Source organism: Somniosus microcephalus, chromosome 13 (genome assembly GCF_052327205.1).
Source record: "Somniosus microcephalus isolate GS21.2 chromosome 13, FLI_Smic_1.0, whole genome shotgun sequence".
Taxonomy (NCBI): Eukaryota; Metazoa; Chordata; class Chondrichthyes; order Squaliformes; family Somniosidae; genus Somniosus; species Somniosus microcephalus.
The window spans coordinates 27003483-27291840 of record NC_140999.1 but is presented as its reverse complement, the minus strand read 5'-3'; the positions used below and the strand labels follow the sequence as shown (position 1 = coordinate 27291840).

Below are 288358 nucleotides of genomic sequence, written 5' to 3'. Positions count from 1 at the left end.
ACAAACTGTGGTCCGTTGTCCGAACAGATCTGTTCTGGCAATCCGTTCCTTGTGAATATTGTTCTTAACACCGCAATTGTCTTTTCTGAAGTAGTGGTATTCATCTTGATGACTTCTGGCCATTTGGAATGTGCGTCCACCGCGATTAGGAACATGGAGTCCATGAATGGACCAGCAACGTCAATGTGTACGCGTTGCCATGGGGCTGAAGGCCATTCCCATGGGTGTAGCGGTGCTATCGGAGGTGCATTTTGCACTTTTTGACACCCAGCGCAGCTTTTCGTTAACTCCTCAATCTGTTGGTCAATACCCGGCCACCATACGTAAGCCCTAGCAAGACTTTTCATTTTAACTCCCCCCAGATGACCTTCATGTAGTTCTTTTAAAACTCTTTCCCTTAACTTGGGAGGAATAATCACTCTTGTCCCGTACATCAAAGTACCATGGCAGACGAACAGCTGGTCTCGCCTTGCCGAGAATGCCGGTAACAGAGGATCACCCCGTGTTGGCCATCCTTTCACTGTCACCTCATAGACTCTGGACAGTGTCGGGTTGTTCCTGGTTTCTCTTTCAATACTTGCGTTGGTGACAGGTAAACACTCGATAATGGTCGAATGAAATAACTCAACAGGGTCAACTTCCGTCGTGTCTTCATCTTCAGGTAGTGGCAGGCGCAACAGGCCATCAGCATTGCCATGCTGTTTCGTACCTTTGAATTCTATCTGATATTGATGTGCCCCTAAGAAAAGAGACCATCTCTGGAGACGCTGTGCTGTCATCACCGAAACACCCTTCTTAGGGTTAAAAATGGACACCAACGGTTGATGGTCCATCAGAAGTGTGAATTTTTGGCCCTGTAGGTAATGATTAAACTTCTTCACTCCCCATACAAGGCTAAGGGCCTCCCTATCGATCTGCGCATAGTTGCGCTCAGCGGAGGTCAATGATCTGGATGCAAACGCGACTGGCCTTTCCGTGCCATTTGGCAATTTATGTGAGAGTACTGCCCCAATACCATATGGAGAAGCATCACAAGCCAACCGAATAGGCAGTGTCGGGTTGAAGTGAGCCAACACTTCCTCTGAGGTGATCAATTCTTTGCTTTTGCGAAATGCCTTCTTACAGTTTTCGCCCCAGTCCCATGGTACCCCTTTCTGTAAAAGAGCGTTCAACGGATGCAGCACCGTGGATAGATTTGGCAGAAATTTATGGTAGTAGTTAATTAATCCTAGAAACGACCTCAACTGAGAGACATTCTCTGGAGCGGGAGCCTTTACAACTGCCGCTATCTTGTCAGGAGACTTATGAAGCCCCTCCCGGTCAATGACATGACCACAGTACGAGATCCGCTTCTGGAAGGACTCACATTTCTGCCGATTTACTCTAAGTCCATACTCTTTCAGTCTGTTGAGCACCAGTTCCAAGTTAGCGAGATGCTGTTCATCACCATCACCTGTGATCAGAATGTCGTCCAGGTAACATTGTGTGCCTGGAATTCCCTGTAATACCTGCTCCATGGCCCTCTGCCAAATTGCTGGAGCCGATGCCACACCAAAAACCAGCCTATTGTACCGGTACAACCCTCGATGCGTGTTGATCGTGAGGTATTGGCGTGACTCTTCTTCAACCCCCATCTGCAAGTACGCCTGCGCCAGGTCTATCTTGGTGAAGTGTTTCCCACCAGACAGTGAAGCAAAAATATCCTCAATCCGTGGAAGCGGATACTGCACCGTGTGAAGCACCGGATTAACGGTGATCTTGAAATCTCCACAGATGCGAACCTTCCCTGGATCTCCTGGCTTATTGTTCGCAGGACGTTTCATAACGGGAACAATGGGCGTAGCCCATTCACTCCAATCTACTTTAGACAGTACCCTGAACGTTCTAGTGCTTCCAGCTCCGCTTCAACCGCAGGTCGTATTGCATAGGGTACCGGTCTGGCTTTAAAAAATTTTGGTTGTGCATGTTCATCAATCTTGATGTTTGCCGTAATTCCTCTCAGTGTTCCCAGTCCTGGCTGGAACACCTCTTTAGCCTCATCCAATATTCTGGACAATCGTTTAGGTTTGACAGCTGTTTCCCCGGAATCTACCGTTAGTGCTTTCAAGGAGTGCCAGTCCATATTCATTTTCCTAATCCACTCCCGTCCTAGTAGTGGTGGACCTCCTTCAGGTAGCACATATAAGTCCATTACTTGGCTTCCTTCGCCCTTGTGGACCACTTCTACCTCTATTTTTCCGATGGGGTACACTCTTTGCCCCGTGTACGTTTTCAATATAATCTCCATATCCTGTAAGGGAATATGTTGGAATAACCTTCTGTAATCTTTCTTATTCATGACCGTCAATGCCGATCCAGTGTCCAATTCCATTTTTACTTGGACTCCTGCTATCTTAAGAGTGACCCAAATTGTCTGGAGGTCTGTATCCTTACCAACGTTGTGTATTCTTAAGCTATCCAGTTCATTACTGCTAGCGTCTGAATCTGACTTCTGTTCAGTCAAACTGTTCTTTGTCACCTTGTGTACCTTTGCATATTTTCCTTGCGGTGACTTTTTATTGCTGGTCTTCTTTCCTGACCGGCATACTTTAGCTATGTGGCCAAGCCTGCCACACGTTCTGCATTCTTGGTTTTTAAACCAACACTGGTTCTGATCGTGCGTTGTCTTTCCACAACGATAACATTTGACAGAACTCAAACCCAATTTGTTTGTACTGAGTTCCGGTGGCCGTAGCTGCATTACTGCCGTGCCTCTCGCTGCGGCCTCGTGTGCTGCTGCCATAGTGACCGTCTTCTCGAGAGACAGCTCATTCTCCTCGAGCAGTCGCCTTTGTGTATCCTGTTTAAATAAACCACACACAAATCTATCTCGAAGTGCCTCTGTCAGTCCCGTTCCAAACTGACAATATTTTGCTAGCTTACGTAATTCCATCAAATATTCAGCATTGCTTTCATTTTGCAGCTGTCCTCTATCGTAAAATTTAAATCGTTCCGCTAGCATCAGCGGCGTGGGGCTAAGATGATTTTTTAGGACAGTAACAATCTCTTCGAACGTCTTATCCGCCGGTTCATCTGGTGATAACAGGTGTTTCAATTGCCCGTATGTCTTCGCACCCATTAAGTTTAGTAATGTTAGTGCTTTATCTGTCTCAGGAATTTTATTTGCCTTACAATAGTTTTGTATGCGTTCTACATACATAGCCCAGTCTTCTATATCACTGTCGAAGGCATTAATGTTCCCATGTTTAGGCATCGTAGCAATTTATCGTATTTTTAATGTTATCTAAGATGGCGGCTTCCCGCTCTTGCCGTCGTCCTCCGCCCACAAAATGGCGGTTTTCCCGCGCTTGGCGGTCTTCACCCGTCCCCCGACGCTGTCTCCGCTTCACCGCGGCTCTCGCGCCTTCAGTTTCCCCAGACGCTGCGCCTTTAGCCCGAATGCGGCCCTTATCTCCGGTCGCGATCGATGTCCCGCGCTGCGCCTCTCGCTCGAAAGCGGCCCGGCCCTTATCTCTAGTCGCGATCGACCTCACCGCCCTTATTCCTCCGTCTTCCCAGCCCCGTCTGTACAGCCAACGCGGTTGACTTTCTGTCGCGTCGCTGCCCGGCTTACCCACCACGAGGTAGTAGAAGAAGCTGACAGTCGCTGATGGAGGCTTCGAGGTCAGGATGTCTTCTGCACTCCGGTTGCTCGATGCCTGCCGCTCGACGTGTCTTCCCGTAGGTGATGAGGGTGGAAACCTCTCTTCGACATCCTGTCTGTGGACGAAGTCGCCGTGGAAATTACTGCAGCAGGGTAAGAATCGGACTCGTCGCCACTGTTAAGTCTGTGTGTTATAGTGAGAATTACTACACAGACCACAAGAGTAAATTCAACAGGTCTTTACTGGTTGGAGGTCAGACTATACTGAATACAATATTATTACACTGTGCTTATATACCGGTGTGGTCACCACCGGTATTACGTATACAGCAGCCAAAGAAAGTAGTACCTTTCTTAAGGTGGACCAGGCTTAAGTTCTCTTAAGGTGGAACAGGTTACATACACCACATGGCCAACATTCTTTCCACAGCAAACGCCACCAAAGAAATCCTTGCATCTCATTTCCTGTTTGTGGAACCTTGTTCGAAATTGGCTTCTGGATTTCCCTACATAACAGCAGCTGCACTTCAAAAACCAATCCAATGGTTTCGAAATGCTTTGAGATTTCCTGAAGACGTGAAAAGTGCTATGTAAAGGCAAGTTCTTTCATTTAATGCAGGGAATAAGGGATTATAAAAAAAGGTCTTGCAATAAGTACAACATTTTCAGAGACACGTCCCACAACAGGCCCTTATATGCACCAGGCGGCGCATGAGAAAATTGCAATGACACTGCCCCGTGAATTTACATCCATTGAAATCAACAAACAGAAAATTACAGGCAGTACAAGCGTGATTTTCTGAAAAGCCAAATGAGGCCCCATTGGTGGGGTGGGGTTTCAGAGAGTTTTGCCCAAATTATAAAGCTACAGGTTTAGTTAAAGGTAAGGACAGAGTCAAAGAGCTGACAAAAATTGACTAGGGAAACAGTGGAAATTCCCTAAAGGGACTTGACAATTAATGACTAAGAAATGGCAGATGTTCTTAATGATGTCTTTGTGTCAGTATTTACACATGAATCTGGAGACTGCCTTCCCCATATGGGGTAGAAATTTAAAGGACAAGAGGAAGAAAAACTGACAGATATAGAATGAAGTGATAGAATAAGGACACTAAAAGAGAGCAAGGCACCCTTCTCTGGAGGACTTCAAAGAAGAGTATTAAAGAAATTGACTAATAAAATTGGAAACATCTTGAAATGGAGAATAATGAAGCAGCAGGTGAAATACAGAATGATAGTAAAAATGGTCAACAATGCTTTACAGGTAGTAGGCGCTGCTTGACAAATCAACTAGAGTTCTTTGTGGATACAACTGAGTTAACTGAACTTAGTAGATTTAATATAACGAGACTTTAGCCAAGTTTTTGATAAAGTACCACATGGGGAAATTGCTTTTCAAAGTAGAAAGGCATGAAATAAGCGGAAAACATTTAAAGTGGATAACTATCTGTTTGAGTCAGAGGATGCAAAGGGTGGCTGTTAAAAGACCTCACCGACATGGAAAGAGGTGATTAGTCGGGTATTAGAGGGGGCTGGTTCTGGGGCCATGTTTAAAATTTGTTCTCGGATATGGGTGATACTGGCAAGGATACATTTATTGCCCATCTCTAGTTGCTGAGAAGATGGTAGCGGGCTTTCTTCTTGAACTGCTGCAATTCTCGTATTGATGGCGATCCCACAATCGTGTTAGGTAAGGAATTCCAGGATTTTGACCCAGTAACAATACGATATATCTCTAAGTCAATTATGTAACTTGGAGGGGAACTTGGAGGTGATGGTATTCCCATGATTTTGCTGCTCTTGTTTTTCTTTGTGATACAGGTCACAGGGTTGGGAGGTGCTGCTGAAATAAGCTTGGTGGGTTGCTGCAGTGCTGCTTGTAAATAGTACATATTGCAGCCACTGTGTGCTGGTGTGGAGCGATTGGGCATTGGGTGCAGTGATAAGGCCACTGATCAAGCAGACTGCTCTGTCCTGGATGGTGTTGAACTTCTTGAGTGTTGTTGTAGCTGCATCCATGCAGATGAATGTTGAGGATTCCATCACACTCCTGACTTGACCCTTGTAAATGGCAGAGAGGCTTTGAATGGTCAGGAGCAGAGGCACTCTTCACAGAGTACCTAGTCTCTGTCCTGCTCTTGTAGCCACATTGTTGATATGGTTGGTCCAGTTAAGCTTCTGGTCAAGGGTGATTCCCATAATGTTGATGGTGGGAGATTCATCGACGGTAGTGCAGTTGAAAATCAGGGGGAAGCGATTGCACTTTTCCTTGTTGGAGATGATCACTACCTGGCACTTATGTGCTGTAAATATTACTTCCCACTGTCAGCAGGGATGTTGTCCAGGTCCTGCTGTAGGTTGGCTACTTCGCTATCAGGGTTGTGAATGGGCACAAACACTGTAAAATCATCAGCAAACTACCACACACTTGACCTTAAGATGGAGGGAAGCTCATAGATGAAGCACCTTACGATGGTTGGGCCAAGGACGCTGCTTTGAGGGACTCCTACGACGATGTGTTGGGGTTGCACTGTTTGGCATCAACAATCATGACCATCTTCTTTTGTGTCAGGTATGAGTCCAATCATTGGACGGTTTTCCATTGACCGCTATTGACTTCAGTTTTGCTAATGCTCCTTGGTGCCATATTTGGTCAAATGCTGGCTTGTTATTGAGGGCAGTTACTCTCATTTCACCTTTTGATGTTAAGTGGAGGAAGGGACAATAACAAAGTTCTTCATGTTTGCCTTTGATAGAAAATTTGGTTGGGTTGTAAATAATAGGGAACAAGCAGACCAGTTGTAGAAGGTTCTGGACAGGTTGGGGGATTGGACCAAAAAGTGGGAGATGTTGTTTAATGTAGAGCAGTACAAGAATATGAAGCTGGAAAAAAAAATATGGGAGTACAAAATAGATCCAGTCTATCGGAAGCAATGCGGAAAGGGATCTGGGAATTTTAGTGGAAAAGACAGTGCAGCGGTGATAAAAATGACAAATAGGATTCTAGGATGTACAGTTTGAGGGGAAGAGCACAAGTCCCATGTTATGATTAGCTTGTGCAAAGTGCTGGTCTTCTCATGCCTTGATCATTGTGTACAGCTCTGCTACCATACCACAAAATGGACATCCTAGCCTTGGAGCGAGTGCAAAGAAGGGCAGCTACATTGCTAAATAGAATTTGATTGTCTGAGCAGTGAGGAAAAAGTAAGGGTATAAGGGATGATTACATTCCAAAAAATTGTGTTAGAGATGATCTTATTGACATATAACCTGGGTACCAGATGTTCAATATTAACACAAACTCAAGCACAAGGGGACATGGATTCAAGCTTAAACAAGCAGTAGTTTGTACAGAGTTAAGTTAACTTCTTCATGTTGAGGGCAGTAAGCATGTGGAGTAGCCTACTCAGGGAGGCAGTGGAAGCAGAGCATGTTATAAATTTTAACATAGTTATGGATAAACGTTTGACAGGCAAGGCTGTTGAAGGTTAAGTGGGATAAACTGTCTCAGACCTCAGGGACTGATCTGATAGATGGAGGTAGTAGATTCCAATCCTGTACAGTCCTATATTCCTACAGAAATTGGGGCATATGACGGGGGGGGGGGGAGATAATTTAATTATGTTTTGTGATGTGTAATGGGTACCTATGGTCTCCTGAAGCTTGCTTGCTTAACTTATGAATCCAAGGAGGAATTTCCCAGGGTTTATCCTGAAATTGTCCACAGGTTTTTTTTCCCCCCATGTGTTAACAGTGCTATTGGTTGGGGAGGGTGATGCATGAGGTTTTACCATTATGTGGTCTTTACTCACATTGCTTTTTATATGTTTGTATGATTTGTATAGATTCAATAGGTTTTTTATTCATTCATGGGATGTGGGTGTCGCTGGCAAGGCCAGCATTTATTGCCCATCCCTAATTGCGGTTGAGAAGATGGTGGTGAGCTGCCTTCTTGAACCGCTGCATTCTGTGTGGTGAAGGCACTCACAGAGTGCTATTAGGGAGACAGTTCCAGTGTTTTGACCCAGCGACGATAAAGGAACAGCAGTATATTTCCAAGTCAGGATGGTGTGTGACTTGGAGGGGAGCTTGGAGGTGGCAGTGTTCCCTTGCGCCTGCTGCCCTTGTCCCTCTAGGTGTTAGATTGGGTTTGGGAGGTACTGTCGAAGAAGCCTTGGTGAGTTGCTGCAATGCATCTTGTAGATGGTACACACTGCAGCCATGGCACGCCAGTGGTGGAGGGAGTGAATGTTTAAAGTGGTGGATGTGGTGCCAATCAAGTGGGCTGCTTTGTCCTGGATGGTGTTGAGCTTCTTGAGTGTTGTTGGAGCTGCACTCATCCAGGCAAGTGGAGAGTATTCCATCACACTTTTGACTTGTGCCTTGTGGAAAGGCTTTGGGGAGTCAGGAGGTGAGTCACTCACTGCAGAATACCCAGTCTCTGACCTGCTCTTGTTGCCACAGCATTTAGGTGGCTGATCCAGTTAAGTTTATGGTCAATGGTGACCCCCAGGATGTTGATGGTGGGGGATTCGGCAATGGTAATCCTGTTGAATGTCAAGGGGAGGTGGCTAGACTCTCTCTTGTTGGAGATAGTCATTGCCTGGCACTTGTGTGGCACAAATGTTACTTGTCACTTATCAGCACAAGCCTGAAGGTTGTCCAGGTCTTGCTGCATGCGGCACAGACTACTTCATTATCTGAGGAGTTGCAAATGGAACTGAACACTGTGCAGTCATCAGCAAACATCCCTACTTCTGACCTTATGATGAAGGGAAGGTCATTGATGAAGCAGCTGAAGATTATTGGGCCTAGGACACTGCCCTGAGGAACTCCCGCAGCAATGTCACGAGGCTGAGATGATTGGCCTCCAACAACCCTGTTGGAGCTGCACTCATCCAGGCAAGTGGAGAGTATTCCATCACACTCCTGACTTGTGTCTTGTAGATGGTAGAAAGGCTTTGGGGAGTCAGGAGGTGAGTCACTCGCTGAAGAACACCCAGCCTCTGACCTGCTGTTGCAGCCACAGTATCTATGTGGCATAAATAAATATACACTTGGAATCACTTACCTCTGCTACCTGCTGTGTGTGACTGCTTGGCTAATGTCGTTGCAGTTCTAGAGCACAGAATCAAGTCTTAACAAGCCAATCTCAGCACAGAGTTAAGTGGCTCCAAGTGTTTGAAAATTACAACAAAAAAAGCTAATTATGCAGAAGCTGAAGTTTAATGTAACACTGAGTACCAGCCACTCTCCCTGTGGAGGATGGGGCATAGAAGTTTGGCTATGCAGTGTAAATGGAAAGAAATCTTTATCCTTTAATATTCTAGTGGATAACTATTTTGAAAAACACATTTTTTAAATATGTACATTTCAAAGCAACTACATTTCATTGTTAAAGTGGTTTAACCTCAAGAGTCTGGTTGAGAGTGGGTATAAAGTAGGAGCAGTCAATTCACCAACTCAAGGAACCCATTTCCAAATAATAAAATACTGACAAATCTTGAATTTAGGTTGCACTTTTATGTGTGTCTGTTTCTTTTTTAAATGAAGAGTGACTTCTGTACCAGGTTAGCATACAAAATGGGTCTGATAGAAAATGAAGTCCCCTGCAGTGCACACCTAATGGTGAAAGCTGTCAGCTAGAAGTTACTGTGGTACAAACACTTAACACGGTCATATCAAACTTTGTTACTCTTTTTTAAAGAGCCACTAACCCATTTAGAATAAATAGATTCATGACGCCACTAAAATAGCAGGGAAAGGAACTTTATATGAGCATGTTAAATGTTCATACAATAGCATCACTCGGTAATTCCTAGGTTATCAGTTCATTCATAGTTGTCTCAGTATAATTTGGTGTATCTCAGTGTTAATCCCTGTGACGTGTGTTGTAAACTGTTACATTGTATGCCTGGTATGGAAAATGAACCGATATTTGAGAGCAGGACAATGAATTTTGGTGATACAGAAGGTGATATTAATCTGTCCAATACCTCAGCTAGCTGCAGCAATTGTATAAATTGTACTCATTTCCTGTATAATACACATCTCAGTCTCTTCTTTGCAATATGTATTGAAGATCATTTGAGAAATGCACAGCCCTGTGTTTACAATTTACAGAATCAAACTGCAGCCCCTGGTTGATTGTTTTCTGCCTCATTCTGAATCCTTCTCCTTCTGGAATCTTTTTCAGAATGGCCTCTGGAATCAATTTATTTGTGTAAAACACATTGGACATTTGGCTCATTATCTCTCTGCATCTAGGGACTTTGTTGCAGCTGGAACGGGGTGGGATGGAAAGGGAAGTGGAGACCTGAGAGTCCAGTCTGACTATTTCTCTATAAACTGTGCTTGGAGAGAGAGATGGTTCTTCTCTCCTCTGAGGTTGAACAGTATGTGACTCACCAAGTCTGCCATTGGAGAACTTATGGGACTCAAACGTTCACTTCTTCAATTATGAATTGAACAGCCTTATTGTGAGAAGACACCTGCATGTCTCTCTTTCTAGACTGACTGGTAGATTCCCTGCATATCTCACGTCACCAAGGTCATGATATATTTTGTGTTAAAATCATAAAAAATAGGATATTAATATAAACAATCTGTAAAGTTACACTTGCCACCTAATGCTTTTAGAAAACATAATTTGCGTAAAACTGGAATTACAGTTCTTCACGTATTCACCCCTTTATACAAGCGGTGGTTTTTGAGCTGCAGCCACTTGTTGCCTTTTGCAGGCTACAGACTTTCCCCCTCAGAGGGCAACCATGTTACAGCCAAAAGTGTTACAGGATTAGTATTGTGGCAAGAGAAAGAGGGGGAAAAAGCCGACAGAATTGGGCGTCACCCACAAATGGTAGACTCAAGACATGAAAAGAGAGCAAGGTGCCTGGTCCTGACAGGCGTCGAAACAGACAGCAGGAATTTCCACCAGGGCTCTCCGGTTTCCCGCTGTAACTTCAGGAGATCTGTACAAACCCCAGAGAAACGGTGAAAACAGCTGCTTGTGCGGCTTCTCCGGGGTTTCTACCAAAGTTACAGTGGTAGAGTGGGAGAACTCCTGCAAAAATTCTACCCCAAGGTATTAAAGCTGTTGTAATTGTTTCTGAATTATTCAGCCAAATACATTTGATACTGGCCGACTCTTTATCCTTTTCCTATACTTATCCCTATCTTTAATCATACCTGTAGTTTTATCTATCTATATATATGTAAAAGGATAGTGGTGTCTGTCTGTCTGTCTGTCTGTCTGTCTGTCCGCTATACACTCAAAAGTTATAGAGCGTACCTTGTTATGTCAAAACAAAGCTGATGATCAGGGGAGTGTCATAGGCATATTTACTTTTTGGTCAGACAAAAATTGTTCGGACAGTATACAAAAAACCTTCAAAAATCCGCTCATTAGCAGTTGACCAATCCTACCGCTCATTAGCGTTGAGTGACGTGATGGTTGACCAATCCTACAGTTCAGTGACCTGATGGTTGACCAATCGGTGCATCACGGGCGTGACCTAATCCTGCAGCCTCCCAAAACGTAGCTGCCATTTTTTCCCATGCTTTTCCTCAACAGCGAGCGGGGCAGCTGCGTCGGCCCGCCGGAGCGGGAGGTGAGTCGGGGTCACTCGGGCCGGGCCTCACAACTGCTCGGCCTGAGACACAGAGCGGGGGAGCGGAAGCGCACGGCCGTGAACCGCGCCGCCTGAGACACAGAGTGGGGGAACGGCAGCGGCCGGCCGTCAACCGCGCAGCCCTCTAAACTGCCCTGGCAACGCCGCCCCCCCACCCCCCCAGCTAGTACATAATGTAAGAGCTACCCCCCCCCCGCATATCTCTCACATTATTTCCCTTATTGCTCGCATCAGTTCATACCTCCTCTAATGCACTTTTAACTAATGGAATGCATTTGTTCTGGTGTCCCTTAAGTAAGGATTTCATTGGCAAACTTCAGTATTTCATCATCCAGGGCAGCGATGGCTATGCAGGCATGTAGCTGTTACGAGTACGGGTCTGCCAGAGATAACCTCTTCAGGGTCAATGGTGTCAATTGCTCCCTCAAGTGGTTTGTGTGCCTATTTTTGATGGAATTTGCCTGCCACTGCCGTATATCTTCTTGGAACGGTAGAGGGGACCCAGGAGTCTGAACAACGAAACCCCCTTGTGATTTGGACCGGATCTCCATGTCTTATACATGTGTACATTTCCATCTATCCAAAGGTGGAACAAATTAACACTAGGTGTGGTGACATCTGGTTCAAGTCATAATGGGCCGGAGTTTCCAACATGGGTGCAAATCAGGAGGAAACTCCGGGCCAATGTGCTTTGTTTCACAGTAAATAAAACACACGGGACAATGAGACTGATGAGAGTTTGCCTGGTGCAACTCCCGTACAAAACTGCTCTTACAAAAATAACAAGCACACAAGCGTTAGGACACACAGGTGGGTCGTCTGACTCAACTTAAAAGCACAATCTCCCTGTCCTATTACCCAGGACAGTAGTCTTCCTCCCGTGCAGCCTTCTGCAGCATGACTCTTCTGAATGTTTAAAAGCCTCTCTCCGATCTACAGAGATCAAAAGCGTTCTTCAACAGCGAGATGTGTTTTTCTGAATGACCAGACACATTAGCAAATTGGTCATCATTTGGTCTCTGGAAGAAACAACCGCCTCGCATTTTAATTACCACTCTTCTGCCTAAGGATCCTCAATCTATAAGGAGATGCCTTGCGATGTTAACCCTTATTAGACAAGGTTTTTTCTCAAAATACATTTTAAAGATCTCATGCCCAAATCCTTTCTGTGGGAAAATAGCCAAAGAATCCTAAACCATGAAAGTAGCACTAATTCACGTAGTAGTGATAAGGTTGTCGTGATAATATTACTCTTGGGTCATTGTCAAGCAGTTTTCAGAACGCGGTGGCCCTCAGAGGGACCTCTTCACATGACTTGGGCTTGACAATATGTGGTGCATAACTTTAGCCAGCTTCAAAACGTTCTCAGGGACGTTTTATAAACTTAATCAGGGTCTTTTTTTAAGAAAGCTGGTGCTCCTGTCTACGCTCTCAAAACATGAAATATTTACTAGCCAGGTGCTCAGCTCTGTGCAGAGGTGTGAATATGTATGCAAAGAGCAATCTCCTGGTGCCTACCCCACACATAACTCTGGGATACTGGCTATAAATCACATTCTGCTGTTATCACTCTCAGATCAGTAGAACATTATACTATAGCACAAGATAGATTCTAAGCCTTCACCTTGATATTGTACCGGTTGAAATCTTTTAATGGTTGCTTATTCACTGCTAAAAAAAAACAACTATCATTCTATGATTATTGTACCTGTAAATTTTAATCTCACTTAAATCATTTAGCTACGGACCCTGTTAAACTGCTCACTTATACCTTTAGTTGTGCTATATAGATGTCGTTGACTGGGGCTAACACCTTAAACCAATAAAAGAGTTTGGGGGAAAAATTCAGTATCGCCCCATTTCGGATGCCATTATCGGCCGTGCGCAAAGTTTAGCGCCTGGTACTAATTATAGCCTCCAATGGCAAACTTGGCTTTTATCGCCCCGGGAGGTGATTGGAGCGCTAAATCAGGTGCTTCACACCTGTCTTAAGGCGCAAAGGCCGAGCAGCGAGGTGCCAACTCAGAGCGCTGGTGAAGCAAGGAAGGGCAAATCAAAATGAACCTGCAAAATGCTGCTCAGTACCCAAAACTCCTTCACACAGCATTGAACCTCTCCAGAAGTCTCTCTCTCTCGCTCTCTCAGAATGCGTGGTGCAAAAATGTCACCAACAAAAAAAGGCAGGAAGCGGTCACCTTTAAATAGTGCACCCCCAGTCCCTTTCTGACTGCAAAACGCTCCACTCAACCTGTCGTTGCTAGCAGCAGGCGCTAAGGCAGGGGGCGCCATTCAATATCCAGTCCCGGGCGCTACCGGGGCGTTGCGCACTCGACTGACGTCACGATCTGCCGGCGCAGGACATCGTAGCGGTAGTGTTTAGCGCCGCCGCAAAATGTCTAGTTAATTTTGCGAGCGGCGCAAATATCGCCGCGCCCGGGCGCTAGTTGCTTTGCACCCCATTAGCGCCCTCTTAAGGCGCTAACGGGAGACACAAACAACTGAATTTTTCCCCCCTAGAGTTTGTTTTTCATTCATTGCTGTGCTCCTCTCTTCTGACTAATAAATGTTAAGTTGTACATTTTATACTGTTGGTGGGAGTTGTACAATGTTAGTATGGGATTCTGTGATGACAGTTGATTATGAGCACATGTTGACTGACATGTTGCTGTATCTAATCCTATCTTTAGCTACCCAGAAGAAGAACTTGGATTTATATAGCGCCTTTCATGTCTTCAGGATATCCCGAAGTAGTTCACGGCCAATGAATTATTTTGAAACGTAGTCACGATTGTAATGTAGGTAAATACATCAGTCATTCTGCACACATCAAGGCCTCACAAGCAAAGAAATTAGATAAACAACCAGGAAATCTGTTATTTAGTGGCATTGGTTGAGCGATAAATGTTGGCCAGGCCATCCCTACCCCTCTTCAAATAGTGCCATGAACTAAATTGTACATCCACTTGAGGAGGCATAAGAGGACTCAGTTTAATGACATTGCAGCACTCTACTGAAATGTCAGCCTGACTTTTATTGCTCAAGTCTCTGGAGTGGGGTTTGAACCCACAACTTTCTGACTTAGAGGGAAGAGTACTATTGCTGAGCCAGAGCTGACACCAGCACACGGGAGAATCGGCTCCAACAATTAAACATGTCTTGTAATTGTTATATGTCTTACATATATAAATGCCCTGTTAATATTTAATCTAATAATTTATACAATGGTTATGAATTATCATAATAGAAATCTTTTATTTTCATAAAAATATTGGAGACTCATACTGCACATAGAGGAGGTGCAATGATGTGACCACCAGTACAACGATATTTGTTGGCACTACGTAATTTTTTCCCGACTTCAATAAGAACTGAGGTAGCAACAGGCAATCCACATTACCCGCAATGATCCTGTTGTAGAAAATGTGTTTTCTGCGATAGAAACTTTTCGCTATGGGCAATAAGGCAATGAGGTGTTCTGAGCAGGCTATTCTTGGGACCAAACAAATGCCCCAATATGGTAACATTGTCTCTCATTTGAATGTGGCCCAAAGAGGCCACATCTTGTAGCCTTCTCTCATGTAAGTGTGCCTGTAATACTCCTCTGCTGATCAAAGTGATTGATGGTGTAGTCAGATTGTGGAACAGCATCATGAGAACACGGGTTGAGATATTCTGTTGAAACATTCTAACGCTAATGTGTCCCACCCTGGACAGGTGAGATAAAATAGAATCTTTAATATATCAAATGGAGGATTTTTTTAACTGTAAATATTTATTAAAGAAGTAGCTGTGTCTATTATTAATGAAAATCAGGGTTTTACATAAAGCATATTTCCCAGTTGATTCTTAAGTTTGGCCTAACTGAAAGTATTGGGTGCACATGCTAAGAATGGGTAATGTTGAGTTACAAGAGTCATTCTTGTGACAACAATGGGGTTGAAATTACTTCAGCGACATTTGTAAGAAATTTATATTGCATTCTCTGGAAATCATGTGTGCACTGTTTTAACACATTTGTTAATCCATTTACAGTCTGATCATTTGAAGGGCCACAGAATCACAATGTAGATGGGGAAAGGGGCCAGCAGAAGGTGAACAGTTATAATAAAACTCACGCTCCTGTCCAGTAAATGCAGTTCTGCTACCTTTTTAATTTGACTCTGATTTTCTTTATGCCATGACTGTTTCAGTTTATTCTGTTTTCCTACCTTTTGTTTTTTCATGTCATAGCTTTTTTCCATTTCCAGCAGTATTTTTCTTTTTAGCTGCAGTTATATTTCCATTTCAATATTTATACAAAGTGGTTTCAGGAGCCCATTGATACAAAAGTGGCTTTATAACTTGGGATTAGCTGCTGTGCTGACCCCCCGCCCCTCTGAAAGCCAGCAATATGAGATCCTCTACGGAAAGCCATTTCCCAAAGATTGGGTTTCATACCAGGTGGAATGTAGCTCCAGTGTAATGGGGAAACGGGATTAAAAAAGTGCTCATGCATGGATTTCTTGAGCACTGTATAAATTGAGTATTGAGTGCTTTTAATACCAAGAGAAAGTCACTGCTGCCGCCCTCCTCTACTAATATTAAGAAACAATCATCAAGGAAGTGAGTTTCTGTGCACACATGTAAACACACATGCACAGCGTTCTCTCCTGGTGGGTAGAATGCAAGTCACAGTGAACAGTATAACTTCTGTTTTTGGCTATCTTCACTGCACACCAGCTCAAGATTGTGTACTGTAACTGCAGTGTAAATTTCTACATAGCTAAAAACATAATCCCAGATACAGTTCTAAGAAGTCACAAATATAAGTAAGATATTGTGGAAAGCAGAAACCAGCAACAGTCTTAATCGAATATTAAAGCACTTTGATACTGTGAAGGTTGACATTGTTGGAGTTCTGTGGATTTGATGTATGAAGGTTCTCCAGTAAAACCAAAAACAGACTATACTGAAGGAGAAATTGACGGGCCAAATTTCAAGGCCTGGGAATGATATAGGAAGTCCATCATTCAGCAATGAACTTGGGTGTTTTATTTGCAAATAAAACTTGGAAACCAATGCTTTGCACACAGTGTTGAACGACTGATCGTGATCCCAAGTTCTGGGGCCATTGTGATAGCCTACAGAATAAGTGTGTTTCATACTTCACTGGGGAGGGCCTGAACTGTATCACATATTTCACTGGGGAGGGCCTGAACTGTATCACATATTTCACTGGGGAGGGCCTGAACTGTATCACATATTTCACTGGGGAGGGCCTGAACTGGATCACATATTTCACTGGGGAGGGCCTGAACTGTATCACATATTTCACTGGGGAGGGCCTGAACTGTATCACATATTTCACTGGGGAGGGCCTGAACTGTATCACAAATCTTATCAAATGGTCAACATAATTGGCCAGATTTTGCTCTGAGTGGCGAATGAATGGTGTCAGCCGTTCGTTTGTCTTCCACTTGCCCATAGACTTTCTATGGCCTTTTGCACAGCAAGTTCCTGTCAGCCAAACCATCCAAAAAGTGCAGTGCCCTCTAAAGGTCATCCGGGACCTGTGTGAACAGGGCAAGCAACTGTGTGTCTCCTTAACCAAACCGATTGAAGAATCCTTACTGAGCAGCGCAGAGGAAGTGTCAGTTGGAATATTGAAGTCAATGTCAAATCAGGTACAGAAAGCAAAATAAAGAGAGGCAAAGAAAGGTTGGATTAAGAGAGAGATAAAAGAGACAGAAAGAGTTTTTAAAAAATTACAATTTAAAAAATTCTCCAGCAATAAGTAAAATCTGGAGGAATGAGACTCCACACTTGTAAAAGTTAATTTTCAGTGCCAGAAAGGTTGTTTGGTAGTAATTAAGACTTGCCACATCGTTAAAAGGGTACTTAGACTGCAATGGACAAGCCCTAACTTTTTTTTTAGCGAGTTTAGTCCGTATCTATGAGGTAAGTACAGCAACTTCAATTTATTTGAACGGTGAGTCAGACAGCGAGATGCCTTTTTCGCAGTTTTTGGAGGAGCAGGACACCTTGGACAGCAACTTCTGGATTTCCGCGTTTAATTGCGCACGTGCGGTCGCCGGAGGTTGCTGTCCGATTTGCACATGAATAACGGGGAGCGCTGTTAGCCTCGCCGTTATTCTTCATGCAAAATCCAGCCGAATAACGACTGGGAACAACCATGAGGAAATTAGTAACAAGTGTCCTTCCTCCTCTACCTGGTGTAGGAGATCCTCATAATGAGTTAACTTCCAGTTAGAATAAATAGTATCCCACTGGTCTCAGTTCCACAGCCTCAGTGTATCGCTTGGATCATTGTGATTTCATTTAAAATCTTTTTTTTCCCTATATTTGTTTTTCTCTTTTAGCTTGCAAGCGTAAAGAGCAAGAGCAAAACCGAGACCGAGCAACCGCGCCAAAAAAACAGCGGCTTGTCTTCACCGATCTCCAGCGCCGCACCCTGATTGCCATATTCAAGGAAAACAAACGGCCATCCAAAGAAATGCAGATCACCATTTCCCAGCAGCTGGGGCTGGAGCTCAACACAGTCAGCAACTTCTTCATGAACGCCCGCAGACGCAGCATGGACAGATGGCTAGACGAGCCATCTACCACCCCCGGGCCACCAGCGACAGCTGCAAGCACTTTTACCAAAGCATGACCTAGAGGGAATAGTAGGCAAGCAGTCGTGCCTGCTACTGCACTCTGGAATTAAGACAAAAACCAAAACCAAAAAAAAAAGGCTTTAAACCAAATAAAGACACGATTTTTAAAATAAATAAATTTCAAAGAAAATCAAATCGGAGACACGTGTACACCTTGCTCCACGGCAGGGTTATAAAGGAGCTGGTCGGGAGATAAGTTGCACTGTGTCGCTGGCTGTTGATGCGGGTCTGGAAGCACATAAAAGTACATATTCGGGTAATTTTCATGACAAACTCTCGCACTATAAAGGTCATTGTAGAATAGCCTGTATGAGGAAAATGACCTAGTCATAGACTAAATATATTAAAAAAAAGTGTTTGTTGATATTTAAGTCTGGATGGAATTTATTTCCTAAATGTCTCTGTTACCAAAGAAGATAAAAGACACAAACTTGTACACGGTTTGGATTTGGAACCCAAAACAACTCTTCCCCACCACCACCCCTCCCCCCCCCAAACAAAAATAAAGATCGAAAATGATTTGTCACTCAATGGCTAGTTGCAGAAACGAAGAGAGAGGAAAACTTGTGCCAATAGCAACAGCTGCCTTAATGATAATCACATAGGATGGTACTACATGACTTGTTGTTGCAATACCTACAAGATGACTTGTGCCATATACAATACCAAAAAACAGAGAATTTTTCCACGAAAAAACAAAAATCCTTTTTTTAAATGTCTCGTGCTACCTTATGAGGCATGACATCACTGGAAACTGAATTTTAAAAAAATGCGGGTATAGTACCATCTAATGATAAGGTTCTTTTTCAATGAGCTAATTGCTGTGAAAGTTAGGCACCTTGTTGATGAAGACGAAATTACACACTAGTATATTAAACAAACATCTTACCAGATTCACAAAAGAAAAGAACCAAAAAATAATCAAGCTTTTGGTATGTAAGAGTAATAACATTATGATGAATAGTACATTGTTAAAAATGAATATTAAGGTACTATTGAAGAGGCACAGATGGAATGTCTGATCGTTTTTTCGCTAAAACTCCTCTAATGTTGTTTCTGTCTTGTTGTGATGTGGTAAAGCTTGATTCTTTAACCAAATCTAGTAGTATTAAGTAGGAAGCAAAAAGGCTTCCAGTTGTGAACTTTGTAGAGACATTTATAGTGAGAACCAAAGAGGCTACCTCACTGAATTTCAATTGTGATTTTAAAATCACGTCTGATACCAAAGATTTCCTTGCACGATCTGCGTTTTGTAACTTCTCCCGCACTCAACCTCTCAGCCCTGTAAATTGCAAACATACCCTGATACAATTTCCTCAAACCTTTTACAGTGATGCAGGAGACTACTAGCAGAGAGTGACCACAAGACGAGTGCCTTGCTTGAACCAAAGCGATGACTATTTGTAGACCTCTGTGCTTTGAAACTTGTGTAAGCCTCAGTTTTAGAAACAGAGTTTTCTGCTCAGCCTTTCACTATCGTACCTACATTGTGAAGTAATCAGGGGCATAACTAATTTTACTGAGACAATTGGGAAGAGGGGGCAGCATTGCCCTTAAATTTAATCTGACAGGTGGGGTTATCCAAGTTATGTTGCCAAAATCTACCCCAGACAATTGCCTTTGGTTGCCTAAATGATAGTTACAGCCCCTGGTGATACATGATATTAGTGCACATGTTTTGCTTTTTTTAAACAGAAGCTTGTGAGTCTGGGAAGGTGTGTACGAGTATCCAGAAATGTAATTGATATTTGCATAGTTGCAAAAGGCATAGTGTAAACCTTCTGTTTTATGTATGTATGTATTTATTTATTTAATTTATGAATCTTACTCATCTACATTTTAAAACATTATGCTTTAAAATAGACATTCATGGCAGAGGCATAACCAAGTATGTAATGAGTTTGGGGACGACATCAAGGGCAGTTCTGGGATTTGGAGCATGGAGAGAGCTGGAGGAACATAACCTATGTCCAAAAAAATTGGGAAAAGGGGACACATCCTCTCATTTTCCCCATACCTTGGTTGTGGCTATGGTTCATGGTGTTTAAAAAGAAAGGTATTCAGAACCTAAAACTCTTCTGGGAATAGGAGCATTTAGATTAAATAGCCATGGATTCACATGAAGCTAAGGGTTACATAATAATATTCTGGAAAATCCCACTGAATCCAAGGGAGCTGAGGGACATTTGTAGAGGATCTCAGTGAAGTGAACGTTTCTCCTGGATGAAAGCAAACTGAAAAAATTGCATTTTCTTTCTCTGTCCATTGAACCATTCCTTGTTACTATCAACTTCTGTATATTCTGGCAAAGCTGAATACTGTTGCTTAGGTTATATATTTCACTGTGTGAGACTCAAATGTCATGTAGTTACATTCTGTATCATGCTCTGTCCTACCATAACAGCACCTAGGTCAATTTGAGATTAAACATACTTTCTATATTGCATGTATGAAAATAAAAACAATAAATAAATGAACTTGGTCTCAGCAAGGATTATGTACCGATGAACCATTGCTGAAGAAAAGCTCATCATATTGTAGATTCCTGTCAAACAATTCAATGCAGAGGGTCAGGACATCCTAACTGCACAGAGAACCACCCTGCCCATCATAACTTGAACTACAAAAGCCTGGAACAGTACAAGAAAATCTCCAGCATATTATTTTACATAGTGTATAAGTACTTTATACATTATACAGTGTTTCTATGTGTAACACAACCGAACCCAAGGCAGATTTTAATAATGCACTCATGGCTTAAATCAATTCTGGGTTATTAAGCTTTTCTCATTTGTGGAATAAACTCCACTTTCCATTGAGTGTCCTCTCTCTATTTTATATTTAGTAAATAACATAACAGATCACTTTCTATAAAGTAATAGTAATACTTCAGTGACAATCCCCGTTAAATAAATTGACTGAAAAGCAAGTACAATCATTTTTAGTCAACAAGTGGGATTGACTGTACTAGCAAAGCGAACCTTCTCGTTTACCCATATATAAACTCATTGTCACCCATCTTCATTTCAACTCTGACACAGAACGTGTGCACTAAAATTCTGGTGGTACGTGATTGGCTTTACAAATACCAAAGTGTTTTAAGAATATACCAAAGCTCCCATTACTGCGGGTGGGCCTGTGACACAGACCGTGCAAGCTTTTGACAATTTCTCAGAAATACCTCAACTATTAATGTATAGTTTATGTGATAAAATACTAGCTAGTTTTGGAAATTGTGACTTGAAGCTTTATACTGTTAAATTATAATTTTGCAGAAGGTGGCATGTATACTTTGATGCGTTCATGGAAGACATATGAATGTTATGGCAATGAATTAGAAAGCTGATGCTGGTTGATAAAGGACCCCGGAGTTTACACTTTTCATACTTTTACAGTCCTTTGAGGTAATTTTATGTTCAGATGTGTTTCTTTCAGAGTCATGTCTTAATACAGTATTTATAAGTGTTATGTGTTCAGCTGTAACTAAAAAACACAGATAAACTGAACTTATGATTTATGCATGAATATGTACTCTTTATAGAGCTAATGTATGGTTAGTATTGGAAAATGATTGATTTTAATACCAGATTTCATTTTGAATAGGAGTTATGCATGGAAACTGTTATTTGTTGCATATTGTGGAAGAATTTTGTATATATTGTGTTGTGATGACACTCTGACCTGAATTGAGAAGCTGAGGTGCTGAGTTTGTGCATTAACTGCAGCTGGTGTTAGCTGTGCCTATGGTTAAACATAAAGGGATAGCCCAAACCAGCTTTTGGGGGTTATTCCATATAGCTGCCCAGGGCCAGCTGTAGAGTGCAGATAGGAGGATAGCAAGTGAGAAAATATGTCCATGATTCTGTGTTAAAATTTTAAAAAAAAAGAAAAAAAGAAGCTTGAACAAATAGTGATCTTGACAATACAGTCTAGACAAAACATTTAAAAAAATCCCTTTTAGTCAAATTTTTCAAAGTCGTTGCTTTTTTATCTCATGGAGATATCCATTGAATCAAAGTAAGTGTCTTTTATGTTAGTAAAGAGACAATCAGCATAGACATTGTAAGACTTTTTCAGACTAGCATTTTCTCCAAGTCAAGCAAGCATATTATAAAAAGTTCACAAATATAATTAATAACTGGAGCTGGCATTCTAATTTTGTTAAGCTAACAAAAAATGATTTTACATTTTATATGTTACCGTGTCCAGGAGACAGACTTTCCAATGTTTAATTTTCAGCAAAAATCTCAATTATTCCATAGAACAGCAGGTTAAGACAGCAATGGGAAAAGGGGAAATGTATAATTGCAATATTTCCTTAAATAGAGTCAAGTGGTCTTGTATGTTTCAAGTAATATGACTAATTAAAGCTTATTGCCCCTATGAAATAGAAAAAAAGGAAATAAAGTAAGCACTAACCGCAAAGAAAAACAAAATAACAACAGCAAGGAGAATAATACTGGAAATGTGAGGCACTTAGTTGAACTGAATATTATTCAAGCCCCTGCTTCTATTTAATGAAATGAGCCAGTTAGAGTTTGATAGTGGCATTTGGATTTTATCCAGATTGTATTAATATAAACTGAAAACAGTTGTATTGATCAAGTACTTGGTTGATGCAACTGTCTCAAATTCTAATTCCACGCTAGCTTCATACATTAAACAGGTGTAATAACTCACTGCTAGTCGCATCTATGTATATTAGTTTGCCTTCTGGTATTGGACTGTTTTATTTGAGCTCAGTGATTCTGCTTCTAGTTAACATAATGGGTTTTGTGTGGAACGATTGTTGGACAAAGGTAAATGTAAATCAAAAAACCTAATGCTAATGAGCAGATTACTCTACAGTGAAGATGGCGAATTAATCATGTCTACTGTCTACAATTTTCTGCCCATAACATAATGTGAGGCAATTTTCTGGCTCCTAAGACACTTTCATGTGTGTAGTTATAAATAAGTGTCACAGGGGATTCGACTCACCTCTCCATTGTTCTTTTGTCCCCAGTATCATAGATGCAGTGTTGTAATTTCATAAGGATCCTGGTTTAGTGAACATAGGTGCTTGTATGTTGGGTCACATGAAACTCCCAGATGGTGGTCTAGTATATATTTGTAAGAATGCAAATGAACCCACTGTGACATTTGTAACTTGACATGCCTGAGCAACTGGGAGCCGAACCTTTCCTCTGCATTCCAGTTATGAAAAATGGCCGCAGGTTGCTAAAGTCTGGCATTAAACGTTAGCTATCAGTCACTACAGGAAAGTGGAATTGCTTTCTAAATGTTTCAGAAAGCTGTGCATATGTGGGCGGAAAAAAAGCGATGTCAAATAATGTCCCACATGAAACAATCCATCATTAAGCTACCCATCATCATTATTATTAGTGATTATGCTAACGATCTTCAAGTCAGCACATTTTAAGCTGAAAAGCAGATTCTATTCCAACTAAGATAGATCTTAGGGCCTGTGATTAGAACCAGATTTTTTTGGCAGCTGAATATATGATGTTGGTTTTGAGAATTTATTCAATGTGTGAAATTGTGTTATCCCAGCTTTGTAGGCACATTTGTCAGAATGACCATATTTAACTTGACGGTTCTAAACCTGTTTTAAATAACCAAAAGACAGATACTAGTCTAGTTTCTATGCACAGGTCGGATTAAAATTATTATTAATGATTGTGACTGGCTGAGAGTAAGAGTCCACCAATCCCACATAACAATCACTTTAAGACTTGGAATTGGTTGACAATAAAGCACCCGAATCCTTAATCCTGGTACCTGGTTTTCCTATTTGCTGAAACTCCAAATCACTTTTCAGCCGAGTGTCCATTGATCCTCAATGAATGACATGCTCAATGAGGAAATGAAGCTAAATCATAACCTAGCCATTTCACCAATAGTGGTACTGCAGTGATATCACAGTATCTACTGCCCCTGAACTGAGTGATATGTCTCACTGCTTATTGCACTTTGTCCAAATTACTTGCAAATTAATGTTTGATTTTTGACTTAATGGTTTAAGTTGACTTTTTGATCATTTCACACATAGCAACTAATTCCTATAATGTCCAGATATATAAGGGGTGATTTTAACCCTGCATGCCCATCGGAAGGCGGGCAGTTAAAATCAGCCGGGAGATTTAACCCACTAATATCCCACACCGATCCCGCTGCCTTCTATTTTAACCTGCTCTTTGCCTGAAGTTGGCTGGGTCCTTCTTCAAATATGCAGATCGGGCTCTGATGATGTGATCAGGCCCCCAACTGTAATTTTAACTGTGGCCTGAGCGGGGAAGCCATTGTGGCCTTCCTGTAGGTGAAGATAGCAGGAAGAGGATCCAGCTCCAGAAGAGCCTCAAATAGGTGGAAAGTTTTGGCCTCCCCTGCCCTGGGCTGACTGTTTACAGAGCATTTTTAAAGTAAAATACCACTGTACCATTCCCTGTTATCCATCTTGACTCGATGCACATTACACCTTTCTGTAACTGTAAATAAATATGCTGTTCCAGCGTAACCAGTAAGATTATGGACTACATGCAGTATGATTTCTCTGAGATTTTGTCATTGGAACCCCATATAAAATTGAATACAGTTAAATTATAATATGAGGAGTACCTGTGATGGAAAATATATTCTTAAATATTATAAGAAGGAGATGACAACAACTTGGAAGTTATCCAACAGATATTTAACTACTTTATCAAATATAATGTCCTTGGTGGACAATCAGTATGGAATACTGATCATCTATGATCAGAATAAAATGTGCAGTGTTGTCAAATAATGCACATCAACTTTAGTTTAGGGACCTAGTGATGGAATAATATACATTATCATTCCAGGGACATTTGATGGCTAGTGTGTGATGCCTGAAAGTATCCACTGTTGACTTGCAGAATCTTTACATGAAAACCTATTGTTTTTTCTAAGTTATAAACTACAGTGCTTTTTTATATTTTAACGTGTTGTCCTGTGCCATTTTGCAATGATCATTAATAAATATCAAGCTGTTCATTAATGCACCCCAACAAAATAAATTGGACATACCATTATAAAATGCTGTCATTATAAAGATATTAAGTATAGCCTAACCATAAAATAATCATCCTGAATTTAATCACGGTTAAGTTTGTTATTGCTGCTACAGACCCTCACTAACCAGGTTCCAGGATTTAGAATTCACCCATTCGATCCTATATGACCCTATCGAAACTCTGTACAGTTTGTCCCACAGAATATGATTTTTGAGTAGAACACTCTGGACAAATATTTTATATCAGGAGATTGTCCACTTAAAATAAAATATATAATGCACAATTGTCAGCCAATTGCAGCTCAAAAATTATTATAATATTCAAGAATTTAAAAGTGTTTGAGGCATTTTTCAAAATTCTGGAGCTTCAGTCAATAGCGATGTCTTCAGGTGTAAATTTATCTATGATTCTGTATGGTCTTCAATTGTTATACTTCAGTGTGTTATTACCTGCTACATCTGTGAATGTAAATGACCTGACCCATTACCACAAACTCTACATACAGTTTAATCTGAGGACATACAAGTTTCATAAGATTTACACTTTGCCCTATTTGATATTATAGGACCTTATTTATATTTGTCGTAACTGTCTAGGAGTCCAGTGGATTTTTGAATATAAGGGTATTTTAGTATTGTTATTATTTGAGTAACACAGTACCAATAAACAGCAACTGTTTATTGTGAATGAAACCAAAGATTAAAATGTCCACACTGTGGTAATACACATTTTCTATGTATAAAAATCTGTAGAGTTTTATGTCGCAACTAAGATACAGATGATATTGTGAGGCTGCCACTGTTGTATAATGCTTTCATGTTGTAATAGCTTGTCCTGGAGAATAATGATCTTCTTCTACAGGGTAAATTAAAGAAATGACGTGGCATCCAGAGTGTTGAATTGGTGTGGTATTATTTGGTTGAATCTTCTGTCTCCTTTTTTCATTTTTGTTTTGGGAGAGAAATGTAATGAAGTCAGGATTTTCTGGGTACGAACTGCAAAATGTTAAACAATTCTTTTGTGTAGAAATATAAATGCCATCTTAGCGCATGGTTCTTGAAATTTGGCTGCATCTCTTTATTTATAGCTTAGCTTTGCCACCAGACCTATTTCATAATGTCCTATCTACTGTGAAATGCAATTATTAAATGTAGACACTCTCTCTGTTTCAGTGTTGTTAAGCTATTAAAATGGGTAAGTGTTTGGCACTTTATACGGTTACCTAACTCATGATATAGTCTGGTGTTTAGGTACTATAATCTTGTCATAAACTCTCCATCAGGCACAATTGTGTCTTTCTATCTGCATCTTGTCAAAAATCACATATTTGTTCATGCTTTATTGTCATTACTGTGCTGTAAATTTTGACATTTATGTTTAATAAATTATTTTCTATTCATTCACTAATACCGGAGTCCTACATCTGGCATTATTAATTTGGTTTGTGCCGAGTTCATTGGGAAAGTTTTTTCTCTGTTTAATATTTTGTAGTGAATATATGGTAACTCCTGGAAGTGAGAATGCATTCCTATAATTATCAATTCATAATGAATGCCACATCATTTGTCTCCTATATTTTCTGAAAACTATACTCCAGTAAACTGCATGTTCTTGTTCGAAATATGCTAGTTACTTTCCTCTAATTTAGCACCTCCCATGTCATACCTTCTTTGTGCTACTACAGCACACAAAGATTTCAAACAGCATTGTTTTACCGGTTTACAGAAAGAAAGAAATAACTTGTATTTAGATAGCACCTTTCATGACCTCAGGACATCTCAAAGTGCTTCACAACCAATGAATTGCATCTGTAGAGAAACATGGCAGCCAGTTTGAACACAACAAGGTCCCACAAACAATGAGATACATGGTTGAGGAATATTGGCCAGGACACCGGGAGAACTCCTCTGATCTTTTTCAAATAGTGCCATGGGATCTTTTACATCCACTTGAGATGGCAGAAGGGACCTCGGTTTAACGTTTCATCCGAAAGATGGTAGCTCCGACAATGCAGCACTCCCTCAGTACTCACTTTAGTGCTTCTACAAGGTGCTTCCCTCAGTGGCTACAATATGGGAGGTGGGAGGCTGCTGCGGCTCATTCAAGGACTCGAGAGATGCTCATGGTTGATGGCCTCCAGAAGCTCAGGCTTGAAAGGAACCATCTGTAGACTGGAACAACTCGGTATCTGCCAGAGCAGTCTTTCCAAGCTGGTTTTCTGGCACCAGGGTGGGCACTGGTTTAGGTGGTCATGAGGGTATAGACGTGTTGACCTCGTGAGAGTTGGCATCATGTTCCATTCTCATTGCATGATTGCCCCCGCTACTTCTACTGATCTGCAGAAAAGCAGACTCTGGGAGGCCTGTGATCTGATTGCTCTCCCAGCTTGTCTGAGGCAGAGATGGTTGAGCCCAGAGCCTGCATGGCCCCAGTATGAGCATCCCTGAAAGATGGTGTTACAGACTCCTGTAGGGAGGGGCGTAACTGCAGTAGCCATTGAGGTGCCACATGCTCCATGGTTGATGGCAGGGTGTTGATAGTATGGCTGAGAACCCCATACAAGTTGGCCGTGGACTCCACCGCACTCTGTGACAGTCCAATGCATTCAGAAATTCCTGCTGCACAGAAATTATCTTTCTTTTAAATGCTGGGTTCCTGAAGTCTGCATCCTGTCCTCTTCAACAGAGCTAGGATGTGTGCTGGCCCTTCAGTTAGTACTTTCCTAAGCCATCCTTGCCACCTTCTCCTGTTCACTGTGCTCGGAGAATCCTCCCAGTGCAGTCCCCTAGAACTCACTAGCTAAGTTATGCGGGATGCCAATATCTATGTTGATGCTTGACAGGGTTAAGAGTGAGTGACGGTGCATTGTCCAAAGGGACATCCTCAACAGTTGTCCGATTGATGTAGGAAAAAGGGAGACGGACTAGTGTTACAATATGGTTGCAAGGGTAAGCACCCTTGATCAGTGACAGTACAATGCACCATCAGATTGTCATGTTGAGTGTGTGACTGAAAGATTTAAGTAGAAAGAGAGAAGGAATGGATAATAGCAACATGCCCTGCTGTGCCAGGCCTCCAGCCTCGCCATCTCCCATGCTAACTACTGTGTGTCTTCCAATGATCTTGCATGATGGCCTCTTCCATGGGTGTTATGTTTGCAGTGTAGCAGACCACCTCTTGTACTGGTTTAAAAACAGAAAATGCTGGGGATACTCAGCAGGTCAGGCAGCATCTGTGAAGAGAGAAACAGAGTTAACGTTTCAGGTCGATGACCTTTCGTCAGAACTGGAAAAAAGCAGGAAATGGAACAGATTTTTAAGCAAGTGTAGGGGCTGGGAAAAGGGGAAGGGGATGAAAGAACAAAGGGAAGGTCTGTGATAGGATGGAAGGCGAGAGAGGTTAAGAGACATTAAGAGATATTCAAGGCAAAAGGAGATGGTAATGGGACAGGTTAAGAAACAAAGGATGGCTCTAGATGAAGTGTAAATTGCGCTGGTAGAATGAAAGACAGCTGCCATGTGGGAGAGAAGAAAAAAAGACACAGACAAAAAGTGTGGTTAAAAAATATATATATGCTAGGGGCCGAGGTTATGATCTGAAATTGTTGAACTCTGTGTTGAGTCCAGAAGGCTGTAAAGTGCCTAATTGAAAAATACTGGTTGTCTGCCTCCTGTTGTTTTTCACAGCTACCCCTGCAAGAAAAGTAGAAATGAGCTCATGTGTGCCCTGGGTAAAGGTTTTCAACATGTATGAGACAGTTTACCATTGTATACATGATGACAGGAAGAAACAGCAAGTGTGACCAAGGTGGAGAAGCAATTGTGAGGGAAGTAGCAACTTTTGAAGGTGTGAGTGCAAGCAGTGCATTGAAGCCTTCTCTGCTGACTATGGAGAGCCATGACAAGCGATGAAGGGAAGGATTGATAGTGCTGAGGCAAAAATAGGGTCCGTGATGGGCTGTGTAGAAAGTATGAGATGTGAAGGAGAGCCTTACCTTGACACTCCTGGTGAGATCATTAGATTTCTTTTGGCAATGCAGCCAGATCCTGGTAAAAATGCTGATGGTGTTCATCTGTTGTGCCACAATGCCTGTTCACCAATTTGCCACAGTGCCCATCTACCATCTGTGGGGAAGAGGACATTGTTTCTGTTGATCACTTCCTCCACCAGCATCTCCACAGCTGCATCTGAAAACCTCAGGGCCCTACTGGAACTCATGTTGCCCACCAACATCTTCCTGCAGCTCCACAGGGTTGCTGCCCTCTTTTGCCCACAAAAAAGCCCTCCCTTTTGCAAGAACCTGTAGCAGGAGCTGATTTTCTACCGCCTAACAGGTGAGCTGCCTACGGGGTATCATAGAATCATAGAATAATACAGCACAGAAGGAGGCCATTTAACCCATCAAGTCTGCGCTGGCTTTTTCGTAGAGCAATCCAGTTAGTCCCACTTCCCTGCTCTTGCCCCGTATCCCTTGCACTGTCAGCTTACCTTCACCATGCAAATGAAAGGCATCCAGAAATTGGGGCGAATCCCTGACCAACTTTGCTGAGCAACCACTGCCTTGCCCACCTCCTGCCAGTTTCCTGCTGGGAGATTAAAATATCTGCCAGTTTCTTCACTCATATTATATTCCAAACCCAAACTGGGCATTGCACATGTAGGTAATTAATCTCTTGACTATCCATTATTCTGCACGTAGGTGAAAGAATATATTCTTTTTATAATAAAAATACTCACAGTGCCAACATCCTCCATCATTAAAGAGCTGTCCATATATACATTTGATGACTGAAGCTAAAGTCATGGCCCACTAGTCTTAGTATAAAAGCTGTCGTCTCCCAACATGGGAAAAGGGGAGAGAGGGAAACCGATGGTCACAAGTTCAAATCTCAGCTTTGACTTGCTCTAGCTTCCTTGCTTGTCCTCATTGGGCATATTTCACCAGTTCTTAACCTGGCTGCTAAAGCAGCAATGCCCATTATCCACAGAGGGCAGCATGAGCTGGCAGAACCAGTCTTTCCTTGGGAGATGTGCACCTACTGTCTGCTGATCAAGAAGCAACATTGGTGGTGGCCACGGAAGTACCCGACCCTCCAAACCAAAGAAGAAACTATGGTGAGTAGTAACAGTGCGGGGGGGGGGCGCAGGGTGGTGGTGGTTGGGAGTGAGAGGAATCGGGGGGGGGGGGTGGAGAAGATATACGTAAGTAAGTAAAGATTAATGTAAGATATTTGTTTCCACAACTGACATCATTACTACTGGACAAGTTAGGTGATGTAGCAGTTGGATTGCAGAAAATAGCACCATTCAGGTTCATTCATTTATAGGTATGACGTCAGCTTGGCACACTATGAAGACACTCTTTCCATCTACTTCATGGATGTCCATGTTCATCTAACTGATGCAGCAATGCAGAATCTGAAGGTATGGAGACCAAAACCCTGTCAGCTGTTGTGTGCACTGTGGAATGAGAAAAATGAAGCGATTATACACAACTTGAAATCAATACAGCAAAATTCCTCATAATATTGGTCTAAACACTGGGTTGTACGAAATCTCTTCTCATTTTCTCTGATATATTTGTAAAATTCCTGATCCCAGCATATTCAAGTGTGGAATTATGATGAAGTGAAACATTTTGTAATGTTCCAAGATAAATTAGGCATCAACTCTTATGAAAGATAAGTTCAGAAATAACTTTATAATAGGAAAATCATGCGTGCTAATTTGTGAATAATGAATTAGGTTTAAAGTGTACACACTTCGGGCTAATTATTTCTTATAAGGAGTCTTGAGATTCTAGACTAGAACCCATTGGCACCAATATTAGAGGAAGCTATATCTGGAACACTTTACTACAACTTTCTTTTAGCAATGAAATATAGTGAATCTCAATTATGGTTGAAGATCTTGTCAATTTAAATTATTTCGTAAATCATGAAATAAATAATAATTTATTGAAATTGCAATGTACAACTTCTGCTCATTCACAATTCTGAAAAACACTGTTCCACTAATGATAACGCAGGTTGAGTTTTAGTCATGAACCTTGTCTTATCTGCTCCCAACATGGCATCTTTCATTGGAATGGTTCAGATAAAATGAAGAGCGCATCATTATTTTTGGCATTACAACTTAAGGAGTACTTTTGTGAGGTGAGGCCCCCAGTTTGGAGTCTCACTAGATGAGTACAGGTCAGAGATAGGGCTATAACACTATAGGGCTGACTCTGCAACCTATATGAGGCTCCCTGCTGTAATACAGCCTCACAAAATTGCCCCTTTTAAGGTATAGATTTAGAGTTTTGAACTTTAAAGAGAAAGTTAAGTTTTAATAAGAAATGAATATGTGTCCATTTTATTGGACTATTCATTTATTTAAAATAGCAGTCATACCTCATTATAACAGAGAATGAAAGAAATGGAATTTGAAATCACCAGTGACACTATGGAATTCTGTCACATGTGAAAATAGAAATTACAGTGAGAGATGTTATTGCACAAATGCTTAACACACTCAGATCAAATTCCTCTCATTGCTATTTCAGTGTTTAGCCATGCGGTTGAAATAGTAGAAAGGAAATTGCTATAAGCATTTGTATGATAACAGTCCCTTCATACATTTTCAGTATTTTTACTAAATGTGTATCTTAATAATGAGCAAACAAAACAGAATAAATCTTGTTTTATAAACTCATTCAAGGACTCGAAAATATATGGTTCTAATATGGCCGAAATCTGTTCTATATAATATCAGAAAAATGAGGCCAGGTTGGTAATCTTCCAGAAGATCATAGAATCCATATTTTTCCAATTCCACTTAATCTAGTATCAAAAGCCTTTTTACAGATATATAAATATATATATATTTTGTGAGCAGTGGGTCCCAGAGCAGAGCCTTGCTAAATGAGACTGCATGTCGGAGATTGGTGCTGGAGCCGACTCTGTGACCCATCTACTGTAGTAAGGTCCCACAGTGAGAGTCCCGCCTTGTAAAGTGACCCTGATGGAGCCTGGCGATGACTGTTGGCAATATTAACAGACTCTTAATGTGTCACGTGACATTTCTTTATCCACTATTTTAATGCAGGCATTATCCCATTTAAATGAGGTAATGTCTCTGCTAAATAGCAGGCCGGGGAATGCTGTACAAATGTGTTAAATGTTTGTCCATTAATATGGCCAACAATATGGGACATAGTCTACAGTTTCTGAGTACTTCAAAGGAGACTTAAAACTGAAACAACTTCAAATTTAATGCAGCATAACTTTCATACATACTTTTCTCCTCTTTAGCTTGTTTCCCCTCTATATGCCACGCGCTATTCTTCAACTGAGAGGACAGGCACCCCTCCGGTAACTGACTGCATGTAAAATGGCCCAGGTTAACTCTTGTGTTGCTTCTTAAGATGTATATTTTATAATAAAATATTAATAAGCAAAGCAAATCCTGCGGCTGTAAATCTTACATTTTATATCCTTTAATCCAAGTCTTTCTTCGTCACTATCAGTTCCTGAACTGGGGTTGGGAAGGAGTTTAAAATATTCTTCAATAACAATATTCTGGACATTATATCCTACATCTTTTTTGTTGCAATGCTTTTTCTTTAATTGAAGTTTCAAGAGCTTATATTCACATGTATACTTGGAAGCTGACCAGGTTTTGTTAGCTTGTTGTGCATGCGATTGTAGACTCTTTATGGCAACAATGAATGCCTCCTACATTTAAGCTGCTGTTATGTTGCACTTACTGGGGTGCTAGGGCTGCCAGTTCCTCATGGTTTTTATTGGGTCCTCATGGTGGCCGGACTTAGCAAATCAAACAAGTTTACTCTGATCCATGATAACAACAGAAAATGCTGGAAAAACTCAGCAGGCCAGGCAACATCCGTGGAGAGAAAATAGAGTCGACGTTTCGGGTCTAACCCTTTTTCAAAACTCTGATCCATGAGATGGGAACAGGTAGCCCTGGCACCTCACTAACCACTATATTAATGTCGTTTTAGAGAACGTTCTTTAACATTCTTGAGTCTATTGGGGTATCATTTTCATTCTTTAGCAGCTCTGTCTCTTTGACAGATCTTAGGATCACTCTTCTTTTTGGCAGAGTGGGAAGTTTAATCCATATGACCTGCTGAACAATACCATTGCTGGTGGTGCATCAGCTGGATTGTATGGAATTGCTCTCAGGAACATAGAATTCTTGCTTAATGTTTGTTCCTTCTATCACAGCAGTGCAAGGAGCTATCTTCAGTGTTTTCATAGTTCTCTTGACTACATTGTTGGCTTGAGGCCAGAGTGGAGTTATGCTGAAAACTAAGATAGTTTAAAAAAAAGGTAAATTTTGTATCATTATAAGGGTGAGCTTTTAGCTTTTAGGGTCCAGTGAGATCGCTTATGCTTTGGTTTGATGGATTTAGCTAAGATGAGCATCACCGCTTGAATGTTTGGGAACCCGAAGCATTCGTTCATTATGAAAAGAGGTGCCTGATCTTCGTGAGGTTGCAGAAATCGATACTGACTTCAGTCCATAGACTAAGTGGCAATTCTGTCATAATGGTGCTTTGGAATTATCAGTTCCTGTGGCTTTGCTGGGTAGACAGTCCTTAATACAGTTTTCTGCATGGCTGTCAATATCAGGGAGTCATTCCTTTTGCTTAATGAAGTTCTTGGTTTTACATTCTTCTTGGGATAGGGCAATGAGGCATTTCCAGAACTTCCCTGGAATTACCAATCTGTTGGCTTGCAGATGTAGATTGGTTACAGTTAGCTTTTGGTCCACATGTGCAAATGGCTGTATGCATGCTCTATCTACTGGAAGAGTTTGTTTCACTTGCTTTACTTTGCTTCCACCATCATCCTCTGATTGATTTGAGCATTAGGTAGAGATAGAGATCAGACTGTGCATCTTTTTGGATTTCACTTAGTGCCATGGCTTTTAAAATTGCATGCAAAGGATGAAATGAACACAAAAGCCTCACTGAGATCAGCTCTTGTGACATTTTCCCTTATTGCCAGCCAAGTGGAGTGCTTTAAGAAATAATCTGCAGTATAATTATTTCTGGGCCACTTGGTAGTCATAAATTTACATGTTCATCAGCTTTCATTTAATCAATAAAAAAAGTAAAATTAAGCATTCCAGATATTGGGACTGATTTTCCAATACAGTATGCTCAGGAAATGTTTATTCCCCAGGACTTGACAGGATACATCAAAGAATCATAAGGGAAATGGGGGAGGAAATAGCAGAGACCCTAGAAATTATATTTCAGGGGTTTTATTGAGAGTGGATATGTGCTGGGGGATTGGAGAGTGGCCAATTTTTTTTTTTTTTTTTTACAATGCAGATAGAGGCCATTTCGGCCCATCGAGCCTGCACCGACACATATCCCACCCGATCCCCGTAACCCCTACACCAACACATATCCCACCCTATCCCCGTAACCCGATGTATTTAATCCCCCTAACACTAAGGGTCAATTTATCATAGCCAATCAACCTAACCCACACATCTTTGGACTGTGGGAGGAAACCAGAGCAAACCCACGCAAACACGGGGAGAATGTGCAAACTCCACACAGACAGTCACCCGAGGCCGGATTTGAACCCAGGTCCCTGGCGCTGTGAGGCAACAGTGCTAACCACTATGCCACCATGCTGTAATAATCATTTTCAAAATGAGAGCTAACCCAGTTAATTACAGGCTCACTTCACATCTGTGATGGGGAAAATTTTGCAATCATTAATTAAAAATCCTTCTTCTTAGGCAGTCCCTCGGAACCGAGGATGACTTGCTTCCACATTAAAAATGAGTTCGCAGGTGACTGATGAGTCCAATGCGGGACCTACAGTCTCTGTCACAGGTGGGGCAGATGGTGGTTGAAGGGGCAGGTGGGTGGGGTGCTTGGGTTGACGTGCGCACCTTGCGCTGTTTGCGCTCAGCTTGCTTCCGGCGAAGAGACTCGAGGTGTTCGGCGCCTTCCCGGATGCTTCTCCTCCACTTTGTGCGGTCTTGGGCCAGGGATTCCCAGGTGTCGGAGGGGATGTTACACTTTTCAAGGAGGCTTTGAGGGTGTCCTTGAAGCGTTTCCTCTGCCCACCTGGGGCTCTCTTGCCGTGCCGGAGCTCCGAGTAGAGCGCTTGTTTTGGCAGTCTCGTATTGGGCATGCGGACAATGTGACCCGTCCATCGGAGCTGATTGAGCGTGGTCAAAGCTTCGATGCTGGGGATGTTGGCCTGAGCAAGAACACTGATGTCGGTGCGCCTATCCTGCCAATGGATTTGCAGGATCTTGCGGAGGCAGCATTGGTGGTACCTCTCCAGTGCTTTGAGGTGCCTGTTGTACATGGTCCATGTCTCTGAGGCATACAGCAGGGCAGGTATCACTGCTGCTCTGTAGACCATGAGCTTAGTGCCGGGTTTGAGGTCCTGGTCTTCAAACACTCTCTTCCTCAGGCGATTGAAGGCTGCACTGGCACACTGAAGGTGGTGTTGGACTTCGTCGTTGACGTATATCTAAATATCGTATATAAAAATATCTAAATGAAGAAAAAAAACATTAAAAGCAGCTAATATGGATTTCAGAAAGGAAGATCTTGTTTGACAAACCTGAGGAGGTGACAGATATGGTGGCTGAGGGAAATACAGTGGATGCTGTGTACATGGACTTTCAGAATTCCATTGACAAGGTGCCACACAGGAGGCTATTGGAGAAGATTAAGGGGTATGGAATTAGGGGATGGGTAGCAAATTGGATTAAAAACTGTTGAGAAGGGAGGAAACAGACAATAGGACAGTTCCTCAGAGTAGTTGGAAGTGGATAGTGGTTTTCCACAGGGTTCTATTCTTGGACCCTTTCTGATCGCTGTGTACATCAATGATTTGGATATTGGGCTAGAGAGTGGTGTCCAAATTTGCAGACAATACTAAAATAGGAAGCATGGTAAATAATTCTAAGGACCGAAGGAAGAAGATATTGGCCCATAATTTGCGGCCCCTACGGGCGTGTACGAGATGCAAAGGTACATACAGAATCCCCAAAAGTATGAATGGGGATTCCTTCTTCCTTTCATTTGTTGGGCCGGCCCACGTGATCCCAGGGGCGCTTGCGAAGCGCGTGCGCCCCTGGGATACGTTGGCCTCTACCCGCGGGTACCCAGAGAGGCCCAGGACTGTGAATCTCCGTACCTCCCGGATCACCAGATACGCCGGCATTTTATTTGCGGATCGGCGGCATTCCACCGCTGGAAGCCCCTGACCAGAAATTCAGGGCCATTGAGAAGATGGTGGAATGGCCAAAGAAATGGCAGATGGAATTCAATGTCAGTAAATATGAAGTCAAATATTTTGGTAAAAAATAAATAAAAGTAATTATTTTACTTTGAATGGGGAAAAGCTGGATAATGTGAATCAGCAGAGGGACCTAAGACATTAAAAGCAGCACCTCAAATAGGTAAGGCTATTAAAAGTTAACAGAATTTAGTAAGAGCACAGATGAAGTATGGTGTGCAGTTTTGGGCACTGCAACATAGGAAGGATATGCCCACCTGCCCGCTTTCTGCCCGAAGGGGTTAAATTCACCCATATTGCTGTTTACCAGAGTAGATTGTAATAACCTATACTCGTTTTGTTTTCCTTTTGTATTTCTCTGTGTTTACCTGCAGGTCACATTTTTTTGTATGCCTGTTTCTTTGTAATACACTTCCAGCAGATACACTGCAACATTCCATCATCCCCTCCTCTGCTGTTGTAATCTCTCTTCGGGTGTGTAATGTAAAATATTAATAAAGAACAAATCCAGAGGCTGAGTCTCACTTTCCCATCGCCACTCACTTTGGCTGAGCTGCAGGGGAAATTTTAAACATGATTAACACAGCGCTAACAATTCTCCTCCCCGTCGCCCTGTATCTTTTTCTGTTTCAACTATTTATTCAGTTTCCTCTTAGAAATGCAATGGCCTGTGCCTCAGTTATTGGCTGCGGCAAAGCATTCCATGCTCTAACAATTTTCTGGATCAAGAAATTTCTCCTGAGCTCTTTCCCCAATCTGTTAGTGGCAATTTTAAATTGGCCAGCTCCCCGTCAATCATAGAAAATAGTTTGACCCAGTTCACCTTATAAAAGTCCTTCAGAATCTTAAAAACTTCCATTAAATCCCCTCAGTCTCTGCTCCCGTGGAAATAATCTCAAGTGTTTCCCCATAACTATAGTTCTCCTCCCCGGTATCAGCCTGGTGAAACCTATGTTGTACACTCTCTATAGCTTTATTGAGCTTTCTATAAGTATCATTTATGTAGGCGAGATATTTTGCTTCTTTACCAGCCTCAGTTGCGGACACACAGGTGACGTCCAAATAGATTGTGGTATTGTAGAAACGAGTCCTTGTAGGCTCTGCAGTTTTACAGCAGTTTTTTTTTTGTGTGCCAGCAACAGTTCCGAAATAACCCTATCAAAGAGCACACATGGGGAACCAAGTTTCCAGTAAATCCGAAGAATGAGTGCCATCCTCTGGGGAACTGCAACCTCTTTCTGGGCAGTTCCTGTGTTGCCAATTTTCTGATCTAAACTGTGTTAGAACAGATGCTGACAGATGTGGATGGCAGACTCCTCTCTCGGACGGTTGTTTTCCATTCTAAATCACATGTGTTTGGGCAGCTTCAAGTCAGCTCAGCAATCACATTCAGATGTGGCAAAAGAATAGTGTGTGTGTGGGGAAATGGAAACTTCACATTAGTGCAGCAGGGGGTACTTTACTGAGACTGAAATTGCACCATACTGGCAAGGGTTCTTACAATTGTATCTGACCCGACTTTGATATGGTGACTAGTTGAGATATATAGAAAAGCAGTTCCGTTTTGAAGCACGAGTATTCATCTCTTTAATGAGCTGCTAGTAAAATCTTCATGGAATGCAATTCAGTAACACTTTCACAAGAGATCACGATCTCCCAGGTTTCCCCCCCCCCCCACCAGGACCTCAATCTCATTGGGATATCTCCCAACTTTCTATAGTGCTGCTCACAGCAAAATGCCGCTTCCATAGGCAGCTCCACATTACCTATAACAAAAGCAAAATACTGCGGATGCTGGAAATCTGAACTAAAAACAGAAAATGCTGGAAATACGCAGCAGGTCAGGCAGCATCTCTGGAGAAAGAAACAGATTTAACGTTTCAGGTCGATGACCTTCTGTCAGAACTGGAAAAAGTTAGAGGTGTAAATAACAAAAGGGATGATGGTGCAAGGTGAAAGGAGATGGTAATGGGACAAGTAAAGACATAGGGCTGGATTTTCATTGAGGAGGCGGGTAGGAGGCGGGACTACAACTTTTGGGGTTGTAGTCCCGCCTCCATTGAGTTGTAGCCAACCCACACGATTTTGACTTGATTGACCATGTTGAGCCCGCCCAGTGGGCTCAGCAGGCCAATTAAAGGCCGCTCGGCAACAGGTGATGTCACAGATTGATATTTCATCTGTCAAGACCTTTTGACAGATGAAATATCAACGTTTCACAGCTGTTTGAAGCTGTCAAACACTGACAATCTGTACTCCAGGTTAATTCCTTCCTCTCAGGATGATTTAGAGATCTCCCCGGAACAGAAAGCTGAATGCTGCAATTTTTGACAGATCGAGTCCATTCTGCTTTCTGTGCTGGTGAGATGAGGGACTCCCGAGACCTGAAGGAAGGAAGGCTGTAAAGGTAAGTAAAACTTCTTTAAACACTTTACACACACCAAACACACTTACCTCTGCACTCATGCAGCCATCGCTCACCTGAACACCGGACATCTCGAACCCTCCAAGCCCTTCAGCCCGACGGCCCGCCTCGCTAACTTGGCATGGTTTGGAGCCGCCGGGAGTCCCACACTTCAAGAATGAAAATAGGGATTAGGCTAAAAACTGCCTGTTAACTACCTGTTAACAGGCGGTTAATTGGCACTAATCCCCTTCCCGCCTCGGGGAGGTGGCTTCCAGCACAGGTCGGGTATCCGCCTCCTTTGAAACTGGCACGGAGGCGGGTTGGGGGCGGGATGGGTTCGTTCCCCCCCCGATTTGGGGATTTTAACCCCCCACACGCCTCCAACCCCGCCTCTATGGCCCAATGAAAATCCTGCCCATAGAGTTTGTCATTTAATCTCTCCTGCCTTCCACCCTATCACAGACCTTCCCTTTTGTTCTTTCCTGCCCCCCCTCACCTTTCCCTGCCCCTGCACTTGCTTAAAATCTGTTACATCTCTGACTTTTTCCTGTTCTAACGAAAGGTAATCGACCTCTCCCCATAGATGCTGCCGGCCCTACTGAGCAATATTCCCATTGTCCTGCACAGGCCGTTTTCCGGCTTTACAATAGGAAAAACTGCACATGTGCGGAAATTTGAATGGGACGCGCAACCCGTTAAAGGGGCCGCTCACCCAAAAACTATTAAAGGGAACATTGCTGCTGAGTATTTCCAGCATTTTCTGCTTTTATCCCACATTTCCAAGGATTAGAAGCACGGTTTCCAAAGCAGCATACGACATACAAGGTAATGAAATTCTTTCCTCCTAGACAAGCAATGATGCTATTAATCAATTTTACCATTGTTGGGTATGAAGATTGGACTTCTGACCAGTGTGGTGGGATTCAATTGGTTTTTGTCAAATACCAAATAGATTGTCTGTGATATAAAAATGCAATCTTGTATTGCATTAACACCTCCAAACCGTGAAGTAACATTTGTGCAACTTATTTATGATTATCAGAGATGGGCAGCATTGTGGGGAAGCAGGCAGCTTCACCTCAACACTAAAGTCCGCCTCCAGATAGATTCGTGTATTATCTCAATTTCTCGCACACAAAGACAGATTCATCCTGAAAGCAGCTTAACAGGCTGTTATTTTAATTTCACAATATCTAGGCCTAGCTAAAATTTCACACCAAAAAAATATTGAGAGATTTTACAGTTTGAAGTCAAATGCAGATCAGCTTCCATCGTACTTACACGTTTTGGGGGTAATTTTATCTTTTGGCAGGTAGGTTGTGAAGAGAGAATAAAAAGGTAGAAGACGGAAAAAATGTTCATGTCATATTTGTACTCCACAGTAGTATTGGCTTTATTTTTTATAGCAATTAATACAGAGGGCATATTTTCACTATTTACATGGATATGGAGTTAAGAACATAAGAAATAGGAGCAGGAATAGGCCATTCGGCCCCTCAAACCTAACCCGCCATTCAATAAGATCATGGCTGATCTGATCTTGGCCTCAACTCCAATTTTCTGCCTGTTCCCCATAACCCTTGACTCTCCTGTAGTTCAAAAATCTGTCTATCTCAGCCTTGATTATATTCAATGACTCAGCCTTCACAGCTCTCTGGGGTAGGCTGAGTTATGTAAGACAGTTTTACATGTATGTATTCCTGTGTGCACTTGCAACACTGCTTCCAGGCAAATAATGAGATACATATTTACTCCCACTAGAACACTAGGGGGGCAATTTTGTGACTGGGGGCACGTTGGAGGCAGGACTGCTGCTTGTCGGGTCGATGTCCCGCCTCCATCGATTTGCGGCCAACCCACGCTATTTTCCCTTGATTGACCTGGTTAAGCCCACCCAGCTGGCTTAGCAGGCCAATTAAGGGAAAGCCGGTTGCAGAGCACGTCAACTTATGACATTTCATCTGTCAAAAACAGATGAATTGTCATCATTTGGCAGCTCTGTGAAGCTGTCAAACAGTGACATTCTCTGCAGTTTGATGAGGTGGCTGGGTACTACTTTACACTGGCTGACCCTGGATCCCTGTCTTCAGAGGCCATTTACTGCAGTGGTTGCTCTCCACTGTAATGAGGGAGGAAGGATGGACTAGACGGAGAAAGGCTGCTCCCACTAGTTGATGGTACAAGGACTAGGGGACACATACTTAAGGTTTTGGGCAAGAGATACAGGGGGGATGTGAGGAAAAATTTTTTTATGCAGCGAGTGGTGATGACCTGGAACTCGCTGCCGGCAGAAGTGGTGGAAGCGGAGACATTCAATGTTTTCAAGGGGAGACTGGGTAGGCACTTGAGGGAAATAAACTTGCAGGGCCACGGGGATAGAGCGAGGGAATGGAACTGACCGGATTGCTCTTCAGAGAGCCGGCAGGGACTCAATGGGCTGAATGGCCTCCTTCTGTGCCGTTATGACTCTATGGCCTCGATTTTCATTGAGCTGTGGATGCGGGCTTGGAGGCGTGCGGGGGGTTAAAATCGCAAAAGCTGGCGGGCGGGACCCCCCCGGGAACCTCCCCCCGCCTGGTTCCTGACTCCAAGCAATTTTAACTCAGTCGTGTCTGATGGTCCCGACTCCGTCCCGCATCCAACAGGCGGGACTGGTCATTAAGGCCCTTAACAACCACTAAATGGCCTCTATAATCCTATTTTGAAAGGCCCTTGCGAATTAAACCCTATTTCCCACGTGAAACATGCCTGGTGGGAAATACGAATGTGAAACCTGGCGGGAGCACTATTGGACTGCTGACTATCAACTGCAGGTCAACCATTAAAGAGGAGATTTGATCAGCCATGATTTGCAGGTGGCAGGACTTAGTGGTCTCAGGTCTGGGGCAACTTTTAGAAGGCTTAACCACACCTGTGGAAGGTTGGAGCCTCTCACCCATCTCCAGTGTGACCTCCTGGGAAACCCCTCTTGCCACCTTCACTCAGCGCTTCCTCAATGGAGGCATATACCAGAAGCATGGGAGTCATTTATTTCCTTCCCATCTGGGCATTAGAGGAGCTTGAGCACCAGCCGCAGCAGCAGCAGAACCAGGAACAACAGCAGCACCAGCAACAGCAGCAGCAGCAGCAGGAGCCCCAGGCTGCTGCTCACCCACCTGAAGCTGCACAGGCCAGAAGGGGCCAGCGCCTGGAAGCCCGTCGGCGCAGGAGATACCCCCCAAACAGGGTCTACAGATGCAGGGTCAGCTACCTCAAAATGTCTGAGCAGCAGTGCCAAAGGCGGCTCCGACTTTCGCGAGAGGTAGTGACTGACATCTGCGCAATGCTACAGCAAGACCTGCTGCCCAGAGGACCAGGTGGACAAGCATTACCAGTGGCCATCAAAGTCACCACCGCAATCAACTTTTTTGCCTCAGGCTCATTCCAGGGATCAGCAGCAGACATCAGCGGCATCTCCCAGGCAGCCGCACACACTTGCATCACGCAGGTAACCGATGCCCTCTTTGCCATCGCGCACGATCACATCCATTTCACCAAGGATCAAGCAAGTTTCACGGCGCATGCGGTTGGATTAGTTAATCTGGCAGGCTTTCCAAGGGTGCAGGGCGTCGTTGACTGCACACATGTGGCCCTTAGGGCACCCCATCGCAATCCAGGTATTTTTGTCAACCGCAAGGGCTTCCACTCCCTTAACATTCAGCTGATGTGTGACCACAAGAAGGAAATTTTGCATGTTTGTGCCATGTACCCTGGCAGTTGCCATGACTCCTTCATACTGCGCCAGTCTAGTGTGCCTCTGCTATTCAGTCCGCCAGACCAACTTAACAGATGGCTACTTGGAGACAAGGGCTATCCCCTGAGGACGTGGCTAATGACGCCGTTGAGGAGGCCAGCCAACGAAGCTGAGGAGCGCTAAAACTCCAGCCACATTTCCACCAGATCCATAATCGAGCAAACCATTGGTTTGCTGAAGATGCGCTTCAGATGCCTGGATAGATCAGGTGGAGCCCTACAGTACTCAGCAGCCAGGGTCTCCAGAATCATCGTGGTTTGCTGTGCACTTCACAACATGGCACAGCGTCATGGCTTGCAGATTCCTGAGGAGCAAGTGGCTCCTCACATATCCTCCTCAGATGAGGAGGAGGAGGAGGAGGAGGATTGCGAAAACGAACATCCTGCAAAGGCCCATCAACCAGCGGCAGCATTATGCGAGAACATTGCTGCCCGGGATGCAAGGAATGCACTCATCCTGGCCAGATTTGCTTAGCCTAGTCAATCAAACACTTTTGCCTCGCTGCTTCTTACCAGAGCTTTGACAATGGCCAAGAACCAGAGGATTCCTAGCACTCTGACCACCATACTGACAGTTGCAAGTATTCCTAAGGCCTCAATGTGGAAGTCCCAATAGCGAAATGACAGACGCCACAACTGCAACATTTGCCATCAGAATTTTTATGTTCAATAACGACGTGATGGCATTTTTACAGTAAACACAAAATTGCACTCAAGTGACTACCCTTGTGACTATTTGTGCAGAATTTTCCTCTTACGTGTGCTCATATGTGGTGCCTCTCCTGTGGCTTCAGATGATGTGGAGGCCCCTTGCTCACTTTCCTGCTGCTCCTGTCTCAACACCTTGGGCGGGCATCCTCTGGGGTTGCGAGCCTGTGGGGGCTCGTCAACAGTCTGCTGCTCCTGTGGCTGTGCAGGGGCTGAGACGTCTATCTCACTTGGGTGTGGACTCTGGTGGGGCTCTGACCGAGGGCTCTGCAGTGGCATGGAAGTATGAGCGCTTGGAGAGGAGCCCCCCACTTCCTTGAGGTCTGCCACCAACCTCCCTCTCATGGGTCAGGTCCCCCTCAGCGCCTGCAAGTGGCTGGAGAGCACCTTGCTGCACATCTGGGGGGTCATGGGGACCCGTATCTGCAATGGCAGTCCTACTCAGAAGGACTTCCATGAAGGTCTGGTAACTCTGTTCAATAGATGCCCATCGCACCTCAAGAGATGTCATTCTATTCTGAACAATGACCATGTTTTCCATACCCTGGCGACTAAGCTCCTCCATGGCTGTAGCCATCCTCTCCTCTACCATAGCCATCCTCTCCTCTACGGTAGCCAACCTTACCACGGAGGTAGCAATCCTTTCCACGGAGGTAGCCATCGTTTCCGTGGTGATGCGTTCATGCGCCAATGACTCTACAAAGGCTCTGCTCATGTTCGCTATGGACTCCTCCATTTGCTCCACACTCGCAGTGACCCTAGAGACAAAACCTGCCAGAGACTCCTGCATCTGTGCCTGGAGTTCCATCACCTCTGATCTTATGGATGGACCCAGAGGCAGAGGATCGACATGCTGCTGAGCCGAGCTGGGAGCGTCCTGCACCCTCCGGCTAGGACTCTCCACTGCTATCCCTGTCTCCACAATCTGCTGATGCTCACTTGTGAGCTGTGATACACCAGGTGACAACACTACTCTATGTCCCGAAAGTCCCACCGAGCTGTGAGTGTCTGCGCTGGTGCTGGGTGCGCTGAATTCTGCTGACGCTGCACCCTCAGAGGTTGCAACTTCCTCTGAGGAGTCTGGCTGCTCAGCCTCTTTTTCCTGGCTAGGGGGGACGGATGCTTGTGATGGTCCTGTGGGGGAGTAAAGGAAAGAGTCAGAGATGTGGTGCAAAGGCTACATGCACATAGCTTTTTGCAGATGCTCATAAGTCCATCTGTTACAGCTTCACAATCATTATCAGCGACTCATGCAATGTCAAAGAGATGGGAAACTTTTCTGTCACCAGCTTGCTGTGTTACACCTGTCTGTCCGTCCCCCATGCGCGAATCATCCTCTATTCCCATAATTTCCAGTACCGCCTCCTCCCAGGGGGTCAGGTGGGCTATTGAGGCTGTCCCTCCTCCTGTCCTGGCTCGCTCTCTTTTGTTGTGGGCTCTCTTTTCCTGCAATGAGGGAGACAAGGGGAGGTTGAGTGAGAATGAAGGAGTGAGTGTAGAGATTGCATAGCATAGATACTTAGAAGGAGTCAAAGATGGAGTGAGGTTGCAAGACCAAGGGCCCTCCCTGTGTGTTGTCACTTGTGTTCAAAGCATCAGAGTGATAGGGAGTGTGAGGGCTGCATGGTCAAATAGTTATGTGAATGTGAGCATAGAGAGGGAATGGGTAAGGGTGCATGGATGTCAGTGTCAAGTGGGATGTGGAGGAAGAGATTGCTAAAGCTGATTGCTGGTGAGGAAAGGCAATGGGGATCAGATTGAGGGTGATGGGAAATTCATACTCACTTTTCCAGTGCGCTGAAGGTCATGAAATCTTTTCCTGCACTGTATCCAGGTTCTGCGGGTGACTCCCAAGGAGTTGACCTCCTCAGCCACCTGCATCCACACTGCCTTGGTCTGAGTGGGAGGCCTCTTCCTCCCTGATGAAGGGAACAGGACCTCCCTGTTGGCCCTAGCCCCATCCACTAATGCCTGCAGTGCCACCTCGTCAAAGCAAGGAGCTGATCTGGCCCTCCCACTTGTCATATTTGCTGCAGCTCCCTCACACTGCACAGTCAAGAAGCTTGGCAGTCTGCAGAAGAAGCAAGGCTTGCTGTGGACCTTAAATGCAGCAACAATGATGACATCATCGGAGGGGAATTTCAGTCATGAAAAAAAGGCTTCCCACACGTTGGAAATCAATTGGCTAATTCAGTTAAAATTGCAGCAATCTCCCACATCCATTTAGATTCGTGGGGGAAACATGAAATTCGGATAACACGACACGAGTTAAACTCCTCCCCCACCCTCCATGACTCTATGATAACTGACATCGAATCACTTCAGCCACTCTCAATATTATCATTTTATTTTGGACTCTGGCTTGATTTTACAAAACAGTTATGAGAAAGATAAACACAAAAACATTTTCGAGAATTCACCAAAGGAATCTAAACAGAAATGGAGTTTATAAGACAAAATACAAGTGAATTATCGGTACAATTTATTTTCAGAGGTATTAGAAACATACGCTGATATTATAAAATGCTGGACTCACAGAAACAATTCTCTCCAAAATCATAGTATGTTTGCCTGGTAACCTGAAGCATTATCAAAAATTCTAAACAATTTCTTGATTAGGAATGATCTCCACATTGATTCAAAGGTATAATTATAGGGATGCAAACTGGCATTAAACTGCAAACTTAATAAAAACTTTCCATTTCAAAATAAATCTCTTGAAGTATAAAATAAAATTCAGTTCTATATATGTTCTCTGTTATTACCACAGCTACCGTGTTTGACTCTGTTAACCTGCTTTGGGGCAGTGTAGACAAACAGCAAGTATACTGCAGCTACTGTTACCTGCTTTGGAGCAGTATAGGCCGGAAGCACCAAGTATACTGCAAGTGCCTGTTTGACTCTGGTACCTAATCTATTACAGTGCAAGCCCTGCAGTTTTCCATTGCCAACTGCAGAACAGTTTGGGCAAAGTTGATCTCTGCTATGTGCTTAAATGATTGTGCTTCGTGCTACTTAAGGTGCTGGTTACATTTTTTAAGTTAATGAAGAACAGACTGTCCCGGCAGTTAACATTAACATCTACTGTACTATCATTGCTACTATTACAACAACTTGCATGTATATAGCTTATATATACTAAAATGTCCCAAGGCGCTTCACAGGAGTGTAATCGAGACAGAAATTGACACCGAGCGAAAGAAGGAGACATTAGGACAGGTAACTAAATGCTTGGTCAAAGAGCAAGCGTCTTAAAGGAGGAGAGGTGGAAAGGAAAAGAGGTTTGGAGTGGGAATTCCAGAGCTTAGGACCTAGATGGTTGAAGACATGGCCGCCAATAGTGAGGCAAAGCAAGTGGGGAATGCACAAGAGGCCAGAGTTGGAGGAACATAGAGTTCTCGGAGGGTGGTCAGGCTGGAGGAGGTTACAGAGATGTGGGGGGGGGGGGGGGGGGGGGAGCGAGACCGCATGAAAACTACAGGGCTGATTCTGCGCCTCAGTGGGATGTGCACGATGGGATATTGCAGGCAGACAGCCTGTGATTTTCTGAATTTTAAGGGCAAGAAATCACAGGCCATGCGTGGATTTCCAGCCATGCGCTCCCCCCGAGCACTGCTCGCCACTAGGAACAAAGGAGAGTGGAATTAGCTCACATCAGTACAAAGCCTGTCGTGTGACTGATCCCTAAGAGATTGGTCTGTAATAAATAGCAAAATAACAACGTGCATGATACTGAAATTAGTGTCGTTTTTAAGTGGAATTGGTAAACCTTTTAACAACATTCTACGATGGATTTCTCAGCACTGCCTCTGCAGCTGTGGAATGTGAGTCTGTTCTTATTACAATGGGAAGATGGCACAAAGCTTTATTAAAGTTAACAAGGAGCAGTCAGCGGTGATTGCATCGCTGAAACCACGACACATCACGTCAGATTGCTGATAAATACTCTTCTGAGGCCTCTTGAAATGATGTCTCGCTCAAAATTGTTTCTCCAACAGCCTTCGCCAATCAATTATTTGGGTTGGGCAGCAAGTTTGTTAAATATGGTGGAATTGTCTGCTGCACCACAGTAAAATATAAGCCCACAGGCCTCGAAATTACACTGTGTGATAATAGTGTATGAACACTTAATGTAAACCTCTTTGCCTGCTATTTTATACAGATTCTTTAACAGTAATCACATGCAATTTATCTAACATTTTAAAAACAAGGAGATCAGCCACATTTAATCCATTGCTCAGTAATTCAGTTTAAATAATGGGAAGTTTCTGAGACACACTGCAATAGAGCTGATAATCCCAGTTCATGCTGATGGCAGGAACCTCACATGATGACTCCACATATTGGAAAATTATGGTTGCCATTTTCTGTCTGGAAAGGGCAGCCGGCCTGCGATTTCCTGGAATGCGTGGCTAGCAGACTGGGCCTTGCACCAGCAGCATGAACTCAACATTAAAAAGTGGCCTATCTCTATTTAGAGCACTTATAAAAACATGCATGACAGTCCAGTTTATATGAACTTCACATATCATGTGAACCTTTATTTTGACAGCAAATTTTAGCTCAATGTAATGTCCTCTGTAACAAAATGTGCTGCACTTAAACAGTACATTCATTGTGTGAAGCGCTTTGAGAGATTTCAATGAGCTATATAAACGCAAGTACTTCTTTCTACAAACATTGCAAAAGAGTAATCTAGGCCGGGGTGCTCGACCTGAGGTCCTTGGCCACAAGTGTCTTCAAGCCCTGGCAAGCCATCCCTCAAAGCCCAATCAACTCAGTCCCATTTGTTCTAATATTTCTTATTTGCTAGCTTGTCCTGTTTGAATTCCCTGGGCCTGGAGGTTGTAAAGTGCTATATTTAGCATTGTTGCCTCTTTGGAAAGATAAATCTTAAATGGGAACACCAAGATCTTCCAGTATCAGCAATTTGAGATAGTAACAAATGAATGGGAACATTGACTTAAACTTTATAAGTGGCCCAAGGCTCTCTGGTAAGCTATGGTCCATTGGTCAATGAGGACAAAAGCTTGGATACCCCTGATGTGGCAAAAAAAAACAGGAACATACAACCTAAAGTACCTCGATCAAAGAAAGGAACTTGATTGGCAGCAGCAGAAAATGGTTTTAAAATCTCAGTCATTTATTTAACAGAACGAATTACTCAAGTGGAGTAAACATCTTCAAAGTATAATGTCCAATTACACTTTATTTTCTTACACATAAATATGGGAGTAGACTCATTGAAACTTATAAAATTCTAACAGGACTAGACAGACTAGATGCAGGAAGGATGATCCCGATGGTCGGGGAGTCCAGAACCAGGGGTCACAGTCTAAGGATAAGGGTAAGCCATTTAGGACAGGGATGAGGAGGAATTTCTTCACCCAGAGAGTGGTGAACCTGTGGAATTCTCTACCACAGAAGGCAGTTGAGGCCAATTCATTAAATATATTCAAGAAGGAGTTAGATATATTTCTTAAGGCTAAAGGGGTCAAGGGATATGGGGAGAAAGCAGGGACAGGGTACTGAATTTGGCTGATCAGCCATGATCTCATTAAATGGCGGAGCAGGCTCGAGGGTCCGAATGTCCTACTCCTGCTCCTATCTTCTATGTTTCTATGTTAGACATTATGATAGGGACTATTATACCGATTACTGCCTGCGATAAAATAGAGCACAGAGAAATTTGGTAAACGTGCGCTAAGTGTTTGTATAAGAACAGCGCAGTTCATAATTTCTACCCATGGAACTGTTGCACATTCCTCATAGTCTTGTCACAGTGATAATCTACTTTCAGACAAAATACGCTGGCCGTGCTTCATCCAAACATATCTCCAATCTACATCTGAACGGGATGTGATAACATTTGTAAAAGGCCGTATATTCATTGAATGTCTACAGTAAAATCATGCTTATTTCAAACACACTGAATAAGAGTATAAAAATATCAAAAATACAATATGTACAAGTACAACCTCTGTGTAATGGAGTCCAATGGCATTATTTAAAAATAATATGGAGTATTCTGATTTTAGTCCTCTCACACAAGACACCACATAAAGGTCAGCAACAAAGCGTCCACCAGCCCTTACTCCAGTCTGCAGATGGTAGATCTTGCAGGCTCAGTACAGTAGGTCTGACCATGCCAGGAATGGAGGGGAAAAGAGATCAGAATAAATTTGATTTCAGTGTCAGGTTTCAAGTCTAACCAGATAGGAATTTTGTGAATTCTGAAACAAATGGCCATTTGCCACTATTCGGATTTGAGGATGGGGGTGTTTAAGTTGGTCAATTAATTGAGACCAGCAGTGGCCGGATCATGCAGAGGCATTTTGGTTCTGGGAATAAAGGGAGGGTCCCTTCCTGACACCTAACTTGCTTTACTCAAATGGGAGCGAGATAATTTTCCTTCTCTGGCCCTCAAGAGTTAGCACCATTGATTAAGGCTGACTGTATGCTGGAGGTTATAAGATTTTCTTTGGAACACATGAGGCCAGACCAGGCTGCAGATCAATGAAGCTCTGGGAACATTTCAAAATTATCTAGTGTATAGCTTGCTTTTGTTCTCCTGTGTTAACCTTGGGTTCAATAATAAAAAAAAGTTGATTTGGATTCAACATTCATGTGAATCCATTATTGAAGCTTCCAAAAGAACAGTGCTTGAGGCATATAAATCACCCAAGAGTATATGCTAGAGCTTACACTCATCATTTACTATGTAACTCCTTCAGGACAGAATATCCTTTGGAACTCCAATCACATCATTTTAACCATATAATAATTTGCAAAATAACTACCTTGCTGGCTACTAATAGGGATGAGTGTTGAATTGAACTCAAATCTCAAAGTGACTTTAATTGGTCCAATTTGTGTTATTCCAACTCCTAATAAAAAGGTAGCATGCATGTGCAAACTGCAATGCTGAACACCAATTTTTGTTGAAACCATAGCAACAAAGATAGACACCATCTGAATAAAATACAAACTATTAGCAATCAAGTGGTGGGAGGGACAGTGGGAGGGTATGAATCGCCGACTCCTGGCAGTCTAATGCACAGTTGCACCTGATTACTCAAGGAATAGCAGGAAGTGCCTGATCCGTGGTACCCTAGGAGGAAAGTATGCATCTAAACCTTGTTGACTTAGTTAGTGTAGGTGCTGTATTCAACCTCTAGTGTTTTAGTGTAGTGTTGTCCAATATATTAGCCATTAGCCACATGTGGCTAATTGGGAATCCAGATATAGCTAATTGAATTTCTGATTAGCAAGTAAAAAATGAGTAATAGACAATTATCAATTTCAATATTCACTCAGATGGCCTACGCATGTGTACTTTTTGTGTACTTGTTGGTAAAAAGGTAAGATGAAAAGCAGAGTGTGCGAGTGTTTATTGATCGTTGTGTGTGCTTTACATCCTTGGTTACTGATTATTGGTTATCTGCTAAAATGGAGCGTAATGCAGATGAAAATGCTGAACTTCAGCACCATGGAAACACCAGCAACATCGTATGGAGAGAGGAGCTGTCATCGTGATCAGATCGACCAATCATAATAACTGCTCCAGGCCAGCAGAAGGTAGCAAGCCCAACCAATACCAAGCGGCTCCAACAGGGCACACCATGGCAAAGGTCAAGCAGCGGAGAGCAGGGGCAGATCTGGCGCCTCTTGTTGTGTGAATCAACATTCTCAGTAATCTCTCCGATGACGTCAAAGTACCGCTCGCAACGGCTGGACAAAACTCTAGAAGCTGCACTAAGATGTGAGGTGTCTGATCAATTCACGTTAGAATTCCAAACTTTGGAGAAAGAGAAAGTCTGCAGAGTTTCGCACTAAATGGTGGTAGATGCTTGTGAAGTAAATAAACATGTGAAGTGCCTGTATTGAATGTGAGGCATTTTCTACTAAAATTAGTGCATGTGGCTAAAACGGTGTCGCCATGGCCACACCTGTGGCTAGTCAGCGATTTCTATTGGACAACAATCTTCTAGCGAGGATTCGGTCTGCATCTGACATTTGACAGTCTAGCAGAGTTATGCGTGTCACGTTACTGGGGTTTATTGGGTGATATGTGTTTTGATGCTCTAGTGAGGGTTAATCACTGGGCGATTTTAACCTAAACCGGGAAACTGACGGGATCAGCTGCAGTGCTGGTTTTGCACCCCACCCGATTTTATTCTCCATTGAAATCAGTGAAGTGTAATATTGGGCGGGGTGTAAAACCGGCGTTCCACTGGCCCTCTTAATCTCTGATGGTCTCATTTGGGTTATGCATCCAACCTGTAACTGGGGAGGGGGGGTGGGTATGCCCGATCGCTGCTGGTGCAATAGCAGATATTCCTGGTGGTCTAGTGGGGTTACAGCCTCACGTTCGTTATGTGTGGAGACCTGAATGGGCTTTGGTTTTCAGAAACCAAACAAAGAAATCCAATCACTGACCCCTTACTCCACAGAACAAATTAAAAAAATTAATACAAAGAAAAGCTCTTATTGGATTTAAATTAATTGAAATAATAGAACGTGTTATACGCAGGCACTAACAAATCAGGAGGAAAGGCACTCTGTTTCATTCAAGACAAACTGTTATTGTGGGTCTAGCACAGTCCTCAGTCAGTCAGAATCCTTCAGTAACCTGATATTTTGCATATTTACCAGAATGGCCCATGAAACAGTATCAGAACACTTTCCAGCATCTCAGTAAAAGCATGAAATGAAGTGTGTGACGACTTTAGAATCTTTCCTGCATCAAATCCTCTTCTTCTTTGGGCACAGTTTGAGCATTGCTGTTCGTATTTGCTCCTGAAGCTGGCTTTTTCTTCCGTATGCTTGCTCCTGAGGTAATGAGGTCAGCGTACCCTTTGTCCTGTGAAAAAGCATAGGCCGAACGACGACGTGTTGAATCTCTTCTGAAATGAATGGCCTTATTGTCTGACATTTGATCACCTTTGTTTGGATCTTCATAAGTTGCCTGGAAATAATCAAAAAGACCAACATTTAGTGGAAGAATTAGCATTCCCTCTTGTGTATCCATTTAGGTTACAGTTCATGAATCTTAACTCATTAAAGGCTGGTCCTTATTCACTACGAATCCTGTGTGAAGTATTGACGTGCTCTGTAGGGCTGTGGAAAATGGCACAAGGGGTCATTATCAACTTCACCACAAGAGGTGGATCACCAGCCTGTTGTAGAACCCGACAAATTGCACTGCCAGATTACCACCCAGGCATGGGCTGCTGGCTATATGTATCCTTCCTCCTTGCATTTTCTTCCATAAGATCAAGCAGTGACTTTAGTCTACTAACTTAACGATTAGATCACGAGGCTTGTTGCAGCTCCACCTGGCATTGTTTTTTTACTGGGAAACTCCACAATGAAGTTACCATGCCACAGCAAGATTGCAGCTCAGGGAATCTTTTTGAAAACCATGCAAATGTATTTTTTTTTTTACAGACTTATTGCAACAGAGCACCAATTAATGTTTGTATATTTTATTCATTTTTATTCTCACGGATTCCCATTTCAGAACTCTAACTAATGGCATCAAATAAATCCACGATACATACAAAATTCTTACAGGGCTTGACAGGGTAGATGCAGGGAGGATGTTTCCCCTGGTTAGGGAGTCTAGAACCAGGGGTCACAGTCTCAGAATAAGGGGTCGGCCATTTAGGACTGAGCTGAGGAGACATTTCTTCACTCAGAGGGTGGTGAATCATTGGAATACTCTACCCCAGAGGGCTGTGGAGGCTCAGTCATTGAGTATATTCAAGATAGAGATCGATAGATTTTTGAATATTAAGGGAATCAAGGGATATGGGGATAGTGCAGGAAAGTGGAGATGAGATAGAAGATCAGCCATGATCTTATTGAATGGCGGAGCAGGCTCGAAAGGCCAAATGGCCGACTCCTGCTCCTATTTCTTATGTTCTTACCTTATGATACCAGGATTCACACAAATCCCATTTCACATCCCGTTTGATAGAACACGAGTCATCTACTTTTGCTGTAAGATAGACAAATCGGAGTATTTTCTAAATGGTGAAAAACTAGAGACTGTAGAGAAGCAAAGAAATCTGGGAGTCCAAGTACAAAAATGATTAAAAAGCCAGTCGACGGGTACAAAAAGCAATCAAAAGGCGAATGGAATGTTGGCCTTTATCTCAAGGGGACTGGAATACAAAGAGGAGGAAGTTATTCCCTAGGTGTAGAGAGCCTTGATCAGACCCCATCTGGAGTATTGTATTAAATTCTGGGCATCACACTTCAAAAATGATCTATTGACCTTGGAGGGGGTGCAGCGCAGATTCATCAGAATGATACCAGGGATTAAAGGGTTAAATTATGAGGACAGGTTGCGTAAACTTGGCTTGTATTCCCTTGCGTATAGGAGATTGAGAGGTGATTTAATGGAGCTATTTAAAATGATAAAAGGATTTGATGGGATAGATAAAGAGAATCCATTTCTTTTGGGGAATCCAGGGCAGCACGGTGGCATAGTGGTTAGCACTGTTGCCTCACAGCGCCAGGGACCCGGGTTCAAATCCGGCCTCGGGTGACTGTCTGTGTGGAGTTTGCACATTCTCCCCGTGTTTGCGTGGGTTTCCTCTGGGTGCTCCGGTTTCCTCCCACAGTCCAAAGATGTGCGGGTTAGGTTGATTGGCCATGATAAAAAAAATTGACCCTTAGTGTTAGGGGGGATTAAATACGTGGGGTTATGGGGATAGGGCTTGGGTGGGATGGCTGTCGGTGTAGGGACCGGGTGCTAGGGTTTGGATGATCAGCCATGATCTCGTTGAATGGCGGAGCAGGCTCGAAGGGCCGAATGGCCTACTCCTGCTCCTATCTTCTATGTTTCTATGACAAGAGGGCATAATCTTAAAATTAGAGCCAGGCCATTCAGGAGTGAAATCAGGAAGCACTTTTTCTCTCAAAGAGTAGTAGAAGACTGGAACTCTCATTCAAAAAGCTGTGGATGCTGGTTCAATTAAAGCTTTCAAGACTGAGATCAATAGATTTTTGTTGGATCAAGGGATATGGGCCAAAGGCAGGTATATGGGGTTGAGGTACAAATCAGCCATGATCTAATTGAATGGTGGAACAGGCTCAAGTGGCTGAATGGCCTGCTCCTGTTGCTACCTTCCTACTGATTGGCTCAGCAGGTAATGGCTTCAGGGTTAGTTCTCCTGCTTCTTGCCTCTGCACACAGTTTTATCAAATCTCAACCAGTGGGATGTCTGCCTACGGCAGGTACTCCACATCAGGAAGTCGATGAATTGAAAGCTTCCATCTCACTGTGCTCCGAACAGACCTCATGCAACAATTGTTGGGATGTCTGCAGTTAAGCTAAAGGAGAATATGTGGAGGAGATGGTTATTAGAAAAATGAGGAAGTCAGAAACACAAATTTTACTTTGGGAGAACTGCGTGGAGCAAGGAGTAAGGACTCAGTCCTTCATAGTTCCTGAATACAGAAAAGAACTTAATGAGAAAAAGTACCTCACACAGTCCTTTGAGAACTTTCCAACTCCCTGCATCATGTCAGACATTCTGCAGAAATTCAGCAGTGGCATTTGTACAGACATGAGAGGATTTCAGAAATCTGCAACCCACGTGACAGCTCCATGGCTATTTGCAGCGAATCCCCCCCATTCCCCCCCCCCCCCACCCCCACCCCAAAGGCAGAAGTCCAAACCCATGGAATTCATGGGTGTGGTATCGACCCTATAGCACAGATTAGGATAGTGCTGCACGCCTGAATTTGAGATGAGAGTCTTAGCAGGCGTAATGTTTCTAAGTAAATTAATTTGGGCGGTCCTAACCCCATTTTAAGGACCATGGCACAAAAATGTCCAAAGTTTTCATTTAAGAGAGGCTAGTGTGGCAAATGGAAATAGCGATGTGACACTACGGCAGTAGGCAGTTCTCTAGCATAGAGAACATAGACATACTGGTGACATGGGCAGACACATGGCAGATGCAATTTAATGTGGATAAGTGTGAAGTGATGCACTTTGGGAAAAACAACATGGAGAGGCAATGTAATCTAAATGGTACTATTTTGAGAGGGGTGCAAGAGTAGAGGGACCTGGGGGTGCATATTTACAAATCCTTGAAGGTGGCAGGGCAAGTTGATAAGGCAATTCAGAGAGCGTGTGGAATACTTGGCTTTGTAAATAGGGGCATTGAATACAAAAACAAGGAAGTCATGCTTAACCTTTAAAATCACTGGTTAGGCTTCACCTGGAGTATTATGTACAATTCTAGGCACCGCACTTCAGGAAGGAAGTCAAGGCCTTGGTGTGAGTACAGGAAAGGTTTACCAGGATGATACCAGGGATGAGGGATTTCAGTTATGTGGAGAGATTGGAGAAGCTGGGATTGTTCTCCTTAGAGCAGAGAGATTTAAGGGGAAACCTAATAGAGGTATTCAAAATTATGAGGGGTTTTGATAGAGCAAGTAGGGAGAAACTGTTTCCTTTGGCAAGTGGGTCGGTAACCAGAGGTCACGGCCTAGAAATTCATTATAGCCACTTTTGGGGCGGTAAAGTCGGGCGGCCGCTAAAGTTTGCGCCCGGCGCAAATTCGAGGCCACTTCCCCGATATTCATTAGCTTCGCCCTAAGAGTTTGCTCGAGTGCTAAAACTGGCGATGCACGGCTCTCTTTAGGCGCTAAGCCGGCGGCCCGGGCGCTAACACCGGAAGGTGGGCGCAGGGCAGGTGCGGCGAGCTGCTGATTGACGGCAGACACTCTGGCTCCGGTGAGCTCTTAAAGGGGGAGGGTGGATTTGGTTTTTTGAAAGGCCGAGACTGCTGTATTTGTGTTGTTGGGGAGGGCTTCTCTCCATCAGTTTGTTATGTGGTACCGGCACAACAACAACACCACCACCACCACCACCACCACCACCTCCTCCTCCTCCTCCTCCTCCTCCTCCATCATCATCATCATCATCTTTGTCTCTCACAAAGTGTTGCAAAACGGCTGCCTTTTCAACTGCAGGAGTGCCCTTTAATTTGCGCTCCCCGCGGCCCGCCTCGGCTGTGTACCGTTCCACTTCACAGTCGTTAGGGCCGCCCGGCGCACAATGGGGCGGCGCGAGTGAAGTTCTGGTTCCGGGCGCACAAAGGGCGTTGCACGACGAAATGACGTCATGATCTGCGCGCGCAGCAGGGCGCGCGCTAAGACTTTGCGCCGGCGCTAAATGTCTACTGAAGTTAGGGCGAGGCGCAGATCGCGCTGCGCCCGGGCGCTAAGCGCCTAGCGCTCGAGATCTACTCCTCCTAAGGCGCTAACGGCTGGCGCGCCCAACTGAATTTCTAGGCCCACAGATTTAAAATAGTTGGCAAAAGAACGAGAGGGGAAATGAGGAGAAATGATTTCACGCTGAGGATTGTTGCGATGTAGAATGCACTAGCAGAAAGTGTGTGGAATCAGATTCCATTGGAACTTTCAAAAGGCAATTGGACATGTTTTTGAAGAGAACCAATTTGCAGGGTTATGGGGAGAAAGCTGGTGCGTGGGGCTAAATTGGACAGCTTTATCAAAGAGCCAGCACAGGCACGATGGGCCGAATGGCCCCCTTCTGGGCTGTAAGATTCTATGATTCTAACTTTGTTGAGGCGGAGTAGAAGAGCTTAAATGCATCTAATCTATGCTACACTTGAGGTAGGATTGCTTGAAGTACAAAAGTTCCTCCAGGGGGGCACGGTGGCATAGTGGTTAGCACTGTTGCCTCACAGCGCCAGGGACCCGGGTTCAAATCTGGCCTCGGGCGACTGTCTGTGTGGAGTTTGCACATTCTGCGTGGGTTTCCTTCGGGTGCTCCGGTTTCCTCCCACAGTCCAAAGATGTGCAGGTTAGGTTGATTTGGCTATGTTAAATTGACCCTTAATGTTAGGGGATTAAATACGTGGGGTTACAGGGATAGGGTGGGATATGTGTCGGTGCAGGCTCGATGGGCCAAAATGGCCTCTATCTGCACTGTGGGGATACTGTGTATACTGTGTAACTAACACCTTGACAAGCACAAAGGTAATTTGTAAAATGAAGTGTTGCTTTATATTTTCATCATTATGATTTGGAATTGTGTTCTGCATCTATGCTATTGAACTCTTAAAATCCCACTGGCCTAGCAAGGTTGCTGTCACTAAAGCTGCAGGGATATGTATGGGACCAGCATACCCGATTCATCTTCCAACTTTCCTTCTCTGGAGAAGAGTCATATCTTCACTTGCTGTCCCTCACCAAACATTTTAGCCACGATTGGGAGCTCATTGTGAGGGAAATAGTAGGGATGAACTTTCCCTTATCCACATTCATAAAATGAAAATATGTGCTAGTATTTAAATGAAGCGTTACCATCAATTATTTTCATTTTAACTATGAACAATTACCAGATGCAGTGAGGAAAAGAAGACCAATTCAGAGCTGCCGCACTTACCCTTTCAGCATCTTTGGAACCAAAGACTCCCCAAATTAATCGAACTATAATGGAAGAGATTAGATTGACAGCAACAGTCAGGAGGATGGTGAGCCAGATGTAAGGCTGCCTAAAAGCGTTTGCTGCGGCTCCTGTAAAATAAAAGTCGAAAACATTAAGAACTCAAAATTCTGATGCTAATCATATCTGCAGATTATTGGGGTAAGTATGAACCACCTTAACGTACTGTGGTACTGCACAAATTTAACAAAGCAGTCTGCTTGAACGGCCACCCCCTCCATCCCCGGCATATTATGGCTGCAGTGCGTCCTATCTACAGGATGCACTGCAGCAACTCAACTAAGGCTCCTTTGTCAGTACATCCCAAACCCGTGACTTCCCCCGCCTAGAAGGACAAGGGCAGCAGGTGCATGGGAACACCATCACCTCCAAGTCACAAAACATCCTGACTTGGATATATATCGGCATTGCTTCATTGGCGCTGGGTTTAAAATCTTGGAACTCCCTACCCAACAGCATTGTGGGCACACCTTCACCACAGCAGTTCAAGAAGAAGGTCCACCACCACCTTCCCAGGGCAACTAGGGATGGGTAATAAATGCCGGCCTTTCCAGCGGTGCCCGCATCCTGAGAATAAAAAGACAAAGCGAAGTAGATCGGGATTTTCCTCCTCGAATCTACTATTTTCCAGGTGGTCACAGAGCAGTATTCCAAGGAAAACTGGGGAATCCTTGCCCCTAGGAATTGCCCCCCAATATTTTCCTCCCAGCCCAAATGACACCGATGTCAGCTGCCCAACCATTGCCCGCTCCGTCATGTGTAAATGAAGTGTAGGACTGGCTGACAGGTAAGTAATGGCCACCAATGTGTCCTAGGCCATTGAAAGGATTCACCAGCGGAAGCTGGGCTCAGTCTAAGTAGCAGTAGTTAGAGGTTTCTGACCTCCTTAATAATAGTTGTATTCTTTGAGTGACCCTCTGCAGCATCACAACCATTTCCTTCCCAGCATTGGCGGGCTCCCTCGGTACAGTCTAAATTCCACTGGAAACTCATCCTCTGTATGTAACTGACCCCAACCCATCAAAATGGGTTAGGATCACAGCGAGGTCAGACCAATCCCACCCCGAACCCATTTCCAATGGGAAGAGGACAATCCAGGCCTTAGTGTATTGTACTGACCAATGATAGGAGGCAATTTGGAAGAAGCCTAAAGCAGAAGTATCTACATTCATTTAATGTTAATTTATTCTCTGGGAAAATTAAGGAATATAAAAGGGCCATTCAGCCCATCAAAATTGTTCCTTGCAATAATTAGCTGATTTGATCCTGGATTCTTCATCATCCATGCTTGGCATTAAAAATTTCATGATTTCATCTCCCATCTATTTATTCAACCGTGTCTAAAAATAACTCCCTCAAAACACGGGAGCCATTACGTCCCATGGAATACTTGATATCTCAGTCTACAATCAGCGGTCCTGTTCCCAAGCTAGTGAAATAGGGATGAAAAGATATAGCAGATACACACATGCATACATGCACAGAAACAGAGATACCCATAGAAAAATACGTGTGCATGGACATACAGAAATGGAGACACATACACACATGCAGAGAAACAGAGATACACCCACAGAGAAACAGGGATAGGTGCGCACGCACACACAGAAATAGGGACACATACACATGCACAGAAACAGAGCTGTACACATAGAAACAGAGACACACAGATATGTGTGCACTTGTACACAAAAATGGAGACTCATACACACGGAAACAGAGATCTACGCATAGAAATAGAGACACACACAACAGAAACACACTCAGACAACAGACAAACATACACACACACACAACCACACTGATACTTATAGTCATGTACACATAGACACAAAGATACATTCACGGAGAGGCACGCACACAAAGATCAAGAGGCACAGAGCCTAGATGCTCAATCTTATTTGAGAAAATTTTCAGCCTTTTCTTTCCTTTCTTTTTGTTTTGCACTATCACAGACACGGTGTACCATAAGTCTTTTCTTTTTCTTTCATTCTCTGTCTTTCATTCTTTAATTCATGCTCTAAGTATCTTTCTCTTTTTCCTGCCCGTCTATTCCCGACGGCACTCATTCCTGCTGGTGACAATTCCAAAGACGTTGTTCACCCTCTGGCATTTTGTGCAGGTGGCCATTCTTCGCATGTGCTGCTACACAGTGAGAATCTGCAGGCGATTCACTCAAAGGGTGCGGACACTCACTATATAGGAGCACGTAGGACGAATGTCCACCTGGACAAAATACCTAACTGAGCTCATTCCTCTCCTCACCTAATATCCATACCTGCTCCAGAAGGTTCACCGAATTGTAATCAGGTGCAAGGAAGGACCCTGGCCGATGTTTCCCCTCCTTAGTCTGGAGACACTGAGACTGATTGTTGTGCCCACACTGTCATCCAGCTGAAATCAGCTAATTCAGCACTGGCCAGGAATCAAACCTGGGAGCTTTGGTATTTAAACGGCCCAATTTAGTCACTGAATCACTGAGAGAGCAAATCTCCTTCACTTAGCATGTCCAACTGAAAAGGTACGACTGCTAAAGAACCCTGGTTCAACTTTTTCACATTATAAGGCTTGGTAACGTCTTTGAGCCAGTTTTCTCAATTGTATTAACATTCATTGTGTAATTTAAAAAATGTTAAAAGACAGGAGGATAAACAAAGTGTGTAATATCCATCACTTTTTGTAACGCTTTCGTACAGAAGATGACACCACACTCTTTGGATAGAAAAAGATGTTTAATAAAATACCAGGAAAGAAAGGCACAGGCTGCGATTAGGGCCTATATCAGAATGCAGAAATATTGGCCTGGAATTTGCGGTCAGCGGCAAAGCAAAGGTGTTCGCTGTGGGCCCCGAAGTAAGCTTCGCACAAAGATCTCGCGGTGTCTGCTTCGAGAAGTTCGCATTTTCCAACGTGTAATTCAAATCAACGTTTTATAGTGGGAATCTCATAGCGCGAGCTGCTGTGACATCAACAAGCTGTCTAAGCAGCCAATCAACACAAAGAATTCTCAGACAGCAAACCGGGAAGTGGCTAAGCTCTTAAAATTCTAACTTTTTAAAAATGTTAGAGCGAGCAAAACAAAGATTGGGGCTCTCACATGGGGAAAAGGCAAACCTGAAATAAAGATGAACAAACTTAAAAAAAAATTGTTGCTTAAAAATTTACATTTTTATTAAAATAGATAAATTTGACACTGTGCAAAATTTAAATGAGCTTTTCAGGCCCATAACCTTTGTTTAGCAGTCACTGCGCTGTTAAAACCCCAGTTACACCTGATTCACTTGGGTCTAACTTTTAGTGGGGAATTTAACAGTTTAATTACTGCGGAAGAGCTAAAGTTTTCATCAGTTTCAATATTTGAGAGATTTCACTGATTGCCGGCTCTGTGTTGTGGCGGTTGGGGGGAGGGGGCACAGAGCAGCCTGTGGAGGAGGAGTGAATGACAGACCGCGACTTCAGGATTCCTGTGTCAGGCTGCGCATCTGCTAAATCCTGACGAAGTGACGGCAGACGCTGCCAGTTCGCCGTCATCGGGACCGCAAATTCCAGGCCAATATTTGAAGCTCCACAGAGTCGCAGATACTAGAAGACTTCTCAGACCTAATAAAATATTCACTTCAACACCACAGAATTGGGTGAAAAAGCCTGAAGTACCAATTTATATTATATCTGCTAATCTTAAATTCTGTTGCAAATTGAAAGTGAGCAAACCACTAAAATAATTCACTTGTCTTTGGTTAAGTGTACAGATCAAAACAGACTAATTGCTTTCTTACCATAGAATTGGAACATATTTGGATTCCGTTGAGTCAAGAAACTACTTTGGGTTAGAAAGGTGATGCAAAAGTACAGCCCAACACTGATGATGATAGACAACGCAGTGGGAACTGTCCAGAATGAAACCTCCAACATAACCTGTTCAGAGAATATATTATTATCTAGAATATTTCCAGACAGATACAAATATTTACTGATTAAGGAAGTAGGAACTGCATCTATTTCTTAACACTTTCACATGAAGGTACCCTCATTTAGACAAATTAAGCATTTGAAACAATACAGCACTCTAGAAATATTACAGCATCTACATTCCAGATATAAAATACATTCTATATAAATGCAAGTCTTTCTTTTCTTTTAATCAACGTAGCAGCAGTTGGCTCCCGGAAATGCCCTTCACTTCCAGGGTGCAATAAAATAGCAGCAAAAGGAGTCTCCTAACCACTCAGAAACCCGGGAAATGGAACCTGTACAGAAGGGTGAGGTGACCACACTTAAATACAGCAACACACACTGCTTAAACGAACCACTCTGTCAGCTAGCCTGGGCTTTACAAACACTTATATTTGTTAATAGGTTTCTTAGTGTTGATGGTCATTAATACAGGTTCTGCTGTATAGTGATGTCCAAAGATTTAATCGGGGACTTACCTCAATATTAACAGCCAGCACCACAGCAGTGCTGATAGTCACTGATAAGGACTGGTAATCTGAGAATGTTGTGCCATCTTTCCCCATAATCTCCATGAATGCTCCATATGGTATAAAAAATAAAAGCATTGAACTTAGAAGGCCATGAAATAGACTAATTAAGAAGGTCCTGTAATTAAATAGCTCATTCCGCTGTCCAATTTTGTAGAGTTTGGGATACTTGGTACTCAGATTGTCACTTACATCCTGTAATTCCAAAAATACAAACACAGTTAGAAGCAGAGGAAACCACCAGTTCAGAGCAATGAGAGGTGTAGCAACCCAAAATGTGATACAATCCTGAATATTATAAAGGGAGGTACCAATGTTTCTTAGTTGCCTGGAGTTACCATGTAAAAAATAGTGCTTGAGAGTTCCAACATCATTCTGGCCTGAAATAGTGTGATAGCAACAGAATAAAGTTACTAATGACACTCACACCGACATCAAACCTTATTACGTGAAAAATGACTTTTCACAATGAATCACTTTTAAAGTGTAATGCCTATGGTTATGCAGGCAAACAACAACACTTAAAGGGGAATGTACTTATTCTCCTGCTGCCATCCATACCGTGCTCCATCCAGTAAGGCAGCCAAGAGCTGTTGAAATTTAGCCAGGGGAGTTTCAGTGACAGTTGTAACTATGGGGCTAACTTTAACATAATCCGCCGGGCGGGTAAGTCAGTGGGGAATAAAATCAGTCGGGGTATAAAACGGTCAGCCAACCCGATCAAGTCAGCTTCCCGCCAGAGGAAACAGGTTAAAATTATCCTCATACGATTCCAGCTCATGAATGTTCTACTGTCAAAGCTATCAGCATCCTGCAAGGATCAACTCAGACTGGCGAATCTTTATTCCTGTTTCAGACGGACAGTTGTAAGCCACCTTGCAAAACATTTGCACTGAACTATTCACAGTGAAATTACACAGTGCAACAGCGCCACCTTTTGGCAGGAAAATAATAAATACGAATCAGATCTTTCTGTCACATAAAAGGATTCATGTACCAGTGCTGCCCTTGGGGTTATTCATTCCTAGTGTTCTACTCCACTTTTTATATCCATTGTTTTGCCACCCAATTGACATTAATAAAATGATAAATTATTTTTTTTAAGTTCTTAACCGCAGTTTGTATTCAATTCCTTTTGTCATAAACTTAAGCTGGGATTTGGCGGGGAGGGAGCTACAAGGACACACCACTGTCTGAATTTCTAGGCTCTAAGTCATTGGCATTTTCTAGATGGCTCCCTGGCTCCTGTTGGGGAATCCGCCTGGAGGGGGTGGTGGGGGGGAATTGACTGCGGAGGCTGCTCTGTTGCTGGCTGAAAAGCTCCAACTGTTTTTAAACATTGTGATAAAATAAAGCTCCATAACCCGTGCTATCGATCACTTTAGCAGCAACTGCATAGGCTATCTGACTCATAGAACCATAGAATAGTACAGCACAGAAGGAGGCCATTCGGCCCACTGAGTCTGTGCTGGTTCTGTTGAAGAAGAATCTAGTTAGACCCACTCCCCGGCTCCTTCCCTGCAACTTTTTCTCCTTCAAGTATTTATGCTTTTGAAGGCTACGATTGAATCTGTTTCCACCACCCTATCAGGCAGTGCATTCCAAATCCTAACCACTCGATGCGTAAAAAAGGTTTTCCTCAATGTCGCCTCTGGTTCTTTTGCCATTCATTTTCAAATCTCCTTCTGTTGCCTATAGGAACGCTGGATGCCAGGAATGCACAGGCAGCCAGTGTTGTGAAGGCACAAATGATGGAAAACACGGCATATGGCATATTCCTGTCATTTGTGTGTAACTATAATACACCTGCCCACCTCTGGGCAAGTATCTTATATGCCTGATGTTATTTTTGGTAGAAAATGCCAGAATTGGTGGGGAGAGTGGGGAGCCAGCAGAGCTGTTCCCAAAAAGGTTTCCACCTCATTTCGCTGGAGTTACCCCAGGGAGCCAGTGTGCCTTCAGCAGAAAATCTAGGCCTGAATCTCGTCAACTGGGTCGCACCCAGAGATTTCCAATCATCAGCTCAAGATGGCAACACCTCGCTGGCAACTGGAATTCACTGAAATCTACAAAAATAATTATTTTAATAACAATATTGGTGAAACAAACTTAAAAATAAAATACATTTTATGAGAGGATAAAAGGCAATCATGAATGCCAGAAATCTGAAATAAAACAGAGAAAAGGTGCTAGAAATGCACAGCAGGTTGATCAGCAGACAGAAAAAGACAGGCTTGCATTTAGCAGGGACCCTTCAACAGTGGCGATCTTTTAAGAGCACAGATGAAGGGTCCCACCCAGAACATTACTTATCTTTCTTTTATAGAGGCTGATGGACCTGCTGTGCATTTGCACCTTTCTCTGTTTTTTTAAAAAACTATTTTTGTCTGCACCCAGCCACACAGCCATTCTCCGTTCATTCCCAGCTACAGAACTATTCAACGCTAGCCTGACACTGGAAAATCCTCCATCACTGCGGCAGGTGGAACTTCCACTGTTGACCAAATGCCCTGGGATTCTGCAAAAGTGAAAAATCCCATTTGCGGCATCCTAGAGATGGAGTCAGACTGGATGGCCATCTTAACAGTTCAAAGTGTGAGTGATTACACGACCCACAAGAAATGTTACGCTCAATCTCGCGATTGGGAACAAAATTAAAGAACGTGGGCGGACAACTACTCAGGCTTTTTCCATTGTTAAATTTTTTTAAGGTTGGGACAACCGAGATAATGATTTGGTTACATTACAAGGGGTGGCATAAATATGAGATAGCCACGAACAGATCAAATAAAGAATTTAGGAGGAATTTCTTTACACAGACAGTGGTGAGAATGTGGCACTCGCTGCCACATGGGGTGGGTGAAGCAGAGCGCATTGACGTAGCTAAGGGGAGGCGTGATGCATACATGAAGGAGGTAGGAATGAAGGGATATGGGGGGGCAGAGGCGCAGAATGGAAAGAGATAATTAGAGATGGGAGGAGGTTCGTGTGGAATATAAACAGCAGCATTGACCAGTTGGGTCGAATGGCCTGTTTCTGGGCTGTAGATTCCGTGTAATTCTATGATGGATCTTGATCTATTAACGGATGTTCTATCACAAATGTTCTGAGCATGCTCAAGAACGCCTTGTAGGTTTATCGCTGGTAGGATTTGATGGACAATGAGAATGTGCACTGAAGTTCGATGACATCTTACCTGTTCCAGTGCCCCCAGTGCCAGCACAGGCAGCCAGCTGTATGCCACTTTGTAGAAGGAAATGCACCACTTCTCAAAAACGGTCTTTAGATAAAACAATAATTAGGAAATGTGAAAGTTACTGCTAGTTAAAGAACAACAGACACAAAACAAATAAAAAATAAGTCATACTTAGATGCAAGTTTAGATTAATTGGTAAACAGTGGATTTGATAGCACACGGGGGTGGGGGGGGGGGGACATATTTTGTATTTCAGTGTTTTTTTATTTCTGCCAGAGAATTGGCGCCTTTTACTATTTTTCTACTGCAACTTGTACACCAGGATCACTTACACTGCAAAACAAAATACCAGCCATGAATTTGCTGTTGGAAAATTTTAGAATTAGCTTTCAAAATTAAGGACCTGGTCAACGGGAATGGTAGAGAAGTTGTCAAAAAAATGTGACAGCGTGACTTCCTTCAGACAGTGTTAAATAAGCGTGGTGTGATTAGAAAGTCTTAGCGAGGCTGATTTCCTTGTCGACGACACCTTCCATCTTTGTAAGGGGAGAGGCTGAAAGCTCTGGAGACGTGGTGGCCGAGGTGTAAAGTTCTTTGAGAGGCCAGTCACCAGGGCTTTGGAGTAGGAGCAGGAAGTTCAATCTCCCTCATTCAGGATCAAGGCTCTCTACATGTCTTCGAGCCCACCAATGTTTGTGGGGTCAGAGGTCAGAGCCTGCACACACGGGCTTTTCATGATTGGGGGCACGTCTGCAGTTCGGAGACTCTGGAAACTGGGGAGGGAGTTGGCTGGCCGTGGGGGAGATGAGGGGGCCAGTTCCCTCTCAGATAGCTACAGATATTTCCCAAACAACCCTCCCCAATTATATATAGGGCTCCATTATAATTCTGTTTCTACAGGCACTGTAGTTAATAAAAGAGACACACAAAGGCCAAATTATTTAAACATGTTATGACCCCACTCTGAATGAGATTTCCAATTTGTGCCAAATTATGGGCAGCTTTGGTCTGTGGACCCATATCTACTATGATCTGGGTTGAGACGCCCCGAACGCATTTCATGTATGACTTTGTTAGAAAGAGAGCTTAATCCCATCGGTTGGGGCTGGGTACGAAGTCAGGTCCCAGATGTGAAAGGAGACTAGACTAGATCAGTTCTTATGAAGGATGAACTTGTATTGTCTCTTTTAGATGCTGACAGACCTGAAGTATGTTTTCACCATTTATCCCACTGCTTCTTGCAGTCCCTCAGATGGACAATTTCTGTTAATTTAAGGTTTCTAAACAGATAGTATGTGGGAACATTAGTAGGAAATGTTTACAAACAATTTAACAAATTCATCCATTCTAACTCCCTCTAAAGAAGAGAGCAGACCCAAAAGAGCTTAATGTTGGGCTCGGGTGGCCGAGTAACATGTCTCCACTGGGATATCGGAATGATGACAAACATTTGGAAATTCCATTTTTATTGGGTCCCTAATCTATGAAACATAAGCAGGTGAGAAATTTTTGTCCACTTTAAGATAAAGAGACAAAATAAAATATTAAAGTTAAAAAAGGAGAATTACATGGGGAAATCTTCTCCCCGAGTTTTATTTTTTTTACATATTGTCAAATCATGCTTGTTTTTTTTCATCAAACAAATTTTGTGGGTTTTAGATGTTTTCTGTACTCACAAACTGAGCCTCTAACTGTTTAAGCTCCTCGAATCCCACTCTTCCCATTAAATTTGAACTTTAGGTAAACAAAACAGCATTGTTAAGACATTCGTACTTACCTGACCAGAAAACCCATTAAAGAATGAAAACCAGATTTGGACAAAGGAAAATGCAAACGTCTTGTATAGGAAGTATCTCAGGAACTTGCAGATCCTTATGTAGGCCCATCGGCCGTGAACCAGAAGCAGCCGTTCAAGGTAGCGGAACTGTCCAAGCGAGTAATCGCTGGACAAAACGGCCTGCGTGCCTTCCTGCCCGCTGATTCCAACTCCAATGTGTGCCGCTGGGAAAACACACAAGAGTTTGTAAAGTCACTCGCTATATACAGGGACTCGCATAGTTTGTTCCAGACCATTCGCAGATTATTGAGTGAGATGTATTTTGGCGACTCGGAATGGATTGTGAGTATACAAACCCAATGCCACTCAAGAAAAAGGCCCACCAGCACCTTCTCAAGGAGAATTAGGGATGGGCAATAAATGCCGGCCTTGCCAGTGACGCCCACATCCCGAGAATTAATTTTTTTAAATTTCGTAGGCCCACATCAGTCGGTGAGTTTTTATAATCTTTCCTGTTATTTCATTCAGTGTTTTATTACATTTCTGAGCTGAGTCTCCTTTATTAAATGATTTGGTTACAGGTGTAACTGCATCAGTACGCTGTTCTCTGGCTGAAAACAATCTCATTGTGCACTCTGGTGTTATCTTGTCACTGATCACTTGCCACATCAGCTCAACACCATGAAGACAGAACTGATGAGGGACTAGATCTCCTAGGGAGTATTGTACATCTAATAACCTACCTATTTTGCACCTTCTGTTATACATGGCTAGTTCCAAAGCCAGCAAAAAGCAAATCTAATTGCTAAATTACCATCCTAAATTATTGCTGCCAATATCTGATAATAAAACAAAAGATCTGGACTCATTGGGGCCATGCAGGGACTGGGGAAGAATGCTCAGTCTCATGGTGGATGGCGGGAGAGGGGGAGAGAAAGACAGAGAGCACAGACCGGAGTAATTTTAACTTAATGCACCCTGCGGAAGACTGATGGGATTGCCCACCAATTTTAGACCCCGCCCCATTTTACTTTCCATTGAGGTCAAAGGAGAACAAAATTGGGTGGGGTGTAAAATGGGCGGCAGATCCGATCCCATCAGTTTCCTGCCGGGGGGGGGGGGGGGGGGTTAGGTTAACATGCCCCCCCCCTCCGGTGTAGCCAGAATGGCTGATTCAGCAATGAGCTGCAGAATATAAAGTGTTAAAATACATATACTTGATTTAAATCAGCAAATGAGCCATACTGGGGTGAATTCAGTACAATGGCAAGGGTTTGATGATCAAAGCTGTCCAGATAAATGTGTAGCAGTTCACAAGTATCGTAAATACAGAGGCCTAAAAATTCGGTTGCTTTGCGCCTCCCGTTAACGCCCTCTTAGGGCGCGGCGCCACCCACGCCTCCCGCAAAATTCAGCGGGAGGTTAGCGGCGGCGCTAACTGGTAGCGCCCAGCGGCGCTGCGCCACCGACGATGACGTCATCACCGTGCGCAGCGCCCCGGCCGCGATCTTCGGGAGCGCCCCCTGACTTACTGCCGGACGCTATGTCCGACGGGGTCAGGGGGGTGTACCTGCAGCCGGGGAGGCGCAATTTAAAGGCGAGGTGCAGGGCGGCCATTTTTGTTGCTGGCCGCCTGCCAGCACCTGCCTGCACTCCTGTCCCCGGCCTCCTGAATGCCCCCCCCCCCCACGGAGTGCCGGCTGCGCTCCAAGAGCCCGGCACTTCTCTTGAATGCTGGGCTCTTTTGCCGGCACTCCCGATCCCCGGGGGCCCAGCTGGGCCCCGGGTCGCGTTGCTCAAGGCCCTTCTCCTTTAAGAAGGGGAGGAAGGCTTCCAGTAGCACCCCGCTTCCCTCTTGGGACGCAACCACTTAATTTCCAGCGCTGGGCTCTAATTTTTCTGGGGCGCTAAAAGTAGCACCCCGGCTACGTTAGCACCCCAAATGGGGCGCTACTCAATTTTTAGCCCAATAGATCTACTTGTAACTCTCCTTTTCTTTTGAGTTAACATGCCCACTATAAGATCACTGCCCCAACAAATCGTTGACATTCCTGCACTCCTTAAAAAATCGTCAAACAGTAATTACTTTACTCCTGTTTAAATAAACAAAAATAATAATATCCACTAGAGTAAAAAACTGAGTCAAACCTTCTGACATCAACGTTTACCCACTGAGTTAGTTTAGTGCCTGCTGCTCTGTGAACCCACTCTGGCCACTGCAGACTGTTTCTGGATCAAACACCGAGACAAATCGTCAGTAAACTCCTCATCACTGCAGTAATTGCCATCTGAAAATATGGCAGCTTTACAAACTAAGTTTGACTTAAAATAAGTCCCCTCCTCCTAAGGGGATCGGTTTGGGTGGGGGCATTCTGATTCCCTTAAACAGAACAATCCTCCGTGCTGACCCCACCAACCTCTGCTGTCATCTTTTACTTCACTGATCTGTTCTGTGACCCAAACTCCGACTCCATCTCGAGTTTGGTGCAATCACAATCATTTCAAAGTTGACATTAATTCCAGAAACTGTTTGGAAGGTGAGCCGAAACTGCTCCTTTATTTGGAAACAGGTGAGCAGTATAAAGCCTGCATCACTTCAAGCTGCTTTCTAACCTCTGTGAAAGTTAGGAGAATACAGTGAAACTCACTGAACCCTAGTTATCAATGAGGTAAACAATCCTCTGTAGCACTGCCATAAGCTCCACGCCCTTCTTCCCAGCCCCCGGCTGCCCTTCAAAATAAAAAAAAAACCTCCCACAAAATCTGGCTTTTAAATGTCTGATTTGTCTTCTTATTAATAAATGAGAGGCGTGTGACATCCACCAACCAACATTAATCTGTTATGACGTAGGTTCACAGCATGTTTCTAACGCTGTGTATGTGTCTAATAATGTTAAATGGCATAATTCGGGTCTGATCTCTTTCGGTACCAAGAGTTCGTAAATTGTATCCCAATAGATTTTGCTGCTTAGTTTCACTGATAGTAACATAGATAGAAGATAGGAACAGGAGTAGGCCATTCGGCCCCTCGAGCCTGTTCCGCCATTTAATGCGATCATGGCTGATCATCCAAATTCAGTACCCTGTCCCTGCTTTCTCCCCATATCCCTTGATCCCTTTAGCCTTGATTGTCTTGAATGGAACCTTTCAATTCTCCTGAACAGAAAGATTACATCGCAGCCTATGGAATGGATTAGGTTTTTCCACCTTGATTCGCTTAACCAGGATAGTTTCCTAAAATGGACGTTACCCTATTATCTTATGGGTCTCCTCTCAGGATTTGAGTGTTTCAACGTGTTGCAATCCTGAAGATGATAAAGTAGTTATTATGGAAGCCACTAGATGGCAGCACAGTTCCTGTAAACAGCGCTACGCACTCAGTGTGCCAACATGTTGTGCAATACTACAGGTTGAGACCAATCTTTATGGCTCAGTTCTGGCTTCAGGCCACAGGCCTTTCTTAAGGAGAAACAAACAAGTGTTTAACCATAACAAAAGCAAAATACTGTGGATGCTGGAAATCTGAAAAAGAAATGGACAGTGCTGGAAATACTCAGCAGGTCTCGCATCCTCTGTAGAGAGAGAAACAGAGTTAACGTTTCAGGTCGATGACCCTTCATCAGAACTGACCAAGGGTGAAACTAGAACTAGGGGGCATAGTCTTAGAATAAGGGGCTGCTCTTTCAAAACTGAGATGAGGAGGAACTACTTCACTCAGAGGGTGGTAGGTCCATGGAATATGCTGCCCCAAAAAACTGTAGAAGCTACATCATTACATAAATTTAAAACAGAAATAGACAGTTTCCTAGAAGTAAAGGGAATTAAGGGTTACGGGGAGCGGGCAGGAATTTGGACATGAGTCTAGGTTCGGATTGGTCATGGCCCTGTGGTTAGCGGAGCGGGCCCAGGGGCCGTGTAGCCTGATCCTGCTCCTATTTCGTGTGTCTAATTCTGTTAGATGCAGGAGATGGTTCTGTGATAGTGGATTGGCAGTTAGGATCAGATCAGTCATGATCTTATTGAATGGCGGAGCAGGCTTGAGGGGCCGATTGGCCTACTCCTGCTCCTATTTCTTATGTTCTTATGTTCTTATGAGGAAGTTCTACACATGAAGAGTGATCATTACGTCAAATTAGATTTCGGCATAGAGTAGTGGTGGCAAAAACCTTGGAATCGCTTAATAAACTAATGGTACATGTGCCTCTGAGTAAGGGGCAGTTAGGCTACCTGACTCACTGGCAGTTTTGGGGGCCAATATGTACCCAAGTTTTGCGGTGTGCGTACATCCTAGAGGAGGATTAGCACCCGAATCCATGGGAGTCCAGCAGCAGCTGTGCCTGCAACACCCTGTCAGTCTGGTCCACCTACCTCCGATTGCCTAGCTTTTCAGTGTCTGATTTGCCTTATTAATAAATGAGAGGCATGGGACATCAACAAACCAACACTAATCTGTTATGACATAGGTTCACAGCATGTTTCTAACACTGCCCATGTGTCTAATAGCGTTACTGATCATTTAAATGCTCAGTGTCCCTATAAAATAAAGCTGCCAGCACTTCTGATAGTTCTAGTCATCGAATAATAGAATATTACAGCATAAAAGCAAGCCATTCGGCCCATCAAGTCTGTGCTGGGATATTCTATCACTCCAGGATTCTGTGCTGGTGTTTCTTCCACACGGATCACCTAGCTGCATCCCACTCTCCTGCTCGCTCTGCACACCCTTTAACATTCTTCTTTTCTCCTCCCACTGCCTGAAATTCCACGCCCGCCCACCGGCCAGGCAGCGCTTCCCACCGGGTTAGGGCGGGAGGCCAACTCCGATCATGTGGACGGGACCCAGGAGTTAAGATCCCACGGGTGTCACGCTGTGGAGGGCCGGACGGATTCCCGTCCGCCTTGCCTCACCTCCTCTCCCCCCAAACCCTGTTTCCCACCCCCCCCACCCCCGCACCAATCCTGCTCATCCTTAAAATCGCCCCAAAATGATTGGCCAACAACTAAAGACGACCAACTACCCTATCATTTTGCGCCTTAGCCCCGCCTCCTTTTTCTGAAAAGGGAAGTGACATTTTGAACTTTGCGAGTCTTTTCTTACTTTTCAGCATGTTAACATCGTTCGCTCCATCCCCTATGGCCAACGTGATGGCACTTTTGTACTTTTTGACCAGCTGTACCACCATGGCTTTCTGCTTGGGAGTGACGCGGCAGAAGATGACAGCCTGGCATTGGCAAGCCAGCTCCACGAAGGCTCTCTCGTGAGCCTCTTCCTCACAGTCAACGTCCTCTTTTATTTCTGGATTAATGGTGGTTCTCAGCTTCCAGCAGGACTGATTCTTCCTTTTTGATTGTTTCGAATGTCTAATGAATTTGTCCTAAACGTAGATTGGAAAATGAAGTTACAAAATCAACAGGCGCTGCTGAAAGGGAGCTGATACTTGCAGCAAAAGGCATCACCAGTGGGAAGAGGCGTTGACACGGTGGGCTGGATTTTCATTCAGCAGTCGGGAAGGAGGCGGGACTACAACTTTCGGGTTTTAGTCCCGCCTCCATCGACATCCGGCCAATCCACGCGATTTTCCCTTGATTGACCTTGTTGAGCCCGCCCAGCGGGCTCAGCAGGCCAATTAAGGGCCATCCGGCAACAGGTGACATCACAGACTGAAATTTCATCTGTCAAGAGATTTTGACAGATGAAATATCAGCATTTGACAGCCGTTTGAAGCTGTCAAACACTGACAGTCTGACTTCAAACCTGAGTCCTTCTACGCAGACTCAGTTAGAACTCTCACCGGCACTGAAAGCTGCAGGCTGTCACTTTTGACAGTTCGCAGCCATTTTGCTTTCAGTGCCAGCTGAGTGATGGACTCCCGACGCCTAGAGGAAGAAAGGCTGTTAAGGTAAGTACAGGTAATTAAAACTTCTTTACACACTTTAGACACACCAAACACACTTACCTTTGCACTTATGCACCCATCACTCACCTGAACACTGACATCTCGACCCCTCCAAGTCCTTCAACCCGACGGCCCGACTCCTCTAACCTGGCGTGGTTTGGAGCCGTCGGGAATTCACACGACAACCTTCAAAATAGGGATTAGGCTAAAAACTGCCTGTTAACTACCTGTTAACAGGCAGTTAATTGGCACTAATCCCTTCCCGCTTCGGGGCGGCGGGTCCCAGTGCGGGGCGGGTACCCGCCTCCTTTGAAACTTACGTGGAGGCGGGTTTTGGGCGGGATGGTGTCGGGCCCCCTGAATTCGGGATTTTAGCCCCCTGCACACCTAAAAGCCTGTCTCACGGCACAGTGAAAATCTAGGCCGGTGCCTTTATGGCAGTCTCTCACTGGCAGTCAGTGCGCACTGGTGAAGTGGCAGCGGGCTTGCTGCAGTGACCTCCTCTCGCCCAAGTTCCAGCAGATTAGCATAAAAATAAAACAGGCGACTTCCACAGCTTTTACCGGAGAATCTTTTACAACAAGATCAGCCTTTCAAAAAGTGTTCCAAAAACGTTACGATCACAGCAGAGTAACAGCCCGCCCTGTCATTGGTGTGATCCATCAGCCACTGGCCAATTTCTCTTTGGCAAAGTATAAAATTATGTCAAGGTAGAAACTCTGAATCTTGATTTTGGAACACTATGCAGCAAAAGCAATTAGAGACTCAAACATAATGGGAAACCCCTGACCTTACATTCCAGAGCAGTTATAAGAAAATAATAAGAAATAGGAGAAGTAGGCCCTCGAGCCTGCTCTGCCATTCAATTAGATCATGGCTGATCTTCGACATCAACTCCACTTTCCCGCTCAATCCCCATTTCCTTCAGTGCCCAAAAATCTATCAATCCCAGTCTTGACTGTACTCAATGACTGAGCATCCACAGCCCTCATGTGAACTCCACATCCCATATTCACGGCCACCCCCTCGACCTTGCCATCTCTCGTGGCCTCGCTATTCCCACCATGTCAATCGCAGGTAAGGCCATCTCTGACCACTTACTTGTGTCACTCTCCACCCACATCTCCCATCCCCCACCCAACCCTACTTCCTTCCCTGGAAAAACCTCTCTCCCAACTCTCTTACAACTGCACTTACGAAATCCCAACTGTCCAGCCTTTGGCCCTCCATTCACCACGACATTTCTGCAGCTACCGATCTGTTCAACCATACCCTCACCACCACCTTTGATGCCCCAGTCCCAATTAAAACCAATACTGTCTCTCTCTCTGACCGTTCCCCCAGGTACGGCCCTCATCTTCACTCCCTCAAGTCCAAGGGATGCAGACTTGAACGGATATGGCGGACAACTGGTTTAGCCATTTTCCGCCAGATCTGGCTGGACCACATAAAGCATTATCGGGTCCTACTCTTGTCTGCCAAAACTGCTCACTATTCCAGAATCATTCTGGAATGCAAAGATAAACTCCGGCTTCTATTGTCTACTGCTAACCGTCTTCTTAAACCCCTCTCCTCTGTCTCCTCCACACTCACCTCCAACAACAAGTACGAGGAGCTCATGGACTTCTTTGTCTCTAAGATTGAGACCATCCGATCACCGGACCAAACTTCCTCTAAGGTTCACTCCCACCTAGCTCTGAACTTGCATTTTTCTCCAGTTTCTCTCCGATCTCCCCACTTGACCACTCCACACTCATCTTGTCCATGAGACCCACTTCCTGCTACCTCGACCCTATTCCCACTAAACTGCTGACCACCCAGCTTCCTTTTCTGGCTCCCATGTTAGCTGACATTGTGAACGGTTCTCTCTCCTCAGGTACTGTCCCCCTCTCCTTCAAATCTTCCATCATCACCAAAAATCTCCTCCAAAAACCAACCCTTGACCTCTCTGCCCTTGCAAATTACCACCCCATCTCCAACCTCCCTTTCCTCTCCAAAGTCCTTGAACATGTTGTCGCCTTCCAAATCTGTGTCCATCTTTCTCAGAATTCCATGTTTGAATTTCTCCAATCCGGTTTCCGCCCCTGCCACAGTACTGAAACGGCTCTCATCAAAGTCACAAATGACATCCTTTGTGACTGTGACAGAGGTAAACTATCGCTCCTCGTCCTGTCTGTAGCCTTTGACACAGTTGACCACTCCACCCTCCTCCAGCGCCTCTCCACCATCGTCCAGCTGAGTGGGACTGCACTCGCCTGGTTCCATTCTTATCTATCTAACTGTAGCCAGAAAATCACCTGCAATGGCTTCGCTTCCCGCTCCCGCACCATTACCTTTGGAGTCCCCCAAAGGTCTACCCTTGGCCCCCTCCTATTTCTCATCTACATGCTGCCCCTTGGCAACATCATCTGAAAACACGGCGTCAGTTTCCAAATGTATGCTGACGACACCCAGCTCTACCTCACTACCTCTTCTCTTGACCCCTACACAGTCTCCATCCCTCTCCATAACATCTGTCTGAGGCTAAACCAGGCTGTTCGCAGCCTTGGTGGCATATTTGACCCTTAAATGAGCTTCAGACCACATATCCGCTGCATAACTAAGACCATCTATTTCCACCTCCGTAACATCGCCCATCTCTGCCCTTGCCTCAGCTCATCTGCTGCTGAAATCCTCATCCATGCCTTTGTTACCTCTAGACTTGACTATTCCAATGCACTCCTGGCTGGCCTCCCACATTCTACCCAACGTAAACTTGAGGTGATCCAAAACTCAGCTGCCCGTGTCCTAACTCGCACCAAGTCCTGTTCACCCATCACCCCTGTGCTCGCTGATCTACACTGGCTCCCAGTTAAGCAACGCCTTGATTTCAAAATTCTCATCCTTGTTTTTAAATCCCTCCATGGCCTCACCCTTCCCTATCCCTCCCACAACCCCCCAAGAAATCTGCGCTCCTCAAATTCTGCCCTCTTGAGCATCCCTGATTATAATCGCTCAACCATTGGTGGCCGTGCCTTCTGTTGCCTAGGCCCTAAGTGCTGGAATTCCCTGCCTGAACCTCTCTGCCTCTCTTTCCTCCTTTAAGATGCTCCTTACCCTACCTCTTTGACCAAGCTTTTGGTCATCTGCCCTAATTTCTTCTTGTGTGGCTCGGTGTCAAATTTTTGTCTTATAACACTCCTGTGCAGCGCCTTGGGACATTTTAGTACGCTAAAGGCGCTAAATAAATACAAGTTGTTGTTGTTGTAGAGAATCCGAAAGATTCACCACCCTCTGAGTGAAGAAATTTCTCCTCATCTCAGTCCTAAATGGCTGACCGCTTATCCTGAGTCTATGTCCCCTAGCTCTAGGTGCTCCAGTCAGAGGAAACAGCCTCTCAGCAACTACCCCGTCAAGCCTTCTAAGAATTTTTAACGTTTCAATGAGATCACCTCTCATTCTTCTAAACGCCAGAGAGTATAGGCCCATTCTACTCAATCTCTGCTCATAGGACAGCCCTCTCATCCCAGGAATCAATCTAGTTGCCTGCACAGGCCCCATCCACTAGTTTCATTAATCAAGGCAATTAACTCACTCAGTTCACTCTCTGTTATATGGCTGTCTAGTTTCGACTCCAGACCTTTTTGAGGTTATACATCACACTGTGATTCTGTGATATTGTTGCAGCACGCACCATTAGAACATAGAAAATGCTTCCGTTTTGTTGACAATTGCTGGTCACTGATCCCCACCTCTCCCAACTCTGAACATTGTTCCATTCTGCGTATGACACAGTTGCTAACTTTTGGAAACATAACTCTTAATAGACTCCAAAAGTAAAGATGTCAAAGAACCGGATAACATACCAAGAAGCTTCCTGTGATAATCAGTGCCTTGTTGTCACATGACAGCATATCAGGCTGCTCGCTGCTGCTTATGGCCCCTGAAATGGTTGAACTGTTGATATCTTTGTATCTGTAGTTGCTCCTCTGCAACTTCTCCAGGGCTTTGCTGAGATGGTGATATGACAGAAATGTGCACATGTTACGGTTGGCTCGCCGACGAGCAGCTCACGTTTCACACAGGCTCCCTTGGCTCACGCTCTTAACACTTGAGTCAGACGTCTGAAAAAAACTACTGAGCATTCAGGCTGGTCACCGTTAGACGGTCAGATTTAATGAAGAGGACGAGCTGCTGAACATTCCTTCGTTCAAAACAGTGTCAGCAAGAGAAACAAGAAGCACCTTACAAGAAGGTGGGGGTGGGAGGGCGATGGAGCCTGACGCTGCCAGGGTTGTAATCTTGAGGGCAAAGGGCCAGCAGAGCTACACGACTCAGGTTGAGAGCTCCGAGATATTCGGATAATTTCACACACCGGTGATGTGATGAAGTGCTTTGGCATATTTATGTTATTTTGTCACGTGCTTAGAGACCAACACAATACAGTTTGCCATTACTTTTTGTAATGGCAGCGGCGATAAATTCCCACAGGTCTTCCTTCCAATGTGCGGTGGAAGGCCTGGGAATTAGGCCAGGATCCAGAAATGCCAGGTTCCTGTCTTCCACCTCCGTCCACCTCAAACAAGGTCGCTAGCAATAGAGGGGATGTGACCGGGAGGAGGGGATTCCCAGACTGGGAGTTTCCTCAGCCCTGATCTGGCCAGTACTGTTGGGTCTGGGGCTTCCATGGCAAGTCATAGTAGCCCCCGCCACTATTTCATTCCACTCCCCCCCCCCCCACCACCAATGCCAGGGACATTTAATTTCTAGAATGTCTCCCACACCCTACATATTCTGGTGGGCACATCCAAAATCTCAAGTAATTCATCAATAGAGAACAGTATTACAGTATTCATTACTTACTTGATGTCATGTCCTTCAAAAAGCACCATTTGGTCTGACAGTAACTTACAGGAATATCCAATATTAATCGCCGTTTCTGTTAAAAAAAAGGGAAAAGACAGGAAAAAATTAAAGAAAAGTAACTCCCATTCATTCAGACCAGTGAATTACAATGTGCTGTTCCTTACCTAGTAACAATCACATGCTGTTTTCCAATATCTTCATTTACCTATGTCACAATGTTGATAATATATATTTGCCCACATCACCAGTGACTGCTTTCTGCTGCAGGCCTCACCTCTACATTACCCCTGTCAGTAATCATTTCTAGCAAATATGGTGGGGAATAAGATAGTGTTCATGTTCATATTCTCTCCCCATGATCACAGGCTCCATAGAATCTTCCATACTGGAGATAATGCCTACATTCTGCCTCCATTGTGCAATGTCTAGATGACGGCCTCTGCTCTCTCTTCTTCCCAAATGCCACTGGTCTTCGGTGCTCCAGTGAATTGGGTGCGAGTCCCTGGCTGTGACATCATTGAGCATTGGCTGTAGAAGGAGTTCTTGGAAGTTTTGGCTGTCATGACAACAGCATCAAGGGGTCATATACAGTCTGCATGTGCCAGGTTTAAGTTTGCAGCCAATCTGCATTGAGATCAGAAGCGTTTTTTAGGCCTAAGTGTGTCAGAGATTATAGCTTAGGTTGCTGTACTGAGACCTGGCCATCTTGGACCAGGAAAGGTCAAGGTACCTTCAGTGTGAGTTTGTGTCATTTCACAATTTCCCCAAAATATGGAGTTTGTACACAGTATAATACTGAGCACATGTCTATCAGGAGCTTCTAGGCTGTGGTACAGAAATCCAAGGATCTGTGACACATTCCACCTTCATCACGTCCTAATCTCTTTTCACTGGCTAAGATGATTCTTAGGTATTTATTTTTACACTTCCTGTCTAGGGAGGGTGACCGACCTGTGCATTTCTCTTCCTTTTACCATTCAGTCGTGCTGTGTAATGCGGAGACCCGGTTGTCATTAGAGTACAGGTAGACTATCCTTTATCCGCACTTCTGAAAACCGAAAACCTCTGAAAACCGAAAGTTTTTTTGAGGAGCGTAAGTCGTGCGCACGACATAACCCGAGTGGCGCCAAACATGACCCGACGCGGCCGATGCTTTTCTGACCTGATTTGCGGGCCAGCTTAGCGTAGGAGTCAGCCGATATCCGGCTTTCCCACAACTGGCGGCGGCAGTCGAGCCCCAGACCCCCGCTAAGTCAAGGAATTCAGGTATGGAGCAGGGGGAGCTGTAAACAGACTGTGAGCGGCAGCACAGAGAAGCAGGAAGGGGAATGAGACACGGAGCAGTCGCAAGAGGTAGCCTGAACTTTTAAAATTTATATTAAATACAAATACTAATTACCAAATTAATTTAATGTTCAGAGTTTCCCAGTCTGAAATAATATCTTCTGAAATCCGAAAATTTCCGAAAACCGAAACACAGCTGGTCCTAAGGTTTTCGGATAAGGGATAGTCAACCTGTACAATGTGGGGGATTGGCTCCCTGCATGTGCTTTATAGGAATCAGCTGCCTGGGCCTGTTGTTGGATTTGTAGACCCAGATTTTCATGGATTTACAATGACAATAGGAGATATGTCAGCTGTCACCATGTAATGTAAAAGTGCTTTACGTATATCACCCAACACTTTTTCACCTCTTTCCCATTTTTGAAAAATCTACTGAGAGACTATTAAACCCTTCTTTGTGTTAGTAGGTAGCATTCCTTACTCATTACTGTTCCCTGCTGGTCTCCCTCCCCTTCATTTTCTTCAGTCCGATAATGGTATTAGTTACAATGGAAGGTCTATAGACAAAATTTTAACCTGTTGTTGTTTCTCTTTTCAGATGCTGATGAGTCAGCTGTATAATTCCAGCATTTGCAGGTGTTACTGTTCTCTCCCTTAATCAAATATTCTCCCACAGCATCTGAATCCCCCCTCCGCCCCCCACCCCAGCCCCCCAAACCCCCCACCATCCCCCACCCCCTCACCCCCAACCCCCCTCCCCCCACCCCAGAACATCCCGCGATTCTTGCTCCCCCAGCGGTATCTAATTTCTTGTGGCTTTACATCTTCTGTTGGCCGAGGCTAGGCCACACTCCGACTAATTGTGAAGGAGCTGCTCACTACTCAGCTAGACGATGAAAAGCGTGCGGACATGAATGGCAATATGGAAGAAAGAAAACTAGGAGAAGCTGGCGAGGAATGTAAATATAAATAAATAAATTCCGATAGTTCCAGCACCTTTCTTGTCTCCAGTCAGTACCCAGATTTTAATATCTGCCTCCTTCAAGTTCTGAATGGTTTCAGGGACTCCGTCTTGCAATTTATCCTCGATAGCAGTCGCTCCGATAAGCTGCAATATAAGTGCAAAAAAGGACATCACTCCACTTAAACAAAGGCCTTTTATAGATTTGCAAATATTATATTCCACATAACAGTGTATTATTGAGAAACATGTCTGAAGATTGATAGTGATGATTCTGTTGCTGTAATATTACAATTTCATAACATTCACAATTGTCTGGTAACATTTTCATTCTTTTTTCATTCTCTTTAAAATTTGACTTCCGTTTCCCCCCACCCCCTCCCCCCCCCTTCCCAGGCTCAGCCAGTGAGCCACTTAGATCAGGAAGGTCGCAGGCTTGACCCTGTGCTGGGGTAGCTGATCTTGGGTGGGGTCCTACAAATGGCCTCAGTGTCCATAGGAGAGGGAGAGGAAAATTGTCGGGGGGCTGCCATTACCTAATGCTATCCAGCCACCTCTGCACTTCTGAGGACATTGGGTTAAGATGGGATTAGGCTTCCCCCTTTGTGCCCTCCATAGTCAAATAGCCTTCTGACATCCTGTCAAGGTTCACGTATGAATAATGGTCACTTGGGTGAGTACCTGAGGGCAATCAGTACCTACAGGACCAGGCCTCAGCTAGGAGTTTAGAACAGGGAGGAGATTATCAAAGTAACTGGCCAAAAGAAAGGCCCCTTTATTTATACGATAGCAAAATACTGCAGATGCTGGAAATCCGAAATAACAGAAAACGCTGGAAAAAGTCAACAGGCCAGGCAACATCCGTGGAGAGAGAAACAGTCAACGTTTCAGGTCGAAGAGTCCTGACGAAGGGTCTTCGACCTCAAACGTTGACTCTGTTTCTCTCTCCACGGATGTTGCCTGGCCTGCTGAGTTTTTTCAGCGTTTTCTGTTGTTATGCCCCTTTATTTATGTTGATTTTGATTTTGCAAACTCTTTGGAGTATCCAGAATTTGAATGGAATTACTTTCTAAACACACCACTGGGTTAGCTTATTTATCTGAATTGTGAGATTCAGCAAAGACCAAATAAGGTCTTAAAACAGACTAGTTACACTTATACAGAGGAGTGCACTCAAAGGAGATTTCCCCCGGTTTCAGCTACAATGGACCTAAGAGACTCCACATTACAGCACTATAAATTGGATTGTTTAAACCAACTAATCTCCCTCAAAAAAAACAAATTATCAGTTAAAAAAAGGGTAAGTAATTGGTGTTCCATGCACTTACTCCTATACTACAGTTTGTCTGTAATACAAAGCCCTGTTATTCACACTCAGCGTGAGGCATTAAAAAGTTGTCAAATTTTCAGCTGAGGTAAATGGGGGTAGAATTTCCATTTATCACACTATATACATCTATAGGGCTCAAGTCAAGAGTGTTCAAACTGATTGTGATCCTAGTTACATTCACAACACATTACTTAGCAATAAGATGATGAGAAAGATGTCACTTATTTAAAAAAATGAGATTACCGAAGAGATGGCTGAGCCCTGACAGTGTGCTCAGATTGTTTATACAGCGCCTTTAATGTGGTAAAATGTCCTAAGGTGCTTTACAGGAGAGTAATGAGGCAAAGTAGACCCGAGCCAAAGCAGATATTAGGACGGGTGACTAAAAGCTTGGTCAAAGAGGTAGGTTTTAAGGAGCATCTTAAAGGAGGAGAGAGAGGTGGAGAGGTTTAGGGAGGGACTTTCAGAGTCTAGGGCCTAGACAGCTCAAGGCACGGCCGCCAATGGTGGAGTGAAGGAAGTGGGGGAATGCACAAGAGGCCATAGTTGGAGGAACACTGAGTTCTCAGGGGGTTGTAGGGCTGGTGGAGGTTACAGAGATAGGGATGGGCGAAGCTACAGAGGGATCTGAACAGGAGGATACAGGTGTACCAAGTCTTCCCACTGATCAGTTTGGTACTGAGAGTTGACTGTATTGGGAAGGGAAGTAACTCAGAGAGCTAACTGCCACTATAAATTTCCAGATCACGCATCAACATTGGCCGTACAAGTGCCCCTTCTATTAGTATGGCTGTAAATTCTAACCATGAGGCCCTGATTTCTCTTTACATAGTTAAAGGCCTGAATGATGAGATTACCCTGGTGATAACTGCCTTACATGAGAGCATCCTAATGGCTGTATATACATAATAATGGTGCCTAGAGGCAGCAGACCCTCAATTTGGTGGTAATATTCATTATTGTGTCTGTTACTGGGCAGATCACAGAGTCTGACTTACAAACACCTCTTTCAGGCACGTCTACTCAATAAAAGCAACTACTTACCACCAGATCTGTTTCTATTTCTTCGTACAACTCTTCGAGCAATCTTCCACGATTCTGTAGAGTGACACTGGCTATATGGCGCCTTTGGCCCCAGTCTTTGAAGTAGTTTTCCTCCACATCTTTGTATGCCAGGCACAATGTCCGCAGTGTTTCCGCAGCAAAATACTGCAGAAAGCATATCAATTTTCATAATACAGTTCTGGCAAATGAAGCTTACCTTCGAGCTAGCATTGATTTGTGCCAAGATGTATGTGAGAAAAGATTATTGAAGATACAGTATTCCCTCTGCTGCCTGCCTCAACAATATTTCATAAGCAAGAGATGCTCTTTCTAATATGACATTTCTAATATTTGTGCTGAGACACTAACACATTTATAATGAGAAATGTTTACAATACTTCAGGGAGAAAAATCACTTCTAAAGTTAAACTTCTCAAGTGATTTTCATAATTAATGGAAATATATTTTAAAGCTTGCTTTAAACATTTGAAAATAATGAGCTTTGGCAATGGGAAGGTTTTAATGCTATTCCCCCACCCACATATTTTAAAATCCTCCCTGCTGCTGTTTCTGGTTGCCACACATCCTCCCTCAGCGGGAACAGCAGGATGGGCTGAATCTCGGTCATTGCCACTCAAGATCAGCTGACAGAAGGATTGATTGGTTACGCCACTCCTTCCCCCACTCCAAGGTAGAACACTGCAGAATCGCCGAGTGATTCATCTAGTAGACCAGCAAAGAACTAACCCGCTCAGTGACAGCACTGAAGTTGAAATCAAGGTTGAGGCTTTGATTTGTTCTCGACGAGAGATGATGCTGCCTCACTGGCGTGATCAAGCCACTCAGATGAAGGTTTTTCTTACAAGCATTACAGATTCTTTCAAAATGGCGGGGGTGTAGGCCATATAAAAAAAGGGATGTTGAAACTTTCAAAATGGCTACTGGTGCCCTAACTACATAAAGTAATGTCATTATCTGACGGTCAGGTGATTAGTTAATTAGTTCACTATTCTGTCTGGAGCCAATCAATAGGCAAAATAATTTGTTACCTGACAATGTGAAAATATTACCCAATCTTAATACAATAACTGTGTCACATGACATTTTAACGCTATAATCATCCAGCTACTTTAATTTGAAACTTGCCCAGTTCTTTAGATTTGACGTGGTTACAATTTTAAGTCATGAAATTCAGCATAAAAGTGGCAAATAGGAGCAGGCTAGGTGGAATTAACGGGAGCAATACTCCCCAGAGAGTTTGAGCTTACAGCTATATTAAATGATTTTAATTCTCCAGCTGTCTTGAACGGAGTCCCCATTTCAAGCTCCTAGCTTTGCCTCTGGTAATAAGTTCTGTTTTTGTTGCAGTGCTTGTGTTAATCATTGTTTCCAGCACTTTGATTAAACACCTCGGCCTGCTGCTTTAGAAGTTTCTCCATTGGAGCCAATTATTGCCTCGTACAGTTCTGACAAATGGGAGTTATCACTTATTTTTTGGGCATCACACTGCTGATGTTGTGCTCCCATTATGCATTGCCAAGTGTGAAAAGATCCATAACTCATTACATTAACAGTACAAGCATGAGTCCATAATACCATGATGATATTGCATGTTGTTGATTGGATCAGTGCTGAAAATGGCCACAATCCAATCCCCATTGTGCATGAGCGGTCACACACATTACAATGCAAACAGGATCCAGTGCAGGGGAAGGTTTCACACTGGCTCTGATTTAGATAGCCAATATAAGATTCCTACATGGGGTCTCAGTATTACTGAGATCTAAGGCCATTCTTATGAGTGAAAGTGCAATACTAATACTACCCTTCCACGCGATCTCATTGGCAATGGCTTCGAATTGTTTTGAAATCCTGCATGCAAAAGTTCACAGTGTTTCTTTCTTTCAATTAGAAAAGATTGTTTGCACTACTCGGCTTTTGTTCCAATGAGATGGAACCCAAACCAACAATGTGCATTTATATAGCACCTTTAACATAGTAAAACGTCCCAAGGAGTTTCACAGGAGCGTTATCAGACATAATTTGACACCAAGCCACACAAGAAGAAAAAGGGAAATAGAATTGCTGGGCTCGGGTCTGGAGCGGCAGCCAAAGTGCGCATGCGAGTGGATCTTTGCACTTTTTGAAAATGTGACATTTTCTGCTTAATGCCCAGTTGAGATGGCTTCAGTTTTGCTTTGTCTGTGCATGTGATCGGAATGTTCGCGGAAAACTAACCACAGCAGCACTGCCGCCTTGAAATTAACTCATTCCAGTGACCTCTTGTAACGCAGTCATCATAGTGAATGCTTTGTGACTTTGGGGCATAGTGGTTAGCACTGTTGCCTCACAGCGCCAGGGACCCGGGTTCGAATCCGGCCTCGGGTGACTGTCTGTGTGGAGTTTGCACATTCTCCCCGTGTTTGCGTGGGTTTTCTCCGGGTGCTCCGGTTTCCTCCCACAGTCCAAAGATGTGCGGGTTAGGTTGATTGGCTATGATAAATTGACCCTTAGTGTTAGGGGGATTAAATACGTGGGGTTATGGGGATAGGGTGGGATATGTGTTGGTGTAGGGGTTACAGGGATCGGGTGGGATATGTGTCGGTGCAGGCTCGATGGGCCGAAATGGCCTCTATCTGCACTGTGGGGTTTCTGTGATTCTGTGATCACATGGGAATTATAAACAGTTGTGCACCCACAAAAAACTGCCCTTCGCCCACATCATCACTGACGACGTGTCACTGACAGGGAGAAGTGCTGATCTAAGTCAGGATGAGACGGAGCTGGAACATCGTGTAGATTAAAGGATTACTGAATTAAACAAATAGACATTTTTTTTAAAGAGTTAGAAGAGAAATTGTAGCATGATTGTATCTTCAGCAAAATAAAGAATTTCCTATTTTTGCAATTCATGCAAGTATTAGTTGTTAAAGAGATAAACCATCACAAATTTTTATTTTACGTTCAGAATTATTTTGCACGCGCATTCAGGTTATAAGTATTACAACATGTAACATATGGGTTCTCAGATATCACTTGGATCTTGTATCCCCAATGTAATCTATCTGATCATCTAAATTGTGTCAGACTACCTGAGTAATAATAATGGTCCTCATTTTAACTTCCCCCTGCCTGGCAGAAACTGGGCGGGTGGCAGTTAAAATGAGGGTAGTCACTTATCCCCGCTGATCCCACTGCCTTCCTGCCGTGTCCCGATCTTAGCCTGTCTTCTGAGCAGGCGAGGAAGACACCGTAAGACGGAAGCGATGTCCTACTTTAAATATGCCCACCGGTTACCCGGCTGCGGACTCCTGCCGCCGAATCCCCGCTCCCGCCCTCCGGCCAGGAAGTAGATCTGGCCGGATTCGGGTGGGAATCAGGGAGAATTCATGCAAGTGTGGGCTAGCCATTGAGACCTGCCGGGCCTCCACGTCCCCGGACTCTCCAAGTTCGCTGCCTACTTCGGGGCTCATGGGTATCGCGCCCCCCCTTTTAAAATCGAGGCCAATAAGTTCTATCGTGAACCAGTGGTACACCGTCAGTGATGATGTGGGTGAAGGGCGTTTTTTGTGGGCACGGAACTGTTTATAATTCCCATGCGATAGTGGCCCCAAAGTCACAAAGTATTCACTGCAATGACTGGGTTACAAGAGGTTACTGGAATGAGTTCACTTTAAGACGGCAGTGCTGTTGTGGTTAGTTCTTTATGAATATTCCGATTACATGTGCATTCCTGCTTTGGGCAGTGCTCTTACCTAACAACTTCCAGAGTAACGTGCACACCAGAAAATATCAAATCAATTTATCAGTTCAATGCAGACTGACAGTTCTTAATTTGTGGGCTCCTCTATTCCCTGTATAACATGTGGAACCTGAATAGTTTTCATCAATTAACGTTTACAAGACAGAGGGTCATTAAAATTACAATGTGAGAAGCTGAACAATATTAAGAGAGAAACTTGAAAAAAAAAATAATTTTCACTTCTACTGATCTCTGAACAAATTCAAATACGGCTACATTTTTGAATGATGACAAAGCACACCCACAGCCCTCAAAGGGTCAGTTAGTTTAAGTGGACTTGGGGATAATATAATAGCCTTACATCTAGTGCCATCTGAGTGGTCTCCTTGTGGGGGCAGTTGAGCCGAAGCCTTTCATATATCACCGCGTCTGCTCCTTTGGAGTACAGTTTAATCTTCCCTTCTGAATCTTTCACTGCAAGAGAAAAAGTGCTCAGAGTGTAGGAAAAGCTGCTTTTGAACTTTTCAATCGAGTCTTTTCAAAGAAGTCACAACATCAATCTACTCAGATTGGGCTCAGGGCAACAAACAGCAGAGGAAATCTTGAATTATATCAGGCTTGTATCACGCAGTGCAGTGCTTTCCAAACAGGCTTTTTAAAAAAAAACACAACAAAGTCAGAGCTTGATATTGTAGTTAAATTATTTTCCGATTTTCTGGTTCCAGCAGAACCCAGGAGAACTCCAGGGAATAGGGAGAATACATTTAAAAAACTGGCCTCATACTCACAGGAAGGACAGTGTTTTACTTCTATGTGATGCAGCATTCCTTAGAGAAAAAACCCTCCATATAAACCAGGAAGTTTTCAGCATTAATGCCCAGTATGTGCTGAGTTAGAGAGTTGGGGGAAAATAGGACAAGGCAGCAGATGCAATTCAGCTCCATTTTAAAATCATACTTTCTGTCCTCCTTTTTATATAATACTTTGATCTTATAGAATGTGCCGGCTTCGTTCAAGGCAGCCCAATTTCGGGAAGAGGTCCAAAGCAGACGTTAGGCCTCACTTTTGCATATGCAAAGCGTTCAGGCACTGTCCCTGGACGTCTATAATTCAGCTCTTATGAATATAGCTTCCCGATTCAGGAGCCGTTCCTTTAGATTGGAAAATTGCGCATGTCATTCTGCTATTTAAAAATGGCGAGAGAGGGAAACCAGGGACTTATACATCAGTTAGCCTAGCATCTGTTGTCGGGGAAATTGCTAGAGGCTATAATTAAGGGTAGGGTGACTGAACACCTCAAAAATTTTCAGTTGATCAGAGGAAGCCAGCATGGATTTGTGGAAGGTAGGTCATGCCTGACAAACCTGACTGAATTTTTTCAAGAGGTGACTAAAGTAGTGGACAGGGGAATGTCTGTGGATGTTATTTATATGGACTTCCAGAAGGCATTTGATAAAGTCCCACATAAGTGACTGTTAACTAAGGTAGAAGCCCATGGAATTGAAGGCAAATTATTGACCCGGTTAGGAAATTGGCTGAGCGGCAGGAGGCAAGCAGTAGGGATAATGGGCAGGCTCAAATTGGCAGGAGGTGACTAGTGGTGTCCCGCATTATTCATGACTTAGATGATGGCATAGAAAGTCATAGATACAAATTTGCCGATGACACAAAGATAGGTGGAATTGTAGGCAGTATAGATGGTAGCAAAACATTACAAAGGGATATCGACAGATTAAGTGAATGGGCAAAACTGTGGCAAATGGATTTCAATGTAGGCAAATGTGAGGTCATCCACTTTGGACCTAAAAAGGATAGAACTGGGTATTTTCTAAATGGTGAAAGGCTAAAACAGTGGAGGTCCAAAGGGACTTGGGGGTCCAGGTACATAGATCATTAAAATGTCATGAACAGGTACAGAAAATAATCAAAAGGGCTAATGGAATGCTGGCCTTTATATCTAGAGGACTAGAATACAAGGGGGTAGAAGTTATGCTGCAGCTGTACAAAGCCCTGTTTAGACCACACCTGGAGTACTGTGAGCAGTTCTGGGCACCACACCTTAGGAAGGATATATTGGCCTTGGAGGGAGTGCAGCGCAAGTTTACCAGAATGATACCCGGACTTCAAGGGTTAAGTTACAGGGAGAGATTACACAAATTAGGATTGTATTCCCTAGAATGTAGAATGTTAAGGGGTGATCTGATCGAAGTTTTCAAGATATTAAGGGGAACACATAGGGTAGATAGAGAGAAACTATTTCCACTGGTTGGGGATTCTAGGACTAGGGGGCATTGTCTAAAAATTAGAGCCAGACCTTTCAGGAGTGAAATTGGGAAACACTTCTACACACAAAGGGTGGTAGAAGTTTGGAACTCTCTTCCGCAAACGGCAATTAATGCTAGATCAATTGTTCATTTTAAATCAGAGATTGATAGCTTTCTATTAACCAAAAGTATTAAGGGATATGGGCCAAAGGCGGGTATATGGAGTTAGGTCGCAGATCAGCCATGATCTCATTGAATGGCGGAACAGGCTCGAGGGACCAAATGGCCTCCTCCTGTTCCTATGTTCCTATAAGCAGGCACTGCACTTCTGGCTCGGAACCTGTGCACCGCCCACCATGTTGGACACTTAGGCACCAGTTTTACGCCTGTAAAATGGGCGTGGCGTCAATTCAATTTTAGACCAAAGAGTCTGGTAATTTATGGACTGGTACCGGAAAAGTGTCAATGAAAACTGCTGGACTGTTGTGAAAAGCCCACTGGTTCAGTAACATACTTCAGGGAAGGGAACCAGCCACCCTTGCCTGGTCTGGCCTACATGTGACTCCAATCCCACACTGTATGATTGACTCTTAATGCTCTCTAAAGTGGCCACTGAGTTGTCAGGCCAACTAGGGATGGACAAGAAACCTTGCCAGCATTGCCCACATCTCAAGAATAAATTTAAAAGCAAAACATGTTCAAAATTTGTCTGCTAATATCACTGACAGGAAGTTCTCGGCTAATGTCACAGAGTAATCAGACTGAATGTTCTGATAGGGAAGGACAGTGCTTAGGCAGTGGGATTGTGAGAGGGACGAGAGCAGGTCTTCGGCCTGTCAGGTGAGAAGTCAGGGTGCAAAAATGGAAAAACAAGAAATAACTTGAATTAAAAAAGAAGTTTTACCATACAGAAAAAAAATCTTTTAAGTGGCAACGTATTTTTTAAACATAGTTTTTCTTTTGTTAGCTTACTTACAGATAACAGACATTCTCTTTCGGCAGCTGTTGAAGTCCAGCATCGCCAGCATTGTGTACGTCCTCTGCACTCCCAGCTCACTAACGGTTATGGTGTCCTGTGTGCGTGACAGAAACACGTAGCCAAAGTTTCTTGCCGCAGTGACCAGAGCCTCTTCATCTGGGGAAGAGGCCTGGTACAAAAGCTGACCTTGAAGGAAGGGAAAGAATAAGAAAAGTTCAATGTCTAAATATGGCCTGGAATAGAGTGGGAAATACTGTTAGATGAGCTTCCTGAGATTTGAGCACAAAAATCTAGGCTGACACTCCAGTGCAGTGCTGAGGGACTGCTGCACTGTCGGAGGTGCCGTCTTTCGGATGAGACGTTAAACCAAGGCCCCATCTGCTCTCGCAGGTGGACGTAAAAGATCCCATGGCACTATTTCGAAGAAGAGCAGGGGAGTTATCCCCGGTGTCCTGGCCAATATTTACCCCTCAATCAACATCACTAAAACAGATTATCTGGTCATTATCACATTGCTGTTTGTGGGAGCTTGCTGTGTGCAAATTGGCTGCCGTGTTTCCTACATTACAACAGTGACTATACCACAAATTATTTCATTGGCTGTACAGCACTTTGAGATGTCCGGTGGTCGTGAAAGGTGCTATATAAATGCAAGTCTTTCTTTCTTTCTTTCTTTCCCATTGAACACTGCAGACCTATTTTAGCAATCACACACTAGGCTGAACAGGCTGTTGCCATACCATTAATTTTGTCCAGTACGGATTGTTTTCTGTAGGTTATACGAGGGAGAGCCAAATTGAAAGAAAAATCTAAAATAGTCCAGTTATCCCATTTCACTAAGTCACTGCCCGATTCCTGCTACTATTCTCATCCTTTTTTAAATAAAAAAGCAGGAAACACATGACAGTGAATGCATGTTGTTATTTTCTATATCATGCTGTAGGTGGCCCTGTTATATTGACCTGAGAGAGGAGCAACCTCAACAAATGCAAAATAAAGTTCGACAGTTGCAACAGTTATGTCTAATTTTAACAAACGCTGGAACAGAGTTTGGGGCTGGCGGGTTCGGTTCTGCTGGCGCAAAGCTTGTGCATTCCACATCTATGTCCAGGTCCCATGAGCAGCGCACACAGAGCTGACCCACCAGCTATAATGCTCTGCTGCCCTCGGTTGCCTTTGGTTGGCAAGCGCAGTACTCTTCCTTGCACCCACCTTACCTGGCAGCATCTCCACTTCAGCTCCCTTCAAACACTTCACTCAGTCATTTGCCCACGGACTCTTGTTCCTGCCTCTACGGTTGTATTACTATCTGTTGGCTTTTTTTTTTGCCAGTTACTGCGTTAGCCTGATACAGCTTTTGGAAAAAATGATTTTGTCCCACTTTCCCGTTAAGTTGCTGCATTCCTTTAATTCTGGTGCACAGCCCTTTAAAGGCTGATGAAAGGTGCTGTTCTGGCCCCGTCCCTGCTTGCAGGCCCCAGTCTGTGATGAGGGCTCACCTTGAAGACTAAATGAAGGCCAACACCTGAAAGCTTAACCAGGGTAGACCTCCCCAATTCAGGTGAGTGAAAGGTTTGCTGCATCTCGCTCTGCCACCTCAGCAACCGAAACAGAATATGCACCTGCTCACGACGTCATTGGGGATACCAGCTGGGAGGAGTTAGGGAGCTGACAGTTTGCCGATGGTAACTGGAAGCTGTAGTGTATGTAACCGTCTACCTTTAAGAGACTATTGTATGTAACCATTCACCTTTAAGAGAACTATTTTAGGTGTGGCACTACTTGTTTGGCTTCTGTATATGGTAATACCGACGGTGACCACACCGGTATATAAGTGCTGTGGCATGATTTATAGGGCAGATTCGCCCTGACCTTCGAATAGTAAAGTCCTGTTGTATGTTACTCCTGAAGTCTGTGTCGTAATTAACTGCACAACCCACAGACTTTACAGTGGCGACGAGTCCGATCGTACCCTGCGGCAACAATAATTTCAAAGCAACGAAAGAGCGTCGAAAAGAGGCAACCGCCCTCGTCATTCGGCTGGGAGAAAACTCAAGGCTGCAGCAATAGAAAGGAGGAAGACTTTAGCGACAAAAACTTCCATCAGCAACAGGCACTGACTGTCCCTTCTGCCACGGTGACTGTGAGTAAGGGAAAGTGAAAAGAATAGCCGGAGGATAAGGGCTGGGCACTCGACCACGGTCGAGGGGGAAAAGGAGCCGGACAAAAAGTCGGGTCCAACGGCGTCGTGACACCGCGACCGGCGGGAAAAGCCGGGCGGTGACCGAAGCCACGAAGCGCTGCGACCGGGAGCGTAGGCGCGGGAAGAGAGAAACTCAGCCGCAGCCGGGGAGAGAAGCACCGGACTGCGAGAGGGCTGGGAGGCGCGATTGGGGTCCGAGCGAGCGGGAGAGGCAGAGCTGACCAAGAGAGACTGCGCGAGAGCCAGTCCAGCGGCTGAACTGTCCTCCGTCAACGGGGTGTAACCAGCGCCGGTAGAGCCGAGCGAGCGGGAGAGAGACAGAGCCGAGCAAGGGGAACTGTGCGAGAGCCAGCCCAGCGGCTGAACCTGTTCGCCGTCAACGGGGTACCCAGAGCCGGTTGCCCTGCCATAAAATTTAAAAAAAAAGGGAAAGCCTTGAAGCCGACGCGCAGGCTGTGAACCTGAAAGCCAGCGGCCGTCGCCCGTGGGGAAAGTGTACCCCTCCCGCCAGGGAAGAAACGCGGGAAGCCGCCATTAGGCGGGGAAGAAGACAGAAGCGGGAAACCGCCATTGAAGTGGGCGGGGAGAGAAGATAAGAGCGGGAAACCGCCATTTTCGCGGGAAAACTGCCATCTTAGAAAAAAAAAATAATAATAATAATTTAAAGAAATACTTGTGTTGTTCCCAAAGAGAGGAAGATGCCTAAGCATGGTAACATCAACGATTTTAATTCCGAGGTAGAAGACTGGGCCACGTACGTGGAACGCATTGCGATCTATTGTGAGGCCAATAAAATAGAAGAAGATGACAAAGCTATAACCTTGCTGAACTCGATGGGCGCAAAGACATACGGGCTCTTGAAGTATCTACTAGCACCAGTTAAACCGGCGGATCAGACTTTCGATGATATTGTGGCTGTCCTGAAGGACCACTTGAACCCTACACCGTTGATGTTGGCGGAACGATTCAAATTCTATGCGAGAGCGCAACAGAAAGACGAAAGCAACGCAGAATACTTGGTCGAACTGCGTAGACTAGCGAAATACTGCCAGTTTGGAGGGAATCTGACAGAGGCATTGCGAGACAAGTTCGTGTGCGGGTTGGCAAAGGAAGGAACGCAAAAGCGACTACTTGAAGAGAACGACCTTACACTTGACAGGGCTGTCCTTATTGCAGCATCGCATGAAGCCGCAGCGAAGGGAACTGCGGAAATGCAGCTAAAGACAGCAGCACTAAGTGTGGATCAAATTACCTCGACAACAACAAAATGCTATCGTTGTGGGAAGACAACACATGACCAGAACCAATGCTGGTTTAAGAACCAGGAATGTAGGAAATGTGGCAAACTGTGTCACATAGCTAAGGTATGCCGGTCAGGGAAGAAGACCAACAACCAAAGGACCAACAACCAAAGGAAGCCATCACAGGAAAAGTACAACAAGGTACACAAGGTGGCTGAGAAGAGTTCAGACGAACAGAATTCAGACTCAGACCCAAACGGCCAGGAGCTGGGTAGTCTGAGAATTCACAATGTGAGTAAGGAAGCTGACCTACAAACTATCTGGGTCATGCTAAAAATAGCTGGAATCCAAGTGAAAATGGAGTTGGACACTGGATCAGCTCTATCAGTCATAAATCAAAGGGATTACCACCGGCTATTCTCACATATACCCTTAAGAGATACCAAGTTCGTATTGCAGACATACACGGGGCATAAAGTATACCCCATGGGAAAGATAAGAGTCAAAGTGAGAGATAGGGGTAAAGAACACCCAAGAATGAACTTATACGTACTACATGAGGGAGGACCACCACTTCTAGGACGGGAGTGGATCAAGAAAATAGACATGGAATGGCACTATCTAAAAGCCATAACGAGTGAGGACTCGGTGCAGACAATCAGCTCAGATTCTGAAACGGATGACGATAAGACCAACCCAAATATGAAAGACAAGGCTGAAATGGACTTGCCGACGAAGGTTGGAAAAACGAAGGCATGCATAAAGGCTTATGCTCCAGAGAAGAACAAAGTTTCAGAACAGAACTCCACCGAACAACGACAACCTAGTTCGACAGAAAATTCTGAGCCTGTTCAAGTTACGGACATATCCATGACGGAAGAACACCGAGCTCGGACTCAAACTTATTTCAAATTACGACAACAATTAGAACAATTGAGTTACTGTCTCGTACAGGAGATGAAAACAATGAAAAAGTTCTATGACACCGAATGGGAGAATCTGGAAAGACAACAGAAGCAGCTAGCTCAAGCAGAGAGAGACCATAGAGCCATCGTGACCAATTACCGATCACATCTCCCTTATGCTGTTCAGGAGTTAGAATATTTGCAGGAAGAAGCAAATGAAGAGGAATCTTCAGGAAGCCAGGATTTTATTCCAGTTCTTCTCTACGACTCCTTACAAGCAAAGTGTGAGAAGTTGAAAGAACAGTATGAACAGGCCCAGGCTACAATTCTGGAAGGGGTTAACTCGGCAACCTCCGAAAAGCTAGTTTCAGTGGAAGCATATGAGCAACTGAAGGTTGAACATGAGCAAGAAGTCCAAAGGCTGCAGGAAATTCTTGATGAGCTCAAGGCCAAGACAGACTCATCGGTAGAAGTTCCATCCATAGATGAGAAATTAGAGGTGAAAGACATGGCAGAACCTGAAAGACAAGATGTACAAGAACTTCTAAAAATATTAAAGGAAACCCAAGACAAATATGGGGCGGCAATGACCGAGATTCAACAACTTGAAGAACAGATTCAACTGGGAATCCGTTCAGTGGAAGAAAAGGGAACTGTAAGAAACACAGAGACTGTAAGAATGGCCCCTGAACATGAGCTAGAGAGCATCAAGGCGCAACTTCTCCGAGCGCTGGAAGCCAAAATACAAGAGGAAAAGAAGGTGAAAGCATTGGAGGAAAAGGTGGATGAAATGGAGAAGACTCTGACCCACAGTGTTCCCGTGGAAGAGTTAACGGTCAGCCAACTCCTTCATATGCTGAAGGACAAGACTCTACAATGGGAACAATCTGAACACGAGCTTCAATCTTCAAAGGGAAGGAGTTCGGAGCGCTCAAAAGTTATGGAAATAGCTGAGGTTGCAACACAGATTTTACAGGGATGCCAAAAGTACGCTGAATCACGTCAATGTGAACAGCAGAATGTTGAAACAGCTGCTCCAGTAGAAGGATTGAATAGCCTGATCAATCAATCCCCGAGGGAAGGGGAAGTATTGAAATCACAAACGAGGTCATTAGTGAAGGATTGGCAGGAAACCCAGGAAGAGCGGGATGAATATGAACGCATGAAGAAGTCTCTTCAGGAAAGATGTCTAAGGAGGGAACAACAGTCGGCTAACGTCCAGTTGGGTACAGAAGAAGTAGCAGGCCCTCTCGCTAGACTAGCTCAGGACGACACCGAATATTACCATGACCTGTTGAGTGACACTGAATATTACGAGGATCTGGTCTGCCCAGCTTGTGATGAAAACTCCCAAAGTGCAGAAATCAGGATGAAGCACTTAAAGTCTAAGGAACATAGAGAGATGGTGGTGCTACAGCTGGCAGCTGATAAGGGAGCCCCGAGAGTCTCCAAGAAGCAGAAAAGAAAAAGAAGAAGCAGAAGATGATAACCATCAAAGTCATTATCACTCCTACCAGATCATGCACGTGGGCCCTACAAAGGGAGATAAATCAGTTGGAAAGTAAGGAAAATTACCAAGGCAATACAGCTGTTTGTAAAAGTCAGCATTGCTGGTTCAGCAGGATGGGAGTTCAAGCTGTTACGTCAAGGGGAAGACTAGTGGAGGAGTCACGCTAGCAATGTGAACCGGCTACACCACAGCGATGTTGTTCGGACCGAGTCAAGACTAGAGACTGAATCTATACACTGTTCCCACAGAGACTGAACCTGTGAACTGTTTCCCACAGAGACTATATCTGTAAATTGTTTACCTGAAGTTGAATATATGTATGTTAATGAGAAATAGTATGTTGTAAGCTAAAAAGGGAGGATTGTAGTGTATGTAACCGTCTACCTTTAAGAGACTATTGTATGTAACCGTTCACCTTTAAGAGAACTATTTTAGGTGTGGCACTACTTGTTTGGCTTCTGTATACGGTAATACCGACGGTGACCACACCGGTATATAAGTGCTGTGGCATGATTTATAGGGCAGATTCGCCCTGACCTTCGAATAGTAAAGTCCTGTTGTATGTTACTCCTGAAGTCTGTGTCGTAATTAACTGCACAACCCACAGACTTTACAGGAGCCAAACTAACATGAACAGTGATGAACTTATTAGCCCTGTGTGCTTCAAGTGTTACACTGGTTAAGCTGTGCCCGTTAGTCAGTTCTTTTGTGCAGGGATAACATGGCTTAAACTTTCGTAAGTGGGCAACAACAACTTGCATTTATATAGTGCCTTTAATGCAGTAAAACGACCCAAGGCAGTTCACAGGAGCGCTATCAGACAAAATTTGACACTGGGCCACATAATGAGATATTAGGGCAGATGATCAAAAGCTTGGTTTAAGAGTAAGGGGGAGAAATTCACTATTGCCCCGTTTGGGGCGCCAATTTTGAAAAGTTAGCGCCAGGTGCTAAAGATTTCAAACTTTTGAAAAATTCGCCGTTTGCGCTCCAGGAAGGAAGTGGAGCGCTAAATCAAGCAGCAGGGCAGGCTGATTGAGCACGGGCAGGAACCCGTGAAAAAAACTGGAACAAGAAAGGTAAGTTTTTTTTACTTATCTCGGCCACCTCGCCTTTAATCATCGCCCCCGAAGCGGCCGGCCATCCGATGCACGCCTCCTGCAGCTATCGGTGTTTTCAACCGGTGCTGTTGCAGGAGGCGAAGTCAATTTCGGGTCCGGGGTGCTACCAGGGCGATGCGCATGATGATGACATCACAATTTCCGGGTGAAGGAGATCAGAGCACAACGCTGTAGCGCCGCAGCGAATATGGCGGGAGTTGATGTCAGCGCAGCGCCCGGTCGCAAAGCTGGGGGCGCTAACGGGAAGCGCAAAGGCACCCAATTCCGCCCCCGTAGGTTTTAAGAAGTGACTTAAAGGAGGAGAGAGCAGTGGAGAGGTTTAGGGAGGGAATTCCAGAGCTTAGGACCTAGATAGCTGAAGGCACAGCTACCGATGATGGAGCGAAAGAAATTGGGGATGCGCAACCTCGGGCAGCCTAGTGCTGTGGTGTGTTGGTTTATCAGTATGAGTAGCAGGATTCACCCTTGAACCCTGCACGGGGGTAAATTTTCACCCCCAGCGCTGAATTTAGTGGACAGAAAGTTGTGAGGGGACACGCACCAGAATTCCCAATACCTATTCCTAGTGATGAAGTTGTGTCGCTGGAGATGACATTTCTCCCCAAGGTAAGCTATCAGTTGCAGTTGGGGCCTTTTCTTCACTTCTCAAGTCTATGCCAAGGTTTTTTTTAGCCTTCTCTAAAATGTTTTCAAAACTATTTAAATGTTTTAAAGAGATTTTCTTGCTTTAACTTTCAAAGTTTGTGTGTGGTTTTATTTCTGTTTCTCTAATCAATTTTTGGCCAAGTTTCTCATTTCAATTTTGTGTAAGTTCTTGGCTTTGTTTGAGCGTTTCTCTTTATTTACCATTTCACATTTTTCTTGTCTTTATTTCTATGTTTTCTCTGTGTTCTTTCTTTCATCTACTTGAGTTGTATCATCTTCATTTCTTCTGCTTTTTTCCAACTTCTCTAAAAAGTTTAGTTCTGTGTTGTTAACCGAGTTGTCTTCAGTTCTGATTTTTACTTTAAAAAAAACAATTGCCTGTATCTTTGATAAGGTTGCTCCTTCCTGGGTCTGGTGTGATAAAGCAGGATTTGTTGTTGTTGAGTGCTTTGTTATGTGGGTGAAATGACAGAGTGCTGATAATTCTGTCAATAAGTTGCCTACAAAAATGATCCGTGAATCACAACTGTCTTGACAGACACAATAAAAGTATTCACCATACATTAAGAATCTTACCTCCGCGCGCACTTCCTGTCTCCAAAATCTACAAGGTCTGTCTCCTATTGTCATTTTTTTTGTGACACTTTTATGTCAACTTTTTCCATGATGAATTCTTATGTCCACAGTTATAATGAGAACTGCCTATGCAAACTTTTCACGTTATATCAGTCTTATATCTCCCAGCTCCTCAGCCTGTCCTGCAGAGAAACTCCGTCGCTCCAACTAGTTCTAGTCCATTGCTTTCCCAAACTGCTGTAAGTTTTGCTATTTAACTGTAAATAATAACATATCAAATCAAAGTATTTTATCAAAATATAAGGACAGAATGTATATGAGGAATTTTGCCGGCGCTCAGGGGTCGGGTTTGGAGGCGGAACTGCTGGCAAAATTGCAAAGCTTGACAGCGGGTCCCGAACCCGCTGTCAACCCGCCTCCATACAATCTTCCCAAGTGTCAGGTCCCCGATTTGCGCAGGGACCCAACACCTAGCGGCGGGAAGAAGATTATAGGCACTTAACTGCTTGTTAACAGGTAGTTAGCAGGCAGTTAAGAGGCTTTTTTCAATTTTGCCAGGTCAACTGCGGGCTTCCCGACGTCCAGACACCACGCCAGGGTAAGTGTGGGTCTACTGTAAGGTTTGTGCATTGATGACAGCTGCAGAAGTGGTGTGAAGGATCCAATGGTACACTGGTGAGTTTCAGAGGTAAGAAAATGTTGGGAAAATCATTTTTAATGTCTTTATACTTTTCTGTAGGTAACAAGGTTTGAATTATTTGTGTAGTCCCACCTCACTGGGAGAACCTCTTCCACCGCTTCTGTAACCTCACCTGCAGCTGCCATCTGTTTTATCCTAAGGAGAGAGTCTCTGGAGAGCCTGGGTGCAATGTTTCTGGCTCACCTTCGTACAGTGATTGTCAGTGTTTGCAGCACCTCAATGCTGTCAAACACTGAAAAATCATCTGTCAAAAAAAAATGAGCGTGTCCCCTTTAAGAAAACCGGCAGATGACGCGTCATCAACTGACGTCATCTGACACTGGCTTTCTCTTAATTGGCCGGCAAGCCCGCAGGGCGGGCTTAACAAGGCCAATTGACGTAAAATTACATCTGTGTGTCGGGCGTCGTTGAGGGCGGGATCGGAACCCACAAGTCAGCTGACCCGCTCCCAACTCGCACCGAATGGTAAGATCGCGCCCTATGACTTTAAAATGGGGACTGGTTTAAGCCTGCACCCTGACCCAATTATGCCCCAGATACAGCAGTGCCCACATTTCATATTTGCACTACCAGTTTGTCTATAGATTCTTAACAAGCTGTCTATCTGAAACTGTGGCTGTCTGGGATCACAGTGATGAGTATTTTAAAGTGGAATTGTGAGGGCCAATTTTACAAATACGCTCTCCTGATGTGGAGCCTCACCCACTAGGACCACTTATCTGAAAACTGTGGAAATGCACCCAAGATTTGCCGATTATGCGATCCCAGCAACTGAGGCTCTGATGTGTGCATTTGAATTATCCTCGCTATTATATAAAATCTAAAATCTTAACAGCAACTTTTCAGGAGTTTGTAAAATTTAGGTGATCAAAGTGCGATTAAAAGAATCTTTGTGTCAAAGGATTTTTTCTAAACAGTAAAATTGATATTGAAACTCCCTTCACTTTATTACATTCAGAGCTTCTCCACTTATACATAAGCAGGGCAATCTTATGTTCTTATAGACAGTTTCCTAGCTGATAAGGGAATTAGGGGTTACGGGGAGCGGACAGGGAAGTGGACGTGAGTCTAGGTTCGGATCAGCCATGATCCTATTGAATGGCGGAGCAGGCCCAAGGGGCCGTATGGCCTACTCCTGCTCCTACTTCTTATGTTATGTTCTTATTAATCTTGCAGTTCCTGTTGGAATAGCAATGGATAATTTATGCAAAAATGAAGACAGCCTAATTATTATTGAAGAAATAGTCTGTCTGAATTTCTAACCGTTTTCTGCATAAAAATCACAATATTTCAACAGCTACTAAATGAAGAAAATTCAAACTCACCATTTTTCTGTTCTGCCATTACTGTGTGGCAAACAGCCAGTAATTTAAAGAATTCATGTGCTCCTGGGTCATCTCCTGATCGAATCAGATCCAAAAGTGACCAGTCATAGAACATCAGCTTCCCATCAGCGAATGTGTTCCAGCTAAAGTCAACTACCTGAAAATATCCCAGTGACATTCTCAATGAGAGGTAAAAAGAGTTGCACAGCAATTGGTGAGCCAGGCATTTAGCACTGGTTGAAGAGTTGCTGAATACTGACTGAAATACATTATATGAGACACTCGGCAGGTCAGGCAGCAACGAGGAGAGAGAAACAGAGTCAACGTTTCGAGTCGGGGGCCCTTCGTCGGAACGACTCAAAACATTGACTCTGTTTCTCTCTCCTCGATGCTGCCTGACCTGCTGAGTGTTTCCAGCATTTTGTGTTGTTATTTTAGATTTCCAGCATCCGCAGTATTTTGCTATTGTACATTATATGAGAGTTGATATTCCACGTTCAACATTGATGAAATATCTTTTCCGACCTATCCAGAGCACATGAGGAGAGTGAATTTAGCTTCCGGCAGATATATCATGAACCGTACAAATCCGGGTCAGAAATTTAGGCTAATTGGCATCGGCTCACTTCCATCAGTGAATCGGAATCCAAATCCACAAACTCAAAAATGTATGTCTGATTTTCACTTGTAGCATAATTTTTTATACATATATTGTGATTTTTGTGGTTCGATCTAGCTTTGTGTTCAATGAGCTGGTAGTAGTTTGGTTCCGATTGTCTCCAATGTGTCGAAAATCCTTGGACCCCACTTTGCCACTGACTTCTACCTCTGACCCCCCGCCAGAGTATTTGGGGTCAGGATGGGGTCAGCCAATTTGAATATTGTCGGCAGACACACGCGCCAACTTGTGTCAGCTAGAGGGGGGTGGGGTAGAAAAGACAGCGCTGGAAAACCGCTTAGGGTTGCAATGTGCCAATTGTGCCAGCTTCAAAAAATCTCAACATGTTGGTAATTGAGCTCCTTTATAAGTAGGTCAATTTACCACGATGAATTCTTCTGGAGTGTCCAGATCGGGTCCCAGGCCAGGACAGCTTCCATGGCCCCCACTTACACCTTCCCAAGGACTTAGACAGTAATTGAGCAGAAATTTAACTGGACCAGCCACATAAATACTGTGGCAACAAGAGCAGGTCAGAAGCTGGGTATTCTGCGGCAAGTGTCTCACCTCCTGACTCCCCAAAGCCTTTCCACCATCTACAAGGCACAAGTAAGGAGTGTGATGGAATACTCTCCACTTGCCTGGATGAGTGCAGCTCCAACAACTCAAGAAGCTCGACACCATCCAGGACAAAGCAGCCCGCTTGATTGGCTCCCCGTCCGCCACCTTAAACATTCACTCCCTCCACCACCGGCGTACCGTGGCTGCAGTGTGTACCATCTACAAGATGCACTGCAGCAACTCGCCAAGGCTTCTTCGGCAGCACCTCCCAAACCAGCGACCTCTTCCACCTAGAAGGACAAGGGCAGCAGGCACATGGGAACACCGCCACCTCCAAGTTCCCCTCTAAGTCACACACCATCCTGACTTAGAAGTAAATCGCCGATCCTTCATCATCGTTGGGTCAAAATCCTGGAACTCCTTACCGAACAGCACTGTGGGAGTACCTTCACCACACGGACTGCAGCGGTTCAAGAAGGCGGCTCACCGTCACCTTCTCAAGGGCAACTAGGGATGGGCAATAAATGCTGGCATTGCCAGCGACACCCACATCCCATAAGCGAATAAAATTAAAAAATCCTTTCTTGGCATCCAATGGGTGCAACGGAGGTGGCAGGAATTCTGAGGGATAAAGCCATTCCACTGCCCCATCTCTTTGTGACATCACGTGCCTTCTATGGCATGCTGGAACTTCCGCTTGGCTCAAACCCGAGCAGAGACTCGGTTCTGGACGGAGACCCAGTACTCCTGGATCCTGCCTGCTTCCACCCACTTTACCCCCACATTGCACCTCAGACCTGAGGAAATTTAGGGCCTAAATAACCAAACAGAGTTTGGGTTATTCATACCTAAACCCACAGGGCATCAATGGCAGGTGATGTATATTGGATCATCTCCATACATAATTGAAATAAAATGAAAACAAGCCATTGCCTATACTAGTTAACAAAAGTATCTTTTCCACAAAATGTCTATTGGTTAGTTCAGAGTGTTTAATCCATTTGTTTGTTGTTTGATTCCCCTGCATCTAACTTGGCGAAACCTTCGTAATCCTACACTGCAAGAAAATCCTCCAGATTACACATCAAACTAATGGCGGTGAGTACGTCACAAGCTGTAATTTGTTACATTATGCTATGAGTGGTTTATGTGGCAATTTATGCTACTCCTTGGCAGCCCAAGTAAAGTTTTGTGACCAAGAGCAAAGATGGATGGGAGCCCTCCCTGTAATACTTTGCAGGTCAGGAGCCAGAACTCAATGAGTACAAGGTTTTAAATGAACCTCAAAATTCAAGGTCTGCCAAAATCATAAATTGATCTCTGCAAAACAATTGCTGTTAAAAAGCATTTACCTTTGCTATATTGGCATCATCAAATTGATTGCCTGAAAGTCAAAGAATTCAACTTTTAGGTGATAAAACACAAATATTCTCTTCAACAATCGACAGTAACATAATAATGCCTGGAAAGGAAAAGACCTTTGGCCCTTCGACCCACTGCTTCTACAGCACTCACACGGCCTGCCCCGACAATGGATCTCGCCCCCTCTATTTAATCTCCTGAAAGGCAGTAAACATGTATTGGGTGAAATTCCAGAAAACGTTCTTACAACCTCCACTCTTCAGTGTTGGCTGGCTGCTTTCCATGGGCGGCACTTCCATGTGCCCAGCACTATGGGAACCATTATGTTCCACTGAATACCTGATCACCTCAGAGTTTGCTTAATTTTGACACCTTCAATCCCATTTCTAGACAGATATTTACCAGGCTCTTTATGTTCATCAACAGAGGGTTAATTGCATCGAACCAACACCTCCATAAACGCCATTATGTGTTGTGTCAGAGTGCCTGCTTTATCAGATTAACCAGTCGGTTACCTCATTTGAAGTTTGTGGGGCTTTGCAGTGCACACATTGGCTGTCACAATGCCTACATAACAGTGGCTGAACTGTAAAAGTAATTCATGGGCTAAAAAGCACTTTGGGATGTCCCGAGGATGCGAAAGACATTGGGCTAGATTTTCATGGGGTAGGCAGGTTGGGGGCAGGGCCTGATTTGCATCTGAAGCCTCTGTTTCCCACCCGCAGCCAGCCAGATGGAGAGGCTGGCTAGATGCGGGCGGGTAGGCCTGTGGCACTAGGCTGTGCAGGGGAGAGAGGGAGGGATCGAGTGGTGGCTGGTGCCGCCCTCTGGAGGATCAGGGAGTGGGGGGGGGGGGGAAGGAAGATTAGGGCCGTTGAGGGACGGGGTGAGGGTGAGGGGGGTTGGAAAGAAGGAAGATCGGGGCTGGCGAGGGGTTGGGGTGGGGAGAGGGCAAAGATCGGGGCCAGCCTCAGGATCATCACTGGGGGGGAGAAAGGAATGGAGCCAGCCTGAGGATCATCAGTGGGGGGTGGAGTCCGGGAAGGCGATCGGAGGCCTCGTGAGGGGGTCTCCGATCACGGGGGGTGGGCTAGGCAGGGACCCTGGATCCAGGAGGTAGGTGTAATGACACTTACCTCCTGGACACAGCCGTGCGCGCCTTGCTGTAACTGCCGGGTTTTACGAAGTGTGTAAAACCCGTCCAGCTGCAGTTAAAAACAAAATGTAGGTTAAAGAAGAGGCTTCTAGCCTCATTGTAATATTTAAATTGACGTCCCGCCTCCTGGCAGCGGGTTGGCTGCTCACCACCGTCCCCCCCACCCCACCTTCCCGCCTCTGTTAAAACCGGAAGTGGGCGGGTTAGAGGTGGGTTCAAGTCGGGATTAACTACACTCACGCTCCAAACCCACCTTTTTTTGAGGTTAAAGTTCCTCCCATTATAAAAGTGCCGCTTGTTCTTTGGTAGTAATTTGTTTCATTGCTAAGTGAATTTCTTCTAGTTTCTAGAAAAGGCTTGTTAATTTTGTACATATATCTAGTTCTGTGAAGATTTACAAGTTGTTTGTGCACAATCCCTACAAATTTGTGTAGCTTCACAAATAAAATTAAAATGGAACTACAAACCATCGCAAATATCTTTTGCAGTTAAACTGCTTTGGAAAATAGTTTGCTCAGTTCTTTCCATTCTTAGCCTTTTAAATATTTCCATTGAAGAGTATACTGCTGATAACAGCTCTGGGAAACGCAACATCAGTTGTTTCTTATTCATACACAGAATCATAGAATAGTACAGCACAAATATACCGTATATCCGGCTACCGATGCTGCATTTCTTAAATGTCATGATGTTTTGGGTCAGAGTGCCTGTTTTATCCGAGAAAATGTATTTTATTTGACCCAGCTCTTCATTCAGGGTAGTTGTTCTTGCTTTGGCGGGTGTGTCTCTCTCAACACAGTACATTTTTAAATCCCAGTTAATGAAAAAACTCTGGGCCACATGGAGGAGTTCAAAACTGAAAAATAAAATTACAGCCATTATCTAAATAGGAAACAAACAAACACTGCAAGTAGTGCAGATCTTATGCTGAGCAACGTGTTTACAATGATACGCAAGTGGATTGAACAGAGTCAGATTTACAATTAGTTAAATAGCTCTATTGAGTCAATGCACTAACTATATTAACACTAAACATTGTAAAAAGAAAGAAGCAATGGCATTTCTTAGCACTAGAATACAAGGGGGTAGAAGTTGTTTGTCCCCAATCCTTAAAAATTTGTGTAACTTCATGGTAGCATGGTGGTTATGTTACTGGACTAGTAATCCAGAGGCCTGGACTTAATGATCTGACTGGGATATGAGTTCAAATCCCCCTCACTGGCAGCTGAGGCATTTAAACTCAAGTTAATTAAATAAATCTGAAATTAAAAAGCTAATGTCTGGCCTAAGGCCCAGAGCAATGTGGTTGACTCTTAGCTGCCCTCTGACATGGCAATTGACAAGAAGATGACTTGCCATCACCTTCTCAAGGGCAATTAGGGGTGGGCAATAAATGCCAGTGATGCCCACATTCCATGAATAAATTTTAAAAAGTTATGCTACAGCTATACATAGAATACAAGGGGGTAGAAGTTATGCCACAGCTATACAAAGCCCTGGCTGGACCCCATCTGGAGTACTGTGTTCACATCTTGGCACCATACCTTATATAGAAGGATATATTGGCCTTGGAGGGAGTGCAGTGTAGGTTTACCAGAATGATACCCAGGGATTAAATTACAAAGAGAGATTACACAAATTAGGGTTGCATTCCCTGGAGGTTAAGGGATGATGTGATTGAAGTTTTCAAGATATTGAGGGGAACAGATAGGGTAGATAGAGAGAAACTATTTCTGCTGGTTGGGGGAGTCTAGGACGAGGGGCGTAGTCTAAATATTAGAGCCGGGAAATAATTGTCTGCCACAAAGCAATGTTTAAATACTGATTCCATGGTTCCCAGAATATAGTGAGCAAGGCAGTTCTTATAACCTCCACTATTCTGCGCTAGCCGGTTGTTTTCCACAGGCGACACTTCCGTGTGTTTAGTAGTACGGGAACCATTGTGTTCCATGGAAAATCTGACCACCTCGGAGTTTTCTTAGTCCTACCGCCTAGGTATACCCCACAGCCCCCTCACCAGCAGGCAGAGTAAACCTCACCCTTCTCTTCAGCCGCAGTTCCAACGCCCTAGGCTGCTTGCTTCTAATTTAGTAAAATAGCTCCCTCTACTGGACCTCAATATAATTAACACACATGAACATTACATTGCGTGCTCCCCACAGTTAGTCCTCACTCTGCAACTTGACTCATTCTAAGTACATGACACAACTGTTGGCCTTCAGTCCAGCTAAGCTTTCATTGCAGCAACATCAGTCTTTGATAAGAGAAAAACATGAATGTTTAGCTTTACAAAAGGGGAGACTCCGGGAGCGAAATTCGGCTCCTTTGCGCCTGCCGTTAGAACCTCCGGGGGAGCACTAATGGGATGGAAAGGGATTATCGCCCAGGGGGGCGAAAAAAGCGCCTCCCGCAAAATTCAGCAGGGCATTGCTGAGGCGCTACCCGTTGCGCTGAGTCCCCGCCAGTAACGCCCCGGGCCACTGCGCCGCCAGCGATGACGTCATCGCCGTGCGTGGCGACCCCTTATCGCTCCACGGCAGAAATTTGGCTGCGCCCCACGAGGCTGCCATGGGCAGTGTCAGCGCCAGCCTCGCGGGTCGCGAACCAGGCCGACCTCCACTCGGGGGCGGTATTTAACAGGGAGGTGCGGCCGCAACCCGCGCCGCCATGCCGTGGTCCTGGCCACCATCGCACAGCCCAGCACCACTTCTCGGCGCCGGGCTGCGGCCACGGCACCACGCCGCCCTGGTGGCCTAGTTGGGGCCATCGCAGGTCCTGCAGAGTGTGAATCGGCCTTTAACTGAAGGGGAGGGGCGTTGAAAAGTTGGAGCGCTCCGCGGAGCCTCCGCCGAGCACTGCCGATTGCGCCCCGACATCGCCTCAAGATCTTGTGATCAAGACTTCCTGTGTGGGGCAGGAAGCCGAATTTAACGGCCGGGGCGGTACTTCCACGCTGGGTGCTAAATGTCCGGCCTTAACTCGGTTACCGCCCCCAAATGAGCGTAACCGAATTTTGCGCCTTCCGAGTTTGGAGATGGGCAATGTAGATACTTGTACTATTCCTATTTCAGAGCCTCAGCATGCTCTAAACTTCTTACCATCAGTGTCAGCAGGTTCAGTCCCTATTAGGGCCAGTGTGGGATTATTTTTCAAAGTACGTGATTCCACTAATTATTGATAGAGTTACCTTCTCCTTTAAAGCTGATCAGCTCTGATTGCATTACTATTGAACACTTTAAATCGTACAAATAAATCTATTGTTTTACAATATATTACAGTATAACTATTCTCTTTCTTTTGCCTTCTCAATTATGAGGGAATCAGTAGAACTGCTTGACCTGCAGCCTATGGAGATCCTTCTGTTTGCATTATAAATCACCAGGGAGAAGGTAAAGGGAAAACCATTCACAATAGCTGTACATTTCAAAGAGTTTGTATGTTGATATGTTGCTTTACAAATGGGTAATGACTTGCTTACGTGACATAAAGCGACATTGGCAATATGGAGTTCATGATGATAACGTATCCCCAGAAGGACACGAAGCCTTGATATCCTGGACTGAAATTTACAGTCTCAGTGACGAGATACGGAGCTTTCTTTGCAAATTTCACATCCCAGGCAGCAGCTCCAGCAGCAAGGCAGAATGATAAACCGCCAAGGGTCAAGAGGACCTGGAAAATTATTCAATAAATATGACATGCAGTTAGTTATTCAGTAGCATTCACCTTATAAATATAGCTACAGTCACATTCTATCCCAATAACCTGTGTTGTCAGTTCTGGACAATACTTACACAAGTCAAAAAAGTAATAAGAAAGAAAAAATATGCACTGCTTTTGCCCTCAGGACGTCCTGCTCGGACAGTGAAGTACTTTTTTAAAAGTGTAAGAAGTTTTGTTTTTTGAGACAAGCCTGGAATGGACAGGGGTTGGAATTGCTGTATGTAGACAATACCATGAAAAGGTTATGTGTGCAAATTCCTATTTTGAGCATTTTTACTCCAGCACACAATTCTTTTACATTAATTTAAGTCACACCCTTAATACACAAGTCTAGTTACATTACTGTGTTCTGATGAAAGTTCATTGACCTGAAACGTTAACTTTGTTTCTCTCCCCACAGATGCTGCCTGACCTGCTCCGTGTTTCCAGCATTTTCTGTTTACATTTCTAGTTAAATGCTGTTGTCTGGCCTGGTCTATTGAAAAAACTGCAGCTGCACTTTATACATGGATTGGTAATTGGTTGGGAGATAGGAAACAGAGAGTAGGGATAAAGGGAACGTTCTCTGATTGGCGAGAGATGACAAGTGGTGCTCCCAGGGATCTGTACTGGAGCCTCAGCTTTTCACCACATTTCTTTATGGCTTGGATAAGGAATAGAGAGTTATATATCCAAGTTTGCAGATGACACTAAGATAGGAGGCACAATAAGTTGTGTAGATGGGAGCAGGAAGTTACAAAGGGACATAACAGACTAATAGGGCTGGATTTTGCCAGCCCTGGGGAGGTGGGTTTGGAGGCAGGACTGCCGGGAAAATGGCAGAACCTGGGGGCGGGTACCCATCCACAGAGCTGTCAAACGATGACAATTCATCTGTCAAAATTTTGTGACAGATGAAACGTCATACGCTGACATTCTCTGTAACCGGCTTCCCCTTAATTGACCTGCTAAGCCAGCTGGGCAGGCTTAACAAGGTCAATCGAGGAGAAAATAGCGTGGGTTGGCCACAAGTTGATGGAGGCGGGACTAAAACCCGACAAGCAGCAGTCCCACCTCCAACGCACCCCCATTGGCAAAATCTATAACAGATGGAGTTCAATGTGGGAAAGTGTGAGGCAAACCACTTTGGATCCAAGAGAGACAAATCAGAATATTTTCTTAACAGTGAGAGGCTAGGAGCTGCGGCGGAGCAAAGGGAGTTCGATGTCCAAGGAGACAAATCGTTAAAAGCTAGTGCACGGGTACAAAATGTAATCAAAAAGGCTAATGGAATGTTGGCCTTTATCTCAAGGGGATTGGAATACAAAAGTAAGAAAGTGATGCTTCATTGTGCAGAGCCTTGGTGTACCTACCCCGTGTGTTCAGTTTGAGCATCGAACCTCGGGAAGGATATATTGGCATTGGAAGGGATACAGTGCAGATCTTCCACAATGATACCAGGTTTAAAGGAATTATAAGAACCATTTGCATAAACTTGACTTACAATCCCTTGAGTTTAGAAGGTGGAGGGGTAATCTAATCAAGGTCTTTAAAATGAGAAAGGGATTCGACAGGGTAGATACAGAGAAACTATGTCCTCTAGTGGGGGAATCCAGAACAAGGGGGCACAATCTTAAAATTAGAACTAGGCTATTAGGATTGAAATCAACAACCACTTGCATTTATATAGCACCTTTAACATAGTAAAACATCCCAAGGTGCTTCACAGGAGCAATTATCAAACAAAATTTGACACCAAGCCACATAAGGAGATAATAGGACAGGGGCTTGGTCAAAGAGGTAGATTTTAAGGTGAGTCTTAAAGGAGGAAAGAGAGGTAAAGAGACAGAGAGGTTTAGGGAGGGAATTCCAGAGCTTAGGGCCTTGGCAGCTGAAGGCACGGCCGCCAATGGTGGAGCGAAGAAAATCCGTGATGCACAAGAGGTCAGAATTGGAAGAGCGCAGCTATCCCGGAGGTAGGAAATACTTTTTCACAACAGAGGGTAGTGGAAATCTGTAACTCTCAACCCAAAAGGCTGTGGATGCCTGCTCAATTGAAATTCTTCAAGACTGAGATTGATAGATTATTGTTAGGTAAGAGTATCAATGCATATGGAACAAAAGCGGGTAAATAGAATTGAGGTACAGATCAGCCATGATCTAACTGAATGGCAGAACAGGCTTGAGGGGCTGAATGGCCTCCTCCTGTCCCTAGATTCCTATTAAGGCTGTGATCCGCACCGACACTGAAATCCTAATTGCTGGCGCTGAGTTGGCCTAATTGTCCACCAACTGCCCAGCAATTACGTATGAAAATTTTAAGGCTGGTGCAAACAGGCGATCGCTCCTGACAAATCCAAGTAATATATTTAATTTTAAAAGCCATATGAGGCCGAAAATGGAAGCATTTAAATACGACCCACAGGCTTTTGTTCATGAAAAGTAAAGAACTGTCTTCCAATAGATTTTTGAAGAAAGCATTATTCTCAGGTTTTTAAAAAAAAATGTTTTTGCTGGGAGGAAAAAAAATGAAAATGTAGATGACTTACAAAATGCACTCTGCACACACCCAGACCCGCAAAATCACAAATGTAAGTTATTTATCGAAGTGCTGAAGCCCGAGGACTAATGATCTCTAATAGTATTAATTATGTTTGCAGATTCGGAGCAAAAGCCCAAGTGATCCCAGGTCCGCTTACACACACAGTGCGCCCCTGGGATCCGTGGGCACTACGCTGCGCTCAACTCCGCAGCGTCTGACCGCAACTTCTCGGAGGAGGGTTTCCAGCAGGTAAGTGCGCATTCGGTTCGGATGCCGGTAGCGTAATCCTTAATTACGCCGGGACCACAAAATCCAGGCCACAGCAACTCATTTCTTTTACATTCAAAGTCATGCGAATTGGTGGTAAAATCGACTTTTTACCCTGGTTTTAAGTGTGGGACAGTGCCACACAAACAACTCGGCACATTAACATGAATTAGCACATTACGATGCACGGTGAGTCTTTGTTGCTCCAATGTGGATCATTTGGGATTGATTTAGATCTTTCAGATTTGAAGAGTTCCAATCATTCTGATTTCTGCCCATTCCAGGTGAGTCTAGCAACAGGGTGACAGATAACACATTAAACTGTCTTTAAATAAAACAGCACCTTTAAGAAGTGCAAATCCAAACTTTGAGCTGTAAAATTCTGACTCCAGAACTTGAATCTGAATTCTCTAGATGTGTTTAGCTGTAAAATGAACCACCTTGTTAACCAAACCTTCTTCCTTGACAACAAGCACTTTAGTGGAATTATAAGCAGCCGATTTGCTCACTTAACTTCCAGTTTTTTTCTTCAAGTGTATTTAGTGACAGTGATTTATTATTTCAATATGAAGAACAATGGGTGTGCACACATCATTGAAGGTGGCAGGGCAGGTTGAGAAAGCAGTTAAAAAGGCTTACAGGGTCCTGGGCTTCATAAATAGAGGTACAGGGTATAGAGTACAAAAGTGTGGAAATTATGATGAGCCTGTATAAAACACTGGTTCGGCCCCAACTGGAGCACTGTGTCCAATTCTGGGCACACACTTTAGGAAGGATGTGAAGGCCTTCAAGAGGGTGCAGAAAAGATTTACGAGAATGATTCCAGGAATGAGGCACTTCAGTTACTGGAGAAGCTGGGGTTGTTCTCCTTGGAGCAGAGAAGATTGAGGGGAGATTTGATAGAGGTGTTCAAAATCATGAGGGGTCTGGACAGAGTGGATAGAGAAACTATTCGAGAACCAGAGGACACAGACGTAAGATGATTGGCAAAAGAACCAAAGGCGACGTGAGGAAAATCTTTTTTACGCAGTGAGTGGTTAAAATCTGGAATGCACTGCCTGAAAGGGTGGCGGAGGCAGACTCAATCTAATCTTTCAAAAGGGAGTTGGATAAGTATCTGAAGGGAAAAAATTTGCAAGGCTACGGGGAAGGGGCAGGGGAGTGGGACTAGCTGAGAGCCAGCATGGGCTCAATGGGCCGAATGGCCGCCTTCTGTGCTTTAACCATTCTATGATCCCATAATAAAAGGTTACATTCTACAAAAAAAAGCTGGGGGCAAATATAGGGATAGAAATTTGTCTGGGCCGTTTTCAGGCCCAGAATCAGGCGGGGCGTGCCCCAACCGGGAGGCCCGAGGCCAGCCCAAAGTTGGGCCTCAGGCCCCATTTCAATCATTCAGATGCGCTGCCAGTGCCTATCGAGCCTCCATAGCCAGCTCGTCCATGGCAGCAGCCCTCAGGTAAGTGCTGGAGGCGGGGTGGGGGAAGACAGAGGCCGATCGGGCCAGCTGTGGCTGCCAGGAGTGCTATGGAGCTGGGAGGAACAGCCCTGCCTGAATACTCCACAAAAATCTGAAAGAAAGCAAAAACTTAACTTCCTTACTTCTATTTTTCAAACCTGGTAAAACTGGGACTTGCGCACACTTTGCGTTTCTGCGTGAAAAGCGCAATCAAGATTCTACAACCAATGTAGGATCCTGATTTGCATATTTAAACAGCCTCCCCATCTGTTCTGGATGGAAATACTGGGTGTCACATTTTAATTAAGGCCTGCCTGAACATTGAATCAGCTGGGAAAATGGGAGTCCAAGGTACTCACCAGATTTTTCTCTGCTGGTCACCCATTTTTTAGGTGGGAAATGGGCAGCCAGCAGTTGAAAATTCCACCCCACCCCCTGTTGTTTCATTATAAATAGGAGAATACAGTATAAGAGCAAAGAAGCAATGTTAAATTTGTACCAGGCAGTGGTTGGGCCGCAGTTCGAGAACTATGTGCGGTTTTAGGTCCCCATCATAGAAAGGACATTACATAAGAACATAAAAACATAAGAAATAGGAGCAGGAGTAGGCCATTTGGCCCTTCGAGCCTGCTCCGTCATTCAATAAGATCATGGGTGATCTTCTACCTCATCTCCACCTTCCCACACTATCCCCAAATCCCTTAATTACCTTTGTTCCCAAAAATTTATCGACTTCTGTCTTGAATATACTCAACGACTGAGCTTCTACAGCTCTCTGGTGTAGAGAATTCCAAAGATTCACAACACTTTAAGTGAAGAAATTTCTCCTCATCTCAGTCCTAAATGGCCTACCCCTTATCCTGTGACTGTGGCCTTGTGTTCTAGATTCCCCAGCCAGGGGAAACATTTTCCCACCATTAACTCTGTCAAGCCCCTTAAGAATGTTATATGTTTCAATTAGAACACCTCTCATTCTTCTAAACTCTAAGGAATATAGGCCTAGTCTACTCAATCTCTTCTCATAGGGCAATCCCCTCATCCCAGGAACCAGTCTAGTGAACCTTTGTTGCACTCCCTCTAAGGCAAGTATGTCTTTCCTCAGGTAAGGAGACCAGAACTGTACACAATACTCCAGGTGTAGCCTCATCTATGCCCCGTATAATTGTAGTAAGACTTCTTTACTCTTGGGGGGAGAAATTCATTATCGCCCCGTTTGGGAGCGGTAACTTTTGAAAGCTGGGAAACTTAGCGCCAAGCGCTAATGAGTCCCAGCTTTAACAAAATTGGGTTTAGCGCTCCAGGAAGGAAGTGGAGTGCTAAAGGACACTGACGGGGTGGTAGTTGTGCTGCGCGGCACACTGGGCCGTGCCGCGCTGCTGCGTTCCGAGGCTCCTTCCATCCCTCAAAGGGAAGGGCCATCGCTGCAGGCTCCAGGAAGCTGGTCCCCGACAGCAGCTGTGATCCGGCCCGATCAGCTCCATGCACTCCAGCAGAGTGCCGGGCTGATCGATCGCGACCCAGGACAAGTAAAAAAAAATTGACCAAAACCATTTCAGAAATTTAGGTACTTACCTCGGCAAACTTCCTTTTAACTTTCGCCCCCCGAAGCGCCTGGCCTCCCGATCAACATCTCCTGCAGCTGTCGGTGTTTTCGCCCAGCGATGCTGCAGGGGGCAGAATCGAAGTTCGGGTCCGGGGCACTACCAGGGCGATGCGCAAGGCAATTACGTCACGATCTCTGGGCGAAGGAGATGGTGGCGCGAAGTCTTACCGCCGGCGCAAACTTCTCACCGAATTTCACAAGAATCATTCATCACGCCGTGCCCGGGCGGTAAGTCGTTAGCACCCCTCGGAGGCGATAACGGGAGGCGCTAAGGAGGCCAAGTTCTAGCCCTTATACTCTAATCCCTTTGTAACAAAAGCTAACATACCATTTGCTTTCCTAATTGCTTGCTGCTCCTGCATGTTAACTTTCTGTGATTCATGCACAAGCCACAGAGCGTGTAGATTTATCAGAATGATACCGGGGATGAGTAATGATAGTTCTGAAGAGAGACTTGAAAAGCTGGAGCAGAGATGACTAAGAGGAGATTTAGCAGAGGGATTTATTTTTTAAATAATAAAGGATTTTGATAGAGTGAATAGGCAAAGACTATTTTCTCTGGTTGGATTGGAGAATCGGTGATGAAGGAGTTACCAAGTTAAAACCGTCAGTGAGAGAATGAAGAAAACATTTAGGATAAATGTATTTATGCAGGGAGTTGTTAGGGCACAATAAGGTTTGCCACAGGGAGTAGTTGAGTTCGGGACCAGTCCCGCTTTCAAAAAAAAAGTGGTAAAATATTTAAAGCAGAGGGCCATGGGGAGAGAGCAGGGCAGTGGGATTCGTTCTGGATCAGTCCAGCAAAAGAATGGCACAGGCAGGATGGCCCTAACGGCCTCCTTTAGTGCTGTAAACCTTTATGATTCTAAAACATATAACAAGTGGAAAGTGATAAAAACATACTAGAAGCACTACACGATTCATGAGGTGCTCGATCCTGGTTTTCTTCAAGGTATATTTCCCGCTGTTTTTCATTATTTTTGTATCCACCCCTGAAAATTAAATGAAATATAAAATTAAGTAAAAATGTGTGCACACTGAGTGTTATTATGTTAACATCAGCAGTAAAATTATGGGGGAGGGATCATTTTGACTTTGGACAATAGTGTAAAGAGGGCGATGTTAAAGCAGCCACCCGTTTAACATCGCTTCTGATTTTCATTTCTATTGAAGGCACTGGTAATGATAATCGGGAGAGATATAAAATGAGCTGGTGATTCGTTATCTTCCGTTTTACATTAGAACCCACAGTCACAATTACCCCAGCTAGTCCATTGAGTCTGTCCCATCTCAGCATACACACACCATCCCCCCACTTACCATGCAAATGAAGATTCCTTATTCAGCAGCAAACTTTGGAATCTCGAAAATGCTTCCAATAATCAAAAGGGGCTCTTTGCTTCTGAGCAGCAAAAGGTTCGGCGTCCTGGCCGACACAAACAACAACCGGAAGTGGACGCCTTTAAACAGCACTCCTCCACAGGCCTCCCGACTGGAAAACGCCTGCCGAACCTGTCACTAAAAAACAGAGGCACACCGGCAGGCGAAAAACGGGAATTTTGCATCGGAAGCGCTAAGGGGGCAATGCGCCCGGAGATGACGTCATGATCTCCGGGCGCAGAAGATCGGGGCGAAAACCGGTAGCGCCGCCGCTAACCTCCCGCCGAATTTTGCGGGAGGCGTGGTTATCGCCTCGGGGGGGGGGGCGCAAAGCTATTTGCGCTCCGTTAACACCTCCCATAGAGGCGCAAACGAGGGGAATTTCGCCCCCAGAATGTTACAGCACAGAAGGAGGTCATTCGGCCCATCACACCAGTGCTGCCTTTTTGAAACAGCTATCCACTTAGTCCCATGCCTATTCCCCATATCCTTTTTCCAAAATATATGTGATCTGAGCACACTGCACATTCCCCATAAGAAAATCTGGGACTCACACCTACACTGACGTACATCCATTGTAATACTAAAATTAAACTCTTGTATATATTTTGTGTAAGAGCACTCCATTGCTATAATAGGCCAGCTGGAAGGTCACATACACCACACAATGGACTGAGATCCAGGAAGAATAATCCCAATTTCCCAGCCTCCGATTGCCCATTCGATTCCAGCCATGGCAACTGGAACATCATGTTCTAAGGATTAATATCTACACTGGCATTCCCTGTCACGGAGCCTGATCAACATGCCAACACTACCAGGTTAAAATAGACACATCGCTGTCCTACTGGACACCATAGCAAATGAATATGTACTCTATATCAGACCAACATTGATTGGAAACCCCCTCTTGGAGCCTCTACCCTGCTCTCACACAACCTTATTTTTTTTAAAGAAGAGCCTTGGTGCTTTGGCTCTGGGCATATGGAGCAGCTACTCATCTGCCCCAACCCACACATAAGATTCATCTCCTAGAAACATAGAAACATAGAAAAATAGGAGCAGGAATAGGCCATTCGGCCCTTCGAGCCTGCTCCGCCATTCAATATGATCATGGCTGATCCTCTATCTCAATACCATATTCCCACTCTCTCCTGCCCCATGATGTTAGATCATTGATTGCTTTTAATCACTCATTGTGCAAGAAATGCCAACGTGCAGTCACAAAGAGAATTCTGTCCTTCTGTGCATGAGTGCTGCCACCTTTTCTTCTGAATTTAAAGTGCCTTTAACTGGCCAGATTTAACGATAGTCTGCTCCTGATAATTCACAGGCATTTTATGCATTAAAAAAGCTTGAATTATCCAGTAATTTGAATTAAGCAATGTACTTAAAACAATAAAAGGAGGAAATGATGCTTAAATGAAGCTATTTAGAATTAAAGAGTAGACTGTATTCCAGGACTAACCTTAATTGCCAAATTCAATTCACAATCATCCCCTAATATCAAGCAAATAGTATACACCATGTTCTATTTTAAAGACCTGCATTCTGATTGTAACTCATTACTGTGCATAATACTACTTACCTGCAAATAAAACCACCCCGTAGCACTTTTCCGTATTTCGCAATCTACAACCTCGCAGTAATATTTTCTCATTGTCAAGTGAGAATTCTTGGTTTTTCCAGTATAGTGTGCCTGTAAATGAGTGTAGGTCGCAGTTTGGCTTTTCACAGATTATTGTACCTGTTGAAACAATTTGCATTTATTTAAAGGCTGCTGGCATTTTTGCACCTAAAAGAATTAAATGATACCAACATTTTCCCTTGGAGGAGGCCGCAAATAAATATTCAGGGGAGCTGTAGGTTTTGCAGCAATATTACGAAGACAGCAACAACAACAATTTGCATTTATATAGCGCCTTTAACACAATAAAATGTCCCAAAACTTGACACTGAGCCACATAAAGAGATATTAGGACAGATGACCAACAGCTTGGTCAAAAGAGGTAGGTTTTAAGGAGCAACTTAAAGGACCAGAGTGAGATGGAAAGGCTTAAGGAGGGAATTCCAGCACCTAGGGCCTAGGCAGTTGAAGGCACGGCTACCAATGGTGGAGCGACTAAAATAGGGGATGCGCAAGAGGCCAGAATTGGAGGAGCGCAGAGATCTCAGAGGGTTGTAGGGCTGGAGACGGTTAGGGAGCGATGAGGCAAGGCAACAAGAACAAAACAATCCAACAATGACATTTAGTGAGAACACGGACCTTTTTCACGTGTCTAGATCGGCCCTGTTTTTATTATCTATGCGATGAAAGTATAGTTTTCATACAGAGATCATCTATATTATACCATTTTAAAGCTCTGGTGATGGTGTGCAAGCAATAGTTGTCCCAGACAATGCGTCTGGTTCAAACCCTCATTAGCTGTTGATCCCAAGTCATAGATTTTTTGGAGGACAGAAAGCATTTCATATGCTCATTCCAGTTCAAATATTGTTTTCTAATTGCTCTCAATTGTTAACCAAAAACTATGAAGCTGCCCAGAAGCTTCAGTTCACACTTTGTCCACCTAAGTGTTAAAAAAGTTTGATTGCCTGACTATTTCCCCGTATCCCTGCAATTTTCTTCCCTTCAAGTATTTATCCAATTGCCTTTTCAAAATTACTAAAGAATCTGCTTCCACCACACTTTCGGGCAGTGTATTCCAGATCATAATAACTCGCTGCGTAAAAAAATTCTCCTCATCTCACCTCTGGCTCTTTTGCCAATTACCTTAAATTTGTGTCCTCTGGTTACTGACCCTTCTGCCACTGGAAACAGTTTCTCCTTATTTACTCTATCAAAACCCTTCATGATTTTGAATGCCTCTATTAAATCTCCCCTTAACCTTCTCTGCTCTAAGGAGAACAATCCCAGCTTCTCTCGTCTTTCCATATGACTGAAGTCATTCATTCCTGGCACCATTCTAGCAAATCTCCTCTGCAGCCTCTCCAAGGCCTTAACATCCTTCCTAAAGTGTAGTGCCCAGAATTGGACACAATACTCCGGCTGAGGCCTAATCAGTGTTTTATAAAGGTATAGCATAACTTCCTTGCTTTTGTACTCTATGGGCTCGAATTTCCAAGCCCCGTGGAGGCGGGTTTGGAGGCGGGAGTGGTGGGAAAATTGCAGAATTGGGGGGCAGGAACCCATCCCTCCCCCAACCCGCCTCCGTGCCAATGTCCCAGGAGGCGGGTATCCGACCTGTGCTGGGAGCCGTCTCCCCGAGGCGGGAAGGGGATTAGTGCCAATGATCTGCCTGTTAACAGGTAGTTAACAGGCAGTTTTTTGCCTAATCCCTATTTTTAGCCCTGAAGTGTGGGCTTCCCGACGGCTCCGAACCACGCCAAGTTAGTGAGGTGGACCATCGGTCTGAAGGGGTCGAGATGTCCGTTGTGCAGGTGAGTGATGGGTGCATGGGTGCAAATGTAAGTGTGTGAGGTAAGTGTAAAGTGTTTTAATAAGTTTTACTTACCTTTACTTTCTCCTGCAGGCTTCCTTCCTTCAGGTCTCGGGAGTCCCTCAGCTCACCAACACAGAAAGCAGAATGGCCGCTGAACTGTCAAAAGCTGCAGCATTCTGCTTTCTGGTCTGGAGAGATCTCTAACTGAGTCTGAGTAGAAGAACTCAAGTTAGAAGACAGATTGTCAGTGTTTGACAGCTTCAGAGAGCTGTCAAACACTGATTTTTCATCTGTCAAGAAATGTCAATCGCTGACGTCACCAGTAACCAGGTGTCCCTTAATTGGCCTGCTGAGCCCGCTGGGCGGGCTTAACAAGGGAAAATAGCGTGGGTTGGCTACAAGTCGATGGAGGCAGGACTACAACCCAAAAAGTGGGAGTCCCGCCTCAATCACGTCCCCATTGACAAAATCCAACCCTATGCCTCTATATATAAAGCCAAGGATCCTGTATGCCTTTATTAACTTGTCTTGCCACCTTCAAAGATTGCTGTGTGTAAACACCCAGGTCTGTTTGTTCCTGTGTCCCCTCTAAAATTGTACCATTTAGTTTATATTGTTTATATTATGGTGGCATGCCTAGCACAGTGTGCACAAACCTCATGTGCCAGCAATAGGATTAAAATAGGGAGGGAATGATGTGACAAAAAAAAATGTTGTCTGTATTAAAATGTTTACTTTTATTTTGTGTTGGCAGAAAAAGTATGTAAAGTTATGCAACCAAAAAGCCATCAGTTCAGAGTCCAGACAGGTTGTCCGCAGGGTGCAAGCTTCTAAGGTAAGCACAAGGGGTTGTCTAAGGTATTAACTGTTTAATTAACCAGAGCCATCATTTACACACACAAACATCCTGCCATTGCCAAAGGTTCGATATCCATTCAATATTGATAAGAGAAAGGCAGCCTTCCATCAGAGATGTCGTCAAATATTGCTTTCTTTTTTTCACTATAACCTCCAAGGGGCTTGGATCATATTTCCGTGGGTAAACAAGTCTGCAGAGTTGGTCCCAAGCCTGGGTTAGAGGGTTCAATTGACAGCTGTGTCTGAGATCTTTGAGAAGGGGACAGGGCCATTGATTGGCTGCAATGCACTTTGATGGACAGCTCGGAGGTCAGAGTTCACCCATTACAAGCTTATATATTGGGCTTCATGTGTTCACTTAGAGCATCATTTTTATCAGCTCTGCAGTAAACAGCCAGAGAGTTCTGTGTTCAAGTTTTTGTGCCTGCCAGGTGAAAAACTAAGCTACTTTTCGAATGGTAACCTGTTCTACAGCGTAATAACGGAGTTTATGTCTTTTTTTTATTCATTCACGGGGTGTGAGCGCAAGGCCAGCATTTATTGCCCATCCTAATTGCCCTTGAGAAGGTGGTGGTGAGCCGCCCCCTTGAACCGCTGCATTCCGTGTGGTGACAGTACTCCCACGGTGCTGTTAGGGAGGGAGTTCCAGGATTTTGACCCACTCTTACAGTCTATGGGGGAGATTTTCTGCAAGGTTCTCCCAATGTCGTGCCATAATTTTGGTTGAAGATCGGTGGCACCCTGGAGAAATGGTACGTGGCCATTTTTTTAGTCATTTACTCCCTTTCTCTGAGGGTTCTACTAATATTCTGCAGAAGTTACGGCAGGAGATCAGGGAAACCCCCCAAAGAAATTCCAGATGTATGTTTATACAGAGAGTAACCAGCATATTTATTATTATATTGTATGTTACATGTTACATAGAATTACATAGAAATAACAGCACAGAAACAGGCCATTCAGCCCAACTGGTCTACGCTGGTGTTTATGCTCCACATGAGCCTCCTCCCACTCTACTTCATCTCACCCTATCAACAAATCTTTCTACTCCTTTCTCCCTCATGTGTTTCTCTAGCTTCCCCTTAAATACATCTATGCTAGTCGCCTCAACTACTCCATGTAGTAGCAAGTTCCACATTCTCACCACTCTCTGGGTGAAGACGTTTCTCCTGAATTCCTTATTGGATTTATTAGTGACTATCTTATATTTTTGTCCCCTAGTTTTGGAATCCCCAGAGAAAACCAGCCAATCGATACTGGAGAAGAGTACAGAGCTTCTTTAATATTCTTTATACATACACTGTGTGCTTTGGAATAAATTAAAACTACAAAATATTTTAGACATTTTGGATTTTGACATTTTGGTGGGGGTGGAGGGACACTAAAAAAAAATGATAAAACTTGTGGGGGGCTAAATTCGGTTGATTTGCACCTCCCGTTAGCGCCCGGGCGCGGCGCCACTAACGCCTCCTGCGAAATTTAAATAAAATAAAAATGGGAGCGGATTTAAATAATTTAACTATGTAAACGGTGGCTTTGGCTTCTTTCATCCCCAAAATCGCACCGCCTAAAATTGGGCAAATGGGGAATCAGGTGTATGAGGTTAGGCACCTAATTTTCTTACCCACTGTGCTGCTGGCAAGGCCCCACACACTGGTTTAGAGTAGAGTCCCCTGCTTACGCAATGTGACTTCATAATAGATGGGCCTTTAGATCGCCAAATACGGCCCTAGATCTTAAAGGTTAACGGAGATATTCAAATTTCAACCATTTAATATTTTGGTTCAAAAATTAAACATGAGAGGACTGTGGGTTTGCAGACACTTACTTTCCTTACCATTCCCAAACCACCGTCTGTTTATCATTTGCAACACAAGACAAACGTTTATGGTCAGATAAGAGATTATAACATGAGAATGCATGGAACGAGAAAAGGTCATCAAGGTCATCAAACCTGTTCTTCTATAGACCACGGACAATTTGCTCTGTTGGAAACTGTTAGATCCGGGTATCTTAATGTTGTGTCCTTTCAATAATCAGACAAAGACTGCAGGGAACGATCAACAGGTGTTTACTGGGTGAAGTTCAAACTGCAACTGACTGTACAGAGCGCCACTCAGGGCTTATATACAGGTGTGGTCACTGCCGGTACTACAGGATACAGGAGCTGTAAAAAGTAGTTCTCCCCCTTAAAGGTACATACACTACAGAAACGTTAGGGGCGATTTTCTCACTGGAGGTGAGATGGAGGTGGGTTTCGGTTTGGGTGGGTTTGAAACCCACCTCCACTGATAGTTTTCAAAAATTTGCGATTTTCCCATGATTGGTCACTTGATTTCAGAGGTGTGGTCAATTAGTGTTTTGGGACTGAAACCCACCTCTGTTGACACTTTTCCAGTCTGATTTTATGGCTTCTTGCTCCCTTGGCTCATTCCACAGGATTTCTGCACCACCTGCAACATATTTTGGGAAACCACTATGTTCAATTTCAAGGCAAGGGCCTCCCCGAGGTTCTCGGATGAGGCGCTACAAAAGTTGTTTGGGGGGTGACAGCTAGCAGGAAGGTGCTCTTCCACTCATCTGGGAGGAAGAGGCCTCCCAAAGAAACCAAGGCTGTGTGGGTACAGCTGGCAAGGGATATAACCTCCAGATCTGTGTGCAGATTGGGAGAATGTTTATGTGTATTGATGAAATACCATCCCTGTTGGAAAGCATTAAAATGATTTGAAGCCAAAATGTTGGCATTATGGCATCTTTTCTTTCACCTTAGGCAGCTCCACATTGCGGCCTCCGCCACACTTACGTTGTCAGGTTGGTGGCCTGAGTGAAAGAAGGCCAGAGAGTCACGTCCATTGTCAATGATGTCCTAGGTTGGAGCCAAGGACATGTGCCAACTTGGGAAACCTATGCAAATCTGGCCCGGATAAGTTCATCCCTCGCATCCCGGGCAGCCATGTGCTCGAGTGCTGCCGCTGGTCGATACACCAGCGCTCTGACCTCCTCCTGCTCCTCCTCCTGCTCCTCCTCCTCCTCCAGATCCTCCTCCTCCTCTTCAGCCTCCTCCTCCTCCTCATCCTCATCTGAGGTCCATGCAGAAAGAAAACGAATGGTTCCCATGCTGCTTGCAGATGCCTCCTTTGGGGAAGCGCTCATTGCAAGCGCGGAGAGGGTCTTACAAGGAGGCCCCACAGTTGATGGAGTCAAGCTGTAGCACCTCTAACTTCGGAAGGCCTTCTAAAAGTGCTCAGAGACCTTTTAAAGCCAAGGTCTGACATCTGCAAGTAATCCTTGCTGCAATAAACGATGCCTTGTTAGACCTGCAGCAGTGAGGAGGCCACCCACGAGTCAACCGGCTAGGTTTACCTGGCGTGGTTCAGGAGGTGCGTGGAGCACACCGAAATCGTCGCAAAATCATGAGGGCCTCTCAAAATAGGCGCTGAGAGACCCTTAACGAGCATTTAATGATGACAAGTATCACTATGGCCAGCTGGAGGCCGGATCGTTTACCGACCTCCAAATCCGGCACCGGCAAAATCCCTTGGAGGCCAGTTGTGTTGTGTCTGTGTATAATAAGACACAGACTGCAGGAGAACGTGGCTCACACGGGAACTGATCTGTACAGATTACTACTCAGTGCTATATACAGGTGTGGTCACTGCCGGTACTGCAGTATACATGAGCTGTAAAAGATAGTTCCCCCCTTAAAGGTATATACATTACAATTCCTCCCCTTTTAGATTAACAGTACCATAACACTCATTTAACAATTAAATATCAAACTAATTACAATTAACACTTTTAACATGCAACATTAGCTGAAAATAGTCTATTTATATATTCAGTCTTTGGGGAGGCTTCCTGATCCTTTCTGGATAGCGCCTTTCCCGAGTGTCTTGCTCTTGCTGCGGAGGCGATTCTGGCCCCCTGTCGTCGGTTGGTTCATCAGCTTCCGATGCTACTGTTTCTGGGGTAGATGCGACCTGTACGCGGGTTCATCACCAGGTATGTATGGGCGAGGCATGGGGTTGACTTGTTCCTGTGACTCTAGGATCTGGTCAGCATGGCATCTCACGATGCTCTCCCCAACGTCCACTGTGTACATTAGTGGGCCCTGCCGTGTGCATATCGTTCCTGGCTGCCATTTTTCTGTTCGGTATTCGCGGGCCAAGACTGGTTGCCCTACATTGAAGCTCCTTGTTGGCTTCTCATGGATGTGCTGGAATTGCTTACTCTCAACATCTCTTCATACGTTTGGTCTGAGCAAATCCAGGCGAGATCTTAACCTTCGGTTAAAGAACATCATGGCTGGGGCCTGGTTGGTGACTGCATGTGTCGCATTCCGGTAGGCGAACAGGAAATTGTCCACCTTGTGCTGCAGTGGAATGTTGTCATTGTACATAGCCTTTATTGCCTTCTTAAAGGTTTGTACGAACCTCTCAGCCAATCCATTTGTGGCTGGATGATACGAGGCGGATGTGTAATGCCTTACCCCATTCTTTTTCAAGAACCTCCGGAACTCTTCGGACACAAACTGTGGTCCGTTGTCGGAGCAAATCTGTTCTGGCAAGCCATTCCTGGCAAAAATGGTCCATAGGACTGCAATAGTTTTCTCCGTGGTGGAGGACATTTTGATGACCTCAGGCCATTTCGAGTGCGCATCCACAGCTATTAAAAACATTGAGTCCATGAATGGACCAGCAAAATCAATATGCACCCGTTGCCATGGAGATGAGGGCCACTCCCATGGGTGTAGAGGGGCCTGTGGTGGTGCATTTTGGACTTTCTGGCATCCTGAGCAGCTCTTGGTCAGGTCCTCGATTTGTTTATCGATTCCCGGCCACCACACATAAGCCCTGGCTAGGCTTTTCATTTTTACCCCTCCCAGATGACCCTCATGAAGCTCATTGAGCACTCTATCCCTTAACTTGGGTGGAATTACCACTCGGGATCCACACATCAAGGTCCCCCGGCACACTGACAGCTGTTCTCTCCTTGTCGAGAATGCTGGCAACAGTGAGTCGCCATGTGCTGGCCATCCCTTCACCGTCAAATCATATACCCGAGACTGTGTCGGGTCATTTCGGGTTTCCTTTTCGATACAAGCGTTAGTTACCAGTAGGTATTCAACTATAGTCGAATGGAATATTTTGACAGGATCCACTGCTGGTGCTTCCTCCGCAGTAGGCAGTGGCAGGCGTGATAGCCCATCAGCATTTCCATGCTGTTTCGTGCCCTTATATTCAATCTCATAGTGGTGCGCCCCTAGAAAAAGTGACCATCTTTGTAGTCGTTGTGCAGTCATCACCGGAACGCCCTTCTTCGGATTAAAAATGGAGACAAGAGGCTGGTGATCAGTCAGCAAGGTGAATTTCTGCCCGTGCAGATAGTGATTGAACTTTTTCACTCCCCACACTAGGCTAAGGGCCTCCCTGTCAATCTGGGCGTAGTTACGCTCGGCTGAGGTTAGTGATCGTGACGCAAAGGCTATTGGCCTCTCTGAGCCGTCCGAGAATTTGTGCGACAGCACCGCTCCAATGCCGTAGGGTGACGCATCACATGCTAACCGAATTGGTAATGCCGGGTTGTAATGGGCCAATACCTCTTTCGATGTGATTAGTGTTTTGCTCTTCTGGAAAGCTCGTCTACATTCGTCACTCCACTTCCATGGCACCCCAGTTTGCAGTAGGGTGTTCAGTGGGTGTAGTATTGTAGACAAATTTGGCAAGAACTTATGGTAGTAGTTTACCAGCCCGAGGAACGACCTCAGTTGTGACACATTTTCCGGTGCTGGAGCCTTGACTACTGCCTCAATCTTCTCTGGGAACTTATGTAACCCCTCTTTATCGATAACGTGGCCACAATACGAGATCTGTTTTCTAAAAAACTCGCATTTGGGGCGGTTAGCTCGGAGCCCATATTCCTGCAATCTAGTGAGCACCTGCTCCAGGTTGGCAAGGTGATCACTGTCATTTTCGTCCGTGACCAGGATGTCGTCCAAATAACACTGGGTCCCTGGGATCCCTTGCAGGACTTGTTCCATTGCCCTCTGCCAAATAGCCGGAGCTGATGCTACCCCGAATACCAGCCAGTTGTATTGGTAGAGACGTTTATGGGTGTTGATTGTGAGGTATTTTTTTGATGCTTCTCAATCTTAGTGAAGCGTTTCCCTCCAGATAGCGAGGCGAAAATATCTTCAATCCGCGGAAGTGGATATTGTACGGTGTGAAGGACCAGGTTCACTGTTACCTTAAAGTCCCCACAGATGCGAACCTTCCTTGGTTCCCCAGGCGTGCTGCTCAACGACTTTTTCATCACAGGGACGATGGGTGTAGCCCACTCGCTCCAGTCTACCTTGGACAGTACACCTGAACATTCCAGACTCTCCAGCTCTGCTTCGACGGCTGGGCGGATCGCATAAGGTACCGGTCTGGCCCTAAAAAATTTTGGGCTTGCGTTTTCTTCAATTTTAATCGTCACTGTCATGCCTTTTAGTGTTCCGAATCCTTGCTGGAACACTTCTTTCGCGTCAGTTAGGATCTTTGACAGTCGCCCAGGTGTGATGTCGTCATCCTTTTTGTCAGCCACAGTCAGTGCCTGTATGGAATGCCAATCCAGTTGTATTTTCCGGATCCATTCATGTCCCAGTAATGGTGGTCCTCCATCTTGCAATACATACAGGTCTAGTTTTGGTGTTTCCTTACCGTTATATATAACGGTCACCCTTATTTTTCCTTTGGGGTAGACTTTTTGCCCCGTGTACGTCTTCAAAATAATTTTTGTGTCTCTCAAGGGTATGTGTGAGAATAGCCGCTCGTAGTCCCATCGGTTTATGACTGTTAGGGCTGATCCTGTGTCCAATTCCATCTTTACCTGGACTCCTGCTATCTTGAGAGTGACCCAAATGGTTCGGTGATCCTCCATTGTGATCACATTATGTAGTTTCAGACAACTCAGTTCCCTGCTTTCGGAGTCGTTATCACTCTTTTGTTCGTCTGAACTATTCTCCGTCATCTTATGTACCTTCTTGTACTTTTCTTTGGTAGGTTTCTTATTGCTGGTTTTCTTTCCCGACCTGCAGACTCATGCTATGTGTCCTACTTTTCCACACTGTCTGCACACTTTGTCTTTGAACCAGCAATCATTCTAGTCATGTGTTGTTCTGCCGCAGCGATAGCACTTCTCTGTTCTATATGACATTTCGTTTGTGCCATATTCTTGCGGTCTCTGTTGTATCTCTGCAGCGCCCCGTGCTGCTGCTTCATGTGATACAATGCTGAAAGCCTTTTCCAGCGTAAGGTCCTTTTCAGATAAAAGCCGTTTCTGGGTTCCTTCACTTTGAAGCCCACACACAAACTTGTCCCTTAAGGTATCTGCCGGTCCCGCTCCAAACTGGCAGTGTTTCGATAGTTTGCGCAGTTCTGTTAAATAATCAGCATTGCTTTCATCCTTATGCTGGTTCCGTTTGTGAAACTTGAATCTTTCTGCTATCAGCAGCGGTGTGGGGTTTAAATGTTCCTGTAGTATCGTTACTATGTCTTCAAAATTCTTTTCCATTGGCTTCGTTGGGGTTACTAGATTTCGTAATAAACCATACGTCTTTGCACCCATTAAATTTAACAATACCGACGCTTTCTTGTCATCTGACACCTCATTTGCCTTGCAGTATACCTCTATTCGTTCGACATATGTAGTCCAATCTTCGACTTCATTGTCAAACACAGTGATACTGCCACTCTTCGTCATTTTGGGTGTGGTTTAAAATGGCGTCTCCCAATGGCTTAAAATGGCATCTCCCGCACTTTCCTTCCTCCCCCGCTGCTGCCAACGCCGCTCCCGGCGGTTCTCGTGGCAATGGCGGCGCCCTGTAGGTTTCGCACGTTTCTCCTGCGCTGCTGCCAACGCCGCTCTCAGTGGTCCTCGTGGCAATGGCGGCGCCTCGCGGGTTTCTGCGCGTCTCTCTCTCCCTCTCTTCGACGCTGCTCGGCCCTTTGCTGTGCCGCTCGATTGGGCTCTAGCCCGCCGCTGTCCGGGAAGGGTCTGCGCACTACCTGTTGCCAGCCCGTTTCGCTGGACCACCTCGACTGGAAAGCCAAGCCTGGCTCTCGACAGCCTCCCCCACAATTCTCGAGTCTCTGCTGGATGACTGGTCGACGCCCGAGTCTCTGGCCTTGACCTCCAATCCACTGATCTCCAGGAACGAATCCCCGGGAGGTGATGCAGAGTTGCAGGTAGGTTCGAACTTGCCTTGTCGCCAATGTTGTGTCTGTGTATAATAAGACACAGACTGCAGGAGAACGGTACAACAGGTGTTTACTCAACGTGGCTCACACGGGAACTGATCTGTACAGATTACTACTCAGTGCTATATACAGGTGTGGTCACTGCCGGTACTGCAGTATACATGAGCTGTAAAAGATAGTTCCACCCTTAAAGGTATATACATTACAAGTTGGAAGCAGGTTCCAAACCCGGCCTCATTGAATCTGATTTTCCCGCCTTTCCCACCTCCAAACCCACCCCCTCCGACGGCAGAAAATTGCCCCCACTGTGCGAATCACTTACACTCTTGAGACAAGGTCCTGCAACCGTATTTAACACTCACCATCAAACTGCATCAGTTGGTCCATGGTGTTCACCTCATTGTGTGTGATACTCAGTGCTTGTCTGTATTTAAGATTGGTTTCACTGAAAGCAAAATCATTTTCAATTATAAAGCTGTTGAATTGATCAGTCATTTTATATTTCAATTAATGCTGTTAGGCTGCATGAATAGGCTGAAATCTTGCACCATTGTAAGGACTTGTCATCGTAGGCTAGATGGACCAACGGCCTTCGACTGCCCAAAACATTAGGTAAGTAGGTCGTGTCCCTGGGTGTGAGGTTCATATCGAGCAATCAGAAACTCAACAGGCAGGTGCAGATTTCTCAGTAGCTTGTGTTGGAGACTCTTAAACATGGTGATTGATTTCCGAATGTGACAGACACCCAGATGACCAGAGAAAATTCTAGTTAAGAAACTGAAACTATTCTAATGCCATTACCAATTTCATTGTGAATTGGGCATCCTGGGAAAGTTCCCTGTAGCAATATCACTGCCAGTAAAGGAAGCAGAGTTCCACAATTCCCCAACACAACACATGCAGGAAAGTTAAATATAAATAACAATCAGTGAATGCAGAAACCTTACCCATCGATTTCAGCTGTTTCAACATAACACAGGCTATTTGGCTCCGAACTAGACAACAAGAAGAGATCAGCCTAGGAGAACCACAAATATGAACACTGTTTGAGATACTGAAACACTGTAGCTACAGTGAATAAATAATAGATATCTTTAAAAGATAACTCACTGGAACAAAGTCATTCTTCTTTAGACAAACCACATCGCCTACTTGGAGTTCTTTCCATTTTGCAATTGTGAAGCTATAAATGAAATAGGAAAAACTTGCATTTCTATAGTGCCTTTCATGACCTTAGGACATCCCAAGGTGCTTCACTTTTGAAGTATAGTCACTATTGTAATATAGGCAAACATGGCAGCCAAATGCACACAGCAAGATCCCACAAACAGCAATCAGATAATTGACCGGATAATCTGTTTTATTGATGCTGCTGGCTGCATAAATATTGACCTGAACATCAGGAGAACTCGCCTGCTCTTACTTCAAATTTACATTCACCTGAGAGGGCAGACAGGGATTCGGTTTAACATCTCATCCGAAAGCACCTTTAACAGTGCTGCACTGGAGTGTCAGGCTAGATTACATGCTCAAGTCTCTGGCGAGGGACTTGAACCCATAACCTCCTGATTCAGAGGTGAGAGTGCTACCACTTAGCCAAGGCTGACACCTGATAAGAGGCAATGCTGTGCTAAGTGCTTGCTTGCGATACTCACTACACTGTGTCAGGTGATAATGGATGTCATGCTGTTTGATAGCTTACCGTTTCCCAACAAGAACATCGCATGGTCGGTTGTTGATCTCTCTGTCACTCTTGTGACGTGCCTAACAAACACAGAGCCAAAACACTGAGCAACAGTCGACTTTGTTTTGTCCATGACATTTATCTTTTTTTGCTGTAAATCATTACTAATTTAATGATGTGTCAATTGTTTAATAGTAAGTTAAAACACAAGAAAGCTGTTAAAACAATATACACATCAGTCAAGTTACAAATCTTATTTGTGTTGATTAAATAAGAAGCATATCTAATTTAAACACATTTCTACAAAGTTCCAATACATTCCTAATGTGTTTACGTAAGTGTAGGTCCATCATGCAAATGTAATTATAAGCAACATTTTATCCATGACAAGCTAATGCGTATTACAGAATGCAACAAGAATGATCCGACGTGTAAAGGAAATAACCAACAAGGAAAGATTGGAGAAGCTCAATTCTAAACATAGAAAAATAGGAGCAGGAGTCGGCCATTCGAGCCTGCTCTGCCATTCAGTATGATCATGGCTGATCCTCTATCTCAATACCATATTCCTGCTCTCGCCCCATACCCCTTGATGCCTTTTGTGTCTAGAAATCTATCTATCCCCTTCTTAAACGTATTCAGTGACTTGGCCTCCACAGCCCTCTGTGGTAGAGAATTCTACAGGTTCCCCACCCTCTGAGTGAAGAAATTTCTCCTCATCTCAGTCCTAAATGTCCTACCCCGTATCCTGAGACTGTGACCCCTCATTCTAGAGCCCCCAGCCTGGGAAAACATCCTCCCTGCATCCAGTCTGTCTAGCCCTGTCAGAATTTTATACGTTTCAATGAGATCCCCTCTCATTCTTCTAAACTCTAGTGAATACAGGCCTAGTCGACCCAATCTCTCCTCATACGACAGTCCTGCCATCCCAGGAATCAGTCTGGTGAACCTTCGCTGCACTCCCTCTATGGAGAAAGTTGAGGAGGGACCTTGTTGTGCTGTATGAAATTTTAAATGGCATAACTAAGGTAAACTCAAAATGTTATTTCAAAGTAAATTAAAGCAGGACTAGAGGATCTCAAAGTGAGGGGGCGGGGGGCTTGCGGGGGGGTTACTGCGGCAGAGGCCAGCCACTAGATGGGACATAGCCGACCCTGGAAAAGATACAATCTGGCAGCAGAAACCTCTAGTTTTCTTCAGGTTACAACCCCTTCCTCTTGACATACCAGTCACCTGACATGATGGACCAAATGGCCTCCTTCTGTGCTGTAAATTTCCATGGTTCTATATGGTGAATGGTCCAAATATATTCTTTCACCAGCAGGCAGAATGGTCATATATATATTTTTTATCCACACTTTATGTTTGTGCCTTCTGTTCTTCTCTCCCACATGGCAGCTCGAGTAACAGCACCTCATCTTTCGATTAGGCACTTTACAGCCCTCTGGACCCAACATAGAGTTCAACAATTTCGGATCATATCCTCAGCCCCTATCATATATACATATATTTTATCCACACTTTTTGTTTGTACTTCTTTTCTTCTCTCCCTTTCATTCTGCCAGCGCAATTTACACTTCATCTAGAGCCATCCTTTGTTTCTTAACCTGTCCCATTACCATCTCCTCTTGCCTTGAATATCTCTTAATGTCTCTTAACCTCTCCTGCCTTCTATCCTATCACAGACCTACCCTTTTGTTCTTTCGTCCCCTCCCCCCTTTCCCAGCCCCTGCACTTGCTTAAAAATCTGTTCCATTTCCTGCTTTTTCCCAGTTCTGCCGAAAAGTCATCGACCTGAAACGTTAACTCTGTTTCTCTCTTCACAGATGCTGCCTGACCTGCTGAGTATCTCCAGCATTTTCTGTTTTTATTTCAGATTTCCAGCATCTGCAGTATTTTCTTTTTGTATTAATATTGCTGAACATCACTTGCTCAAAGAACAAGCAGACATCTTGAGATATGTTGGAGACAATCTCCAAAGAGGTTTATCAAATAAGTCGCAAAACCTTTGTTGGTCAGAAAAAATGTTTTCACTTCAGACATTGTCAGAGTTCTAAATGGTCTGACATGAACTGTTCCTAAAGTGCACAGTAGTTATCGGTATGCAGACTGTTCTTTGTCTTTGCCTCCCTGATGCTTTCCGTTCTTACGCAGGATTTGTTGTCATCTGAAACATGTCTGTTGTTAATATTTACTACCATTTTACTGAGTGCTTCTAGTCAGAAAATATGCAGCAGTAAGAATGGGTGTGGAGTAAGCCATATTGGTTAGGACTGATCAGTAGGCGTCCAGAGAATGTGCCTGGAACTGGTGTTAGGCTGATTGCATCGGGCGAAGGGTGCAGATAAAAACAGAGTTAACGTTTCAGGTCCCTTCACCAAACTGATCTGCGAAGGGCCGCAGCATACACCGTGCGTGCTTCGGGCAGTTTCGGCAGGCACTTAGCGTTCCTAAGGGGACCGCTGGAGGCTGCCACCTAAAAGGTAAGTTTCAAGGTTTTTATTTACTTTATTTTGGAGCTAGGAGGAGCAGGTGTGCTCCCCCCTGCATCCATATTAAACACGTGGGACCCTGCCGACCACCGCTCACAGCCCTCCCGATTACCTCCCCCCGCCAGACTCTCCCGAGGCCCTCGTTGCAACCTCCTCCCTCCCCCGCGACCGGCAAGGTGCCTCGGGGGCCGCGAATAATGCCCGCAGGCCATTAGTACTATCCTAATTCGCCCTCGGGACGTACCCCCTGACACCCACTCTCTGCTCGAAGTCTTCGATTTTAATCTGCTGTGCGGAGCAGGCGGGAAGGACATCCGCTGGAAGTCGGCAGGGTCCTTCCTTCAATATGAAGATCACGCTCCAATGATGTCGTCGGGGTCCGATTGCTATTTTAACCATGGGCCTGAGCAGGGAAGCGGTTGTGGCTTTCTCGCCAGGTCAACCTAGTGGGAAGAGGAGCTGAGGACAGAAGGGGGCCAAAGAGGCAAGTCCTTTTGATTTTACTTTCCTTGTGGGGCCAGGAGGAGCAGGAGGCCTCCCCTGCCCCGGGCTGCCAAGGAGGGCAGTGGTCAGTTTGATTAACAGCTCCACTGGCCAATCGCAGGCATGGAGAGCTGAGGGAGGGTCGGAGGTCAAGCTTTTGGCTCCCTGTGCAGCTAAGAAAGGTCACACAGGGGGCGGTCTGGATAGATTTGGTAAGGAAGTCAACTACAGGGAATGAGAATTTTCTCCTTGATCTTAGTGCAGTCCAGTTTCAGAGAAATTAATGATCAGAAAAGTTTCTTTAGTCCACTATCGAGGACAGTATGGTGTGCCTTATTATTTTCTATGTTACGCAGGATATTATGGAATAGGTTAGAACTCATTGTAAATTCTGCTCATTCACATATTATTTGTAAAATAGATTTGCCTGTTGGTTTATAATTGGCCTTGTCTGACTAGAGTAGCCATCAGTCCACCATTTGAAAGACAAGAGAAATGCACATACAGTATCTAGTTCACATAACAAGGGGTTTCATTGTTACAACGCCTGTATATGGATTAGTAAAAAATCCTTACAGTCTCCTCTGTATAAAAGGAGTGACTACAGGACTTTGACAGAGCACATTTTAAATGTTGTGGCAGATCTTTGGAGGACATTGAAGTCTTCACATGTGAAACCCCCCAGCATTCTTCTTTCAGCGTTATTTATTTGTTTCTATTTTAAACAGCAGTTTTCAGAACGAAGATCTGTTTTGCAAGAGGAGGTTCAGGGACCAAAACAAAATCAGTCTGGTGGGGTTCTTCTGTTGTGAAATACATGGAGTGCAGTGAAACTGAGGACCAAATATCTGTAGTGCAAGACACGGAGAAGGGATGGGAGGTGGGGAAGGGGACTGGAATCTGAGACAGAAGTGCCTAGAGGCTAGGAATGAGCTGTTTTAATGTAGATTCTTTAATGGAAATAGATTCCAGAGGTTCTGATTATGGACTGAAAGTATTAATAGCTGGGAGTGTTGAAGATCCAAGGTTAGTAACCAAGATCATAGGTTTATGATTTATTATATTTAACACATACCTAATAACACATCAGGACTTAACACTTGGCATTATTTATGGTACAGGATCTCTTATAACAGACAAGTGCCATCTGTAATATTCAGTGCTTACAGTTTACCTTCCTGTCCATGGATGATGCAGCCTAGACTGGTGAAGCTTATCTATGAGGCGAAGCACTGGTGTGAATATGAGCCAAGATTGGGATGTGAAATCAAGTCTCCTGATAAAGCCCAGCATTCAGGTAATGCAGCTATTTGCCATCCTTTTATTCATATGATGATAGTGTATTAGCTTAAAACCTACCTCTTTGACCAAACGTTTGGTCACCTGTCTGTCCTAATGTCTCCTTCTGTGCCTCAGTGTCGATTTCTGTCTGATCACGCTCCGATCAAGCGCTTTGGGGCATTTTACTATATTAAAGGCATGGTATAAATGCAAATTGTTGTTAGCTGATGACTGGTGCGGAAATACTCACAATATCATCAATTAGGTCTTTGACTGCTGTTACCGCCAGGACGCAAGTGAGTGGAATCATCGTCGTATACCAAGGCAAAGTAGAAATAGCAGGGATAGCCTAACCAAAAGAAAGAACACTCAGATGAGAGAAGGAAGGCATTTCTAAATCCTGGAGCAGATTCCTGATCAACCTTTTAGTCTTGTGTTCCAGTTTCTCTCTCATTCCACTGGGTTTGTAGGCAGCGACACTGAAATAGGAACCAACAATTCTCAGACTTCGGAGAAAACTCTACTTAATTTTCATAGGCTTCCCCAGCCTATTTCAGTGATGAAGATTATATCCCCCGCACCACACCCCCCATGATAAGCAAGTAATGATTGGCTTAGGAAATTACAACACACTAGTTATTCCATTGGTCCCATTGTATATCGTCTTAAAAATGATAATGGCCCAAAAATTCGGGTCAGGGGCTTCCCGCGGGTGCAAGCCCCCGACCTGCACTTACCTAGCGCGCCGGCCGTTGAGCTGTGGGCCCCCGTGGAATTCCGATCCGGGGCCTGCTCCAGCTGCCGGCGCGCAGTGCTTGCGTATCCCAGGGGCGCAGTTAATGAGATGCATCCCCTGGGATCATGTGGGCCATGGGAAGCCAATCGGAGGAGGGAAAAGCCCATTCATAAGTCTTGACAGGAAGACCTGTCAAGACTTATAAATACTACGGCCCCAAAATAGCAGTAAACTTTCAAATAATTTATTTTTAATTCACACTTTTTAAATCTATATATATAAATCGGTACTTCTGTCTGTCATTCTGTCTGTCTGTCTGTCTGTCATTCTGTCATTCTGTCTGTCATCGCCTGTGCGTCTGTCGGGCTATGCGCTCGAAAGTTACAGGGCGTACCTACGCGCAGCGTTACCTCCAAAGAAAGCTTACGCTTCCGAGACGGTTTTAAGCGTATTTACGTTTCAGCCGGGCTAAAATCGCGCCCAGCGGTATCCCAAAAACCTTCAACGTTCCGCTCATTAGCATCTCATTATCCGCTCATTAGCGACAGAGTGACCTCGAGCTCGACCAATCGTACGCCGGGTTGCTGGCGTGTGCCGCCGGGCCAATCGGTGCGTGTGTGGCCGGGCCTTATTGTTCTGAACCAAGGTGAGTCGCCGCCATCTTGATTCCAAACTTTTCCTTTCTTTTTCCCGCTTTTCTGCGTCTTAAAAAAAAAACGTTGCTTTTTAAAACACATATTGTTTTTAAAAAAAAATGATTTAGAAACGAATTAACTTATCTAATCTCATTAATTTTCCTACCTTTCCCCGTTTTTCCAGGTAGGCCTCGAAGCCTCGGCTTCTCCTTCGCACCCACGCCCGAGCTAGGCACCTCCCGGCCCCACTCGAAGGCTGGAGGGCCGAGCCTCAGCCCAGCGCCGCTAGGGTGCGCGCGCAGCAGGAGCTGAGACGCGGCGTCTCTCTCTGGCTCGGCCGGGGGGCGGGGCTTGCTGAGCGTCAACCGTCACCCTGGCAACCGGGCCCCCGGCCGTCTCGCACAGCCGCAATCGGCGGTCTTCACCTCGGGGGGGGGGGGCGGCGCGACTCACGGGTGGGGCCGCGACCCTCGGGGGGGGGCGCGACCCTCGGGGGGGGGCCGTGACCCTCGTGGGGGGGGCCGCGCTGCGCGCAGCAGGAGCAGCTGAGACGCGGCATCTCTCTCTCTCTGGCTCGGCCCGGGGGCGGGGCTTGGTCAGCGTCACGGTTACCCTGGCAACCGGGCCCGCCGGCCGAGCCAGAGAGAGACGCCGCGTCTCAGCTCCTGCTGCGCGCGCAATCGGCGGTCTTCACCTCGGGGGGGGGAGCCGCGACCCTCGGGGGGGGGCGTGACCCTCGGGGGGGGTCGCGACCCTCGGGGGGGGCCCCCTCTCCTCCCCCCCTTTTTTCCCCCCTCCCTTCCCCCCTCCCTTCCCACCCCCGTCCCCCCTCCCCTCCCCCCTGCCCTCCCTTCCCCCCCCACCCTCCCTTCCCCCCTCCTCCCTTCCCCCCTCCCTTCCCCCCCCTCCCTTCCCCCCTCCCTTCCCCCCCCACCATCCCCCTCCCCCCCTCCCACCCTCCCCCCCGCCCTCCCCCTCCCCCTCCCTCCCCTCCCACCCTCCCCTCCCTCCCCCCCTCCCCTCCCCCCCTCCCCTCCCCCCTCCCTCTCCTCACCCCCTCCCCTCCCCCTCCCCCCCTCCCCGCTCTCCCCCTCCCCCTCTCTTCCCCCCCTCCACCTCTCTTCCCCCCCTCCCCCTCTCTCTTCCCCCCAGTCGCTCTCTCTCTTCCCCCCAGTCGCTCTCTCTCTCTCTTCCAACAACAACATTCCCTCGAAAAAGCCTCGGCACGGCCGGGCACATCAGCTAGTCTATCTATCTATCTATCTATCTATCTATCTATCTTCTTATATATATAATTCGGTACTTCTGTCTGTCATTCTGTCTGTCATCGCGTGTGCGTCTGTCGGGTATGCGCTCGAAAGTTACAGGGCGTACCTACGCGCGCGTTACCTCCAAAGAAAGCTTACGCTTCCGAGACAGTTTTAAGCGTATTTACGTTTCGGCCGGGCTAAAATCGCGCCCGCGGTATCCCAAAAACCTTCAACGTTCCGCTCATTAGCATCTCATTGTCCGCTCATTAGCGACAGAGTGACCTCGAGCTCGACCAATCGTACGCCGGGTTGCTGGCGTGTGCCGCCGGGCCAATCGGTGCGTGTGTGGCCGGGCCTTATCGTTCTGAACCGAGCTGAGTCGCCGCCATCTTGATTCCAAACTTTTCCTTTCTTTTTCCCGCTTTCTGCGTCTTTAAAAAAAACGTTGCTTTTAAAACACATATTGTTTTTTAAAAGATTTAGAAACGAATTAACTTATCTAATCTCATTAATTTTCCTACCTTTCCCCGTTTTTTCCAGGTAGGCCTCGAAGCCTCGGCTTCTCCCTTCGCACCCCACGCCCGAGCTAGGCACCTCCCGGCCCCCACTCGAAGGCTGGAGGGCCGAGCCTCAGCCCAGCGCCGCTAGGGTACAGCGCGCAGCAGGAGCTGAGACGCGGCGTCTCTCTCTGGCTCGGCCGGGGGGGCGGGGGCTTGCCTGAGCCGTCAACCGTCACCCCTGGCAACCGGCCCCCCCGGCCGTCTCGCACAGCCGCAATCGGCGGTCTTCACCTCGGGGGGGGGGGCTGGGGGGCGGCGGCGACCCACGGGGGGGGCCGCGACCCCTCGGGGGGGGCGGCGCGACCCTCGGGGGGGGGGGGCCGTGAACCTCGGGGGGGGGCCGCGACCCTCGGTGGGGGGGCCCGCGACCCTCGGTGGGGGGGGTGCCGCGACGCTCGGTGGGGGGGGTGCCGCGACCCTCGGGGGGGGCCGTGACCCTCGGGGGGGGGCCGCGACCCTCGGGGGGGGGGCCACCCGCCCTCCCTCCCCTCCCTCCCCCCCGCGCCCCACCCTCCACTCCCTCCCCCCCTCCCTACCCCCCCTCCCCCTCCCCTCCCTCCCCCCCTTCCCCTCCGTCCCCCCCTCCCCTCCTCCCCCCCCCGCCCCCCCTTCCCCCCTCCCCCCCCTCCCCCCTTCCCTTCCCCCCTCCCCCCCTTCCCTTCCCCCCTCCCTTCCCCCCGCCCTCCCTCCCCCCCACCCTCCCTTCCCCCCCGCCCTCCCTTCCTCCCCCCCGCCCTCCCTTCCCCCCCCCCCCGCCCTCCCTCCCTCCCCCCCGCCCTCCCCCCCCCGCCCTCCCTCCCTCCCCCCCCCCCCCAATCGCTCTCTCTCTCTCTCTTCCAACAACAACATGCCCTCGAAAAAGCCTCGGCACCGCCGGCACTTCAGCTAGTCTATATATATAAATCGGTACATCTGTCTGTCTGTCATTCTGTCTGTCTGTCATTCTGTCTGTCATCGCCTGTGCGTCTGTCGGGCTATGCGCTCGAAAGTTACAGGGCGTACCTACGCGCAGCGTTACCTCCAAAGAAAGCTTACGCTTCCGAGACGGTTTTAAGCGTATTTACGTTTCGGCCGGGCTAAAATCACGCCCCGCGGTATCCCAAAAAACCTTCAACGTTCCGCTCATTAGCATCTCATTATCCGCTCATTAGCGACAGAGTGACCTCGAGCTCGACCAATCGTACGCCGGGTTGCTGGCGTGTGCCGCCGGGCCAATCGGTGCGTGTGTGGCTGGGCCTTATCGTTCTGAACCGAGGTGAGTCGCCGCCATCTTGATTCCAAACTTTTCCTTTCTTTTTCCCGCTTTCTGCATCTTTAAAAAAAAACGTTGCTTTTAAAACACATAGGCCTAGAAATTGAGTTTGCGCTGCGCCAGGGCTTTAGCGCCGGAAGTTAGCGCCGGCGCTAAGTCCCTTTGCGCGCGCCAAAAATTCAGTAGCGCCGCGCCCAAATGGCTGCCGGCGCTACTGAAGGGTTTTAGCGCCTGAAAACTGGTGCAACGCGCCGCATTGCGGCGCTATTCCGGCGCTGCGGCGCCCGCTGCGGTGCGGCAGGCTCGGGAAGTGCAGGCCTCCTCCTTCCGTTAAGGAGGAGCTGCCTGCACCCGGCCGCGGCCCGCGCAAATCTCTTCAAAAATGAGCCCGGCACCTCGGACAAGTGCCGGGCTTGCATCTGTTCCGGGGGGGGGTGGGGGGGAGAAGTCCGGGGAGGGAGCTGCGGGCAGGCGGCCGGTGGGAAAGCGGCCGGCCGCCGCGCCTCCTTAAAGCGCCGGCGCAGACTCCGGCAACACTCGTTTGCCGGAGTCTTAGTTGCGGCTGCCACTGGCGAGGCGGCCGCAACTGAATTTCGGCTTGGGGCCGGGTTACCACGGCAACCGGGATGCTGCGCACACCGATGACGTCATCGGTGCCGGCGCAGCGCTACCGGTCTACTTACCGCCGCGGAAGGGCCCCAGGCTTTAAAGTATTTAAAAATAATAAACCTGTGGAAAAAATGTTTTAATTTTAATTAATTGACCACTTACCGTGTAAAAAGCAGGCCTTACGTCTGCTTTTTACATTTCTAAATCCTGCAGGCTTACGATCCCGGGAAAACCTGCAAAAAAAAAACGTAAGTTTGATGCGCATGTGCAGCCTCTCCTGCGCGTGCGTTTGACCTCTGAACCTCTTCGTTCAGGGGATCGGAAGTGCTGGTTTCCCGTGCATGCGCAGTGCATGCAGAAAACCGGCACTTCCATTCGGCCTACGGGTGAGTACCCCATGCGTACTCACCCGTGGAGACCCGAATTTCTGGGCCATTAGTTCTACAGTGCCTTGGTGGGTAAAGCTTCTGCCTGATGTAAGAAGGTCTCGGTTTCAATTGCCTGTCTGTGCTGAATTAGCTGATTTGAGCCCGGGCAGCAGTTGAGGCAGTGCAAGCCCCTCAGAAGTAATAGAAGAAGAAGTAAACTGGGAGCATTCCCACTCTTGGTCGCTATGCAGAAGCGCCCTGTTAGAAGCTGCTGTGGGCATGGATAAGATCAGTTCAGATATGATATACTTCATTGTCGGGGAGTTATCCCCGGTGTCTTGGCCAATATTTATCCCTCAACCAACATAACAAAAAACAGATTATCTGGTCATTTTCACATTGCTGTTTGAGAGAGCTTGCTGTGCGCAAATTGGCTGCCACGTTTCCCACATTATAGCAGTGACGCCACTTCAAAAGTACTTCATTGGCTGTAAAGCGCTTTAAGATGTCCGGTGGTCATGAAAGGCGCTATATAAATGCAAGTCTTTCTTTCAAATAGCCTGTTGATAAAGGGTTAATTTTGCAATCAGGAGCACGGTGAATCGTGCTCAGTGTCTTCTGCACCCAATTCTCCAATCCATGCTCCCTTCTTGCTGGGAGTGGGGTCTCACAGCTTTTATCCGTCACTGCCTGGCTCATACATGAATGACCACTTGGGGTGGAGGGGGGGGGGACGGGCATGGAGGAGAGGGTGCAGAGTGGGGGTGGGGGGCGGCTGGTGCCCATGGAACTATATCCAAGCAAGAGTCAGTGGCCAGGAATATCCTCGATGGGTTCTTTAGCAAAATGTCAGCCGAAGCTCCGGATGCAGGTGCCAAACGGAGTTTTGGGCAATCTCCCGCCAAGGATACAGCAGCCTTTCGGGAGAAGTCCCGAGGTAATTCCCAGCGGATCTCCTCAGGAAAGGAGAGGAGAGAGGAGAAACTTGGAATTGATCATCTGGAATATAACTTAACATTAAATGTGGAAAAGTAGGCTCATGCTAATGAAAAGCACCTTTAGGACTGATATCAGAATGTTCTTCTGCATACAAAGAGTGATCAATATAAAATATGGACTTCTAGATAGAGAAGTGGAAGTAAAAACCCTCCAATCCTTCAAGAACCAATTTGATGCTGCAATGGGGTGTATTTAGGTTACTTTGGTGTTACGTCTGAATAAACACTCATATTGGTGTGGTATTAATTAGTTGCTTTTATTTCCAAACCCTCTAGAATCCTCCCATCTGTTGTTATTTCAGATTACCAGCATCCGTAGTATTTTGCTATTGTACAAAAGAAGTGTGATTGCTGCAATATGCTTGCTCCCATCAGTGGGCCATCTAGTGGTCAGTTAATGATATACAAGTACCATATTTATCATTCAGGATGGATGAACTAAGGTAATAAAAACAGAAAATGCCGGAGACACTCAACAGGTCAGGCAGCATCTGTGAAGAGAGAAACAGAGTTAACGTTTCAGGTCGATGACCTTTCGCCGGAACTGGAAAAAAGCAGGAAATGGAACAGATTTTTAAGCAAGTGCAGAGGCTGGGAAAGCGGGGAGGGGATGAAAGAACAAAAGGGGAGGTCTGTGATAGGATAGAAGGCAGGAGAGGTTAAGAGACATTAAGAGATATTCAAGGCAAAAGGAGATGGTAATGGGACAGGTTAAGAAACAAAGGATGGCTCTAGATACCTGCTGAGTATCTCCAGCATTTTCTGTTTTTATTTCAGATTTCCAGCATCTGCAGTATTTTCCTTTTGGATGAACTAAGGATCTGATAGTATCTCACATCCCTAATTACCTTGTGATCTTGTGAATTACTTTGAAGTGCAGTGACTGTCATGTAGGCAAATGCGCTGGCAGAATGAAAGACAGCTGCCATGTGGGTGAGAAGAAAAGAAGCACAAACAAAAAGTGTGGATAAAAAATATATATATGATAGGGGCCAAGGTTATGATCTGAAATTGTTGAACTCTATGTTGAGTCCAGAAGGCTGTAAAGTGCCTAATCGAAAGATGAGGTGCTGTTCCTCGAGCTTACGCTGAGCTTCAGTGGAACAATGCAAGAGGCCAAGGACGGTGAGGTCTGAGTGGGAATGGGGCGGAGAATTAAAGTGACAGGCGACCGGAAGCTCGGGGTCCCCCTTACGGACTGAATGGAGGTGTTCCGCAAAGCGGTCACCCAATCTGCGTTTGGTCTCCCCAATGTAGAGGAGACCACATCGTGAGCAGCGAATACAGTATACTAAATTGCGAGAAGTACAAGTAAATCGCTGTTTCACCTGGAAGGGGTGTTTGGGGCCCTGGACACTTCTTGCAATTTAACTCTGTTTCTCTCTTCACAGGTGCTGCCTGACCTGCTGAGTATCTCCAGCATTTTCTGTTTTTATTTCAGATTTCCAGCATCTGCAGTATTTTCCTTTTGGATGAACTAAGGATCTGATAGTATCTCACATCCCTAATTACCTTGTGATCTTGTGAATTACTTTGAAGTGCAGTGACTGTCATGTAGGCAAATGCAGCAGCCAATTTGTGCACAGCAAGGTCCCACATACAATGAAAAGAATGACTAATTAATCTGTTTTGATTGCATCGGTTGAGGGTGCAATGTTGGCCAGAATACCGGGAGAATGCCCAGCTCTTCTGAAAATAGTGCCATGAGATCATTAACGTTCATTTGAACCACAGGAACAGGCAGGCGAAACCTCAGCTTAACATCTCATCTGAGGACTGGCACCTCCAACAATGCAGCACTTTCGCAGTACCAGCTTAGAAGTGCCATCTTAGGTTATCTGCTCAAATCCTGGGGCGGGGCTTGCCTTCTGAACCCTATGGGCTGGATTTTCTCAATGGAGACGAGTTGGAGGCGGGACTGCTGCTTGTCGGGTCAATGTCCCACCTCCATCATCTTCTGGCCAACCAGCGGGATTTTCCCCTGATTGACCTTGTTAAGCCTGCCCTGCGGGCTCAGCAGGCCAGTTAGGGGGAAGTCACTGACAGAGCACGTCAACGTCTGACTTGCTATCTGTCAAGACCTCTTGAAAGAGCATTTGACAGCTCTGTGAAGCTGTCAAATACTGACATTCTCTGTAGTTTGATGAGACCTTGTGTTCAGGACTCATCAAACCTTTCAACTTTGTAGATTTCAGATGACTGTTGGTTCAGAGGATCCAACAGCCAGTCTGTAAAATTGACAAGGAGGATGTCGGGACTCCCGATCCAGAGCGGATGAAGGCTGTAGGCAGAAACCAAGGTAAGTGGACATTTTTTAACACTCACTTTACATACTTATCACTCTACACTTGCACCCATCACTCAGCTCTACATCTTACTTTCAGGTCCCTCCGACCCCTGCAGACCTCCTACTCGACTGCGCCAACCCAGCGGGGTTCTCCGAGGTTGGGAAGCCTTCACCTAAAAAGGTAAAATGGGACGAATCCTTTTTCCTGCCTGTTAACTACCTGTTAACAGGCAGGTAAAAGGATTTAATCCCTTTCCCGCCTCCAGGAGACCGGACCCGAAGCAGCACATCTTCCCGCCTCCTGGCAAAAGGGCACGGAGGCGGGATGGGGGCGGGTTTGCCATCCGCCCCCACTTTCTTCTACTTTACCGGCAGTCCCGCCCCCATACCCACCTCCTCGGGGCTGAGAAAATCCAGCCCTTCCACTTAAAACTTTCAATCTGCGATTTGAAAAGAAAAACAGCTCTGTGGGAAAACTGACCAGGTAGCACCACTAGATCTGTGTCACTTCTATGGGCATTATCGGGTGAATTTCCTCGTCATTTTCAGTGCATTAGCACTGCAGAAACAGCGTAGGAATCTTTCTGAGCGAGGATGGGGTCAAATTTATTTCAGCCCGATGTACACCTTTAAAACACTACTCCCAAATTCCCTGGTGCTTTCTGAGCCTTCCTGCAATCTGCCCGCCAAGTCCCAACCAGCTTTATTTACATAATATGTCAGAGTGGGAGCCAATGATGTAGCAGCTGCGTGTTTCCTGGGTTTTGAATTGCTCAACACTTTGGGTAAAATAAGCTGAGCTTTGGGGGGTGCAGCAGGTGCCAGGAGCAGCTGATCAAGGCAGAAGTGAGGAGTTCCTGACTTTGAATGCAGATTTCTGCAACTGGGAAACACTTTTTCAAGCAATTTTTTGTTGTTGTTGCCATTCTGCCCCTACGCACCTGCACTTGCTTCTGGCTGCTTTGCACAGAGTTACACCACCGGCAGATATTTGGACGCTCACCCCTGCCACACAGTCAGGGCTTCTCAGGAGCAGGTGTGACATTCCCTGTGGACATTCTCTTACCATGGAGGAAGTGAAGCACCATGGGATGCAGCAACAGAGACTCAGGCAGCATTCACTGCATGGCGCTTGTCATCTTCTGTGGAGCACTGTCTACCATTGACACCACAGCCATACCTGCTCGCCCAATGACAATTAAAGGGACATTCCCCCAAACCACTACCCATCATAAAGCATAACAGCACTCCAGCCCTTTTTGCCTGTACCTGACTGTGCCAGTAATTATAACCAATGGCCCCTTTAAGCCGCGCAGCGCTCTGCAGCTCCCGCACAGCCGGCTCACCAGCTTTTAAATAGGAAAAAACGCGCATACGTGGCATTTTGAATGGGCCGCTCAGCCCCTTAAAGGGGCTGTGCACCCAAAAAAAATTTAAAGGTAACACTGATTATCACCTGAGTGAATATTCAGCACCGAATGAATGCACCCTTTCCTGTATGACTCTAACCTCCATGAATAATAAAGTGTTATGTCGGTGCACAGTCTATTTTAATACAATAATTGCAAAGTGCACAGAATCCACCCTGCTCTTTCCTAATACCATGCTTCCCCTGCCTCCCACATGTACCTTTCTATCACTTACTCCACCGCTCCTTCTAAGTGCCACCTGGGGCCAGGATTGTGGCAGTTGGTTGGTTCCTCGTGCTGCACAGAAGGGTCGTGGGGCTGAAGTGTGCAGGCTGAACAGTTTTTGAAGGCTGCACAGGAGTTTCCATTCAGTTCAGCTGCTTACACCCATTTTACATGGATTTTACGTCAATGGCTGCACCAATGGGAATGCAAAAGAGCAGACCCAGGAAACCTTGGGTGTAATTCCCTCTGTCGGCCACCAGCGGGCGCAAGATTTTTTTTTTAAAGGCGCAACAGCGACAGAATTCACTCCAAGGAAATTCTAGGCCATAGATTCTCTCACTCTATCTGCACACCCTAATGCATTTTCCTTGGCAATCATTTTGTGTAGTGTGCATTATTCATTATTTCGTCACAGGTGATATATAGAATATCCATCTTATTCTACATGTGAACAGAACTTTAGAATTGACTTTTGACTCTGACCCTCATCAGCAATGAGCTCCTCCCCACCTAAGGATTCATTCAGTGTTTAACTGATCTACGTTCTTAACCTGTGATTAAATTTGGTTACAGAAATGCATTACAGCAATGAGCTTTCACACGAGGAATGCATTTCCCTTGTTGTTCCAACCAATTTTTTTTTAATGTTGCCAAAATGTAACATATAGAGATGATCAGTCAGGCAGATCTTACCTGGAGGATACAAATAAGCAAGAAGTAGAAATTAGCAATTCGCTGAAACTGTTCAAACAGGTTGCGAGGTAGAAATGTAATAACATTGTATTTAGAAGTCTTAATTTCATTGTCCTGAAAATAAACATATATTAAAATGATGATTGCAAGATGCTTGTAACAGAAACATGCGTTTTCATAATATACACAATTAATGATTTGTCCCTTAATTGAGGGAAACCCTTAGCTGTGCCGGCATTTTGGAGTTGATGTTCAAAAACCTGTCAATGTTAGTCAAACAAACTAACTCTTCAGCAGTGATTGTACAGCTTTCTAGGAATCTGCCTTTTCTGTATTTAACCTTTGTTCCTTTTCCATCTTTAAGCATTAATGAATGTGGTGCCTAACACCCACTGACAATTACTGTTAGTAAAGAAAATATAAAGAAAATAGCTTGAAATTTGGAGTCAGTAATAACTGATAACTCTCTCTGTCTCCCTCTCTCGTTTAAGAATAGTCTATCTTTTTCCCAGCTGAGTCAGACACCCTTTTGTTGCCTGGGGATGACATGAAATGGTTTTGAGCTGGAAACCTCTCCGCAACCATAATCAAGGTTGCTGTTTTACTGACATCGCAGCTTTATTCAAAGGTGATAAAGGAGATTCCCACAGTCTATCACTCCCTTATCCTGCCATTTAACCACTGACTGAGACATTTAAGTCATTATTGTATTGTATTATATTTGATAAGAATAACTGACGTAAGAAAACTACTAGGCACTTGGTCTAAGCGTTAAACAAAGCTTTAATCAACTGTTTTACAACATGGAGGTCTAGTTGTGTCCTTCACTAGTTCCTGTTAAGAATGTCCTGCGCAAGCTGGGCCCGTGCCCGAGTATTTATACTCTCCCTGGACAGCGCCACCCGCAGGCTGCTCAGTATTATTTCATAAGTCTTTCTTTCATGAATGACTGATTCATGTCAGTAACCTTACAAGTAAAACCAGGATTTATATTTTAATTAACTTTCAACTCCTCCGATACTTCATTGGGTTAATGCACTGTGTGGCATGCACTGGGTCATAAGCACAGAGGGTCCTAGAAGTTCAATCTCTGCTCTGTTCTGAGTTAGCCTTTCATTGCCAGGCAGTATGCATGCTACAATTGTCCTTGAGGTTAGGGAGAGCGGGAAGAAGAACAATAAATATCCAGAGCACCCCCTCCTGTTTGCTATCCAGTGGCCACTGTTGCAGCGTGCATGGACATTAGGTGAGGGCAGCGTCCGGCTCAGCTGGGGTACCCCAGGCTTGTATAGCCCAGTGACACACAATGTCCAAGCTCACACGTGAAGAATGACTGCTTGTACCAGAGAATGACTAGAGCCAGTGGAACTGTGGCCCAGCTGAGAGAGTGAGGTAGCGGAGTAGAGCTTTTGTTGCTTTGTACCCTGCACAGGCACATTGTGCTAACTCAGGTTGAACAAATGATCAACGTGCAGCTATAATTGGCAAATTCATTTGGAGCTAATCTGTGCAAATATTTTTTTAATAACCATGTAAATAAACCACAGCGGCTGGACCTGGGGGAGAACAGCGACCGGAGGTGAGTCTTAAAAGCGGCGGCAGCAGCGAGGCATACCAACTCAGCAGCGGGGAGAGAGGTAAAAAGTAATCAGAGTGTGACGTCACCAGGGAGCAGGTAAGTGATTGGTTGGTAAGTATTTCTCTATTTTTTAAACTTTAACTCTGGTTTATAGTTGCTAAGGTCTTTCTGGTGTAGCGGGGACTGTTGGTAAACCATACACGTGCCCTAGTGTATATCTTTAATTGGTGGTATTGAATTAATTTAAATTAATTAAAGGGTAAGTCATGTCAGGACAGCCCAGCCCCGTGTTATGCTCCTCTTGCTCTATGTGGGAATTCAGGGACGCTGCCTGTGTCCCTGACGACCATGTGTGCCAGAAATGTATCCAGCTGCAGCTACCAGTAGACCGCATTGCGGCGCTGGAGCTGCGGATGGATGAGTTTTGGAGCATTCACAATGCTGAGAGGGTCGTGAGTAGCACGTTTAGTGAGTTGGTCACACCGCAGGTAAGGGCTGCACAGGCAGAAGGGAAATGGGTGACCATCAGGCGGAGCAGTAGAAGCAGGCAGGTAGTGCAGGGGTCCCCTGTGGACATCCCCCTCTCAAACAGGTATACCGATTTGGATACTGTTGAGGGGGATGACTTACCAGAGGAAGGCAGCAGCAGCCAACTTCCTGGCACCAGGGGTGCTTCTGCTGCTCAGGAAGGGAGGAAAAAGAGTGGGAGAGCAATAGTGGTAGGGGATTCTATCGTAAGGGGAACAGATAGGCGTTTCTGTGGCCGTAGACATGACTCCAGGATGGTTTGTTGCCTCCCTGGTGCCAAGGTCAAGGATGTCACTGAACGGCTGCAGGGCACTCTGAAGGGGGAGGGTGAACAGTCAGAGGTCATGGTTCACATTGGGACCAATGACATGGGTAGGAAGAGGGATGAGGTCCTGCAGCAAGAATTTAGGGAGCTAGGCAGCAAACTAAAGAGCAGGACCTCAAAGGTTGTAATCTCTGGATTACTCCCGGTGCCACGTGCTAGTGAGTATAGGAATAGAAGGATAGAGCAGATGAATGCGTGGCTAAAGAGTTGGTGCAGGAGGGAGGGCTTTAGTTTTCTGGATTACTGGGCCTGCTTCTGGGGAAGGTGGGACTTGTACAAGTCGGACGGGTTGCACCTGAACCAGAATGGGACAAATATCCTTGCGGAGAGGTTTGCTAGCACTGTTCGGGGGGGTTTAAACTAACTTGGCAGGGGGATGGGATACAGAGTGGAGCTATAATAGGGGGTGATGTACAGCCAAACATAGAGGAAAAAATAAGTCAGACTGGAAGGCAGAGCAAATATGTAACGGCACAAGGGAGTAGGGCAAGGCTAAATGGCATTTATTTTAATGCAAGGAGTCTTACGAATAAGGTGGATGAACTGAAAGTGTTGATGAACACATGGGAGTATGATATTGTTGCTATCATGGAGACATGGTTGAGGGAGGGGCAAGACTGGCAGCTCAATATTCCGGGGTATAGAATCTTCAGGCGAGACAGAGGGGGGGGGGGGGTAAAAGAGGAGGGGGTGTCGCAATATTAATTAAGGAGACAATTACTGCTGTAAGGAGGGATGATATATTAACAGGTTCCTCTAATGAGGCCATATGGATTGAACTTAAAAACAAAAAGGGGTCTAGCACTTTGCTGGGAATGTACTATAGGCCCCCAAACAGCCAGGGGGAGATAGAGGAACAGATATGTCGGCAAATCTTAGAGAAGTGTGCAAATAATAGGGTAATTATAGTGGGGGATTTCAACTTCCCCAATATTAACTGGGATAGTCAGAGTGTGAAAGGCTTAGAGGTTGCAGAATTCTTAAAGTGCATCCAGGAGAGCTTTTTGAGCCAGCATGTAGAAAGTCCTACAAGAGAGGGGGTGGTACTGGACCTAATTCTAGGGAATGTGGCCGGGCAAGTGGTAGAAGCGTTAGTAGGTGAGCACTTTGGTGACAGTGACCATAATTCGGTGAGATTTAAGGTAGTCATGGAAAAGGACAAGGATGGACCGGAAATAAAGGTTCTAAATTGGGGGAAGGCCGATTTTAATATGATAAGGCAGGATCTGGCCAATGTGGACTGGGATCAGCTACTTGAAGGAAAATCCACATCGGAGCAATGGGAGTCTTTCAGAAAGGAAATTGAGAGAGTACAATGGCAACATGATCCCGTGAAGGTCAAGGGTGGGACCAACAAGCCCAGGGAACCTTGGATGTCAAGGGATATACGAGAATGGATTAGGAAAAAAAGGGGGGCTTTTGGCAGATACAAAGGACTAAAGACAGAGGAAGCCCTAGAGGAGTATAAAAAGTGCAGGGGGATACTTAAAAAAGAAATTAGGAGAGCGAGGAGGGGTTATGAAATAACACTGGCGAGCAAAATAAAGGAAAATCCTTAGGTGTTTTATAAGTATATTAAGGGCAAGAGGATAACTAGGGAAAGAGTAGGGCCCATTAGGGACCAAAGTGGCAAACTGTGTGTAGAGCCAGAGGATGTAGGTGGGGTTTTAAATGAATTTTTTGCATCTGTGTTCACTATGGAGAAGGACGATGTGGACATAGAAATCGGGCAGGGGGACTGTGATATACTTGAACATATTAGCGTCGAGAGGGAGGAGGTACTAGCGGTTTTAGCAGGCTTAAAAGTGGATAAATCCCCAGGCCCTGATGAGATGTATCCCAGGCTACTATGTGAGGCAAAGGAGGAGATTGCAGGGGCTCTGACACAAATTTTCAGAACCTCTCTGGCCACAGGGGATGTGCCAGAGGACTGGAGAACAGCTAACATAGTACCATTATTCAAGAAGGGTAGTAGGGTTAAACCAGGGAATTACAGGCCAGTGAGCCTAACATCAGTGGTAGGGAAATTATTGGAAAAAATTCTGAGGGATAGAATTGGTCTCCACTTGGAGAGGCAGGGATTAATTAGGGATAGCCAGCGTGGCTTTGTCAAGGGAAGATCATGTCTGACCAATTTGATTGATTTTTTCGAGGGGGTGACTAGGTGTGTGGATGAAGGTAGTGCAGTGGATGTGGTTTACATGGATTTCAGTAAGGCTTTTGATAAAGTCCCGCATAGGAGACTGGCCAGGAAGGTAACAGCCCATGGGATCCAGGGTGCCTTGGCACATTGGATCCAAAACTGGCTTAGTGGCAGAAGGCAGAGGGTGATGGTGGAAGGTTGTTTTTGTGACTGGAAGCCTGTGTCCAGTGGGGTACCGCAGGGATCAGTGCTGGGTCCCTTGCTGTTTGTGGTCTACATTAATGATTTGGATGTGAATGTAAAAGGTATGATCAGTAAGTTCGCAGATGATACGAAAATTGGTGGGGTGGTAAATAGCGAGGCAGGAAGCCTCAGGCTACAGGACGATATAAATGGGTTGGTCAGATGGGCGGAACAGTGGCAAATGGAATTTAACCCTGAAAAGTGTGAGGTGATGCATTTTGGACGGACTAACAAGGCAAGGGAATACACAATGAATGGTAAGACCCTAGGAAAGACAGAGGATCAGAGGGACCTTGGTGTGCATGTACATAGATCCCTGAAGGCAGCAGAACAGGTGGATAAGGTGGTTAAAAAGGCATATGGGATACTTGCCTTCATTAGCCGAGGCATAGAATATAAGAGCAGGAAGGTTATGATGGAGCTGTACAAAACGCTGGTAAGGCCACAGCTGGAGTACTGTGTGCAGTTCTGGTTGCCACACTATAGGAAGGATGTGATTGCTTTGGAGAGGGTGCAGAGGAGATTTACCAGGATGTTACCTGGGCTGGAGCGCTTCAGCTATGAAGAAAGACTGGACAGGCTGGGGTTGTTTTCCTTGGAGCAGAGAAGGCTGAGGGGGGACCTGATTGAGGTATACAAAATTATGAGGGGCATAGATAGGGTGGATAGAAAGGAACTTTTCCCCTTAGTAGAGGGGTCAATAACAAGGGGGCATAGATTCAAGGTAAGGGGCAGGAGGTTTAGAGGGGATTTGAGAAAAAACTTTTTCACCCAGAGGGTGGTTGGAATCTGGAACTCACTGCCTGAAAGGGTGGCAGAGGCAGGAACCCTCACAACATTCAAGAAGCATTTGGATGAGCACTTGAAATGCCATAGCATACAAGGCTACAGACCAAATGCTGGAAAATGGGATTAGATTAGATAGGGCTTGATGGCCGGCGCGAACGCGATGGGCCGAAGGGCCTCTTTCTGTGCTGTATAACTCTATGACTCTATGACTAGATTAATTCTTCCTGTGGTCTGCTTGCAATCACATCACTCTGTACTCTTTAATTCCACATCTGAAGCAAGCTACAGGAAAAGATGGATTCACTGAGGGTGATTGCCCAGGTTCATGATGCCGGTGGATGAGGCTCCCCTGCCGGCAATGTGAACCAGGAAAATCATCCCCATTGTTTCCGCTTGCCCGTGCACAAGATCCACAAGCAACCTATTAAAATCCAACTTAAAGCTCCAATCTGTGAAACAACAGATTCCATTCAGTTATAAGTATTAAAGCCATTAGATTTATACAGTGTCTTAGACAATGTTCTGTGCAATCTGGTGCTGTGTTTTAAGCCTTTACACACATGGTGCTTGTTTTCACAGGTTTACAGTTCTGCTATCAGGATAAGGGAGGCGGTGCACAGATATCGTTCTCCGTGATTCGAACTACAAGAAGCGGCAATTGTAAAAATGTTGGCAGGGGAGTGAAGGCGCTGGTCTACAACTAACTTTGTGGGTCACCTAGACATCCCCAGTCCATTATCAACTTTTACAGTTCAACCACACAAAAAATAGTTCCAGAGTCATAGCATTTTTCGTCACAGCTGTACAAATGCAAAAATATTCAATTTAAAATAATTGGAAATATTAAGGATACAGGCCAGGAATATCCTCGAAGCTTCCCCCTGGCATTGCTGGAAGTGCAGCGGAAACCCCATTTACACATTTAACCAGGAGCAGCTCTGAGTGATTTCCCGGCTGTAATATGAGGTTTGGGCCTAGCAGTAAAGACTTTTCACAAAATATCAGGCACCAGTTAATCAGCATGGACTATTCCACGTGAAAGGGAAGGAAGAGACTTACAGCATATTTCCTTTTCTTAAAGCAGAAGAGGAACGGTTCCTTGATTTGAGTGTGGTAGCTCTTGTTGTTAGCCTTGACTTCCCAGGTATGGTCTGGAAGGTAGAAAATCAATGTGCATTGAGTTTGTGTTTTATCTACTGATTTCTCCTATTACCTGCTGCTTTTCTTGTATTCTTCCCTCTTTACATTTGATTTGTGCACATTTCTGTACTGAGGAGGGACAAAGCTTCATTTCTAGAAATCTTCCATTGGTCAGTGCAGTGCAATGCTTGTAAAGCCTCATCTATTCTGATCACTGTTAACTTTGGCACCACGGCCTCTGAGTCAGAAGGTTGTGTGTTCAAGTCCCACCCCAGAGACTTGAGCACAAAAATCTAGGCTGACACTCCAGTGCAGTGCTAAGGGAGTGCTGCACTGTCAGAGGTGCTGTCTTTCGGCTGAGACATTAAAACCGAGGCCCCGTCTGCTCTCTCAGGTGGATGCAAAAGATCCGATGACACTATTTCAAAGGGGAGTTATTCCCGGTGTCCTGGCCAATATTTATCCCTCAATCAACATCACTAAAACAGATTATCTGGTCATTATCACATTGCTGTTTGTGGGAGCTTGCTGTGTGCAAATTGGCTGCCACGTTTTATACTTTACAACAGTGACTACACTTCAAAAAGTACTTCATTGGCTGTAAAGCACTTTGGGGTATCCGATGGTCATGAAAGGTGCTACATAAATGCAAGTCTTTCTTTCTTTCATTACAGGCTCCCACTGCTCACTATTGACCCCCACTGCTCTCTCCCCTGCTCACTACTGACCCTTACTGCTATCCCCCTGCTCACTACTGACCCCACTGCTCTCCCCTGCTCACTATTAACCCCCACTACTCTCCCCTGCTCACTACTGACTCTCACTGCTGTCCCCTGTTCACTACTAACCTCCACTACTCTCCCCTGCTCACTACTGACTTCCCCTGCTGTCCCCTGCTCACTATTGACCCCCACTGCTCTCTCCCCTGCTCACTACTGACCTTCACTGCTACCCCCCTGCTCACTACTGACCCCACTGCTCTCCCCTGCACACTACTAACCCCCACTACTCTCCCCTGCTCACTACTGACTCTCACTGCTCACCCCTGCTCAATACTGACCCTCACTGCTTTTCCCTGCTCACTACCTCCTCCCACTGTTCTCCCCAGTACCAGCTCCTACTGTTCTGCCATGCTAGGTAGCACCAAATAAAACACACAGGACAAAACAAAATTAACTTAACTACTTAAACGAAAGACAACTTTAAGGTGACTGAAGGTAAGTTACAAAATACAAAGAGAATCTCATGTCAATTATTACAGCAATCGCAATTTTCATAAAATCCTAAATTTCCTTTCACTTTTTTCACTGTGAGCAACATCAGCTGGTGTAAAGAATGAAAATCAAACCCACACTCTGTCTGTTATATGGATCTACAATACCTCAAGTACAGCATCATTCAGAGCCTTGCACAAGGAACTCGCAGCATGAGGCATAAAATGTATAGACTAATATTTCAAGGTTGATGTAAATATTTCAAAATTAGGAATGTAATCAGGGTATTATATATGAAATGGTCAGCAACACTCTGCCGGTCTCTGAAGATGCATTCTGGAATGAACAGGTCAGCTATAATATTTTCCTTTGGTACAAAGTGATTACAGTTGTGCATTTTTTTTTTCGTTTATGGGATGTGGGCATCGCTGGCAAGGCCGACATTTATTACCCATCCCTAATTGCCCTTGAGAAGATGGTGGTGAGCCACCTTCTTGAACTGCTGCAGTCCGTGTGGTGAAGGTACTCCCACAGTGCTGTTAGGTAGGGAGTTCCAGGATTTTGACCCTGTGACGATGAAGGAACGGCGATATACTTCTAAGTCAGGATGGTGTGTGACTTGGAGGGGAACTTGGAGGTGGTGGTGTTCCCATGCGCCTGCTGCCGTGTCCTTCTAGGTGGAAGAGGTCGCGGGTTTGGGAGGTGCTGCCGAAGAAGCCTTGGCGAGTTGCTGCAGTGCATCTTCTAGATGGTACACACTGCAGCCACGGTACGCCGGTGGTGGAGGGAGTGAATGTTTAAGGTGGTGGATGGGATGCCAATCAAGCGGGCTGCTTTGTCCTGGATGGTGTCGAGCTTCTTGAGTGTTGTTGGAGCTGCACTCATCCAGGCAAGTGGAGAGTATTCCATCACACTCCTTACTTGTGCCTTGTAGATGGTGGAAAGGCTTTGGAGAGTCAGGAGGTGAGACACTCGCCGCAGAATACCTAGCCTCTGACCTGCTCTTGTTGCCACAGTATTTATGTGACTGGTTCAGTTGAGTTTCTTGTCAATGATGACCCCCCAGGATGTTGATGGTGGGGGATTCGGCGATGGTAATGCCATTAAATGTCAAGGGGCGGTAGTTAGACTCTCGCTTGTTGGAGATAGTCATTACCTGGCACTTGTGCGGTGCGAATGCTAGCTGCCACTTATCAGCCCAAGCCTGAACGTCGTCCAGGTCTTGTTGCATGCAGGCATGGACTGCTTCATTATCTGAGGAGTTGTGAATGGGGCTGAACATTGTGCAGTCATCAGTGAACATTAAGGCACACCAGGCGGTAGAACGTAGGATTGAAGGCACTGCGGTCGAATCGTGGCAAGTGGCCACTGCAAAGAGGTCTCACACTGCTTCAGTTAGTTAATTCTTTAGTGATAGCTGACCCACTCATTTCTTGCTACATTAAGAATTTAAATTTTCCTCCATTTGCTTGGGCAGACAGCAATGCGGAGCCAGCAATATAACTCTGCATTGCTCGAAGCTGGGACAACTCTGAAATCCATACTGTAACCACACTGTTACAGCGCAACACGCCACAATGAAATACAGGCTGGCTGTAAAGTATTAGATGGCAGGGGCTTTGCGTGCTTCCTGTACTAGTGATTGTGCCCCAAACAAAGCACGTTAGATCAAATGTCCAGTAAATTAGTCTTACGCTGTGCCAGCCACAGTATTTAATATCTGCTCTGGTTGTGTGTTGAGAACAAAATTCAAACAACCAGAACAAGAGCCTTATTCTATAATGCTGGTGCAATTCACACCACTTTCAGATAAGTACAAAAATACAGGAGATGAATGTTATGAATCTATGACTGCACAATAACCCTTCCACAGGTAGGTACAGTGAAAAGAACCAGGAAACCAGCTCACGAGAGCGGTCCAAGCGATCGCATGTCACAAACCATGGTTCAAACCAAGGAATCCATGCTGAACTTTTATATCCTGAACCAATTCACAAAGCAGTATGGAAACATGACCATGTGGATGGCTTCCGAGCCCTGCCATGTCCTGTTATTATTATTAATACTTTCAAAAGTGTTGCTGTTCGCCCTTGTATTAAATCTGCAAGCAATAGTAAACAGTCGTGTACTGCCTCCATTATGCTACCAGCCCTACAGTCTTTTAAAAATATCTCCCTGTTATTTTTCTGTTAGGTTGCCCATCTCACATCGTGTGACCCTATCCGAGCCTTGGCCAGCACTGCTGCGTGATGGACTGCTGTGAGGGGCACAGCTGCATCCACAGAGACTTTTCCCTTACTTCTTGTGGAAGAACGGCGAGCCTCTGCTCGGTACTTGGCCAGTCTACAATCAGGAATTTGTCAGGTGGTGAATTATTTACACGTCACCTGCACCCCAGCACTCCGTGGCACAGCGCTTTGCTACACAATGTTAGGTGATCACTTTACCAAGAGTGTCTGACAGCTGTGCCAAGCTTAGGCCCCTTTAGTGCCACGGTGCTCGCAGCATGAATGAGGCTTCTCTTGCTGCTGTTCTTTTTCAAACAGTAGAACAGGACAATCCAGCAGCTACTAATAGCATTTTGAAGCCTTACATCACGTGACTTTGAAATAGCGCCTTCCACGACCTCAGGACGTCCCAAAGTGCTTTGCAGCCAATTTTTTTTGAAGTGTCGTCACTGTTGCAATGTAGCAAAAGTGGCAGCCAATTTGCACACAGCAAGATTCCACAAACACCAATGTGATAATGACCTAATAATCTGTTTTTAGGTGTTGATTGAGGGATAAATACTGGATAGGATACCGGGGAGAACTCCCTCGCTCTTCTTCGAAATAGTGCCACGGGATCTTTTCCGTCCAACAGAGAGGGCAGATGGGGCCTCGGTTTAATGTCTCATCTGAAAGACGGCACCTCTGACAGTGCAGCACTCCCTTAGTACTGCACTGGAGTGTCAGCCTAGATTTTGTGCTCAAGGCCCTGGAGCGGGACTTGAACCCACAACCTTCTGACTCAGAGGCAAGAGTGCTATCACTGAGCTTTCTGAAACAATTTCATATTTGTTGGTATTCATTGCACCACAAGTAGATTCTTTAATTCCTTTCTTCTTTTTCTAATGTCTTCAGGTCATGCACTAAACCCTAGCCCTGAGGACAAGCAGTACCAACTCCTCTCAGACCTCTGCTAACTCCACTCCAGTCAACTGCCACTCCCTTTGATTTTCCATAGTTGTGGATGTACCGAGCTGTTAAACGATGCCACCTCAAGCAACTGAGATTGGAGGTGCATTAAATGGGTTACAGTTCTTGTAAACCCACAACCCAATATTCTGCACTCCAGTGCTAGATGCCTGTATGCAGGATGATCAATTCTAACAGAGAACTGTAGTGCTGGATATATCGTATAAATATACAAATATCTTACCATTTGTCAGTTGATATGTCTCAAAATTATTTGAATTTGAAGATTCAGACATGTTCATTATGGAAACTGCTGTCAAAAAATAAAAATGGCTACTTAATAAACGCAAACTCTAAAATTGAACCGGAGGAGCAAATTGCACCTTATGTTATTAAAAATTATATGATACAGGATGTAATTACACAAAGAAAATTTTCCTACCTGAAACCCTCAGCAAGGTTAATCTAGGGCTCACCTCAGCCACCTACACTGTAAAGAGAACATATGAAAATGAACATATGAAAATGAAAATGAATGTTGTTTTGATACTAGAAACATAGTTTGCCGGTCTAATGCTCCATTTCCAATGTTTCAGTACACTTCCTTCTGATTAGTCCCCTGGTTATCCTCAATCTTTAAGGCACATTCATGGGAAATTGAGATCCCAGCAAGAATTCCCATTGGGGAGCTGTGTCTATGGAAGCTCAGCTGCTCTGCAGTTAGACTTTTTATAGCCTAATGTATTAGAAAAATGGAAGCTGTTAAGGCTGTCATTTTACACTGCCACAAACATCAATTTATTTTTAAATGCCTTCAATTATTTTATTAATATATATAACTATAATTTATTAGTAATAACAAGTGGGATTAAACCAGAGAGTAAAAAGGAAATGTAGCTTGATTAGGGGACCTGACCTTGGTCTATGTTCTTTGTTCAGACTCATGTACTTTTGCCGGTCTTTTGCTGCTTAATAATGACTTCAGCTGCATTTATGTGACAGCTCCAAATGTATATTAGAAGATGTTTAATGTTGTTTGTTACAAACATTTAGAATATATACAGGCCTTGCCTGACTCCACCTCCTCCAGCCCTGTGTCCCAGCCTATACAGGCGGTCTAGTTTCTTAATGGTAAACGTTTTCCCTGTGACTTAGAGACACGTAGGAAACTGGACCCATAATGCGGGCAAACAGCAGTGGGAAGGCAGATGGAAACTCCAGCAGAAACTCTCGGAAAAGCTCAGAAAGAAATTGCACTCATTATTAAAAATGACCTCTTAAGGAACATGTTCAAGGCTGTAATGCACTCTTAGCTTTGGAAGACAATGTAAAGCACGCAAACTTTGCACCCACAATTTATGATGTCATTCAAATGCCTCGAATGAGTTTCAGCTATTGCCTATTCTCTGCATAATTGTACAAAGTGACAGACTATGCTGCTTCACAACACTGACTTGGTGGAGTACGTATAATGCAGCCATTCTTGACAATGTAATTCCATGACCCAACTCCAATTCTACATTTTAACTGTCCACAAAGTTTGTACCATTTTAAGCACAAGAGATCGGGTGACAAAATCTGCTGCGTTCATGGATTGGCATTTTCAATTCAAAAGATACTCCACCCAGATTTCAAAGAATGAGACTCTCACTGCTTGGTATTGGCTGAGATGTTTCTGTCATTACCTTAAAGAGGCAACTTTGGGCCCATCATCAGATCTGAAGGGGCAAGAATACATTAATTCTGAACGATTGCAGCAGGCAATTAGGCAGCTTCCATAACCAAATAAAAATTGCTGTGATTAGAGTAGAATCATGGGATTTAACAGTACGTCTGTCCCAGCTCGCTGAAAGATTTACCTACTGAGTCCCATTCCCCATACCCTTTTTAAGTTTTTCTTTTTCAAATATTTCTCCACTTCCCTTTAAAAACTGTTATTGATTCTGATTCCACATCTATTTCTGATAGGGCATTCCCTGTCCTAAAAATCCCTTTTTATGAAAATGTTCTCCTAACCTCTCCATTCTTTTGCTAATGACCTTAAATTCATGCATCTACAGTGACCAACCCCCTAACCACCTTACCTGGGATGGATACAAGCAAAGAACAGAGAAGCAAGGGAGACAGAATAAATATAAAATAAAGGGAGGCCTTTGGATTGGCCGAACATGTCTTTTTTTTAAATAAATTGCTTCGTGTCTTATTCATTCCAAATGCACCCCACAGAGGTCAAATTGTATCAAATACACAGAGATTAAATAAATAACTGTGGGAACCAAAGAAATGCTTTATGTTATTCTGGACATTCTATTGAAAGCTGAACTGAACTGGTTCAACACAACTTTTGCAAAAACATGATTATGCACATAGACTAACTAAGTAGCAAAGAATCAGGAAATATAGGATAACTGATAACGGAAACTCAATGTTAGCTTGTACTAAGTCATAAACCTGAAATAGTGAAGTGTATTATCATCACCCAAAGTCTCAGGGACAATGTTAGGGACACATTGCATATGTTATATTCAATGGAATATACATCAGAATAGTTGGAGTTAAAACATTCATCCTTTTGTTACCTCAAAATTTGATTTCTCAAACGTTCTCCTCACCGGCCTCTAGAATTCTACTCTATACAAACGCCAACTTGTCCAAAACTCCACCACCAGCATTCTGTCCCACAAAAAGCCCCTAAAATTCCTGGGTTGGGGACTTGCAGAAAACAGCTGTTTATCCGGCAAGGGAGGGGGTGGGGGAGAAGAATTGAAATTTGGGGAGGAACCTAGATCCACCGAATTTCTGTCCCATTTGCACTTCACTATTTCAGGTTTATGACTTACCATTTGCTCTCTGCCAAAACTCCTGATTCTCAATGCACCCCTCCCACACCACCCCACCCCCCCCACCCCCTAAATAAATTTAAATTTCCTGAGACGCTTTGTGAGCAGCATCTAGCAGTCCCTTTAACGACTACTGGTTAAGCGGCTCAGCGCCTGGTACCAATTAGCACAGTGTGCGAGATGTTCATGGTCAGGGCAGGGGGAGCCTTGGGGAAGTATAGCTTGGTGGGGGAGGGCAGGGATATGGTAGAGGGAGTTGAATGAATTTAGCCAGCCTGCTTCAGATGGGTGTGCTTCTCCCCTGTTACTAGGCATCAATAGGGCAGCTGAGGTGCACGCCACTCTCCTCCTCCCCCCAACCCCCACCCCCACCCCACCCCAATTTTCACTGCCAGCCATGTGATTTTCTGGGTGTCCAGCAGTTGAATATCACTCTCCCGCCTGTAAATGGGCATCATCTGTTAGACACCCTCAGCCATCTGTCCAAAGAAATTGGAACATGTAGATTGAGAATCATAGAAACATAGAAGATAGGAGCAGGAGTAGGCCATTCGGCCCCTCGAGCCTGTTCCGCCATTTAATGAGATCATGGCTGATCATCCAAATTCAGTACCCTGTCTCTGCTTTCTCCCCATATTCCTTGATCCCTTTAGCCTTAAGAAATATATCCAACTCCTTCTTGAATATACTTAATGAATTGGCCTCAACTGCCTTCTGTGGTAGAGAATTCCACAGGTTCACCACTCTCTGGGTGAAGAAATCCCTCCTCATTTCAGTCCTAAATGGCTTACCCCTTATACTTAGACTGTGACCCCTGGTTCTGGACTCCCCCGCCATCGGGAACATCCTTCCTGCATCTAGTCTGTCTAGTCCTGTTAGAATTTTATAAGTTTCAATGAGATCCCCTCTCATTCTGCTAAACTCTAGCGAATATAAGCCTAATCGACCCAATCTCTCCTCATACGTCATTCCTGCCATCCCAGGTATCAGACTGGTGAATCTTCGCTGCACTCTCTCCATGGCAAGAACATCCTTCCTCAGATAAGGCGACCAAAACTGCACACAATACTCAAGGTGTGGTCTCACCAAGGCCCTGTACAACTGCAGCAAGACATCCTTGCTCCTGTACTCGAATCCTCTCGCAATGATGGCCAACATACCTTCAATTGGCCTAAGATGAAAACAATGCATTTCCTTAGAGAGCCCTCTTCAATTACTTGTGTTCAAGTTGAAAATAACATCATATTGTTCAGTTCAGTTACAGTGGTAGTGATATCCCCTGCAACCATTGAACCACAAAGGTTTACAGCACAGAAGACCATTCACCCTTTGTGTCTGTGCTGGCTCAGCTAATGCCACTGCCCTGCTTTCTCCCCATAGTCCTCTATCCAATTCTCCATTAAATGTTTATCCATATTTTCCTTAAAAGGTGCAATGGAAATTTACAGCTATTCATTTGAAACAATGGCCTAGAAATTCAGTCTAGCCACTTTTGGGGCGGTAAAGTTGGGCGGCCGCTAAAGTTTGCGCCCGCCGGAAAGTGGAGGCCACTTCGCCGATATTCAGTAGCTTTGGCCAAGGAGTTTGCTCGAGCGCTAAAACTGGCGTTGCACCCCTATCTTTAGGCGCTAAGCCGGCGGTGCAGACTGATACCGCCGAGGCCGGGCGCAGCGCAGGTGCGGTCATGTTTTGATTGACAGCAGACACCCTGGCGCCGGCCAGCTCTTAAAGGGGGAAGGGTCGACTTGGTCTGCTGCCACGCCCTGGATACTGCAGCCCTCCAGCTAGGCCTAAACACTGCTGCTGGAGAGAAATAGCGCCAGCAACGATGCAGAGGGCCCGTGAGCGAGCGCAGCGCTTCTCTGCCCATGATTTAAAGGTGCTGGTTAGGGCTTTGGAGAAGAGAAGCCATATCTTGTTCCCGGACAGTGGCAAGAAGCCTCCCAAGAGGGTGTACAGGAGAGCCTGGAGGGATATCGCCCAGAGGGTCACAGCCACCTGCGATGTCCCCAGGACTGGTGTCCAATGCCGGAAAAAGTTTAACGACCTCACTCGGATTGTCAGGGTGAGTACCCTTTCCAGTGTCCTCCTCATCCTTGCATGTGCACCTCACATTATGGGCAAAGGGACCTCAAAGGCCTAATGGCCAGCCCTCATCCAGCAGCTATGGCACTGGCATGAACATCAATTGCACTTTCTGCACTTTACACACTGGCCAAGCTATTTGACCATGGGAGGCAGTGCACACAACAACAGGGCACCACACTGGCCAAGCTATTCGACCATGGGAGGCAGTGCACACAACAACAGGGCACCACACTGTACTTAGAGGCCGTCCTTTCTCTTGCAGGCCAAGCTGGCCCAGAATCTGAAGAGCCGGACTGTCACCGGGGGAGGCCGTGCCCAGTTCCAGCAGCTCAGTGACCTGGAGGAGCGCGTGGGTCGACTCATGGGTGCCCGGGTGATTGGCCCCGTTGCAATTGGAGATGCCGACCCTGTGCTGGGCCCCAATGGTAAGGACATGACCGTTTGGACCTCTCTCGTTCCCCTTGCGCTTCAGATCTACATCCTTTGCCACTGTCTGACCAATGCGCAGAATGCCACCACTCATGCCTCCCTCGCTGACGCCCTGTCCTCACTCTAAAGCTACCCTTGTGCCTTCCTGCTTTCAGCTGGTGAGGAGGAGGTCCCTGAAGCTGCGAGTGTCAGTCCCTCGGAAGAGGAGGACGAGGAGGAGCAAGAGGAAGGCGGCACATCGGGGGAACTCTCATCCGCACCAGGGGATGGCAATGGAGGGGACACGTCTTCCCTGGAGGAGAGCCAGGGGGAAGTGTTGCAGGGGGGTGTAGCTCCTGTGCCCAGTGGCATCCAGCCACGCGGGAAGGGTCGGGCAGCACGGCTGCCTTCTCCCCAGAGGGGGGAAGTGTTGCAGGGGAGTGTAGCTCCTGGGCCCAGTGGCGTCCAGCCACGCGGGAAGGGTCGGGCAGCACGGCTGCCTTCTCCCCAGAGGGGGAAGTGTTGCAGGGGAGTGTAGCTCCTGGGCCCAGTGGCGTCCAGCCACGCGGGAAGGGTCGGGCAGCACGGCTGCCTTCTCCCCAGAGGGGGGAAGTGTTGCAGGGGAGTGTAGTTGCTGGGCCCAGTGCCGTCCAGCCACGCGGGAAGGGTCGGGCGGCACGGCTGCCTTCTCCCCAGAGGGGGGAAGTGTTGCAGGGGAGTGTAGCTCCTGGGCCCAGTGGCGTCCAGCCACGCGGGAAGGGTCGGGCAGCACGGCTGCCTTCTCCCCAGAGGGGGGAAGTGTTGCAGGGGAGTGTAGTTGCTGGGCCCAGTGGCGTCCAGCCACACGGGAAGGGTCGGGCAGCACGGCTGCCTTCTCCCCAGAGGGGGGAAGTGTTGCAGGGGAGTGTAGCTCCTGGGCCCAGTGGTGTCCAGCCACGCGGGAAGGGTCGGGCAGCACGGCTGCCTTCTCCCCAGAGGGGGGAAGTGTTGCAGGGGAGTGTAGTTGCTGGGCCCAGTGGCGTCCAGCCACGCGGGAAGGGTCGGCCAGCTCGGCGGCCTTCTCCCCAGAGGGAGAGTCCGGCCTCCAGTCCGGAGACGGTCCTCGCCCAGGAGGTGTGCCTCCTTGATCAAATGTCCGCGGACTCGGATCGTCGGCACACCGAGTTCATGGGGGTTGTGGCACGGTTGCCTGAGGCCATCGAGTCCCTGGCTCATAGTGTGTCCGATTTCGGGGCCTCACAGGCCAGGGGTTTCGAACAACTCGCGGCAGCACAGTCCAGGGGTCTCGAACAATTCGGGGCATCACAGGACGCGAGTCGGGCCGAATTCGGGGCATCACAGGACGCGAGTTGGGCCGAATTGAGGGCAGCACAGGTCGTGAGTCGGGACGAATTCAGGGCAGCACAGGACGCGAGTCGGGACGAATTCAGGGCAGCACAGGCAGCGAGTGGACAGTTGATCAGTGGTGCCGTGCAGTCACTGGCTGGTCTGATGCAGGCACAGACCAGGGCAGTACGGGCACTCACTGCTGCCACACTCGCTGTGTCAGGCAGGCATCGCCAGGGCACCCGCCGCGCTGCAGCAGCACAGCGGTCTGGCCTTCACCAGATTGCTGCGCTTGCTGCAGTGCCAGCCCGTCCGAGTGCCAGTGTCTCAGGCGAGCAGCGAGCGCCTGGCATCAGCCAGCTTGCCCCCATTGCTGCAGCCGCCACTGCCACTCCCCCAGCGAAGCTGCGACGAGCTGCTGGAGGGACTGATGCTGCCCAGCCACAGCTGCAGCAGTCAGCAGCCGGCCCCTCGAGGGCCAGAGCTCGTCTAGGCCGACCCCCAAGGGCATCTGCCGTCACGCAATGTGCCCCTCAGGAGCCTTCCCCCAGCCTTGCAGCACCCACAGGGCCCAGGTCGAGGCGGAGCAGCAGGTCGGCCAGGGGCCAGAAAAGCCTGGACAAGGACTCGCCCTCTCGGCACACAAAGTAGAGTGTGTTGGCAAATGTTTTTTTATATGGGGGTGATTGTCTTGTCTATGGGGGGGGGTTCTTTTGGTAAGGCCGAGGATGAAGGCCATTTGGATGGACAAGTTTTGTTATTCCTCCCCAGGTTGTGGGAGTGAGATATGTATTTGAGTGTTTTTTGGGGGTGTTGTCTGTTTTTCGGTTTCATGTGGGAAGGGCCCTGAGTTTGTTCAATAAAGCTTTTTCTTTATTCAGCTTGTCCATGTGTGATGTTTCAAGTGGTTGTTGCGTTAACCGGCTGAGGGCTTGCGGAGCGACTGCATTCATGTGCGTTCATTGCCGCAAGCCATTCCCTGACAGGGGGCCTAGAAGTGTCGTTCAATAAGCCGCCGACGGACGGCCCTTGGACCTTGTGGCTCCCTCCTGGGCTGGTACTCCTCCTCCTCCTCCTCCTCCTCCTCATGGTCCTCCTGCTCGTCCTCCTGAGGTGGTGGTCCAACGTGAGGTGGCAGTGCCTGAGTCCTGCGGATAGCCAGGTTGTGCAGCATGCAGCAAACGACGACGAACTGGGAGACTCTATCCGGCGAATACTGCAGAGATCCGCCGGAGCGATCCAGGCAGCGGAACCGTTGCTTGAGGACGCCAATCGTTTGCTCTATGATGTTCCTTGTGGCTTGATGGCTTTCGTTGTATGCCTCCTCAGCAGGGGTCCTGGGCGCGCGGAGCAGGGTCATGAGCCATGTACACAAAGGATAGCCTTTGTCCCCGATAAGCCATCCTCTTGGGGGAGGCTGTGCCTGGAACATGTCAGCCACAGTAGTCTGTCGCAGGATAAATGCATCGTGGCTGCTGCCTGGAAAGCGGGCATTGACAGCTAGGATGCGCTGCCTGTGGTCACACACCAGCTGTACATTGAGGGAATGGTAGCCCTTCCGGTTGCGGTAATCCTCGGCATTGTCGATAGGTGCCCGCAAAGCCACATGCGTGCAGTCAATGGCGCCCTGCACCATGGGGAAGTCGGCGATCCTCGCAAATCCGACTGCACGCTGCTCCTGCCTCTCTAGGGTCATGGGGAAGGAGATGAATTGGTGTCTCCTTGTGAAAAGGGCATCGGTGACCTGCCGGATGCAGCGATGCACGGCGAACTGGGAGATGTTAGCTATGTCCCCAGCAGCGGCTTGGAAGGAGCCGCTTGCATAAAAGTTCAGAGCCACCGTGACCTTCACTTCCACCGACAGAGACGTCCTGCACATCAGCTGTGGACGCAGATCTCTGTGAAGCAGCTGGCAGATCTCTGCAACCACCTCCCTTCTGAAGCGCAGCCTCTTAACACACTGCGCGGCAGTCATGGTGAGATAGGACACCTGCTGGCGGTATTCCCTGAGTTGGTAAGGCCTACGTTGCCGACGCCTGATGCCCCCTCTGCGTCTAGGCATGGCTGCCCCTCTCACACAGCGTCTGCGAGCCCTTCGCACATAATGCTGGAACTGAGGGTTGGAACCCCATGCAGCCCCCATAATATTCTTGCAAACAGTGAAATCACAATGAGTCAAATTTCCAAGCTCTGGCCAGAAGCCAAAAATACCTCTCCTATGTTGGGCCAAATCAGTAAGGTGTCTTCCTTGGTCTCTGTCCAGAAATCCGTTGCACTAGAGTCATTGCAGCAAAATGGCTGGCCTTTATAGTTCAGTCTAAGTGCCCTTTAATTAGTGCTCCCCGAGGCCCGCAGGGCCTCTGCTGCATTCCACTTCACAGTTCTTAACACCGCCACGCCCACATTGGGCGGGCGCGACTGAAGTTCCGGTTTGGGGCGCACAAAGGGCGTTGCACGACGAAATGACGTCATAAGTTGCGCGCGCAGCTGAGCGCGCGCAAACACTTTGCGCCGGCGCTAAATGTCTACTGAAGTTGGGCGTAGGCGCAAATCGTTCTGCGCCCGGCCGCTAAGTGCCTAGCGCTCGAGATCTACTCCTCCTAAGGCGCTAACGGCTGGCGAACGCAACTGAATTTCTAGGCCAATGTTTTTATTAAAATTATTACAGACAAGTCAATTGACAAATTTCCAATTCCAGTCCATTAACTAATGTGATCCAGTCAAGCACAGCTAATATCCTTTGATATTGGAGAACTTCTAGTGCAAGCAACTAGAATTCTGAGCATACACTGTTTACACTGCGGGATTCACTCAAAATGTCAGCACCAACATTGAGACAACTGTACATGTGCAATTACTCAAATGTTAAACAAAAACTTACATTTATATAGCGCCTTTAATGAAGTAAAATGCCCCAAGGCAAAACAAAATTTGACACTGAGCCATGAGGTTTTAGAGCAGAGGACCAGAAGCTTGGTCAAAGAAGTAGGTTTTATGAAGTGTCTTAAAGGGGGAAAGAGAAGTAGAGAGGTAGAGAGGTTTAGGGAGAGAATTCCAGAATTTAAATAAAGGAAACTACGATGGTCTAAGGCGCGAGTTGGGTAGGATTGATTGGGGAATGTCACTCAAAGGGTTGACGGTGGATAGGCAATGGCAAACATTCAAAGATCACATGGATGAACTACAGAATTTGTTCATCCCAGTTTGGCATAAAAATAAAACAAAAAAGGTGACTCAACCGTGGCTAACAAGGGAAATTAGGGATAGCATAAGATCCAAGGATAGGACATATAAATTGGCCAGAAAAAGCAGTAAACCTGAGGATTGGGAGCAGTTTAGGATTCAACAAAGGAGGACAAAGGGATTAATTAAGAAGGGGAAAATAGAATATGAGAGTAAGCTTGCAGGGAACATAAAAACTGACTGTAAAAGCTTTTATAGATATGTGAAGAGAAAAAGATTGGTGAAGTCAAGCGTAGGTCCCTTGCAGTCAGAATCAGGGGAATTTATAATGGGGAACAAAGAAATGGCAGACCAATTAAATATCTATTTTGGTTCTGTCTTCAGAAAGGAGGACACAAATAACCTCCCAAAGATGTCGGGGAACATAGGGTCTGATGAAAGGGAGGAACTGAAAGAAATCAGTATTTGTAGGGAAATGGTGCTAAGGAAATTGATGGGATTGAAGGCCGATAAATCCCCAGGGCCTGATAATCTACATCCTAGGGTACTTAAGAAAGTGGCCCGAGAAATGGTAGATGCATTGCTGATCATCTTCCAACATTCGATGGAATCTGGAACAGTACCCATGGATTGGAGGGTAGCTAATGTTACCCCACTATTCAAAAAAGGTGGTAGAGAGAAAACGGGGAATTACAGACCGGTAAGCCTGACATCGGTAGTGGGGAAAATGCTAGAGTCCATTATAAAAGATGTAATAGCAGAGCACTTGGAAAACAGTGACAGGATCGGACAAAGTCAACATGGATTTACAAAGGGTAAATCGTGCTTGACTAATCTACTGGAATTTTTTGAGGATGTAACTGGTAAATTAGATAAGGGAGAGCCAGTGGATGTGGTGTATTTGGACTTTCTGAAGGCTTTCGATAAGGTCCCGCATAAGAGATTAGCGTGTAAAGTTAAGGCACATGGGATTGGGGATAAGATACTGACTTGGATAGAGAACTGGTTGGCAGACAGAAAGCAAAGAGTTGGAATAAACGGGTCTTTTTCCAAGTGGCAGGCAGTGACTAGTGGGGTACCGCAGGGATCGGTCCTTGGACCCCAGCTATTCACAATATATATTAATGATCTAGACAAGGGAACTAGATGTAATATCTCCAAATTTGCAGACGACACAAAGCTGGGTGGGCGTGTGTGCTGTGAGGAGGATGCCGAGAAACTCCAGGATGATTTGGACAGGTTGGGTGATTGGGCAGAAGCATGGTAGATGCAATATAACGTGGATAAATGTGAGGTTATCCACTTTGGTAGCAAAAACAGGAAGGCAGATTATTATCTGAATGGCAATAGATTGGGAGAAGGGGAAGTGTAATGAGACCTGGGTGTCCTTGTGTACCAGTCGCTGAAGGTAAGCATGCAGGTGCAGCAGGCGGTTAAGAAGGCAAATGGTATGTTGACCTTCGTAGCGAGAGGGTTTGAGTACAGGAACAAGGATGTCTTGCTACAGTTGTACAGGGCCTTGGTGAGACCACATCTTGAGTATTGTGTGCAGTTTTGGTCACCTTATCTGAGGAAGGATGTTCTTGCCATGGAAGGAGTTCAGCGAAGATTCACCAGGCTGATACCTGGGATGGCAGGAATGACGTATGAGGAGAGATTGGATCGATTGGGCTTGTACTCGCTGGAGTTTAGAAGAATGAGAGGGGATCTCATTGAAACGTATAAAATTCTGACAGGACTGGACAGACTAGATGCAGGAAGAATGTTCCCGATGGTCGGGGAGTCCAGAACCAGGGGTCACAGTCTAAGGATAAGGGGTAGGCCATTTAGGACAGAAATGAGGAGGAATTTCTTCACCCAGAGAGTGGTGAACCTGTGGAATTCTCTACCACAGAAGGCAGTAGAGGCCAATTCATTAAATATATTCAAGAAGGAGTTGGATATATTTCTCGAGGCTAAAGGGATCAAGGGGTATGGGGAGAAAACAGGGACAGGGTACTGAATTTGGATGATCAGCCATGATCGCACTGAATGGTGGAGCAGGCTCGAGGGGCCGAATGGCCTACTCCTGCTCCTATCTTCTATGTTTCTATGTTTCTATGCTTAGGACCTAGGCAGCTGAAGGCACAGTCGCCAATGGTGGAGCGATTAAAATCGGGGATGTTCAAGAGGCCAGAATTGGCAGAGTGCAGAGATCTCGGGGAATTGTAGGGCTGGAGGAGATTATGGAGATAGGGAGAGACGAGGCCATGGAGGGATTTGAAAACAAGGATGATAATTTTTATGTGTGAGTCTTTGTGTGTGAGCCTTCCCCCAATGTCCAGATAGACGCCTACAGCTGGTGAAAAATTGAGACCGGGCAGCATCTGGTGACATCGCCAGCAGTGGCAAATCTGAATGGCCTTCAGAAGCAGGGAGTGAAATCCCCTCACAGAGGGAGTTTGTGACCTTGAATGAAGCGATGATGTCTCGACAATATTGCAGCATTGCTTCTGGAAGCTGCACAGGGCATTCATTGCATTTCCAAAATCCCAATCAACAGATACTAAGAAAATATTTGGCATTGTAAGAAAACAAAACAAAATCAAAATGATTATGATTTTAAAATATCTATTCCTTGTTAAATAGAGAGTAATTGATATTAAGGAATGATTACAAGGTGGTCACTTTATCGAAGGATTTATATAACATCATAAGCTGAGAGTGAAGCTTAATTGGTTTATCATTTGAATCCCGACAAAGAGATTACAATCCTAAAATTACTCTTGTGTAATTATTCTTCATAATATTTGCTGCTACTGTGTAGTTGGCTCTATGTTCAGTCTCTGCCTTTTCCGGTGGTAATTTCATGCAACGCATTTCAGATCATTAGATACACAAATCATTTAATAGAGCAGGAGATAAATTCACAGGAAGAAATAGCCCTCTCAGTATGTCTAGCAGGCAGTAGTTAGACTACTCACCTGAAGTAATCTGATAAAACAAGGACCAAACACAAACATGTTCTCTGCAGTGCTCTGGGACGCCCAGCTCGATTCACCAACAAGTGCCATGTGCACCTTTATTATTAGAATTTGTATTCCTTTGGGATGTATTGTGCACCAATGCGCATTCCAAAAATATAATAATAAATCTTTTACTTAATGATATGTTGGTGATTTTTTTTCTGTGTGTTCTGTGACAGTTCACACATTTCATAGATCTGGTTCAATATTATTCAGTATAATTTAGAGGAATAAGGTTCATTGAATTAATATGCCCAGTCTTAGCCCAGCCGTTTCTTTGATCTGGGTAGGGCCTTGTACACCAGTAGTGCAAAACATAATTCAATGATTTAATAGCAGCCACGCTCAGAACTGTGGTGCGCGCGTACTAACTAAAATTGCAGGAAGCAGCAAACAAGCATACAGCTAAATATACTCTCGGGTTCCAAGCTTTAAAATATGACAATTACTTTCCCTACTTACTGTCTTCCAAAACTCTCCAACTTTTCCAAGCCTTTCACTTCTAGGTGAAATCTGAGAAAATACCTTCATCAACATTTTTTGTCATTATACTAGATAACCATTTGGGAAATATTTTGCTAGCAAGGAGTCTTGTGAGTTTGCCAAGCACGTGTGTCCCTAGAAGGAAACTGATACCAGGTACCAGAGTGCTATGGTGTCAAGGGTCCTATTAACCATTGTGTATGGAAGCCAGAGAAATCTCATTAGTACAGCAACAGGAATTACCACATAAATAAAAGAACAAAACAAGGACTGTATTAATGGAGATGAGTGCTAGAGTAACTATGGTAACAATAGTACTTTGCTGCAAGCTTTACAGGGTAGAAATTGGTATGCATTGTGCTAGTTTTTCGGGTGTAAAATGAGTACAAAGCATACCAATTTAGCAGTGGGACGGGCTGCGCCCAAGCTGCGTCCCGGGTAGACATCTAAAACAGGCATTGAGCCCCTTGAATGTGTAAATTAGAAGCCTAATGCCTGTTAAAGGACCCCTTTGTCCAATTGGTCACCGATTCTTCAGTGGCCCTTGTGATCGCCTACCAAAGGTAAGTTTTAGAATTGATTTTATAAAAACACCTTCCTATGAAGCCAGAAGGAGCAGGAGTGCTCCCCCTGACTATTGGCCAGCCCCTCTGTAGCCCACTCCAACCGCCCTTCCAGGATATACCTGACATTTCCTGTAGGGCGAGCTGCCTGTGGAGGCCTAACCAGAGCCGGCAGTTCACATCAATTATTCAGCTGAGGCCCGAGGACCAATTTCTATCGCTCCTCAGGCCTCTTGCTTCGGGCGCTGTGGTGCCTTTGTAAAAATGGGCCCAGATGAATTTTTACCCCTACATTTCTGATAGTTTGTTCATTGCCTTTGCTTGGAATAATAGTTACTTAAAAAATCACTTATATCATAATTTTTGGCTCCTGTAAAAACTCTACAGTTAACATTTCTGGCTTGTGAATCAGATGTCATAGAGTCATAAAGGCACAGAAGGAGACCATTCGGCCCATCGAGTCCGTGCCGGCTCTCTGTAGAGCAATCCAGTCAGTCCCATTCCCCCGCTCTATCCCCGTAGCCCTGCAAGTTTATTTCCCTCAAGTGCCTATCCAGTCTCCCCTTGAAAACATTGAGGAGTTGATTTTGTCGAACCTATCGGGAAGAAGGCGGGACTTCGCCTTTCGGGTTTTTGACCCGCTTACTTCGATGTCTGGCCAATCCGCGCAATTTTCCTTTGATTGACCTTGTTGAGCCCGCCCAGCGGGCTCAGCAGGCCAATTAAGGGCCACCCGGCAACAGGTGATGTCACAGACTGAAATTTCATCTGTCAAGATTTCTTGACAGATGAAATATCAGTGTCTCACAGCTGTTTGAAGCTGTGAAACACTGACAGTCTGATTTCTAAGATGAGTCCTTCTGCGCAGACTCATTTAGAAATCTCAGCAGCAGTAAAAGCTGAAGGCTGTCACTTTTGACAGATCGCAGCCATTCAGCTTTCAGTTCCGGCTGAGTAATGTGCTCCCGACGGCTACAGGAAGAAAGGCTGTTAAGGTAAGTACAGGTAAGTAAAAGTTCTTTACACACTTTAGACACACCAAACACACGTACCTTTGCACTCATGCACCCATCACTCACCTGAGCGCCGACATCGCGACCCCTCCAACTCATTCAGCCCGACGGCCTGCCTGCTCTACCTGGCGTGGTTTGGAGCCGTCGGGAAACCCACACGAAACCCCTCAAAATGGGGATTAGGCTAAAAACTGCCTGTTAAACTACCTGTTAACAGGCAGTTAATTGGCACTAATCCCTTCCCGCCTGGTTTCGGCGGGTCCCAGTGCGGGGCAGGTACCCGCCGCCCCTGAAACTTAGGTGGGGCGGGGTTTTGGGCGGGATGGTGTCGGGACCCCCAAAGTCGGGATTTCCCCCCCCCACACGCCTGAAATCCCGCCTGACGGCTCCCCAAAAATCTAGCCCTGAGTGTCTCCGCTTCCAGCACTTCTGTCGGCAGCGAATTCCAGGTCATCACCACTCGCTGCATAAAAAAGTTTTTCCTCACATCCCCCCTGTATCTCTTGCCCAAAACCTTAAATCTGTGTTCCCTAGTCTTTGTACCATCAACTATGTATTTTTTTAAATATATATATAAGATGTGGAGTTAATGTTGGGGGAGATATTCAACCACATTTTTCTTGTTTATTGGTGAAAAATTAAGGTTGGAGCGATGAATTTCAGGTTGCGATCTCTCACGTGTCACCTCCCTCAGAAGTGCGCCGTCTGTCACATTGGAAGCTGGTGACTTCCAAATGTGCTTAAAACAGGTGTTAGGTGCCCTGAATGTGCAAATCAGGGTGCTAAAGAAAGGAATGAGGGAAGAACTGGCATTTTTATAGCTCCTTTCACAGATGTCCCAAAGCTATTAACAACCAATAAAATACTTTTGAAATGTAGTCACTGTTGTAACAGGCAAACGCTGCAGCCAATTTTGTGCACAGCAAGGTTCCACAAACAGCAATGAGATAAATGACTAGATAATTTGTAATAGAATGGGCTCGAATTTCCAAGCCCCGTGGAGGCGGGAGTGGTGGGAAAATTGCAGAATCGGGGGGCAGGAACCCATCCCGCCCCCAATGTCCCAGGAGGCGGGTATCCGACCTGTGCTGGGAGCCGCCTCCCTGAGGCGGGAAGGGGATTAGTGCCAATTAACTGCCTGTTAACAGGTAGTTAACAGGCAGTTTTTTGCCGAATCCCTATTTTTAGCCCTGAAGTGTGGGCTTCCCGATGGCTCCGAACCACGCCAAGTTAGCGAGGCGGACCGTCGGTCTGAAGGGGTTGGAGGGAGTCGAGATGTACGTTGTACAGGTGAGTGATGGGTGCATGTGTGCAGAGGTAAGTGTGTGAGGTAAGTGTAAAGTGTTTTAATAAGTTTTACTTACCTTTACTTTCTCCTGCAGGCTTCCTTCCTTCAGTTCTCAGGAGTCCCTCAGTTCACCGGCACAGAAAGCAGAATGGCCGCTGAACTGTCGAAAGCTGCAGCCTCTGCTTTCTGGTCTGGAGAGATCTCTAACTGAGTCTGAGTAGAAGGACTCAAGTTAGAAGACAGATTGTCAGTGTTGGACAGCTTCACAGAGCTGTCAAACGCTGATTTTTCATCTGTCAAAAGCTCGACAGATGAAATGTCAATCGCTGACGTCACCAGTAACCAAGCGTCCCTTAATTGGCCTGCTGAGCCCGCTGGGTGGGCTTAACGAGGTCAATCAAGGGAAAATAGCATGGGTTGGCCACAAGTCGATGGAGGCGGGACTACAACCCAAAAAGTGGGAGTCCCGCCTCCAACACGTCCCCATTAATAAATTCGAGCCCCATGGTGTTGGTTGAGGGGTAAATGTTGGTCAGGACACTGGGCGAACTCTGCTCTTCTTTCAATATTGCCATGGGATTTTTTACGTCCACCCAAGGGAGTAGATAGGGCCTTGGTTTAACATTTCATCTGAAAGCTCTCGGGACTTAAGTGGTTGTATCCCTACAGAGAGAGAAAGTGTGCCCTGGATCAGGCAAGCAGAAACTCTACCTGAGTGGATTCTCAATAGAAAAGCAAAATACTGCGGATGCTGGAAATCTGAAATATAAACAGAAAATGCTGGAAATACTCAGCGGGTCAGGCAGCATCTGTGAAGAGAGAATCAGAGTTAACGTTTCAGGTTGATGACCTTCGGCTGAGTATTTCCAGCATTTTCTGTTTGGATTCTCAATAGTTTGGTTTGGAGACCATTGAGCATGGCGCTGGGTTTTTCAGCATGATAGACACTTGGCTGACCTGGCTGTCGGAAACTAAAAACTAGTTGGAGGAGTGTTCAGTTCAGTGTAGTTCTTGAGCAATTAAAGAAATTACAGTAGATAATGAGAAGTACTATAGCAGTCAGAAGTTTTTCAGGATTTCTACAGGGTTGGATTTTGAAGTTCGAAGTCTAGTATGGCAGTGCGTCATCATCTATCTGCCAGAAACTCTGAATGCATGAGGTTTGTTTTAAATGGCTATCACTCACATCTTCCAAGTTGGAGAATAAATTAAGGGGGCGATTTTCTCAGCCCCGAGGAGGAGGGTATGGAGGCGGGACTGCTGGGAAAATGGCAGAATTTGGGGGCGGGTGTCCAACCTGCCCCCAACCCGCCTCCGTGTCCTCTTGCCAGGAGGCGGGAAGCCCTCCCGTGTCGGGTCCCATCTCCTTGGAGGCGGGAAGGGATTAAAGCCTCTATTAAGTGCCTTAACAGGTAGTTAACAGACAGAAAATAGGATTTTCCCCATTTTGTGCCCCGAAGTGCAGGCTTCCTGACCTGGGGGAACCCGCCAGGGTGTAGGAGGCGAGCAGTGGGTCTGCGGGGGTCGGAGGGGTCTAAAAGTGTGATGTAGGGGTGAGTGATGGGTGTAAGTGTGGAGTGGTAAGTATGTGAGGTGAGTGTAAAGTGATAGAAAATGTTAACTTACCTTTGTTTCTTCCTGCAGCCTTCAGCCACTGTGGAGCCAGAGTTCCCGACATCTCCATTGTAGAGATCATAGACTGGCTGCTGCATCCTCCGATGCAACAGTCATCTGATTTCTGCAAAGTAGAAAGGTTTGATGAGTCCTGAACACAAGGGGCTCGATTTTGATACTGGGGCGGGCTGGGGTCGTGTAATCCACATTTTGTGTTAGCCACCCGAATCTAAATCGATGTGGGAAAATGATGCTATTTTAACTTAATTGGCCAATTGAGTTCCAACGTGTGGCCAATGAGTTTTTCCAGTCTGAAAGTCGCCTCCGATGATGTCATCATTACTGCTGCATTTAAGTTCTGCAACAAGCCTTGCTTCTCCTGCAGACTGCCAAGCTTTTGCCCTTGCTTGTTAGAGGCGCCTGCAGGAATAATGGCCAGCGAGAGGCCTAGGTCTGCACCCCGCTTTGATGACGTTGCCTTGCAGGCTTCAGTAGAGGGAGCAAGAGCAAATAAAGAGGTGCTCTTCCCTTCTTCAGGGAGGAAGAAGCCTCCCCAGTAAACCAAGGCTGTGTGGATCCAGGTGGCAGAGGAGGTCAACTCTTTGTCAATAACCCGCAGAACCTGGCTTCAGTGCAGGAAGAGGTTTCATGACCTTCTGCGCACTGGAAAAGTGAGTATGAATTTCCCATCACCCTCAATCTGATCCCCATTGCCTCTCCTCACCAGCACTCAGCTTTAGCAATCTCTTCCTCCACATCCCACCTAGGAGCACAGGTAAGAGAAAGATACTGCATAAATAGTCACAAGGGTAGTCACTTGGGTGAAATTTGATGTTTTATGTTAAAAAGCCATCAGATGGTTACTGTAAATAAAAAATCTGATGGCTACTGCTGCAGTTGTGGCATGTGTCATTTCGCTAATGGGACTTCCACATTGAGGGCTTAGGATTACTTGGTATATGCCTCAGTTGAGGAAGCGCTCAGTGAAGGTGGCAAGAGGGGTTTCCCAGGAGGTCACACTGGAGATGGGTGTCAGGCTCTAAACTTTCACAGCTGTGGTTATGCCTTCTAAAAGTTCCCCCAGACCTGAGACAACAAAGTCCTGCCACCTGCAAATGATGGCTGATCAAATATCTTATTTAATGGTGGAGCTGCAGCTAATAGTCAGCAATCCAATTGTGCTCCCGCCAGGTTTCACTGTCATGTTTCAGAGCAAGCGTGCTTCACATTGGAAAAGGGTTAAAATCACCAAGGCCTATCAAAATGGCATTATAGAGGTAATTTAGTGCTTGTTGAGGGCCTTAATGGCCTATCCCGCCTCTTGGAGGCGGGACGGAGACGGGACCAGTAGACACGATTTAATGAAAATTGCTTGGAGGCGGGATGGAGGTGGGGTTGGTCCCGCCTGCCAGTTTTTGCAATTTTAACCCCCCCACATGCCTCCAATCCCGCCTCAACAGCCCAATGAAAATCGAGCCCAAAGACTCATCAATCTACACAGAATGTCACTGTTTGACAGCTTCACAGAGCTGTCAAACGATGAGATTTCTTCTTTCAAAAATTCTTGACAGGTGGCACGTCATACGTTGACGTGCTCTGCAAACAGCTTCCCACTAATTGGCCTGCTGAGCCCGCCGGCTGGCTTAGCAAGGTCAATCAGGGGAAAATCCCACTGGTTGACCAGAAGCTGATGGAGGCGGGACTGAAACCCGACAAGTGGGAGTCCCGCCTCCAAAAGTTCCCATTGAGAAAATCACCCCCTAAGTGTTATGCTATTCATAGGGCAACATGGCAAAAATAATGAAAATTGCAGAGCAGTTGCAGTTCACTCATAAGGGACACATTAATGATCACAGAACACAACTGGCTCCATCTTTTAGATGCTCTCTACTGTTGGGGTCTCTCTCCATGCTGTTGCAAGGCCTCTCCCTCTGCTATTGGTTCCCCTCTCTGGTTTGAGATGGCCTCCTCGTGTGCTGTCGGGAGAAGGAATATTGTTGCCGGTCTCTCTCTGCTGTTGTGGTGCACTATTATTTTATTGGGTAGACAAGCTCTTGGGATTGGATGAAGAAGGAATAGCATGGTTTACATGGATCAGGAGTGGTCTCAATGACAGAACTGAGACTTAAAGAGTTTGCTAACAAATTGCACTAGTGGCCCAGAAAAATCACACAGGTAACAGTTGAAAATGATGACATTTATTGCCGGATGTACTGTGATATTGTTAATATATTCTGTAAATCATCAACACTGACTGCACAAAAGGTCAGTGAGAAAAAAGATAGCGGAGAGTAATTACATGTCTATAGTATATTAAAATTCTTACATCTGCATGCAATTCCTGCTTACATAACATTAATTCATGCTTTTGTGCCAACTTTTTGCAATATAAATTCTGATGTCCATATTTATCATGAGAAATGCCTATTACCATGCTGTAATTTTTTTACTACTTTAGAGGCGTTATATATGCTCAGCCTGTATGGTAGAGAAATTCCTATGCATATGTAGAAATTACAACACGGAAACAGGGCATTCAGCTCAGGTAGTCTGTATTGGTGTTTATTTTCCAATTGAACAGTAGTCCTGATCCCATATGCCCACAATGTTCACATTTCCTTTTATTCCCCTTTCTTTCAAACACCTATCTAACCTATTCTTAAATGTTGGCGTAGTCTCTGCTTCTATCACTAACTCTGCTAGTACATTCCACAATCTCCTGCGTAAAAAAAAAAGTTTCTCCTGATGTCTTTTCTAAATCTCTTACATTTAATCTTATATGCCCTTGTTCTAGGCCCCTTAATCACTAGCAAGTCTGTTTTTATCTACTCTGTCCCATTTCTTCATAATTTTAAAGTGTTCTATCAAATCACCCTGTAACCTTCACCATGCTAAAGAAAATAGCCCTGATTGTTCCAGTCTTTCTTTGTATTTGTACTGCCTCATACCAGGCAGCATCCTAGTGAATCTGTGCTGTACCCTCTCTAATGCCTGAACATCCTTCCAATTGTGTGGAGCCCAAAACTGCACAAAGTATTCCAACTGTGGTCTTACTGTGGTTTGACATAGATTCACCATTACATCTCAATTTTTATATTCTGTACCTCTCGCCATAAAAGCCAATATCCATTAACTTTTTATGGCTTATCCACCTGAACTGCTGCTTTTAATGTCTTGTAAATCTGAACTCCCAAATCCCTCTGCTCTTCCACATTATCTAGCTTTCCCCCATTTGCTGACATTGAATTCCATCTTAAGGGCAGAACGTATAATTTTAAAGTGGGGAGCACATTACATCTGTGCACCCTGGTTCAGTCATCCCTCTAACCCCACTTCACCTGAAGACTACTCTTGATCTTGCCTCCAGGGTAACTATTCATCTTCACTACACGGACAGTATAGGACCCATCCAATTTTCACTCCATTGAAATCAATGGGATAAAAATCAGGTGGGTTGTATAATGGCTGGGAGATTCATTCCATCAGTCCATTGCCCACATGGTGAAGATGGAATGTTACCTTCTGTGCACATTGTCACAGGAGATTAATTAGCGTACTATAATAATCATAAACAATAAAGGGCAGAGTCAACCTGGCTGGTCGATATGAGTGTGGTTACCATCTTCTTTCAAGGCTATGAAAGTAAAAACTTAGATAACTTGATACAAGCTGTTTGGGGAGGTCTGTGTTTCAAAGACATCAACAACAGAAGTGCTGATTCGACAATGCACCTTTGACACATGGTGGAATAGGAGCCTAAACAAAGTCCTATATTTAAGTGTATTAGTATGTGTGAAAGTGTGGTGAATGTAAGATATGCGTCATGATTGATAGAGATTGTTGGTAGGGCAGTGAAGGGGGTATGGTGAATTGAGCAATTTCTGAGGCTAGTGGTTCAGTTGTAATGATATGGCATTTGAGGATGAATTCACTGACCTGGCCCCCTGTGGAAACAAGACCTCTCTCCTCCTGTCCACCTCCTGCCCCAAGGCCTCCAGTGCTGCATCTGAGAACCATGGGGCACACTCTCTCCCCTGTTGTGCCATTGTACTTCTTCCTGCTCACACTCTGTTCCCCAGCCAGTTGAATGAGCAGTTGCAAGCAGAATGCTCCTCCCTTTTAAGAGGTGCAGACTACCTTTAAGAAGTGCAAGCTAGCTTTAATTGGTGCTAGCCTCGCACGAACTTGGACCCCCTGCTGAGCATGCAGCCACTTAGCAGCACATTCAACGCTAGGTTGCATGCCCAAATCAATCTAATTAGCAGGCAGCACGAAGTTGGTATGCTGCCTACATTACTTTGAACGAGCGTAGGCTGATCCCGCATCGCAATCCCCGCACCCATTTTCGGGGGGCAAACAAATTTTTAGCCCATTGTTTCAGAATTCAGGTTTCTAGTGCATGGTTACTATATTAAACAGGAACCACTTCAAAACTAAATTAATCAGTTAATAACAATTATAGTTGCTACTTGGAAATGAGCAAAATGTAAGAGCTGGTGTGGTGACTTTGTTCCAATGCTCCATTTACTGAGAAAGTTTTACATTGTGGAATCACGTTCACTGTCTGTATGTATGTATAGTAATCAGGGATGTTATGATTAAGGTTATCCACCAGGTGGTGCTGTAGCCAATGGTGCTGCTAAGGCCAGAGGTTTGCTTCCTGTTAAGGTCAGATGTTTGCTTCCTGTCAAGGCCAGCAAAGGTGGAATGCCAGGATGCAGGCATGATGTTTGTTACTCTGTTTGTTTAATAAAATACTTGTACTAGTTCCAAGATATCGCCTCTTCGAGTTCTTGTTCCACTACATGGATTTATCACATTTGGCGACGAGGTAAAAAGGACCCTGAATAAAGAAAAGTCTGCCAGGACTTTTAAACAACAAAATCACGAGCTGAAGTTAGCTACCAGTTGGAAGAGCGCCTGGCTGCCACGGTAGGAACGGTTTCCGCTTTTGATAGTCAAGCACAAACCTGGGAGGAATACTGTGAAGTGTTGGGTTATTTTTTCGAAGCAAATGAAATAAATGATGCCGGAAAAAGGAAAGCCATTCTGCTTAGTTCAGTGGGAAGCCAGACCTACAGTTTGATGAGGAATCTGCTCAGTCCTGAAAAGCCTGGAGACAAATCATTTGTTGAATTAGTGGCTTTGCTAAAAGAACATTTCAACCCTAAGCCTAGTGAGATTGTACAGCGGTTCAAGTTTAATTCAAGGAATATGAAAGAGGAAGAGAGCATAATGGACGATGTAGCGGTGTTGCGTAAATTAGCACAAGATTGCAATTATGGGAACAACCTGAAGGAAATGCTGCAAGATAGGCTAGTTTGCGGAATTATGGATGACCGAATGCAGCGTAGATTATTATCCGAGACTGGGCTTACTTATGAAAAAGCATTGGAACTTGCTCAAGCCATAGAGACAGCGAACCGAGATGTAAAAGAAATACAGGGTTCAGACAGGGCTAATGCTATGCAAGTTGCAGGTCAGGTTGTTGTGCACAAGTTGAACATGCGTCAGAAACCACAACGTGAGCATGTGAAGGCATGTTATAGATGCAAGGGCGATCACCTGGCGAGCGAATGCCGGTTTCTGGAGGAAAAGTGCTACAAGTGTGGGAAACAAGGACACATAAAATGAGCTTGCAGAGCGAAATCACCTGTGGAGGAATCCAAACCAAAAGGGGGAGGACAGCAAAACCAAGGGAGAGAAGTGAAAAAACATGGAGCACACCACATCAGCGGGGAAGCTGAGGAAGAAGAGGACATGTTCATAATGTATAGCATGTTAGAGAACATTCCAAAAGTGGCTCCTATCACATTGCAACTGACAGTGAATGACTCTAAGGTGAACTTTGAAGTGGATACAGGGTGCAGCGTGACCATAATGAACAAGGCAGAGTACTCAAAATTGTGGAACCGTGCAAAAGTTCCAGAGTTAAAGCCTTGCTCCCTGCATCTTAAAACATATACAGGTGAACGAGTAGTGACATTAGGTACAGCTAAGGTAACTGTGCAACACAGGGACACAGTGGAACAGCTACCTGTAGTTATAGTATCGGGTACCGGACAAAACCTGTCAGGTCGGGGCTGGATAAAAGAACTTAAATTAGACTGGGGAGCAGTATATCAAATAGATGCGGGCAAACAGTTGACTTTGCAAGAAGTGTTGAGTGAACATGAGAATGTGTTCAAGGAGGAACTTGGCACATTTAATGGCCCCCCAGCTAAGATTTATGTAGACAAGGAGGCACCGCCAAGGTTTTTTAAACAACGACCTGTGCCTTATGCCATGAAGCCAAAGGTAGAGGCTGAGCTTGACCGTCTATTGAGAGAGAACATACTGGAGCCAGTGAAATGTTCGGAATGGGCAGCTCCCATAGTACCTGTTTTGAAACCGGACAATTTGGTAAGACTCTGTGGAGATTATAAATTGACAGTCAATCGGGAGTCCAAACTAGAGCAGTATCCGATTCCCAAAACAGAGGATCTCTTTGCAAACCTGGCTGGAGGAAAGAAATTCACAAAGTTGGATATGAGTCATGCCTACTTGCAGATTACACTGGATGACGAATCAAAGAAGTATGTCACCATAAATACACACAAGGGCTTGTTTACATATAACCGCTTACCGTTTGGTGTCTCATCTAGTCCAGCTAACTTCCAGAGGACAATCGAAGGTGTACTGCAAGGGATTCCACATGTTTCCATCTATCTGGATGACATTCTGGTGATGGGAAGAACCGACCAGGAGCATCTGAGCACTCTGAGAGAGGTACTACAGAGATTGGAGAGGGCAGGGTTCCGGCTCAAGAGGAGTAAGTGCACTTTCCTGGGGAATGAGGCAGTGTTCCTGGGACACAGAGTGGACGCCACCGGGCTCCATCCACTCAAGGAGAAGGTACAAGCACTGCAGGACGCCCCTGCTCCTACAAATGTGGCTGAGTTAAAAGCTTACCTCGGACTGCTGAACTATTATAACAGGTTTTTACCAAACTTGTCAACTGTGTTAGCACCTCTTCACAAACTACTGCGCAAGGAGACACAGTGGCAGTGGGGAGAGGAGCAGGGGGTTTCATTTGAACAGTCCAAGAAACTGATGCTGTCGTCGGATGTGCTGGTTCACTACAATGCAGGGAAAGACATCATTCTCTCTTGTGGCGTTTCACCTTACGGGATGGGGGCAGTTCTTTCACACTGCATGAAAGATGGAACTGAAAGACCAATAGGGTTTATGTCCCGAACTCTAACACCAGCGGAAAAAAACTATTCCCAGTTAGACAAAGAGGGGTTAGCAGTAATGTTTGGGTTAAAGAGGTTCCACAAGTACATATATGGCAGGAAGTTCACCATATGCACCGATCATAAACCTCTTCTCTCTCTTTTCAATGAAATGAAAGCAGTTCCACAGATGGTGTCACCCCGGATCCAGAGGTGGGCAGTGACGTTGAGGGCATATGAGTATGTCATCGTCTACAAGGCGGGCAAGTACCATGGGAACGCAGATGCCTTGAGCCGTCTTCCACTGCCAGGCACACCTATCCGTGCAGCTCCAGAGGACAGAGTTTTGATGTTGGAGGACACTGACACGGCACTTGTGACTGCAGAGCAAGTAAGAACATGGACAGGTAAAGATCCAGTACTGTCTAGAGTTCGAGAATATGTGGTGAGGGGATGGCCACAGCATCCGGAAGGGGCTGACTTCTCACCCTACAGTGTCAGGAAAACAGAGCTGAGTGTGCAGGATGGTTGCGTGTTGTGGGGAGCACGAGTGATTATTCCACAGCCAGCATGACAGTCTATCCTACAGCAACTACATCAGTGTCATCCTGGGGTCTCACGTATGAAAGCCTTGGCTAGGAGTTACTTGTGGTGGCCAAAGCTAGATGAGGAGATGGAAAATCTAGTCAAGACATGCAGCACTTGTCAGGAACACCGGAAGGCACCAGCAGTGGCTCCTCTCCACCCCTGGGAGTGGCCGGATAAACCATGGAGAAGATTGCACTTAGATTATGCGGGTCCATTCATGGGGAAGATGTTCCTCATAATCATTGATGCACATTCCAAATGGATGGATGTTTATCCTGTAAATTCTGCTTCCGCCACTACTACTATAGACTGCCTGCGTCGTAGCTTCAGTAATCAAGGGCTACCGGAGATCATGGTGAGTGACAATGCCACTTATTTTGTGAGTACAGAGACAAAAGAGTTCTTGAGAAAAAATGGCATAGTGCAGGTGACCTCAGCTCCATATCATCTGTCCTCGAATGGACTTGCGGAGAGAACCGTACAAACATTTAAGGAGATGATGAAAAAAAGTGCAGAAGGGAGTTTAGTAGCCAATGTGTCACGGGTTCTGTTCAGCTACAGAATAACACCTCAATCCACCACAGGACTCTCTCCTGCTGAGATGTTATTAGGTCATAGACTACGCTCCACTCTTGACCTTGTCCACCCAGACCTAAAAAGGAAAATGGGAAACAGACAAAACAAACAAAAAGTGAACCATGACAAAAGAACAAAGAGCCGGAGTTTTGGAGAAGGAGATGCGGTCCTTACCAGGAATTTCAGTTGTGGACCAAAGTGGATTCCTGGCTTCATAGACTCAATGACAGGTCCAGTATCATACAAGGTCATGTTGGGAGATGGTAGGGTAGTACACAGACATGTAGATCAGATACTTCCCAGACAAGGGGAAATTGAAATGAAGGTTCCAGATGCAATGACTGAAGACAGGGTTGCCCCCAGTCATCCAAGTGCATCTGTGGTGCCACCTCCAGGGACAGAGACAATTCCACAGGAACCTATTTGTCAAGAGGAAACCATCGTTGCAGAGTCAGATATGCTGAGCACTGCTCAGGAGCAGCTGGTGGCTTCACCACAAACAAGCAGGGACTTTACTGTTAGACGTTCACAAAGGACTCGCAAGCCACCAGAGAGATTGATACTGAACTGTTAGATTCGTCAAGTATGGAACATGATGAATGGAGACTCCTTATGTGGCCCTCAGGAATGGCTGGCTGTTAAGAAATTCATACTGAAATCTTAAGGGGGGAGGGATATAGTAATCTGGGATGTTATGATTAAGGTTATCCACCAGGTGATGCTGTAGCCAATGCTGCTGCTAAGGTCAGAGGTTTGCTTCCTGTTAAGGTCAGAGGTTTGCTTCCTGTCAAGGCCAGCAAAGGTGGAATGCCAGGATGCAGGCATGATGTTTGTTACTCTGTTTGTTTAATAAAATACTCGTACTAGTTCCAAGATATCGCCTCTTCGAGTTCTTGTTCCACTACATGGATTTATCACAGTATGTTTTACTCCACCTGAGCTTTTTGTCCTTATATTGGGTTGACTTACTCATTGCATTGTTTTAGTTAACATCTTTGCCAATATTTTGACCTTAACAGCAGAAAACTCTTCTACCGTGTCTTTTAATTTTATTGGCTGCAAAACAAAATGACAGCTAGCAGCCATTTTGCAGTATCAGATTGCATTAATTCTGAATGGAATAGTTCTAATGGCCAAAAAATGCCCAATCTGGCAGGGGGAGAGGGAGGGGAAGCGGAAGGGGAGGGGAGTGGAAAGGGGTGGGGGTAGGGGAGGGGAAGGGGAGGGAGGAAGGGGAGGGGAAGGGGAAGGAAGGAAGGGGAAGAAAGGGGAAGGAAGGAAAAAAAAGACTTGCATTTATATGATGCTTTTCATGATCACCGGATGTCATAAAGCGCTTTACAGTCAATTAATTACTTTTTGAAATGTAGTCACTGTTGTAATGTAGGAAATACGGCAGCCAATTTGCGCACAGCAAGCTCCCGCAAACAGCAATGAGATAATGACCAGATTATCTGTTTTTAGATGTTCGTTGAAGGATAAATATTGGCCAGGATGCTCTTCCATGGCTTTGTGCTGCTCTCCATTCATGTCAATGCTGAAGCCTTTGTTTGTAGCAATATTGTGCAAAATGCAATAAACGGCTACCATTTTTCTCAGTTTCATGCTCTAACCCCCTTCCCAGCAGTTAAGAATCTGGACCATCACTTCATCAACTCAAATGTCTACACAATCAGGACCCTTAGTCACTAATGTGCCTCAACCTATCTCATCTCTTGATTGTCTATAGAGATTTTGCAGAAATGTCACCAGGTATGGTCGCAACAAATAAGCCATATCTATGAGGAGCCACTACTCCATCTTCCCTCTCTTTCAAAGATGTAAAGGAGGCGTGATTGCTACCGAATAAAAGTATTATGGATGCCTGCCACTGCTTTGCAAAATTCTCTGGTACGGTTTTTATATCATTTGCATATTGTAGAAATAATAGACTTTCCTACTGCGGTAAGCCATGTAATTGTTGCTCGGTGCACAAGTTGCTGCATGGATAAAGTCAATGATCTATGAGAAAAACAGAATTGCTGGAAACTCTTTTTGTTCTGCTGTTGCCTCAATGGTCTCTGCTTCAGTTTTTTTAATAGCCAATGGACTATAACATATCCAAGAACGGCTGCTGCAGCTTTTCTGCGTGACTGAAAAATGCTCTCTGCAATTCGCTTCTGGTAACGTTATGCAAGTATATCGAAAGCACCGCCCTTCTTTCGTATGAATAATTTGCACTCTGTAAGGGAGTTCAGGGCACAGATCTCTTTTATATCCCTCCGTCTTTCGGATGAGACGTTAAACCGAGGCCCCGTCTGCTCTCTCGGGTGGACATAGAAGATCCTACGGCACTGTTTCGAAGAAAAGCAGGGGAGTTATCCCCGGTGTCCTGGCCAATATTTCACTAAAACAGATTATCTGGTCATTACCACATTGTTGTTCGTGGAAGCTTGCTGTGCGCAAACTGGCAGCCGCGTTTCCTACATTACAACAGTGACTACACTTCAAAAGTACAGTAATAATGGAAGAGTCTTTGCCATTGCTTTTCTCAGCAGTGTATATTTTAATTATCATTAACGACCACCCTTCACCATTCAGATGAGCGTTCGTGTTATCACTGCAATACCAACAATAATCATAGAAGATCATAAAATTAGCACCCATCTAACCACGATCTTACAGTACAGAGGCCATTCGGCCCATCGTGCCTTTGCCGACTCTTTGAAAGAGCTATCCAATTAGTCCCACTCCCCTGCTTTTTCCCCATAGCCATGCAATTTTTTTCCTTTTCACCCAATTCCCTTTTGAAAGTTAAGATCAAATCTGCTTCCACCACCCTTTCAAGCAGTGCATTCCAGATCATAACAACTTGCTGCATAAAAATAATTCTCCTCATCTCCCCCCTGGTTCTTTTGCCAATTCTTTTTAATCTGTGTTCTCTCGGTATCGACCCTCCTGCTGGTGAAAACAGTTTCTCCTTAGCTATTCTATCAAAACCAAAAATAATCAACAAGTTCAGAAATGGTAAAAGAAAAACAAGTTGAGAAGAAAGAAGGAACAAAGAGAGAAAACATAGATTAAAACTACCTTTACCTCCCCCTTCCTCTCCTTACCTGTGAATCTCTGCCCTTCTCTTTATCTTTGTCTTTCTTTATAGCCACGGTCAGTCAGTCACTTTAAATACTAGTAATCCTTGGCCTTAAACCTATTAAGAACAGTGCCACGTGATCATTCTGTTTTTGGAAAAAATATGGAGTGCTCATTAAAAACAAAAAGATAAAAGGAACAAGAATAAAAATAAACAAGAATAAATCATCAATAAAAGCTATTCCAAAAACACAAAGGTGGCACACCTTGAACATCATCCCAGAGGTGAAAAGGTCATGGGTTATGTTCACTGCATGCATCTTAACATCACTTTGATCATTTGCACTAGTAATCTCAAAAGATTTATCGTTGGAAAGTTTCAATCTGCCTATCATTAAACCATGAAAAGAAGTGTTCAAATTCAGTACCATATTCAGAATGAAATGTAAATGTTGTCAGTGCTGGTATTGAAAGATAAAAGGACACAGTTTGAAATAGATTTAAGTGAAGTAACAATTAAAGCTAGTATTAAGTCAAAGGAGGAAGCTTATAAAGTTGCCAGAAAAAGCGGTCAGCCTGAGATCTTTTTAGAAATCAGCAAAGGGGGACCAAGAAATTGATAAAGAAAGGGAAAATGGAATATAAAAACAGATTGTAAAAGCTAGGTATGTGAAAAGGAAAAGACTGGCGAAGGTAAATGTAGGTCCTTTACAGTCAGAGACAGGAGAATTTATAATGGGGAATGAGGAAATGGCAGAGAAATTAAATAAATACTTTATTACCACTAATGGTGTGGAGGACAACTTCTTGGAATGTATGCGAGATGGTTTCCTGGATCAGTATGTGGAGGAACCAACCAGGGAACAGGCTATCCTGGATCTGGCACTGTGTAATGAGAAAGGGCTAATCAATAATCTTGTGGTAAAAGTGCCTTTAGGGACAAGTGACCATGATATTATTGAATTTTACATTAAGTTTGAGAGTGATGTAGTCCAATCTGAAACTAAGGTCTTCAATCTAAACAGAGGAAACTACAAGGGTATGAGGGACAAGTTGGCCATGGTAGATTGGGAGACTACACTAAAAGGTATGAAGGTGGACATACAATGGCTAACATTCAAGGAAATAATGCATAATTTGCAACATATATTCCTCTAGGGCTCTTGCTACAGTTGTACAGGGCCTTGGTGAGACCGCACCTTGAGTATTGTGTGCAGTTTTGGTCGCCTTACCTGAGGAAGGACGTTCTTGCCATGGAAGGAGTGCAGCGAAGATTCACCAGGCTGATACCTGGGATGGCAGGAATGACGTATGAGGAGAGATTGTGTCGATTGGGCTTATACTCACTGGAGTTTAGAAGATTGAGAGGGGATCTCATCGAAACCTATAAAATTCTGTCAGGCCTGGACAGACTAGATGCAGGAAGGATGTTTCTGATGGCCGGGGAGTCCAGAACCAGGGGTCATAGTCTAAGGATAAGGGGTAAGCCATTTAGGACTGAAATGAGGAGGAATTTCTTCACCCAGAGAGTGGTGAACCTGTGGAATTCTCTGCCACAGAGGGCGGTGGAGGCCAGTTCATTAAACATATTCAAGAAAGAGTTGGATATATTTCTTAAGGCTAAAGGGATCAAGGGATATGGGGAGAAGGCAGGGACAGGGTACTGAATTTGGATGATCAGCCATGATCTCATTGAATGGCGGAGCAGGCTCGAAGGGCCGAATGGCCTACTCCTGTTCCTATCTTCTATGTTTCTATGTTTCTATAAAAACCCAAAAGGAAAAGTGATCCAACAATGGCAAACAAAAGAAATTAAAGCTAGTATTAAGTCAAAGGAGGAAGCTTATAAAGTTGCCAGAAAAAGCGGTCAGCCTGAGAATTGGGATCATTTTAGAAATCAGCAAGGGGGGACCAAAAAATTGATAAAGAAAGGGAAAATGGAATATGAGCACAAACTAGCGAAAAATATAAAAATGGATTGTAAAAGCTTCTATAGGTATGTGAAAAAGAAAAGACTGGTGAAGGTAAATGTAGGTCCTTTACTGTTAGAGACGGGAGAATTTATAATGGGGAATGAGGAAATGATAGAGAAATTAAATAAATACTTTGTTTCTGTCTTCATGGAGGAAGACACAAAAAACCTCCCAGAAATACGAGAAAACCAAGAGTGTGGCGAGAATGAGGAATTTAAAGAAATTATTATTAGTAAAAAAACAGTACTAGCAAAATTAATGGGACTAAAAGTCGATAAATCCCAAGGACCGGATGACCTACATCCTAGGGTTTTGAAAGAGGTGGCCATTGGGATAGTGTACGCATTGGTTGTCATCTTCCAAAATTCTATACATTCTGGAATGGTTCCCGCAGATTGGAGGATAGCAAATGTAACCCCACTATTTAAGAAAGGAGGGAGAGAGAAAACAGGGAACTACAGACCTGTTAGCCTCACATCAGTAGTTGGGAAAATACTGGAATCTATTATAAAGGATGCAATAACTGGGCACTTAGAAACTAATAGTAAGATTGGGCAGAGTCAACATGGATTTATGAAAGGGAAATCCTGTTTAACAAACCTACGGGAGTTCTTTGAGGGTGTAACTAGTGGAGTAGACAAAGGGGAACCGGTAGATGTAGTACATAAGAACATAAGAACATAAGAAACAGGAGCAGGAGTAGGCCATTCGACCCTTCGAGCCAGCTCCACCATTCAATGAGATCATGGCTGATCCTCTGCCTCAACTCCATTCACCGGCCCTATTGCCATATCCCTTGATGCCCTTACTAGTCAGAAACCTATCGACTTCTGTTTTGAATATATCCAATGACTGAACCTCCACAGCCCTCTGGGGTAGAGAATTCCAAAGGTTCACCACCCTCTGTGTGAAGAAATTTCTTCTCATCTCAGTCCTGACTGGCCTACCCTTTATCTTGAGGCTGTGGCCCCTGGTTCTAGACTCCACCGCCAAGGGAAACATTCTCCCAGCATCCATTTTATCAAGCCCTGTAATAATTTTGTATGCTTCAATGAGATCCCCTCTCATTCTTCTGAATTCAAGAGAATACAGGCCTAGTTTACTCAATCTCTTCTCATACGACAGTCCCGCCATCCCAGGAATCAATCTTGTGAACCTTCATTGCACTCCCTCTATGGCAAGTATATCCTTCCTTAGGTAAGGAGACCAAAATTGTACACAGTACTCCAGGTGTGGTCTCACCAAGGCCCTATATAATTGGAATAAGACTTCTTCACTTCTGTACTCAAATCCTCTTGTAATGAAGGCCAGCATACCATTTGCCTTCCTAATGGCTTGCTGCACCTGCACATTCACTTTCAGTGACTCATGTACAAGGACACCCATGTCCCTTTGACCATCTGCATTCCCCAATCTTTCACCATTTAGGAAATACTCTGCCTTTCTGTTTTTTCTACCAAAGTGGATAACTTCACATTTATCCACATTATGTTCCATCTGCCATGTTCTCGCCCACTCACTGAGCCTGTTGAGATCCCCTTGAAGCCTCTTCACATCCTCTTCGCAACTGACACTGCCACCTAGCTTTGTATCATCAGCAAATTTGAAAATATTACATTTAGTCCCCTCATCCAAATCATTGATATAGATTGTGAATAGCTGGGGCCCAAGCACCGATCCTTGTGGTACCCCACTAGTCACAGCCTGCCATCCTGAAAAAGACCCGTTTATCCCTACTCTTTGTTTTCTGTCTGTTAATCAATTCTCAATCCATGCTACTATATTACTTCCAATTCCATGTACCCTAATTGTGTTCACCAACCTCTTGTGTGGGACCTTATCGAAGGCCTTGTGAAAATTCAGATACACCACATCTACCGGTTCCCCTTTGTCTACTCCACTAGTTACATCCTCTAAGAACTCCAAAAGTTTTATCAAACAGGATTTCCCTTTCATAAATCCATGTTGACTCTGCCCAATCTTACTATTAGTTTCTAAGTGCCCAGTTAATGCATCCTTTATAATAGATTCCAGCATTTTCCCAACTACTGATATGAGGCTAACAGATCTGTAGTTTCCCATTTTCTCTCTCCCTCCTTTCTTAAATAGCGGGGTTACATTTGCTATCCTCCAATCTGCAGGAACCGTTCCAGAATCGATAGAATTTTGGAAGATGACAACCAATGCGTCCACTATTCCAATGGCCACCTCTTTCAAAGCCCTAGGATGTAGATCATCCAGTCCTTGGGATTTATTGACTTTTAGTCCCATTAATTTTGCTAGTACTGTTTTGTTACTAATAATAATTTCTTTAAGTTCCTCATTCTCGTCACACCCTTGGTTTTCTCGTATTTCTGGGAGGTTTTTTGTGTCTTCCTCCGTGAAGACAGAAACAAAGTATTTATTTAATTTCTCTATCATTTCCTCATTCCCCATTATAAATTCTCCCATCTCTGACTGTAAAGGACCTACATTTACCTTTGCCAGTCTTTTCCTTTTCACATACCTATAGAAGCTTTTACAATCCGTTTTTATATTTTTCGCTAGTTTGTGCTCATATTCCATTTTCCCTTTCTTTATCAATTTCTTGGTCCCCCTTTGCTGATTTCTAAAATGATCCCAATCCTCAGGCTGATCACATTTTCTGGCAACTTTATAAGCTTCCTCCTTTGACTTAATACTAGCTTTAATTTCTTTTGTTAGCCATGGTTGGATCACTTTTCCTTTTGGGTTTTTAATGCCCTAGAGGAATATATGTTTGTTGCAAATTATGCATTATTTCCTTGAATGTTAGCCACTGTATGTCTACCTTCATACCTTTTAGTGTAGTCTCCCAATCTACCATGGCCAACTTGTCCCTCATACCCTTGTAGTTTCTTCTGTTTAGATTGAAGACCTTAGTTTCAGATTGGACTACATCACTCTCAAACTTAATGTAAAATTCAATCATGTTATGGTCACTTCTCCCTAAAGGCCCCTTTACCACAAGATTATTGATTAGCCCTTTCTCATTACACAGTACCAGATCCAGAATAGCCTGTTCCCTGGTTGGTTCCTCCACATACTGATCCAGGAAACCATCTAGCAGGCATTCCAAGAATTTGTCCTCCACACCATTAGTGGTAATTTGATTTGCCCAGTCAATATGTAGATTAAAGTCCCCCATGATTACCGTATTGCCCTTGTTACATGCACTTCTAATCTCTTGATTGATACTGTGCCTTACATTACCATTACTGTTTGGTGGCCTATACACAACTCCCACCAATGTTTTCTGCCCTTTGCTGTTTCTTAGCTCCACCCAAACTGATTCCAGTTCTACATGACGATCTGCCAAGCCAAGATCTTTTATCTCTACCGTACCGATCTCATCCCTTATTAACAGCATTACGCCACCTCCTTTTCCTTTTTGTCTGTCCTTCCTAAATGTTGAGTACCCTGGAACATTCAGTTCCCAGCTTTGGTTAACCTGCAACCATGTCTCTGTAATGGCAATTACATCATACCCATTTACTTCTATTAGTGCCATTAATTCATCCACCTTGTTGCGAATGCTACGTGCATTTAGATAAAGTGCCTTCAACTTTGCCACTTTGCCTGTTTAATATTTTTCTGCAATTTGACCCTCGTTACTGTTGGCCTTTGTTTCTGTTCCTTACTAGTTTTGCTGACTACTTTTCTAACTTGCCCTTCCAGCTTTGTTTCTCTCTGTTCTGGGCCCACACTTAGGTTCCCAGCCCCCTGACAAACTAGTTTAAATCCTTCCTAACAGCACTAACAAACCCCCCTGCGAGGATGTTGGTCCCGTTTCTGCCAAGGTGTAACCCGTCCAGCTTGTACAGGTCCCACCTTCCCCAGGATTGGTCCCAATGCCTCAGGAATTTAATTCCCTCCCTCCTAAACCATTTCACCAGCCACGCATTCATCTGGTCTATTCTCCTATTTTTGCTCTCGCTAGCGCGTGGCACTGGAAGTAATCCTGAGATTACTATCTTTGAGGTCCTACTTTTTAATTTATTTCCTAGCTCCCTATATTCTGCTTGCAGAACCTCGTCCCTCTTTCTACTTATGTTGTTGGTACGGATATGGACCACGACCTCTGGCTGTTCATCCTCCCCCTTCAGAATGGTGGCCATGGTGTGGTGATGCCGGAGTTGGACTGGGGTGGACAAATGTAAAATGTCACACAACACCAGGTTATAGTCCAACAGCTTTATTTGAAATCACAAGCTTTCGGAGCGCTGCTCCTTCTTCAGGTGAAGTGGAGAAATGCATAAAGACACAGCTTATATAGTCAGAGAATCATGTCAGATGTTTACAGGTAACCTTTCCAACTGCCATTTATCACACCTCGGCAGAGAGATAATCACAGCAGTCAAAGGTGTGAATGGTGTCCAAACAGGTCAGTCAGGGAAACATTACATCAAAAATTCTCCAAGGTGGCCTTCGAGACACACAACGCAAAATCGTCGAGCAGAAACTGATAGCCAAGTTCCGCACCCATGAGGACGGCCTCAACCGAGACCTTGGGTTCATGTCACGCTACATGTAACCCCACCTGATGCAGGGTCATCCAGACTCGAGTCAACATTGGCCTGTTCTCTCTACACAGATGCGGCTGGACCTGCTGTGATTTCCAGCCAAAAAAATTGTTTTTTGTCTGTTTTTTTGTTTTTCATACAGACCCCAGCATCTGCAATATTTGACCCCTTGTGACCCCACCTCATTGTTCTTTGATGTAATGTTTCCCTGACTGACCTGTTTGGACACCATTCACACCTTTGACTGCTGTGATTATCTCTCTGCCGAGGTGTGATAAATGGCAGTTGGAAAGGTTACCTGTAAACATCTGACATCTCGGCGCGGGTGCAGAACATTCTGGAGGGGGAGGGGGAACAGCCAGTTGTCGTGATACATGTTGGTACCAACGACGTAGCTAAAAAAAGGGAAGAGGTCCTACAAGTAGAATTTAGGGAGTTAGGAGCCAAGCTAAAAAGTAGGACCTCGAAGGTAGTAATCTCTGGATTACTACCAGTGCCACGTGCTAGTAAGAGTACAGAGAACAGGATAGTTAGGCTAAATACGTGGCTTGAGCAGTGGTGTAAGAGGGAGGGTTTTAAATTTTTGAGGCATTGGAACCAGTTTTGTGGTAGGTGTGACCTATACAAAAGGGACGGTCTACACCTGTGCAGAGATGGAACTGATGTTCTCGGGGTAATTTTTGATAAAGCAGTTCGGGAGCATTTAAACTAGTATGGCAGGGGGCTAGAAACCTATGTAGTGAAATAGAGGAAAGTGAAAGGCAGACAGAAATAAATGGTAAAAGGGTGAGGAACAAAAAACAAAGGGCCAAACTAATTCATAAAAAATGTGAGCATAAAAAAAGCCTGAGGGTTTTATACCTTAATGCGAGAAGCATCAGGAACAAGGTAGATGAATTAGCTGTGGAAATAGAGGTTAATAATTATGATCTAATTGGGATTACGGAAACATGGTTGCAGGGTGAGCAGGGCTGGGAGCTTAACATACAGGGGTATTCAGTATTTAGGAAGGATCGACAAAAAAGAAAGGGAGGAGGGGTAGCATTGCTAGTAAAAGAGGGGATAAATGCAATTGAAAGGAAGGATATTAACTCAGTTAATACAGAATCTATATGGGTGGAGCTAAGAAATAGCGAGGGGCGAAAAACATTAATAGGAGTGGTATATAGGCCTCCAAATAGTAAAATAGAGGTTAGGGAGGGCATCACGAGGGAAATTAGAGAAGCGTGCAATAAGAGCACAGCTGTCATCATAGGTGACTTTAACTTACATATAGATTGGACTAGCCTAATCAGTAAAAATAATGAGGAGGAGGAATTCCTTGAGTGTTTAAGGGATGGTTATCTGGATCAATATGTCGAGGAACCAACTCGGGAACAGGCTATATTGGACTGGGTACTGTGCAATGAGAAGGGACTAATCAGTAATCTTGTTGTACGGGGACCCTTGGGTCAGAGCGATCATAACATGATCGATTTCTCACTCGAAATGGAGAGCGAAGAAATTGACTCAGAGACTAAGGTCCTGAATTTAAACAAGGGGAATTATGATGCCATGAGACGGGAACTGAGTAGGTCTGATTGGACAACGTTCCTGAGAGGACTGGAGGTAGATAAACAATGGCAAACATTTAAAGATAGAATGACAAAATTGCTTGTTTATACCAATCTGGCATAAAAGGAAATCTAAAAAGGTGACTCAACCGTGGATAACAGGGGAAATTAGAGACAGCATAAAATCCAAAGATAGGGCGTATAAAATAGCCAAAAAAAGCGCCAGAGCGGAAGATTGGGAACAGTTTAAGATAGAGCAAAGGAGGGCAAAGGGCATGATCAAGAGGGGCAAAATAGCTTACGAAAACAAGCTGGCGGAAAATATAAAAACTAACTCCAAAAGCTTTTATAAATATATCAAAAGGAAAAGACTGGTGAAAACCAAAGTTGGTCCATTGCAGTCAGATACGGGGGAATATATAATGGGAAATAAGGAAATGGCAGATCAACTAAATGCATACTTTGGGTCAGTCTTTACGAAGGAAGACACAAAAAACCTCCCTGGGATATCGGGAAAAATAGGGACATTGGCAAAGGAGGAACTGACGCAAATCAATATCTCTAAGGATATGGTGTTAAGGAAGCTAAAGGGATTGAAGGTGGACAAATCCCCAGGGCCTGATAACATGCATCCTAGGGTACTGAAGGAGGTGGCCCTAGAGATAGCGGATGCACTAAGGATGATTTTTCAGAATTCATTAGACTCGGGAACAGTGCCGATGGATTGGAGGGTAGCTAACGTTACCCCACTATTCAAAAAGGGGGGTAGGGAAAAAGCAGGTAATTACAGACCTGTAAGCCTTACATCAGTTGTGGGCAAAATGCTGGAGTCCATCATTAAGGATGAAATAGCGGAGCACTTAGCAAATGGGGACAGGATAGGACAGAGTCAACATGGATTTACAAAGGGTAAATCGTGCTTGACTAATCTATTGGAATTTTTTGAGGGAGTAACTGGTAGAATAGATGGGGGAGAGCCAGTAGATGTGGTGTACCTGGACTTCCAAAAGGCCTTCGATAAGGTCCCACATAAAAGATTAGCATGGAAAATTGAGGCTCATGGGATAAAGGGGAAAGTTTTGGCGTGGATAGGGAACTGGCTGTCAGATAGAAAACAGAGAGTTGGAATAAACGGCTCATTTTCTGAATGGCAGGCAGTAACAAGTGGGGTACCACAGGGATCTGTCCTGGGCCCCCAGCTGTTCACAATTTACATTAATGACCTGGATCAGGGAGTCGGATGCAGCATTTCCAAATTTGCAGACGACACTAAACTAGGAGGTGGGGTGGGCTCAGAGGAAGAGACCAGGAAGCTCCAGAGCGATTTGGACAGACTGGGCGATTGGGCGGATAAATGGCAGATGCACTATAATGTGGACAAGTGCGAAGTTATCCACCTTGGGTGCAGGAACGGGAGGGCAAATTATTATTTAAATGGCAATAGATTGGGAGAGGGGGAAGTACAGAGAGACCTGGGTGTTCTTGTACACCAGTCACTGAAGGCGAGCATGCAGGTGCAACAGGCGGTCAAGAAGGCAAACGGTATGCTGGCCTTCATAGCAAAAGGGTTAGAATACAGGAACAGGGATACCTTGCTGCAGCTGTACAGGGCACTGGTGAGACCACACCTCGAGTACTGTGTACAGTTTTGGTCGCCTCATCTGAGGAAGGATGTTCTTGCCATGGAGGGGGTGCAGCGGCGATTCACCAGGCTGATACCAGGAATGGCGGGAATGACCTATGAGGAGAGACTATGTAGTTTAGGGATGTACACACTGGAGTTTAGAAGATTGAGAGGGGACCTCATAGAAGTGTATAAAATTCTGACAGGTCTAGACAGACTGGATGCAGAAGGAATGTTTCCCTTGGCGGGTGAGAACAGAACTAGAGGACATAATTTAAGGATAAGGGCTAAACCATTTAGGACAGAGATGAGGGGGAATTTCTTCACTCAGAGAGTGGTGAACCTGTGGAACTCATTGCCACAGAGGGCAGTGTACGCCAGCTCATTAAATATATTTAAGAGGGAATTAGATATATTTCTACGGGCAAAAGGGGTTAAGGGTTACGGAGAGAAGGCGGGGACGGGATACTGAATTAAAGGATCAGCCATGATCTCATTAAATGGCGGAGCAGGCACGAAGGGCCGAATGGCCTACTCCTGCTCCTATCTTCTATGTATCTATGTATCTATGTATGATTCTCTGACTATATAAGCTGTGTCTTTATGCATTTCTCCACTTCACCTGAAGAAGGAGCAGCGCTCCGAAAGCTTGTGATTTCAAATAAAGCTGTTAGACTATAACCTGGTGTTGTGTGACTTTTTACTTCAGAATGGTATATTTGGATTTTCAGAAGGCCTTCGATAAGGTCCCACACAAGAGGTTGATGAACAAAATTAGGGCACATGGAATTGGGGGTAATATACTAGCATGGATTGAGAATTGGTTAACAGACAGAAAACAAAGAGTAGGGACAAACAGGTCTTTTTCAGGATGGCAGGCTGTGACTAGTGGGGTACCACAAGGATTGGTGCTTGGGCCCCAGCTATTCACAATCTATATCAATGATTTGGATGAGGGGACTAAATGTAACATTTCCAAATTTGCTGATGATATAAAGCTAGGTGGCAGTGTCAGTTGCGAAGAGGATGTGAAGAGGCTTCAAGGGGATCTCGACAGGCTCAGTGAGTGGGCGACAACATGGCAGATGGAATATAATGGCCCAGAAATTCGGGTTGGGGGCTTCCCGCAGGTGCAAGCCCCCAACCTGCACTTACCTAGCGCGCCGGCTGTTGAGCTGTGGGCCCGCGTGGGATTCCGATCCTGGGCCTCCTCCAACTGCCGGTGCGCAGTGCTTGCATATCCCAGGGGCGCAGTTAGTTCGATGCGTCCCCTGGGATCATGTGGGCCATGGAGTGCCAATGGTAGCAGGGAATGTTTCATTCATAAGTTTGACAGGAAGAGCTATCAAACCTATAAATACTATAAGCCCCAAAACATCACTAAATCTTCAAATACATTTTTTAAAAAGCATCACATTTTTAAAATAACTATAAATTACATGAAATAACTATTTTAAACAATAATTTAAATATTTGAAATAATTAATTACATTTTCTAACGGGGCTAAAAATAAACTTACCTTTCTTTAAAGTATTTAAAAATAATAAACCTGTGGAAATTTTTTTTTAATTTTAATTAATTCACCACTTACCTTGTCAAAAGCAGGCCTTGCACCTGCTTTTTTAAAGTGTAACTGCTGGAGACTTAACCTCCCGGAAAAACCTGGAAAAAAAACGTAAGTTCGATGCGCACGCGCCGCCTCTCCAGCGCACGCGTTCCACCTCTCAACCTCTTCTTTCAGGGGAATGGAAGTGCCGGTTTCCCGTGCATGCGCAGTGCATGCACGAAACCGGCAGTTCCATTGGGCCTACGGGTGAGTACTCCGTGTGTACTCACCCATGGAGACCCGAATTTCTGGGCTAATGTGGATAAATGTGAAGTTATCCACTTTGGTAGAAAAAAACAGAAAGGCAGAGTATTTCCTAAATGGTGAAAGATTGGGGAATGCAGATGGTCAAAGGGACATGGGTGTCCTTGTACATGAGTCACTGAAAGTGAATGTGCAGGTGCAGCAAGCCATTAGGAAGGCAAATGGTACGCTGGCCTTCATTACAAGAGGATTTGAGTACAGAAGTAAAGAAGTCTTACTCCAATTATATAGGGCCTTGGTGAGACCACACCTGGAGTACTGTGTACAATTTTGGTCTCCTTACCTAAGGAAGGATATACTTGCCATAGAGGGAGTGCAACGAAGGTTCACGAGATTGATTCCTGGGATGGCGGGACTGTCGTATGAGAAGAGATTGGGTAAACTAGGCCTGTATCCTCTTGAATTCAGAAAAATGAGAGGGGATCTCATTGAAGCATACAAAGTTATTACATGACTTGATAGGGTGAATGCTGGGAGACTATTTCCCTTGGCTGGGGAGTCTAGAACCAGGGGCCACAGCCTCAAGATAAAGGGTAGGTCATTCAGGACTGGGATGAGAAGAAATTTCTTCATACAGAGGGCGGTGAATGTTTGGAATTCTCTACCCCAGAGGGCTGTGGAGGCTCAGTCATTGGATGTATTCAAAACAGAAGTCGATAGATTTCTGACTAGTAAGGGCATTGGGATATGGCGATAGGGCCGGTGAATGGAGTTGAGGCAGAAGATCAGCCATGATCTCATTGAATGGCAGAGCAGGCTCGAAGGGCCGAATGGCCTACTCCTGCTCCTATTTGTTATGTTATGTTCTTATAGCACATTTATAAGTAGCCACAGAGTCCGTGAGATAATAAAGATGACCATTATATCCAACCTTTCCAAGCCAATCTCAGCTCCTGAGGCATTTTGAATAACTTCAACTCGGTCATGTCAGCCATGTAATGTTGGCTGTACACAGGAATGCCAGCTTCCTCTGAAGCGTCTTCTGAGCTCTACTGTGTGTTGCACACGTGGTTGGGCAATGGCGCTCTGCATTTCAGAGGAAACCACAAAGGCTGGGATGAATTGCCCTTGTTTCCTGTCACCTAATATACAGTATTAAAGATGTTGTGAGGTTGAACATTTCGAAACAGAAATAAAACATGAAAACCCAAACAAAATTAAAAAACTGTACCCTTGCCAGACCGTAAACCCAACAGACATCAGGTGTAATGTAATACACACCAGCCTAGTTATTGCAAGGTTTCATTTCTGTCTGAACCTATATAGCCTAAATAGTAATGTCTTGTCGTTTGATATTTCAAAAGTTCTACTCTATGCTTATGGGATCTGATCACCGAATGAGTTCCACTTCTATATTGTTAAGTGTGGGGAAATTTAACAGAAAAGATGGACTTTTATCCAAAAAAAAATCAGGATATTTGTTTCAGATTGTATTGCTCTCCTCCGCTTACCTGATTGTTGAATGTGATAGCTGTTTCTAAGTGTTCTATTGCGAAGCTCTATAGTTCCAGGGGACTGTTGTATCCCATTACATGTGAACACTCACTGCTCTGTCAGGCACCGCTAGATAGAATAGATTTGCTGTTCAGTGTTCTGCCTCAGTTTCTACTAAGTACAGGTCAATTTTCTGTGTGGGTGCTTTCTGTTACTTGGAGAAGGAGCTGTGTTATATATAAATCTGTTCCTGGTTGCGCAATACTAAGACGAACCCCGCATAAACTGGGCGTGTTGTCAGAATGCGGGCTGGTTAAGCCATAATGATCACAAGGAACGATCGGGGCTGAATGCCTCCAGTATTCTGCCACATAACCCGATACCGACAAGACGCTGGTTAACCCTTTGAGGGGCGGAATGTTAGCCAGCTGTAAGCTGCAGCCGGCGAGTGATGCCCTCTGACATGTACACAGCTCTGTCTGAAACAAGCTTAAAGCTGGCGCTTGTCGATTTACAGTTTCTCCCTGTACAACAAGAAACTTACCTGACTGCAGGGTTCTGTTGGCGGGCATTCGTTTTCCACAGTAGTTCTCCCAGTGCGAATCGCTGTTGCTCAGCACGTGGCTCGGACGATTTTGCCTTGAATGCAGCTTTTTATATAAAAAAAACCAAGTGCACTCGAACTCGAGTGGAGGGAAAGTATAGACACGATGACGTTGAATTTAACTGGCAAGTCAGATAACACTTCATCTCTCTGAAGCCAGAGCGAGTCGAGCTGTGTGGAGTGCCGATTACAATCCTAATCCAGCGAATATTTAATAAGAGTTTCTCTGTGCCAAGAAGGAAATTGCATCACATGACGCACTCCAATCTGATCTCTTCTGGAAGGAAAGGCAAATATAGATATGATATATATCTTTAATTCATTGGCTAGGAGCGCTTTAGGACGTCCTGAGGTCGCTGTATAAAGACAAGTTCTTTTCCTTTAGAAAGCACAAGACCTTCTAGTAACGGTTGCGGCGAAGTTATGCAAATTGAAGTGCGACTTTTTTTCTGGTTGTGGGCTGAGTGGGCAGTGGGTGTCTCAACTTACATCAGATGGGACATTCCAGGATTGGGAAAGCACCGCACGGAAAAAGCAACTTGTCTCTACTTGAATCAACTACTGTCACTGCACTTCACCAGTAATTCAATCTGTCAGGGGCTTAGACATGATAAGGCGCGATATAAATACAATTGTTACTTATTATTTTAGTTCCAGGAAGATTTTAACAGATGATGACATTACCAATGTTATGAGTTGGATGGTGATACCATCATTTAGGAGTTACAGGCCAGCAATCACTCCTGACAATATTATAGAATCATAGAATGGTTACAGCCCTGAAGGAGGCCATTCGGCCTGTCGAGCCCCTGCCGGCTCTCTGCAAGAGCACTTCAGCTAGTCTCACTCTCCCGCCCTTTCCCTGTAGCCCTGCAATTTTTTTTCCTTCAGGTACTTACACAACTCCCTTTTGAAAGCCACGATTGAGTCTACCTCCACCACCCTTTCAGGCAGTGCATTCCAGATCCTAATTAATCGCTGCGTACAAAAGTTTTTCCTCATGTCGCCTTAGGTTCTTCAGCCAATCACCTTAAATCTGTGTCCTCTGGTTCTCGACCCTTCCACCAATGGGAACGGTTTCCCTCTATCTACTCTGTCTAGACCCCTCATGATTTTGAATACTTCTATCAAATCTTAATTTGTAATTAATGTGTAACGTTTAATGTGTTCCTACGATTTCTTCACTCTAATATTTTAAAGATGTTAGCATAGAATGTCACTTTTTCAAAATTCATTCACGGGATGTGGGCGTCGCCGGCATGCCAGCATTTATTGCCCACCCCTAATTGCCCTTGAAGGTGGTGGTGGGCCACCTTCTTCAATACAACTGAGTGGCTTGCTAGGCCATTTCAGAGGACAGTTAAGAGTCAACCATATTCCTGTGGGTCTGGAGTCACATAAAGGCCAGACTGGGTAAGGATTTCCTTCCCTAAAGGACATTAGTGGACCAGATGGGTGTTTACGACAATTCGGTAGTTTCATGGTCACCATTGCTGATGCTAGCTTTTTCCTTCCAGACTTATTTAATTAATTGAATTTAAATTCCCCAGCTGTCATGGTGGGAATTGAACTCATGCCTCTGGATCATTAGTCCAGGCCACTGGATTACTGGTCCAGTAACATGACCACCAAGCTACTGTAGCCCCACATGAATTAATTAAGCCTCTAATATCGCCAGCATTCAATTCTAACCTTATATCTGCAACATAGCTATAAGATCACAAGAATCTAAACTGAATTGTATTGCTAAGAAAATAAAAGAATTCTATATATCGAGGTGCCCTAAAGCATTGCGCCATTCCATCCTCCAGAGCCAGTGGATTTCAGCATAGGTGGTTTAAGATGATGAGGCACACCCGCTGACTCACAATTTAACTCAGAGGTCAGTCTCCTTTTCTGCATCCTTGGTGCTGCAGGTGGTTTTGGGCTTTCAAAAACAGCTCAACAACAACACTTACATCACACCTCTAACTTAGTGAAACATTCCAAGGCACTTCACAAAGAAGAATGGATGACAAATAGGAACAGGGAAAAGAGGTGACTGAATACAAAGCCAAAACAATAAGTTCAGCTACAAGGAGTCCTGGCTCACCAACCAGTTGGTATCAGACAGGTAGTCAAACAGCACAGTAACAGGAGGAAAGAAAGAAAGACTTGCATTTATATAGAGCCTTTCAGGATCTCAGGATGTCTCAAAGCGCTTTACAGCCAATGAAGTACTTGTTGTGATGTAGGGAAATGTGGCAGCCAATTTGTCACAGCAAGGTCCTACAAATAGCAATGAGATAATTGACCAGACCTGTTTTAGTGATGTTGGCTGAGGGATAAGTATTGGCCAAGACAGCAAGATAGCTCCCTGCTCTTCTTCAAAAAGTGCCAGGGGATCTTTTATGCCCACCTGAGAAGGAAGATGTGGGCCTTGGTTTAACATCTCATCCAAAAGGCAGCACCTACACCACTGCAGCACTCCCTCCATACTGCACTGAAGTGTTAGCCGAGATTATCTGCTCAAGTCTCTAGGGTGGGATTTGAACCTGCAACATTCTGACTCAAAGGTGAGAGTGCGACCACTGAGCCTAAGGAGTCGAGGGGGATGGCAAAGAGTTAAAGCAGGGTGTCATTGGCATATATAAGGAAGCTGACCCTATCATATTCAATATTCTAGGGTATTTCAAGAGAACGCATCATTGATTAATGTCAAACGAATGGATCTAGCAGTTGCTGCTAAGGCCTCTTGATCCTTGTTCGGCTCCTCATATTTCTCCTCTTTCTCATCTCGTGAGTCCTGCTGATACTTTTCCAGGTCCGTGCCCTGGTCAATGGTCAGGTTGTGCAGCTTGCAACACATTACAATGATCCTTGACACTTTTGATAGAGCACGATGCCCCATGACTTGTCCAGGCACTAGAATTGCTGCTTCAGAATGCCTGTTGTCTTCTCAATGATGGTCCAGTGGAGACATAGGAATTATTATCCTTTATTACCGATTTTAACCTAACCTCCTCGAAGGGAACACGATGAGTTAGGGTCAGATGCCAGTTCTACAGCCCACCTGATTTTACTCTTCATTAAAGTCAAAGCCTAAAAGTTAAAATTGGTGCTTTTGCCTGTGTGGGAGTTTAAGGGTGGTGCAGAGGGGTGATGAGCCAGGGCTGCACAATCATAAATGTTATCTATAAAATTGAAACATAAGGCTGACAATCACTTTGAAGCAGGAACTGCTTTTCCAAAAGGAGAGACTCCTTGAAATATTATTCTTCATTTGTACCAACCTATTTCATCACAAGGTAATTACTGATGAAGCAGACCATTCGGCTTATCTTAATTCATCTATCCAGAAAGATCCTGACGTCTCCCCCATTATAGCATCTAACTGTTTCTTAAATGATTCCAGTATTTTCACTTCTATCCGTCTATCTGGAAGTCTACTCCATACATCGATCACTGTGTGTCAGAAAGAATTTCCTGACATCAGTCCTAAAGTTACCTTTTACCAGTTTGAACCTGTGCCCTCTTGTTCTACTCTCGCAACTTATCTTAAAGTAATACAGGATCTGGGGGTAGAATTTTCGCAGGTGTTTTCCTAATCTCCTGTTGTAACTTTAGCGGATGATCAGTGGAAACCCCAAAGATATGGTGTAAACGACTATTTATGCCATGGCTCCGGAGTAGGAGATGAGGAGAATTCCAGGTACACATCTTTGATGCCTCAATTTGAAGCTGAAAAGCTCATGTTTCTCTGCTCTTTCCTCCTAACTCAGAGCTCTGACACTAGGGACCGGCCTTGTGGCTCTTCTTTGCATGGCCTCCAGCAGTGGACTGGCTCTCCTGTTTCTTGGCAATGTTCAAGGTGTGCATTGACCAGAGCTCTCTAAAATTTGATCACTGCACAGTTACTATTAATTCTCAAATTTGCATATTCAATTGTATTTTTTATTTACAATCAAGTTTTAAATAAAATCTCTGGTCATCGTCCAATTGAAAAAAATGAGTTTGATTGGAGACAAGCTTATGTTAGTTGTTGACTTGTATCATTTTGTACTTTATGTTCCAGCACAGATATATAACCATTGTTCTGTTGAGCCATTCCTATTTAAATGTAGTTAATAGCGGGGAGAAAAGGAATAAACATTTCCAGATGACCAACAATTACTACACAGGACTCTTAGCAAAATATATCTGAGTAAACAGGTGAGCAAATACTGTAGAATATAGTAACAGACCTTTCTTCCATTTTTACTGTATCTCAGAATATTGCCCCCTTTTCAACAGAAATCAGATCTCACCCACCACCAAAAATGGTTTCCTTGTTTGGGATTGTTCAGCCTTGTTCAAGGCCAATCTGTGTTAAATCTTTTAGATTTGCTCAGGTTGGGCAAATGAAGAAAGCTTACTATGTGCTCACATTCAGATCCATGAGTTATTACCGCCCAAGATGGTCAAGATGTGAACGTTTCCCAACACACTGGTAGAAGTGAATGATACAACAACCATCTGCAGCATATGAACCACTGCAGTAGGAGAGACCTGTGCAGGAGAAGCACATTGTGCAAAGCCATTAGCATGTTCTGTAATGGAATAGCATAATAGTTTGGGATTAATTACGTATTTAGTTGTGCCTAGCAACTCTCTGGGATCAGTTTTGTATACTTTGAAGCAAAATAAGCTTCCTTTCTAGAGCATGGAAAGAATTGCCAGACGACAATATATAGATCAAATGGCAAAATTTTATTTAGTGAATTAATGTTTATGCTGTTACAGTGCATGAAGTGTTACAGTGCATGTGATGGTAGAGTGCATGTGGTGTTACAGTACGTGTAATGTTACAGTGCTTGTGATGTTACAGTACAGTCCGCACCCCCCACCACTTACCTAACTGTCGGTGACCGCTCCCGCAGGTCACGGCTGCGGCCTCCTGCCACCTAAAGTTTTGCTTCTGCCCACCATCCAGGCAGTGATTTCTGCCAGGTTTGGGTGGGAGTTGGGCCCGGATATGGAAGTAGGGCCTGGAAATTAAAATCTCTCTGGGGCTCACAATGCGAGCTTATTGCTTGCCCAGGGCCCTTGCTGGTAAAAATCCCACCCCATAATAAAATCGGGGCCATAGTGTGTTTTAGGGGTATAATATTGGATTGAGCTCTTATTGATATACCACTCGAGCCTTGCTTTCATGGATTCTGACATCATTTCACTCCCTTGAAGCGTCACTGCCTTGTAACACACTCCACTCTCTTGGATTGTGCTAAATAAAGAATGACACAGCCGTTGTTTCTTCTCCTTTATCATTTTATATACAAAAACATACAAAAGGGGAAAAGGATTAAAAAGGGATTAGAGAAAACCAAAAAAGAAAGAGAAGAAAAGAGAAGCAATTGAATTAGTTGCAGCTGCCTATTTGTGAGTAATTCATGCACAAAATATAAACAGCCCCACATGCAATACATTTAATCATTACATATTATCCAAACAAAAGGCCTAAAATATTATATAAAATAAAAATAAAGAGCGATAAATAGGCCCAGGCATATTATCCAGCCATGTTATTTATTCATTAGGGTTTGTTTGTTTTTTTGCAGCGTAAAAACAGGATGTAGCCAGGGGCAACAGTGACAGTATTGATGATTCTCACAAGTTTGACCTTGCGATGGTTGGCAACTGGGCATAGTTTGGAGAATTTGCCCCGTGTGCCTGTGTGCAGACCCAGAACCTTCCCAGAGCCAAATATGTGGGCAAGCAACCCTGCTCAAGAAGGTAATGGTTAACCTTGCTTTTAAACAGCAGCATGCAATGTGCGGCAAGCCTAATGTGAATACTGTCTGGGAGGGAGTGCCACCGGCAGGAGAAGACAAGTGCTGCTGGCATTCTGCACAGGCTTTGGACTCGATTTTGATAGCCCTGTGGAGGCAGGCTTGGAGGTGGGTCGGCAGTGAAAATCGGGAAAAAAATGGCGTCGGGCTGCGAACCTGCTTCCATCCCGCCCCCACGCGATTCTCGTGAGTGTCGGGTCAGCCGCTCCCGAACTGACCCGACAGGAAATGGTGAGACAGGTAGTTAAGGCAGTTAACAGCCTGTTAACTGCTTTGCTAATCCTATTTTTATAATGGTTTCCCATTTTCGTGCTTCTGGCTCCTGTTTCCCGTCTTGCCAGAAACACGCCAGCTGCAAGGAGACGAGTTTCTCGAGGACATGATTTGTAGTCATTGGTGCAGCACTTTAAAAGCGCTCCTGTAACATGGCTGACATTCAAATGCAACAACTTTGTTGGTGGAGGTTTGGGATAAGATTTTGTAAATCTACTGACTTTGTGACTGGTCAAGCTGACAGCCGTCTGCAGTGCGACCTGATTGGAATAATTTCAGGCCACTTTGAGTGTGCGCTTGCAAGCTTCTTGCCTCAACTGAAGTCTATAGCAACGGGATGGGAACCATTTACATCCTCTCATCCTGGTCGTCAGGTTCGGAGGAAGAGCAGCCGCGGCAGCACCAGCACCAGCCACAACAGCAGCATCAGCACCAGGAGCGCCAACCTCCTCCCCACCCACCTGATGCTGCACAGGGCCGAGGGCCTCAGCGCAGGGCTGCACCTCGCCACAGGAGATACCCCCAACACAGGGTTTACAGGCAGAGGATCAGCTTCCTCAGTATGACTGAGCAGCAGTGCCAAAGGAAGCTGAGACTTTCGAGAGACGTGGTCACTGACATCTGCGCAATGCTGCACCAAGACCTGGAGCCCAGAGGAGCGGGTGGCCACTCCTTACCCATGGCTGTCAAAGTCACCACCATCCTCAACTTCTTTGCTTCAGGGTCCTTCCAGGGATCATCAGCAGACATCAGCGGCATCTTCTAGTCGGCACCGCACACCTGCATCATGCAGGTCACTGATGCCCTCTTTGCAAAGGCCCACAATTACATCCACTTCTCCACGGATGGCCCAAGTGTGACCATGTGTGCGGTTGACTTTGCCAATATGGCAGGCTTGTCAATGGTGCAGGGCATCACAGTCTGCACACTTGTAGCCATTAGGGCCCCCTATCACATAGAAACATAGAAACTAGGAGCAGGAGTAGGCCATTCGGCCCTTCGAGCCTGCTCCGCCATTCAACGAGATCATGGCTGACCATCCAAACCCTAGCACCCGGTCCCTACACCGACAGCCATCCCACCCAAGCCCTATCCCCGTAACCCCACATATTTAATCCCCCCTAACACTAAGGGCCAATTTTTTTTATCATGGCCAATCAACCTAACCCGCACATCTTTGGACTGTGGGAGGAAACCGGAGCACCCGGAGGAAACCCACGCAAACACGGGGAGAATGTGCAAACTCCACACAGACAGTCCCCCGAGGCCGGATTTGAACCCGGGTCCCTGGCGCTGTGAGGCAACAGTGCTAACCACTATGCCACCACTATGAACCGCAAGGGATTCCACTCCCTGAACGTCCAGCTGGTGTGTAACCACAGGAAGCTAATCATGCATGTTTACACTGAGTACCCTGGCAGTTGCCATGACTCCTTCATCCTGCGCCAGTCTACTGTGCCTTATCTCTTCCATCTGCCAACCCAACTTTGCGGATGGCTTCTTGGCGACAAGGGCTATCCCCTGAAAAAGTGGCTCATGACACCGATGAGGAGGCCATCAAACGATGCTGAGGAGTGATACAATGTCAGTCACATTTCCACCAGAAGCATCATCGAGCAAACCATCAGCTTGCTCAAAATGCGCTTCCGATGCCTCGACAGATCTGGAGGAACCTTGCAGTATGCACCAGCCAAGGTGTCCAGAATCATCATGCACTGCTGTGCCCTGCACAACATCACACAGCAGCGCGGCTTAGTGCTGCCTGAGGAACAATTGGCTCAGCACACAGCCTCCTCGGAAGAAGAGGAAGAGGACAATGAAGAGGACGAGGAGGAGAACGAGGAGAACAAGGAGGAGGATGAGGACGAGGATGAGGAAGAGGACGAGGAGGAGAACGAGGAGGAGAACAAGGAGGAGGATGAGGAGGAGGAAGAGGATGAGGAGGAGAACGAGGAGGAGGATGAGGAGGAGGACAGGGAGCGACGCCTTGCGGGGCCGGATGTGGCCAATCCAGCAGCGCGCGACCACATTGCTGGCCGTCAGGCAAGGAATGCACTCATCCATGCCAGATTCGAGTAAGCTTACACTTCAACCACAGGTGGCTGGCACATGGAGATGGATATAAGTCCTGAAATTCTCAAAACCTCAGGCTTCATCTGCCCAATAAATGGTGGTTTGCGCTCAGTGTCACCACCATCATTCTAAATGGAATCCGCCCCGAGTCCTCACTCTTGAGCTTCCATTTCCCAGAACACAGAGGCCACACTTTAGATGACCTCAGCAGATCATTAAACCTTTTTCCACACTGAACCCAAGTGCATCTACACACAGACCTTGAACTCACCTCCTCAGCAATTTGTAGCCAAGCTGCCTTGGTTTGCTGAGGAGGCCTCCTCCTTCCGTTTCCAGGGAAAGGACCTCCTGACGTCCTCTAACTCCCTCCACAAAAGCATGGAGGGAGCCCTCATTGAACCTGGGTGCAGCCATAGTTTTTGGAGCTGCCATTCTTGAAGAAGCCAGCACTTTTAACAGAAAAAAGCTAATGCTTCTGCAAAGGGGACATGGCCCCTTTAAAACTTTCCTGAAACAACGCGTCATCAGAGGCAAGAACCTGACACTCTGCAAGCAATTACCTGGAGGGACCCGCACGTCGGCCGTAACGAGGCAAATCAACCTAAAATTTCAACTGTGGGGGCGGCGGCAACCGGGAGCGGGTCTGGAAGATGCCGAGCAGCGGGCCCGCCGTCAACCCGCCTCCTTCATTAAAATCGAGCCCTTTGCTACTGATACAAGCAGGTAGTTTCCAAGCCTGTCATGGAATCTCTTTAGCTAGGTTATAAAATTAGGGTGAAATGCATTTACAATGATTTTAGAAAAATTAAGAATTTGTTTGACTCCAGTTAAGTCAATGGCCATATTTTCCGATCGAAGGCTTCCCTCGTACGGAGGCCTCCGATCTGGAAAAAATCTACGCACTTACCTGAGGGCTCCCGAGGTGCATATAGTTCTGATGCTGGGCCTCTCCAAACTCCAAGTGCGCAGGGCCCACGTATCCCAGAGGCGCATGTGGTTCACAAACGTCCCTGGGATCACGTGGGCCATGGGGAACCAATCAAAGAAGGGAATCTCCCTTCATACACTTGACAGATAGACCTGTCAAATATATGAATGGAGATCACCCCAAAAACACAGTAAAACATTAAATAAAAATTTTTTTAAATCACAATTTTAAAATTCGTTGAAATTACAATAAATTAAATATTTTAAACAAAAATTTAATTTTTTGAAAAAAATAATTAAAGTTTTTTACGGGGCTAAAAATAAACTTACCTTTTTTAAAGTATTTTTAAATGATAAATGAGTGGAAATTTTTTTTTAACTTTTTTCAACTCTTATCCTGGTAAAAGCAGGCCTTACACCTGCTTTTACCAGGCGTAAGATTTCTAAGGGTTTTCTGCAGGCGGAGGGTCTCCAGAAAGTGGAACTCTCCGCCCGCAGAGGCCCTTCTCCAGGGCAGGTGTCCGTTCGGTCAAGAGCATTCTTGACAGATCGGAAATGCCAGTTTTCAGCGCATGCGCTGTGCATGCCTGAAACCGGCATGTCCGATGTCCCTACGGGTGAGTACACAGCCCGTACACACCCGTAGGCATCGGAATATCCAGCCCAATATGTATACTTAAAACATCAGTCAAAGCGAATAACTACTGAACACCCCAGATGAATGAAAAACTGATAAAATACATGAACAGAGGAAGTAACTGATAGATTTTCAAAATGTCCTTATGGAGATGCACAGTGAAAATCTGCAAATTGGGATCAGTAACAGTAACAACAACTTACATTTATAAAGAGTCTCTCAAGCAGAAGAGCAGCCTCCACTCCCTTCCACTGCCACAGGCCGATCTATCAGTCACTATCCCCCTGTTCTTTGGAACACTACCCCAAAAACTACTTCCAGATTGTACCTGGAACGTATGCCAAGAGATAACTTGGCTGTTTTATCCAAATGTTTTGTCAATTAGCAGACCCTGTAATGACAACATTATGAAGAGAATTTTCTAACCCATTGTGCGCTGATTCTTCCATTACTTTTAATTATTGTGCTGATTCAGTACCTTGCTATATTATTTGGCTTCTGTGTATTGACCTGTAACTAAATCAAATAGTTTTATCCTGTTTGCATTGGTCTGATAGCATGGTATTTCTCCCTTTCAGGAGAGACAGGAACATGTGGAGGACATCCTACGTGATCACCAATAAGCAATATACCACAGCCGATGGTTAATTGTTAAATCCTGGAAACATTAAGCCATACCTGCCGCATATAAGAGCACAGATTTCAGATCATAAGAGACTATGGAAGGAATATTGAAAGAAAACCAGCAAACAATGTTGAGTAGAAACCTGAACTATAATATGAGCATCTTATTGTATCTGACATTTATTTATTTTTATGGGTCTTGATCTGCACGTTTTTCTGGACTAACAGTGGTGTAAAGATTGCTGTCTGCATTGGGTGTGCAAATTTCAAAAAGTATTTGGCTCAAGGTGTTCAAAGTGACCTCCAATACCTGCCTGAGGTACATCTATATAAATTTTGAAGTTATGAACAGTGTGTTATGCTTCACATAGGCTGAGGATGATGAGATTGCTAAATTCGGAAGTGTCCTTCAGAGATGGAACATAACAAAGAGTAACACAAGTCTCGCTACAGTAGATAGAAACATAGAAGATAGGAGCAGGAGTAGGCCATTCGGCCCCTCGAGCCTGTTCCGCCATTTAATGAGATCATGGCTGATCATCCAAATTCAGTACCCTGTCCCTGCTTTCTCCCCATATCCCTTGATTCCTTTAGCCTTAAGAAATATATCTAACTCCTTCTTGAATATATTTAATGAATTGGCCTCAACTGCCTTCTGTGGTAGAGAATTCCACAGGTTCACCACTCTCTGGGTGAAGAAATTCCTCCTCATCTCAGTCCTAAATGGCTTACCCCTTACCCCTAGACTGTGACCTCTGGTTCTGGACTCCCCCGCCATCAGGAACATCCTTCCTGCATCTAGTCTGTCTAGTCCTGTTAGAATGTTATAAGTTTCAATGAGATCCCCTCTCATTCTTCTAAACTCTAGCGAATATAAGCCTAATCGACCCAATCTCTCTTCATACGTCATTCCTGCCATCCCAGGTACCAGTCTGGTGAATCTTCGCTGCACTCCCTCCATGGCAAGAACATCCTTCCTCAGATAAGGCGAACAAAACTGCACACAACACTCAAGGTGTGGTCTCACCAAGGCCCTGTACAACTGCGGCAAGACATCCTTGCTCCTGTACTCGAATCCTCTCGCTATGAAGGCCAACATACCATTTGCCTTCTTAACCGCCTGCTGCACCTGCATGCTTACCTTCAGCGACTGGTGCACAAGGACACCCAGGTCTCATTGCACTTCCCCTTTTCCCAATCTATTGCCATTCAGATAATAATCTGCCTTCCTGTTTTTGCCACCAAAGTGGATAACCTTGCATTTATCTACATTATACTGCATCTGCCATGCATCTGCCCAATTACCCAACCTGTCCAAATCATACAAGAGTTTCTCTGCATCCTCCTCACAGCACACTCGCCCACCCAGCTTTGTGTTGTTTGCCAGCTTGGAGGTATTACATCTAGTTCCCTCGTCTAGGTCATTAATATATATTGTGAATAGCTGGGGTCCTAGCACCGATCCCTGCGGTACCCCACTAGTCACTGCCTGCCACTCGGAAAAAGACCCGTTTATTCCAGCTCTTTGGTTCCTGTCTGCCAGCCAGTTCTCTATCCAAGTCAGTACCTTACCCCCAATCCCATGTGCTTTAACTTTGCACGCTAATCTCTTATGCAGGACCTTATCGAAAGTCTTCTGAAAGTCCAAATACACCACATCCACTGGTTCTTCCTTATCTATTCTACCAGTTACATCCTCAAAAAATTCCTGTAGATTAGTCAAGCATGATTTACCTTTTGTAAATGTCAGGCCACTCTCCACCTTCATACTCATACCCTTTCACACGTCCAGTTTTTATCTGTATCAGATAGAAAATGCAGGACCCAAGTGTAATATAAACAAAAGCAGCTTATTTGAAACAAATAAAGCAGATTATTCAGTTGGTGCATAGCACCAGCCATTTATTGAGCTGCCAATCACTCAGATACACCATGCCTTAATGTTACTTATTTTCGGGCCTGTCTCATCGAACTGTAGTACTTTCAGTAACTGTAACATTTTATTTGAACCAGTTTACATTTAGCTGCTTTACCTTGTGTTCAGACATGTTCTCAATCTAGGACCAAGGCAGAGACAAACAACTCTTCAGATTATCTGGCATCTTGGTACCAGAAACAGAACTATCTGTACACGATAATTTCCTTTATACTGTATACACAAACAACATGAAACACACAATTTAAAACAATCTCTTCATGCCTATTTATACATAACTAAATTTCACACTACATAACAAGCAGGTGCAATGCTGCCTCACATTAACTTACCCCTCTTGTACACATTAACATGTTTTCAGGCCTGGCTCCAGATTTAGGAACAGGAGTAGGCCATTTAGCCCCTGGAGCCTGTTGCACCATTTAATGAGATCATGGCTGAACTGTGACCTAACTCCTTTTACCTACCTTTGCCCCATATCCCTTAATACCCTTGGTTAAAAGAAATCCATCAATCTCAGATTTAAAATTAACAATTGACCCAGCATCAACTACCTTTGCGGAAGAGGGTTCCAAACTTCTACCACCCTTCGTGTGTAGAAATGTTTCCCAGCTTCACTCCTGAAAGGCCTGGCTCTAATTTTGAGGCTATGTCCCCTAGTCCTAGATTCCCCAACCAGCGGAAATAGTTTCACTCTATCTACCCTATCAATTTCCCTTAATATCTTGAAAACTTTGATTAAATCACCCCTTAATCTTCTAAATTCCAGAGAATACAATGCTAGTTTGTGTAATCTCTCCTCATAATTTAACCCTTGGAGGCCTGGTATCAATCTAGTAAATCTGTGCTGCACTCCCTCCAAGGCCAATATGTCCTTCCTAAGGTGTGGTGCCCAGAACTGAACACAGTACTCCAGGTATGGTCTAACCAGGGCTTTGTATAGCTGCAGTATGACTTCTAACTCCTTGTATTCTAGTCCTCTGGATAAAAAGACTAGCATTCCATTAGCCATTTTGATTATTTTCTGTAGCTGTCCATGACATTTTAATGATCTATGTACATGGAACCCTAAGGGATAGAAATTTGTTATAGCCAAGGAATGGGCAGTGTCAGTAGAAAAGTTGAAGAATTAGTGCCAGGCGCAAATGCTTTAGACTGCACGCAAAATTCGTCCTCAGTGCTCAATAAAATGATTGGAGTCCTAAATCAAGTCTTAAAACCCAAGCTCATTGGCGTTAGGCTCAAAGGGTGGATCAATATCGGGTTCAGTCTAATCACCACTCATCATTGCCACATGCTTTTTTCACTTCTTAAAGGGGAGGTTCCTTGATGCTGCAGCATCTCATTCTCAGCATTGCTGGCTGTGCAAGCAGAAGCAGAACAAGGAGAAGGAGCCGGAGGAATGAACCAGGTGGGCTCATGGCAGGTCCACACCCCAGGGAGCTTGCTCGCAGATTCTCCGGTGAAACATTGGCGGCATTGGTTTTAACTGTGGCGAGACGGAGGTTGGTGCTCTACCCGGCAAGTGGCAGGAGGCCATCGCCAGAAGTCTTCTGCACTATGTGGATGAAGGTACTGCAGCACGCCTTGAGCAGCACTGTGGTCCCCAGGACCCACACATAATGCAGGAAGAAATTTAATGACCTCACTCAGGTGGTCAGGGTGAGTGAATGCGTCAACAAATGCTACATCTGTACCACAATCTTCACACACTGTGCAAAGCATCACACCCCCAGCACTCACCCACCAACAATCTCCACCTACCAACACTCACACCCACATCTCACATCTTGCATACAATGACAGCTATTCAACTATGGAAGGCACATCACCCAAACACATTGCTCCACACTCACTTACACACTTTCCTTTCTCTTGCAGGTCAAGGTGGCTCACAACAGGAGGGAGCAGGAGCGCACAGGCGGGGGACAAGGCAACACCCAACCGCTGTCTGCGCTGGAAAAAAGAGTGCTGGCGATCATTGGGCACCAGGTGGTGGGCGCCTTGGCCACCAGTGACATTGACCCCCTTAGGAACAACACCGGTATGTTCATCCCTACTCATTCTTCACACATCCCACTTCCCCCTCACCCCACAAGCGTTTCGCACTTTCCAGCTAATCATGCTGTATGCATGCTTTTCTTCCTTCCTGGTCCCCTCCCCTCACCTTAACCCGTCTCTTGTGCCTTTATGCTTTCAGATAATCAGCAAGCACCTGAGCACCTTGCCCCTGAGGGCACCGTAGAGAGTGAGGCAGGAGAAGAGGAGGAGGAAGAACACACCACATTACTGCATCTCTCCCCCGCAGATACCAGCTCAGAAACAGGCACTACATTTTCTTTAGAGGCTCATATAGTAGTGAAATCTGCACGGGGGAGACATCGGGGACAAGTGGGCTGCAGCAAAGCCAAGGGGAAAGGGTAGGTCGGGGCCAGCTCTCCGGAGGGCAAGTTGGCGCATGAGTTCTGCTGCACAGGACTCAGATGAGGACCTCGATGGGGAGACCTTTAGAAGAAGGGTGATGGGCATGCACACAGAGATGATAGGTGCAATGGCAAGGGTACCTGAGAGCCTCTCGGCCATGGTAAGGAGCGCGGAGGAGTCATAGAGTCATTGGGCTGGATTTTGTCAATGGGGACGTGATGGAGGCGGGACTCCCCCTTTTTGGGTTGTAGTCCCGCCTCCATCGACTTGTGGCCAACCCACGCTATTTTCCCTTGATTGACCTTGTTAAGCCCACCCAGTGGGCTTAGCAGGCCAATTAAGGGACACCTGGTTACTGGTGACGTCAGTGATTGACATTTCATCTGTCAAGAGCTTTTGACAGATGAAAAATCAGCGTTTGTCAGCTCTGTGAAGCTGTCAAACACTGACAATCTGTCTTCTAACTTGAGTCCTTCTACTCAGACTCAGTTAGAGAGCTCTCCAGACCAGAAAGCAGAGGCTGCAGCTTTTGACAGTTCAGCGGCCATTCTGCTTTCTGTGCCGGTGAACTGAGGGACTCCCGAGAACTGAAGGGAGGAAGCCTGCAGGAGAAAGTAAAGGTAAGTAAAACTTATTAAAACACTTTACACTTACCTCACACACTTACCTCTGCACACATGCACCCATCACTCACCTGTACAACGGACATCTCGACCCCTCCAACCCCTTCAGACCGACGGCCCGCCTCGCTAACTTGGCGTGGTTCGGAGCCATCGGGAAGCCCACACTTCAGGGCTAAAAATAGGGATTAGGCAAAAAACTGCCTGTTAACTACCTGTTAACAGGCAGTTAATTGTCACGAATCCCCTTCCCGCCTCGGGGAGGCGGCTCCCAGCACAGGTCGGGTACCCGCCTCCTGGGACATTGGCACGGAGGCAGGTTGGGGGCGGGATGGGTTTGTGCCCCCCGATTCTGCAATTTTCCCACCACTCCCACCTCCAAACCCGCTTCCACGGGACTTGGAAAATCCAGCCCATAGCGTCTTAGGGCTCGATTTTCCAAGCCCCATGGAGGCGGGTTTGGAGGCGGGAGTGGTGGGAAAATTGCAGAATTGGGGGGCAGGAACCCATCCTGCCCCTAACCCGCCTCCGTGCCAATGTCCCAGGAGGCGGGTACCCGACCTGTGCTGGGAGCCGCCTCCCCGAGGCAGGAAGCAGATTAGTGCCAATTAACTGCCTGTTAATGGGCAGTTTTTTGCCTAACCCCTATTTTTAGCCCTGAAGTGTGGGCTGTCCGGCGGCTCTGAATCACGCCAAGTTAGCGAGGCGGACCGTCGGTCTGCAGGGGTTGGAGGGGCGAGATGTCCGTTGTGCAGTTAAGTGATGGGTGCATGTGTGCAGAGGTAAGTGTGTGATTTAAGTGTAAAGTGTTTTAATAAGTTTTACTTACCTTTACTTTCTCCTGCAGGCTTCCTTCCTTCAGTTCTCGGGAGTCCCTCAGTTCACCGGCACAGAAAGCAGAATGGCCGCTGAACTGTCAAAAGCTGCAGCCTCTGCTTTCTGGTCTGGAGAGCTCTCTAACTGAGTCTGAGTAGAAGGACTCAAGTTAGAAGACAGATTGTCAGTGTTTGACAGCTTCACAGAGCTGACAAACGCTGATTTTTCATCTGTCAAAAGCTCTTGACAGATGACATGTCAATCGCTGATGTCACCAGTAACCAGGTGTCCCTTAATTGGCCTGCTGAGCCCGCTGGGCGGGCTTAACAAGGTCAATCAATGGAAAATATCGTGGGTTGGCCACAAGTCGATGGAGGCGGGACTACAACCCAAAAAGTGGGAGTCCCGCCTCCAAAAGCTCCCCATTGACAAAATCGAGCCCTTAGAGTTATACAGCACAGAAAGAGGCCTTTTGGCCCATCGTGTCTGCACTGGCCATCAAGCCCTGTCTATTCTAATCCCATTTTCCGGCACTTGGTCCGTAGCCTTGTATGCTATGGCATTTCAAGTGCTCGTTTAAATGCTTCTTGGCTGTTGTGAGGGTTCCTGCCTCTACCACCCTTTCAGGCAGTGAGTTCCAGATTCCAACCACCCTCTGGGTGAAAGTTTTCCCTCAAAGCCCCTCTAAACCTCCTGCCCCTTACCTTGAAACTATGCCCCCTGGTTATCTACTAAGAGGAAAAGTTCCTTTCTATCTACCCTATCTATGCCCCATATAATTTTGTACACCTCAATCGGGTCCCCCCCTCAACCTTCTCTGCTCTAAGGAAAACAACCCCAGCCCGTCCAGCCTCTCTTCATAGCTGAAGTGCTCCAGCCCAGGTAACATCCTGGTGAATCTCCTCCGCAGCCTCTCTAATGCAATCACATCCCTCCTATAGTGTAGCGACCAGAACTGTACGCAGTATTCCAGCTGTGGCCTAACTAGCGTTTTGTACAGCTCCATCATAACCTCCCTGCTCTTATATTCTATGCCTCGGCTAATGAAGGCAAGTATCCCATATGCCTTTTTAACCACCTTATCTACCTGTCCTGCTGCCTTCAGGGATCTATGTACATGCACACCAAGGTCCCTCTGATCCTCTGTCCTTTCTAGGGTCCTACCATTCATTGTGTATTCCCTTGCCTTGTTAGTCCTCCCAAAACGCATCACCTCATGCTTTTCAGGGTTAAATTCAATTTGCCACTGTTCTGCCCATCTAACCAACCTGTCTATATTGTCCTGTAGCCTGAGGCTTCCTTCCTCACTATTTACCATGCCACCAATTTTTGTGTCATCTGCGAACTTACTGATCATACCTCCTCCATTCATATCTAAATCATTAATGTACACTACAAACAGCAAAGGACCCAGCACCAATCCCTGCAGTACACCACTGGACACAGGCTTCCAGTCACAAAAACAACCTTCGACCATCACCCTCCTGCCACTAAGCCAATTTTGGATCCAATGTGCCAAATTGCCCTGGATCCCATGGGCTCTTACCTTCTTGACCAGTCTCCCATGTGGGACTTTGTCAAAAGCCTTACTGAAGTCCATGTAGACTACATCAACTGCACTACCCTCATCCACACACCTAGTCACCCCCTTGAAAAATTCAATCAAATTGGTTAGACATGATCTCCCCCTGACAAAGCCATGCTGACTATCCTTGATTAATCCTTGCTTCTCCAAGTGGAGACTAATTCTGTCCCTCAGAATTTTTTCCAATAATTTCCCTACCACTGATGTTAGGCTCACTTGCCTGTAATTCCCTGGTTTATGCCTACTACCCTTCTTGAATAATGGTACTATGTTAGCTGTTTTCCAGTCCTCTGGCACCTCCCCTGTGGCCAGAGAGGTTCTGAAAATTTGTGTCAGAGCCCTTGCAACCTCCTCCCTTGCCTCGCACAGCAACCTGGGATACATCTCGTCAGGGCCTGGGGATTTATCCACTTTTAAGCCCACTAAAACCACTAGTATCTCCTCCCTCTCAATACTAATTTGTTCAAGTATATCACAATCCTCCTGCCTGATTTCTATGCCTACATCGTCCGCCTCCAACATTGCACAGAGCTCTGCGCACACCATGGAGCCCATCATTTCCAGTCTGCAAAGGATGGTAGACTCCCAGAGAGACCATGGCAACCCAGACCTGATGCCCCACGTGATGGGCGATCTGGCAGCTTTCACTGCAACACAGGCGGAAGCGACGCAATGTCTTACTGCTGTAATGCTCTCATGCAGTCTCAGCTTGATGCCACGCAAGCTCTGACTGCTGCCATCATAGCTGGGTCTACCACCGCCGTCCGGGGCTGTCACGGTGTTGCAGCAGGCCAGCAATCTGTGCTCCGACGGGTTGCTATGGATTATGAGTTGCTGCCTCGGAGGAGTGGCAGTGGGTCAGTGGCGCAGGAACCTGCTGTCCTCTCAGGATGACAGCATTCCTGCTACCACTACTGCCACTCCGCCATTGCCTTTGTCGCTGCCTGTCATCCAACCAGCCCAGACTGCTGCCGCCCATGCTGAGGTGGTGCAGTCTACAGCCGGGCCTTCCAGGCCCGGAGCTGGTCGAGGGCGTCCTGCAAGGCCATCTGAAGTCTCCCACATGGACACTGAGCAGCCTTCCACTGTAATGATCAATAACATGTCATTCTATAGTGGACACTAGGTGGAGCCGTAGAGATGTGTAGAGCTGTATATAGCTGTATGTATAAGACTACACTACCCAGCTGTATATATATTAAGACTACATTACCCATGAGGCACTAGGCTACCCACAAGGCAGCAGTCAAGATGGAAGCCTCTACAGATACTGTACCTAGTCCACATGTGCTCAATAAAAGTGTCTAGCAAAAGCTAGCTGTGTTCATAATAAGAATGTCTATTTATTAATGAACATAAGATGGTACCAGGATGGTGAAGATCTGCTGAAAATTGTGAAAAGCGAAATGGAGAATTTGAAGCCACCAGAGCGTTTGAAACTCACAGGAAACATCGACTACAATTGGCAGACTCTTAAACAACAATTCGAACTCTACATTGCAGCCATCGGATTCAGTCCGAAGCCAGATGCAAGGAAGATAGCGTTGCTGCTTACAGTTGCAGGCCCACAGGCGATAGAGGTATTTAATACATTTGTATTTAATCCAGAGGAGAACAGAGAAAAATTAGAAGATGTGCTAAAAAAATTTGATGCACATTGCTCTCCCAAAAAGAATGAGACCTATGAAAGATACATGTTCTGTTCTCGGACACAGCAGCAAAATGAGACTTTTGATAGCTTTCTAACTGATCTGAAACTGAAAGCACAGACATGTAATTTCTCTGAGCTCAAAGCATCCATGATTCGTGACCAGATTGTGTTTGGTATTCATGATAAAAAAAAGTCAGGGAACGCCTGTTGAGAGAAACCGAACTAAATTTGGAAAATGCGGTGAAAATATGCCAAGCCAGCGAGCTAGCTCGAAAGCACGCGAAGACTTTCAGTGAAATCAATAATGATGCAATTGTAATGAGTGATAATGCTGCTGTCGGTGCTGTGTCCTACAAGGGGAAGAAACGTGGGCAGAACAGAAATGAAAAGCAATCGGAGGATGAAATTTTTAATTGTAAACGCTGTGGTTACAAACACCAGTTAAGACAATGCCCAGCGTTTGGAAAAATGTGCACAAAGTGTAATGGAAAGTATCACTTTGCCAAACAATGCTTTTCAAAAGTAAAAACTAAGAAAGGGCAACGAGTTAATGTAATTGAGGACACTGATTTAAGTGAGACATTTTTTGTAGGAATGGTGTCATGTGACAATATCAAAAAGGATACAGAAAATGTGCAGCCCTCAGAAATGGACAATGCTGAACATAAAGTTAATGCAGTAAAAGAGGACAAATGGATGATCCCACTGCAGGTAAATGGAGCATTAGTTACCTTGAAACTAGACACTGGGGCAAAAGCAAACTTAATCAGTATGAGTGACATTAACAATATGAAAGAAAAGCCCAAAATACAGAAAAAGTCAGTACTACTGAAGGACTATAATGGACAGAAAATAGATAGCTTAGGTGTATGCAGACTTAAAGTGACAGTCAAAGACAGTGCATCATCTCATGTTTTCTGTTGTGGCTGAAAGACTTGATTCACTACTGGGTGACAAAGCTTGTGAAGACTTAGAACTGGCCAAGAGAGTCTACCGTATAAACTGTGCCATAAGCAGACCAGATGACTCGGTGGATTCTGTAGTGAATAATTTCCAGGATGTGTTCAAAGGATTTGGAGTTCTACCATTCACTTACAAGATCCAGCTAAAGGAGGATGCTCAGCCAGTGATACATGCTCCACGAAGAGTTCCAGCACCCCTGCGTGACCGGCTCAAGAATGAACTGGACAGAATGACCACACTAGGAGTCATCAGGAAAGTCAAAGAGCCAACAGACTGGGTTAACTCCATGGTATGTGTAAAGGAAAAGAACAATGATCTAAGAAAATGCATGGATCCAAAGGACTTAAATGCAAACATAAAACGTGAACACTACCAGATTCCCAAGTGAGAAGAAATCACCAGTGAAATGTCAGGTGCCAGATACTTTACAAAGCTCGATGCCTCACAAGGATTTTGGCAACTAAAACTGGATGAAGAGAGCACCAAATACTGTACCTTCAACACACCATTTGGCAGATATTGTTTCCTCAGAATGCCTTTCGGGATAATATCTGCACCTGAAATCTTTCATAGAGCGATGGAACACATAATTGAAGGTCTGGAAGGAGTTCGGGTCTATGTTGATGACATCATCATCTGGGGCTCCACACTGAAAGAACACAATGAGAGACTGACTAAAGTGCTACAGAGCATACGCCGGAATGGACTGAAGCTCAACAAAGCCAAGTGTCAGTTTGGCGTCCAGGAAGTCACTTTCCTAGGAGATAATCTATCTGGTAAAGGAATAGAGCCAGATATGGAAAAAGTAAACGCCATACTCAAAATGCCCCGACCCACTGACAAAAAAGGAGTGCTACGCATCATGGGGATGATAAACTTCATTGGAAAGTTCATTCCTAACTTGTCAGCCAAGACAGCCTGTCTGCGAGACCTGCTACATAAAACAAATGAGTTCGCATGGACAGAAAGACATGAACAAGAGTGGATAAACCTCAAAACAGTGCTGACAACCACACCTGTATTCACCTTCTTTGACCCAACAAAAAGAATCAAAGTGTCAACGGATGCATCAAAAGATGGCCTAGGTGCGGTCTTGCTACAAGCAGAGGGTGAAGATTGGAAGCCTGTTGCCTATGCCTCCAGGTCTATGACTGATACTGAGTGTCGATACGCCCAGATTGAAAAGGAATGTCTAGGCTTGGTAGTTGGACTAGAAAAGTTTCATGGCTACATATATGGACTTCCCACCTTCACAGTTGAGACAGACCACAGCCCTCTGGTTGCCATCATAAAAAAAAACCTGAATGAGATGTCTCCAAGGATTCAACGACTCATGATGAAGCTGCAAAGATATGACTTTGAACTGATCTACACACCAGGCAAATACATAGTGTTAGCAGATGCACTATCCCGAGCACCCACAATGAGTCATGTGAGCTCTACTGAAGAAGACGTGGATGTTCATGTGGGTATGGTCACTGCTGCGCTACCCGTGTCAGACACAAAATCAAAGCAAATAGCAGAAGAAACAGTAAAAGATACAGTATTACAAACAGTAATAGAGAACATTCATCATGGTTGGCCAAAAGGTTCCTGTCCAAAATATTTTCACATAAGGTCAGAATTGAGTGTCGCAAGTGGACTATTACTAAAACAGAACAGAATAGTCATTCCACAGGCTCTACGTCAAGACATGCTCAAAAGGATTCATGAGGGACACCTCGGAATTGAAAAATGCAAAAGGAGGGCAAGAGACACTGGCCTAGAAATTCAGTTAGTTGCGCCAGCCGTTAGCGCCTTAGGAGGAGTAGATTCCGGGCGCGAGGCGGCTTGCGCCCAGGCGAAGCGCGAACTGCGCCTCGCCCCAACTTCACTAGAGATTTAGCGGCGGCGCAAAGTCTTTGCGCGTGCTCAGCTGCGCGCGCAGATCATGACGTCATTTCCTCGTGCAACGCCCTTTGTGCGCCCCCAACCGGATCTTCAGTCACGCCGCCCCATTGTGCGCCTGGCGCCCCTAGCGACTGTGAAGTGGAACGGTGCTCAGCCGATGCGGGGCGCGGGGGGCGCAAATTAAAGGGCACTCATCCTGCAATATAAAACGCTGCCATTTTGCAGCACACCTTCTTGCGAAACGGACCTTTGGAGAGAGACCAAGGTAGATAGCTTTCTGCTTTGGCCCAACACTCGGACAGGTACTTCTGGCTTCAGGCCACAGCTTTCAAAAAGTTTTTGCCTTCATTGACACCTCATTGTTTGCCAGCATATTATGGGGGCTGCAATGGGTGTAAACGCTGGCTTTCTCAATTACATCCAAAGGGCTCAGAGATGCCATGAGAGACTGGCAGCCCTGGCTAGACGGAGAGGGGGCAACAGGCGTCGGCAAAGGAGGCCTTACCCACCCAGGGTATACCGCCAGCAGTTCTCCTATCTCCAGATGTCTGAGGAGCAGTGTGTTCGGAGGCTGCGATTCAGAAGGGACGTGGTCACAGAGATCTGCCAGCTGCTTGCCGGTGATCTACAGCCACAGCTGAGGTGCAGGACGTCTCTGTCGGTGGCAGTGAAGGTGATGGTGGCTCTCAACTTTTATGCCACCGGCTCCTTCCAAGCCGCTACTGGCGACATTGCCAACATCTCCCAGTTCGCCGTGCATTGCTGCATCCGCCAGGTGACCAATGCCCTTTTCAAAAGGAGACGTCAGTTCATCTCCTTCTCCATGGCCCTTGCCAAGCAGCAACAGCGTGCAATGGGCTTTGCAGCATTCGCGGGCTTCCCCATGGTGCAGGGCGCCATTGACTGTACGCATGTGGCTTTGCGGGCACCTCTGGAGAATGCCGAGGATTACCGCAACCGGAAGGGCTACCATTCGCTGAACGTACAGCTGGTGTGTGACCACAGGCAGCTCATCCTAGCTGTCAATGCCCGCTTTCCAGGCAGCAGCCATGATGCCTTCATCCTCCGACAGACTTCTGTGGCAGACATGTTCCAGGCCCAGCCTCACCCACGAGGATGGCTTATCGGGGACAAAGGCTATCCTTTGTGTACCTGGCTGATGACCCCGCTCCGTGCGCCCAGCACCCCTGCTGAAGAGCGATACAACGAGAGCCATCAATCGACCAGGAACATCATCGAACAAACAATCGGCGTCCTGAAGCAACGGTTCCGCTGTCTCGATCGTTCCGGGGGAGCACTGCAGTATTCGCCGGAGCGAGTCTCCCATTTCGTCGTCGTTTGCTGCATGCTGCACAACCTGGCTATCCGCAGGACTCAGCCACTGCCACCACACATTGGAGGACCACCTGAGGAGGAGGAGCAGGAGGAGGAGGAGGAGGACCAGCACAGGAGGGAGGCACAAAGTGCAAGGGCCGCCCGTCGCCGGCTTATTGAACGTCAGTTCTAGGCCCCCTCTCAGGGACTGGCTTGTGCCAATGTCAGCAGATGAATGTAGCCACTCCACAAGCCCTCAGCCGAGCAGGGCAACCAGGACTTAACCAAAAAACCATGCACACTGCAATTTAACAACAAAAATTTATTGAAAACCTCTGCCCTTCCCACATTACATGCTCATGTGGAGAAGCCCCCTCCAAAAACACAAAAATACCAGTCTCGGCCTTACAAAAAGAAAGAAAGACACCAGTCTCGGCCTTACACAAATAAAGAAAGACACCAGTCTCGGCCTTACACAAATAAAGATAGACACCAGTCTCGGCCTTACACAAATAAAGATAGACATCAGTCTCGGCCTTACACAAATAAAGATAGACACCAGTCTCGGCCTTACACAAAAACAGATAGACACCAGTCTCGGCCTTACACCCAAACAACTGCACAAGTGTCGGCCTTCCAACAAGCACCAGGCATTTGTGCATACCTCTACTTTTTGCCCTGCGAGGGCGATGCCTTGCGCATCCTTGCCTGGCCCCTGCCCGCCCTGCTGCTCCTCCTCAATGGGAGCCCAGTGGCTGCAGCAAGGCTGGGGGAAGGCTGCTGAGGGGCAGATGGCGAGACGGCAGATGCCCTTGGGGGTCGGCCTGCACCAGCTCTGGCCTTGGAGGGGCCGGCTGCTGACTGCTCCAACTGTGGATGGGCGGCAGCAGTCTGTCCAGCAGCTCGTGGCAGCTGCAATGGCGGAGTGGCAGTGTCGGCTGCAGGAATGGTGGCAACCTGGCAGCTCGCAGGTGCTCGCTGGTCGCCTGACACATTGGCACTCGCACGGGCCAGCAGTGCAGCATGCGCAGCAACCAGCTGAAGGACAGATTGCTGGGCTGCTGCTGCGCGGCGAGTGCCCTGGCGAGGCCTGGCTGATCCAGCGAGGGTGGCAGCTGTTAGTGTCCGTGTGGCCCTGGTCTGTGTCCGCAATACACCAGCCAGTGAATGGACGGCGCGACTGAGCACTTGGCTAGAAGCCAACTGTGCTGCCGTGAAGTCCTGCAGACTCGTGGCCTGTGCTGCCGCGATGTCCTGCAGACTCCTGGCCTGTGCTGCATTGATGTCCTGCACCCTCCTGGCCTGTGCTGCATTGAATTGTTCCAGACTCCTGGCCTGTGCTGCACTGAATTGTTGAAGACTCCTGGCCTGTGCTGACCCGAATTCCTGCACACTCCTTGCCAGTGACTCTATGGAGTCAGGCATCCGTGCCACTGCAGCCATGAGCTCAGTGTGCCTGCGCTCAGCCTGGACGGCCATTTCCTCTAGGAGGCGCACCTCCTCTGCGCTGACCGTCGCAGGACTGGAGGCCGCACTCACCCTCTGGGGAGAAGTCCGCCGAGCTTCCCCACCCCTCCCGCATTGCTGCAGGCCGCTGGGCCCCGGAGCTTCACTCTCCTCCGACCCTTCCCCCCGGCTCCCCTCCAGGGAAGACGTGTCCCCTACATCGGCATGGGCTGGCGCGGCTGAGGGTGGCACTGATGGGCCGGCTTCCTCTTCCTCCTCCTCGTCTTCCGAAGGGCTGACAGTGGCAGCTTGAGGGCCCGCCTCCTCACCTGACGAGTCACCATCTGAAAGCAGGAAGGCACAAGAGTAGCTTTAGAGTGAGGACAGGGCGGCAGTGAGGGAGGCATGAGTGGTGCCACTCACCGCGTTGGTCGGACAGTGGCAAAGGATGCTGATCTGATGCGCAAGTGGAACGAGAGAGGTCCAAAAGGTCATGCCCTTACCATTGGTGTCCAGAACAGGGTCGGCATCTCCAGTGGCGACTGGGCCAATCAGCCGGCCTCCCATAATGCGCTCCACACGCTGGTCGAGGTCGGAGAGCTCTTTGATGTCAGGACGGCCTCCCCCGGTGTCAGTTTGGTTGCGCCGGTTGTGCGCAACCTTGGCCTGCAAGAGAAAGGACGGCCTCTAAGTACAGTGTGTAGCCCTGATCTTGTCTGCACTGCCTCCCATGGTCGAATAGCTAGTACAGTGTGTAGCCCTGATCTTGTCTGCACTGCCTCCCATGGTTGAATAGCTAGTACAGTGTGTAGCCCTGATCTTGTCTGCACTGCCTCTCATGGTCGAATAGCTAGTACAGTGTGTAGCCCTGATCTTGTCTGCACTGCCTCCCATGGTCGAATAGCTTGGACAGTGTGTAGCCCTGATCTTGTCTGCACTGCCTCCCATGGTCGAATAGCTTGGACAGTGTGTAAAGTGCTGAATGTGCAAGTGATTTTCATGCCAGTCCCATAGCTGCTGGATGAGGGCTGGCCATTAGGGCTTTCAGGTCCCTTTGCCCATAATGTGAGGTGCACATGCAAGGATGAGGAGGACACTGGAAAGGGTACTCACCCTGACAACCCGAGTGAGGTCGTTGAACTTCTTCCGGCATTGCACAGCAGTCCTGGCAACCACGCTGTTGGAAGAGACCCTGTTGGACACCTCCCTCCAGGCTTTCCGGTAGGCACTGGGCAGCGGCCTCTTGCCACCTTCTGGGTACAAAACATGGTGCCTGCGCTCCACTCCGCCAACCAGCACCCTCAGGTCACCATCGCTAAAACGCTGCGCTCTCTCCCTGGCCTTCTCCATATTCCTGGGCGTTGTACAGGTGAAGCTGAAGTGGTCAGGCCTAGGTTGAGGGCTGCAGTGTGCAGGGCATGGCAGGCAAACAAATCGACCCTCCCCCTTTAAGAGCTGACCGGCGCCAGAGTGTCTGCCGTCAATCAAAAACTCGCCGCACCTGCGCTGCGCCCGGCCTCGGTGGTATCGCTCAGCACCGCCGGCTTAGCGCCTAAAGATAGTCGTGCATCGCCTGTTTTAGCGCAGCAGTAACCTCTTGGGGCGTTGCGACTGAATATTGGCGAAGAGGGCGCGACTTTGCGCCGGGCGCAAACTTTAGCGGCCGCCCGACTTTACCACCCCAAAAGTGGCTATACTGAATTTCTAGGCCACTGTTTATTGGCCTGGCATAAATAAGGACATTGAGAACATGATAGGCAAATGTGAGACATGTCAGAAACACCAAAACAAACAAGCAAAGGAACCAATGATAGTAGCTGACATACCAACAGCACCATGGCAAAAGGTTGGTATGGACCTTTTTCTTTAAATGGTAAAGACTATCTAATAGTGATTGACTACTATTCTAACTATCCTGAGATGGCGCTGCTCTCAAGCACCACAGCAAGCAGTGTCATAATGCATGTGAAATCCATCTTCGCCAGACATGGAATTCCCAGGATTGCCGTTAGCGACAATGGTCCGTGCTTCAACTGTAAGGAGTGGCAACAGTTTGCAGCACATTATGGCTTTCAGCACATCACATCCAGTTCTTTGTATGCTCAGTCAAATGGTAAGGCAGAGAAAGGTGTTCAAGTTCTCAAGCAGCTACTGAAGAAAGCGACAGAAAACAAGTCTGATCCTTATCTCGCCCTGCTGAGCTACCGAGCCTCACCTTTAGACTGTGGTTCTTCACCTGCTGAACTACTAATGGGTCACAAGTTGCGCACCACGCTACCCTGCTGTGCAAAAGAACAGCAAAGTGAGGAACTGAGACAGACTTCAACTGTTAAAGCTGAAACAGAAATCATACTATGACAAGTCATCCAAAACTCTAAAACCATTGACAATGGATGATGTTGTCAGGATTGAGGATCCAGATGCATGGAACAGGAAAGCTACAGTTCTTGAGGAAGTAGGACCAAGGTCATACACTGTTAGAACTGAGGAAGGACAGCTTCTCAGGAGGAACCGCCGTTCCCTCCTAAAAACACAAGAGACTATTCAAGAGCAGATTGATGACAATGCCGCAACTGCATCTTGTCATTCACCGCCAGAATAATTTCATGAAGACACATCAGACTTACCCGTGTTGAGAAGATCCACACATGAAGTAAAAAAGCCTGATAGACTTAATCTTTGAGTACAATGTAAAGCTTTGAAAATGTGTTGACTGTTTTGAAAATGTTTATGTTTATAGAGCACTAACAAAAGTGTTACTGATATTATCTTTATTGTTTTCTTGAAAGTTGATTGATATTGATTTTGTTAAACCTCAAAGAAAGGGGGATGTAATGATCAATAACATGTCATTCTATAGTGGACACTAGGTGGAGCCGTAGAGCTGTGTAGAGCTGTATATAGCTGTATGTATAAGACTACACTACCCAGCTGTATATATATTAAGACTACATTACCCATGAGGCACTAGGCTACCCACAAGGCAGCAGTCAAGATGGAAGCCTCTACAGATACTGTACCTAGTCCACATGTGCTAAATAAAAGTGTCTAGCAAAAGCTAGCTGTGTTCATAATGGCCAGTGGGCCAACACTTCATAGGAGCACTAGCGTAGGCAAAGGCACAGTAATGAGAGGCACTAAGGAATTGCACAATGGTGAATAGTTAATATTTTTGTTGTAAATATGTAGTCACTGATTTTTGATAAATTTATTAATTCAGTTTGGATTCTTCTGTGGTGTCACATTTCAGCTTTGCGCTGTGATATGGCCTGTGACAGGGATAGAATGATAGGGATGGTGAGCAATGGGGATCTGGGGTTTAATTCAATTAAACCGCAGTCTGATGAGGCGATCACGAACCACCCTTCTGGAAGGCCAATTGAGTGGCTGCCTCCTCCCTCGCTCCTGTTCCTCCTCCTCCTCCTCTCCCTCTTCCTCCTCCTGAGGTTGTCCCACAATCCCTGGTGGCAAGGTTTGGGACCTCATGATGGCCAAGTTGTGGAGCATGCAGCAGACCACCACGAAATGGGACACCCGCTCAGCCGAGTACTGGAGGGCTCCTCCCAAACGGTCAAGGCAGTGGAACCGTTGCTTCAGCAGGCCGATGGTCTGCTCGATGATGTTCCTGGTGGCAGCATGGCTCTCATTATATGAGTGCTGGGCAGGAGTGTTGCGGTTGCAGAGGGGAGTCATGAGCCAGCTGGAGAGCGGATAACCCTTTTCTCCGAGCAGCCAGCCGCGAGTTTGACGTGGTGGCTGGAAGAGTGCTGGCACACCAGTCTGGCACAGGATGAAGGCATCATGGCTGCTGCCAGGATAACGGGCATTGACAGTGATGATTCACTGTGCGTGGTCACACACCAACTGCACATTAAGTGAGTGATAGCCTTTGCGGTAATGAAAGATCTCAGGATTGTTATGCGGTGACCGCAAAGCCACGTGGGTGCAGTCAATGGCGCCCTGCACCATGGGGAATCCCGCTATCCGGGCAAAGCCAGATGCATGCTCGCCCTGCTTCTGTCTGGTGATAGGGAAGGAAATGTAGGCCCTTTTCTTACTGTAGAGAGCCTCTGTGACCTCCCAGATGCAGCGATGGACGGCGAACTGTGAGATGTTTGCTATATCTCCTGTTGCAGACTGGAAGGATCCACTGGCCTGGTTGACCTGGTCTGAGGCTGGAGGTCTGGTTGCAGGAGGTGTCAGAATTGTGTGACCACCTCCTTGGTGAAGCGGAGTCTTTTAGTACACTGCTCCTCGCTTAATTGAGGTAGGAGAAGTGCTCTTGGAATACCCTCTGAGGGTAAGGCCTCCTGTTGAGAGGCCTGATGGCCCTCCTCCTCACTCTGGGCACATGTTCCAGTCTTTCTCGCTGTCTCCGCTCCCTCCGCCATAGATCCTGGAGGGCGAGGTCGACTGCCAGTACAGCCCCCATTAATGTTAACAAGTGTAGCAGTTAAATCTTTGAACACTAATTGTAGCTACTTTTTAGTTGCCAGGAAACTCCTGATACAAATGAACCTTGAAGTAATGAATGAAACTGTTGAAGTGGGTGAAACTAACAAAAAACTGCTGAAACTGCACTAACCTGACAGCTGCGAGTGATTACTGATGATCCCTTTAAATAATGTCTCTGGAGCCGGCTTCCTGGTGCTGCACGCCAGCTCTCCCTGTTGGTGTTTTATCTAGGCGGTGAGATATGTGGCGAGAATCAATTTTGCAAATCAGGTGGTCAGTGAGCGTTGCACTCACAGCGCTACATTGGGGCCGGATTTGATGTGCGGCGTTGGATTTGCCTCGCCCCGGTGATACTGGTCTAGCGCCCCCATTAGCGCCATCTACTGTCTCGATGGACCTCCACTGCTTCTAGCTTTTCACCATTTAGAAAGTACTCTGATCTATCCTTTTTGGTCCAAAGTAGATGACCTCACACTTGCCTATATTGAAATTTGCCACAGTTTTGCCCATTCACTTAATCTATTAATGTCTCTTTGTAATTTTATTCTTCCATCTACACGGCTTACAATGCTGCCTATCATTATGTCATAGGCAAACTTGGATATGTGGCTCTCTATCCCATCATCTAAGTCGTTAATAAATACAGTAAATAATTGAGGCCCCAACACAGTTCCCTGTGGGACACCAAGAGTCACATCCTGCCAATTAGAGTACCTGCCCATTATCCCTACTCTCTGTCTCCTGCTGTTCAGCCAATCTCCTAACCAGGTCAATAATTTGCCTTCAATGCCACGAGCTTCAACTTTAGCTAAAGGTCTCTTATGAGGGACTTTATCGAATGCCTTCTGGAAGTCCATATAAATAACATCCATAGACATTCCCCTGTCCACTACTTTAGTGACCTCTTTAAAATATTCAATCAGGTTCATCAGGCATGGGTTTTAAACTGGAATTAACTTTGAACCTGTTTCTAACTCTGCGTGACTTTGAACCCATTTTATTCTGTTCCAGCCTTTATTCTGGTCCAGTTGTTAATCATCTTTTACCTTTATTCTGTGTTTGATGTTTTATTTATGCAGGGCTCCAGGGCAAGCAGAATGGTTAATTGACTTTCTCTATACTGTGCATATGAAGGAAATGATGTAAATGAACAAGAAAAACAGAATTAATTAACAGCCCTTGAGAGATAAATCCTCAAATCCTAGGGTAGGTAATAACTATCTGAATATAAATGGAGACTTGTTTACAGAATGTAGTGTGTGTGAATTGTCTCATTTTAAAACTAGCCTAAATAAGTGCCCTGCATTAGAAAGAACTTAAATTTATATAATGTCTTTCACGTTCTCAGGGCCTCCCAAAGTACTTCACAGCCAGTGATGTACTTTTTGAAATGTAGTCATCATTGCAATGTAGGCAAACGTGGCGGCTAATTTACCCACAGATAATTCTCACAAACAGCGATGAGAAAATTGACCAGATATTTGGCCCAGAATTTCCTGGGTTTCACTTACACAGAAATAATGCCACAATTTATGCGGTTTCTGCGCCAATCTTGCCATTGGGAACTTACGCCCAAATTTCTTGCGGAGTTCATTTGCCTACACCAGAACAAATGAACTGGTGTAAAACAAATGCAAATTCAGCTGTATTATCTTGTATTCTAATTTCTATATTCTAAATAGAGGCTTAAATTAATGGTTGTTTCAGTTATGTCCTAATAAAGTTGATTAAAACTTTAAGTTTTAAAGTGGGGCTCTGGAGTTCCAGACTCTCACCACCCTCTGCGTGAAAAAATTTCTCCTCAACTCACCTCTAATCCTTCTACCAATTACTTTAAATTTATGCCCCCTGGTTATTGACCTCTCTAATAGGTCCTTCCTATCCATTCTATCTAGGCCCCTCATAATTTTATACACCGCAATCAAGTCTCCCCTCAGCCTCCTCTGTTCCAAAGAAAACAATCCCAGCCTATCCAATCTTTCCTCATAGCTAGAATTCTCGAGTCCTAGCAACATCCTCGTAAATCTCCACTGTACCCTCTCTAGTGCAATCACACCTTTCCTGTAATTTGGTGACCAGAACTGTACGCAGCACTGTAGCTGAGGCCTAACTAGTGTTTTATACAGTTGAAGCGTAACCCCCCTGCTCTTATATTCTATGCCTCTGCTAATAAAGGAAAGTAACCTGTATGCCTGCTTAACCACCTTATCTACCTGACCTGCTACCTTCAGGGATCTGTGGACATGCACTCCAAGGTCCCTCTTTTCCTCTACACTTCTCAGTATCCTACCATTTATTGTGTATTCCCTTGCCTTATTAGCCCTCCCCAAATGCATTCTTCTCCAGATTGAATTCCATTTGTCACTTTTCTGCCCACCTGACCAGTCCATTGATATCTTCCTACAGTCTACAGCTTTTTTCCTCACTGTCAACCACACAACCAATTTTTTGTATCATCTGCAAACTTTTTAATCATGCCCCCTACATTGAAGTCTAAATCATTGATGTATACCACAAAATGCAAGAGACCCAGTACTGAGCCCTGCGGAACCCTACTGGAAGCAGCGTTCCAGTCACAAAAACATACGTTGACCATTATCCTTTGCTTCTTGCCACTGAACCAATTTTGGACCCAATTTGCCACTTTCCCTTGGATCCCATGGGCTTTTGCTTTTCTGACCAGTCTGCCATGTGGGACCTTGTCAAAAGCCTTGCTAAAGTCCATGTAGACTACATCAAACACGCTACCCTCATCAACCCTCCTTGTTCCCTCCTCAAAAGATTCAGGGGGAGAAATTTGTGTGGCGTAGCACCACAAGATGGCGCTAAAAAGTCGTTGACTGCATTAACGACAGCTGATGCTGGTTCCAGCACCGCACGCCATATCGGTGTTACTGGTAGCGCTGCCGCTGAAGTGGGTCGCCAGGGACCTTACCATCAGGGAGATCGTGATGTCAATGAGCGTGCAACGCCCGCTGGATGTCCGATCTCCCAACTTCATTACAGTCACTTAACTTAATGGCAGTGCAGAACAACGACAGGGTGAGCTGGTGTCTACCAGCAGGAAGCAGGTTTCAGCAGCGATATTTAAAGGCACCATCCCCAATCAGCAGCAACTAACATGGTTCTGCAGTTTCAGTACCTGTTTGCTACTTCCTGCAACTGAAACAGCTTTCTTTAGTTATTTCAAGTTTTTTTTGTGACAGGGAGTGTTGATTCAAGTGCAGTAGTCACTCATTATTTGTTAAAGGCTTCTGCTCACAACACTTCCTCACAGTCATGTGTGCTGCGGGATTGCAGGATTACCTCAGGAGGATGATGAGGCAGAGAAGGATGAGAAGGAAGAGGACAAGGAGGAGGAGAATGAGGAGGAAGAAGACGAGGCAGAGGAGGATGAGGAGGAAGAGGACAAGGAGGAAGAGGACGAGAACAAAGAAGAGGAGGAGGATGTGGCAAAGGAGGATGAGGAGGAAGAGGACGCAGATGAGGAGATAGAGGACAAGGATGAGGAGGATGATGAGGAGGAGAGGATGAGGAGGAGGAGGAACCAGAGGGAGGGTGGAGGCAGCAAGACAATCGGCCTTCTGGACGGGCTGTCCGTGACTGGCTCGTCAGACTCTGATTCACATGAATGAAACCCCAGATCCCTGTAGCTCACCACATTCCCATCATACAATCCCTGTCTCACGCCATATCACAGCGTCCTCCTGGGTGCAAAGGTGAAATGAGAGAGACCACAACAAATTCCAAACACACTTAATAAATGTATCTATAAACGTATCACACATATGACATGAATTCTAATAACTAATGAACCCTGTACCTGCCCTAGTTGAACAGCTGTCGTTGTGTGCAAGGTGTGAGATGTGGGTGTGGGTGTCGCTAGGTAAAAATTGTTGGTGGGTGAGTGCTGGGGCTGTGGTGCATTGAGCAGCATGTGAAACTTGTGGTACAGATGGTGGTATGTAGCATTTGTTGAAGCCTTCACTCAATCTGACCACCCATGTGAGCTTGTTAAACTTCTTCCTGCACTGGGTGTGGGTCCTGGAACCACAGTGCTTCCCATGATGTGGTGTGCCATCTCCCTCCACATAATCCGGCAGACCTGTGGCAAGGGCCTCCTGCCAGTTGGCAGGTACAGGACTGCCCGCCTTCTCTCCACCGCTAAAACCAGTGCCTCCAAAGCTTCATCGGAAAACCTCCGGGCTCTCTCCCTGGGGCGGCGATCTGCCATCAGGATTTGTAAATAAGTGCTCCTTCACCTTGTCCTTCTTCTTATGGTTGTTGAGGCAGCTGCACACCCAACAATGCTGAGAATGAGGTGCTGCAGCATCAATGAACCTCCCCTTTAAAAAAGCTGGTGTCAATCATTACTTGCGTTTAAACTACACCCGATATTGGTCCATCTTTTCAGTGTAATGCCAATGAGCTTGGGTTTTTAGATGAGAATCATGGCTGCAATCATTTTAATAAGAAATTAGGATGAATTTTGCGTCCAGTCTAGATGATTTTCAAATGGCGCTACTTCACCATTTTTAGTCTAAACACTCCTTGGCTATAACAAATTTCTAGACCTCAATCAATTTAGTCAGACATGACCTTCCCTTAACAAATCTATAACAAGTTTCAGCGGGAGTATCTCGAGGAAATTTGCAGATAGCGATGTTTCAGTGTAAAACCGGCATAAATCAATTACGTGCGAATTACCTTGGAAAAAATGATGCCAATCCACTCTTACGTTGTAGGTACACCAAAAAGTTCCAGTCTGTTTTAGTTGTGTTGGTTGAGGGATAAATATTGACTAGGACACCAGACAAACTCTCTTGCTCTTCAAATAGTGCAATGGCATCTTTTAACATCCACCTGAGAGAGCAGACAGGGCCTCAGTTCAATACCTCATCTGAAAGATAGCACCACGGAGAGTGCAACACTCCCTCACTATTGCAGCCAAGTATTAGCCTAGATTATGTGCTCAATTCAAGAGTGGGACTTAAACCCATGACCTTCCTAGCTAGAGTGCTACCACTGAGCTAAGGCTGACATCTAATTTGTTGTTATTTACTTTCCAACAATGAACCTGATTTATTTCACAGATGATGTAAAACATGTGGTGCAAAATTTTAAATATCCAGGAAACAATTAAATATACATTTGTTGAGAGACTTCCTTAGTGTACTGAGAATTATAACTGATCACCTTACTGCCGCAAGTCTTAATCAGCTTCTTAATTGGCTGCAATAAGCTGCCAGATTCAGAGCACCATTTAATGGTTTCCTGATTCACATTTGCATTTAGATTATACAGTACTTCAAAAAATACCCTTTGGTTCCACTGTATCTGTGGTTGAATGTTGTTGGTCTGGATTAGGTAATGAAGATTTTTTTTTCACAGATTGAGGAATTTGGTCACTGATTAGTCTTTTCTACAGCAACTCTTCAGACTAAGGTTAGCCTTTTGTTTAAAAGCCATTTCTGTTGGTGCTTGATACATATTTTGAACCATTAACTGGCACAGTAATACATAGTAAATAGAAAGATTCATTCAGTAGATATATTCTTTAAAACCTCATAGATGTAAACTAACATTTCTAATTATATAAATGTCCCAACCAGCTTTATGGAAGAATAAGAACATAAGAAATAGGAGCCTCCGCCATTCAATAAGATCATGGCTGATCTGATCTTGGCCGCAACTCGACTTTTCTGCCTGTTCCCCATAACCCTTGACTCTCCTGTAGTTCAAAAATCTGTCTATCTCCGCCTTGAATATATTCAATGACTCAGCCTTCCAAAGATTCACGACCCTCTGAGAGAAGAAATTCCTCCTCATCTCCATTTTAAATGGGTGACCCCTTATTCTGAAACTATGCCCCCTAGTTCTAGATTTGTTTTAAAGTTATAAAATACCCTGTTTCCTTACCCTGCTGACAATCACACACATACACACACACATATATACACACAAGCACACACACACATATACAGATATACACACTCATATATTTACACACACAAACACGAACACACACACACACACACACATAAATATCAAGTATGATAATCACACCTAAAATGGGAGTTTCCAGCAGGAATAGATGTAGCATATGTGCCTGCACATAAATGTGTAATTAGCTCAAAACAAAAAGAAAAAATAAGTTAAAAAAATTCTCTAGGAAGAACTACAAATGAGACACAAAAGTATTTTCAGTCTGTTTGGTAAACTCAACTCTGGTTATAATTACTGTAAACATGGTTGGAGGGACCAGCATTCACCTGTGAGTTGCAGCAATGAGCCACTGAAAAGCAGGTGAATGACCGTTTGATTAGAATTTAAAATCAAAACAAACAAAATGCATTAGAACTAAATACAATTTGGTAGAACAGCCACAAACTCTGAACTTACTACTCTAGAAGATATAGTTGCTGAATTCAAGGAAATCACTGTTTGTCTTGACAAAGGGTTTGACCCGAAACGTTGACCCTACTTTCTCTCCACGGATGTTGCCTGGCCAGCTGAGTTTTTCCAGCATTCTCTGTTGTTATTTCGGATTTCCAGCATCTGCAGTATTTTGCTATCGTACTGCTCTTTGATTTGTTTGATTAGCAGAGTTTTATTGGACTTACACTCCTTTTTTGTTCCCTCCTATTTAGGCTCCCACACCCCACACATTATTGGCTGGCTAAGAAGGCAGTCTAAGACTTCTACCTGTGCACTGATAGTGGAGCATTGTTTTATAATCCATTGTCCAAAGGTAATGCATCTTGATTTACCACAACTTCATTTCTTCTCATTCTTGGTGGTATCCTGCACTATGAACTTTTGCTCTTCATCTAGATTTCTCAATAACAAAATATCCCAACTCGAGCACTTTACAATGAGGAAACCTTGCCACTCAATAGCAAATGATGGTTTAATTTTTAATTTGGATCTTACCAGCATGTAGCAAGTGCAACAACAGATTACATGACAGGAATGATCTCAAATCAAAATTGTTGGAATGATAAAATCTAAAAAATGGTCATATGGACAAACATCCAGATTTTTACTATCTTTGACGTGGCTTCAGTTATGTTCCTTCTCAACATTGAATAACCTGAATAGTCAAACAGCTGATATTCTTCAGGAAATAGACTTATAGCCTCCAGCAAAGCACAGTTTTAACTATCATTGAATCTTGGTACATACCCTTTAGAACACCATGGTTCAGCAAAGCTGTCATATCGACTCCCAGTATTAATGTACTCGGCGCCTTTAACTTAAAATTACCTTTTTGGCCAAGTTTAAATTTGAGTTTGTCTCATTTCTTATTTTTCAGCGTCATCTCAAAAAGGACTAAAAAAAGGTTTTTTATTCAACATTGGAAAGTTTTTGGGAGAAAGAGTGGCTTTTTAGCTGGATTCAATGAAAGCCATCCAGTTTATTAGCCTTAATTATGATCCAGTGCACCAGCTTTAATATAAAATTAAAAAATCTCAGGGGTTTCATGACTCCAGACTCTCAACCACCCCCCCCCCCCCCCACCCTAACCAAGGAATACTTATGCTAGCATGTTCATGGAGGTGGAGTGCCATGTGTAAGGAGTGTGCACAATTTAGTATCTTCCTGCTTAACATCACAACTTAAGCTTTTTAAAATTCCCATGCTTTCCCATTAGGAGAAGTTGTTCAGTTGTTCACACTGGCTCAAACATTTTACAACTTAAACTAAAACAGAAACTTTAACATTTCTCACTGACTAATCTCAATCAAGAGGGGCGGGCAATGACTATTGCTCACTTATGGTAATATTGAAACAAAAACAAAATACTGCGGATGCTGGAAATCTGAAATGAAAACAGAAATTGCTGGAAATACTCAGCAGGTCAGGCAGCATCTGTGGAGAGAGAAACAGAGTTAATGTTTCAGGTCAATGACCCTTCATCAGAACTGGAAAAAGCTGGAGATGGAACAGATATTTAAGCAAGTGCAGGGGCAGGGAAAGGGGGGAGGGGAGGAAAGAACAAAAGGGGAAGGTCTGTGATAGGGTGGAAGGCAGGAGAGATTAAGAGACAAAAGGTATGATGGTGCAAGGCTAAAGGAGAGGTAATGGCACAAGTTAAGAAACAAAAGATGGCTCTAGATGAGGTGTAAATGGCACTGGCAGAATGAAATACAGTTGCCAATATTGACCTGGACAAGTTTATGGACACAGTTTGTTCCCCATTGCAGGAGAACCATGTTGCTCATCCCAAAGTAGACGTAATACATTACAGAGGTACCACTGTCATGGTGGAACAGTACAGGCTTGATCTAAGCAATATGGTTCCCAGGCAAACTAGCAGTCTTCCCAGCTCAACAATATTTGAGGAGAGGGGATTTAAACTCACAATGAACATTGCACCATCTAAAAATCTCTCCCTTCATCAATTATCCAGGTACCAATTTTAAATGTGTTTCTTCTTTTTCATGCAATGAGATGAGCCCCTCCCAGTCTGACTTGTTGGCTTAGGCTCTGAGGCTTAGGCAGTCCCTCAGAACCGAGGATGACTTGTTGGCACCAGCATTGCCATTACATTGCCATCCCCAGGGGGATATTCCAGGGTATTGGCATTGAGTAGGTTACGCATTCTGTACCTTAGCTCCATTTCTTGCTTTTTTGGGGGTAAGGAAGGACTTGTAAACCATTACAATCCGGTTAGGAATGACTTTCCTGACACCTGCCCTACATTTGTGGGACCTGCAGCTAGCTGCTGTTGCTATGATACCGTTTCTATATTTATAACTTGGCGGGGGTTGAGTTTGAAATCATTTCACAGCAAATCCATCACTGTGACGTCAGGGAAATTGGTTGAAACAACGGTGTGATGGCTATCTGCAATAGGCAAGTAGCATGACAGCAAAGGCACCATTTCTACCAAATGACTCCGTCCAGGAATGTTACACCACTGTGAGATTTCCAATAACCGATACCGGTCGCTCTGGTCGGTGGATTTAATCAAAAGTCACGAAGCGTTGTTAAATGCAGCCAGAAGAGATGCTGTAATTTTGCTCAAGTCAATCGGAAATGCATCCAAGCAATGGATCAGCAGACCTTCTAATATCCTGCTGCTGTATTACCGCTGGAAATGGGCTGATGCTCTTAATGACATCGTCAATCTGTACCGAAGGTAAAGCTTTAGATGATCGTTTCGGTGGTTTTGATGTGGGGTTTTTTCCAGAGACATTTATAAAATTGCAGAGTGGCGCAACTCACTGTAAAAAAATGCACTGCGGGTGCATTCTCAATCTAGACTAGAAATAAATGAAAAAATCCGCAAGCACAATTGAGTGAGAGCCACTGAGGGAGTTGACATTTGAAAATAGTAACAGATTAGTGTTTCTATATGTGAAGTGGTTACTTTATACACCGGCAGATGTGTAATCACAATACAGTCCTGGACAGTCAATCTTGCATTTGTTGACAGCAATGTGTTGAAAAGTTTCTGTTGTTCCATTTTTGGGTGTTTCTCAAAAATTATTCCGCTCTTTAATACCGCCTCTACGATACATGTCCCCGGTCCGAGGAGACTGGTTTATTTAAAACTGCAAGAGTATCAGGGGGAAGTGCAAGTGATGTCTCGAAACCATTAAGAAAACTGTGGCCTTAATGTTAATGAGGAATCTAAATTATTTGACGGGGTTGGGGCTGTCAGCTCCCTGAGAAAGTTATTAAACCTTCTGGTTGTAAATTAACTCCAGGTCCACGAGTGTGCTGATTGGAGAATGCTTGTCTGATCACATAAAGTCCCGGTGGTCAGACTGGACGTGCGATCTTAAATGGGGTCAATAAATCTGTAGCCGAGAGGTGACCCAGTTACCAGTAACTAACCAGTGCTTCGAACCGGAGCATTTAGTACATACATCATCATAAATGCGGCACCAGTGCTTTGTAACAACCTCATCTAAGTAATTGCCTGTGATCTTTGTCATTTTCACCTGTGCACCGATACGAGGGCAGCGCTAAATAGAATTATTACTTATATTGCCCATTGCTTTATAATCTTGAATAAAGGTCTGGCGAGTGTTATTGCTGCACGTGTCGACGTGGTTGCAGTTGTCACATTTTAAAACAAATATTCGTTCCTGGGGTGTGGGCGTCGCTGGCAAGGCCAGCCAGCATCTATTGCCCATCCCCACTTGCTTTCTGTTCTGTGAGGTGTAATTGAGATGAGAATGCCCCCAATCCAAACAGGACCTCAATTTACTTGAGGACATGGATATAGACCAGAGCAGACACATCGAGCTTCTATGTGCTATTTTTGTAATAGACTACAGGATACCAGAATGATGTTTCACAGGTTCAGATGATTAATATATTGTAGCTTTTCGGTGCTAATTTTGTTGGTGTGATGTATGTGACTCATTCCTGCACCTTGTGAGTTATACACGTGAGAGATATTTTTGACTATAACCTTGCTCTCTGGCGTACTGTTGTACTTGGTACAGATAGGAGCTACACTTTAAAAAAATGCATTTTTAATTGTTGCTCTTTTTCTTGCTCTATTGGACTATTCATTATCAAATGTTCTAAATGTGTATTTCAGCTCCATGTAATGTGGAAGAAGACATGATGATTAATAATGGGAATCAAACGTAGTCATAGAGCTAGCCATTGCTTGGCACTTATGTGACGCAAATGTTCCCTGCCACTTGTCAGTCCAAGCCTGGATGTTGCCCAAGTCCTGCTGTAGGTGGGTATGGGCTGCTTTGTAAACTGAGAAGTTGTGACTGGTTCAGAACTAAAGAAAAAAAACTGCAAATGCTGGAAATCTGAAGTAAGTACAGAAAATGTTGGAAACAAACAGCAAGTCAGCCAGCATCTGTAAAGAGAAAAGACCGGTTACCGTTTCAGATGTATACCCTTCTTCAGGACTGTTCTGAAGTGGGCTATCGACCTGAAATATTAACCTGTCTTTCCTTATTTGACTGATCTGTGTACTTCCAGCATTTTCTATTTTTATTAGAGAATTAACAAGCCTCTTCAAGTGAGACTAAAGAGTGATAGAAAGTGTTGCTCCAGTTTAGTGGGTATATGGAGTGAAGGGTTGATGAAGAAGGTTGTAAGTTATTTTGGGATTTCACTCAATGTCTTTTGGGGTGGTAAAGAGAAATCATGCAGAGTTTTCTCTGCTAAGATTAGATAAGTTAATAAGATAAATATGAATAAGAGAGGCCATTCTTTGCTCATCCATATAGGAAAATGTACAGCCTCCACCATCACAGCATCGCCTGGTTCTTTCGCCCTATGGCGCAGGTACATGTGAAGGCCTGATGAAGCACAAGTTGTTAACCAATTAGGGTTATATGCTCATTCTTTTTTATGGAAAACAAATGGATGGTTCTTCTTGGTGAGACCGCACCTTGAGTATTGTGTGCAGTTTTGGTCGCCTTACCTGAGGAACGACGTTCTTGCCATGGAAGGAGTGCAGCGAAGATTCACCAGGCTGATACCTGGGATGGCAGGAATGACGTATGAGGAAAGATTGTGTCGATTGGGCTTATACTCACTGGAGTTTAGAAGATTGAGAGGGGATCTCATCGAAACCTATAAAATTCTGTCAGGCCTGGACAGACTAGATGCAGGAAGGATGTTTATGATGGCCGGGGAGTCCAGAACCAGGGGTCATAGTCTAAGGATAAGGGGTAAGCCATTTAGGACTGAAATGAGGAGGAATTTCTTCACCCAGAGAGTGGTGAACCTGTGGAATTCTCTGCCACAGAGGGCGGTGGAGGCCAGTTCATTAAATATATTCAAGAAAGAGTTGGATATATTTCTTAAGGCTAAAGGGATCAAGGAATATGGGGAGAAGGCAGGGACAGGGTACTGAATTTGGATGATCAGCCATGATCTCATTGAATGGCGGAGCAGGCTCGAAGGGCCGAATGGCCTACTCCTGCTCCTATCTTCTATGTTTCTATGTATTACCACAATCACAGTATATTATGCTTTACATGGTACTGAATGGTAATGAACAGCCATCAAGCCTGATTGGCTACACCTGCCAAGATGCTGGGAACCATATTTTGAGGCACTGTCACATTTAACTGGCAGTGATGGTGGGAAACTTTGTTGATACACCAATAACAGTTTGCATTTATATGATACTTTTAACATAAAAATAAAATGTACCAAAGCTCTTCACAATGTAAATAGATGGGGGAATGGATGTTAAGCCATAGAGGGAAAATTAGGAAGGGTGACTGACAGCTTTGTCAAAAAGATGAGTTTTTAAGAAAGATGGGAAGAGAAGCAGAGAGGTTAAGGGTTTCTAGAGGGAGCTTCAGAGATGGGGCCAAGAGAGTTGAAGGAATTGCCACTAATGGTAGGTCAGAGGGAAGGGGAGATGGACAAAAGGCCATTGTCACAACACCTTAAGATGCAAAAGAGGATATAAAGCTGGAGGAAGTTGCAGGAATAGGATGGAATGGAGGGATTTGAACACAAGGATGAGGATTTCAAATTTTATGCGTTGGGGGATAGGAAACCAATATAGATTCGTGAGAAAAAGGGAGAGGTGAAATGACGAGTGGGGCTTAGCCTGGCACAGGATATATGTGGTAGAATTTTGGACAAGTTGCAATTTATTGAGGGTGAAGGATGGTAAACAGGCAAGGATGGTATTGAAATAGTCAGTCTAGAAGTGGCCACGCCGTGGATAGGTTGTAAGTGACGGAGGGACTGAGATAAAGGTGGAAATGAGAGGCGTTGCAAAGGTGGAAGTAAGTGGTCTTAGTGAAGGACAAGATGTGGGATTTGAAGTTCAGCTCTCAGCCCAACATAACACCAGGCCTGTGAATGGCCTGGTTCAGAGGGGGATGGAGTCACTGGCAAGAGAATTTACGATGGGGAACAGTAATGATTACCTTGGTCTACCCCAAGGTCATTGACAGTCCTGATACAAACCACTTCCAACTGTGAAGTGATGCAAAAATGCAGCATTAATCTGACTCTATAATGTACCAAAGCTGAGAGATATGAGACCCACTCAGGGAGCCTCCCCCACACCACTTATGCTTGACACCATATGCAGTATAACTCCAGTGCTGTGTGAAGCTAGGTCTTAAAGTGCTACCACAGCCTAACAGAATTCCTGGGCACTTTATAATCTTACTGAAGTGTATTTTTAAAGCAATGAAGAAGAAGTGGAAACTGACACCTGTGCTTTCACATTAAAAAGACAGCTTCCAAAGGACTGCAGCTCTACACGTGCAGAGTGCAATTCAGCATCTGCAATATTATCTCATCTACTGGTTTCAGATGGCAGTGCAGTATAATGACATTCTTACATATATCCAGCATTCTCTGAATACTCTTCAATATAAAAATTCATCCCAGCTTACACATATAAGGTCTGAGTCCCCAATCAGGCACTCCTGGTAAGGGTCGGCCTTCACAGGGAATGTTGGTCAGGAACTCACTTGACCTTTCATCCATTTAAATTAATGTTTGACAAATATAAATTGACTTTAAGGAGGCTATAACGCACTGTAAATCATTTTTATAAATTTATATATGCAACAAGTTAAATATTAAAAGAAAGTATACTTCCAGGGAGACAGTATTTCAGTTGTTAAATACTTTTTCCTTAGAACTGGCATTACTTACTGAAAATGGCAAAAGCCATTCAATTGAATGATTTTCATGTTAACTCCATGATTAACCAAGAAAACACTGCATTAGGGTTAGGGAGTGTGGGTGTATTTTGACAAAATGGTAAAACAAGTGATTTTTTAAAATGTACTAAAATAAGAAGCGAATACTATGTAGTAAATCAGATATAACTTTTTTCTGCCTAGTGAAGCTTCTAGACCTTGGAATTAATTCTGCCATTCTTAGTACTATTAATTACTTCCTTATTAATATTTGTGTGGTGGAAACCTTTGTGTGCTAGACTACTTTCCATGGTATTGCAACTTCCAACGAGAATTAGTTTCATCTTTGTCAGGGCGAGGCTGGTTCGGGACCCAAGTGCAGACAGACGAGGCGAGAAGCAGGTATGCAGTCTTAAATAAAAGTACTTTACTAGAATCACACAGGTAAACAGTTACAAACATAGGAGCTCAAGACAAGCTACCACTAGGCTTGTCAAGACTGAGCACAGAGGGATGAAACCACAGAACTTAAATACAAGCAAAAACAGGTGAAACCAATAAACCTGATAAAAGGCAGTTAAGTAATAAACACAGGAGAAACTAGTAACAATTAGCAAAGGGAAAAAAACAAGTGAAGGTGCCATCTAGGGGTTACTGAGGGAACTAACCGGCACCCTCACAGGACCCCCTCCCCTAGGAACAGCTCCTGACGTTCCTCCTGGACGATCAGGGTGGCGACGGCAAAAATCCCTGATGAGTTCAGGATCCAAAATGTCCTGGGCCGGAACCCAGGAACGCTCTTCAGGACCATAACCCTCCCAGTCGACCAGCTATTGAATGCTCCTCCTAACCCGGCGACTATCAAGGAGGTAACGGACAGTGTAGGCTTGCTGACCATCAATCATGCGGGGTGGGGGGGGGGGAGGTCTGGAAGCAGGAACCAATGGAATGGTAAGTACCGGCTTGAGGTGAGAGACATGGAATGTGGGATGTATCTTCATCGACCGAGGAAGGAGGAGCCGGTAGGCCACAAGGTTTACTTTTTCCAAAATCCTAAAAGGTCCGATGAACCGGGGAGCCAACTTGTGGGACTTCACATGGAGCGGAAGATTCCGGGTAGACAGCCAGACCTTCTGTCCGGTCCGGAACCGAGGAGCTGGGCGGCAGTGTCGGTCAGCCTGCAGTTGCCCTGGCAGAGATTCAAAAGTCTCTTAGCTGCCTCCTGTCCACTCACAGGATGGTCAAAGACTTTGCTCATCTCTTCGACGAAAAGGAGAATGTCCGAGCAGACGAAAGATTGCTGCTCCCAGATAGCGGTAGCCCAGGCGAGAGCTTTTCCCGAGAGTAGTGATATGATGAACGCTACCTTAGAGCGGGGTGATAGGAACATGGAGGGTTGGAGTTCAAAAACTAGGAAGCGCTGGGTCAAGAAGCTACGACACTTGCTCGGATGACCATCATAGCGCTCTGGCGCGGGTAGGCGAGGCTCTCGGTGAGTCTGGAGGTCGGCGACCGGTGGGGTACTACCCAAAGGAACTGACTGAGGAGGAACATCCTGAGCAGAAGCCGCAGCGGCTGGGTATTGAATGGTCTGAGTCCACGTATTTACCTTGTCCGAAATGCTTTGGAGAAGTTGCTCAAGGCGGCCGAGGAAAGCACCTTGATGGGAGAGAATAGAACGAAATTCCTCCATCACTGCTGGGTCCATACTGGCTCAATCTTGCTGTCAGGGTGAGGCTGGTTCTGGACCCAAGTGCAGACAGACGAGGCGAGAAGCAGGTATGCAGTCTTAAATAAAAGTACTTTACTAGAATCACACAGGTAAACAGTTACAAACATAGGAGCTCAAGACAAGCTACCACTAGGCAAACAGCTTGTCAAGACGGAACACAGAGGGAAGAAACCATAGAACTTAAATACAAGCAAAAACAGGTGAAACCAATAAACCTGATAAAAGGCAGTTAAGTAATAAACACAGGAGAAACTAGTAACAATTAGCAAAGGGAAAAAAACAAGTGAAGGTGCCATCTAGGGGTTACTGAGGGAACTAACCAGCACCCTCAGAATCTTAGCTTTTGATATTTTCTCTTGAGACTACTTATTTACATTGTACATCAGAAAATGTCATTCTTCAGCTTCATCTGAAAGCATTGCAATCTTACCTTACACAAAGTCATTCCAATTCTTGTTTAGGAATGTAATGAACCCTATTATTTAAGTTTTTCAATTTCTTTCCGGTTTGTCTCTAGTCAGCATTTTTTTCTCCGCAGCCACTTTACCATTGATTACAATGCATTTATCTGAAGGATTAATGATTTTAACAATTCACACTGAATTTCTTGACATTCATTGGACCTGACAATAACATCCCAATCTCTTCCCTTGGTGTGGATCTGTTTCTCCATCATTTTACCCAACCACTTAGAATAGGCGGTCACTTTTCTTATCTATTCAGGCTAATACAATGTCCCCAAGGTAATGGCCTAGATACAATTTATGTTTTGTAATATGAGCTCTACAAAGAGCTTGAATAGGCATCTCCACCCATCTGACTCAATCCTATTTGTTATTAGCTCAGTGTACTGTTATGGCTATTTTTTCCACTTCTGACCTGTATCATATTTTAATACAATACAAATCATTCACTACACGTAGATGGAATTAAATTGTTTTAGTTCACCAGAGTTACCTTCCAATCGCTTTTTCAATCTTTGTACAGATCTCTTAAGCAATTTGGCAGTCACATCTTTATTTACAATCTGTTACAATTTGTTACAGCAACATTCAACCCAGTGTGATTATAATGCATACACAAGGCTGTATTTCATTACATCGCTAAACAAGAATTAGAATGATATCATTATGATTATAATGCCTTTGGATGAAGCAGGAGAATGACAATGTCTAATGTCCAATATAAATAAGTAAGTCTTGAGAGAACGTATCAAAAGCCAAGATAAAATGAATTTTACTTGTAAAATGCAATACGATGGAGGGCAGTGTAGCACGCAAAAGTTGCCACCAATTCAATTTTTTTTAATTTGCCATATGTAACTAGTACTAGTACAAGTACAATGGAATGCTTATTCCCCGTAGGGACACGTCAGCTATTCTTACAGCGCCGTGTTCAGAAAGTCAATTCAATGGCATCCAGTGGCAGTGGGAGCACGATGTCCCTCAGCCGCTCTGTCCTCCTCATCACCGTGGCCTCCTCCTCACTGTTGCCAGCTCCACGTGTGGTGGCCTGCTTCTCCCGCTCACGATCCGACCTCTGGCCACCATGCCCAGCTCCCCTCCTCCCAGTCGGACTGCGAGCTTCCCGCCAAGGAGCTGTACTGATGTGTACTGATCATTGTACTGATGTGGTGTGTGGTGATTGAGCAGAAAACTTTGATTTTCACTTGCTGCTCTCTGTCCCTTTAGCAGCATTGGGTACACTGAGGGGCGGGGTGCTGCATTCGAGCAGAGCAGGAGCTGGGCTGCCCCAGAGCTTCTTCTGCCCACAGGAGGAGGGAGAGCACTGGCCTGATGTTGGTGCCACACAAATATTAATGATATTAAGAATGGCAGAACTTAATCAGGGTCTCCAAGCTTCACTAGATAGGGAAAAAAGTTTTATTTGATTCACCACATAATGTTCACTTCTTTTTAATATGCATTTTTAAACAATTTGATCAAAGGTAAACAAGTACTATTTTCACAAAGTATGCCCACACTGTTCTCAAATAGACCTCTGTGTATTCCCTTCTGAAGTTAGTGTTTAATTGTCTTGTTTGGATTCAAGGCTTTGTTTCTTTGGTTTTAGAAAGAAATAACCGACATTTATATAACATTTTTTGTGTCCTCAACCACATCCCAAAGTTCTTCACAGCCAAATAATTAATTTTGAGTTGAGTTACTGTTGTTAAGTAGGCAAATTTGGCAGCTGTTTTGCGCACAGCAAGGTCTCACAGACAGCAATGATATAACTGACCAGTTAATCTGTTTTGGTGGTGTTGGTTGAGGGATAAATGCTGGTCAGAAGGCCAGGATAACTGCCCTGCTCTTTGATTTGTGCCATAGGATTCTTTCCAACCCCCTGTATACATTGATTGGCCTGAGTCTCATCTGAAAAATGGCAACTCCAGCAAGGCAGCTTTCCCTCCATTCTGCGCTGAAGTGTCAGTCTAGATTATGGGGGAGGCTATCAACTGCCAGGCGCCCGTTTCTCAACTGAAAAACGGGTGACCAACAGTTGAAAGTCTAGTGGTGACCATTTGTCCATCTGAATCAACTTTCAGACAGGCCTTTAAATGGGTGCCTATCATTCCTGCCCAAAACATTAGGGAGGCTGTTTAGAGACACAAATCAGAGTCCTCCACTTGTTTTAGAATCCCAATGGCAACTTTGCAGGAAAAATGTGTGAAACATGCACAACACAAGCCAGTCTCATTTTCCCAGGCATTGAGAGGCCTAACCAGCAGTCCTTATAGAAACCATTGAAGGCCTCTCTCAAAATATTTTAAAATATATATTTGTGGAGCCAGAAGGAGCAGGGGTGCCACATGAAAATCTTTCTGCCTGTTCCAGCTCATTCTCTGGAAATCTGAAACAAAATAAAATAAAAATTGTACAGCAGGTCAGACAGCATCTCTGGAGGGAAAAGAAGGGTTTAGGAAAGGCATTTGCTGTTTAATGTTATGGAACAGGTTAGATGGACCAGTGTGGTTTTTTTTATTCATTGATGGGATGTGGGCGTCGCTAGCTAGGCCTGCATTTAGTGCCCATCCCTAATTGCCCTTGAGAAGATGGTGGTGAGCCGCCTTCTTGAACCGCTGCAGTCCATATGGTGTAGGTACACCCACAATGCTGTTAGGAAGGGAGTTCCAGGATTTTGGCCCAGCGACAGTGAAGGAACGGCGATACAGGTCCAAGTCAGGATGGTGTGTGGCTTGGAGGGGAACTTGTAGGTGGTGATGTTCCCATGCGTCTGCTGCCCTTGTCCTTCTAAGTGGTAGAGGTCGCGGGTTTGGAAGGTGCTGTTGAAGGAGCTTTGGCGAGTTGCTGCAGTGCATCTTGTAGATGGTACACACTGCAGCCACAGTGTGCCGGTGGTGGAGGGAGTGAATGTTGAAGGTGGTGGATGGAGTGCCAATCAAGCGGGCTGCTTTATCCTGAATGGTGTTGAGCTTCTTGAGTGTTGTTGGAGCTGCACTCATCCAGGCAAGTGGAGAGTATTCCATCACACTCCTGACTTGTGCCTTGTAGATGGTGGAAAGGCTTTGGGGAGTCAGGAGGTGAGACACTCGCCACAGAATTCCCAGCCTCTGGCCTGCTCTTGTAGCCACAGTATTTATATGGCTGGTCCAGTTCAGTTTCTGATCAATGGTAACCCCCAGGATGTTGATAGTGGGGGATTCAGCGATGGTAATGCCATTGAATGTCAAGGGGAGATGGTTAGAGTCTCGCTTGTTGGAGGTGGTCATTGCCTGGCACTTGTGTGGTGCGAATGTTACTTGCCACTTGTCTTTTCATTTTCAGATGTTTTTATGATACCACTGTGGGGTTTTTTTGACTTGTGGTCTAGAGAGCATATTGACTGATAATGTTGTTCAATCATTCATTTGAAAATTCTTCATGTAAATTAAAGGATTTATTATGTGGCTGAAACAGCAAAGTTACCATCACATCAATGAAATAGGGTATACATGTTTCAACTGTCAATTTTTCTGAAAGTGGAAACCGTTTTCTGTCGCTATATTGTAGATGGAGTGGTACAGAGTCTGCAGAAGCTACCAACAGCATCACCGCCCTTCGACGGAACTGGAGTGGAAAAGTATATGAACTCCAGAGAAAAGGGGTTACTGTTATTGAACTGAATTCTATTGAGCAGCAACATGTGAAGTTTATCTCAGAATTTATATATTTACAAAAAAGAAATCTACGGCATGCCGCAGTCACCACTGAGGTAAGAAATTGTCACTGTCAAAACTATTTGTAATAAATTTGTTAACAATATAAAGATGTTCCCTTCTATAGAAGGCTTCCAATTCATCTCATCGTGTCTGACAGCTGGAGCCAGCAAAACACCCAAGGAATTAATTAATAGCTGGTTCCCCACATGGTGAATGCAGAGAAGACAAATCGCTGCAGATTGGAGTTCAAGGTCTCAACCACAGCATGCATTGACAAAGCTATGGCTGAACTTAGGTTCTCAGCAAAGGTGCCCCCACTACAAAGAACCTTGGAGTAGCCACCTTCTCCATGGTTATCTGTAGCTTGGTCAGGTGGTCATCCATCACCACACAGATGTGGTTTGTGAACTCCTTCAAAGATACTATGCAGAATGTTTAGTACACTCTCAAATGATTGCCTGAACTACTGATGCGAGCTACCAAGTTGTATTTATTGACAGGCCCACTCAGTTCCAAATCCAAGGCCTTAGGAGCGACAGGAGCCCTCAAATTGTCTCTCCAACTAGTAGGTTGTGGCTCCTCAAATTCCACCACTAGTTGCTACTAATGACCCACACTGTTTACCAAGTACTCTGTCCAACTGCACCCCACCCAGGGAGTGGGTGTATCTGTTTAAGCTACCCACTGTAGGAACGCGTGATGCGGGAGTCTAGACATTGAGCTCTGCCACTTTCTACTATTGGGAACTTATAGGAGCAGAACAAGTTCTAGAATGTTGGCTGTAACACCCCTTGAAAAACTGCGTACATCCATTATATTATGCTGCAGTCCTACCTGTGTGTGAAGGAGTGACCATGATTAAGGAAATAAAAAATGATAAACAAAGGATAATACTACCCACAAGCTTGGGAGACCTCTGACCTCACTCCCTCTATAGCATTCATATTTAGAATCTCTAGGATCCTCTTTATCAGGAGCCAAATGTCATATGTTAACTAACTCTCCCTCCAGTTTGCTTGTGAGGCTGCCATTTTGTGCAGCCTACGCCTGCCACATCTCATTCCTAGGCAGCCAGTCTGCTTCCAGTCTTCTACCAATACCACTATAACAAGCCATTAGGAGGTACACCAGAGCAATACAGTGTTGATTCCTGTCTCTTTTCTCTCACTCACCATGGGGAAGCATCCATCCTTCACTTTACTCTTTTGCTTGATAGCTTGGTTGAGATTGTGAACTTGCCATAATAAGACATGGTTCAGTTTCAATAGCCCAAATGTAACGGGGGACGAGCATCAAGCTCGGCCCGCTTGCTGACGTGAGGCCTGGGTCATTTTAACTCTCAGGTCTTATTTCCTTATTTAAATAAAGCCCAACTTTAAACTAATTAGTGGGGGGGGGGGGGGGCGGGAGGTTTCAGGAGAGCAAAAAGTAAAAATGTCAGCGGAGAAGGCAATAGAGCAAGGTAGCAGTGGGGTAGAGTGTGCCAGGAAGGGACAGAATGTATAAAGATAAAGGTAAAGTAGTAAAGGGGGTAAAAGCAGGAATAAATTGTCACAAAACATATTTAAAAGTTCTTTATCTGAATGCACGCAGCATTTGTAACAAAATAGACGAGTTGACGGTACAAATAACTACACATGGGTATGATCTGGTGGCCATTACAGAAACATGGCTGCAAGGTGACCATGACTGGGAACTAAACATCCAGGGGTATTTGACAATTAGGAAGGACTGACAGAAAGGAAAGGGAGGTGGGGTGGCTATGTTAATAAAGGATGGAATCACTGCAATAGTGAGAAATGATATTGGGTCAAAGGATCAGGATAGTGAAACAGTTTGGGTGGAGATAAGGAATAATAAGGGGAAAAAGTCACTAGTGGGCGTAGTCTATAGGCCTCCTAACAGTTGCAACTCTGTTGGTTGGAGTATAAATCAGGAAATAGTTGGGGCTTGTAATAAGGGAACAGCTATAATCATGGGGGATTTTAACTTTCATATTGACTGGACAAATCAAATTGGGCAGGGCAGCCTTGAGGAAGAGTTCATAGAGTGCATTAGGGCCGGGTTCCTTGAGCAGTATGTTACTGAACCAACCAGGGGGCAGGCAATCTTAGATCTGGTCCTGTGTAATGAGACAGGATTAATAAAAAATGTCCTAGTAAAGGATCCCCTTGGAATGAGTGACCATAACATGGTTGAATTCCAAATTCAATTGGAGGGTGAGAGAGTTGGATCTCAAACCAGCGTACTAAGCTTAAATAAAGGCGACTATGAAGGTATGAGAGCAGAGTTGACTAAAGTGGACTGGGAAAATAGATTAAAGTGTAAGACGGTACATGAGCAGTGGTGTACATTCAAGGAGATATTTCACAACTTTCAAGAAAAATATATTCCACTGAGGAAAAAGGGGCGTAAAAGAAGACAGCCATCCGTGGCTAAGTAAAGTAATAAAGGATAGTATCCAACAGAAAACAAGGGCATATAAAGTAGCCAAATCTAGTGGGAGGATAGAAGATTGGGAAGCATTTAAAAGCCAGCAAAGAATAACTAAAAGATTAATTAAGAAAGGGAAGATAGATTATGAAAGTAAACTAGCAAAAAATATAAAAACAGATAGCAAGAGTTTCTACAGTTATATAAAAAGAAAAAGGGTGGCTAAAGTGAATGTTGGTCCCTTAGAGGACGAGACCGGGAAATTAGTGGTGGGGAACATGGAGATGGCAAAAACGCAGAACAAATATTTTGTATCAGTCTTTACAGTAGAGGACATTAAAAAAAATCCCAACACTGGACAAACAGGGGGCTATAGGGGGGGAGGAGCTAAACACGATTAAAATCACTAAGGAGGTGGTACTCGGTAAGATAATGGGACTAAAGGCGGATAAATCCCCTGGACCTGATGGCTTACATCCTAGGGTCTTGAGAGAAGTAGCGGTGGGGAGTGCGGATGCATTAGTGGTAATTTTCCAGAACTCCCTGGATTCAGGTAAAGTCCCAGCAGATTGGAAACCTGCTAATGTAACGCCCTTATTTAAAAAGGGAACTAGATAAAAGGCTGGAAACTATAGACCAGTTAGCCTAACATCTGTGGTTGGCAAAATGTTGGAGTCCATTATTAAGGAAGCAGTAACAGGACATTTGGATAAGCATAATTTAATCGGACAGAGTCAGCATGGTTTTATGAAGGGGAAGTCATGTTTGACAAATTTGCTCGAATTCTTTGAGGATGTAACAAACAGGGTGGATAAAGGGGAACCAGTAGATGTGGTGTATTTGGACTTCCAAAAGGCATTTGACAAGGTGCCACACAAAAGATTACTGCACAAGATAAAAAATCACGGGATTGGGGGTAATATACTGGCATGGGTGGAAGATTGGCTATCTAACAGAAAACAGAGAGTTGGGATAAATGGTTCATTCTCGGGTTGGCAATCTGTGACTAGTGGTGTTCCGCAGGGGTCAGTGCTGGGACCCCAACTCTTTACAATCTATATTAACGATTTGGAGGAAGAGACCGAGTGCAACATATCCAAGTTTGCCGACGATACAAAGATGGGAGGGAAAGCAGTGAGTGAGGAGGACATAAAAAACCTGCAAAAGGACATAGGCTAAGTGAATGGGCAGAAATTTGTCAGATGGAATATAATGTTGGAAAGTGTGAGGTTATGCACTTTGGCAGAAAAAATCAAAGAGCAAGTTATTATCTAAATGGAGAGAAACTGCAAAGTGCTACAGTACAAAGGTATCTGGGGGTCCTGGTGCATGAAACACAGAAGGTTAGTATGCAGGTGCAGCAGGTGATCCGGAAGGCCAATGGAATCTTGGCTTTTATTGCAAGGGGGATGGAATATAAAAGCAGGGAAGTCTTGCTTCAGTTATACAGGGTACTGGCGAGGCCACACCTGGAATACTGCGTACAGTTTTGGTTTCCATATTTAAGAAAAGATATACTTGCTCTCGAGGCAGTACAGAGAAGGTTCACTCGGTTGATTCCGGAGATGAGGGGGTTGACTTATGAGGAAAGGCTGAGTAGGTTGGGCCTCTACTCATTGGAATTCAGAAGAATGAGAGGTGATCTTATCAAAACATATAAGATTGTGAGGGGGCTTGATCGGGTGGATGCGGGGAGGATGTTTCCACTGATGGGTGAGACTAGAACTAGGGGGCATTGTCTTAGAATAAGGGGCTGCCCTTTCAAAACTGAGATGAGGAGAAACTTCTTCACTCAGAGGGTGGTAAACCTATGGAATTTGCTATCCCAGAGAGCTGTGGAAGCTGCGACATTAAATAAATTTAAAACGGAGATAGACAGTTTCCTAGCTGATAAGGGAATTAGGGGTTACGGGGAGCGGGCAGGGAAGTGGATGTGAGTCTAGGTTCGGATCAGCCATGATCCTATTGAATGGTGGAGCAGGCCCGAGGGGCCGTATGGCCTACTCCTGCTCCTACTTCTTATGTATGTTCTTATGTTCAACTCTTACCAAACCCAGTGTCAATGAGGCCCCAGCGGGTGGGAGCAGGCAAGCATGGCAGGAGGCTGCTGCCAGGGCCCACTAGGACAGTCCCCAGTAAAGATATGTCTGGGGCGGAGGGGAGGGTCTGGAGTAAATCATGGGGGAGGGAAGCTTAGGGCAGGGGAGGCCCTAGGTTGACTTGTGGAAAGCATTACAATCCTAGTGGGGCCTGCAGAAGCCTCTTTAACTCAGTTTTTTTGGGCCTGCTGCTTCTTTGTGCCTGTAGTTGCTGGCGAGGGGAGCACCAGGCACTGACCTCACTGAAAATTTGTTAAAATGGCGTTGGGGTCTGAATGACATCTTCAGACCCCAACCTTTGCATTTCAATTAGGCCCTTGGTATTAGGCAGTTAGGGCCTGAGATGCTGTATGAATTGCGCTGGTAAAAGTGGCATTGTGCTGCCACGATTTTAACTCCCCACGTGCCCCGTTCTCATCAGGGAGGTTAAAATCGAGGCTAATGAATCAGCAGTCTGTAGAAACTGGATCATTTTCTCTTTTTAACTGCTCACACTGAGACTGGATCACTTACCCTATTTACATTATAAGAATGAGGTTCCAGTGCATCTAGTAAACTGCCGCTCAGCAGAGAGAATCCTTTGTACTGCAAACTACTGAAACTTGAGTTTTGTTTTCAGCAATCTGATAAACATAAAAACAGGAATGGAACAAACAATTTGCATCTTTCCTTCTTTATTTACAACAGGAATTGATACATATGCATAACAAAGAAAGCCGGACTGTTGGGAGCTGTATTTCTGAATCCAATGCTGGTACGTTCATGTTTTATTTTTCTTTATAGTGGTATGCCTTTTCTTTAAATAAACGATACACTGGGTTGCCCCAGTGTCATAAAATGAATAAAAAACAAAAGTGCTGCGTTGAGGGGCACAACTAATAGAAAACTTAAGCAATATTATTTACCCATCCACCAAACACTCCAGTCCCTGTGGTGCCCACCGGTCGCGGAAGGCCTCAAGCGTACCGGTGGACATCCTGTGCTCTTTCTCCAGGGCCTCCCTGGCGCGGAAGAGAGGCAGGCAGCCAGAGTGACCACCCCCATGGGCCACGTCCAACCAGTGGTATATGTTTTGAGACTGCACTGACCATGTTATTTTTCTGGTCGACTTCAGATCATTGATTGCTGCACCATTTTCCTGACGGGTGGCAGTTCTCCTTTGTTCAGTTTTCTCCTTTTCTGAAGGTGCTGACTCATGGAAGGTTCTGACTCATGGAAGGTTCTGAGTCATGATGTAATACGAGTCTCAGGGCACCAGCAGCCTTCAGATACCTCACCAAAGTATCCATTCTTTTTGTGCGAGCTAAACTGTGATCAGGTTATTCAACTTGTGAGAAGCCTAATCAGGTCACATGTAAACTTTGCCACAGGAGTCAATGGCGAGAGAAGGGGGAGGGGATGGGGGAGTTGTGGGTTGGAAGAGAGGGACTAATAAGCATGGAGATGGAGTAGGGTGGAGAGGAGGGGGAGGTGGATGGAATGGGGAAGGAAGAAAGGGGAGGTTGGGGAGGTGGAATCAGGAAGGGGAGAAAGGGCTGAAAACTACTGTGAGGGGCCAAGATGCTAATCAGTAGAGAAAACCGAATAATGATATGCTGTTCAGTAGGCGGTTGGGGGAAGCTGGAGGCTCAGTGAGGTAGGAATGAGGCAGTTAATGCCACTCACTTGGGGGCAGGGGCAAGAGCCAGAATGCTGCTCAGGAGTGGTGCATGCAGGGAGCTATCATGTTGTTCAGTAGTGAGGGTGTACATATGTTGCTGGCAGCCAACTGAAGGAAAGAGAATTTCAGAAAATGATGCTCAGAAGTGGGCAACTTTGTTGACATGATGCTGAGTTGCCCATCTAGGTATTGTGCAAGTCTGGCGCTATCTGCCCAGTGGGTGGGGCAGGAGAGCACGTTACCCAGCGGTTGGGAGTTTAGACAACCTAGTGAGGGGGGGAGATGAGTGTGTGAAAATGTTGGAGGCGAGGCGTGTCGGAAAGGCTGAACAAACGAGTGGTTGAATTAGGGCAAAGTAGATTGATGCATCATGGAAATGGGGCGCAAAGAAAAGTTAGCTAGCAGGGTGGGGTGGAAGGAAAGTTGGGAGAGCTGTGAGGTAATACATTTTACAAATAAAAATTACATTTGGTTTTAAACATAATTTATTACCTTCTATACTTACCTATGACTGGAGAGTCTAGAACTAGGGGCCTCAGGAATTGGGGTCGGCCATTTAGGACTGAGATGTGGAGGAATTTCTTCACTCAGAGGGTTGTGAATCTTTGGAATTCTCTTCCCCAGAGGGCTACAGATGCTCAGTCGATGAGTATATTCAAGACTGAGATCGATAGATTTTTGGGCACTAAGGGAATCATGGCGTATGGGGATAGAATGGGAAAGTGGAGTTGATGTAGAAGTTCAGCCATGATCTTATGGAATGGCGGAGCATCCAATATATAATAGGAATATACCAAAAACATCCTTTCTTTTTTTCTTTAGGACAGTCCTTATTCTGCGTATTTCCAGAATCACTGGTCTGTTTGGAAATGTTCTGCAAAGATGTTATGGAGCTCTCTGAGGAACTGTACAAGAACTCTGTCCATGTGCTGGAATCAAATGCAACAATTCTGCCTGATCCTGCCCAGGAATGGTGGAAAGTAAATCTTCCAGATTGGATGCAGTACATCAGTAGGGTGTTACCTGCATTAGAGGACACAATTATTAACATTCGGAACATAACACATCAGTTTCTGGAATATTTTAAAACAACCTCTATTGCTTGTAGCCTGAAGAGCCATCCAGATGTGGGGTACTATGTCAGTGACTACGGTTTTAAAGAGGCATACATGAAGAAAGTGTGGCACTTGTAATAGATGTGCAGAAAGTTATACAAAGCAATATGGAGGGCGAACAATCTGTGCAAGTCTGTGATGTATGGTTGAATGTAAGTAAATACAAGGAAAGAAAAACAATCCGCTCTCATTTCTTTCATCTCATCCCAAAAAGGTTTGAGGGGAAAGCATGGAAGAGAATCGAGATATATCACCTTTGGAAAGTGAGCCAATGTAATTAGTGCAGTTGTTCTATGATTAGTTGTTCCTTTAAATGAAGTTAAAACACCAGGGTCCATATTTTCAAATGATCATATGTACCAAGTTATGAAATCCACTGACTTGCTTTCTGTACACAGACTTTAGTCCAGTTGAATAATTACACTTTGTGTCATCTTGTAAAAAAATTAATTGTAACTGTCCCCCTAGAACATTATTCATTAATAGCTCATTAAGATTCCCTTTATTCAAAGGCCGTTGGGGACCCGGACCTGCAGTCATAGCTTTTGTCAAGACAATCTGAAATCGCGAGATAATTCTGATTATTTGATATTAGGATAATTGGGTTAAAAACAGATCTTGTATTATAGTCAATGATACCCTGTTCAACCATATGTCATGAATGTACTATCAATGACTTATCAAAATCTAGTTTAAAGTTGTTCAAAATATAATACCTTGTATGTGTCAGGGGATATATAGTTTGTCTGACTTGCATTTCATCACAAACTATGTATAAATTATCACATAATACCAATACTAACTGACAAAAGTATATAACGCTCCAAATGGTTTTACAACTTTGAATGTAGGACGATTTTCTTCCACTGTACTTTTATGCAATATCTTAGAGTAATTGTATGTAATTATTATGTACAAAGATACTGTCAAGTGGAGCTGTTGTGCATAGTTGCCTCAAAGTAAAACACAAAGTTCATTAAATACTTGTCTGAAAGTACATTTGAAGCTTCTCTTTTAAGTCTTAACTTTGCCATTTTCCTAAAACAGTTCATTTTAAAATGTAACTTTGAATCAGTTCTGACACATTACCTAGCTCAATTATTCTATGTGAAGTCTTAATTCCACAAATTATCCAGATCCAGAAGAACTTCAGTTTCTTGGTGATTTTAACAAGAACAGTTGAATAATAAGGAAATGTGCTCTTTGGTACAGATTATTCCCATTTGCTCTGACACAATTGTGTACCCCTTCCAAACAATGCCTTGGATGCGGATTATCCGTCTTACTTTTAAATAGGCGAGTGGAAATGGGTTGTAAGAGAGATTGTACCTTTCAGTTCATGTAGTTATTCAATAGCAGTAATTATTTTAATCTTTCATTGATGAGTAACAGTGTAGTGTTGGCTCAATTTTCTTTATATCTTAAAATTCTTTGTATACTTACTATGCTTTGCCCTTGTAGGAATATAAGATATAATTTCAGATGTCTATTAAGTATAGTAATTATGTGCACAAAGTAATCAATTCTATAGCTATAGTGTAGCTACTAGCCTTAGACTGGCATCTGTGCAGCGAAAAGTGACAAAACCCAAATTATACTGCCGACTGTGGACTACACAGACTGGTGAGAAAATAGCTCTGTGTATGTCTGCTTGGGTGCATCTGCATTGCTCCGCATTCCGAACAGCTCATTTTGAATGTTGAGAGTGGGCAGGAATGCCTGGATGAGATTATCTAATTCTGATATTGAGATGCAAGTGTATAAAGTGTTCAGAAGGCCCAATGAGGACCATCTGCAAAATGCAGCTTCACACAGGGCTGGTGTTATAGTGCACCCAATGTGAACTCAAACTAGTGTAAGTCGGCTTCCTGGTGGAGTTCTCGCATCGCTTGGTTTGGATCAGGGCCTGACTCCCAAGTTATGTTGCCACTTTCACATCCATGCGCACCCAAAATTGCTTTATTAATCGACAAAATGGTGGCAGTATAGTTGCATTCTTAAAATATTCCCTTTCACAATTTTATTTTTTAGATCAGTTGCAGAACTCCAGGTTATTCTCCCCTCCCTGGATAAAAAAAAAAATCTTTTGTTTATATATTATATGCAAATATGCAGCATTTATGAAATGTCTTAATTGGAAGAGAAGTTTAAATTCAAGCTGTTAATCAATGCATGCTAAGAACACTCATTCTAACACTTTTAATTTAACATTTTAATTTCTGTTTGGTTGCTATAGTAACAATGCTAATTATGATCTGGCAGACGAAACTGGGAAGCAGCATTCATAAAATCCAAATCCACATGTTTAGAATCAATTAATTAAATTCAGCAATAGAAGGACGACAGCTACAAATAATGGTTACAATCATTTCATGAGCGCCATCTGTCCAGTTTTATTGCAAAAAAGGAATCCTTTTTATTAATCACATTTTCTCCACAAATTTACTTTTTGAATATAATATAGACCTAGGGCATTCTTTTAAGGATACCAAATATTTAGATAGGATTATTAAAACTGTTGTACAGCGAGAAATTGAAGACTGTAGCTTAGGGTAAGGGTGCCCAAAGTACACATCAAGTCTATCTTTTGATCTTGGTCTATGACTATATCAAACAGGCCATTTAAGATTAAGCACCATTGCATAACACAGTGAAAAGTCCTGAGCTCAGGGATCACAATACGTTTACACAGTGGTAATGTGGTTGCAAATGATTAAGATGTACCATCGGAAATAAAGGCGTGGTTGATGTTCATGTACAAAACAAATAAGGCGTAAACAAAAATGCTTTTAAAAATTAGAAGTATATAATACCCAGCAAAACAAAGGTAAGTACTGTGCATAGTTAAAGAAAATGAAGGCAGCTAAAAGATTTTTTGGAACAGATGATAGTGGACAACTGTGGTAGTAATGGGAAAAGCTTTTTCAGGTATGTCAAGAGTCAGAGGACTGTATTAGGCCACTGAAAGATGCTCATGGATAGGTTAGAAAGGACTCGCAGAGTATGGCAGAGATACTAAATGGTTACTCTGCAACAGTTTTTACTCTTGATGATCCTGAACTGGCACCATTAAGTGGTGCTGTTAACAATACAATTGTTAATGTTAAGATAGATGAGGTTATCATCTTAGATAGAATAAGGAACCTTAAAATAGATCAGGCTGCCAGCCCAGATGATATCCACTCAAGGATTCTTAAGGAAATTGGACAGGTGATATGCAAGCCCCTTGCCTGTATTTTTAACAGCTCACTGGAGTTGGTGACTGTTCCCCTAGACTGGAAGAATGCGAACGTAGTTCTAATTTTTGAAAAGGGTTATAAGGCAGAACTGCATAACTAGTTTTACTTCAATAATAGGTAAGATGCTCAAAGGAATCATTAGGGTGCCCTATATGACCACAGATAGAAATGGTCTTATCAAGGACACCCAACATGGCTTCCAGAATCGGTCATGTCTCGCCAAGTTAATGGATGAGGGTAACCCAGTAGAAATTGTCTATTTGGTCTTTCAGAAAGTCCAGGTACCTGATAAGATATCTCACAAGAGGCTTTCTTTACAAGATAGAATCCTGTGGAATTCGTGGTAATCTGCTGTGGTGGATTGGGAACTGGCTGAATGCCCATAGGTAGCAGTCAATGGATTTGGTTACCAGTGGTGTCCTGTAGAGATCGGTGTTAATTTGCTATTTTCTATTTTCATTAATGATTTAGATGTAAGTGTTGGAGGAATAATATGCAACTTTGAGGATAATACCACAATATGTGCGAGTATTAAGCCTGTAGAGGATGCTCAACTACTGCAGGCCGCTCTAGATGTGTTGGAAGAATGGGCCTGTGTTTGGCAAATTACGTTTAGTTTAGAAAGGTGTAGAATTATGCACATGGGATGATCAAATGCTGAATATACTTACAACTGACAGGGAAGAGAAATAAAGCCAATGGTAAAAGAGATCTGGGTATTTTAGTGCATCACTCTCTAAAGGTTCATGGCCAATGCTGTGAAACTATAGCTAAAGCAAACTGGGTTCTAAGTTGTAGTCACCGGTCAATTCACTAGAACAAAGCATACCATTTTGTCCTCGTACAAGGCCTGGTTAGGCCCGTTGGAATACTGTGTCCAGTGTTAATCTCCTCACATAGTGGGGGATATTGAAGCTCTGGAAACGGTGGAGAGGAGGGCCACAAGATTAATACTTAGTTTAAAACACCTTAGTTACAGGAAACTTTCGATTTACCGGCACCTAAATAACCGGAAATGTCGGTTAACCAGCAAAATTCAGGAGTAGGTTTTACTTCATACTTGCCTTCTTCCATCTGTGCTGTGCAAGGGTGTGGCTGCAGCTGTTGCTAAGCTACAGAGACGCTTGAAACTTATGTTCATTGTTCTACAGTTGTTGCTAAGCAACAGGGTTTGTTGCTTTATACGGAGCTGTCAGCTCTCCCTATCTTTTACTATAGCGTTCGGTTATCCGGAATTTTTGATGAACCGGCACCACGTCGGTCCTGGCCGTGCTGGATAAAAGAAAGTTTCCTGTACCCAGAAAGACTCAAAGAACTGGGTCTGTATAGCTTAGAAAAGCATAAATTCAGGGCAGAATTGATCGAGGATTATAAACTATTGAAGGAACTAGATTGTGTTTATGTGGACCAATTATTTCAACTGGATAGGTTCGGAGGATCAGGGGTCATGTTTACAAGTTATGTAAGGGAACTAGGTTGGATGTTATGCAGTTCTTCTTTCCCCAGAGAATAGTGGACCTGTGGAACACCTCGTATAAGAGGTAGGTACCCTGTAACATAAATCAGGGTTTATAAGAACATAAGAATTAGGAGCAGGAGTAGGCCATACAGCCCGAGCCTGCTCCGCCATTCAATAAGATCATGGCTGATCTTCAACCTCAACTCCACTTCCCGCCCGACCTCCATATCCCTCGATTCCCCTAGAGGCCAAAAATCTATCAATCTCAGCCTTGAATATACTCCACAGCCCTTTGGGGTAGAGAATTCCAAAGATTCATAACCCTCTGAATGAAGAAATTCCTTCTTATCTCAGTCTTAAATGGCCGACCCCTTATCCTGAGACTTTGCCCTTAGTCCTAGACTCTCCAGCCAGGGACAACCTCTCAGCATCTACCCTGTCAGTCCCTCAGAATCTTATATGATTCAATGAGATCACCTCTCATTCTTCTAAGCTCGAGAATATAGGCCCAATTTACTCAATCTATGTGATTCCCACGACTAGTTTTGATTGCCTAAAGGGGTGAGAGAGCAGTTTTCCAGATTTTCTTTTCTAATTGTTGTTACGATCTGGAATGCATTGCCTGAAAGTGTGGTGGAAGCAGATTCAGTAATAACTTTCAAAAGGTAATTGGATATATACTCGAAAATGAGAAATTTGCAGGGCTGTGGGGAAAGGGCAGGGGAGTGGGACTAATTGGATCGCTCTTTCAAAGAGCCGGCACAGGCATGATGGGCCGAATGGTCTCCTTTGGCACTGTATGATTCTATGGTTTTGTGTTTTATGTTTTTTCGCAGAATGCATGGCTCCAAGCAGGTGGGGAGATGTCTGCATTGTGATGCATTCGGCATCACAACTATATAGAATAGGCTAGATGGACCAGAGTGTCTTTTTCTAGCCCTCATTTGCATATGTTGAGAAAATAAACTGGGTGATATTCTACCATTCGAGTAACTTGCAATATGGCTCTAAACACGTCACAACATTTGCAGGAAGTGTTCCTGTCATTCGGTCCTCCTTTACTGTACAGTTGTTCAGGCACAACTCTCATCATCGGCACACCTCTTTCAAAGATGTGACTTCAGGAGCCTTATAAATCAGGAAGATGGTCCAGCACACAGATGAAGTCACCTATGAGCTGAATGAACATTAACAGATGCTCTTTATTTAAATAGATGCTTCAATAATTCAAAGTGTCTGCTTTTCACGTTGCACCTGTTTTTTCCAAACACTGTTTTTGAGTGAACATCCAAACCGGTTAAGCCTCCCAGTATGCTCTCTATATAGAATTAATTAATTGCGCTATATATTGGGTTCCATGCTGCATCAATATTAAAGACATCGGCCCAGAAATTCAGGTCGGGAGCTTCCCGCGGGTGCAAGCCTCCGACCTGCACTTACCTTGCGCGCCGGCCGTTGAGCTGTGGGCCCGTGAAATTCCGATCCTGGGCCTCCTCCAACTGCCGGCGCGCAGTGCTTGCGTATCCCAGGGGCGCAGTTAGTTCGAAGCGTCCCCTGGGATCACGTAGGCCATGGGGAGCCAATTGGAGCAGGAAATGCTTCATTCATAAGTTTGACAGGAAGGGCTTATAAATACTACGAGCCCCAAAACATCACTAAATCTTCAAATAAATTTTAAAAATCACATTTTTAAAATAAACTATAAATTACATGAAATAACTTTTAAATAATAATTTAAATTTTTGAAAAAAATAATTTTATTTTCTAACGGGGCTAAAAATAAACTTACCTTTCTTTAAAGTATTAAAAAATAATAAACCTATGGAAAAAATGTTTTAATTTTAATTAATTCACCACTTACCTTGTAAAAAGCAGGCCTTGCAACTGCTTTTTATATGTGTAACTTCTGGAGACTTACCCTCCCGGAGAAACCTGCAAAAAAAACGCCAGTTCAATGCGCACGCGCAGCCTCTCCGGCGCACGAGTTCGAACTCTGAACCCCTTCTTTCAGGGGAATGGAAGTGCCGGTTTCCCGCGCATGCACGAAACCGGCACTTCCATTGGGCTTACGGGCGAGTACCCCATGCGTACTCACCCGTGGAGACCCGAAGTTCTGGGCCAATATAGCTTGAAGTAAGGAAGTGATCAAATTATTCATTGAACAGGAGTGTTTCCCCTTACTGTTCACATAAAAGGCTGTATAGATTCCCCCTGCCAAAGGGGTCAAGGGGAGACTGTTACATCCTTATATTATTACATCGTTAAATGGAACTACTTTGGTTATATAAACAATGCGAATGTATATTTATACACTCCGGGATATACCTGTTTATACACTGTATGAATAGAACTGCGTTTATGTGCTAAACCATAAATGTATTTTGATGCTTTGGCAACATAAGATGTAACTTATCATGCCAATAAAGCGATTTGAATTGTGAATTGTGAATAGTGTATTTATATTGCTATGTGGTACACTGTGAAAGGCAGTGCAAGGTCGGACATCTTGTATCACTCCGCACCATGCCGCAGCAACATCATGAAAGCAAGAATACAGCTGAGTAAAAGTAGTAACTAAAATGAGTTAAAAGTGTCTGTATTATATAGTAATAAGAACACAAGGAAACACAACATGGTGGCAGCGGTATAAGCGAGTACAACTTGTGCCATACAAACTACGAATAAGATGAAAAGTGAATATATGAGTTGATCATGAGTGCCGGTGTCTGTGGTGATGGAGCGTGAATCGTACAGGCAACTAAGATGGCGGCTGCTGCTGCACTGACTGCGCAAATGCAACCCCTCATGAACTGGGAAGCCGACAATATAGTGGAGGCATTCTGCAAGTTCAAACAGAAATGTGACCTTACATTCAAAAGCTTCCTGAACGGTACTGCCAACGAAGAAAAGGTTAGTTACATTCTGTTGTGGACAGGAGAAAAAGGTCTAGATTTGTATAATAGCTGGAGTTTGACTGAAGAGGAAAAGGAAAACCCTGCGACAATCTTTGAGAAATTCAGCAACCATCTAGAGCCTAACTCCAATCACCGTATACACAGATACAAATTCCAGAGTCTAAGACAGGAACCTGGTGAAACAGCTGACAATTTCCTGACAAGGCTGAGAAATGAAGCCAGCAAGTGTGCATTTAAGGAAATGGAGGAAAGGCTTGTGGACCAGCTGATATGGGGGTCAGCGCATGCAGAGGTACAAAAAGCCCTGATAGGGAAAGAAAAGCTCGAAATAACAGAGGCTATAGATACTGCGAGAACTCATGAAGCAGCAAATGAGAACGCTGATTTTTCGAACAGCTGACATGCGGACGGCTTCTGAGACGGACAACAGAGTGGATACAGTGAGAGAAAAGTACTACACACGAAGACATGCACATGACAACGGGAGAAACATGTGCAGAAACTGTGGAAGATGGCACAATTATACAGACAGGAGGAAATGTCCAGCATATGGAACAAGCTGCAATACATGTGGCAAACTAAACCACTGGGAAAAGAGGTGTAGAACGAAGAAAGAAGGAACATACATCAAAAATAAAGGCGGACAGCAGAACCAGAGAAAGAAACACAATATCCATGCCATGGATGAACAGGATGATGATGATTATGGTCATAATACACTAAACATCAAAACCATAAAGGTACAGCTTCATGAGATGTCCAGAGCGGCAAACACTCTGAAGAGAGAACTGCACACCATCATCCAAATTGAAAAGAGGGTCAAAGGTCAGCCCACAACCATCAACTTAAAGTTGAAGCTGGACACAGGGGCCCAGAGCAACATTCTCCCATTGAGACTGTACCAGCAGATCTTTCCCAAAAACTTGAGAGAAGATGGCTACCCGAAAAAGGGTTGTTTAAAGGCAAGTAATGTCACGCTGACAGCATACGGGGGAGTGCGATGAAACAACTCGGAACAACCTTCGCCAAAGGGACACATAAAAAAAAGATCAACTGCATGTTCTATGTCACCGACACTGAGGGGCCAGCGATCCTGGTATTAAACAGCTGCGAGAAGTTGAGATTGATCTCAGTGCATCACGAGCTGACGGAAACGTCACTGAGGATAGACAGCAACACCCCGCTGGAGAATCGCCCACAAATCAAGAGTAAAAAAGACTTGATAGACATGTATCCGGAATGTTTCGATGATACAGTGGGATGTTTCGGAGATTTCCAATACCACATCACCATCGATCCAGAGGTAAAGCCCGTTATCCATGCTCTATGAAAAGTACCCATCGAGCTGAAGACAAAGCTTGAAAGAGAGCTAAAGGAGATGGAAGAAAAGGGAGTGATCGTAAAGGTCACTGAACCCACAGACTGGGTAAACTCAATTGTGATACGAGAAAAGCTAAACGGGCATCTCAGAATATGTTTGGACCCCAAAGATCTAAACCAGGCGATAAAGAGGGACCACTATCCCACCCCAACGCTAGAGGAGATTACGCCATCACTGGCAGGAGCCAAGGTTTTCTCAAAACTTGATGCCAGAAATGGATATTGGAACGTGAAGTTGGATGAGGAATCAACAACACTGACAACATTCAACACACCATTTGGGTGTTACAAACTCCTGCGGCTACCATTCAGTTTAAAGGTCAGTCAAGATATCTTTCAACAGAAAGTAGACGAGACATAGAGGCTGTGGAGGAGCTATAGGAATAGCTGATGATATTCAGATCTTTGGAGCAGATGAAAGAGACCATGATATGCACCTACATGAGGCTGGCATCAAGTTAAATGCCGATAAGTGCATAGTTAAAGTCAAGGAATGCCAATTCTTCGGTATGATTTATACACCAGAGGGAGTCAAGCCAAGTCCTGAGAAGATTGCTGAAATGAAACCACCCAAAGATAAAAAAGAGCTGAGGAGTTACCTCGGCTTGGTCCAATACATGAGTTCTTTCATCCCAAACATGTCGGAACATACAACAAATCTCAGAGAGCTAATGAAAGAAGACGCCGAATACCAGTGGTCTGAATCACATGAAAGGAATTTCAAACAACTTAAAGAATTGTTGTGCAGAGAAACAAGTCTGTCATATTATGACAGAAGAAAACCAGTCACTCTACAAGTAGATGCTTCTACCAGAGGACAAGGGGCAGCTCTTGTGCAGGAAGGAAAGCCAATAGCTTTCGCATCAAAGGCCTTGACGTCAGCCGAGACGAGATACGCCAACATAGAAAGAGAACTATTAGCAGTAGTGTATGGATGCGAGAAATTCCATACATACCTGTATGGAAGGCAGTTTACAATAGAGAGTTACCATCGTCCACTAGAACAGATCTACAAGAAGAATCTGTGCAAAGCACCTACAAGGCTCCAAAGCTATGACTTCACGCTTAAATATAAGCCAGGAAAGGAAATGGTGCTAGCAGATACGTTGTCTCGATTGTCACCATATGAGAACCACGAGGTGGAGGGTCTAACAGTAAAAATCCACCACCTAGTGAGTGTTACCCCTACAAAGCTCAGTCAAATCAGAGATGAGACTAGCAAATATGAGGAATTGCAACTACTCACACAAGTGATACAGGGGTGGCCGGAGAGAATCCAGCAGGTACAGGCGACAATTCGTCAATACTGGACGATTAGAGACGACATCGCAATAGAAGACGGTATTCTCCTTGCTGGATCGAGGATCATCGTGCCAAAGACGATGCAGACAGAACTTCTCCATCTAATACATGAAGGCCACATGGGAATGGAGAAATGCAAGCTGAGAGCCAGATCAGCTGTATACTGGATAGGCATGTACAAAAATATCTAACAGATGGTTTCTGCATGTGGTATATGCCAGAAATACAGAAATGCACAACAGAAAGAGATGATACCTAGTGAAATACCGTCAAGACCATGGTACACTGTTGGGGCAGATCTCTTCATGTGCAATCAAGAATGGTATCTCATAGTGGCAGATTACTATTCCAAGTTTCCTTTTGTGAGAAGGATGAAAGATCTGAGAGCCACAACTACCACCAGAATTGCAAAGAGCTTGTTTGCTGAACAAGGAATCCCAGAAAAGGTAATTTGTGACAATGGAACCCAGTTCACATCGAGTGAATTCAGAGCTCTGGCAGAAAAGTATGGGTTCAAAATAGTAACCTCATCCCCACATTTTCCAAGGGGACACGGGTTCATCGAAAGACAGATCCAGACTGTCAAGAGAACTCTCATTAAAAGCAGTGAGATGGGGGGAAGACCAAGACCTTGCCCTCCTATCACTCAGATCAACACCACTGAAAGCAGACATGAAATCACCTGCAGAATTGCTGAATGGGAGGAAGTTTAAGACTACCCTACCAGCAAAAATACATCCTCCCCAGGACCAGGAGGACTTCAGACAGAAGCTGGCAGAAGCACAAGTCGTAGGAAGCAAACATTACGACAAACATGCAAAGATGCTACCAGAATTGCTGAATGGGCAATCAATGCATGTGCAAGACCCGGTGTTGAAAACCTGGAATCCAGCCAAGGTCATTGGAAAAGCTGATACTCCAAGATCCTACTTCGTAGAGACCGAACCTGGTAACCAATACAGACGGGAACAGACTCCACATCAGACCTTCACCTGAACTGGTTAAGCAGCAGCCATCAGCAACATTGACAACACCAGCTACCACAAGCAGTACGATGCCAGAAACAAGCGCCACAAATCAAACAACCACGAGCATGCACACTCCAACTCCAAGTGCGACAGCAACAAGAAGAAGAGCGGAACACACCAAAACACCGCATAGAGGAGTGGTTACCACCAAATCCACAAGATGGAGGGGCAACATCCAACCACCTGAGCGATATCGTGAATAAGAAAACTCACGATTCTTTGTATTTAATAGTTTAGATATATTTTTAAAATTAAATTAAATTTCATGTTTTAGTTTGTTTGAGAAAGAGGGATGTTACATCCTTATATTATTACATCGTTAAATGGAACTACTTGTTACATCGTTATATGGAACTACTTTGGTTAGTGTATTTATATTGCTATGTGGCACACTGTGAAAGGCAGTGCGCAGTGCAAGGTCGGACATCTTGTATCACTCCGCACCATGCGGCAGCAACATCATGAAAGCAAGAATACAGCGGAGTAAAAGTAGTAACTAAAATGAGTTAAAAGTGTCTGTATTATATAGTAATAAGAACACAAGGAGACACAACAGAGACATCCCTTGTTCCTACAAATGTATACTCATCAGCAGGATTTGATAATAGAAATCTCCCAACACTTTGGAGAACACGCAAGAGAGACAGAGTCAGGGATCCATCATTAGTACACTGAAGCACTGGCTGGATCAAAGAAAGATTGTCATATCTTTATTGGGTAGATTGATTTTAGTAAAAAAATACTCCATGCTTCTGCCAACAATGCCAAATTACATAATCTTTTTAAAAAAATGCTTATATACATATAAAAAGGTGCTACCTTATCAAAGGACGGGAGGATTCAGACCCTGCAATGATGCATTTTGACGCAAAGATTTTTGTTCCTGTACCAGTTTTGAAAACTGTGCCCCTGTAAATGTAAAGTTAATGCCCATCTCATAGATTTTAAGATCTAGACGTTGGCAACGTACTTAAAAGCCGCGGGCGGGCGCATTTCACTAAAGTGACTGGGACTCACTAAGATTTTCCAAACTTTGGCCGATTCTATTCCACTTTGAGAAGGAGAAGCAGCAACCTCCCGAGGAGGCCACTCCATTTCCGGGACAGCGCTCTCACCGAAACTCAGAGCTTGAAGGCGGACATCACGATAATTCTGCGTTTAAACCCTCCGCCGAACATCTCCCTCACATTAACTCACTCACACACTCTCTCTCTCTCCCCACAGATGCTGGCCTCTTGCACCAAGCTCGCTGTCTTTATCACTCACACTCTCCACAGTTGCTAGCCTGGCCTCTTGCACCAAGCTCGCTGTCTTTATCTCCCTCACTCTCCACAGTTGCTACCCTGGCCTCTTGCACCAAGCTCGCTGTCTCTATCTCCCTCACTCCCCACAGTTGCTACCCTGGCCTCTTGCACCCAAGCTCGCTGTCTCTATCTCCCTCACTCCCCACAGTTGCTACCCTGGCCTCTTGCACCAAGCTCGCTGTCTCTATCTCCCTCACTCCCCACAGTTGCTACCCTGGCCTCTTGCACCAAGCTCGCTGTCTCTATCTCCCTCACTCCCCACAGTTGCTAGCCTGGCCTTTTGCACCAAGCTCGCTGTCTCTATCTCCCTCACTCTCTCCACTTGTGTCGCACTTTCTGCAAGACCGTCACCAGGAAGGACCTCTTGTATTGGCGCCGTACAAACTGCCTGATCCCTCTGTGTGATTTAAAAAACAACTCCCCTGAAAAATGCTGGAAACTCTCAGCAGGTTAGGCAGAGAGAGAGAACTGTGGGGAGAGAAAAAAGAGTTAACGTTTCAGGTCGACCACCTTTTTGCCAGAACTGGGAAAAAAAGTTAGCGATGTAACAGATTTTAAGCAAGTGCTGGAAAAAAGTTAGAGCTGTAACAGACTTGCTGAAAACATGTTGTATCTCTAACTTCTGATGAAAGATCATCGACCTGAAACATTAATTCTGTTTTTCTCTCTCCCCACATGCTGCCTGACCTGCTGAGTGTTTCCAACATTTTTCTGTTTGTATTTCAGATTGCCAGCATCTGCAGTATTTTGCTTTTGAAAAAGAAAGACTTGCATTTATATAGCACCTTTCACGACCACTGCACCTCCCAAAGCGCTTTACAGCCAATGAAGTACTTTTTGAAGTGGAGTCACTGTTGAAATGTAGGAAACGCGGCAGCCAATTTGCACACAGCAAGCTCCCACAAACAGCAATGTGATAATGACCAGATAATCTGTATTTTAGTGATGTTGATTGAGGGATAAATAATATTGGCCAGGACACCGGGGATGACTCCCCTGCACTTCTTTGAAAATAGTGCCGTGGGAGGATCTTTTACGTCCACCTGAGAGAGCAGACGGGCATCGGTTTAACGTCTCATCTGAAAGACGGCACCTCCGGCAGTGCGGCGCTCCCTCTGCACTGCACCGGAGTGTCTAGCCTGGAATTTCTGTGCTCTAGTCTATGGAGTGGGACTTGAACAACACAAAACCTTCTGACTCAAGAGGCCAGGGTGCTACCCACCCACTGGCTGCCACCATTTGTGATTTATTTTTTGTGGGTGTGGGAATTTGCAATAGATTTTTTTTTCGTTGGTCGTTTTATTTCCAAATGAATATTTTAATTTCTAAATTATTGGTCTGTTGGGACAATGTGGACCTGTTGATTTAACAGATCAGGCGGGTGAGTGGCGATGCGCGCCAGGGGGGTGAGAGAAGCCCGGCTGCTGTCGGTCGGAAGGAGATGAGCTCAAGGCCGAGGCCCCGGGAGCACAAGGAGGAGAAGAGGAGGAAAAAGCAGCGAAGCCACAGCCGCTCCAGGTCTGGCTCACGGGACGGGAGATGGAGCAGGAGGCGGAGGAGCGGCAGCCGAGACCGGAGCCCGGCCCGGAGGCAGCCGAAAAACGAGCGAAGGATGAGGCCCAGCCCCAGCTCCAGCCCTCGGCCCCGCCGCTCTCCGCCCCCCGGCCGCTCCAGAAGCCCATCCCGCTCCCCCGCCAGATCCCGCCGCCCCTCCTCGTCCTCCTCCTCGTCCTCTTCGTCTTACTCGTCGTCCCCGTCCACCGCCCGCTCCGGCAGCCCCGGCAGCGTCAGCCGGCTGCTGACTCTCCAGGAGAAGCTGAAGGAGAAAGCGGACAAGAAGAAGCAGCGGGAACTGGCCAAGGCTATCGAGACCCCCGAGGAGAAGCGGGCCCGCCGCCTGGCGAGGAAAGAAGCCAAAGAAAGGAAGAAGAGGGAGAAGATGGGCTGGAGCGAGGAGTACATGGGCTACACCAACGCAGACAATCCCTTTGGAGACAACAACCTGCTGGGGACCTTTATCTGGCAAAAGGTTACGGTGAAATGTTATAAGCCCTTTTGCTGCTGAATGTATTGTTCCAAACTTTGAGACGTCCGGTGGTCGTGAAAGGCACAAAATGCAAGACTTTCTTTGAAACGCCATTGGTCCTCACTTCTGTGTTAACACTAATCCTAAAGCTGTTTTGCTAATCATTTCAATAATATGCTTCAATAATACAAGTGTCAGCTGTGGCTCAGTGGGAAGCACCCTCGCCTCTGAGTCAGAAAGTTGTGGGCTCATTCCAGAGACTTGAGTACAAAAAATCTGGGTTGACAGTGTAGTCCGAGTGGCAGGCAGTGACTAGTGGGGTACCGCAGGGATCAGTCCTTGGACCCCAGCTATTCACAATATACATTAATGATCTAGATAAGGGAACTAGATGTAATATCTCCAAGTTTGCAGACGACACAAAGCTGGGTGGGCGTGTGTGCTGCGAGGAGGATACCGAGAAACTCCAGGATGATTTGGGCAGGTTGGGTGATTGGGCAGAAGCGTGGCAGATGCAATATAACGTGGATAAATGCAAGGTTATCCACTTTGGTGTCAAAAACAGAAAGGCAGACTATTTTCTGAATGGCAATAGATTGGAAGTGCAACGAGACCTGGGTGTCCTTGTGCACCAGTCACTGAAGGTAAGCATGCAGGTGCAGCAGGCGGTGAAGAAGGCAAATGGTATGTTGGCCTTCATAGCAAAAGGGTTTGAGTACAGGAGCAAGGATGTCCTGCTGCAGTTGTACAGGGCCTTGGTGAGACCACACCTTGAGTATTGTGTGCAGTTTTGGTCACCTTATCTGAGGAAGGATGTTCTTGCCATGGAAGGAGTTCAGCGAAGATTCACAAGGCTGATCCCTGGGATGGCAGGAATGACGCATGAGGAGAGATTGGGTCGATTGGGCTTATACTCGCTGGAGTTTAGAAGAATGAGAGGGGATCTCATCGAAACTTATAAAATTCTGACAGGTCTGGACAAACTAGATGCAGGTAGAATGTTCCCGATGGTCGGAGAGTCCAGAACCGGGGGTCATAGTCTAAGGATAAGGGGTAAGCCATTTAGGACACAGATGAGGAAGAATTTCTTTACCCAGAGAGTGGTGAACCTGTGGAATTCTCTACATGGTGAACCTGTGGAATTTTCTACCACAGAAGGCGGTTGAGGCCAAGTCTTTAAATATATTCAAGAAGGAGTTAGATATATTTCTTGGAGCTAAAGGTATCAAGGGATATGGGGAGAAGGCAGGTACGGGGTACTGAGTTTGGATGATCAGCCATGATCTCATCGAATGGCGGAGCAGGCTCGAGGGGCTGAATGGCCTACTCCTGCTCCTATCATCTATGTTTCTATGAGGGAGTACTGCACTGTTGGAGGTGCTGTCTTGGATGAGACATTAAATCAGGTCGACGTAAAAGATCCGATCGCACTATTTTGAAGAAGAGCAGGGGATTAATCCTCGGTGTCCTAGCCAATATTTAGCCCTTAATCAACATCTAAAACATTATCTGGTCATTATCACATTGCAGTTTGTGGGAGCTTGCATTTATATAGTGCCTTTCACGATCTTTGGACGCTCCGATGTGCTTTACATCCAATGAAGTACTTTTGAAGTGTTGCCACTGTTGTAATGTATGAAACGCGGCAACCAAATTGTGTACAGCAAGGTCCTACAAACAGTAACATGATAATGACCAGATAATCTGTTGTGTTGATGGTTGCGAGATAAATATTGGCCAGGACTCCAAGAGAAAGCCCCTGCTCTTCGAAAAATGCCATGGGATCTTTACTTTCACCTAAGAGGGCAGACAGGACCTCTGTTCGTTTGCAGTCTCATCTGAAAGACATTATGTGATAATTGTTGGGAAAGTGGTTTTGAAAATAGTTATGTGGAACCTTAGTTTCGGGTTGGCTTTTTAAAAATTTGTTTATGGGATGTGTTGCATTGCTGGCAAGGCCAGCATTTATTGCCCATCCCTAATTGCCCTTGAGAAGGTGGTGGTGAGCCGCCGCCTTGAACCATTGCAGGCTTTCATTTTTTCCAAATTCCACACTGCCTACTCAGATTTCTTCCTCAACATATATTGCATATTTGTACAGACCTTGGTTTAATGGTACCTCTGACAATGCAATAGTACATGCACTGAAATGATTGTTAGTGACTCTATGGCTAATGAATCTTTTCTGGTTCTCTTACCTATACTAAAATTCTCATCCTTGTGTTCAAATCCCTCAATGGCATCACCCCTCCCTAATTCTAACCTTTTACAACCCTACAACCCTCCAAGATCTCTGCGCTCCTCAAATTCTGGCCTCATACGCATCCCTGATTTCCTTAACTCCACCTAAGCTCTGGAATTCCCTCCCTAAACTTCTCTGCCTCTCCACCGCTCTCCTCTTTTAAGTCATTCCTTAAAACCTAGCTCTTTGACCAAGCTTTTGGTCACTTGCCCTAATATCTCTTTATGTGGCTCAGTGTCAAATTTTGTCTGATTTATGCTCATGTGAAGCACCTTGGGACATTTTACTACGTTAAAGGCACTATATAAATGCAAGTTGTCACAGGAAATCCGCTAGTGCCTTTTTAAAAAAAAAATCTTCGTGATAGATAACATTGCGCTGTGACAGATTCAAAGGAGCTTTGATTGAAAATAATGTTTCCTCTGATCTGTGTAATTGGCTGAAGACAGTGGTATGATTTTACAGTTTTTCCTGTGTATTATGAGTACAGGTTGTATTCTGGTAATGTTACTGCTTTATTAAAAGGAATTAGTTTATTTCTTGTATTACAGGCCCTGGAAAAGAAAGGAATTAGTCACCTTGCTGAAAAGGATTTAAAGGACAGAAACAAGCGAATTCAAGAGGACAACCGCATGGAATTGCAAAAAGTATGGGCTAATATCTTTTAGATTTCCACAGACTTTCCATTTCTACTGACCCTCGTATTCACTAAGTGGCTGTAAATCTGATTAAAATGCATTTCCGAGCCATCTTCCCATAATGGCCTAAGTTAGTTGGAACTAACTAACAAATGTCCGAGAGGTAGAAAGTTTTTTTAAAAAAGCATTTTTTATTGCAAAAGGGGGTAAATAGTTCAATGTATAGTCCATAATGTTTTTTAACAAAAGCTTGATCTAGTTCTGTTACCTGTGAAGAGAACTCCTTGACTTGCTGGAGACTGACTCACCTCATACTAAGCAATGTTTTCTGTTAAATGACCACTCCAAAGTTCGGTTCTACACTTTAATACCTGTTAGAAATTAACCCTTTTGTCATAATATTTTAGTCATTTTGGAGGAAATATTAAGTTTAGAAGTTGTGCAGTTTATGGGAGGTGACTGTAATGTGGTCTTTGAGCACTATTAACTGCAGTCTGGACAATATAATACTTTCCCAGCAGGAGTAGAGGGCTCAACTACTTCAGGTATGCAGTGAAGTGAAGTGTAGCCATCGGTAGCCAGAAACTCAATTCTACAAATATTTGTGTATTTTTGGGGCAGTCGAAGAGTAGAAATGGAAAGTTTATTGATCACCTTTCTGGTTTCGTATGTAGACCTAATGTCAGAAAAAAATTAGGTTTATTGATAAATCTGTGTTTTTGTCAGTAAATATTTTATAGATTTCAGACTTGTTGACAAATTATTGATTAATATATAAACTGCCGACTCAACAAAATTAAACTTGCTGACAAACTGGTATCAACTTTGTAGAAAAGCTCCAATGAAAGATAACAGTAAATGGAAACACGAGGATAGACTGATGCATGGAGCATGTTTACACTTTTCCTAATGGAATCCAAAATTAGCCTCCTATGAATGAATAACAAACAATCAAGACATTTCCTTAGATTAAAAGAGCTGAGGCAATTTCTGAACCATAATTGGGATCAGTAATTTTACTTGCCCATGTATGGTTGTACAGCAAAACTATGTTTAATGCGGCCAGTGGAAGTTGCCTAGTGCAGATTTTACTGTTCGCTTTTATTTAAATCGAGTTCTTACTCCTGCTGCTGTAGGTGAAACAGCTGCGCCTGGAACGGGAGCGGGAAAAGGGCCTGCGGGAACAGGAGCTGGAGATGTTGCAGCGGGAGAAGGAAGCGGAACACTTCAAGACCTGGGCAGAACAAGAAGATTATTTCCATTTACAGCAAGCTAAATTGAGGTAAACAGGAATGGATTTTTCTTTGGGCGGGGGGCAAGGAGACAAACCTTTCCATATTCTCTGGGTTGAGAAGAATACAGTACTCTCTCATTAGAATGTCACATCTGTTCAGTACTGGATACTACATCCTGAATTCCTGTATTTCCGGAGGGGAAGCGTAAGCTGTAATTTATACTTTATAACTAGCAGATCTTCGGTGGCATTGCCCATAGTGAGTTGGAAGATATACTGTTTTATTACAATGGGGTGCTATCAACAAAGTGTTAGAGAGGAAGTAAATTAAACATTTGCAGATTGTATGCGATGTTTTTAAAATATTATAAATTATCGTCTGCTTTGATGCTGAACCATTCAAGACAATGTCTAAATGGTACAAAAGCAAAATACTGCGGATGCTGGAAATCTGAAATAAAAACAGAAAATGCTGGAAATACTCAGCAGGTCAGGCAGCATCTGTAGAGAGAGAAACAGAGTTAACGTTTCAGGTCGATAACCCTTCGTCTGAACTGGCGTTTTGGTGAAAAACAATAAACATTTGCCAATAGGTGACTGGCTAGCTCGGTTATTTTAATAATTCATTCTGATGCTCAGTTGATAAATATGCTGTTTGATTTGCAGCTGAGCCACGCAGACCAGAAGTGTTCACTCCTTGTTGAGTGAACTGACCTCAGAGAAGTGGTGGGACGCTGTGATTGTCCTTGAGAGGAGGAAAAGGGGACAATGCGCTGCGGTCATGCTCCCAATAGCTGCCATGTGATTTCTGCTGGAAAGCATGTGTGCTTAAAGGCAATAAAGCATGGCTTGAACTTGGAAGGAATGTATTTGTTTGCCAGTCACCAAAGGTAGTAGTTACAATGTTCAACTGGAATTCAAACTTCATTTGAGCATTTATCTTGTGTATGACGCAAGTGTTACTTTGGCTCACTTATGAGGAGCATGAATGGATTCTCCTGAGGTTAAGAAAGTAGAAGTCTGTTTGTGTGGTGCGTGCTTTGCAGCTACATTTAATGTGTGCATCGCAATCTGTTAGCTTATTTCAGCTATAATCCTATCCAATTTTACCCGGTGTACTATATGAGAGAAAAAAACTTTGAGTAAGAGCGTACATTATGTTGACATGTGTATGTTAGTGAGAAGATAGCTTTCTGTTCTCTTGTTTGTTTTAGATCAAAGATCCGTATCCTGGGCGGCCGAGCCAAGCCGATTGACCTTCTTGCTAAATACATCAGTGCAGAGGATGATGATCTCGCTGTAGAAATGCACGAACCTTACACATTTCTAAATGGGCTGACTGCGTCAGACCTGGAAGATCTTCTTGAGGATATCAGAGTATGAAATGTCACTTAACGTACAGTATTGTGCCCTCTTCATCGGTAATGTCGTGAGATTTTATTATTGGAGATTCACATTCACCAAGTTTCTACCTTAGTTAGCTCAATTGTATCAAACTGCAGAAGGCTCACCACCACCTTCTCGGGGCAACTAGGGATGGGCAAGAAATGCCGGCTTTGCCAGTGACGCCTGCACCCTGAGAATGAAATTAAAAAAAAAAACCTTTGTCTGTTTCATGCTATTTCTGTGCTGGGAATGCCTGATTTTGGTACTGGAATGTGTTCCAGCACTGGCATGCCTCTCCGTGAGCACCAATAGCAAAGAAAAAGTTTCTCACAGCTGGATCTAACTAGCAAACATAATGTAGTAATAGGTTCCATGAATTACATGTAACAACTAACTGCTTTATAACTACACCTTAGAGTCTGCTCCTGTTAATTTGAAGTTTTATGGCTTTGGAAAAAGTTATGCAATAATACTAAATAAGCAATTTTCATGAAATGGGGCAGCAGGCTTTTTTTTTTGGAACCATTTCATTCGAATGAACATAATTCAGTATGCCTTAATTTGAATTAAGAGTAGATTGTAATTGCCTCCGCATTGACAGTCCCACCAGTACAGTGTAGAAGTTGGGAGATGGCTTTTATTTTGCTGTTTCTGCCTAGGACCCAATGAACTCCAGAACTGACAAGTACGTGAGATGAAAATATTTAATTGTCTTGCCCCTCAAGCAGCTTACAGTGTCAAGATTTGACTGCGAGGATGTTTCATATTTTTTGTAAAGTTAGTGCAATTCTGAGGTACTGTCACTAGATGTCACTGTTGCACTAACCATTTGAATTTCCACAGAACTTGTAAACAGTTCAAAGCACTTTACAAACTGGGGAAAAAGATGGGAGGAAATTTATGGGAAAACGAATCGAAGGCTAACTCAGAAGATTTTTTAGGAGGCTTTTGACGGCATGGAGGGAAGTCGTAAGGCAAAGTGGTTTTGGGAGAGATTTCTCAAAGGGAGAGGGAGTAATGGCTGAAATGTTGCAAGTATAGCAAAGACATCTTGAGGTACAATGCTTTATACAAAAAATGGTGCAGATCCCTCCCACCCCCGCCAGTGATGGATTGCACCTTGAGCAGGTTGGATATTTTGAAATTCGTTTGAAATTGAATCTTCCTATCGTGCTGTCAGCCTGAGACGGGACCAAAACATGAAGAGAGCAAGACATTTTTTAACTTAAAACGGGGGACTGCAGTCGGAAACAAATCCATGGCACTGTGGATACTTGGCTGCACAGGGGGTCACAAGAAAGTGTAGCAATTCTGTTATAAGGGATTCGATAGTCAGGGGGATAAACTGATGTTTCTGCAACTGCAGACGTGAGTCCTGAATGTGTTGCCTCCCTGGCGCTAGGGTAAAGGATATCACTGAATGGATGCTGGACATTCTGAAAGGAGAAGGGGAACAGCCAGAAGTCGCGGTCCATATTGGAACCAATGACCTAGGTAGGAAAAGGTTTGAGGAACTAAAGACTGAGTTCCAGGAGCTAGGGAAAAGATTAAAGAACAGGACCTCAAAATTTGTAATCTCTGGATTACTCCCTGTGCCACGTGCGAGTGAGTACAGAAACAGGAAGATAGTGTGGGTGAATGCATGGCTGGAGAAGTGGTGCAGGAAGGAGTGCTTCAGATTCCTGGGGCATTGGGACCGGTTCTTGGGCGGGAGGGACCTTTACAAGGGCTGGGACCAATGTCCTCGAGGGGAGATTAATTAGTGCTCTGTGGGAGGGTTTAACCCACTTCGGCAGGGGAAGGGACATCGGGACGCATCAGGAGAGACAAGGTGCATAGAAAACTAAGAGGTACGAACAGCAACAGAGTAAAGGATAGTGTAGAAAGAGCAAGAATTAGATGGAGGAGAAAAGCAAAGCCGACTAGCATGGTGTTGGAATGCATGTGTGTTAATGTGAGGAGTGCAGAGAAGGTTAAGGGGTTTTGATAGAGCAAGTAGGGAGAAACTGTTTCCTCTGGCAAGTGGGTCAGTAACCAGAGGTCACAGATTTAAAATAATTGGCAAAAGAACTAGGTGGGAAATGGGGAGACATTTTTTCACAGAGGATTGTTGAGATCTGGAACACACTACCTGAAAGACTGGTGGAAGCAGATTTCATAAGAACTAGTGGAACCGTACTCCCAACAAAGAGTCAATACTTTTAGGCGAGATGAGAAAATTGGTGAGGAAAATAATAGGCAGGTTGATTGAGTAACATAAATAGTTTTAATGATGGCTGTATCCCTTTGTGGTTTGGTTGCTGTGGAGGTACTAATTAGACTATCAATGTGTGTTAATGTTTTGAACATTTTGCGCCAACAGTTCTCAAAGGAAAAAGCTCCAGTAATTGGAATATTGTATGAATAGAAACAGTAACATTATGTATGGTCTAACCATGAGTAAGTTGAAGATCCTTGTGGGTCTGACCGACTTTTTTCTTTCCCTTCAGGTTTACATGGAGTTGGAGCAGGGGAAGAACGCTGACTTTTGGAGAGATATGACTACCATTACTGAGGACGAAATAAGTAACCTGAAAAAACTGGAAGCTTCAGGAAAAGGGCCAGGTAATGGGAAAGTAGTGGAGCATATTCAGAGGAGGGACAACTCCAGATTTGTTTAAGCAGAATTTTTTTAATTAACCCTTTATGCTGCCAGCACTTGTGATGCTAAAACCCTTGTATGATGAAAAGCTACCCAGACAAGATTGTTGTTTTTTTTAAGCTTAAATCTTTTCCCTCTCCCTTCTCATTCTCTCTTTAATTATTATACCTTTTACTATTTATATCTATCTCATAAACCTTATTCTAATTTAATGTTTTTCCTTAAAAGTAACTTTTATTCACCTGATTGTCTCTGCACTGCAAGTCCCACCACTCCATTTTGGGATCCAAGTGGGGGAAAAAATGGCCTCAATTGGCTGAAAACTATCTCCAGTTGGTTGACAACCAGCTTTCAAAGGCTGGCTTTTCAGCCAGTTGAAACCTAGAGCAAGTCAGCCTGTAACATGTTTACCGAACAAATTAAGAATTGTCCACAGAGCAAGTTATATCATCCAGGGTGCTGGCTGCCCAGTCATGTCTGAGACAATACCTCTGCAGCATAGGATTGCTGTTAAACATTTGCTGCAATAGAAGCAAAATACAATTTGTTTTTCTTCTACCCAAAATGAAAATCTACATTTTTTAAAATAAGTCTGTCACTTCTGTGTAATCCAGTCAGTTAGCCTTGGTTTCTGTGATCTTACTTGTCCATCTGCAAAACCCAATTCCTGTCGAGCAGCTCCCAAGTAGTTAATTTTGTATTCCTTGGCTATGCATTGTTGCTTTATAAAAGTTTGCACTAATATTTCTGTTAATTATTTCCCCCCTTCACACCAAGCACATTTTATATTTAAAAATCTGCCCATTCCCCCAGTCTGGAGTTACATACTCGTGTTGTGGACAATTCCTTCAGTATGAGCTCCTGGCCCCTCAGCCTCTGTCTCTTTGCTCTGTCCAACCTGTATCTCTCCCAAGTTCCTACTGTGGCCACATGGCAAGCTCCCAGCTCAATCTGCCTCCCTGCCCAATCTATCTCATCTTCTATCTGAAGTCCCTAGCACGTTTGCTCTCCGTTTTACGACTCTGACCGCTCTAACTCTTTTACACTCCTGTGGTACTGAGAAACGGTGGCAGAACTCCTGAATCTTTGGATCTCAAGAAAGGAAAAGCCTAAGCAGTTAAGCCAAGATGTTAAAATAAAAACCTAGGCTAAGGTTGCTTGTGACCTGCACACTAATTGACAGATGGGAAGATCAGGCAGTATAACATAGTATGAGGAGCCACTGGCAGCAAGAACACTCCGTGACCAAGAGCCACTGTTTAATGCCCAGGGCTTCTGTTTCATTTGATGTTTCTCAGGCTGGAGTCAAATGTGTGGAGGTTTCTGCAGCAAACTGACACGAGGAAATTATTGGCTAGAGCCGAGCTGAAGTTAGGGTGATAGGGTCAGGACTGCAGTTCCTGCCCTTGCCTGTCTCTCGCCAAGGGTCAGGTCCATTCTCTAGTCTGTTTATTTGTCTTTACATCAGTGCTTACCATTTGGACTCAAATGGCAAAAAACATGTGCAGCAGCCAAGAGCTACACCACAGATGGCTACAAAGAGAAAGAGCCCGTACAAAAGAATTAGCGAGAGACTGCAAGGAATAAAGAGAAAGCCCGAGGACCAGAGAGAACCAAACAAGCAGGGAAAGAGAGGCTAAATATAACCCTCCAATACAGTTCAATGTCCACTCAGTGAAAGGCTTTGTTGTGGTTGGCGAGCGTAGTCCAGACCCGTTTTGTTTTTTAGAGACTGTTAGAATGTTTATTTTTGTAATAATATAGATAAAGAATGCAGTCCAAGATGAGTTCCTGGATACGGAGTCAAACACTGTTAATATATTCACAGGCAACACCCCGGAACATCTGGTGACGCGTTGCAGTAGAAGAACGCACATCACAGCCTGTTGAGCTCAACTTTCACTTCTCTATCTCCTCCTTCTGTTCCTTCTTCTAACTTACAGTTATGATCTCACCCCATTAATCTAGAGGCACCTGCATTCCATAACCCTTTACCCACTTTCAGTACCAGTCCATATCAGTGTGTATCAAGATGTTCCAGGCTACCTAAACATTTATCTCTATTCTGACGTTCATGGCTCCAAGACTAACCGGGTTAGCAACCCATAGAATTTATTATGGTTAGTTACAGATTACTTAAGCTCCAAAAGTAACAAATGTGTAACCTGGCCCAGAGCAGGCTGCTCACGACCTCCGGACGGAAATTGTACTGTTAACCGTTTGCAGAATTCCAGGTTTAGGTTTTCAACTATAGAGGTTAATATAAAAATGGAACTTAATACATATGAATTCTTTTACTATCTCTCGATCTTAATCTGTAACAAGTCTGTTGTTACTGAAAGGTGCAGAAAGTGTTACAGCTCATCCCAAGAATATTGGCAGGGAAGACTTAGTACAGGGCACTGCGAGTCTCGGGCTGCAGGGCCTGAGCTCCTGGACCCAGTCCCTAGCAGGGTTGAGCCAGTTCCAATAATAGTCCAACAGAATCCCCTTCGACAGGAGCTGGATGGCAGCGACTGCCCTGAGTCTCCTGAACTCCAGCTCCATGCAAAATCCACATCTCGGCTGAGGGACTTCTTGAACCCCCCCTGAGATGTCTCAGCTGCAACTCCCTGAAGCTGATATTTGCCCCAGGGCACTCTGCTCTGTGCTCCAAAAACTGACAAGTCGAAGAGTTTAAAACCTGAACAGACTTTTGGAAACTGACCGGTCAAGTGCATTGACCAGGGCAATTTGTCCCTGCTTACCTTCTACCTGGTTACAGTACCCACTTCTGACCTGCTGAATATTGGCTGCCATCTTACGTCATTCCTTGGCCTTTTTTTTAAAAAAAAAGGTAAAATCTACAAATTAAGTTTATAAAGGAACTTGAGAGACATATGGAGAGGGCACATGGAAGGAGAGACTTACAAAAAAGAGAAAGATTGGAAAAATAGAGCTTGAGATAAGTTATAGATGTGTTAATGAGGAGACGTGCATAAAAATTCAAGAAAAGCAGTTAAAGAAATACAGGAAACTTTTTATCCGGCACCGCCAGGCCCGGCGTGCTGCCGGTTGATCAAAAAGTCCGGATTACAGAGAGGTATACTTACCAAGGTACAAGAGCCCCGTACACGGCCACAGGTGCAGGAGCCCCGGTTACACGGCCACTAATATATAGTAAAACTTACCTGAACCTACTCCTGAATTTTGCCGGTTAAGAGAGATTTCCAGATATTTAGGTGCCGGTTAAAAAAGAGTTTCCTGTAGATAGAAGCAGGGATACAGCTACAAAAAGGAGTGGACAGTTTCTTTTTTTTTTTGTCTGAGCAGTGCCACAGTTCACATATAGTACTTAATTATGTTTGTGGTTATCTGTTAATTGGACACCGTTTTAACCGGTAATAGGGTGATAAGCAGCAGATATAACCGTTTTATGACTTGCAAGGTATCTGCATACTATACTGTCAGCGTTTAAAACTATCCTTTGATGTTTACTGTCACTAATCACATCTTTCTCTCTGTAAATGTGCCTTGCAAGATGCGGTGCCATCTGAAAACCATCTTAGTTTTATACAATGGAATCTCTCTTTGCCACAATGGACAGGTGGATATTGGCAATTATTAACAGATAATTGAGTCCTCAAATTTTGGTCCTGCACCTGTGGTATAGGAATGCCTTCAGCACGGGGTTGAAAACAAATATAGTACAGATAACAAAAGCATTAGTTTTGACATGGCCTCGTGATATGAAAACTCTGATAGATAATAGCAGTTCCACATTGAGTAAGCACTTGTTTAGGAATTTTAATGGTAATGTGCAGACATATTCTTTGCTCTGGTATTGGCCATATGCAATTTTGTTAAAAGCAAAGAGTGACTGTAGGAATACTATTTCTATTTCATAGCGGTCTCTTTTTAAAAAAAATTTTGTTAAGGAGAGAGACGAGAGGGAATCAACACTTCAGTGAGCACTGATGTCCAGTCGGTATTTAAAGGAAAAACCTACAACCAGCTTCAGGCGCTGTACCAAAACATCGAGGCAAAGATCAAAACTGGTGGTTCAAATCTGGACATTGGCTACTGGGAATCTTTATTGCAACAGCTCAAGGCATATATGGCCAGAGCCAGGTAGGACTGAGCACAAGGGGCAGAGGGCAATAAAAAGAAATTCCTTATGGGTAGGAAAGCTTCCCATTAGTTCCTTCAGATGTGCTTTACTATGGTTGTAATGGGGGTGCATGTGGGGGAAGCTCTGTGCACTTGGAGTATTGATGTCATTGGGTGCTATTTGCCAAACTATTCGATGACCCACCCATCATAGGTGCATGTATCCACCTGAATAGAAAGAACATGTAGGCAATGGAGCCCCTACCCCCATTGAGGATATGGATTCAGCATGGGGAGTAAATTCCAAGAGTGATTTTGTTTCTGGAATGTTGTCCAAGTCGTCACTCTTCATGTGTGAGCCTGGACGGAAACGGTCAACAGGCTATTTGACCATTGGGCATCAAACCGAGTTACAACAGACTATTCGGCCCAACCAGTCTGTGTCGGCGTTTAGCCTTCACGCGAGCAAATAGCCTTTAATTACTTTTACCCACCCTGTCCCCAATTACAGGAAACTTTGTGCTATCCGGAAGTTGAATGTCCGGCAACTTCGATCTAACGGCAGAAATCAGCAGCCGTTTTGGTTAGATGTTTTTTTTTCTCCTAGCATTCTTTTCACAGGCAGGCTCTGGAAAGCGTCTTTGTTGCTTAGCAACAGCTTCAGAGACGCTTCCAAGCTACTGGGCCGAGTGTTTACAAGCTGTTGCTGAGCAACAGTGCTTGTGGTCAGATACGGCGATGAAAAGCTCCCATCTGATAACATTGACGCTGGTCTATCCGGAGCTTTTAAAAAAACGGCAGTAGCTCGGTCCCATGGGTGCCGGATAGCACAAAGTTTCCTGTACTTTGCTTGCACTCAATGTGCACTAAATTGTGCATTCACCCAGTAAGATATGAAGAAGTTACAGGTTTTTTTTTGTTTCCTCCGTGTTACTTTATTTGGATGAATTGATACTTATTTTGTATTTGTGGTGGTTTCCCTTAGACTCCGTGAAAGGCACCAGGATGTGTTGCGACAGAAACTTTACAAACTGAAGCAGGAGCAGGGAGTGGAAAGCGAGCCCTTGTTTCCCATTCTAAAGAAAGAATCACAGTCTTCCAAAGACAAGTATGTAACTTTACAGTTTGAGGTTCTGTCCTACATGTGGTTATTACAGATGGCAAGGGCTGTTAATGTCCCCTATTTTTTGCCATTTTGAATCCTGCACTAATCTAATTTCACCTCTTAAATTAGAAGCATTTTTTAGAAGCTGTCACACTGTAAATGTTAGCATTGCCACAAATTAGTCAGTTTGGACATCTGTGATTAAATATCAGTGATGCTTGTAAATACTATTTCCTTGTCATTCATTGCAGTCAACTGTGCATGTTACTGACCACTAAAAGTGGCTGAGAAGAGAATAAAGCTCCCCGCAAACCGGTTAAAGTGTAAACATCTTGGGCTTCAGATGTTGATGAACTGATCAGGCTTTGTTGTCTTGGTTTGTGATGTCATCTGAACCACCTAATGTATTACTGCCTTGTAACATTCTCTAGCCAATGTATTATTCGGGATAATAGTACGCAGGATGCTTATGGGGCTGCAGGAGGATTTGATCGTTCAAGTTGGCCAAGACCTTCTCCATTCTGTCAAACTTTATTATTGCAGGAATTGTTCTGTTCAAAGGATGCTTCATAAACTATGTGTTACGTATTGGCCATTTTGAAGTGCGTGATCTCACTAGGCGTACTTGCAGAAGATAGTTGTTTTTTATAAATTGCGTGTTATTCATATTTGCTTGTGTAATATTTCAGTAAAGATCACAGCAACCTGTCCCCATCTGACAGTTCTAGTGCAGAGAACTCTCCTCTCAGGTAAGGATATGAGGTTAAAGGAATACTCTAGGTAGAGATGAGGATTTTTAAAAAAATTCTTTCCCTTGTGAATGTAAAATTACATTTTGTTGTACAATACCTCCTGTAAGTTATTTTATGCTTTGGCAGTCTCTCTATTTGATTGGCCACAGTGATTTTCAGAGTGCTATGTCATAGAAGCCTGAAAATCACTGTGAGCAATTGAATACAGAGGTTGGACTACTAAACCATAAAATAACTGAAATGACATGCAATAACAGAGTTATGCCTGATGCTGGTTTCAGCTGAATTGCTTCAGCATTAATTCCAAACAAAATGTTATTTCAGTACAGTAGGACCATGCACTTGGGTCTTTATGACCCAAGTAATAACTGAACACTGGATAGAGGACTCTTCAAGTGCAGTGTAGATGAGTTTTGCTCATCTGTGGGGTATATAAGGCCATTAACTTATTGCCATACGTTCTTTTCTGAGACTGAAATGGAAATGGAGATGCAGTGTGGGGAAGCTCTGTATACTGGGAGTGTTAATGTTGAATCTCACTTGTGCTATGTGGAGAAAATATTGGCCTGTCCATCATTGCAGCATCTATCTACAACAAGTAATAGAACGTGGATCCTGCATGTATTGTAATGGAGGACCAAACTCAACTACAGCGAGTCATTGAAACTGTAATTTAAAAAAAAAAAAATCTTTTGTAATCTCTGCAGTTTCAATTTATCTAAATATTTTTACTTTGTGTTTATGTTTTCAGAATTGATGAAACGGGCCAAAATGAATTACATCAGAATCTCTACAAACTGAAGCAAGAGCAAGGAATTGAAAGTGAGCCCTTGTTTTCAATTCGAAAGAAAGAGCCACAGTTTCCCAAGGCCAAGTATGTATCCTTGCACTCTGAGATGTTATGCTGCATGTGGCTACTCCAGAGGGCCAGAAATGTTAATAGCCCATTTTATGTCCCATTGAAGTAAGCACCAATTGAATTTCACATCTTGCAATACAACAATTATTTAAAAACTACTTCAGACTGTAAATATTTACATCCTCGTCGATCCCATGGCATTGGCCACAGACCAAATCTCTCTCCTTGTAACTCCTCTTCTTTTACATTTTTTTCTTTTACTTGTTCTCTACTGGTCACTAATTTCTCTCTCACTTAGCTTCACGTCCACTCTCCCCCCTCCCTCTGGCTTCTCTGCCTCGTCCCCTGCAGAAAGATGAGATTAGAACTCCCAGGTTATCTCCAGAGTATAAACATTCTTATTGATGTTGGAATTTGTGTTCTTTGATCTGCCAAAATGTGTACTGTCATTCTCCAATCAACCTTGTAGAGGGTTCAAGATAGATGGCTTTTTATAAATAATATCAGCACAGAGACCCAGCTACGTCTGTGTTGAGAGTATCTCCTTGAGATAGTCTTCCACACTGCAGAATAGCAAACTGTTGTCAAGCAGCTGTAACAGGTCATCTAGATTGACAAGAATGCACCCAGAACAAGGATCAAACCTGTTTTGAGAAAGGTGTGGATAAAGTTCTCATTCCCTAATTAAACAAACCATTTATGGTGCTCTCGGGTTCAGTAATAATTTTGAAAGTGTTTCCAACTTTATGGCACCGAGGCCTACTAGCCATCAGTTTTAAAGAGTGAGGTGCTGATTTTATTCGTGTCATGCAGGTCAAGAGGTGAAGACAAGGAAGTACCTGGCACTTCTGCCTCAGGAGCTTCAGAACCAAATGCAGAAGAGGAGAATGCAGAGCCTGAGGCTGAGGCTGAAGCTGAAGGAGAGGCAGTGCTCACTGAGGAGGATCTAATCCAACAGAGCTTGGATGATTACGATGCTGGCAAATACAGTCCAAAGTTACTCAGCCCTCATGAACTGCCTATGGACACCCACATAGTAGATGCTGAAGAGGACATGCAAAAATTAATGATGGCAAGGCAGCAGTTGCAAGTGACGGGTAAGAGAAGGGTCTGTTGATGAAGTGATCTTCCAAATTCTGAAAGTGTTTTGTTTTTTCACAAACTGTTGCCTCACACCACAACCATTGTCTAATCATTTTCATTAACTGCGAACATTGCAAACAGCAATTCAATTTTTATTTTATTTATTAATACTTCTGCACCAGAGCTTCTGAAATGTTCCTTTTCCTTGGCCAAGGTTTCCCCTCAACAACAGATGTCAAGACCCTCGACTTTGTCCATTCCATTCCCTGTGCCTCTGCTCTCGCAGCAACAACAGGGTCACCCTTATTCTCGCCTTCCATTCCAGCAGTCTCCGCATTTGCAGATCATCGTCTGCAACTTACACCACCTACAGCGTGATCCCATTAGGAAGACCATCCACCCAACCCATTTCTGCTTACCAGTTTTCTTTATTGAACCTTGTTGGTGCAATCATTTATTTCTCTCAAACTACTACAACTAGCAGGTTCTCATATCTGTATGCAACTGTATCCCTCAAATTCTAGGTGCGAAGCAAGAGGAAAAGCACAATAATGATCTGAGACATGCCCAATAATGATCTGACTAAGACATTCCCAAGCATCCAGTTACAGTATTTTAATGTGCTACATGTCATAACTATATAAGCAGATTATATATTCAGTATCTGTACATTAAATTACTAATTTTAACTATAATTATGACCTATAGTTCCGTCAAGTAGTAAATGTATTCTCCGTTGGATTGAATTATCGTGTGTTTTCAATGTCTGTTTTATTTCTTTTATGTAGGTGATGCCAGTGAGAGTGCCGAAGACGCATTTGTACGCAAAGCCAAAGAGGGGATGGGAACCGACGAAGCTCAGTTCAGCGTGGAGATGCCCTTAACTGGCAAAGTGTACCTCTGGGCTGACAAATACCGTCCCAGGAAACCACGGTTCTTCAATCGTGTCCATACAGGCTTTGAGTGGAACAAGTACAACCAAACCCATTATGATTTTGACAACCCTCCTCCTAAGATTGTCCAGGGTTACAAATTCAACATATTTTATCCTGACCTTATTGACAAGAGGGCAACCCCACAGTATTTCCTTGAGCCATGTTTGGACAACAAAGACTTTGCAATTCTCCGCTTCCATGCAGGTCCTCCGTATGAAGATATTGCTTTTAAAATTGTGAACCGTGAGTGGGAGTACTCTCACCGGCATGGTTTCCGGTGTCAGTTTGCCAATGGAATATTTCAACTGTGGTTCCATTTCAAAAGGTATCGTTACAGAAGATAGAAACACCAAGAGTAAATGTTCATGACTGGTTATCCTGTTCCGGTTGCGTCCTTTATGGAATTGGCAACCAGTTATGTTTAAAAGGGTGTTCCCATGCAGGACTGTAAAGCACTTTTTCCACCATGATGTGAGCTCATTTTAATCCTCCCCTATATTGTTACTATTCCCGAGTACAGCTTCTGTGGTTATAGGAACACAAGTTCATTAAAGGCTCATATTCCTGCCTAGCTGGAAGAACTGAAACTCCTAAAATGTCTACTTTCTTGTGTTTTTTGGGGGTATTTGTTTTACTGCCCCTTTCTCTTTTGGTGGTACCTGTACAGGAAACTTTTTTATCCGGGACCGACGTGCCGGTTCATCAAAAATTCCGGATAACCAAAAGCTATAGTAAAAGATACGGAGCTGAGAGCTCCGTATAAAGCAACAAACCCTGTTGCTTAGCAACAAACCCTGTTGCTTAGCAACAGGTTCAGAACAATGGCCACAGGTTCTAAGCGTCTCTGTAGCTTAGCAACAGCTGCAGCCACACCCTTGCACAGCAACAGATAGAGGAAGGCAAGTAACAAAACTTACCAGAACCTACTCCTGAATTTTGCCGGTTAACCGAGATTTCCGGTTATTTAGGTGCCGGTAAATCGAAAGTTTCCTGTACTTAGTATTTTTTGATCTTGCCCTCTGATTTTCTTTCTTTTGAGGAGATATCTTGGTTACTCATCCTGTAGGATATAACTGGCGCAAACTCATAACTTTTTTACTCTGTGGAACAATAGACTGGGATTCTGACACGTAGGCTGCCGCACACCCCTAAATATCTAATTTTCTGACTCGAATTATTAGTAAAGAAAGAAATTCCAATTCTATAGTACCTTTCATAACCTCTGGACGTCCCAATTCAGTAACTTTGTGCAAACCTGGCGGGCAATTTGTACACAGCAAGATCCCACGCACAACAGTGAGATAATTAGCAGAATTTTTTGTGGTGGTGGTTGTTGAGGAATAAATGTTAGGGGAACTCCTGCTTTTCTTTTAATAATGCCATGGGACCCTTACCTTCCACCAAACTGGCAGACAGGGCCTTGGTTTAACGTCTCATCTGAAAGATGGCACGTCCAACAACCCAGTACTTCCAGAGTAATAGATTGTCAGTCAAGATGATGTGCTAAAGTCCTAGAATGGGGCTTGAGCCCACATGTTTGTGTTTTCAAATTCACTGCTGACGTATCCTTGTATGGATATGCACTGCAGTAATGACTTAGTTAAGAACTTGTCTGTGTCCAAGTTTTGCGTCTATTGTGTCACGCTTAAAGTGTCACACATCAAGAGCTCACATCAACAGGGTAAAAATTAGTGATTGGTTGAAATTATCTACTGTTAAATGATCAAATATCATACTAATTGGTCCAAAATCAAAATGAGTTAAATTACAAACAGCAGGAAACAATTGAGCGCACTAAAATTGAGCATTGTTTTCCCCCCAAAGCTGCCATTCACTAAACAGCAAGTATCACAACATTGACCAAATTGCACAGGTTACTTCAGGCAATTTTTGTCTTGTCATTTTTCTTCATTCAGGTATGAATATATAGCAGGCAATAAAATTACAATAAACACATTAAAAAAGGACACAATTCCTGAAAGAAGTAAGTAAAATTGCATATAAAATTAGTTACTAAATGTTAGAAAATCTGCAAAATAATTTAGATCTGCTCTTCTGGCTCGGGCTTCAGTTGGGAATTTACCATCGTCCTGGAACAAGTTCTTAGTGTGCATTGAATTGAGAGAGTTGCTTTTACCCTACTCCTGTAAAACTCCACTATTCACCAGCATAACCTGTACAACATGAAAACTAGGAGAAAGTGACATGGGATTTTCTTGTTTCTGTGAAGAAATTTTGTGAGAGAGATGCATCATGCGAGTTGCAATATTCTTCCTTTATCCTGGGAACAGTAAGTGATCCAGACCAAAAAATACAATTAATTATGAATGTTGGAGAAAACATTTTAAAGTCATTTTTTTCAGCATTTTGTACAGTTTTCATGAATAAAGATTTTGACTTTATGGTATTAGGGGTGAGTCTTTTTGTTTGGCTGCAGGGACCAGAGGAGGAAGCATGTGAGATGCTTTGGTGAGCTCTGACATTGGAGTGCGAGTTAATCAGCCATGCTTATACCTGGCCCAGTGCTGATCACTGGAAATTCGACAGTGGAGGTTGGGTGGGGGGAACTTTCCTTGACAGGGATACACCAATGATTGATTCAGCAAGAATTGAACA

At 44.9% G+C, this 288358-nt stretch overlaps 3 protein-coding genes and 1 long non-coding RNA gene across 9 annotated transcripts; 2 read left to right on the top strand and 2 right to left on the bottom strand.

Moving 5' to 3' along the window:
* Positions 1–45493: 45493 nt before the first annotated feature.
* Positions 45494–198094, bottom strand: LOC147108162 (phospholipid-transporting ATPase IC-like). Of its 4 annotated transcripts, none has more exons than XM_086004682.1 (30): positions 197814–198094; positions 184300–184419; positions 155458–155505; positions 155260–155328; positions 150545–150636; positions 143879–143992; positions 133107–133205; positions 128619–128680; positions 128027–128099; positions 127864–127934; positions 127279–127361; positions 115964–116122; positions 113899–113987; positions 106901–107094; positions 104070–104278; positions 102257–102288; positions 99686–99842; positions 89457–89645; positions 86578–86690; positions 82475–82639; positions 80136–80247; positions 77853–77928; positions 76856–77000; positions 72212–72488; positions 67114–67337; positions 65337–65420; positions 62090–62335; positions 61436–61574; positions 57600–57730; positions 45494–52130 (listed from the first exon to the last, which is right to left on the bottom strand). In XM_086004682.1, the coding sequence occupies exons 4-30, from the start codon at positions 155315–155317 to the stop codon at positions 51891–51893; spliced, it is 3633 nt and encodes a 1210-aa protein (XP_085860808.1). In that variant the 5' UTR covers positions 155318–155328; positions 155458–155505; positions 184300–184419; positions 197814–198094; the 3' UTR covers positions 45494–51890. The 4 variants fall into 4 exon arrangements, with proteins under 4 accessions (XP_085860808.1, XP_085860807.1, XP_085860809.1 ...); XM_086004681.1 differs by having other exon boundaries at positions 155260–155325; XM_086004683.1 differs by lacking the exons at positions 184300–184419; positions 197814–198094 and having other exon boundaries at positions 155260–155325; positions 155458–155797.
* Positions 198095–236108: 38014 nt separating this feature from the next.
* Positions 236109–255371, top strand: LOC147108161 (uncharacterized). The gene is made up of 4 exons (XM_086004680.1): positions 236109–236459; positions 246670–246871; positions 252038–252104; positions 253833–255371. Exons 1-4 carry the CDS (start codon positions 236227–236229, stop codon positions 254201–254203), a joined length of 873 nt encoding a protein of 290 aa, XP_085860806.1. The 5' UTR covers positions 236109–236226; the 3' UTR covers positions 254204–255371.
* On the bottom strand, positions 253478–267049 carry LOC147108160 (uncharacterized). Of its 2 annotated transcripts, none has more exons than XR_015080537.1 (2): positions 266466–267049; positions 253478–254033 (listed from the first exon to the last, which is right to left on the bottom strand). It is a non-coding gene; the product is annotated as an uncharacterized LOC147108160 (long non-coding RNA). The 2 variants fall into 2 exon arrangements; XR_015080536.1 differs by lacking the exon at positions 266466–267049 and adding an exon at positions 266268–266454.
* An 825-nt stretch (positions 267050–267874) lies between these two features.
* cactin lies at positions 267875–288144 on the top strand. 2 transcript variants are annotated; one of them, XM_086004678.1, is made up of 11 exons: positions 267878–268781; positions 271572–271667; positions 272795–272940; positions 274107–274269; positions 276768–276882; positions 280837–281029; positions 281994–282116; positions 282803–282862; positions 283617–283739; positions 284538–284821; positions 285596–288144. In XM_086004678.1, exons 1-11 carry the CDS (start codon positions 268194–268196, stop codon positions 286084–286086), a joined length of 2382 nt encoding a protein of 793 aa, XP_085860804.1. In that variant the 5' UTR covers positions 267878–268193; the 3' UTR covers positions 286087–288144. The 2 variants fall into 2 exon arrangements, with proteins under 2 accessions (XP_085860805.1, XP_085860804.1); XM_086004679.1 differs by lacking the exon at positions 282803–282862 and having other exon boundaries at positions 267875–268781.
* The last annotated feature ends 214 nt before the right edge of the window (positions 288145–288358 follow it).

Bases quoted from the DNA above. Each gene is read 5' to 3' on its own strand.
- LOC147108162 (XM_086004682.1), bottom strand. From the start codon at position 155,317: ATGAACATGTCTGAATCTTCAAATTCAAATAATTTTGAGACATATCAA. The intron at 128,100-128,618 runs GTAAGCTATCAA...TTTCATTTATAG, and splicing joins GATGTTCTTGTTGGGAAACG to CTTCACAATTGCAAAATGGA. The intron at 89,646-99,685 runs GTGAGTTTGAAT...CCTTCCTTCAAG, and splicing joins AATGGCAGAACAGAAAAATG to GTCAGCTTTTGTACCAGGCC.
- cactin (XM_086004678.1), top strand. From the start codon at position 268,194: ATGAGCTCAAGGCCGAGGCCCCGGGAGCACAAGGAGGAGAAGAGGAGG. The intron at 282,863-283,616 runs GTAAGGATATGA...TTATGTTTTCAG, and splicing joins GCAGAGAACTCTCCTCTCAG to AATTGATGAAACGGGCCAAA. The intron at 284,822-285,595 runs GTAAGAGAAGGG...TCTTTTATGTAG, and splicing joins GCAGCAGTTGCAAGTGACGG to GTGATGCCAGTGAGAGTGCC.
- LOC147108161 (XM_086004680.1), top strand. From the start codon at position 236,227: ATGTTACACCACTGTGAGATTTCCAATAACCGATACCGGTCGCTCTGG. The intron at 236,460-246,669 runs GTAAAGCTTTAG...GCTATATTGTAG, and splicing joins ATCGTCAATCTGTACCGAAG to ATGGAGTGGTACAGAGTCTG. The intron at 252,105-253,832 runs GTACGTTCATGT...TTTTTTCTTTAG, and splicing joins TATTTCTGAATCCAATGCTG to GACAGTCCTTATTCTGCGTA.